Source organism: Pristiophorus japonicus, chromosome 1, assembly GCF_044704955.1.
Source record: "Pristiophorus japonicus isolate sPriJap1 chromosome 1, sPriJap1.hap1, whole genome shotgun sequence".
NCBI lineage: Eukaryota > Metazoa > Chordata > Chondrichthyes > Pristiophoridae > Pristiophorus > Pristiophorus japonicus.
The window spans coordinates 52,091,854-52,379,582 of record NC_091977.1 but is presented as its reverse complement, the minus strand read 5'-3'; the positions used below and the strand labels follow the sequence as shown (position 1 = coordinate 52,379,582).

The following is a 287,729-nucleotide window of genomic DNA, read 5'->3' as shown; positions in this document are numbered from 1 at the left end:
GAGAGAGAGAGTAAAAGGGAGAGAGAGAGAGTAAAGGGAGAGAGAGAGAGTAAAAGGGAGAGAGAGAGAGTAAAAGGGAGAGAGAGAGAGTAAAAGGGAGAGAGAGAGAGTAAAAGGGAGAGAGAGAGAGTAAAAGGGAGAGAGAGAGAGTAAAAGGGAGAGAGAGAGAGTAAAAGGGAGAGAGAGAGAGTAAAAGGGAGAGAGAGAGAGTAAAAGGGAGAGAGAGAGAGTAAAAGGGAGAGAGAGAGAGTAAAAGGGAGAGAGAGAGAGTAAAAGGGAGAGAGAGAGAGTAAAAGGGAGAGAGAGAGAGTAAAAGGAGAGAGAGAGAGTAAAAGGAGAGAGAGAGAGTAAAAGGGAGAGAGAGAGAGTAAAAGGGAGAGAGAGAGAGTAAAAGGGAGAGAGAGAGAGTAAAAGGGAGAGAGAGAGAGTAAAAGGGAGAGAGAGAGAGTAAAAGGGAGAGAGAGAGAGTAAAAGGGAGAGAGAGAGAGTAAAAGGGAGAGAGAGAGAGTAAAAGGGAGAGAGAGAGAGTAAAAGGGAGAGAGAGAGAGTAAAAGGGAGAGAGAGAGAGTAAAAGGGAGAGAGAGAGAGTAAAAGGGAGAGAGAGAGAGTAAAAGGGAGAGAGAGAGAGTAAAAGGGAGAGAGAGAGAGTAAAAGGGAGAGAGAGAGAGTAAAAGGGAGAGAGAGAGAGTAAAAGGGAGAGAGAGAGAGTAAAAGGGAGAGAGAGAGAGTAAAAGGGAGAGAGAGAGAGTAAAAGGGAGAGAGAGAGAGTAAAAGGGAGAGAGAGAGAGTAAAAGGGAGAGAGAGAGAGTAAAAGGGAGAGAGAGAGTAAAAGGGAGAGAGAGAGTAAAAGGGAGAGAGAGAGTAAAAGGGAGAGTAAAAGGGACAAAAGAGAGAGCGAGAGAGCGAGAGCGAGAGCGAGAGCGAGAGCGAGAGAGCGAGAGAAAAAGAGAGCGAGAGAAAAAGAGAGCGAGAGAAAAGAGAGCGAGAGAGAGAGAGAGAGAAAGAAAAAGAGAAAGAGAGAGAGAAAGAGAGAGAGAAAGAAAGAGAGAGAGAAAGAGAGAAAGAGAGAGAGAAAGAGAGAGAAAGGAGAGAGAGAGAAAGAGAGAGAGAGAGAAAAAGAGAGAGAGAAAGAGAGAGAGAAAGAGAGAGAAAGGAGAGAGAGAGAAAGAGAGAGAGAGAAAAAGAGAGAGAGAAAAAGAGAGAGAGAAAAAGAGAGAAAAAGAGACACACTTGGGTTTATATAGCGCCTTTCACAACCACTGTTGCGCACAGCAAGCTCCCACAAACAATGTGATAATGACCAAATAATCTGTTTTTGTTATGTTGATTGAGGGATAAATATTGGCCAGGACACCGGGGATAACTCCCCTCCCTGCTCTTCTTCAAAATAGTGCCATGGGATCTTTTAAGTCCACCCGAGGTTAGGCAGACGGGGCCTCGGTTTAACATCTCATCGAAAATACGGCATCTCCGAGGGAAATGGAGATAATTCACAATCGTTTTACAAAACTAAGAGAAAATTCTGCTCTTGCCATAATTTTGAGTTTGGATCAGCAGTGCTCCCGAGTTCCCAATGGGAGAATGAGACTAGCCTTTTCAGAGCCGGTCTGGAATATCAACCAACCACTCCTCGAAGTATATTTTTCACTGTAAAATGAAAGTTAAAAGCAACTAAAACCATTTGTCTCAATACCCGCTCAAAAATAAGATTACAATCAAATTTTACAATTAGAGGAAGAATTACTCTTGGTAATTACTTATACGTTTAGTGACATGGTAAATTCAGTAAAAAAACAAATTTATAATTTAGCTGCACCCAGTGACCAAAGCAATTCTTCGCCATGTACACTATTATGCATTATTATAAAATACTTAATGACATCATTGTGATTGGAATTCACTCTTAATAATTGTATGTTATTCCTCTGCTTTGGTGTGTTGAAGATTCCCTTTAGGTAAAAGGAAAAAAAAAAACATATTTTGCCCTGAAATTCCGATGTCCCGGGTCCATACGAAGTTTCTACAGACCTGGAAAGGCATCGGAAAAGCCGGGTTTCAGCGCGCAATGTGCATGCGCTGAAAACCAGCTTTTCCGATCTGTCAAGTTTCTGGCTTGACAGATCTCGCGCAAATCGGGAGCAAGGACACTTGCAGGGCAAGATTTCCAATATTTATGAATATTTTGCTCTGCAAATGTCCTTTAAAATCTTGCGCCTGAAAAAGCAGGCGTATAGCCTACTTTTACAAGCACAAGTGTTTAAAAATAAATTAAATAAACACATATGAAAACATACTTTATTGTTAAAAACCCTCCCCATTACGGTAAGTTTATTTTAAGGCATCTTTAAAAAAAGTCTGGAAAATATTATTTTTTTATAAGAACTTTAATTTAAATGATTCTTAAATATGTCGTGTATTTTTCTATTTTTTATTTGTGTGTTTGGGGGGTGGGGGGGTTTCTCGTTCATAATAATGGGAACTCCAACTTTCGGAGTTCCCATTATGATGAGAACATACTGTACCTGGATTGGCTGCCCAGAGCCATGTGACTACAGCTCCAGCCCTGCGCACGTCCAGACGTGCACGTGCTCCGATGCATAGGAGTGAAGGCCTCAGGCTCAGAAGTTCGAGCGGACGCAGCAGCAACAGATAAGTGCGCAGTTTTTTTTACCTTTTTTCCTTAGTTTGCCCACAGGAAGACATCTATCGGAATTTCAGACCCATTAAAACCGTCAATAAAATACAGAGGCCTATAAATAAAAAGGAAAACTATACTCAAACCGAGCACAATATAAATTGGAGAAAGAGTTGTGTGTCTGGTAAACGGCCTTTTAAATGATTCTAAACTAGCACACGGTCATTACGGAGGTTACTGACAATTGGTCTTGCAGTTAAACCCTGCAGCAGGCATCAGCTGTGCATGAATTACCGTCAGCACAAGCTAACCTACAGGCTAAGTGCACTTGTATTTGCAAAATTTGCCTAAGAGAGCTCAGTAGTAATAATCTGCAAAGATTTTAAAATAAAAACAAAAAGTACTGCAAATGCAAGGCCATTCTGTCATTACCAATCCAGCTGCTGTGCATTTCCAGTATTACCGTCTTTATTCAAGAGTTCCAGTATTTACAGCTTCTTCCTTCCAAGCGATTTTGTCTAAATTAAACCTTCCTTTTTTCCACGCCAATCAATCGGAGTAGGGAGTAAAATCATATTTTACTGCTGAGGAAAATATACTGTAAACTTAAACTGATCATTTTATCACAAACAGAACAGTGCCGTAAATTCGGAAGATAGCATCTACAGATGAGAAAAGAATATTGTATATGTGATACAGACACTAAAACCAAATGCTCCCTCAAGCTACAACAAAATATATCCGGATATCACTGAATCACAGGGGACAACATTATTTCAGTTCAAGTCAATGATTTGATCTGTACATCTATATCTGACTGTCATGACAAAGTTAAGATTGTATATATTGGAAAACAGTGGGAGTTCTCAAAACCAGCAACATACTTTGGGAGGAGGACGTTGAGGACGTTAAGGACGTTATCTCAATCCCTTGATGCTTGTGGGTTCAAATCCCGTTCCAGGATTTGAGCACATAATCTAGGCTGACACTTCAGTGCAGTACCGAGGGAGTTGAGCAGAGTTAGCGGTGTCGCACTGGAGATGAGATGTCACAGTGAAGTTCCGTCTGCCTGTTCAGGTGGGCATTAAAGATCCCATTGCACTGTTTAAAGAAGGGCAGGGAATTCTCCCACCCAGTGATCTGGCCAAGATTTTTCTCTGAACCATCAAATAAATCAACTGGTCATTCATCTCACTGCTGTTTATGGGATCTTGCTGTGTAAAATTGGCTGCCATGTCCAGCTACATAACAGCATCCAACCTTCAAAAGTAATTTATTTTCACAAATGCAAGTTTGTTCATTCTTAAAACACTGCTGTCTGTGCATTAGCCTATGAAAAATGATGCCATCATTAATTACTTACGACTTGTATATACACACATATTATCTGTATTACATAGTAGTTGCCCTCTATGAAAACTAGTTTATCAAAAAGACTCATTCACCTATACCGTAATCATTCAAAAGCTTTGGTTGCCACTTTGAAGGCTCTCTTAATTATGGTAAGTTTGGTTCTTAAGTGCTTTAATCTCCAGAAGCTACGACGCAGAGCAGAGATTACGCCTTTCATGACCTCAGAACATTCCAAAAGCGCTTTACAGAGAATGAAGTACTTTTCAAATGTAGTCGTGGGGTAGAAATTAGACTGAGCACATTTATGGGCCTATTTTCAGAGCTAGGTGAGCAGCACGCGTCCAATCTGAGAGGCCCGAGGCTGACCCAAAATTGAGCCTCGGGCCTCATCTAAATATTCTGGGCAAACTGCTGGCACTTGATGTGCCTCCACAGGCAGCTCACCCTTCAGAAAGAATTAATTTTGGGCTACTTGTCTCACCGACTGCAGCCTTAGACAAGTCCTGCAGAGGGGGGAGTGGGGGGGGGGGATCACGGCCGGCAGGAGTACTGTGGGGCAGGGAGGAGCACTCGTGCTCTCACCAAATTAAGAACATTAAAAAAATAATTAAGTACCTTTTTGGTGGCGGTGTCTTGATGGGCTGCATCCATGCCAGCAAAACCTGAGTACAGTAGACCTGGCATCAGCTCTTCTCAGGGCAGCCAAATTTCCCATAGGGGTCCTAAAACAGGTATTAGGCCTTACTCAATGGTTAGTATATGGCCATCGAGCCAAGGCTGACACCTTAAGTGACTGCAATGTCCCAATTTTTTTTAATATAAAGTGTTTAAGCGACATTCTGTCACTATCCTATTGTCCTTAAAGAAAAGACTTGCATTTATATAAAAACAGGCAGGCAGTGTCCGTGGAGAGAGAAACAGAGTTAACGTTTCGATGACCTTTCATCAGAACTGGAGAAAGTTCGAGATGTAACAGGTTTTAAGTACAGAGGCAGGGAAAGAGGGGAGGGGAGGAAAGAACAAAAGGGAAGGTCTGTGATAGGATGGAAGGCAGGAGAGATTAGAGAGACAAAAGGGATGCTGGTACAAGGCAAAAGGAGATGGTAATGGGACGTAAAGAAATAAAAAGGTGGGTCTAGAGGAGGTGTAAAGGGAAATAACAGAATCATTACCAACAGCTGCCGTCTGAAAAATGGGAGCAGTGGTTATGATCTGAAATTGTTGAACTCAATGTTGAGTCCAGAATGCTGTAAAGTGCCTCATCAAAAGAGCTTCATTGGAACAGTGTAGAAAGCTGAGGACAGAGAGGTCAGAATGGGAGCAGGGTGGAGAATTAAAATGACAGGCGACCGGAAAATCAGGGTTACGCTTACGGGATGAACGGAGGTGTTTGCAAAACGATCATCCAATCTGCACTTAGTCTCCCCCAATGTAGAGAGCACTGCATTGTGAGCGGCAAATACAGTATACTAAACTGAAATAAGTTTATAAAAATGAGGGGAACAGTAGCAGTGGTTGTTACTGGACAACTTTTGAGAATATGACGGGCAGGAAAAGACCAGCTGCCCCACACTCACGGCAGCTGGAGCATGATCACTAGATACTTCCTAATACTACCTACCCCCTCCACTGCTCACCCTGCGGCCATGTAACCTCCTGGGGGAGAGAGGGCCAATAAGGGAAAAAAGAACTCCAGACAATTCCTCTTCGGCCCGCTCAGGCAATCGAAACCAATCCGGGAGACCATGCATACATTATCCATTAATCCAACTGTCAGCTGTTGTCTATTTATACAAGGCCCATCAGCGGGTCGGGGCTTTCAAAGGAGCAGTGTGGCGGCATATCACTTCAAGGAGCCGGTTCAGGAGGGTGACGGCTGTGAAGCGGGCGACTGGATTGGATGTCACCAAAGTCCAGGTTGTTGATTGGAGCGTGGGCAGGTACACCAGGAGCGGCGAGGTCGGGGCGAAGGAGCGGCGAGAGATTGTAGAGCAATGTGATCGGGGCTCAAGAGAGGCGTGAGTTACGGGACCCAAGAAAGGCGTGGGCCAGCCCACACTGCAATACGTGTGCACACTAAGTCCGTGCAGCAGAGCTGGTCGTCAGTCGTCTTGGTTAATCCTTGCCACTGGACCAAGACCTAGCTCTGTCAAGCCTTTGTGGTGGCTGGTGTGTAACAGCCACCACACGTTAAAAAAATCCACGCACAGGCATCTTCCAACCTTCAGGGTGTAGTTCAGGACCTGGAATATTAGGTCCTTCATTGAAACACCTGCGAACTGATTCCTTTTTGGCGTGGAAGCAAGTTATCCTCGATACGAGGGACCGCCTATGATGCTGATGAGTAATTCAGAGGCCTGGACTAATGATTGGAGACACGAGTTCAAATCCCACCAGTTTTATTTTAAAAGTCGGTTAACTTTTTAATAAAAATTTGGAACTAAAAAGCTAGCATCAGTAATGGTGACCATTAAAGTACCGGATTGTTGTAAAAACCCATTTGGTTCACTATTGTCCTTTAGGGAAGGAAATCTGTCGTCCTTACCCGGTCTGGCCTATGTGACTTCAGACACTCAGCAATATGATTGACTCTTAACTGCCCTCTGAAATGGCCTAGCCAGTTGTACCAAACCGCTGCGACAAAGTCAGCACTGTGGGAGTACCTTCACCACAAGGACCGCAGCGGTTCAAGGTGGCAGTTCACCACCACCTTCTCAAGGACAATTAGGGATGAGCAATAAATGCCGGCCTTACCAGCAACGCCCATATCCGGTAAACGAATACATTTTTTTTTAAAAAGTGCAGGCAACTCTCGATTATCTGTATACAGATCTAATGGAGAAACCGCTGCAACAGCACTTGTAAAAACTGTGATTCTGTCCCATGTAGAGCAACATTTGAACTTATTCTGTGAACTTCATTGAAATGTTAAATCTCAAGTAAGTACTTAAACATGTGCTTTTACAGCCTGGCATATTCTGATTTTTTTTCCCTTGACCGATATTTTTATATTAATATTTATTGAGCTTGTGCGCTAAGCATGGACTGCCAATCAAACTCGTCAATCAAATTAACTCGGACCTGGACAGTCTGTCCGCTCATACTGCGATCCATCCTCACGCTATCAGATCGAAGGCATTGCTCCCAAACCCGCTCTTTTAGGGCGATCCATCATCACACTGGAAGCAAGCTCAGAGGGGCAAAAGATTTATCCAGCTTTTCCTCCCTTTCCTGCCGTCTTTCCGTTTTCTGACACCTCTGCAACTCTATTCATAGGCAATCAGATCAGAAGACTGTCACTTTATATTTAAATGAATAGGTGGACAATCCCATCCTGGAGTGCACAGAAGCAGAAAAGCATTAAAGTATAAATTTGGGACCCAAACATTCTCGGCAAGTACATGCACTCGCCCTAGCGGCAAAATCGTTTACCCGGAATAGCTGGATCCCCGAGGGCCCTGGATAATCGAGAGTTGCCTGTACTAGTTTTGCCTGGAAGGAGTGTTTGAGGGCCTGGACGGTGGGAAGGGAGGAGTTAAAAGGGCAGGTGTTGCATCTTCTGCACTTGCACGGGAAAGTACATGGGAAGGGGAGTGATTGAAGAATGGGCCAGGTGCTGCGGAGGGAACGGTCCCTTCGGAATGCTGAAAGGGGACGGGAAGACATGTTTGGTGGCGCCATCACATTGGAGGTGCCAGAAATGGCCTAGGATGATCCGTTGAATGTAGAGGCTGGTGGGGTGGAAGGCAAGGACAAACATGTACAGAGCACCTTTCACAGCCTCAGGGCATCCCATAGCACTTTACAGCCAAGGAAGCACTTTTATACTAACCAGATCTTATTCAGCTCAATATACTCTCTATGTTGCTTCATTGTAATACTTCACACCAGTAACATTCGTTTTCCTTCACTTTGTTTTCTACATTTCTCTACCATCAGGACTACTCTACTGGACGATACCAAGATTCAGCTGCCGTGACACTGCTCTGCTAATCTGTCACTTCAAGTTTTAAGGTAACCTGTTCTAGCTTATGGCACACATTCCCTGCCTGCTGCTGTTACCTGCTGAGCTTCAGGACTGTACTACAATACACTGCTGGCATCTCAACTTTACTCTTGTTGCTGTGTAGGACACTGGAGAGAAAATCACTTTCTCCTGGACCAAAATCCATTCCTCCGCTGGTTTCTGAATCTTGGAGTAACCTTCACTGCCGCACTGCTTCCTACAGAGGTGGCATTCTCTGCTGGACTGCCTCTATTCCAGTACTCGGACACCCAGCTCCACCTTTCTCGACCCCTCCACTGCCTCCGTGTTATCAGTCTGCTTCTGCAACATCTAGTCCTGGAAGAGCTGCAATTTCCTCTTAGCATTGCGAAACCGCTGTCTTAAACCCCACCATGAATATTTGTACCACTGCCACCGATTCCATCCCCCTCCCCTGCCACTGTCTCAGGCTGAACCAGATTATTCACAAGCTTGGCAGCCTAGTCAATCCTGAGCTGAGCATCCAGTGCTATATCCGCTCTAGCTCAAAAAACACCTGCTTCCACCTCCAGAAAATTATCCATCTCTGCTCATGCCACCTGTCCATTTGCAGCCATAACCCTCAACCATGCCTTCACCAGCTCCAGACTCAACTATTCCAATACTCTTCTGGCCAGTCTCTCATTCACCACCTTCTGAGAACTTCAACTCATCCAAAACTCTACTGCCTGTGAACCTGTGGAATTCTCTACCACAGAAAGCTGTTGAGGCCAGTTCATTAGATATATTCAAAAGGGAGTTAGATGTGGCCCTTATAGCTAAAAGGGATCAAGGGGTATGGAGAGAAAGCAGGAATGGGGTATTGAAGTTGCATGATCAGCCATGATCATACTGAATGGTGGTGCAGGCTCAAAGGGCCGGATGGCCTACTCCTGCACCTATTTTCTATGTTGACCCTGCACTAAGTCCCAGTCATCCATCATCTGCTAACCTACATTGGCTTCTGATCCCCCAAATGACTCAAATTTAAAATTCTCAATCCAGCGTTAAAATCCCTTTGTGGCCTCGGCCCCTCTCCATAACTCTCTCCAGCAATACCACCCTCCGACAACTCTCAGTGCCTCTAACTCTGGCCTCTTGTGTATTCCCTACAACCTTGCCTTCAGCCATTTAGTCCCCAAGCTCTGGAATTCCCTTCCTAAACCTTTGCGTCTTTAAGACATATGCCCTACACATAGATTTAAAGTAATTGGTAGGAGGTTTAGAGGAGATTTGAGGGCAATCTTTTTCACCCAGAGGGTGGTGGGGGTCTGGAACTCACTGCCTGATAGAGTAGTAGAGACAGAAAGACTTGCCATATTTTAAAAAGTACTTGGATATGCACTTGAAGTGCCGTAACCTACATGGCCACAGACCAAGAGCTGGAAAGTGGGATTAGGCTGGGTAGTTCTTTGTCATCTGGCATGGACATGATCGGCTGAATTGCCTCCTTCCGTGCTATAAATTTCTATTATTCATCACTCTGTTCTTCACCAACCTTCAATTGCTTCTCATCCCTTGTGGCTCAGTGGGTAGCACACTCACCTCTGAGCCAGAAGGTTGTGGGTTCAAATCCCATTCCAGGGACTTGAGCACAAAAATTCTAGGCTGACACTGTCAGAGAGGTGTTGTTTTTCAGATGAGATGTTAAACCAAGGTCACGTCTGCTCTCTCAAGTGGACATAAAAAAAAATCCCATGGCACTATTTTGAAGAGCAGGGGAGTTATCCCCAGTGTCCTGGCCAATATTTATCCCCTGATCAACATCACTAAAAGACAGATAATCTGGTCATTATCACATTGCTGTTTGTGGGTGCTTGCTGTGCACAAATTGGCCGCTGAGTTTCCTATATTACAACAGTGACTACACTCCAAAAGTACTTCATTGACTGTAAAGCACTTTGAGACATGCAGTGGTCATGAAAGGCGCTATATAAATCCAAGACACTCTTTTTTCTAGGATACCTTCATACTCATTTTTAAACCCGTCCATTCTCTTGCACTACATCCCAACTTCACTCTTTCAACTCGGATATACGTTGTAGCTTCCCCTCTCCCAAAATGGGAGCAGAGCCTTCAGTGTAGCACAGCCTTGCAGTCACATTCTCCCCCTGAGCCATTCGCATCTTATCATGTCTCTCCCCACGATCAAAAGTGTTGTCGTAATTTCCTCCATCACATCCCAACCTTCCTCACAAAGCTGCTATCTCTGTCTGTTTTAAAGTGCCAGGTTAAAGACTGGTGCTGTAGCTGACAGTGCTGCCTGCCAGGGACATTGCCCTACCTGGTACCTGCCGCTCATGAGTTGGCTGCGGGACGGCGTGCACAGAGGCTGCACATAGTAATTCTCCAGTCGCACCCCCTCGGCCGACAGCTTGTCCAGGACCGGAGTTCGGATCCGGGAGCCGTGATATCCGATGTCATTCCAGCCGTAATCGTCGGCCAGAACGAAGACAATGTGCGGCCGGGCACCGTCGCAAACAGTAAACAGGAATAAAAAGTAAACCAGACGGAGCGCGGACTCCATCCCCATCCTCCCAGCCCCGAGCCTCAGCCTGCCCTCCCAGCGACAACAAGATACACCCGGAAGCCAGCAGTTTCCAGCTGCTGTCACATGATTGGTCCCGTGTTCATTTCATTTCATTACACTTTGCAGAACTTATGTTGCATTTTTCACACTGCGACCAAAGTCCATATTTGGCCACATCAAAACTATATTTATTTTAAATACCTGTGGATATCATGTAGATACAACACATAATAAATGGCCAGACTGAGTACTGTGTGTAATGAGCAAGTGTGATCTTAGCTCCTTTACTAAGGTTCCAGAGTGCAGGTACCTTGTGGATGACCTGCTTATATACTGTGCTCCCAAGGGATGCTGGGATCCCTTGGGACTCCAACAGGTAGGCCCTCTGGTGGACAGGTATGATGCAGGTTACAAGGGGTTAAATACATAACAATCATCATCATCATAGGCAGTCCCTCGAAGCGAGGATGACTTGCTTCCCCCCCGCAAAAAAGGATGAGTTCGCAGGTATTTCAATGAAGGACCGAATATTCCAGGTCCTGAACTACATCCTGAAGGGTGGAAGATGCCTGTGCGTGGATTTTATAAACGTGGGGTGGCCGTTGCACACCAGCCACCACACGGGCTAGACAGAGGTTAGGTCTTGGTCCAGTGGCAAGGGTTATCCAAGACGGCTGGAGACCTGCTATGCTGCACAGACCTAGTGCGCACACATATCGCAGTGTGGGTTGGCCCATGCTTCCCCTGGGCCCTCGCCTCTTCTGGCCCCGAACTCACACCTCTCCTGGGCCGTGATCTCGCCGCTCCTGCTGTATCTGTCCACGCTCCAATCACCGACCTGGACCTTGAAGAAGTCCCTCTTCACTGCCTTCGCCCTCCTGCACCAGCTCGCGCTGTACCTTGCAGAGGTATGCCGCCACACTGCCCATGGCCGCCGCTCGCTGCTCCTTTTATGGCCCCGACCTGCCGCTGAGGATCAAAGGGACCTTGGAGTGCAAGTCCACAGATCCCTGAAGGTAGCAGGCCAGGTGGATAAGATTGTTAAGAAGGCATATGGAATACTAGCCTTCAACAGTCGAGGCATAGAATACAAGAGCAGGGAGGTTATGCTTGAACTGTATAAAACACTGGTTAGGCCGCAGCTGGAGTACTGTGTGCAGTTTTGGTCACCACATTACAGGAAAGATGTATTGCACTAGAGAGGGTGCAGAGGTTATTCCGCCAGTTGGCCTAGGCTGAGGGAAAACATGGTATTCAGATATTTCACTTGACATTGAGTTCACTGTGTAAAATATCCCATTTCTATAACGCTCATAAGAACATAAGAAATAGGAGCAGGAGTAGACCATTTGGCCCCTTGAGCCTGCTCCGCCATTTAATAAGATCATGGCTGATCTGATCATGGACTTGGCGCCACTTTTCTGCCCACTCCCCATAACCCTTTACACCCTTATCGCTCACAAATCTGTCTATCTCCCCTCATATATCCTCTAAACCTCCCCCCAATTACTTTAAATCTATAACCCCTGGTTGTTGACCCCTCTGTGAAGGAAAACAGGTTCTTCCTATCCACTCTAACCAGGCCTCTCATAATTTTATACACCTCAATGAGGTCTCCCCTCAGCCTCCTCTGTTCCAAAGAAAACAAACCCAGCCTATCCAATCTATCCAAGCTAAAATTTTCCAGTCCAGGCAACATCCTTGTAAGTAATATTAGGTCCTTCATTGAAATACCTGTGAACTCATCCCTTTTTGGCGTTGAAGCAGGCCATCCTCGATACGAGGGACCGCCTATGATGATGATGATATCATGTAGCTCATCCTTGTTTAATGCACCGTAGCCTTTACTGTAATTTGGTCCATGGTGGAACAAAAGGTACCCACACTTATTTTTATAACTGTATCACAATATAAGTTAAAGCATAAACAATTGCGAACTTTGCAAGACAGTGATTAAATCTATTGAAACATTGTTGCCAACCACTTGCAATTTGAATGAAAAAGAAAGACTTGTATTTATATAGCGCCTTTCAGCCAATGAAGTACTTTTCGAGTGTAGTCACTGGTTGAATGTGGAAAACGTGGCAGTCAATTTTTGCACAGCAAGTTCCCACAAACAGCAATGTGATAATGACCAGATCATGTTTTTGTTATTTTTGTGTTCATATCTGCTACCTTGGTGAGGAACAGGTACTTACATCGGAAATCTGTGCATTGCATCTTGTGTTAGCCTTGGCTTTGTGGTAGCATTCTCCCTCTGGATCAGAAGTTCATAGGTTCTTAAGTTCAAGCTCCGCTCCAGCGACTTGGGTGCATAATTGCGGCTGACACTCCAGTGCAGTATTGAGGGAGTGCTGCACAGTTGGAGCTGTCGTCCCAGCTGCCCTTTCAATTTTGAAGAAGAGCAGGGGAGTTTTTCTGGTGTCATAGAAACAGAGAAACATAGGAAATAGGTGCAGGAGTAGGCCATTCAGCCCTTCGGGCCTGCACCATCATTCAATAAGATCATGGCTGATCATTCCCTCAGTACCCCTTTCCTGCTTTCTCTCCATACTCCTTGATCCCTTTAGCCATAAGGGCCATATCTAACTCCCTCTTGAATATATCCAATGAACTGGCATCAACAATTCTCTGCGGCAGGGAATTCCACAGGTTAACAACTCTCTGAGTGAAGAAGTTTCTCCTCATCTCAGTCCTAAATGGCCTACCCCTTATCCTAAGACTGTGGCCCCTGGTTCTGGATTCCCCAACATCGGGAACATTCTTCCCGCATCTAACCTGTCCAGTCCAGTCACAATCTTATATGTTTCTATGAGATCCCCTCTCATCCTTCTAAACTCCAATGTATAAAGGCCCAATTGATCCAGTCTCTCCTCTTATGTCAGTCCTGCCATCCTGCGAATCAGTCTGGTGAACCTTCACTGCACTCCCTCAATAGCAAGAACGTCCTTCCTCAGATTAGGAGACCAAAACTGAACACAATATTCCAGGTGAGGCCTCACCAAGGCCTTGTACAACTGCAGTAAGACCTCCCTGCTCCTATACTCAAATTCCCTAGCTATGAAGGCCAACATACCATTTGCCTTCTTCACTGCCTGCTGTACCTGTATGCCAACTTTCAATGACTGATGAACCATGACACCCAGGTCTCGTTGCACCTCCCCTTTTGGTAATCTGCCGCCATTCAGATAATATTCTGTCTTCGTGTTTTTGCCCCCAAAGTGGATAACCTCATATTTATCCACATTGTACTGCATCTGCCATGCATTTGCCCACTCACCTAACCTGTCCAAGTCACCCTGCAGCCTCCTAGTGTCCCCCTCACAGCTCACACTGCCACCCAGTTTAGTGTCATCTGCAAACTTGGAGATATTACACTCAATTTCTTCATCTAAATCATTAATGTATATTGTAAAGAGCTGGGGTCCCAGCACTGAGCCCTGCAGCACTCCACTCGTCACTGCCTGCCATTTTGAAAAGGACCCGTTTATCCCGACTCTCTGCTTCCTGTCTGCCAACCAGTTCTCTATCCACGTCAGTATGTTACCCCTAATACCATGTGCTTTGATTTTGCACACCAATCTCTGGTGTGGGACCTTGTCAAAAGACTTTTGAAAGTCCAAATACACCACATCCACTGGTTCTCCCTTGTCCACTCTACTAGTTACATCCTCAAAAAATTCCAGGCGATTTGTCAAGCATGATTTCCCCTTCATAAATCCATGCTGACTTGGACCGATCCTGTCACTGCTTTCCAAATGCGCTGCTATTTCATCCTTAATAATTGATTCCAACATTTTCCCCACTACTGATGTCAGGCTAACCGGTCTATAATTACCCGCTTTCTCTCTCCCTCCCTTTGTAAAAAGTGGTGTTACATTAGCTACCCTCCAGTCCATAGGAACTGATCCAGAGTCGATAGACTGTTGGAAAATGATCACCAATGCATCCACTATTTCTAGGACCAATTCCTTAAGTACTCTGGGATGCAGACTATCAGGCCCCGGGGATTTATCAGCCTTCAATCCCATCAACTTCCCTAACACAATTTCCCGCCTAATAAGGATATTCTTCAGTTCCTCCTTCTCACTAGACATTCGGTCCCCTAGTACTTCCAGAAGTTTATTTGTGTCTTCCTTCGTGAAGACAGAACCAAAGTATTTGTTCAATTGGTCTGCCATTTCTTTGTTCCCCATTATTAATTCACCTGAATCTGACTGCAAGGGACCTACGTTCATCTTCTCTAATCTTTTGCTCTTCACATATCTGTCGAAGCTTTTGCAGTCAGTTTTTATGTTCCCGACAAGCTTCTTCTCGTACTCTATTTTCCCCCTCCTAATTAAACCCTTTGTCCTCCTCTGCTGAATTCTAAATTTCTCCCAGTCCTCAGGTTTGTTGCTTTTACTGGCCAATTTATATGCCTCTTCCTTGGATTTAACACTATCCTTAATTTTCCTTGTTAGCCACGGTTGAGCCACCTTCCCCGTTTTATTTTTACTCCAGACAGGGATGTACAATTGCTGAAGTTCATCCGTGTGATCTTTAAATGTTTGCCATTGCCTATCCACCGTCAACCCTTTAAGTATCCTTTGCCAGTCTATTCTAGCCAATTCACGCCTCAAACCATCGAAGTTAGCTTTCCTTAAGTTCAGGACCCTAGTTTCTGAATTAACTGTGTCACTCTCCATCTTAATAAAGAATTCTACCATGTTATAGTCACTCTTCCCCAACAGGCCTCACACAACAAGATTGCTAATTAGTCCTTTCTCATTACACATTACCCAGTCTAGGATGGCCAGCTCCCTAGTTGGTTCCTCGACATATTGGTCTAGAAAACCATCCCTAATATACTCTAGGAAATCCTCCTCCACCGCATTGCTACCAGTTTGGTTAGCCCAATCAATATGCAGATTAAAGTCACCCATGATTACTGCTGTACCTTTAGTGCATGCATCCCTAATTTCTTGTTTGATGCTGTCCCCAACCTTACTACTACTGTTTGGTGGTCTGTACACAACTCCCACTAGCGTTTTCTGCCCCTTGGTATTCTGTAGCTCCACCCTTACCGATTCCACATTATCCAAGCTAATGTCCTTTCTTACTATTGCATTAATTTCCTCTTTAACCAGCAATGCCACCCTTCCTCCTTTTCCTTTCTGTCTATCCTTCCTAAATATTGAATACCCCTGGATGTTGAGTTCCCAGCCTTGGTCACCGTGGAGCCATGTCTCCGTGATGCCAATTATATCATACCCGTTAACTGCTATCTGCGCAGTTAATTCGTCCACCTTATTCCGAATACTCGTCACATTGAGGCACTGAGCCTTCAGGCTTGTCTGTCTAACACACTTTGCCCTTTTAGAATTTTGGTGTAATGTGGCCCTTTTTGCTTTTTGCCTTAGGTTTCTCTGCCCTCCATTTTTACATTTCTTCTTTCTATCTTTTACTTCTGCCCCCATTCTACTTCCCTCTGTCTCCCTGCATAGGTTCCCATCCCTCTGCCATATTAGTTTAACTCCTCCCCATCAGCACTAGCAAACACTCCCCCTAGGACATTGGTTCTGGTCCTGCCCAGATGCAGACCGTCCGGTTTGTACTGGTCCCACCTCCCCCAGAATTGGTTCCAATGTCCCAGGAATTTGAATCCCTCCCTTCTGCACCACTCCTCAAGCCACGTATTCATCTGAGCTATCCTGCGATTCCTATTCTGACTAGCATGTGGCACTGGTAGCAATCCTGAGTTTACTACTTTTGAGGTCCTACTTTTTAATTTAGCTCCTAGCTCCCTAAATTCGTCTTGTAGGACCTCATCCTGTTTTTACCTATGTCGTTGGTACCTATATGCACCACGACAACTGGCTGTTCACCCTCCCTTTTCAGAATGCTCTGCATCCGCTCCGAGACATCCTTGACCCTTGCACCAGGGTGGCAACATACCATCCTGGAGTCTCGGTTCCGGCCGCAGAAACGTCTATCTATTCCCCTTACAATTGAATCCCCTATCACTATAGCTCTCCCACTCTTTTTCCTGCCCTCCTGTGTAGCAGAGCCACCCATGGTGCCATGAACTTGGCTGCTGCTGCCCTCCCCTGATGAGTCATCCCCCTCAACAGTTCCCAAAGTGGTGTATCTGTTTTGCAGGGGGATGACCGCAGGGGACCCCTGCACTACCTTCCTTGCACTGCTCTTCCTGTTGGTCATCCATTCCCTATCTGGCTGTGTACCCTTTACCTGTGGTAAGACCAACTCACTAAACGTGCTATTCACATCATTCTCAGCATCGTGGATGCTCCAGAGTTCATCCACCCTCAGCTCCAGTGCTGCAATGCGGTCTGTCAGGAGCGGCAGGCGGAAGCACTTCCCACACACGTAGTCGTCAGGGACACCGGAAGCGCCCCTGACTTCCCACATAGTATAGGAGGAGCCTAACACGTGCCCGAGCTGTCCTGACATGACTTAACCCTTAGATAAACTTAAATTGGCAACAACAATGCTAAAGGTTACTTACTGATATGCCAACATTTATCCCTCAACCAACATCATTAAAAAAGCTGCCATGTCAACTTCCCCACAGAAGGCCTGGTTAAAACTACACCAGAGTCCTGTTAAAGTAATAAGATCCCAATTTGCATACATTGCACACTGTGTAAAGTTCTGGTCACCACATAAGAACATAAGAACATGAGAAATAGGAGCAGGAGTAGGCCATTCGGCTCCTTGAGCCTGCTCTGCCATTCAATTAGATCATGGATGATCTTCTATCTCAACTCCATTTTCCTGCACTATCCCCATTTCCCTTGATTCACTTAATATCCAAATATTTATCGATCTCTGCCTTGAATATACTCATAGACTGAGCCTCCAAAGCCCTGTGGGATTGAGAATTCCAAAGATTCATCACCCTCTGAGTGAAGAAATCTCTCCTTATCTTAGTCCTAAATGGCCGACCCCTTATTTTGAGACTGTGACCCCGAATTCTAGACTTCACAGCCAGGGGGAACATCCTCCTTGCATCTACCCTGTCAAGCCCTGTAAGAATTTTGTATGTTTCAATGAGATCACTTCTCAGTTTTCTAAATTCTAGACAATATAGGCCTAGTCTACTCAATCGCTTCTCCTAGGACAATCCCCCCATCCCAGGGATCAGTCTGGTGAACCTTTGTTGCACTCCCTCTCAGGCAAGTATATCCTTCCTTAGGTAAGGAGACTAAAACAGTACACAATACTCCAGATGTAGTCTCACCAGGACCCTATATAATTGCAGTAGGCCATCTTTACTCTATACTCAAATTCTCTTGCAATAAAGGCCAACACATCATTTGCTTTCTTAATTGCTTGCTGTACCTGCATGTTAACTGTTATGTCCGGAATAAAGTAATATGATTGAATACTGTAGACGTGAGTAAGTGTGACCTTAGTCTCTTTATTCTCGCTCCAGAGTGGTGGTACAGCATGGGAGGCCTGCTTATATACAGTGCTCCCAAGGGATGCTGGGATCCCTTGGGACTCCAACAGATACGCCCTCAGGTGGCGATAGAATGCTGGTTACATAGGGTTGCATACATAACATCATTCCCTCCCAAAGTCAATAGTACACTTATTTACAGGGTGAGACGATCTGAGGCTTTTCGCTCCCTAGTCGATTGTCTCAGTACAAATGCAGGTGCAGGTGAGGTGGTTGGTTTTTCGCTGGGCTGCTGCGCAGCTGGCCTTGCTGGGCTGCTGGGGATGATGAGTTCAGATTCGTGGTCAACCGTGATGTCAGTTGCCACTTGTGTGTGTGTCAGAGGGTCGAAGTTGGTGGTGTCCTCTTCAGGTTGCTCGTGGCTATCTGTGAACCGCAGTTTGGTTTGATCCAAATGCTTTCTGCAAGTTAGTCCATTTGCGAATTTGACCTGAAACACCCTATTCCCTTCTTTGGCTATGACAGTGCCAGCAAGTCATTTGGGACCATGTCCATAGTTGAGTACAAATACAGGGTCATTGACTTCAATATCGCGTGACAAATTTGCGTGATCATGATACATGCTTTGTTGATGCCGCCTGCCCTCGACGTGATCATGGAGATCAGGGTGGACGAGAGAGAGCCTTGTTTTGAGCATCCTTTTCATGAGCAGCTCGGCTGGGGGAACCCCGGTGAGCGAGTGGGGTCTGGTGCGGTAGCTGAGTAGGATTCGGGACAGTCGGGTCTGCAGAGAGCCTTCCGACACGCGTTTCAAGCTTTGTTCGATGGTTTGGACTGCCCGTTCTGCCTGGCCGTTGGATGCGGGCTTGAACGGGGCAGATGTGATGTGCTTGATCCCATTGCGGGTCATGAATTCCTTGAATTCAGCGCTGGTGAAACACGGCCCAGGACATCAGGCAGTCTGTGCGTGGCAAACATGGCTCGTAGGCTTTCGATGGTGGCGTGGGACATGCTTACAGACATTATTACACACTCAATCCACTTTGAATAAGCATCCACAACAACCAAGAACATTTTGCCTAGAAACGGGCTAGCGAAGTCAACGTGGATCCTAGACCACAGTTTGGAGGGCCATGACCACAAACTTAGCGGTGCCTCCCTGGGTGCATTGCTCAGTTGAGAGCAAGTGTTGCATTGGTGCATGCAAGACTCCAAATCTGAGTCGATGCCGGGCCATCACACATGGGATCTGGCTATAGCTTTCATCATTACTATGCCTGGGTGGATACTGTGTAGGTCACGTATGAATGTTTCCCTGCCTTTCTTGGGCAAAACCACGCGATTGCCCCACAAAAGACAGTCCGCCTGTATGGACATTTCGTCTTTACGCCGCTGGAACGGCTTGATCTCTTCATGCATTTCCGCTGGGATGCTGGACCAGCTCCCATGGAGGACTCAGTTTTTTACAAGGGACAGGAAAGGATCCTGGCTGGTCCAGGTCCTGATCTGCTGGCCGTAACGGGTGACTTCGTTTTCAAATGCATCCATCACCAAGAGCAAGTCTGCAGGCTGTGCCATTTCCACCCCAGTGGTGGGCAATGGTAGCCGACTGAGAGCATCAGAGCAGTTCTCTGTGCCTGGTCTATGGCGAATTACATAGTTATATGCAGACAGCGTGAGCGCCCGTCTTTGGGTGCGAGCAGAGGCATTGGTATTGATACCTTTGCTCTCTGAGAATAGCGATATGAGCGACTTATGGTCAGTTTCTAACTCAAACTTAAGCCCAAACAGATACTGGTGCATTTTTTTTTACCCCGGAAACGTATGCCAGAGCTTCTTTTTCAATCATGCTGTAGGTCCTTTCGGCCTTGGACAAGCTCCTGGATGCATAGGCGTCCGGTTGCAATGTTTCTGATTCGTTTGCTTGTTGTAACACACACCCAACCCCGTACGAAGACGCATCGTAAGCCAGCACTAAATGTTTACAAGGATCATACAGGACAAGCAGTTTGTTGGAATATAACAGATTTCTGTCTTTCTCAAAAGCTGTCTCTTGTGATTTCCCCATACCCAGTTGCGTAGCAACATGTGTAGAGGTTCTAGCAAGGTGCTTAACCCGGGTAGGAAATTACCAAAATAATTGAGGAATCCCAGTAACGATCGCAGCTCCGTCACGTTCTGTGGTCTCGGCGCATTCTTGATGGCCTCCGTCTTGGCGTCGGTGGGTCTGATGAGATCTGCTGCAATTCTTCTCCCTAAGAACTCGACCTCTGGCACCAGGAAAACACACACCTAGCGTTTCAACCTGAGTCCCACATGATCTAGCCGACTTAGAACCTCTTCCAGGTTCTGCAAGTATTCGATGGTGTCCCGATCTGTGATCAATATGTCGTCCTGGAAAACCACGGTGCGCGGAACCGACTTTAGCAGACCCTCCAGGTTCCTTTGAAAAATAGCCCCGGCCGATCGAATCCCAAACGGTCATCTGTTGTTGATGAACAGACCTTTATGCGTGTTGATGCAGATGAGGCCTTTCTAAGATTCTGCCAGTTCCTGCGTCATGTAGGTCGAGGTCAGGTCCAATTGGTGAACGTCTTTCCTCCTGCCAGCGTCGCAAATAGGTCATCTGCTTTGGTCCTGCAGCGAAAAACTGTTAGTCATTACTTTATAGTCCCCGCAAATTCTGACCGTGCCATCACCCTTGAGAACCGGAACAATCGGACTGGACAATCGTTGAACTCCACCGGCGTGGTGATGCCCTCTTGTTGCAGCCTGTCTAGCTCAATCTCCACTTTCTCTTTCATCATATATGGCACCGCCCGTGCCTTGTGGTGGATGGGTCGTGTACCGGGAATCAAGTGGATCTGCACCTTCGCCCCCGAGAAGCTTCCGATGCCTGGCTCAAACAACGATGGAAACTTGCTCAGAACCTGGGCACATGAGGCATCGTCAACAGATCAAAGCGCTTGGATGTCGTCCCAGTTCCAGCGGATCTTTACCAGCCAGCTTCTGCCGAACAGTGTGGGGCCATCTCCTGACACTATCCATAGTGGTAGTTCCTGCACTGCTCCATCATAGGTTACGTTTACTGCTGCGCTGACAATTACAGGGATCAGTTCTTTAATGTAAGTTCTCAGCTTGGTGTGAATGGGGCTCAGCTTGGGCCTGTGTGCCTTGTTGCACCACAGCCTGTCGAAAGCCTTTTTGCTCATGATGGACTGACTCACACCCATGTCCAATTCCATGGATACTGGAATTCCGTTCAATTCAACTTTTAACATGATCGATGGACATTTTGTGGTGAAGGTGTATACCCCGTACACTTCTGCCTCCTCGGTTTGAGTCTCTAGTTCAGTTTGATCCACCATGGATTGGTCTTCCTCTGCAACGTGATGGTTTGCAAGGTTTACAGCTCATCTGCACATTCGCTGCAGGTGTCCCATTGTTCCACAGCCTTTGCACGCATAGTGTTTGAAGCAGCACTGATGGGCTCAATGATCACCTCCGCAGCGCCAACAAGGGGTTAACTGCCTCGCATTAACGCTTGATGACGGACTCTGAGTCAGCTGCAGGCGTGTACGTTCTGCCATATGCATTCCTGCCTGAAAACGATATACTTTGTGGACAGTAGTTGCCGATGCATCTTTATGTTGCAAAATTTGTTTGGTGTTATCGCTGGTTGACATAAATGCCTGGGCTATCGTTAGGTTTTGCTCAGGTTCGGTGTTTCAACAGTCAAAAGTTTAGAAACATAGAAACATAGAAAATAGGTGCAGGAGTAGGCCATTCGGCCCTTCGAGCCTGCACCGCCATTCAATGAGTTCATGGCTGAACATGCAAATTCAGTACCCCATTCCTGCTTTCTCGCCATACTCCTTGATCCCCCTAGTAGTAAGGACTACATCTAACTCCTTTTTGAATATATTTAGTGAATTGGCCTCAACAACTTTCTGTGGTAGAGAATTCCACAGGTTCACCACTCTCTGGGTGAAGAAGTTTCTCCTCATCTCGGTCCTAAATGGCTTACCCCTTATCCTTAGACTGTGACCCCTGGTTCTGGACTTCCCCAACATTGGGAACATTCTTCCTGCATCTAACCTGTCTAAACCCATCAGAATTTTAAACGTTTCTATGAGATCCCCTCTCATTCTTCTGAACTCCAGTGAATACAAGCCCAGTTGATCCAGTCTTTCTTGATAGGTCAGTCCCGCCATCCCGGGAATCAGTCTGGTGAACCTTCGCTGCACTCCCTCAATAGCAAGAATGTCCTTCCTCAAGTTAGGAGACCAAAACTGTACACAATACTCCAGGTGTGGCCTCACCAAGGCCCTGTACAACTGTCGTAACACCTCTCTGCCCCTGCACTCAAATCCCCTTGCTATGAAGGCCAACATGCCATTTGCTTTCTTAACCGCCTGCTGTACCTGCATGCCAACCTTCAATGACTGATGTACCATGACACCCAGGTCTCGTTGCACCTCCCCTTTTCCTAATGTGTCACCATTCAGATAATGGTCTGTCTCTCTGTTTTTACCACCAAAGTGGATAACCTCACATTTATCCACATTATACTTCATCTGCCATGCATTTGCCCACTCACCTAACCTGTCCAAGTCAGCCTGCAGCCTCTTAGCATCCTCCTCGCAGCTCACACTGCCACCCAACTTAGTATCTTCCGCAAATTTGGAGATACTACATTTAATCCCCTCGTCTAAATGATTAATGAACAATGTAAACAGCTGGGGCCCCAGCACAGAACCTTGCGGTACCCCACTAGTCACTGCCTGCCATTCTGAATAGTACCCATTTACTCCTACTCTTTGCTTCCTGTCTGACAACCAGTTCTCAATCCATGTCAGCACACTACCCCCAATCCCATGTGCTTTAACTTTGCACATTAATCTCTTGTGTGGGACCTTGTCGAAAGCCTTCTGAAAGTCCAAATACACCACATCAACTGGTTCTCCCTTGTCCACTCTACTGGAAACATCCTCAAAAAATTCCAGAAGATTTGTCAAGCATGATTTCCCCGTTTACAAATCCATGCTGACTTGATCCTATCATGTCACCTCTTTCCAAATGCGCTGCTATGACATCCTTAATCATTGATTCCATCATTTTAGCCACTACTGATGTCAGGCTGACTGGTCTATAATTCCCTGTTTTCTCTCTCCCTCCTTTTTTAAAAAGTGGGGTTACATTGGTTACCCTCCACTCCATAGGAACTGATCCAGAGTCAATGTAATGTTGGAAAATGACTGTCAATGACTGTCAAGGCCACCTCCTTAAGTACTCTGGGATGCAGTCCATCAGGCCCTGGGGATTTATCGGCCTTCAATCCCATCAATTTCCCCAACACAATTTCCTGACTAATAAGGATTTCCCTCAGTTCCTCCTTCTTACTAGACCCTCTGACCCCTTTTATATCCGGAAGGTTGTTTGTGTCCTCCTTAGTGAACACCGAACCAAAGTACTTGTTCAATTGGTCTGCCATTTCTTTGTTCCCCGTTATGACTTCCCCTGATTCTGACTGCAGGGGACCTATGTTTGTCTTTACTAACCTTTTTCTCTTTACATATCTATAGAAACTTTTGCAGTCCGTCTTAATGTTCCCTGCAAGCTTCCTCTCGTACTCTATTTTCCCTGCCCTAATCAAACCCTTTGTCCTCCTCTGCTGAGTTCTAAATTTCTCCCAGCCCCCGGGTTCACTGATATTTCTGGCCAATTTGTATGCCACTTCCTTGGCTTTAATACTATCCCTGATTTCCCTTGATAGCCACGGTTGAGCCACCTTCCCTTTTTTATTTTTACGCCAGACAGGGATGTACAATTGTTGTAGTTCATCCATGCGGTCTCTAAATGTCTGCCATTGCCCATCCACAGTCAACTCCTTAAGTATCATTCGCCAATCTATCCTAGCCAATTCACGCCTCATACCTTCAAAGTTACCCTTCTTTAAGTTCTGGACCATGGTCTCTGAATTAACTGTTTCATTCTCCATCCTAATGTAGAATTCCACCATATTATGGTCATTCTTCCCCAAGGGGCCTCGCACAACGAGATTGCTAATTAATCCTCTCTCATTACACAACACCCAGTCTAAGATGCCCCCCCCCCCCCTAGTTGGTTCCTCGACATATTGGTCTAGAAAACCATCCCTTATGCACTCCAGGAAATCCTACTCCACCGTATTGCTTCCAGTTTGGTTAGCCCAATCTATATGCATATTAAAGTCACCCGTGATAACTGCTGCACCTTTATTGCATGCACCCCTAATTTCCTGTTTGATGCCCTCCCCAACATCACTACTACTGTTTGGAGGTCTGTACACAACTCCCACTATCGTTTTTTGCCCTTTGGTATTCTGCAGCTCTACCCAGATAGATTCCACATCATCCAAGCTAATGTCCTTCCTAACTATTGCATTAATCTCCTCTTTAACCACCTACTTTTCCTTTTATTCTATCCTTCCTGAATGTTGAATACCCATGGATGTTGAGTTCCCAGCCCTGATCATCCTGGAGCCACGTCTCTGTAATCCCAATCACATCATATCTGTTAACATCTATTTGCACAGTTAATTCATCCACCTTATTACAGATACTCCTTGCATTAAGACACAAAGCCTTCAGGCTTGTTTTTTTTTAACACCTTTTGTCCTTTTAGAATTATGATGTAGTGTAGCTCTTTTTGTTTCTTGCCTTTGTTTACTCAACCTTCCACTATTGCTTTTTACCTTTCTACCATCTGTTTCTGACTCCATATTACTTCGCCCTATCTCGCTGCATAGGTTCCCACACCCCTGCCATATTAGTTTAAACACTCCCGAACTGCATTAGAAAATGTTACCCCCAGGACATCAGTTCCAGTCCTGCCCAAGTGCAGACCGTCCCTTTTGTACAGGTCCCACTTCCCCCAGAACTGGTTCCAATGTCCCAGGAATTTGAATCCCTCCCTCTTGCACCACTGCTCAAGCCACGTATTTATTCTAACTATCCTGCTCCCTCTACTCTGATTAGCACGTGGCACTGGTAGCAATCCAGAGATTACTGGATTCTTTTGAGGTCCTACTTTTTAATTTAACTCCTAGCTCCCTAAATTCAGCTTGTAGGACCTCTTCCCGCTTCTTACCTATATCGTTGGTACCTACATGTACCACGACAACTGGCTGTTCACCCTCCCTCTCCAGAATGCTCTGCAGCCGCTCCAAGACATCCTTGACCCTTGCACCAGGGAGGCAACATACCATCCTGGAGTCTCGGTTGCGGCCGCAGAAACTCCTATCTATTCCCCTTACAATAGAGTCCCTTATCACTATAGCTCTCCCACATTTTTCCCACCCTTCTGTGCAGCAGAGCCACCCACGGTGCCATGAACCTGGCTACTGGTGCCTTCCCCTGTTAAGTCATCTCCCCCAACAGTATCCAAAATGGCATATCTGTTTTGGAGGGAGATGACCGCAAGGGACTCCTGCACTACCTTCCTGCTCTTGCCTTGTTTCTTGGTCACCCATTCACGATCTGTCCTAACCCTTACCTGCGGTGTGACCAACTCACTAAATGTGCTATCCACAACATTCTCAGCATCGCGAAGGATAACCTCATGGCCAATGCCAAGCACAAAAAAGTCTCTTAGCATTTGTGTACAAGGACACCCAGGTCCTTCTGAACACCAACATTTCTCTATTTCTCACCATTTAAAAAATACTCTGCTTTTCTATTTTTCCTACCAAAGTGGATAACCACATTTCTCTACATTATATTCCATTTGCCATGTTCTTTCCCACTCACTAAGCCTGTCTCTTTACCCTTGAAGCCTCTTTGCATCCTCCTCACAACTTATATTCCCAACTAGCTTTGTATCATCAGCAAACTTGGATATATTCAACTCGAGAGCAAGAAAGCAGCTCCATAGAAATCTGAAGGCTGAGGTCCAACATAAAACTCCTGATCTAAAGAACAGGTGGTGGGTGGAAAAAGCACAGGAGATCCAGCAACTAGCTGACAACCACAATATGCATGGATTCTTTAGCGCAGTCAAGACCATCTACGGCCCAAGCACCCAAGGTCCTACCCCACTTAGGGCCAAGAATGGAGAGGTACATTTCAAGGACAGAGCGGCAGTCAGTGCCCGCTAGAAGGAGCACTTCAAAGATCTCCTTAACCGAGACTCTGTCTTCGATGCGAGTATCCTCGACTCCATCCCACAGCATGCTACCCGCCACCACCTCAGCACAACCCCAACCCGGCATGAGGTTGAAAAGGCCATCGACAACTGAAGAACAACAAGGTCTCAGGAGCAGATGGGATCGTCGCCAAAGCACCAAAGCATGGTAGAGAAGCACTATTGGTGCGAATCCATGAACTCATTTCTCTTATTTGGAAGGAGGAGAGCATGCCAGGGGATCTCAGAGATGCTGTAATCGTGACCATCTTCAAGAAAGGTAACAAGTTCGATTGCCGTAATTACAGAGGAGTTTCCCTGCTGTCTGCCACAGGGAAAGTCATCGCAACAATCCTCCTCAATCACCTTCTCCCAGTGGCTGAACAACTCCTCCCAGAGTCGCAATGCAGATTCCACCCACTAAGGGGCACAATGGACATGATCTTCATCACGCGTCAAATTCAAGAAAAATGCAGGGACCAGCACCAGACTCTGTACATGGCCTTCTTTGACCTCACAATGGCCTTCCACCCTGTCACCTGGGAGGGATTATGGAGTGTCCTCCTCAAATTCGGCTTCCCTCAAAAGTTTGTCACGATCCTTCGCCTGCTTCATGGTGAAATGCAAGCCTTGATCCTGACCAATGGATCCACCACAGACCCAATACACGTGCAGACCGGGGTCAAGCAAGGCTGTGTCATTGCACCAACGCTCGTCTCGATCTTCCTTGCTGCAATGCTCTATGTCACCCTCAATAAGCTCCCTGCTGGGGTGGAGCTAATCTACAGAACAAACGGGAAATTGTTGAACGTCTGATGCCTCCAGTACAGATCCAAGGTTGTCCCATCTGCCATTGAATTACAGTATGCAAACGATGCTTGCATTTGCGCACACTTGGAGGTCAAACTCCAAACCATCGTCAACACCTTCACCGAAGCGTATGAGAGTATGAACCTTACACTAAACATCCGTAAGACAAAGGTTCTCTACCAATCTGCACCCGCCACACAGTACTGCCTCCCCCGATTATCAAGATCCATGATGAGGTCTTGGACAACGTGGACCATTTTCCATACCTCGGGAGCCTATTGTCAACAAGGGCAGATGTCAATGACGAAGTCCAACACCGCCTTCAGTGTGCCAGAGCAGCCTTCGGTCACCTGAGGAAGAGGGTGTTTAAAGACCAGGACCTCACACCCGGCACCAAACACATGCTTTACAGAGCAGTAATTACACCTGCCCTCCGATATGCTTCAGGGGCATGGACTATGTACAGTAGGCACCTCAAAGCACTGGAGAAGTACCACCAGCGCTGCCTCCACAAGATCCTGCAAATCCATTGGCAAGGTAGGCGCACCAACGTCAGTGTTCTCGCTCAGGCCAACATCCCCAGCATTGAAGCATTGACCACACTCGATCAGCTCCGATGGACAGGCCACATCATCCGTATGGCCAATACTAGACTCCCAAAAAAAGCACTCTACTCAGAGCTCTGACACAGCAAGCAAGCCCCAGGTGGGCAGAGGAAATGCTTCAAGGATGCCCTCAAAGCCTCCTTGAAAAAAATGCAACATCCCCACCGACACCAGGGAATTGCTAGCCCAAGACCGCTCAACATAGAGGAGAAGTATCCGGGAAGGCACCAAACACTTCGAGTCTCTTCGCAAGAAGCACACGGAAGCCAAGCGCAAACAGCGGAAGGAGTGCATGACAACCCAAGCATCCCACCCACCCATCCCTCCAACCACTGTCTGTCACACCTGTGACAGAAACTGTAGGTCCCGCATTGGACTCATCAGTCACCTGAGAACTTATATTAGTGTGGAAGCAAGTCATCCTCAACTCCGAGGGACTGCCTAAGAAGAGATATATTATATTCGATCCTCTCATCAAAATTATTGATATAGATTGTGAATAGCTGAGGCCCAGGCACCGATCATTGCGGTACCCCACTAGTTACAGTCTGCCAACCCAAAAATTATCTGTTTATTCCTACTCTCTGTTTACTATCCGTTAACCAATCCTCAATCTATGCCCAATCCTATGAGCCTTCACTTTGTCCAATAACCTCTTGTGTGGCACCTTATTGAATGCCTTCTGAAAATCCAAATACACCACATCCCCCTTATCTATTCTGCTAGTTACAACCTCAAAAAACTCTAACAGATTCGTCAAACATGATTTCCCATTCATAAATCCGTGTTGATTCTGCCCAATCCTATTATTATGTTGTAAGTGCCCTGTTACCACGTCCTTCCTTAATAATAGATTCCAGCATTTTCCCCACTACTGATGTCAAGCTAACTGGTCTGTAGTTCTCCCTTTTCCCTCTCCCTCCTTTCTTAAATAAAGCATTTGCTACCTTCCAATCCACGGGAACCATTCTAGAATCTATGGAATTTTGGAAGATGACAACCAATGCATCCATTACCTCTATAGCCACCTTTTTCAAAATCCTAGGATGTAAGCCGTCAGGTCCGGGGGATTTATCGGCTTTCAGTCCCATTAATTTCTCTAGTACTATTTTTTTACTAATACTAATTTCTTTCAGTTCCTCATTCTCTCCAGACCCTTGGTTCTCCATTATTTCTGGGCGGTTTGTGTGCGTCCTCTTATGTGAAGACAGACACAAAATATTTGTTTAATTTCTCTGCCATTTCCTTATTCCCCATTATAATTTCCCCCATCTCAGCCTGTAAAGGACCCACATTTACTTTTGCTAATCTTTTCCTTTTTACTTATCTATAGAAGCTTTTACCATCTGTTTTTATGTCTCTCACTAGTTTACTCTCATATTTTATTTTCCCTTTCTTTATCAATTTCTTGGTCCTCCTTTGCTGAATTCTAAAATCCTCCCAATCCTCAGGCTTACTGCTCTTTTTGGCAACATTATAAGCCTCTTCCTTTGATCTAATACTATCTTTAACTTCTTTTTATAGCCACAGTTGGACACTTTTCCCGTGGGTTTTTTGTGCCTTAAAGGAATGTATATTTGTTGTATATTATGTATTAATTCTTTAAATGCTAGCCATTGCTTATCTACCATCATACATTTTGATATAATTTCCCAATCTACCTTAGCCAACTCGCCCCTCATACCTATGTAGTTTGCTTTGTTTAAATTTAAGACCCTATGTTCAGATTTAACTAAATCACTTTCAAACTTAATATAACATTCTATCATATTATGGTCACTCTTCCCTAAGGCCCCCTTTACTACAAGGTTATTAATTAATTATTTCTCATTGCACAATACTAGATCTAAAATAGCATGTTCCCTAGTTGGCTCCTCAACATACTGATCTGGAAAACTATCTTGTATACATTCCATGAATTCGTCTTCCACCCTATTACTGCAAATTTGGTTTGCCCAGTCTATATGTAGATTAAAGTCCCCCATGTTTATTGTATTACCCTTGTTACATGCGCCTCTAATTTTACTGATTTATTCTCTGCTCTACATTACAACTATTGTTTGGGGGCCTATAAACAACATCCACCAATGTTTTCTGCCCCTTGCTGTTTCTTAGCTCCAAACTGATTCTACATCTCGATTTTCGGAGCTAAGATCCTTTCTCTCAACTGTCTTTATCCCATCCTTTAATATCAGGGCTACCCCTTCTCCTTTTCCATTTTGCCTATCTCTTCTAAAAGTTAAGTATCCTGGAATGTTTTGTTCCCAACCTTGGTCACTTTGCAACCACGTCTCCGTAATGACTATTAGATCAAACCTATTTGCACTATTAATTCATCTATTTTGTTCTGAATGCATCGTGGGTTTGAGACGCCTTGGCGAGTTGCTGCAGTGCATCTTGTCGATGGTACACACTTTAGCCACAGTGCGGCGGTGGTGGAGGGAGTGAATGTTTAAAGTGGTGGATGATGTGCCAATCAACCAGGCTCCTTTGTCCTGGATGGTGTCGAGCTTCTTGTGTGTTGTTGGTGCTGCACTCATCCAGGCAAATGGAGAATGTTCCATCACACTCCTGACTTGTGCCTTGTAGATGGTGGAAAGGCTTTGGGGGAGTTAGGAGATGAGACACTCACTGCAGAATACCCACCCTCTGACCTGCTCTTGTTGCCACAGTATTTATGTGGCTCATCTAGTTAAGTTGCTGGTCAATAGTGATGCCCAGGATGTTAATGGTGGGCGATTCGGCGATGCCAATGCAGTTGAATGTCAAGGGGTGGTGGTTAGACTGTCGATTGCTGGAGATAGTCATTGCCTGGCACTTGTGTGGCACGAATGTTACTTGCCACTTATCAGCCCAAGCCTGAATGTTATCCAGGTCCTGTTGCATGCGGGCATGGATTGCTTCATTATCTGCGGAGTTGCGAATGGCACTGAACACTGTGAAATCATCAGCAAACATCCCCACTTCTGACCTTATGATGGAGGGAAGTTCATTGATGAAGCAGCTGAAGATGTTTGGGCCTAGGACACTGCCCTGAGGAACTCCTGCAGCGATGTCCTGGGACTGTGAAGATTGACCTCCAACCACCATAACCATCTTCCTTTGTGCTAGGTATGACTCCAGCCAGTAGAAAGTTTTCCCCGCTTCCCATTGATTTCAGTTTTACTAGGGCTCTTTGATGTCACACTCGGTCAAATGCTACCTTGATGTCAAGGGCAGTCACTCTCAGCTCACCTCTGGAATTCAGCTCTTTTGTCCATGTTTAGACCAAGGCTGTAATGAGATCTGGAGCTGAATGGTCCTCGCGGAACCCAAACTGGGCATCAGTGAGCAGGTTATTGGTGAGTAAGTGCCACTTGATAGCACTGTCAATGACACCTTCCATCACTTTGCCGATGATTGAGAGTAGACTGATAATTGGTCGGATTGGATTTGTCCTGTTTTTTGTGAACAGGACATACCTGGGCAGTTTTCCGAAGGGGACGATTGGGAGGCCTTCGTGGAGAGACTCGACCAATACTTTGTGGCCAACGAGCTGGAAGGGGACGAGAATGCTGCCAAACGAAGGGCGATCCTCCTAACTGTCTGCTGTCTGTGAGGCAACAACCTATGGCCTCATGAAGATTCTTCTGGCCCTGGCAAAACCAACAGAGAAATCCTACGAGGAACTGTGTACGCTGGTCCGAGAGCACCTAAATCCTAAGGAAAGCGTTTTGATGGCGAGATATCGGTTCTATATGTGTCAACGATTGGAGGGCCAAGAAGTGGCGAGTTACGTTGCCGAACTAAGGCGCCTTGCAGGACATTGTGTGTTTGAGGGATTCCTAGAACAAATGCTCAGAGACTTTTTCGTACTGGGCATCGGACATGAGACAATCCTTCGCAAACTGTTGACTATAGAAACTCCGAATCTGAGTAAAGCCATAACGATAGCCCAGGCATTTATGTCCACCAGCGACAACACCAAGCAGATTTTGCAGCACAAAGAAGTTTTGGCCAGTGCTGTGCATAAAGTAACGTCGGTTTTGAGCAGAAATGTACATGGCAGAACGTACACGCCGGCTGCTGTGGCCCGACCTCAATTGATCCAGAGTCCGCCATCATCTGTTAATGCAAGGCAGTTAACACCCTGTTGGTGCTGCGGAGGTGATCATCGGCCCCAGCAATGCCGCTTTAAGCACTATGTGTGCAATGGCTGCAGAACAATGGGACACCTCCAACGTATGTGCAGGCGAGCTGCAAAACTTGCAAACCACCACGTTGCAGAGGAAGATCGATCCACAGTGGACCAGACGGAATTGGAAACTCGTACTGAGGAGGCAGAGATGTACGGGGTACACACGTTCACGACGAAATGCCCACCAATAATGTTGAAATTTGAACTGACCGGTATTCCAGTATCTATGGAGCTGAACACGGGGGCAAGTCAGTCCATAATGAGTAAACCGGCCTTCGACAGGCTGTGGGGGAAGAAGGCTCACAGGCCTAAGTTCAGTCTCATTCACACCAAACTAAGGAATAACAGCAAGGAACTAATCCCTGTAATTGGCAGTGCTGAAGTCAAAGTCTCCTATGATGGAGCAGTACACGAACTCCTGCTATGGATTGTGCCAGGGGAGGACCCCACGTTGTTTGGCAGAAGCTGGCTGGGGAAAATCCGCTGGAACTGGGATGACATCCAAGCGCTTTCGTCCATCGATGTACCCAGGTTCTAAGCAAGCAAGTTCCCTTCGTTATTCGAGCTAGGCAGTGGAGGTTTTCGGGGGCGGAAGTGCAGATCCATTTGGTTCCCGGTATGCGACCCATCCACCACAAGGCTTGGGCCATACCGTATATGATGCGTGAAAAAGTGGAAATTGAGCTGGACAGACTGCAGCGAGAAGGCATCATCGCACCGGTGGAATTCAATGACTGGGCCAGTCCGATTGTTCCGGTACTTAAGGAGGACAGCATGGTTAGAATTTGCGGGGACTATAAAGTATCGATTAAACGTTTTTCGCTGCAGGACCAGTACCCGCTACCCAAGGCAGACGACTATTCGCGACCCTGGCTGGAGGGAAGACGTTCACCAAGCTGGACCTGACCTCGGCCTGCATGATGCAGGAGCTGGAGGAGTCTTCGAAAGGCCTCAACTGCATCAACGCGCACAAAGGTCTGTTTATCTACAACCGGTGCCCGTTCGGGATTTGTCGGCCGCAGCGATCTTCCAGTGGAACATGCTAAAGTCGGTTCCTTGCACAGTGGGCTTCCAGGACGACATATTGGTTACAAGTCAGGACACCTTGGAGCACTTGAAGAATCTTGAGGAGGTTCTTAATCGGTTGGATCGCGTGGAGCTCAGGTTGAAACACTCGAAGTGTGTTTTCCTGGCACAGGACGTCTTAGGAAGGAGAATTGCAGCAGACGGCATCAGACCCACTGACGCCAAGACGGAGGCCATCAAAAACGCACCACGACCACAGAACGTGATGGAGCTGCGGTCGTTCCTGGGGCTCCTTAACTACTTCGGTAATTTCCTACCTGGGTTAAGCATGCTGCTAGAACCTCTACATGCGCTACTGCGCAAGGGAGACGACTGGGTATGGGGGAATTCACAAGAGGCTGCCTTTAAGAAAGCCAGAAACTTATTGTGTTCTAACAAACTGCTTGTTCTGTATAACCCGTGTAAACGATTGGTGGTAGCTTGCGATGCGTCGTCAAACAAGGTCGGGTGTGTGTTACAACAGGCTAATGAATCGGGGATTTTGCAACCAGTTGAGAATGCATCCAGGAGTTTGTCCAAGGCCGAAAGGGCCTACAGCATGGTTGAAAAAGAGGCTCTGGCGTGCGTATACGGGGTAAAAAAAATGCACCAGTACTTATTTAGCCACAAGTTCGAGCTTGAAACTGACCACAAGCCGCTCATATCGCTATTCTTGGAGAGTAAAGGGATTAATACCAATGCCTCTGCCTGCATCCAAGGATGGGCGCTCACGCTGTCGGCATACAACCATGTAATCCGCCACAGACCAGGCACAGAGAACTGCGCAAATGCTCTCAGTTGGCTACTATTGCCCACCACCGGGGTGGAAATGGCACAGCCAGCGGACTTGCTCATGGTCATAGATGCATTTGAGAACGAGAAATCCCCTGTTACGGCCGCCAGATCAGGACCTGGACCAGCCAGGATCCTTTACTGTCCTTGATAAAAAACTGTGTCCTCTACGGGAGCTGGTCCAGTGTCCCAGTGGAGATGCAGGAAGCGATTAAGCCATTCCACAGACGCAAAGATGAGCTGTCCCTGCAGGCAGACTGTCTTTTGTGGGGCAATCGCGTGGTCTTGCCCAAGAAAGGCAGAGACACATTTATTTGTGAACTGCACAACACCCACCCAGGCATCGTAATGATGAAAGCCATAGTCAGATCCCATGTGTGGTGGCCTGGCATCGACTCAGATTTAGAGTCATGTGTGCGCCAATACAACACTTGCTCTCAATTGAGCAATGCACCCAGAGAGGTACCGCTAAGTATGTGGTCATGGTCCTCCAAACCGTGGTCGAGGATCCATGTAGACTATGCGGGCCCATTCCTAGGCAAAATGTTTTTGGTTGTCATGGACGCTTACTCAAAATGGATTGAATGTGCAATAATGTCTGTAAGTACATCCACGGTCACCATTGAAAGCCTATGAGCCATATTTGCCATGCACGGCTTGCCTGATGTCCTAGTCAGCGACAATGGGCCGGTCTTCACCAGTGCTGAATTCAAGGAATTCATGACCCACAACGGGATCAAACATGTCACATCTGCCTCGTTCAAGCTTGCATCCAACGGCCAGGCAGAACGGGCAGTTCAGACCATCAAGCAAAGCTTGAAATGCGTGTCGGAAGGCTCCCTGCAGACCTGGTTGTGCCGAGTGCTGCTCAGCTACCGCACCAGACCCACTCACTCACCGGGATTCCCCCAGCTGAGCTGCTCATGAAAAGGGCGCTTAAAACAAGGCTCCCTCTTGTCCACTCTGATCTACACAATCACATGGAGGACAAGTGGCATGAACAAAGTGTGTATCATGACCGCGCAAAATTGTCACGTGATATTGAGATCAATGATCCTGTGTTTATGCTCAATTATGGACATGGTCCCAAATGGCTCATTGGCTCGGTCACAGCCAAAGAGGGGAGTAGGATGTTTCAAACTGACCAATGGACAAATGCACAGAAAACACTTGGATCAAATCAAAGTGCGATTCACCAACAGCTACGAACAACCTGAAGAGGACACCACCAACTTTGACCCTCCAACACACAAACACAAGTGGCAACTGACATCACAATTGACCACGAAGCCGAACTCATCATCCCCAGCAGCCCGGCAAGGCCGGCTGCCCAACAGCCCAATGAAGAACTGACCAACCCACCCACACCAGCATTTGTACTGAGACGATCGACAAGGGAGTGCAAACCCCTGATTGTCTCACCGTGTAAATAAGTGTACTGTTGACATCACGGGGGAGTGATGTTATGTATTTAACCCCTTGTAACTTGCATCACACCTGTCCAGAATCCCTTGGGAGCACAGTATATAAGCAGGCCACCCACGAGGTACCTGCACTCTGGACCCTTAATAAAGGAGCTAAGGTCACACTTGCTCAGTCTGACCATTTATTATGAGTGTAACAGGCACCTCATTTTTAGGTACGTCTGGTGCTGCTCCTGGCATCTACACTCCTTATTGAACCAGGGTTGGTCCCCTGGCTTGATGGTAATGGTAGAGTGAGGGGTATGCCGGGCCATGAGGTTACAACGCCTCTTGGATACCCAGTTTTGAGCTGCGAGATTTATGAGGATGTTGCCAGGACTGGAGAATTTTAGCGACGTGCTGACATCATTAGCGCGGTGCTGATGAGTGATCGGGGCCGACGCGCCACTGCAAAGACACTTCCGCCCCTCAGCTGCACCTACATCTGCCCCGAGCCAAAAAAAATGTCCAAGTGCCGAATATCGACGAGAAAATCTACAAAAAAACGGAAGGTGCACCCCGTTTCGGGCCGAGGTAAATTTCTGTCCCAGAGAATTAGTTTGGGGGAGCATGAACCTGAAATAGAGAAAGGTCAGAGAGATCAGATCGAAAACAAATAGCAGTTGGAAAGGAATGATAAGAAATTGGAAAGTGGTTGCAGAGAACATTTGTAATAATGTGGTTAGAAGAACGGTTTGTGTTTTTATTGCACAACAATGCTGTGGTTATGGCTGCCTTTTATAGTAAGGAAGTCCTGGTATTGGGTGAGCCACAAATCTACAAGGTCAGGATGAAAAGGCAGTATATTATCATAACCCATGCAGTAAATTGGGAGTGAGCCTTTGGCTTACTGCTAGTATTCCTGCCTCTAAGTCAGAGGTGAGGGATTCCAGTCCCACTCCAGACAGACCTGGCAAGTGGAGACTAAAATGTGATCTCTAAGTACTGGGTTCACACCCAGCAGGGTACTCTCATCTGGGGTACTGAAGTTGCATGATCAGCCATGAACTCATTGAATGGCGGTGCAGGCTCGAAGGGCCGAATGGTCTACTCCTGCACCTATTTTCTATGTTTCTATGTTTCTATGAATGACAACTGGCTCATTGGTAGTATTTCCACCTCTGAGTCAGAAGGGTTAGATTCAGGCTACTCCAGACAAACCCAGCAAGTGCAGACTGGAGCGCCGGCTCTGAATACTGGATTGACGTCGAGGAGGGCAAGGAGAATAAATGCACCATGGTTTCTGTCACAGAGGATCTCTCATCTGTAACTTTGATTACCGTTGTTTCAGTGCTGTGTAAGAGGCAGAAGCCCGACTGGAGAGATTCAAACATGGAGTTGCGGGAAAGATGAGCACAGATTTGGGAGGCAACATTGCATGCAGTGACTTTGGAGAGGAAAGGGAGGTTGGAGTTGGGACAGAGGGGCCAAGGGTGGATTTTTCAGTAGAGGGGTGACAGCATTTTTGAATGGGAGGGGGCAGTATCTGATGAGAAGCGACCACTTACACCTAGCATGGAGGCGAGGAAAGGATGTTGGGTCCTCAGCATTTTAGTGGGAATGGGGTCAAGGGAACAATACATGTTTTCATGGATGAGCTTGGAGGGGGTATGAGGGAGATAGAAGAGCTGAGAGCTGGCGTGTGTCCTTCTGAGGCCTTTTGAAAGGCCCCAAACCTTACCTAGATCGAGGAATTGATCCTGGATCGGTGATGGTACCTCGAAACATACAAATGACCCCATCCCCGCAAATTGGCACATGGTCAGAGGCCAAGTGTGTAGGCAGGCAGGGGTTCCACTCAACCATTCTTCTGCCAGCGGAGCATCCCCCATGGAATTTACAGCCTTGGATGTTTTAAGTATAAGGACGTGCACTGGCAATCAAAGACTGTATTCAATTTGCTGGTTTCTGTACAGTTGGGACATGAATGTGTCCTCTATGGAATCTAACTGGCCAGTGTGGAATAGTGGGGTGGTAATGTTGGCTTAATATCCTTACAGCTTTTTGTTCAACTACCGAGGCATTGGGGAAAAAAGTTCACTGTGCTTTTATCTTGCGAATTTGAACTGTGGTTGAGCACATGTCTCAGCAGACTGACTATGTTGAATATGTCAGGGGATCCCAATCCCAAGCTCCCAGGGAGGAGCCGAGCTGAGAAGTGAAGGTTGAAGAATCGGGGCTAGTGTCGTAGCCCCATCTCTAATACTTGCTCCCTTTAGAAACACAGAAAATAGGTGCAGGAGTAGGCCATTCGGCCCTTCGAGCCTGCACTACCATTCAATATAATCATGGCTGATCATGCAACTTCAGTACCCCATTCCTGCTTTCTCTCCATACCCCTTGATCCATTTAACTCCCTTTTGAATATGTCATGTATCTCACATGACTGTATATAACTGTATCTTACCATGCTATACATGACTGTAACTAGAGATGATCTGTAACCACAAGCTTACCTTACCACCAGGGGTGCACTTGCAGGAGACACTGGATACCTGTCCCAGACAGGTATATAAGGACAGGTCTCAGGCAAGTGAGGCATTCGAGAGCTGTGTAATAAAGGTGCAGGTCCTGAGTGACCTTGACTTCAGTATGTGCCTCGTGTGAATCTGTACTGCAGGGACAGGACTTTACAGTGGCGACGAGTTACGGGATTACAGAATCCACAGAATGGCGACCGATGGCTCAGATGAAAAATACAATGCTGGAGATAATTGGGAGGACTTTATAGAAAGGCTCCAGTAAAGCTTCGTAACCAAAGACTGGTTAGGCGACGATAAGGCAGACAAGAGAAGAGCCCATCTCTTGACCAGCTGTGGCTCGAAAACATACGCCTTAATGAAGGACCTGCTGGCACCCGAGAAACCAGCAAGCAAGTCGCTTGAAGAGTTGAGCACACTGGTAAGAGACCACCTGAAGCCAGCGAGCAGCTTACACATGGCCAGACACAGGTTCTACAACTACAGACGCTGTGTGGGCCAGAGCATACCCGACTTCATGGTGGAACTTCGGAGGCTGGCTAGTTTATGTGAGTTCTCCGATGAACTAAGGAGAGAAGTACTGAGAGACTTTTTTATTGAAGGAATAGACCACGCAGGCATATTCCGAAAGCTCGTAGAGACGAAGAACTTGACCCTAGAGGCATCAGCACTGGTTGCACAGACATTCTGGGCAGGAGAAGAAGAAACGAGGTTGATCTACACTGCGGGTTCGACAACTAACGAAACATCAGAACCAGGGGTTCACAGCGTGAAACAAACTGCTACCCCCACACACAGACAAAGGCAGGAGAGCAGGCCCTCAACAGCAGGCAGTGGCGCCAGAAGCCATCAAGGGCCACATGAATGGCCGTTCACACCTCATCAACCCACAATGCGAGCAATCAACTACAAACTGAGAGAAGCTCAAGAGAGATCAGCCAGACACAGCTCATTCTTTGGAAACAATGGAAGCGGTCTGTGCTGGAGATGTGGGGGAAGGCACTCATCAAGGGGGTGTCGATTTCAGCATGCCGTTTGCAGAAACTGCGACTATACAGGGCATCTGGCCCGCGTGTGCAGAAAAATGGCAGCTCGGCTGGTATACGAATCGGAAGGGTCGGAAAGTGGACCAGAAGACGGTGGAGACAGTACCCAGGACACCGAGCTACAGCGGGTCAACACGATCAATGGCCACTGCTCTTACAACAAGATGCCTCCAATAATGATGAGGGTCCTACTCAACGGAATACCCGTCAACATGGAGCTGGATACGGGAGCGAGTCAATCTCTCATGAGTGCTCAACAATTTGAACAGCTGTGGCCGCACAAAAGAGATAGACCAAAACTCACAAGGGTGGACACCAAACTAAGGACCTATACCAAAGAAATCGTCCCAGTCCTTGGCAGCGCCATGCTCCCAGTCACACACAAAGGGACAGTGAACCGACTTCCACTGTGTATTGTCCCCGGGGATCTCCCAGCACTGCTGGGGAGAAGCTGGCTGGCAAAACTAAACTGGAAATGGGATGATGTTCACGCCATGTCGTCAGAGGAACGGACCTCCCACTCAAGAGTTCTAAGTCGATTTGAACATCTCTTTCAGCCAGGTGTGGGCACCTTCAAAGGAGCTAAAGTCAAAATCTACATCACGCAGGATGCTAGACCGATCCATCACAAGACTAAAGCTATGCCCTATGAGATGAGGGAAAAGATTGAACATGAACTGCACAGGCTTCTGCAGGAAGGCATTATCTCACCCGTGGAATTTAGCGACTGGGCAAGTCTCATCGTCCCAGTCATGAAGCCTGATGGATCCGTACGAATCTGTGGGGATTACAAATCTACCATAAACAGAGTCTCCCTACAGGACCAATACCCGCTGCCCAGAGTGAAGGACTTATTTGCCACATTGGCTGGAGGAAAACTTTTCTCAAAACTAGATCTCACATCTGCGTATATGACGCAAGAATTGACCGACGAGTCTAAGCTACTCACCACCATCAACACACATCAAGGCCTTTTCATGTACAATTGATGCCCATTCGGCATCAGGTCGGCAGCTGCTATATTCCAGCGCAACATGGAGAGTCTGCTCAAGTCCATCCCGGGGACGGTTGTAATTCAAGACGACATACTTATCACGGGCAGGGACACCGACTCCCATCTCCGCAATTTGGAGGAAGTACTAAAGAGGTTGGATCGGGTAGGCCTAAGAGTTGAGAAATCCAAGTGCCTGTTTCTCGCGCCCGAGGTTGAATTTTTGGGCAGAAGGATTGCCGCTGATGGAATCCGCCCAACAGATTCCAAACCGAAGCAATTCGCCTGGCACCCAGGTCCCGGAATGTCTCAGAACTGCGTGCCTTTCTCGGGCTACTCAATTACTTTGGGAACTTTATGCAGAACATAAGCACGCTGCTGGAGCCTCTCCACGTGCTACTCAGAAAGGGGTGCGATTGGTTTTGGGGGGACGCCCAGGAACGCGCCTTCAATAAGGCATGCAACCTTCCGTGTTCCAACAGTGCTTTGGCTTTCTTTGATCCAGGTAAAAAGCTAGTTCTTACATGTGATGCGTCAGCGTACGGGGTCGGGTGCGTTTTACAACATGTCAATAGTACGGGCAAATTACAACCCATAGCTTATGTCTCCAGGTCACTTTTGCGAGCGGAGCGCGGGTACGGAATGGTGGAGGAGGCGCTCGCGTGCGTGTACGGTGTCAAAAAGATACACCAATACCTTTTCGGGGCCAAGTTCGCGTTAGAAACTGACCACAAGCCCCTCACGTCCCTACTATCCGAGAGCAAGGCAATAAACGCCAACGCCTCGGCGCGTATTCACGGTGGGCACTCATGCTGGCGTCTTACGATTACACCATAAGGCACAGACCAGGCACAGACAACTGTGCCGACGTGCTTAGCAGGCTACCCCTGGCGATCACGGGTCTGAGGAACAGGACTGTGAGATAGTCATGGCAATCAATGCCTTTGAGTCCACAGGTTCGCCCATGACGGCTCGCCAAATCAGACCCTGGATGACCAGCGACCCCACGTTATCCCTAGTAAAAAGATGACTGGGCAGAGGCTCGCGATGCCTGCCCTGAGGAGATCAAACCTTTCCATAGGCGCATGCATGAGCTGTCACTACAAGCAGACTGCCTGATGTGGGGCAGCCAAGTAGTTATGCCTGTGCGAGGCAGAGAGGCATTTGTCCAGGAGCTCCACCGCGAGCACCCGGGGATCGTTCTCATGAAGGCCACAGCAAGATCCCACATCTGGTGGCCTGGCATTGACGTGAGCTTGGAGCTCTGCATCCGACGGTGCACCATTTGTGCCCAACTCAGTAATGCCCCTAGGAAGGCCCACGTGAGCCCCTGGCCCTGGCCCACCAAACCATGGTCGCGGGTGCACGTAGACTATGCGGGCCCATTCATGGGCAAAATGTTCCTCGTAGTTGTAGATGCATTTTCAAAGTGGATCGAATGCACCATTTTAAACTCGGGTACCACCTCGAACCATGTTCGCAACGCACGGCATTCCTGACCTATTGGTCAGTGATAATGGTTCGTGCTTCACCAGCACAGAATTCCAAGATTTTATGAGTGACCACGGCATAAATAACAGTAAGACGGCACCGTTCAAGCCGGCCTCCAACGGCCAGGTGGAGCGAGCAGAGCAGATCATTAAACAAGGCATGCGCAAAATCAAAGGTCCCGTGCTGCAAGGCCGCCTATCGCGACTGCTGCTGGCATACAGATCTCGTCCGCATTCATTGACTGGAGTTCCCCCCGCGCAACTATTGATGAAACGGATCTTAAAGACAAGGCTCTCATTAATCCTCCCAGGCATGCATGAAATCGTTGAGGCAAAGCGCCGTAAGCTGACTGAGTACCATGACCGAAATTCGAGGGGGAGGTGGATTGAGATAGGGGACAAAGTGTTTGTGCTAAACTATGGCAGGGGTCCCAAATGGCTTGCAGGGACAGTAACAGGCAAGGAAGGAAACAGGCTCCTGGTGGTACAAATGGACAATGGCCAAACCTGCCGGAGGCATGTAGACCAAGTCAAAAGTAGATTTACCAACAACACTGCTGAACCAGAGGCAGACTACAATGTGGAACTCACACCACACCTGGTGGACAGACAGAGGGAACAACCTGAAGAAAGGGCAATCCCAATAGACAGCCCAGGCGAGACACCAACAATCATACTGAATGAAACAGACAGCCCAGGTGAGATACCAGCAATCACACCGAAAGAAAAACAGGCACCAAGGCAAAAAACTGAACCACAACTAAGACGCTCCACCCGAGAGCGTAGACCACCTGAGAGACTGAACCTATAAAGACAATAAGACCTTGGGGGAAGGTGATGTCATGTATCTCACACGACTGTATATAACTGTATCTTACCATGCTATACATGACTGTAACTAGATATGACCTGTAACCACAAGCTTACCTTACCACCAGGGGTGCACTTGCAGGAGACACTGGATACCTGTCCCAGACAGGTATATAAGGGCAGGTCTCAGGCAAGTGAGGCATTCGAGAGCTGTGTAATAAAGGTGCAGGTCCTGAGTGACCTTGACTTCAGTATGTGCCTCATGTGAATCTGTACTGCAGGGACAGGACTTTACAGAATATATCTAACGAACTGGCCTCAACAACTTTCTGTGGTAGAGAATTCCACAGGTTCACAATTCTCTGAGTGAAGCAGTTTCTCCTCATCTCGGTCCTAAATGGCTAACCCCTTATCCTTAGACTGTGACCCCTGGTTCTGGACTTCCCCAACATCGGGAACATTCTTCCTGCATCTAACTTGTCTAATCCCGTCAGAATTTTATATGTTTCTATGAGATCCCCTCTCATTCTTTTAAATTCCAGTGAATATAAGCCTAGTCGATCCAGTCTTTGAGTGTGGCTTCCCTGCTGTGAACACAGAATTGCGCTTGTAGTCCCAAGCAAGAGCGAAATAGTGCCTGGTCTCTGGGAGGAACAAGCCTGGTGGGCTGAACGTCCTTTTGTTGCTCCACACTTATTTTATTAACACAGGTTGTATGCAAATAGGGAGATACAACATCCGGTGTTACTCTTCTGTACCTACTCCAGTTATAGGCCAGCCATCTCAGCTGAGGGATGCCAGTGTGAGTGTGAGTCAGAGAGAAAACAACTTACTGACCTGTCAATCAAATCAATCATTCTAGGGAAACTGGGACAAGTTAGATTAGGAGATGCACCAGATCAACTATCCAAGAATAGACGAGGGACGAGGGTTTATTATTCAGCCTATCCAACTACCTCTCCTGTAAATAGTATTCTATTTGTATACTGTACTAGTTCTGGAAATAAAAGACATGATAAATGTCACATTTGGAATCCTATTTATTTAAAAGAAACAGAACATTCCCCAAGGGTTTCCAATAAATCCATTTTATTTGCATAGCATTAATGCAATTGATATTAAAAGTTATTTTATTAAATTGTACACAACACTACAAATTAAGCAGTTAAACTTCAATTTGATACAGTCCACATTGACTCAAAAATAAAAGTTTGTTCTCACCATCATTTCCTGTGTTAATTTCCTTCTAATCGAACAAAACATTCACTGTAGTAAAAGCAGTTTAAAAAAAATTACTATCATGGCCATCACCAATTGTCTAGTGGGTAAAGGCACCACCAGGTGTGGTAGTCAGCCTGACATCGGTATTGGGTAAAATGATGGAATCAATTATTAAGGATGTCATAGCAGTGCATTTGGAAAGAGGTGACACGATAGGTCCAAGTCAGCATGGATTTGTGAAAGGAAAATCATGCTTGACAAATCTTCTGGAATTTTTTGAGGATGTTTCCAGTAGAGTGGACAAGGGAGAACCAGTTGATGTGGTGTATTTGGACTTTCAGAAAGCTTTCGACAAGGTCCCACACAAGTGATTAATGTGCAAAGTTAAAGCACATGGGATTGGGGGTAGTGTGCTGATGTGGATTGAGAACTGGTTGTCAGACAGGAAGCAAAGAGTAGGAGTAAATGGGTACTTTTCAGAAAGACAGGCAGTGACTAGTGGCGTACCACAAGGTTCTGTGCTGGGGCCCCAGCTGTTTACATTGTACATTAATGATTTAGACGAGGGGATTAAATGTAGTATCTCCAAATTTGCGGATGACACTAAGATGGGTGGCAGTGTGAGCTGTGAGGAGGATGCTCTGAGGCTGCAGAGTGACTTGGATAGGTTAGGTGAGTGGGCAAATGCATGGCAGATGAAGTATAATGTGGATAAATGTGAGGTTATCCACTTTGGTGGTAAAAACAGAGAGACAGACTATTATCTGAATGGTGACAGATTAGGAAAAGGGGAGGTGCAACGAGACCTGGGTGTCATGGTACATCAGTCATTGAAGGTTGGTATGCAGGTACAGCAGGCGGTTAGGAAAGCAAATGGCATGTTGGCCTTCATAGCGAGGGGATTTGAGTACAGGGGCAGGAAGGTGTTACTACAGTTGTACAGGGCCTTGGTGAGGCCACACCTGGAGTATTGTGTACAGTTTTGGTTTCCTAACTTGAGGAAGGACATTCTTGCTATTGAGGGAGTGCAGCGAAGGTTCACCAGACTGATTCCCGGGATGGCGGGACTGACATATCAAGAAAGACTGGATCAACTGGGCTTGTATTCACTGGAGTTCAGAAGAACGAGAGGGGATCTCATAGAAACATTTAAAATTCTGACGGGTTTAGATGCAGGAAGAATGTTCCCAATGTTGGGGAAGTCCAGAACCAGGGGTCACAGTCTAAGGATAAGGGGTAAGCCATTTAGGACCGAGATGAGGAGAAACTTCTTCACCCAGAGAGTGGTGAACCTGTGGAATTCTCTACCACAGAAAGTTGTTGAGGCCAATTCACTAAATATATTCAAAAAGAAGTTAGATGTAGTCCTTACTACTAGGGGGATCAAGGGGTATGGCGAGAAAGCAGGAACGGGGTACTGAAGTTGCATGTTCAGCCATGAACTCATTGAATGGCGGTGCAGGCTCGAAGGGCCGAATGGCCTACTCCTGCACCTATTTTCTATGTTTCTATATAGACCGGAATGTCTACAAGTTGTTCTTGCCATTCTTCAAGCACCCTGACCTTCAAGCCTCTGCTGCTGAGAAGGTAAGCAGGTAGGCTACGCTGAGGCCACTCTGCTATTGCGCCCATTTCTAGCCACCAGGAGCTGTGAGGTACCTCCATTCAGTCTCCACTCAGTGACACCCTGCTCCGTGCTAACCAAGTGCCAGCACGTTGCCTAAAGGAGGGTGTCAGGCTATTTGTTTCCATTCAGTTACTCCAGGGATTGTGCCTTCCTGAACTAATATACAAATAGCTATTTTAGGATATTTTGTGCAGTACTTTTGTTTTGGTTCATGGCAGGGTGGATTTAGTGCAACACTTGCAATTATTTCGGCAGAAATTCCTTTCGGTTCAATATTGCCATTCGTGCTGAAACAAAGGAGTGGGTTTGCATCTAGTATAACTATCCTTGGGCACCTCCTATGTCTAATTGGTTCCCGCCCCCACCAATGCCCAATTCCTGCCCTGACTTAAAATTCGGGCTTTAGTTTTGAAAAGCAGCAGCAGCAGACCACCAAGTCCTAGAATATTACACGATGTTCACCGACCATTTCCCTACTTGTTCGGAACAGCTCCTGATCATGTTGGTGCTGTGAATGTTTGACCTTGGAGTTTGAAACAAATGATTTCACTTAGAAAAGTTTTTGCTATTTTATTAAATCATTTCAGCAGCACTTGGAGGGATGTGAACTCATGAAATCTTTTGCTATAGGTGTCTGATCCATGCCCAGAATTGTGATGCATCCCAGCACCAATCAGAATGAGCTCAAGTTCAAGAGCTCATGTCTATTCCTTTCATTGGGCTAATTGTTGCAGCATAATTGTGGTTTTCTTTTTCATCATTCAATTAATGACCTCAGCTTTTTAAATATAAAAATCCCATCCTGCTTTGAATAAAACTTTCTTCCCTGTTGCACTGAAGCTGAAATTGATTCCTAACCATCTAGCATTAGTTGAACAATTCAGTTAAAGAAAGGCAATGGTGCAGGTGGAACAGGTGATAGGTGACTTTATAAAACAACTGAATTTGCATTGTATTAGTCCCACTTGGGTGAAAGATTTTCACATGTCACAGCAAGTGATTCACACATTCAGAATAAAAATGATTCAAAGTACCAGCTAATTAGTTCTAATAAACTCTATGATCTTTAAATCACAGCAAGTTTTTGTAATTAGCCAGATTTTTTTTATTCTTTTCCCATTAGTTACAGTGACTGCAATTCATAATCTACCCCTTCAAGACCAAGATAAGACCAGGGCTGTAGGCAGTTTTGTTAACACTGAGGCAAACTTGCCCGTTCTGCTTAATACGGGAAAGATCGACACTCCCGCTGTGGGACGGTAGTGACTGTGTTTCATGTTTTTTGCTGAGGCCCTTTTGCTGAGGCCAACATCGTCACACATGTGGAATCTTGGGTAATAGGAAGCTTGGTCCCAGCTGAAACATGGCTCAATAGAAATGGCTCCTACCCCAAAGAAACATGACCCAGCACATTTATTGGTCGAAAGCATTTGTCGAACAGATCTTCTTGTTAATCAGGTTCCCACACGTGTGAAGATGGTACTGCAGAAATATCTACAATTGGAATCACTTTTAATCTTGCAGCCCTGTACTTATTTTTTTACATTTAAATGGCATATTTTAATGGTACCTATAGTACTGACATATACTTCTTCGGTTCAGGGTGTAGGGTTGCTTTGTTGGTATCTTTTTAAACAACTGTCTCTCAAACATTTGTGCTCCCACTTTTCCTCTTCATTCGAGCCCTAGTTGGCTCTGTCAGGACGAGTGGTTCTTGGATGATTACTGCATTATATTTTTTATTCAGCAGTTCCACCTCCAGGTGTTGTCCTATTTTGCTGAGTTCCACAGGCACGTATGCGAAGGCCACACTCTGTTGTGTGTTGTAACTGTAGGCTCCAGATGTGGTGTTACCGACAACCTTAACACACAAGAATACTGCTTTATAACAACAACTTGCATTTATATAGCATCTTTAAGACAGTAAAGGGGCTTCACAGATGAGCATTAGCAAACAAAATTTGACACCGAGGCACATAAGGAGATATTAGGGCAGATGACCAGAGGCTTGGTCAAAGAGGTAGGTTTTAAGGAGCATCTTAAAGGAGGAAAGTGAGTAGAGAGGTGGAGAGGTTTAGTGAGGAAATTCAAGAGCATAGGGCCTAGGCAGCTGAAGGCATGGCCGCTAATAGTGGATGGGTCCTGGTACATCTCTAACCATTGTCAGTTCTGACGAAAGGTTAACGACTTGAAATGTTAGTTCTGTTTCTCTCTCCACAGGTGCTGCCTGACCTGCTGAGTATTTCCAGCATTTACTGTTTTTATTTCAGATTTCTAGCATCCGCAGTATTTAACTTATATTTTATTTGTTGCTGTTGCTCTAGACCTTTTTCTAATTGTCTTCCTACAGTGGAGCGCATTACGCACCACCACTAAACCAAGTCTACAATCACTAAACCTTCTCACATCAGGAGCCAGCAGAGTGGGGGTTGCTCTACATACTTAGTAGCAGGAGAATACATCTCATGTACTGTAATTGTTGAGCAAAGGAATCACCCAAGAAAGGTTTAAGACCAGGAGACAATCCTCCACTTACTATGGGCATCATTTGGCCATTATATAGGGCCCTGGTGAGACTGCACCTGGAGTATTGTGTATAGTTTTGGTCTCCTTAACTAAGGAAGGATATACTTGCCATAGAGGGAGTGCAATGAAGGTTCACCAGACTGATACCTGGGATGGGGGGATTGTCCTATGAGGAGAGATTGAGTAGACAGGCCTATATTCTCAAGAGTTTAGAAGAATGGGAGGTGATCTCATTGAAACATAAAAAATTCTTACAGGGCTTGACAGGGTAGATGGTGGGAGGATGTTTCCCCTGGCTGGGGAGTCTAGAATCAGGGGTCATATTCTCAGAATAAGGGGTCAGCCATTTAGGACTGAGATAAGGTGAAACGTCTTCACTCAGATGGTGGTGAATCTTTGGAATTCTCTACCCCAGAGGGCTGTGGAGGCTCAGTCGTTGAGTATATTCAACAGAGAGATCGATACATTTTTGGGTATTAAGGGAATCATAGAAACATAGAAAATAGGTGCAGGAGTAGGCCATTCGGCCCTTCGAGCATGCACCGCCATTCAATGAGTTAATGGCTGAACATGCAACTTCAGTACCCCATTCCTGCTTTCTCGCCATACTCCTTGATCCCCCTAGTAGTAAGGACTACATCTAACTCCTTTTTGAATATATTTAGTGAATTGGCCTCAACAACTTTCTGTGGTAGAGAATTCCACAGGTTCACCACTCTCTGGGTGAAGAAATTCCTCCTCATCTCGGTCCTAAATGGCTTACCCCTTTTCCTTAGACTGTGTCCCCTGGTTCTGGACTTCCCCAACATTGGGAACATTCTTCCTACATCTAACCTGTCTAAACCCGTCAGAATTTTAAACGTTTCTATGAGATCCCCTCTCATTCTTCTGAACTCCAGTGAATACAAGCCCCGTTGATCCAATCTTTCTTGATATGTCAGTCCCGCCATCCCGGGAATCAGTCTGGTGAACCTTCGCTGCACTCCCTCAAAAGCAAGAATGTCCTTCCTCAAGTTAGGAGACCAAAACTGTACACAATACTCCAAGTGTGGCCTCACCAAGGCACCGTACAACTATACTCAAATCCCCTCGCTATGAAGGCCAACATGCCATTTGCTTTCTTAACCGCCTGCTGTACCTGCAAGCCAACCTTCAATGACTGATGTACCATGACACCCAGGTCTCTTTGCACCTCCCCTTTTCCTAATCTGTCACCATTCAGATAATAGTCTGTCTCTCTGTTTTTACCACCAAAGTTGATAACCTCACATTTATCCACATTATACTTCATCTGCCATGCATTTGCCCACTCACCTAACCTATCCAAGTCACTCTGCAGCCTCATAGCATGCTCCTCGCAGCTCACACTGCCACCCATCTTAGTGTCATCTGCAAATTTGGAGATACTACATTTAATCCCCTCGTCTAAATCATTAATGTACAATGTAAACAGCTGGGGCCCCAGCACAGAACCTTGCGGTACCCCACTAGTCACTGCCTGCCATTCTGAAAAGTACCCATTTACTCCTACTCTTTGCTTCCTGTCTGACAACCAGTTCTCAATCCACGTCAGCACACTACCCCCAATCCCATGTGCTTTAACTTTGCACATCAAAAGATATGGGAATATTGCAGGAAAGTGGAGTTGAGCTAGAAGATCAGCCATAATATTGAATGGCGGAGCAGGGTTGAGGGGCCGAATGGCCTACTCCTGTTCCTATTTCTTATGTTCTTATTATACCTCAGTGGTAATTAAAATGACTTCCTGAGCCATTCAGGCAGGGCTTATGGGCACATTTGGCCAGTGGATGCAGTTTGGACACTTCTGATCTCAAGTAAAGAGTTCAAAGCCGTCAATGGTTCTTTGTCAAAGGCACTTAATTCTCTTTGGACTTACCTTGTCTTCGTACCAAATGCTTTCATTTCCTTCAGGATCCACGGTGTCAGTTTGCATGGTGAGGTACACTAGTTTACGTTGAATCCCTTCTTTTTTGATGTTTATCAAAGCCTGTTTTCCTATGAACTCTGTTGGCTGAGTGAAACAACTATATTACACACCTCTGCTATGAATAAGCCATATTGCATGAAATCCTGAAAAGCTTTCCCTTTGTCAAGATATAGCCCACATGTGTAGAGAAAACCATTTCTGTGTTCAGCTGCTACAAGACAAAGCAAACAACTCCCAGCAGGTTTAAAATGTCCTGACTTTCACAGTTCCCTTTATTTTAAAATGTGCAATTCATATTAAACATGACTTTGCACAGAAATGTGCTGTTGTTTTATATTGCAGCAGAAATGTTTATCTGTAAGGGCAAAAGATAAAGCTGAAATGTCGCTGTTGAAATAGGCCTCAGCTGATCAATGGGAGCATTTGGTTCAGATCTTGAAGAGATATGTTCAGCCTTTGACAGATCAAAAACAGCACGGAAATAGACTGGAAACGCGCATAGGAAGTGATTAAATACGAGAGGGTAACTTGGGCGAGATTAAAGAATTACATAGGACTCATTGAAATGGAAGAGTGGTGAGCCAGGGTTGCTTGTTAATGGCACTGCAAAATGACTTGTTTGGAAGGGAGTGAAATAACCTAGTGAATAGAAGGGAGGTGGTATGAGAAAGGGGACTAAGGGAAAATGATTTAAATTAATACATTCACGCAATTGGTGGAAATGTTTGCTATTCACTAATCAACCTCACCTTGCTTAACTTGATGAAGTAATCCAATCCAGCTTCCAAGGCGTTTGTGTCACAGTTCATCTGGAGGACAAAAAAAACGATCCACAAATACTTCTTTATAACAGTGCTGACGGTGAGCCGGGGTTACTAAATGTCTTGTGTTAGAAAATAACTGCTACCCCTGACAGGACCAGCTAACAAAGCTCAGACCAGAGAATCATTTAGCAAATGAAGTCCCTTGAAATATGAGTTGGTGAATGAATCAGGCGGTGTGTTACTGAGCCACGCAGAGTGACAAGGTCACTGGTACAATTCTCAGTATGTGCTCAGGCAGCTGATCTCAGTAGGGGCTAGAGATGGGAGAAAAAATACAGCAGGAGCTCCTGATCATCCTTCAGTGATGCCTGTTGCAAAGTGCATGCATGGGGTCATTGGGTGATAATGGGATCAGGCTTGGCTTTAATGCCCCTCGGATCGAATAGAGTTAGGGTCGAATTCAAAAGGGAGGTAGATGTGACCCTTATGACTAAAGGGATCAAGGGGTATGGGGAAAAAGCAGGAATGGGGTACTGAATTTGCAAGATCAGCCATGATCATATTGAACAGTGGTGCAGGCTCGAAGGGCCGAATGGCCTGCATCTATTTTCTATGTTTCTAGATGGCTGATCCTAAGTTCACACGTGAAGAATGGCTACATAGGCAAAGTACTGGAAGGCTCCCAGTACCCACCTAATCACTCCGCAGCACGAGGCACCTCCTTTGGGCAAGGATGGGAAAAAATGGCCAGAAAAGGAGCATGTAAAGTCTAACTCAACATCTTGATGAATAAAAACAAGTTATGACAATAGGTAGCACACAGAATTTCTGAGTGATCCACGGCATAAATAATAGCTTTAATTGAAATAACTGAGCAAAAGCCACTCAATCCAGAGTGCCACTGAGCGCTTGGGCTTCTTGCTTTACTTGGGTGAGAGTGATGATGTTGTCTCTGCGCCCGCTCCCCCCGCGCCCCTCCCCACTCTTGGTCCCAATATTCCCTGTAATTTTGGGGGGCGCATGGGCCCTTTAACTGGCTGTGCGGCCCATTCAATTTTTTGCGCATGCGCAGTTATTTTCATGGTTCAGCTGGTGAGCGGATTGCGCAGGACCTCCATACTGCTGGCGGGAACGTTACTTGGTCCTCTCCCTAGTTATAGGTGTTGCCTTCGATAGCAGAAAGAGAGAGTGAGAGTGGCTGTGGAGATGTGTAAGACAAGTGTTTAGAGGTGGAGAAGGAATAAGATGGAATATAGATGGGGAGGTGATGAACATAAAGCCAAGTGTATGTAATGTGAAGTGAGGAAGCAGTGGTGGGAGGATTGGTGGCTGTGCAAGTGATAGCATGTGAGAAGACAATGGTCTAAGTGCGTGAAAAGAGGCAAGGAAGAGGTGAGTGTGCCCTGCTGATTGTATGTTGAAGGATGAAGGGACCGAGTGTAACGTAGCCAAGTATGCTGATGATACAAAGATGGGAGGAAAAGCAGTGTGTGAGGAGGACATAAAAAACCTGCAAAAGACATAGACAGGCTAAGTGAGTAGGCAAAAATTTGGGAGATGGAGTATAATGTTGGTAAGTGTGAGGTTATGCACTTTGGCAAAAGAAAATTGAAGAGCAAGTTATTATTTAAATGGAGAAAGATTGCAAAGTGCTGCAGTACAGCGGGACCAAGGGGTCCTGGTGCATGAAACACAAAAGGTTAGTATGCAGGTACAGCAAGTGATCAGGAAGGCCAATGGAATCTTGGTCTTTATTGCAAACGGGAGGGAATTTAAGAGCAGGGAAGGGCTTGCTACAGTTATACAGGGTATTGGTGAGGCCACACCTGGAATAATGTGTACAGTTTTGGTTTCTATATTTAAGAAAGGATATATTTGCTTTGGAAGCAGTTCAGAGAAGGTTCACCAGGTTGATTCCGGAGATGAGGGGGTTGACTTATGAGGAAAGTTTGAGTAGGTTGGGCCTCTACTCAATGGAATTCAGAAGAATGAGAGGTGATCTTATCAAAACGTATAAGATTATGAGGGGGCTTGAAGGTGGATGCAGAGAGGATGTTTCCATTGATGGGGGAGACTAGAACTAAGGGGCATAATCTTAGAAGAAGGGGCTGCCCATTTAAAACTGAGATGAGGAGGAATTTCTTCTTTCGGAGGGTTGTAAATCTGTGGAATTTGCTGCCTCAGAAAGCTGTGGAAGCTGGGTCATTGAATAAATTTAAGACAGAAATAGACAGTTTCTTAACCGATAGGGAATAAGGGGTAACGGGGAGCGGGCGAGGAAGTGGACCTGGGTCCATGATCGGATCAGCCATGATTGTTTAAATTGCGGAGCAGGCTCGAGGGGCCGTATGGCCTACACCTGCTCCTATTTCTTACGTTCTTATGTGATGGAAGGCAGAGAATTGTTGTAAATGGTGGAGAGGGGGTGAAAGCAGTGTTGTCAGGTGCTGTTGAGATAGGTGGAGAGGTGAAGATCTGCTCACCTTTGCTGCTCTAGTGGTGTTCCTGAACCTCTTTCTACATTGAACCGAGATCCTGGGACTGATGCTGGTGGCACCAACTCTGCAGCCACTGCTAGCCAGGCAAGGCAAGCGAACCCTAGATGGGCAGAGGAAACGCTTCAAGGACACCTATTGTGTTTCTAACGCAGATGAGACTGCACACAGGGAGGTTAAAGTAACAGTGACCTCAGTCTTTAATAAGACACTCCAGAGTGAGGAACAGGCCTTAGGGGCCGGCTTATATACAGTGCTCCCAAGGGATGCTGGGATCCCTTGGGACTTCAGGGCATGAGCTTCCTGGTGGCGGAACATGGGAGTGCATGTTTTACAGATACACAACATCACTCCCCCCCCAAAGTCAAAGTGAAAACTATTTACAAGGTGAGGCGGTCGGGAGCCTTTCTTTCCCTGGTGGATCGCCTCGGTACAAATGTCTGTTCTGGTGTGTTGGCTGTGCCCTCGCTGGGCTGGCGTGTTGTTGGCCCTGCAGGGCTGCTGGGTGAGCCTGGCCTTGCTGGTCTGTTGGGCGTGATGGGTTCGATTTCCTGGTCCGGCGTGGTGTCGTTGATCCTTTGGGTGTGTGTTGTGGGCTCAAAAAAGGTGGTATCTGCTGTGGGTTGTTCAGGGCAGTCTGTGAACCGCAGCCTCGTTTGGTCCAGGTGCTTTCTGCAAATTTGTCCATTGTCTAGTTTGACTACAAACACCCTTCTCCCTTCTTTAGCTATCACCGTGCCTGAAATCCACTTGAGACCATGTCCATCGTTTAGCACATACACAGGGTCATTCAGATCAATTTCCCATGAAACAGTGGCGCGACCATCGTTTACATTTTGTTGCTGCCGCCTGCTCTCTACCTGATCATGCAGGTTGGGGTGAACCAGTGAGAGTCTGGTTTTAAGTGTCCTTTTCATGAGTAACTCAGCCGGGGGCACCCCTGTGAGCGAGTGGGGTCTCGTGCGGTAGCTGAGCAGTACTTGGGACAGGCGGATTTGCAGTGAGTGTTCTGTGACTCGTTTAAGGCTCTGTTTGATTGTTTGTACTGCCGCTCTGCCTGCCCATTGGAGGCTGGTTTAAACGGGGTCGAGGTGACATGTTTGATTCCATTGCGGGTCATGAATTCTTTAAATTCGGCACTGGTGAAACATGGCCCGTTGTCACTGACCAGTATGTCAGGTAGGCCATGGGTGGCAGACATGACCCTCAGGCTTTCAATGGTGGCGGTGGCGGTGCTTCCTGACATTATTTCACATTCAATCCATTTTGAAAAAGCATCCACCACCACCAGGAACATTTTATCGAGAAACGGGCCCGCTTAATTGACATGGATCCTCGACCATGGTCTGTAGGGCCAGGACCACAAACTTAGTGGTGCCTCTCTGGGCACGTTGCTCAACTGAGCACACACGCTGCATTGCCATACACAGGACTCGAAGTCAGAGTCAATACTGGGCCACCATACGTGGGATCTGGCTATCGCTTTCATCATTACTATACCCGGGTCTGTGCTGTGGAGATCCGAGATGAACGTCTCCCTGCCCTTTTTGGGTAGCACTACGCAGTTACCCCACAACAGGCAGTCTGTGTGAATGGACAGCTTGTCCTTTCGCCACTGGAACGGCTTCATTAGCTCTTGCATTTCAACGGGGTTGCTGGCCCAGCTCCCATGCAGTACAGTTTTTTACTAGGGACAGCAGAGGATCTTGGCTGGTCCAAGTCCTAATCTGGCGGGCCGTGACAGGTGATTTATCATTTTCGAACACTTCCATGACCATCAACAAGTCCGCGGGCTGCGCCACCATCAACAAGTTTGCAGGCTGCACCATTTCCACCCCCGTGGTGGGCAATGGTAGCCGACTGAGAGCATCTGCACAGTTCTCGGTACCTGGCCTGTGGCGGGTGGTATAGTTATATGCTGATAGCGCGAGTGCCCACCTTTGTATGCGGGCTGAGGCATTAGTATTTATCCCCTTGTTTTCAGCGAACAGGGATATGAGGGGCTTGTGATCAAATTTGAGGCCAAACAGGTACTGATGCATTTTCTTTACCCTGAACACATACACACTAATGCCTCTTTCTCAATGCCCTCTCGGCCTTAGACAAGCTCCTGGAAGCATAGATGACAGGTTGCAACTTCCCCGCAACGTTTGCTTGTTGTAATACACACCCGACTCTGTACGATGACACATCACATGCTAGCACAAGTCTTTTACACGGGTTATACAATACAAGCAGCTTGTTGGAGCATAAAATGTTTCTGGCTTTCTGAAAAGCAATGACTTGGTTTTTTCCCCCATACCCAGTTCTCACCTTTCCACAATAACACATGTAGGGGCTCTAAGAGGGTGCTTAACCCTGGTAGGAAGTTACCAAAATAGTTGAGGAGTGTGGGAAAGGAGGACCTTGAGACAATCACTATCACTAGGGGGGTAGTGCTGGATAGGCTAATGGATCTCAAGGTAGACAAGTCCCCTGGTCCTGATGAAATGCATCCCAGGGTATTAAAAGAGATGGCAGAAGTTATAGCAGATGCATTCGTTATAATCTACCAAAATTCTCTGGACTCTGGGGAGGTACCATCATATTGGAAAGCAGCTAATGGAACGCCTCTGTTTAAAAAAAGGGGACAGACAAAAGGCAGGTAACTATAGGCCGGTTAGTTTAACATCTGCAGTGGGGAAAATGCTTGAAGCTATCATTAAGGAAGAAATAGCGGGACATCTAGATAGGAATAGTGCAATCAAGCAGACGCAACATGGATTCATGAAGGGGAAATCATGTTTAACTAATTTACTGGAATTCTTTGAGGATATAACGAGCATGGTGGATAGAGGTGTACCGATGGATATGGTGTATTTAGATTTCCAAAAGGCATTCAATAAGGTGCCATACAAAAGGTTACTGCAGAAGATAAAGGTACGGGGAGTCAGAGGAAATGTATTAGCATGGATCGAGAATTGGCTGGCTAACAGAAAGCAGAGAGTCGGGATAAATGGGTCCTTTTCGGGTTGGAAATCGGTGGTTAGTGGTGTGCCACGGGGATCGGTGCTGGGACCACAACTGTTTACAATATACATAGATGACCTGGAAGAGGGGACAGAGTGTAGTGTAACAAAATTTGCAGATGACACAAAGATTAGTGGGAAAGCGGGTTGTGTAGAGGACACAGAGAGGCTGCAAAGAGATTTAGGTAGGTTAAGCGAATGGGCTAAGGTTTGGTAGATGGAATACAATGTCGGAAAATGTGAGGTCATCCACCTTGGAAAAAAAAAACAGTAAAAGGGAATATTATTTGAATGGGGAGAAATTACAACATGCTGAGGTGCAGAGGGACCTGGGGGTCCTTGTGCATGAATCCCAAAAAGTTAGTTTGCAGGTGCAGCAGGTAATCAGGAAGGCAAATGGAATGTTGGCCTTCATTGCGAGAGGGATGGAGTACAAAAGCAGGGAGGTCCTGCTGCAACTGTACAGGGTATTGGTGAGGCCGCACCTGAAGTACTGCGTGCAGTTTTGGTCACCTTACTTAAGGAAGGATATACTAGCTTTGGAGGGGGTACAGAGACGATTCACTTGGCTGATTCCGGAGATGAGGGGGTTACCTTATGATGATAAATTGAGTAGACTGGGTCTTTACTCGTTGGAGTTCAGAAGGATGAGGGGTGATCTTATAGAAACATTTAAAATAATGAAAGGGATAGACAAGATAGAGGCAGAGAGGTTATTTCCACTGGTTGGGGAGACTAGAACTAGGGGGCACAGCCTCAAAATACAGGGGAGCCAATTTAAAACCGAGTTGAGAAGGAATTTCTTCTCCCAGAGAGTTGTGAATCTGTGGAATTCTCTGCCCAAGGAAGCAGTTGAGGCTTGTTCATTGAATGTATTCAAATCACAGATAGATAGATTTTTAACCAATAAGGCAATTAAGGATTATGGGGAGCGGGCGGGTAAGTGGAGCTGAGTCCACGGCCAGATCAGCCATGATCTTGTTGAGTGGCGGAGCAGGCTCGAGGGGTTAGATGGCCTACTCCTGTTCCTAATCCTTATGTTCTTATGTCCCAGGAATGACTGCAGCTCCGTGACGTTCTGTGGCCTGGGAGCGTTCCTGATAGCTTCTGTCTTGGCATCTGTGGGCCGAATGCCATCTGCCACGATCCTTCTCCCCAAAAACTCCACTTCTGTTGCCATGAAGACGCATCTCGACCTCTTCAGCCGCAGCCCTACGCGATCCAGTCGCTGGAGGACCTCCTCCAGGTTTTGTAGGTGCTCGACGGTGTCCCGACCCGTGACCAATATGCCGTCCTGAAAAACCACCGTGCGTGGTACCGACTTGAGTAGGCTCTCCATGTTTCTCTGGAAGATCGCTGCAGCCGACCGAATTCCAAATGGGCATCTGTTGCAGATGAACAGTCCCTTGTGCATGTTGATGCAGGTAAGGCCCTTTGAAGAATCCTCCAGCTCCTGCGTCATGTAGGCCGAAGTCAGGTTGAGCTTGGTGAAAGTCTTGCCTCCTGCCAGCGTCGCAAATTGGTCATCTGCCTTAGGTAGCGGGTATTGGTCCTGTAGCGAGAAACGATTAATAGTTACTTTATAATCGCCGCAAATCCTGACCGTGCCATCACTTTTGAGAACTAGAACAATCGAGCTGGCTCACTCGCTGAATTCCACTGGGGAGATGATGCCCTCACGTTGCAGCCTGTCCAGCTCGATTTCCATTCTCTCCCTCATCATGTGAGGTACCGCTCGCGCCTTGTGGTGAATGGGTCGTGCCTCTGGGATCAAGTAGATCCTCACCTTCGCCCCGGAAAAGTTTCCAATGCCTGGCTCAAAAAGGGAAGGAATTTTGTTAAGAACCTGGGTACATGAGGCCTCATCGACACGTGATAGCGCTCAGATGTCATCCCAGTTCCAGCGGATTCTGCCCAGCCAGCTCCTTCCAAGCAGTGTGGGGCCATCGCCCGGGACAATCCAGAGTGGCAGTTCGTGCACTGGGCCCTCGTAGGTGACCTTGACCATGGCGCTGCCCAGGACAGTGATAAGCTCTTTGGTGTACGTTCTCAATTTCGTGTGGATGGGGCTCAGGGCTGGTCTGAATGCCTTGTTGCACCACAGTCTCTCAAACATATTTTTACTCATGATGGATTGGCTAATGCCAGTGTCCAGTTCCATGGTTACGGGTAAGCCATTCAATTTTATGTTTAGCATTATAGCTGGACATTTCATCGAAAATGTGTGCACCCCATGTACTTCAGCATCTGCCTCCTCTCTCTGAGGCTTGAAATTGCTTTGATCCACCATGGACCGATCTTCCTCTGCCACGTGGTGGTTAGCAGGTTTTGCAGAGCTTGCAGCTCGTCTGCAAGCTCATTGGAGGTGCCCCATTGTTCCACAGCTCTTGCAAACATACCCTTTGATGCGGCATGAATAGGCTGAATGGAAGGCTCCACAACGCCAACAAGGTGTGAATTGCCTTGCATTCATCCTTTGTGGCGGACTCGAGTCAATCTGGGTCACCTGAGGCCTGTTGGCAGCTGCAGACTCGTGGTTTCTGTCCTGTACATTTCTGCTCGCAAACACAGTTCCAGTTAATTTATGAACATTGCTTGCACTTGTGTGCTGAGAGATTTGTTTGGTGGGTGTCACTGGTGGATATAAATGCCTGTGGTATCACAATGGCTTTACTGAGGGTTGTTGTCTCTGCAGTCAAAAGTTTTCGTAGGATGGTCTCGTGGCCAGTGCCCAGTACAAAAAAGTCTCAGAGCATTTGCTCCATGTCGCCATCAAATTCACATTGTCCTGCAAGTTGCCTTAGCTCGCCACTTCCTGACCTTCAGATCGCTGGCACGTGTAGAACCGGTACCTTGCCATCAGCACGCTCTCCCTCGGGTTAAGATGCTCCTGAACCAGTGTACACAGCTCCTCATACGACTTATCTGTGGGTTTCAACAGAGCCAGAAGATTCTTCATGAGGCTGTAGGTCGGTGCCCCGCAAACTGTGAGGAGGACCGCTCTCCTTTTTGCAGCGCTTCCTTCTCCGTCCAGCTTGTTGGCTACAAAGTACTGGTCTAGCCGTTCGACATAGGCTTCCCAGTCCTCACCCTCCGAGAACTTCTGCAGGATGCCCACAGTTTGCTGCATCTTTGCGTTGGATTCGTATACTCGTCGCCAGTTATTGTGTTCCTAACACAGATGAGACTGCACACAGGGAGGTTAAAGTAACAGTGACCTCAGTCTTTATTAAGACACACCAAAGTGAGGAACAGGCCTTAGGGGCCGGCTTATATACAGTACTCCCAAGGTACGCTGGGATCCCTTGGGACTTCAGCAGATGAGCTCCCTGGTGGCGGAACATGGGAGTGCATGCTTTACAGATACACAACAACATCCACAAAGCCTCCTTGAAAAAGTGCAACATCTCCACTGACACCTGGGAATCCCTGGCCCAGGACCACTCAAAGTGGAGAAGGAGCATCCAAGAAGGTGCCGAACACCTCGAGTCTCTTCGCCGGGAGCAAGTGGAAGCCAAGTGCAAACAGCGGAAGGAGCGCATGACAACCCAAGCAACCCACCCACCCATCCCTTCAACCACTGTCTGCCCCACTTGTGACAGAAACTGTAGGTCTCGCAATGGTCTCATTAATCACCTGAGAACTCATTTTTAGTGTGCAAGCAAGTCATTCTTGACTCCGGGGGACTGTCTAAGAAGAGGCTTGCTTCATAGTGGCCTTGGGGACCTTCACCTGCTTGGTGGGGAAGAGTACCTCCCTCCTTGCCCTGACTTCCTTCACGAGGACCTTCAGGAACAGGCGGCATCAGAAGTGTAGGAGGGCAAAAAATGTCTTCCACAGTTGGTGAAGGAGAAACAAGCAGGGAACACAACTGTGCTTTGAGAGGTGCATCCTCACTTTAACCAGGCCTCGGGAGTCGGTCGAAAATCGAATGAGTCATGTGGATGGGCTGCCTGTTTTCCCATTCGATCGGAGAGGGGGGATGTTCATCAATCAAAAGGAAATAAGGCTTGGATGTTAAAATTGCCCGGGCCTCAGCCTTACAATGTCATTGGTTTCCTGCCCAGCTTGCCCGCCCATTTCGCACCCAGAGTTGAAATAGGGGCTGGGACCTCGGTTTAACATCTCGGCTGCAAAAAAGGCACGCCTGACAATTCAGAACTCCCTCAGTACTGCACTGAGGTATTAGCCTGGATTATGCGCTCACATCCTGGAGGTGGGCTTGAAACCTACAATCTTCCGATTTGGAGGTGAGAGAGTTACCACTCTGACACCAGTAAACCTCCCAGCAGCCAGTTCCAGTGTGGGCACAGATTGCTTGGCTGCTTACTAACTTGTGGTATGATGTGTAACCTGATGAATCCTGGAGGGGAAAGGAAGAGCTATGTAAAGCCCCAATTTTAACTCTGGGTGGGAATGCAGCTGGCGGGTCCCGAGGCAGGAGAGTCATTGGCGTGAGGCCTGGGGAATTTTACTCCTGAGCCTCATTATCATCCTCCATGATGGGCACCTGCCCAAACCCGCGAGAATGAGGCCGGCAGGAAGCAGGCCACTGAGGGGACCCATGGAAACGGACCTCGGCATTAGGTAAGTAGTAGTCCAGAGATGATCGTGATTGGGTGAGGGAAGGTCAGCCTAAGGCAGGGGGGGCCCAAGGTTTACTTGTGAAGCCAGGAGGAACACGTCTGCAAGGAAACAAAAAAAAATTACGAAATTAAACCTGCCTGGGCCTTTTCTGGCACCGATCCGGTCTCCCGCCACCATTCACTGGCAGGCCCAGTCATCATAGGCAGTCCCTCGGAATCGAGGAAGATTTGCTTCCACTCTTAGCATGAGTTCTTAGCTGTACAGTCCAATACGAGACCCACAGTCTCTGTCACAGGTGGGACAGACAGTGGTTGAAGGGAAAGGTGGGCGGGGAGCCTGGTTTGCCGCACAGTCCTTCCGCTGCCTGCGCTTGATTTCTGCATGCTCTCAGCGATGATACTCGAGGAGTTCAGCGCCCTCTCGGATGCGCTTCCTCCACTTAGGGCGGTCTTTGGCCAGGGACTCCCAGGTGTCAGTGAGGATGTCGCACTCTATCAGGGAGGCTTTGAGGGTGTCCTTGTAAGGTTTCTGCTGCCCACCTTTGGCTCGTTTGCCGTGGACGAGTTCCGAGTAGAGCGCTTGCTTTGGGAGTCTCGTGTCTGGCATGCGAACTATGTGGCCTGCCCAGCGGAGCTGATCAAGTGTTGTCACTGCTTCAATGCTGGGGATGTTGGCCTGGACGAGGACACTAATGTTGGTGTGTCTGTCCTCCCAGGGGATTTGTAGGATCTTGCGGAGACATTGTTGGTGGTATTTCTCCAGTGACTTGAGGTGTCTACTGTACATGGTCCACGTCTCTGAGCCATACAGGAGGGCGGGTATTGCTACGGCCCTGTAGACCATGAGCTTGGTGACAGTTTTGAGGGCCTGGTCTTCAAACACTCTTTTCCTCAGGCGGCCGAAGGCTGCACTGGCGCACTGGAGGCAGTGTTGGATCTCGTCGTCAATGCCTGCTCTTGTTGATAGGAGGCTCCCGAGGTATGGGAAGTGGTCCACGTTGTCCAGGGCTGCGCCGTGAATCTTGATATCTGGGGGGCAGTGCTGTGTGGCGAGGACAGGCTGGTGGAGGACCTTTGTCTTACTGATGTTTAGCGTAAGGCCCATGCTTTTGTACGCCTCAGTAAATACGTCGACTATATCCTGGAGTTCAGCCTCTGTGTGTGCACAGACGCAGGTGTCGTCCGCGTACTGTAGCTTGACAACAGAGGTTGGGGTGGTCTTGGAACTGGCCTGGAGACGGCGAAGGTTGAGCAGCTTCCCACTGGTTCTGTAGCTTAGTTCCACTCCAGCGGGAAGCTTGTCAACTGTGAGGTGGATTGAGAAGCGGGTTGGGGCAATGTCGCAGCCCTGTTTGACCCCAGTCCGGACATGGATTTGGTCTTTGATGGATCCATTGGTAAGGATCACGGCCTGCATGTCGTCGTGGAGCAGGCGGAGGTTGGTGACGTACTTTTGGGGGCATCCGAAATGGAGGAGGACGCTCCATAACCCTCGCGGTTGACTGTGTCAAAGGCCTTGGTAAGGTCGAAGAAGGCCATGTGCTGTTCCCTGCATTTTTCCTGTAGTTGTTACGCTGCAAAAATCATGTCCGTTGTGCCCCGGAGGGGACGAAATCAGCACTGTGACTCCGGGAGGAGCTCCTTGGCCATGGGGAGAAGACGGTTGAGGAGGACTCTAGCGACAACTTTCCCAGTGGCTGATAGCAGGGAGATTCCTCTGTAGTTGCCGCAGTCGGATTAAATGAAACCTACCTGGGCCTTTTCTGGCACCGATCCTGTCTCCCGCCACCATTCACTGGCAGGCCCAGTACCGTGCGCGTGTCACGCCAATCTGAGTAAAAACAGTGTCAGGTCCGAGTGACATCATTGGTCCCTGACATATAAATATTAATGAGGCCTAGGCCTGGCTGTGGTGGATGCCTTTCCTGTGACTAACCATAGCGAGAGCGAAGGTGTCGGGAAAACAATGGGAAGCACTCAACCGTCATTTTAACCATCAGCCTGCCTTGTTCCTGCCTGGCCGGCAGGGTTAAAACCAGGCCTTTAATCATTTTACAAAACAAAAATACTCCCTTTAAAAATATTTCCAGTGATTTTAGCCACATAAATACCAACCAGTGTGCATTACTGAAAATGACCACTGCGGGGCAGAACAGCTTTAAAAGAAAATTTCAGTTAATGCCATTAGAGTCTGTTAAGCACTAAATATATTCTGGTACTCACCTTAAACTGGAAGCAGGTATACAGGGAAATGTCTTCACCACTAATCATTCTATGTAGAATCATAGGATTCTAGAGCACTAGAGGTGGCCATTCGGCCCATCGTGCCTGTTCCTGCTCCCTGTGTATTTCCAGCACTGTCTAATTTAAATCGAGGTATCAGGCATTCAAGGCAGTGATATTAAACTAGCCCACCTAGGGACAATGGGATGGGCACGCAGTTAAAATATCTGGCATAGGCTTACTGCCCCGTCCCTGTTCGATTCCCGCCTGCCGCTATCTTAACTGTGCCTTTTTTTTAGGCAGTCGAGGCGCCCGCCTGACTCAGACGAGAGCCTCATGTTAATCGGGGATCTATGATGTAATTAGGGGCTTGTTTCCTTTAGAAAAGAGAAGACTTAATGGAGACCTGATAGCGGTCTTTAAAATTATGAATGGGTTGGACAGGGTAGATGTGGAGAGAATGTTTTCACTTGTGGGAGAATGCAAAGGGTCATAAATACAAGATAGTTGCTAATAAATCCAATAGGGAAATAGGGAGAAATTTCTTTACTCGGAAAGTGGTTAGAATCTGGAACTCACTACCACAGGAAGTCTTTGAGGCTTTCAAAAGGAAACTAGATGAGTACATGAGAGAAAAGGGAATGGAAAGATATGCTGAAAGGCTGAGATGAGGTAGATGGAATGGGAGGAGACTCATCTGGCTAACACAGACTAGTTTGGCTGAATGGGCTGTTTCTGTGCTCTATGTTCCATGTAATTCTATGTAAAAGACAATTTAATGGCCTATGTCCTGCTCGGTAAAACCTGGCGGGAAAGGGGGGGAGGCCTGCTAAGATAAGTCAACAACTTTCTTCAGTGGAAAGTGTGGATTTCTGCTGCCCCGGGTTAACCTCCTTTCCACTCACGAAATGGCCCTGATCCTCTCCCCCGTAACTTACCAGTTGCAGGCAGGTAGCCTATGGGTCCCGTGATTTTAACCTGCCCAAAGCCAGATCCTGTCAAGTGGGATGTAAATAAGGTCCGGGAGTTAAAAGAGCACGGGCCTCAAACTGATGCCGTCAGGCGGGTTTGACTCTTACCCTGTCGAAACCTGCGGCCAGTTAAAATCCATTCCCCTCAGTTTTTCTTTTTTAACTCAGCACAGATTTGAGGCTGCCCCTGTCGTTACTGCTTGGCAACACACCAGGCAGTGCATTTACCCACTGTGAAAAGGGCACATTTAATACCTCACTGCTACTGACCTCTGCTCCCCAGCCTCTAAATGCTTTCTCAAGCCGCAAAGAGTTCATGGCATATGCTCCAAAGTTGTCGATTCCAAATTCCTGCCCTGCTTCCATGATGGCGTGATAGAGGGCAGCAGTGTCCTGCCGTTTGTGGTACAGCTCCCAGCCGAGCTCACCTAAAGTGAAAACTGAGAAGTCAGTCAGGCCTAAACCACGCCCAAAGAATGAATATTATTTGGGTTTCACACTATAAGGAGTATAAACAAAGGTGTTCCCTTTATTTTTCCACTGGTGTACAAATGGGATGCACAACTGGGGAATATCGGCATTACTAACTGTCCAATACATTGGAATTCTATTAAGTGCAGTAGATTAGGATGTGAATAAAGTTGCTAATAACTACACCACAGCGTATAATGAAATGGCTAACTTTATTTACACTGGTCAGATTTTACCTCACTGGAACTTACAACATTGCCTGCTGTTACATGCCATGGGATTGACACCACTAGTTATTATGGATCTGGTAACAATGTGCAAAGATCAGAATGTTGAAAAGAATTGGCTTTTACATTCCATCTAAATAGTCCTCAGGCAGCAAGGGGCTATCTAGACTTGAGCTGTAGTTGCGGTCCTACATGTGGAGTAAGAGACTTGTTGCAGCTCTGATCTGCACAGAAGGCCACATTTTTAATGCTTCCAGAACTTTTTAGACAAAAGTGGGATATGTGGGCAGCAAATCGTGCTACGCTCAGTAAATATAGATATTTGTGAATTTGTCCCGGGATGTTACACTGTGTCCTACCTTTCAATCTACCCATAAACAATTGCTCAATCTTTGTGCAACAGCTTTCCTGCAGAGCCCCACAGAAATCATCAATCAGGACCATTTTGACAGCAGGCCCACCTCCAAGCCCGCAGTCGCAGGGCTGGGAAGATCCCAGCCAGTGAGTGAGAGAGGCACCGAGAGAGGAGCAGCCAGTAAAGGAGTGAGTGAAACCTGGGGACTTTACTGTGGCTAAACAGTGAAAGAGGGTTTTCACTGATGGGTGAATGGGGAACAAGGGGATGGTGACCGAGGATTCTCACCGTAAGAACCAAGGGGGAAGGGAGAAGTAAGATTTTTGCACTAAGACTCAGGGTGCCAGAGGTGATTCCTCACCACCAGATGTACACAGAGAATTACTCCATTCAGAAAACCTCATTATGGAGTGCGGTCTTTAAGACAGTTTCCTCAGTGTGGAGGTAACAGAAAAAAAAGATATGCTGCCAAGAACCCCCACCCTGAACCCCCCTCCCCCTCACTCATCCAATGTGAATGAAGCTCAAACCATTGTGACCTGAGTGTGCGTCATTGCGCTGAAGAATTGGACTTTGTTTATTGGGCAAGTGGTTGACCAAGCGTTGACCAAGTGGTTAGGCCAAGCATTGATCAAACTGTTGTATCTGATTGGTGGAGTCTGGCTAAATTACAACAGCATTTGCATACAGAAGAAAAGCTGCATTTCTGTGCATAGATTGGTTCCAGTGATATGAAGCACCAAATGGTGTGTGTGTGTGTGTGTGTGTGGACTGGCTGTGGCAGGAATTGTACAGCTTCACAGTTATGACAGTAATGTTCACCGAATGGGTTGGGCTGAAGGGTGCGGTGGAGCATAAAGGTGATGCCTCCGAGCACAACAACAAAATGTTCAGGAGTGAAAGCCGACACGAAATTGAGGTGAATTGCTTTACTGTGCAAAGTATAAAAGTGAAGAGAGACTTATGAAGAGAGGGATGGAAAATGGCTCAGAGAAAAGCTCCCATTCCTACCTGAACACCTCATGCTGATTCTGACACCGAAAGAGAAAAAACAAACGTGTTTTCAATAAAGCCTCGAGACCAGTTGCATTAAGCTGGTATAAATTAGGTTAACAAATTCGTTCCACAGCCCTCCCCAACCACAAGTAAATTACAGGGTTGTTTCTACAGATGCCAGAGAAACATTTATTTATTGTGTGCTGAAATGTTCTCCTTCAAACATGGCATGTTTTATTTCAAACTTACTCACGGTTACAAATGAATACCTCCAAAATGCAAAGTATACCCCCAGCCACTGGCTTGCTGCTGTTTGGAAGGTTTGCAGAACCTGTGCCACAATGTTACGAGACAACTCCTTGTAGTCCCTTTCATTTAAAAAAATAATTGTGCTATTCGTTCAGGAAGGTACGTGGTCTAACTTGAATTAAAACTAATTGGAAACAGAAGAATCTTAAAATAATGACAATAGTTTTCGGTAAGATGAAAGAGGAGTACTGTTTTTAAAGAATAACATGCTTTTGTACCTTTACAGAAACGTTCTGTTCCAAATACATGGAAAAAACCTCAGGCTTTGGAAACCTGTGGTGTCTTCTTAGGGTTACTGTTGAACTATGAATTAGTCTTAGCAGATGCCCAGCCAAATTCCTGATATTTGGTCATGATGTAAAGATGGCCGAACAGTTCTCGTGCATTATTTTATGGGAGTTTGGTTTATGGCAGCAATGCTTATGTGGAATCATTGCTCCTTTGCCACTTGCTAACTTTTGATCATTGAATGATTAAATAAATATTGACGTTAAATAAATAAATAAATAAAACAATTATAAACATAAATTAAGGTGGAACGTGCCCTATCAATAAGAAAAGCAAGTCTAAACAAAGGCAGGCAAGACACCTTGCTCCTCCTCTTATGCAAGGTCTGCTGTCCTGTAAAGACGTTTCTCTGTGCTGTGTAAATAAAAATATTATAGTTTGTAGCCCGACTCCACATTTCTCAAACCTACTCTATGCTTTAATACTATTTTTTTTTAGTGTGAACGGATTACAAGACACTTTTCAGACAGGATTTATTATTTATCAAATTAGCAGCAGAATTGCAAAGTTTGTAGGCTGTACATGATGTGATAATTGGGTTATTACATTTGTTTCCTCTGCTCGTCTGGAGACTGGTAGAATCAGCTGAGTTGCTAGTGCACTGGAGCAAATTTATAATTATCTATTTGGGGAAGTTGAAAGAAAGACCTGCATTTATATAGTGCCTTTCGCGACCACCTGATTTTGCAAAGCGCTTTACAGCCAATGAAGTACTTTTGGAGTGTAGTCACTGTTGTAATGTTGGCAGAAATGCTCTCTCTTACCAACAAGGTTACTAAAGTCTAAACTATGTTGCAGGAATATTTAATTATACATTGAAAACTTATTCTAACTTTTACAGATCCTGGGAGAGGCCACATTTGGAATATTGTGCACAATTTTTGGGACCCTATCTTCATAAGGACATTGATAAGTTGGAGACGAGTCAGAGAAGAGCAACAGGATCATTCTGGGATTTTAAACTTGAGAAATTCACAGAGTGAAACTTATTTTGATTGGAAAATAAAATAATGGTGGTGTGAAGGGGGGAAAGATCATGATCTGGGTCCTAAGAGGAAATGATAACGCAAGTTTAAAGAAGCCATTTAACTTAGACTGTAGAACCAGAAGGCAAAATGTATACAATTAACATTGCTTTAAAAGCTGTCTATGTTAAAAAAAAGTTTCAAAAAATGGCTTTAGTTTTTTTACAAGCACACAATAAAATTACAAAGCACACAGTTGCAGGGCTGTGCATGACATCATAATGACACCGTGCACGACGCTTCTGACTCCACAAACAGATCTTTTTTAAAATCAAACTTTTGCTTCATCAAGACGCTGCCCTATTAATGACTCACTAATGTAACAATACCAGGGCTAATTTTACACATTGGCACTCCTGATGCAGAGTTTCAGCTGCTGGCAGCGCAGATCAGAAGTCTGGGAATGCGTTTCCTATGATTTCCTGCTCATTAACTTTAACAGACAGAAAATCATGGGCAGGGGATGTGTGCCCAAATTCCCAATAAACATTCCTGGTGGGTAAGCTCTGTGCCAGGAGCAAGTTTGTAAAAGTTTTTGCTGCCTTCAAGCTTATTTAATTATATATTTTTAGTGAAAATCTCTAAGGCACTGTTGTGAGCCAAGCCATTGGTTAATAAGTGTCTTACACCAACCTGTGTAGGAGATCCTCATGGCAGTAAGGGGAATGTCAGCCAGAGTGAGAGGTTTACACTGCAGGAATTTAAATGCTGTTCCACTCAGATCTACTGTTGTGAGTTTTTGGAGAACCTTCCGTGCAAATGGACCCGCTACACCCAGCACCCCGATCTCATCGGTAACATTACGGATATCAACATCATAGCCACCATTTGTCGCCTCTTCCTCTATATATCTTGATAATGAAAACGATAAGTCAGGTGAATAGTAGGACTCGGCTTCTCTTCTTTAAAGTAATAATAAACAAGTAAATGTGCAAAGCGCCTGTTTCAGGCGTGAGCATTGCATGTCAATTTTTTGGCCTTTACCTGTAAAGTCCTCTCCCCTCAGTACAGATTCACACGAGGCATGTAGTGAAGTCAAGGTCTCTCTGGACCTGCACCTTTATTTCAAAGCTCTGGAATGCTGCAATTGCCTGAGACCTGTCCTTATATACCTGTCTCTTGCAAGTGCACCCTGGTGGTAAGGTATGCTGGTGGTTACAGGTCATATCTTATTACAGTCATGTATAGCATGTTGGGATACAGTTATATATAATAATGTAAGATACATGACATTACCATTGTGGTGGGCGTCGTGCTTCCAACTTGTAATAAGTGTGCGCTTTCTGCCCGCCATATTGGAAGCTTAGGAGGGTGTTTAAACAGGTGTTGTGTGGCTAAATTTCTAGGCCTATGTGTTCAAGTCCTGAAGTGACACTTCACAGAAACATAGAAACATAGAAAATAGGTGCAGGAGCAGGCCATTCAGCCCTTCTAGCCTGCACCGCCATTCAATGAGTTCATGGCTGAACATGAAACTTCAGTACCCCCTTCCTGCTTTCTCGCCATAACCCTTGATCCCCCGAGTAGTAAGGACTTCATCTAACTCCCTTTTGAATATATTTAGTGAATTGGCCTCAACTACTTTCTGTGGTAGAGAATTCCACAGGTTCACCACTCTCTGGGTGAAGAAGTTTCTCCTCATCTCGGTCCTAAATGGCTTACCCCTTATCCTCAGACTGTGACCCCTGGTTCTGGACTTCGCCAACATTGGGAACATTCTTCCTGCATCTAACCGGTCTAAACCCGTCAGAATTTTAAACGTTTCCATGAGGTCCCCTCTCATTCTTCTGAACTCCAGTGAATACAAGCCCAGTTGATCCAGTCTTTCTTGATAAGTCAGTCCCGCCATCCCGGGAATCAGTCTGGTGAATCTTCGCTGCACTCCCTCAATAGCAAGAATGTCCTTCCTCAAGTTAGGAGACCAAAACTGTACACAATACACCAGGTGTGGCCTCACCAAGGCCCTGTACAACTGTAGCAACACCTCCCTGCCCCTGTATTCAAATCCCCTTGCTATGAAGGCCAACATGCCATTTGCTTTCTTAACCGCCTGTTGTACCTGCATGCTAACCTTCAATGACTGATGTACCATGACACCCAGAACTCGTTGCACCTTCCCTTTTCCTAATCTGTCACCATTCAGATAATAGTCTGTCTCTCTGTTTTTACCACCAAAGTGGATAACCTCACATTTATCCACATTATACTTCATTTGCCATGCATTTGCCCACTCACCTAATCTATCCAAGTCACTCTGCAGCCTAATAGCATCCTCCTCGCAGCTCACACTGCCACCCAACTTCGTGTCATCCGCAAATTTGGAGATACTGCATTTAATCCCCTCGTCTAAATCATTAATGTACAATGTAAACAGCTGGGGCCCCAGCACAGAACCTTGCGGCACCCCACTAGTCACTGCCTGCCATTCTGAAAAGTACCCGTTTACTCCTACTCTTTGCTTCCTGTCTGACAACCAGTTCTCAATCCACGTCAGCACACTACCCCCAATCCCATGTGCTTTAACTTTGCACATTAATCTCTTGTGTGGGACCTTGTTGAAAGCCTTCTGAAAGTCCAAATATACCACTTTACTGGAAACATCCTCAAAAAATTCCAGAAGATTTGTCAAGCATGATTTCCCTTTCACAAATCCATGCTGACTTGGACCTATCATGTCACCATTTTCCAGATGCACTGCTATGACATCCTTAATAATTGATTCCATCATTTTACCCACTACTGAGGTCAGGCTGACCGGTCTATAATTCCCTGTTTTCTCTCTCCCTCCTTTTTTAAAAAGTGGGTTTACATTGGCTACCCTCCACTCCATAGGAACTGATCCAGAGTCAATGGAATGTTGGAAAATGACTGTCAATGCATCCGCTATTTCCAAGGCCACCTCCTTAAGTACTCTGAGATGCAGTCCATCAGGCCCTGGGGATTTATCGGCCTTCAATCCCATCAATTTCCCCAACACAATTTCCCGACTAATAAAGATTTCCCTCAGTTCCCCCTCCTTACTAGACCCTTTGACCCCTTTTATATCCGGAAGGTTGTTTGCATCCTCCTTAGTGAATACCGAACCAAAGCACTTGTTCAATTGATCTGCCATTTCTTTGTTCCCCGTTATGACTTCCCCTGATTCTGACTGCAGGGGACCTACGTTTGTCTTTACTAACCTTTTTCTCTTTACATACCTATCGAAACTTTTGCAATCCGCCTTAATGTTCCCTGCAAGCTTCTTCTCGTACTCCATTTTCCCTGCCCTAATCAAACTTTTTGTCCTCCTCTGCTGAGTTCTAAATTTCTCCCAGTCCCCAGGTTCGCTGCTATTTCTGGCCAATTTGTATGCCACTTCCTTGGCTTTAATACTATCCCTGATTTCCCTAGATAGCCTCGGTTGAGCCACCTTCCCTTTTTAATTTTTACGCCAGACAGGAATGTACAATTGTTGTAATTCATCCATGCGGTCTCTAAATGTCTGCCATTGCCCATCCACAGTCAACCCCCTAAGTATCATTCGCCAATCTATCCTAGCCAATTCATGCCTCATACCTTCAAAGTTACCCTTCTTTAAGTTCTGGACCATGGTCTCTGAATTTACTGTTTCATTCTCCATCCTAATGCAGAATTCCACCATATTATGGTCACTCTTCCCCAAGGGGCCTCGCACAATGAGATTGCTAATTAATCCTCTCTCATTACACAACACCCAGTCTAAGATGGCCTCCCCCCTAGTTGGTTCCTCAACATATTGGTCTAGAAAACCATCCCTTATGCACTCCAGGAAATCCTCCTCCACCGTATTGCTTCCAGTTTGGCTAGCCCAATCTATGTGCATATTAAAGTCACCCATTATAACTGCTACACCTTTATTGCATGCACCCCTAATTTCCTGTTTGATGCCCTCCCCAACATCCCTGTTACTGTTTGGAGGTCTGTACACAACTCCTACTAACGTTTTTTGCCCTTTGGTGTTCTGCAGCTCTACCCCTATAGATTCCACATCATCCAAGCTAATGTCTTTCCTAACTATTGCATTAATCTCCTCTTTAACCAGCAATGCTACCCCACCTCCTTTTCCTTTTATTCTATCCTTCCTGAATGTTGAATACCCCTGAATGTTGAGTTCCCAGCCCTGATCATCCTGGAGCCACGTCTCCGTAATCCCAATCACATCATATTTGTTAACATCTATTTGCACAATTAATTCATCCACCTTATTGCGGATACTCCTTGCATTAAGACACAAAGCCTTCAGGCTTGTTTTTTTAACACCCTTTGTTCTTTTAGAATTTTGCTGTACAGTGGCCCTTTTTGTTCTTTGCCTTGGGTTTCTCTGCCCTCCACTTTTCCTCATCTCCTTTCTGTCTTTTGCTTTTGCCTCCTTTTTGTTTCCCTCTGTCTCCCTGCATTGGTTCCCATCCCCCTGCCATATTAGTTTAAATCCTCCCCAACAGCACTAGCAAACACTCCCCCTAGGACATTGGTTCCGGTCCTGCCCAGGTGCAGACCGTCCGGTTTGTACTGGTCCCACCTCCCCCAGAACCGGTCCCAATGCCCCAGGAATTTGAATCCCTCCCTGCTGCACCACTGCTCAAGCCACGTATTCATCTGCGCTATCCTGCGATTCCTACTCTGACTATCACGTGGCACTGGTAGCAATCCCGAGATTACTACTTTTGAGGTCCTACTTTTTAATTTAGCTCCTAGCTCCTTAAATTCGTTTCGTAGGACCTCATCCCTTTTTTTACCTATGTCGTTGGTACCAATGTGCACCACGACAACTGGCTGTTCTCCCTCCCATTTCAGAATGTCCTGCACCCGCTCCGAGACATCCTTGACCCTTGCACCAGGGAGGCAACATACCATCCTGGAGTCTCGGTCGCGGCCGCAGAAACGCCTATCTATTCCCCTCACCATTGAATCCCCTATCACTATTGCTGTCCCACTCTTTTTCTTGCCCTCCTGTGCAGCAGAGCCAGCCATGGTGCCATGAACTTGGCTGCTGCTGCCCTCCCCTGATGAGTCATTCCCCTCAACAGTACTCAAAACGGTGTATCTGTTTTGCAGGGGGATGACCGCAGGGGACCCCTGCACTACGTTCCTTGCACTACTCTTCCTGCTGGTCTTCCATTCCCTATCTGGCTGTGGACCCTTTCCCTGCGGTAAGACCAACTCACTACACGTGATACTCACGTCATTCTCAGCATCGTGGATGCTCCAGAGTGAATCCACCCTCAGCTCCAATTCCGTAACGCGGACCGTCAGGAGCTTGAGGTGGACACACTTCCCGCACACGTAGTCGTCAGGGACACCGGAAGTGTCCCTGAGTTCCCACATGGTACAGGAGGAGCATAACACCCGACCGAGCTCTCCTGTCATGACTGAACCCTTAGATACACTTAAATTGGCAACAACAATGTTAAAAGTTACTGACTAATATAAGAAAAAGAAAAACTACTCACCAATCACCAGCCAATCACTTACCCCCTAGGCTGTGACGTCACCTTTGTTTCTTTCTTTGCCTTCTCCCTGTAGCTGCACCGGAACGCCTCTCGCCGACCCCGGACTCGCGCTGCTCCGAGCTCCCGCCTCCTTGACTCCCGCTGGCCTTTATAGGCCTCTCGCCGACCCCGGACTCGCGCTGCTCCGAGCTCCCGCCTCCTCGACTGACTCCTCGAACTGCTCGACTCCCGCTGGCCTTTATAGGCCTCTCGCCGACCCCGGACTCGCGCTGCTCCGAGCTCCCGCCTCCTCGACTCCCGCTGGCCTTTATAGGCCTCTCGCCGACCCCGGACTCGCGCTGCTCCGAGCTCCCGCCTCCTCGACTGACTGCTCGAACTGCTCGACTCCCACTGGCCTTTATTGGCCTCTCGCCGACCCCGGACTCGCGCTGCTCCGAGCTCCGAGCTTCAATCTATGACCTTCTGAGTCAGGGACAGGTCCTACTAATACTGAGGTACAATATGTTTGACCAATAATGTACAAATTCCACAATGTCCTTGGGGGTAATTTTGAGTATTAGCGATAGTGAAAAAGACAAAATCGAATCAGATGTCCATTGTACACTTCTCCTGATTTTCATTTCTATTGACATCAATGGATACGAAAATCGGAAGAGATGCACAACGGGTGGCCAATCCGATATCGCCTGTTTTATACTATTGCCAAGTAAGAATTACCCCCCTTTGGGGAAGGAAACCTTCTGTCCTTACCTGGTCTGGCAAATATATGACTTGAGTCCCACACCAATGTGACTGACTCTTAACAGCCCTCTAAAGTGGCCTAGCAAGTCACTCAGTTTGCGCAATGAGGCATTGAAATAAATGACGATCTTGCCAGTGATGCCCACATTCCGAGAATGAATAATAAAAAAAAGAATGGACAAGTGACCTTGTGGTCAAGTGAAAACACAATTGCCTCACCCCAATTAGAAAACATACACATCAACCCAACCTATTCCATGAGCTAGTGGGATCTCCAGTTACACATATCCACTTCCTTTGTTGGAAGTTAATGGAACTGGAGTTGGAGTTGAAGAATGAAAAATAATAAAGATACAAAAGTTTTAAGAGCTTCCTTTTGTTTAAAAAACAATTCATGCACAATCTAATCTTTAAATTTATTAGAAGTCCGTTGCAAAACTGCAAAATGAAGGGAAACGAAGCTTTTTCATGTGTACTATATTAACGCAATCAATAAAAAGAAAGTGAGAAGAATAAATTAATTTCAGAAGTTATCATAATTTTTTTAATCCGTGCTCACCTTAAGTCATGGAGCTCTGACCCTGATCCTGTCACCAGCAGGAACTCCTCTTCTGACAAGTGACTGATTGTCACCTCAGCATACACTCGGCCTTTTGGGGTAATCATATGACTGATATTTATATAGCCCACCTGTGGGAAAGGAGAGTAAATTAAGATGACACTTGCAATAGTCACATATGTCATTTGTCCTTTCTAGAGATGAATCACTCTAACTAATTTGAAAATACCAGTCTGTATTATTTCATATTTTCACCTTGAACCATGAGTTGATGCCGATCAGCAGTTGGACAGCACAGTGATATTTGTGGTAGTAAAGATCGTGCTGGAGACTAAAGCTGGGTATTGTCGGCTTGGCGATGATGGCACAACATACAGATGAGAAACAGAATGGGGGCTCAGCATGGAACTTTGATGCACAGCATGATAACTGTGGGTGCTGGAGGAGACACCATTATAGTAGATAGGCTTGCTGCAGTGGGATAAGCTGGAATGGAACCATATAAAGCAATACCACAGAGATTGTGGAGGAAGATGGTGTGGTTACCTATATCAAAAATGGTGGAGAGGCTGAGGAGGACGAGAAAGAATAACACACCATGGTTGCAGGCACACAGAATGTCAATAGAGCTTTGACCAAAAGTGGTCTCAGAGCTGTGAGATGATGGACATGGATTTGTGCAGCAACGACCAGTTCCAGAATTTTGGAAAGGATGGGAAAATTGAAGATAGGTTGTATTTGGAGAATGCATTGGCGGGGGGGAGGGGGTCAAAGGTTGAAGTTAAGAAGCTGGACATGATTTATCCTTTAATGGAAATCCAATTGTTATTTCAACTAGAACAATTATAGATAATTTGGGATCAAATCAATAGCATAGAAAGCATGATGTGTTATTATGTAAATACCAAGTTTTTCTCTACCATTAGTGTCCGGCGAAAGGGTGGCTTATTGTGATATTACATCAGGACACTTCAACTACATCTTTGACAAGTGGGCATTTGCTGTAAAAATGAACATCTGTAATTGTCCATATTTATATCTGATGCTAACATCTGCTTGCCTTTGGCATAACATTTGCAAACAGGCGGTCCAGTAGTTTTGTGGAGTCCTTTCCTTTCACAGTGAATTTGCCAAAGGGTGTAAGGTCAAACACTCCCACTTTCTCCATGACCTGTTTACATTCTTGGCAGACTGGCTCAAACCAGTTTGTGCGACGAAAACTAGGTCTGCAAAGGATTAAGAAGTTTGTTACATTAATGACTTGTTATTGCAGTGCTGGGAAATCATACTTTGCTTTGAACTATTATGGTATTCTCTTTGCAGTCATCCTGTAGAAGGGTGCTTGGGTGCAATTTGAAACACCGATATTCGTTCAACTTCAATTTAAAAAAAACATAGAAACATAGAAATTAGTTGCAGGAGCAGGCCATTCGGCCCTTCGAGCCTGCACCACCATTCAATAAGATCATGGCTGATCATTCAACCTCAATACCCCTTTCCTGCTTTCTCTCCATACCCCTTGATCGCTTTGGCCGTATGGGCCATATCTAACTCCCTTTTGAAGATATCTAATGAACTGGCCTGTTGGAGCGGATTTTTGGACATATATTTGATTGTATACGGGACCAAACATTTGTTTTATTTTCCCCTTTAAATGAATTTTGTATGGGACAATACTGATGCATTATGCTTTAAACAGTTAGACTTTAAGGCATGCTGGCCTTGAGTTAATGGAGATTGGAAAGTGAGATAATGAACACTGGAGAGTTAAGTGCTAGGTATGTTTGTTTATACCGGTGTCAAAAGCCTGCACTTGTACATACTGCCCTGTCACAATGCAGGATGGGTTATATATCAAAAGCTTAGTCTTCGATAAGTCAAAGCTTTGTAGTGCTAAAGCATGTGTTGTAAAGTGACGTAATTTGTAAGATAAAAGGACTTCACTGCAGATACCAATTTGAGAAGATGGTTCAAAGACAGGGGTCTTTAACACTTCTCCCAAAGCTTTGTCTCCGATTTAATAAACCTCTCTTTATATATATTATACAGTCTCAGAAATATTTTTCCACAACAAAATGGCGTAGTCGACAGGATACTGTCTCATCAGATCTGGTGTTAGAGACTGAAAAGAGAGGTGTACGGGCACGACGGGATAGTGTATAAGATACGAGTAAACAGATAGCGGGAAGAGGCTGACTAACCAGTTTGAGTTGTCCCTTTAGTAAATAAGGTCAGTGCGGAAGGGAACTGATCACTCCAACCTAGAGCCGAAAACTCCGGTGGTAAGGAAACACACTAGCTTTGTTGCGAAGACAAAGGGTCTCCACAGAGTAGTCGTGGCCGTGAGTATTACAGAAACAAAGGGAAACATCCGAGACTGGCGAACATGGAAGGTAAGGAAGGGAATGTAAAACGCGGGCTGCCCGGGTCATTAATTAATTCCTATCATTAATTGTAACTTGCGTAATTACGTAATGCCATAAAAAAGCTGATAGTGACTATCTTAAGTGACATATGGATCCAGACATAAGCTTTGTTGAATGAAGAGAGACTTTTGTGAGTGTCTATTTTGAATGAAGAGAGTACTCGAGTAATTTTGACTGTGGAATGAATGAAAGCCTGTTTTAAGAAGGTGTGGAGTTGCCTGCCTGTTTTAGCTCCACCCACTCTTTCCAAACAGAGTGAAATGTTTTTTTTTAACCCTTCGTAGTGTTGTCCTGTATGTGGGAAGTTTAAGAAACTGTGAACCTTATGGTATTACATTTTAAGTTAGAAACGAAGGTGTGGATATGTTCGGATGATAAGTTACGGAGCTAGGAAATGCACAAAGGATAGGTTTGTTGAGTAAAAGATAAAAATACATGGTCCCGGTAGTAAAAAAAAAAGAATTTGACACGTTCACTTACTTGTTGAAAGAAAACATGCAATTGGGTTGAAAGGCATAAATTTAGTCCAGGAATGAGATAAAGAATGCCTTTTAAAACGCTCCCATTTTCCTTTGTATAAAACCTTGACACGAAATCTTCTAGCTCAGTAAAAAAAAAAGTTTTAAATTTAGAAATACCTTCAGGGATTAGGTCAAACTCCTGGGCGAGTGGTGAGCTGTCTGTGAAGGTGTAAAAGGGACTTTTGAAAAAGGCTAAAACAGTAAGCTTTAGCAGTTTAGAAAAGAAAAAGATAAAGCAGGAAAAGGTCTCTGCCACGGGAACAGGAGGAGGGCAGAAAAGGGGGCCTTGCCACAATACCCTATAAGACCTGAAGCTAGAACAGCGGTTGTAGAAATAGTAAAAGGGCTAGTGGAAAAGGGTATCTTAAAAGAAACAGTTAGCACCACTAACTCCCCAAAAAGGCCCAGTTGGGAAATCCCAGGTCCTGTACCTAGGGTACTGCCTCTCAAGGGGCTGAAAGAAATGCCCTCGGATAGGAAAAAGGCTGTCAAGGACATGCCTAGACCAGTAACGGTAAGGGGGGTGAGGAAGGTACTGGGCCTCTTTAATTACAGCCGGAACTTTATCCCTGATAAAAGGAGACCTATAGCCTATTACTCTACCACCGAAAGCCCGGTGGTGACTGGGTTATCCAGATGTATAGCCGCGCTAGATTGCGCAGCTTGGGCAGTAAAATTAAGCGAGCCTGTGGTGGTGACTGGAAACATCATTCTCCACACTAAACACACATTGGTAGAAATGTTAAACACAGGAAAACTGAGAACCGTATCTAATATGAGACGGGCAAAGTGGGAAGCAGTCCTCTTAACACCCAACAAAGCGGTAACCATAATTAGGGATGTAGGAAACAACCCCGCAGAAGGTATGATGGGTGAAGGGGAACCCCACTTTTGCGAAGAGGTATGTGAGGATATGGAAGAGGATAGAATAAAAGACGCACTCCTTCAAACCGCAGAACAAACCTTGTTTGCAGACGGCTCACGAAAATACGTAGAGGGACTACCTCGTACCGGATGGGCCGTAGTTAACCTGGATCTAGAGACAGTTGAATCAGGGTGAATTAATGGGGGGGGTCGTCAGCTCAAGTGGCAGAACTGGTAGCCCTCACCCGAGCACTGGAATTATCGGAAAATATGATTGTTAATATCTATACGGACAGTAGATATGCATTCGGGATAGTACACGATTATATGACAGCATGGGGGAGAAGGGGTGTTTGCGATTGAAAAAAAAAGAATTTGAAGAGGTAAAAAAAACACTCTCCATTGATAATGATTTTAAATTAGTAAAATTAAGTCAGTGCCGCTGGGGCCCGAGACCAACAGATAAGAATTGAGAAACTACACCAGGACACTTCTGAGGAAGAAATAGGTATGTGGACAAAGCAGGGCGCAACGCAAGGGAAGGATAACGCTTGGAAACGAAACGACAAGGTAATGGCGCCTGAATGCATACAGAATACCTTATTGGAGTTGCATCATGGCCTGTCTCATTCAGGATGAGAGGCCATGACCGGGAGTCTTGGGAGAGATTGGTGGTAGAAAGGGATGGGGAGAGATATTGCCAAATATTGCCATCGATGCGTTACGTGCGTACAATATAATCCAGGCAGGCCCATTAAAATTAAAATGGGACACCAGCCCCGTCCACGGGGGCCATGGGAGCACGTACAAATTTCACAGGTCCTTTGCCCCCATCCCATAGAAAAAGATATTGCCTAGTGATTACCGGACAACCGGATTAACTCCTTATGAACTAATGACAGGAAGGGCGATGCAATTACCAGAGAACATCATAACGGGGGGGGGGGGGCAGATATAGGCCCATTAAAAGACAAAATAAAACGGTATGTTTTGGAACTAAGTACTCAATTAAAAGGGATGCATAAATTAGTTAGGGACAATCAGGAAGAAAGAGACGCGGAAGCAGAGCTTACAAAGCTCCCTGAAGTCCCGTTGGCGGGAAGTCGCGTTATGGTAAGGGTCCTCCCGGGAAAACCGGGGTTTGCCTCAAAAATGGATAGGACCGTATGAGGTTATAATCAGCAGGGATGTTAAGGGAATGGACAATGGAAGCATTGGACCCAGCTTAAGGTTTTTGAACCAGCCGTTTAGCACACGTATTAGTTGTTGTTTGTCTATTTACAGATTGACAGCAAGAGATTCTTCAAGCAAGCCATACGGCCATTTTGCCTTTGACTATTTGTTAATTATAGAGTAATAAGATGAAACTATATATTGCGATCGGTGCGATTATCATAGTTCGTGTTAGGTCCGGCCTGCTAGCTAGACCGAAACGAGAGTTACATGTAAATACCTTTTTGTACATGTCTTATGTTTATGCGCAAAATGAGAACTTTTCCAGTTGCTGGGTATGTTCGCACATCCCCATACAAAGCAAAGGAGGCATCCCCTTGAGGTCAATCTCCCTTAACATTTCGGAAGTAGCGGAGTGGGTAATGCGACAAAACGGTACAGGAGAAGTAAATGATACTTGGAACCAGAGTGGGGATAAAGAAACGTGGAGATCGGGGGTTACCTTTTGGATGCATTGACGGATGGTACCAGCCGGAATACAATAGGTCGGTACGACCCCCGTTCCTGGTTTTGACCAACACCTCAGGAGTTGGAAGGCCCACCGCTGACATTTGTTTCACTAGAAACCTGACCGGTGAGGAAACAGGTTTTGTAGCAGGATACTTTAACCTCGCCAGGTGGAACATAATAGCCAGCGAAACAACAAACCAGGGGTTCTTTGAAATAGAGGGTTTGAAGAATCAGACACGTAGCCAGAACTGGGACCCTAAGATTAGGTGGCGACGGGGGCTGAGAGAGAGAGTGGGATCGAATCTAACAGCATACAATGGCACTTATTTTGTGTGCGGACATAAGGCCTACCCCTGGTTGCCTCAGAACTGGAGGGGGTCCTGTTATTTGGGATATGTGATCCCTTTTGTCAGACGGGTACGTACTTTAGCAGAAGTACAGACACCTGGTCGACTAAGACGAGATCTTATCCCGGTAGAGAGGCTATTTGGGGTCATGATGCTCCCATTCGGGATAGGATGCACCATGGATGAATTACGTAACCTAGAGAGGGTACTGGAACGGGTAGCTAACGACACTGCTGAAGCAATGGAGGGCATAACGGCTGAAATGGTAGCCATACGCACAATGTGCCTTAATTGGAGCTGAATGTTGCACTTACATTCCCGATAATTCAGAAAACATAACCAACCTCGCTGATCACATAAGAAGGGAGGTAAAGAAGTTATCCCCGACAGCAGGAGGATCTGGCTGGTTTGACTGGCTGTTAGGGGGATCCTGGGGCGCTTATGCATGGAGTAATTATTCTGGTTGTAATAATAATTACTTGCTGTCTGATTATCGGGTGTTTTAATATCTGCTGTAAAGTTATGATGGCTCGACTGATGCCAGTAGCCAGTGTAATCGCCGAAGAAGAAGCACACCTGATGGAAATACCTGAAGACACCAAGGATGAAGAAACAGACGACAATGACACCGACCACTATCTTTGAAGGGTAGCCTAGAGCTACAGGCAAGGTGGATAAACGGAACATCAGGGAAGTAACATACCCCAAAGGACGAATATATGCTACTATCATTGTGGTCATCTGGATTTCATAAACATCCTCCAGGACCAAAAGGGGGAATATTGTTGGAGCGGATTTTTGGACATATATTTGATTGTATACGGGACCAAACATTTGTTTTATTTTCCCCTTTAAATGAATTTTGTAAGGGACAATACTGATGCATTATGCTTTAAACAGTTAGACTTTAAGGCATGCTGGCCTTGAGTTAATGGAGATTGGAAAGTGAGATAATGAACACTGGAGAGTTAAGTGCTAGGTATGTTTGTTTATACCGGTTTCAAAAGCCTGCACTTGTATATACTGCCCTGTCACAATGCAGGATGGGTTATATATCAAAAGCTTAGCCTTCGATAAGCCAAAGCTTTGTAGTGCTAAAGCATGTGTTGTAAAGTGACGTAATTTGTAAAATAAAAGGACTTCACTGCAGCTACCAATTTGAGAAGATGGTTCAAAGACAGGGGTCTTTAACACTTCTCCCAAAGCTTTGTCTCCGATTTAATAAACCTCTCTTTATATATATTATACAGTCTCGGAAATATTTTTCCACAACATGGCCTCAACAACTTTCTGCGGCAGAGAATTCCACAGGTTAACCACCCTCTGAGTGACGATGTTTCTCCGCATCTCGGTCCTAAATGGCTTACCCCTTATTCTTAGACTGTGACTCCTGGTTCTGGAACTCCCCAGCAACGGGAACATTCTTCCTGCCTCTAACCTGTCCAATTCCATCAGAATTTTCTATGTTTCTGTGAGATCCCCTCTCATTCTTCTAAACTTCAGTGGATACAAGCCCAGTTGATCCAGTCTCTCCTCATATATCAGTCCTGCCATCCCGGGAATCAGTCTGGTGAACCTTCGCTCTACTCCCTCAATCGCAAGAACGTCCTTCCTCAGATTAGGAGATTAAGTCATTGAAGGTTGGCATGCAGGTGCAGCAGGCGGTTAAGAAAGCAAATGGCATGTTGGCCTTCATAGCAAGGGGATTTGAGTACAGGGGCAGGGAGGTGTTGCTACAGTTGTACAGGGCATTGGTGAGGCCACACCTGGAGTATTGTGTACAGTTTTGGTCTCCTAACCTGAGGAAGGACATTCTTGCTATTGAGGGAGTGCAGCGAAGGTTCACCAGACTGATTCCCGGGATGGCGGGACTGACCTATCAAGAAAGACTGGATCAACTGGGCTTGTATTCACTGGAGTTCAGAAGAATGAGAGGGGACCTCATAGAAACATATAAAATTCTGACGGGGTTAGACAGGTTAGATGCAGGAAGAACGTTCCCAATGTTGGGGAAGTCCAGAACCAGGGGTCACAGTCTGAGGATAAGGGGTAAGCCATTTAGGACCGAGATGCGGAGGAACTTCTTCACCCAGAGAGTGGTGAACCTGTGGAATTCTCTACCACAGAAAGTTGTTGAGGCCAATTCACTAAATATATTCAAAAAGGAGTTAGATGAGGTCCTTACTGCTAGGGGGATCAAGGGGTATGGCGAGAAAGCAGGAATGGGGTACTGAAGTTGAATGTTCAGCCATGAACTCATTGAATGGCGGTGCAGGCTAGAAGGGCCGAATGGCCTACTCCTGCACCTATTTTCTATGTTTCTATGTAAACGGAACACAATATTCTAGGTATGGCCTCACCAAGGCTCTGTACAACTGCAGTGAGACTTCCCTGCTCCTATACTCAAATCCTCTAGCTATGAAGGCCAACATGCCATTTGAGAACATAAGAACATAAGAATTAGGAACAGGAGTAGGCCATCTAGCCCCTCGAGCCTGCTCCGCCATTCAACAAGATCATGGCTGATCTGGCCGTGGACTCAGCTCCACTTACCCGCCCGCTCCCCGTAACCCTTAATTCCCTTATTGGTTAAAAATCTATCTATCTGTGACTTGAATACATTCAATGAGCTAGCCTCAACTGCTTCCTTGGGCAGAGAATTCCACAAATTCACAACTCTCTGGGAGAAGAAATTCCTTCTCAACTCGGTTTTAAATTGGCTCCCCCGTATTTTGAGGCTGTGCCCCCTAGTTCTAGTCTCCTCGACCTGTGGGAACAACCTCTCTGCTTCTATCTTGTCTATCCCTTTCATGATTTTAAATGTTTCTATAAGATCACCTCTCATCCTTCTGAACTCCAACGAGTAAAGACCCAGTCTACTCAATCTATCATCATAAGGTAACCCCCTCATCTCCGGAATCAGCCTAGTGAATCGTCTCTGTACCCCTTCCAAAGCTAGTATATTCTTCCTTAAGTAAGGTGATCAAAACTGCATGCAGTACTCCAGGTGCGGCCTCACCAATACTCTGTATAGTTGCAGCAGGACCTCCCTGCATTTGTACTCCATCCCTCTCGCAATGAAGGCCAACATTCCATTTGCCTTCCTGATTACCTGCTGCACCTGCAAACTAACCTTTTGGGATTCATGCACAAGGACCCCCAGGTCCCTCTGCACCACAGCATGTTGTAATTTCTCCCCATTCAAATAATATTCCCTTTTACTGTTTTTTTTTCCAAGGTGGATGACCTCACATTTTCCGACATTGTATTCCACCTGCCAAACCTTAGCCCATTCGCTTAACCTATCTAAATCTCTTTGCAGCCTCTCTGTGTCCTCCACACAACCCGCTTTCCCACTAATCTTTGTGTCATCTGCAAATTTTGTTACACTACACTCTGTCCAGTTCATCTATGTATATTGTAAACAGTTGTAGTCCCAGCACCGATCCCTGTGACACACCACTAACCACCGATTTCCAACCCGAAAAGGACCCATTTATCCCGACTCTCTGCTTTCTGTTAGCCAGCCAATTCTCTATCCATGCTAATACATTTCCTCTGACTCCGCGTACCTTTATCTTCTGCAGTGACCTTTTGTGTGGCACCTTATTGAATGCCTTTTGGAAATCTAAATGCACCACATCCATCGGTACACCTCTATCCACCATGCTCATAATATCCTCAAAGTATTCCAGTAAATTAGTTAAACATGATTTCCCCTTCATGAATCCATGTTGCGTCTGCTTGATTGCACTATTCCTATCTAGATGTCCCGCTATTTCTTCCTTAATGATAGCTTCAAGCATTTTTCCCAACTACAGATGTTAAACTAACTGGCCTATAGTTACATTGAAGGTGTACCAGAAGGGAGTTAAAAAGAATTGTTTTTACGCAGGGAGTTATTATGATCTGGAATGCACTGCGTTAAAGTGTGGTGGAAGCAGATTCAATAGTAATTTTGAAAAGGAAATTGAATATATACTTGAAATGTAAAAGTTTGCAGGGCAATGGGGAAAGAGCAAAGGAGTGGGACTAATTGGATTGGTCTTACAAAGAGCCGGCATAGGCATGATGGGCCGGATGGCCTCCACGATGCTGTATGATTTTATACATAGGTTTGATTTTGGAAAATAAGACCACAGATTTTCCACTGATATAATACAATTATTAATGTGGGCTCATTCTCCTTGTTCTTTGCTACATTGTAGTTTCTCTGATGGGGAGGGTGGATGTGCTGGTAAGGGACTGAACACAGCCTCTATCACGAAGTATCAAAGCCTAACAGCACTCTGCAACAGGCCCAATCACAGCTAAATCAAAATTAAACACCTATCTTGACAACACCAGCCATTTCCTCAAGAGTGATGGTGCATAAACGATAGCTGAGGAATCAGTAGCACCAGGCGGTCCAGCAGCTTGGTGGAGTTTCTATTTGGTTTCTACAGGGGCAATTTGTCTCTCAACTGCACCCAGAACCATTGGAGAAAATCGGGCTGTAAAGCCCTCTGACATTAATTGGCATGTAATTTACATTGCTGTGTCCTCTTCAGGTAGTCAGGCACAGACATCAGAAAGTTTGGGTGAAGTGCTATTCAGGAGCAAATTTTGCATTGTACCAATTTCTCAACCGTGATTAGGGAGCAGGGCTGAGGCAATCAGCCCGAATTTCTTACTTTGAAAAATAGCTTTCCGAACTAAAGGACTTTCTTTAGGTGAGGGGAAGGGCTCAGGCCGCTGAAGCAACCTCTGGACCAGGTTCACCCTGACATCTCAACCACTAAGGAGCCACGGGTTCAGGAGATTCCTTCCCTTGGCCCCACCTCTCCTACATCAGGGGCCATGTTTGAGGTAGATTGAAATTCCACTCAGCACAAATTGGGAAGCAGCAGTGGAGACACAGTGGGTCGATATTAATAGGTGGGGGGCTGGTGGGATACAAATTTAAAATCGCAAAATGCAACATCCACCCGCACACGCCTGCTGCCATTCTTACGGCGGTGGGTTGCCTGACGTGTCTGTGTCCCACCTTGGGAGACTCAGGGCACTTCATTATAACATTTAAATTAGGCTCCCACAGTATAGCTGGGAGCTTGATTTAAATTTAACCCAGGGCTCGGAAACCTGGCAACAAAATGGAGACGGGAGCCACCGGATCAAGCAGGTAAGTGATTTTGTATAGAACTGCTAGTGAGCCAGGAGGAGCTGGCGTGCTCTCCCCCGACCCCTCAAACATATCTTCTGGTGATCGTGGCCTCTCCCTCGCTGCCTCAATCGGCCGACACCCCCCACCCCCGATCTTTGCCGCCCTCCCTCGCGATTGCCGTGCTCCGACACCCTTCCCACCATGCCCCAATCTTTGCGGGGGACGGTTGATGTTGCCTTGTGCCGCTGGCTTTTCCGCCCAGCAGCCAGCTAGCCTGTCAAATTCGGCAGGACCTCTGCATTCCCAGGATTATCGGGCTTCCCCCTGCCAAAACATTTTTTTAAAGTCCAAAAGTTGAAATCCAAAGTTACCTGAAAGATATGTGTGTCCCTTTAAGCAGTACTGACAACATCTCTGCAGTGCGCTACAGGCACAATCTCCGTGCGTGGTTTGGAGAGAGCGCAATGCCCTCTGGCGGTGTGGAGAATATTAGTTGTGCGTCAAATCAGGTGTCGCACATTTGAATTTGAAAAGCCGTCGCTAGCAACGGCACGCTATGGACCTCACCAAAATGGCAGCTGCCGTGTCCCGTGCCGGAAGCGGGCAGAAGCGAGGTGGCCATCATTTTTTGCAGAAATATGCGGTCGATGGTAAGGTAGGCAATTTCTAGGCCAAGGTTCCTGGTCATGATTGCTATACAGCAATTCCAGGTGGAGGTGTACCTGCTTGAACAACTGGTGAGGACAGGGCTGAGATGTATTGCAATGTCGGAAGCCAATTCTCACTCACTAAAAGTTAATACATAAATAATGGCCACTCGAGCAAAGTAGATGACTGCCACCCTGGAACTGCACCTTAGGAAGGGAGTCGATGCCTTCAGAAGGAGAGGAGGAAATTGCAAAGGAAAAAAAACCCTTTGTTGATGCAGCAACTTTAAAGGACAATGGGCTAGAACCTCCACTTTTTTTGCCTGCTTAACGCCCACTTAACCGCTGAAATGACGTTTAATGCCCAGATAGCGCCCATTTTGGCACAAAATGGAAACTGACGGGCTTTTTTAGGAGACTTATCGCCGAGCATTATTTTCCCAATGGGCTTAACTCCGGAAAAAATATTCCCGCCCGCCCACTTTATTTGGGCGGAATCAGCAGAATGGGCGATTTCAATGCCCATAATATCGCCCAGCGTTACTTTCCTCACGGACTTAATGCCGAGATTCAATAATAACGCCCAGCGACTGTTTTTTGTCGAAAAGAGCATATTTATCCAAACTAGCGGCCATGGAGATCACCCACCGTCAATTTCACCTCCCACACATATCGCCCAGAATATCGCCCGCTCAAAAAACCACCCATAAAAAGTGGAACTAACCAAGACGAACGGCAGCGGGTGTGGCTGGCATTTGTTAAATCCCACTCTTACGTGAGGAGCTGATATTGGAAAGATTTGCCTGAAAGAGCGCTGATGTGAGTGACAACGCTGACACACTGCTGTGTGCGTGCAGCTCAGACATCAATGGTGCCCATCATCTTGGTGCCAGTTAAAGTTTACGTTGAGTTTACGTTAAGTTGTATTTAACCCTTTCACGGTAAGGAATCACCAGTGTGTAACGGTCCAGCTATCTGAGACAATGCGCAACAAGGTTATGTTCAATAACAAAAGTTTAATACCAACATTGGTCTGAAATCATAAGTAACACACCCAATAACACCCAACCCCCGCCCACATCCCACTTTTCAACATTGACAAAAATCACATGTTCAACATGTCCAGCAACACAGAATACGAAGGTAAAGCAGGAGCGTGATCCCCAGCTCCCATAAATTGCAACAAATTGCATGCACCCAGATGGTGATATAATACAGCCATCACCTGTGCACATGCACCTCACTTTCCTTCCCCCCTCTCTTTCTTCTCCCCACCACTATCCCTTCCCCTCCTCGTTCCATGGCGCCTGACCGAGGAGCTCCTCAGGTGGTGCCTCGTTGGGGGAGATGAAGGCAGAGGCAGTAGTTGGACAGGTATGGGAGCGGTTGGTGCCAAGGGGGCAACATTCTCTGATGCAGAAGCAGGATCTTGGCCCTTGCTCTCATCGCAGTGGTGGTGCGGAACCTAGGGATGGAGTGCTGCGCTCAGGGACCACTGGGAGGACTGTGGCAGCAATGTTCCTGGCCATCACATCCAGGGACTCCGCCATGCGCAGAATGTACTCGGACATGGTGGCCAGGTGTCGGGATATGCCCCCCAAAGCTTCGATGAGCTGGTCACCAATGTCTACAGTCCTCCTGGACAACTGTACCATCTCTCCACTGTCATGTCGCGCTCGTGGAACAGACCTGCCACGTCCATGAGGCCTCCGTGGGGTCGGTGCTGTCCTGGGGACAAATGGGGTGCCCTGTGGAGAGGTGCTTGAGGCCGGCATTCCAGAGTGGAGGCGGGAATGACCGGAGGACCAATAGATGGCCTTGGAGTGGAATGGGTTTTGGAACATGGCGATGCAGGAGCTTCGAAGTCCGCGCTCTCATCCATCAAGAACAGACCCAGCGGATTGACGGGTGAGAATCGGAGCTCCTCAGCACCAGATGTAGGATCGTCCGCCGACTCCTGCCCCGCGCCCCCACCTTCTGGTCTCTGTGGTCTTGCCTGGGGCCGCGCTGCTGGCTGAGCTGCAAGACACAAATGAGTTTGTTAGAGGAGAGGGGGGTGCCAGAGTGACAAGGTGAGACCAGCGCTACACACAGCATATGCACGACAAAAGCACCACTGTTCTCAAAATCATCGCAGACATCGCATTTCATGACCATCAACACATTCTGCATTGCAGTGATTTTCATGAGGCCAGCATTATTTCTATGACACTTTTAGAAATCATCTATCATATATGATTGGTCGGATATGAGTTGGTGTGGCATCTATTGATTTTACTTCACGCAATGGTGTAAGCTTTACTCACATGGCATCACTTCAGGTGCATCCGTGGCTGTCCGAGGGTGCTTCGCCACGAGTGCAAGCACTCGCTTTTCCATCTCAGTGATGTCGCTGGGGACTGATGGCCCCCTACCCGTTCGCCTCTGCATGGACCTCATCGTCGATAGCTTCTTCTGTAAAAGGTGACAGGACGACATGGCATGAGATCATTGCGTGATATCATTGCTAGGTACTGTCACAGACACTGATACAACATATAACCGACAGATATAATCATGATTATTATCATTCTTTACCTAAAGAAGTACACCGTGACTACAGGCTTTGAGTGAAACATTCCCGGTCAAAGTGCAAGACCTCACATCTGCTGTTACTCACTCATGACTGTTACAAATCAAATTATATAAATACATAAGTATATGTAAATCAATGTAATACTTACTCTTGCGGATTCCATAAGGTCGTTCCATCGTTTGTGGCATTGGTTGCCCTCACGTACCTCGTTGGTCGCCGACGAGACCACCTCTGCTATCTCGGTCCATATCCTCTGGTAGGCCTTTGGGATGGGCTTCCCATGCCCTCCCAGTGTCAAATCACCCCAGCGTGACTCGACCTCCTGCAGGAGGGAGGCATTTGTCTTGTCAGAGAACCTCCTGGCTCTTTTGCGACCTCCAATGTGCTCCTCTCCCACCTCACTGCTCTCTCCAGCTTCAGTCTCCACAGCGTGCTGTGATGCCTTCTCCTCTTCCTCCATTATTCGGTCAAATATGTGGCTGGTTAACAGCTACTTTTTGTTTGCCTACTTGCTGTGAAGCTCTAAAATCTCCCTCCTTCCTCCCAAGGCAGCCACACCACACCCAGCCACGCCTTCAGTCCCTCTGAGCTCCCTCTCTCTCTGTCTCCTCTTCTGCGCATGTCATGGTGACCCTTGACCTCCTGAATTGCAGGAATCAAGCATTGCCATGCCGTTGCTAAGGACGGCCACACTTTACGGCAGAAGGCCAAAAAAATGTAACACTACCGCCCATTTGATATCGCTCACGGTAATGCACATTTTCAAAAATGTAAACTCGGTGTTTTGAAAATGGGTGAGAAGCTGGCGATCTGAAAACCTTTTTTTACTGCCCACGCCGGAAATAACGCCCATTTTTGGGCGATAAGCTCAAAAGTGAAGGTTCTAGCCCATTATACCCACACATGCATGAATCTTAAAAGGACAATTTCAAAGCCAACTTGACGTTCACCAATTAATCATTAAGCAGATAGCAAGGCTCAGCAAATCCATCAACTCTATGGTTTCAAGCTTCCCATGCTGGCTTTGTTTCCTGATTTAACAGAAATTTGTAACCGCTAATGTATTACAATCCCAACTGTTGACAAAAAACTGTCATAAAAATCAAAGCAGATTAATGTATTCATTTTATTTTTCTTAAACAAAATGTTTTTTCTCCAGAATTGCCCCTGATGTCGATCTGGAAATGGCAGAGTAATAGCTTCTAATCCTGACTGTTGCCTCACTACAATTCTTCCTTAAGCAAATAATTCCAAAAAAACAGAACAAGTCAATGATGAAGGTCAAAAAGAGTATGTGGAGGTATTAACTCATAGTGGACTGAAAATCATGGGCAGCATACCTGCGATTTCCTGATGTTCACTGCAGGGGAGTGAACTGCCCACCTCCCCAACAAATTACAGTGCTTTAAGCCTCATCCTTCAGGACCACACTAAATATGGTAACACTACTGTATATTTACAACTGCTAGTAAATAGTGTATTTTTGTAAAAAAAAAATTGAACTGACCAGGAAAATCTCAGGTTCGATTCATGGTCCGTGCTGTACTAACTGATCGCAGTAACAGGATTAAAATTGGGCTCAGCAAACCTGGGTTAGGGAGGGGAAATCCTGCCACAGGTCCCACTCCCGATCATGGATATCGAGTGAGGCCAGCATCACCAGCTTGACTGTAAAGCCCTCTCCATAACTGAAAAGACAGCCAAAACTCACTCACAGTAAAAGCTCAGATATGAATATGGGCCACTTGGGAGAGGTAAAAGTAGGCACTATGGGCCCAAGTTTCGGGCCGCGCCTAGAACGTTTATCGCGCCAAAAAGTGCGCCTAAAAAATTTTTACAGATTCTCCAGCTCCCTGCAGGTCCTCTGGAGCTGGGCGCAGCGCAGCAGGAGCTGTAGGGGGCGGAGCCAGGTCCCTGCGCTGAAAACAGTGCCGGGACCTCTGCACATGCGCGCTACAGTGGGCGCGCATGTGCAGTAACTCCAAGCGCCCAAAAGTGTGTGGGAGGGGCCCGAAGCACGCAGCCCCTAGCCCTGGCCGAATGGCCTCACTGGGGCTGCGTGCATAAGGCTGCCTCCCACGCCCAGCTCCTGCTTCCTCCCGACCCGACTCGACTCCCGCTTCCCGCCCTCCGCCTCCGGACCGGACCAGACCCGACCCGCACTGCCCCCCCCCGCCCTCCCTCTCCCTCCCTCCCCGACCCGAACCGACCTCCCTCCCATCACCCCCCCCCGACCCAACCTGCGCTCCCGACCGCCCCCACCCCCCCTCGGACCGGACCCGACCCAACCTGACCCGACCTTCCTCCCCCCGCCCCCGACATGAACCGACCCGACCTCCCTCTGCCGCCTCCCCCCTCCCCCCCCGACCCGAACCGACCTGACCCGCGCTCCCTCCTTCCCTCCCCGAACCAACCCGACCTCCCTCCTCCCCTTCCCCTTCTCCTCCCTCCTCCCCTTCCCCTTCTCCTCCTCCCCCCTTCCCCTTCTCCTCCCCCCCTTCCCCTTCTCCTCCCCCCTTCCCTCCCTCCCTCCCCCTCTGCCTCCCTCCCTCCCCTCCCCCTGCCCCCCCCTCCTCCCCCTCCCCCTCCCCTCGCTGTCAGAAACACAGACACTAACAGACAGAGAGTGAGAGACACACACAGACAGACAGAGAGATAGAGACACTGACAGAAACACACTGGGGGGGGGGGGGGGAGGGGGATCCCAGCACGCTGTTGGAGGACTCCCGGTGCTGCAGTCGGTAAGTAGAAAATGTTTTATTTATTGATTTTTCAAAAAAAAATGATTTCTTATAAATTTTTTTTGATTGATTTATTGGTTGATTTATTGATGTTTTTATCATTTATTATTGATGATGGCTCTTTATTTGTAAAACTGAAGTGTTTAATGTTTGTAAATTTCCCTTTAAACCCCCCCCCCCCCCCATTCCCTACGCCTGATTTGTAACCTATGCCTGATTTTCTAAAGTGTAGACAAGGTTTTTTCGAGCGTACAAAAATCTTTACTTACTCCATTCTAAGTTAGTTTGGAGTAAGTTTTCACTGCCGAAACTTTGAAAACTTTGAAACAATTGGCCGGACACGCCCACTTTTGAAAAAAATTTTTTGTTCCAAAGTGAAACTGTTCTAACTGACTAGAACTGGAACAAACTAAATGCCGAGAATTTGAATTTCTAAGATACTCCGTTCTACACCAGTTGCTCCAAAAAATCAGGAGCAACTGAGGCCGAAACTTGGGTCCAATGTAACCAAATCGTAGTGATGAGTTAATGACTTCAGGAGAGATGGGGAGAAGGGAGAAATTTGATGAGGAACAAAAAAAGAAAAATTCTCATTTACATTTATATTATACCCTCCTCTTCTAAAGGCATTATCTAGTTGCACTGGATAGGGAACAAGAGCAGAAATCTTGCTCTATCTAGGGGTACTGCAGTATCCCTGCTACTGTCTCAGCTGAGGTCAGCTAAATCATGACAAGCCAGTGATCAACTTGGAATATTCTTGGTCTGTACGGCTGAAATCCACAACTCAGATATCTGCTTTTTAAGAATCTGTCTCACAGGATAAAAGATTACGACATGTCACTGAACATTCAAGAAACTGAAAGCACAAAAGATAAATGGGAGAACATTGTGCCTGTGCAGTACATGTAATATTTTGTTGATATTATATACACTGGATCTAGTCCAACCATTGTGTTCTGCACTCGATCAGGTCTGAACTCAAGTCTCACACGTGAGATTACTAGAGAAGGGTAGTTGAGGTTGCTTCCCATTGCCTTTCTTGCGGTTTTTATATTTGAATTACCTTCTCCTAGATGGGCTGCAACCAAGGCTAAAGAGCCCACCCTCCCTTTATGATGCAGGGGAGGGGCCACCCGCCCCCATTGGATGGACATAATCTCTACTCCAGACAGCCTCAGTATTCAGAGATGGCGCTCTGGTCTCGGCTCACCGGGGTTGTCTGGAGTGGGATCCAAACTCAACCCTTCTGACTAAGAGTCAGGAATGCCACCACTAAGGCAAAGGCTCACTGTGGATCTGGTAAGCCAGAGGAAATGCTGTTTAAGAATCATTTACCCTTCAGCAATTATACCTTCCACTTCCTGCTCAGTAAGGTCTCTCTAATCCCCCCGTCCGCAACAGGGCCTTTATCCATCACCCTATAAAACTGTCTCCACCCTCAACAGGATCTGTTCCAGCAACCAAACAGGGAATTGATAACATAAGAAATAGGAGCAGGAGTAGGCCATACTGCCCCTCGAGCCTGTTCCGCCATTCATTAAGATCATAGCTGATCTACTTCAACTCCACTTTCCTCTGGGAAATTCAGAGGGAATTCCAGAGATTCACCACCCTCTGAGTGATGACATTTATCCTCAACTCAGTCCTAAATGATCGACCCCCTTATCCTGAGATTGTGACCCATAGTTCTAGACTCCCTAGCCAAGGGAAACAATCTCACAGCATTTAACCTGTCAAGCCCTCTAAGAATTTTATACGTTTCAATGAGATCGCCTCTCATTCCTCGGAACTCCAGAGAATATAGGCCCATTCTTCTCATTCTCCCCTCACAGGGCAGCCCTATCATCCCAGGAATCAATCTAGTGAACCTTCGTTGCACTCCATCCAGGGCAAGTATATCTTTCCTTAGGTAAGGAGACTAAAACTGTACGTAGTACTCCAGGCATGGTCGTACCAAATCCATATATAATTGCAGCAAGACATCCTTACTCTTATATGCTGACCTCCTAACATACCATTTGCCTTCCTAATTGCATGCTGTGCTTGCATTGTTAACTTTTGTAGGTCCCTTGCAGTCAGATTCAGGTGAATTTATAATGGGGAACAAAAAAATGGCAGACCAGTTGAACAAATACTTTGGTTCTGTCTTCACGAAAGAAGACACAAATAACCTTCCTGAAGTACTAGGGGACCGAGGGTCTAGGGAGAAGGAGGAAGTGAAGGATATCCTTATTAGGCGGGAAATTGTGTTAGGGAAATTGATGGGATTGAAGGCCGATAAATCCCTGGGGCATGATAATCTGCATCCCAGAGTACTTAAGGAAATGGCCCTAGAAATAGTGGATGCATTTCCAACAGTCTATCGACTCTGTATCAGTTCCTATGGACTGGAGGGTAGCTAATGTAACACCACTTTTTAAAAAAGGAGGGAGAGAGAAAACAGGTAATTATAGACTGGTGAGCCTGACATCAGTATTGGGGAAAATGTTGGAATCAATTATTAAAGATGAAATAACAGCACATTTGGAAAGCAGTGACAGGATCGGTCCAAGTCAACATGGATTTATGAAAGGGAAATCATGCTTGACAAATCTTCTGGAATTTTTTGAGGCTGTAACTGGTAGAGTGGACAAGGGAGAACCAGTGGATGTGGTGTATTTGGACTTTCAAAAGGCTTTTGACAAGGTCCCACACAAGAGATTGGTGTGCAAAATTAAAGCACATGGTATTGGGGGTAATGCACTGACCTGGATAGAGAACTGGTTGGCAGACAGGAAGCAGAGAGTTGGGATAAACGGGTCCTTTTCAGAATGGCAGGCAATGGTTAGTGAGGTGCCGCAGGGCTCAGTGCTGGGACCCCAGCTATTTACAATATACATTAATGATTTAGATGAAGGAATTGAGTGTAATATCTCCAAGTTTGCAGATGACACTAAACTGGGTGGTGGTGTGAGCTGTGAGGAGGACGCTAAGAGGTTGCAGGGTGACTTGGACAGGTTAGGTGAATGGGCAAATGCATGGCAGATGCAGTATAATGTGGATAAATATGAAGTTATCCCCTTTGGGGGCAAAAACGCGAAGGCAGAATATTACCTGAATGGCGGCAGATTAGGAAAAGGGGAGGTGCAACGAGACCTTGGTGTCATGGTACATCAGTCATTGAAAGTTGGCATGCAGGTACAGCAGGCGGTGAAGAAGGCAAATGGTATGTTGGCTTTCATAGCTAAGGGTTTTGATTATAGGAGCAGGGAGGTCTTACTGCAGTTGTACAGGGCCTTGGTGAGGCCTCACCTGGAATATTGTGTTCAGTTTTGGTCTCCTAATCTGAGGAAGGACATTCTTGCTATTGAGGGAGTGCAGCGAAGGTTCACCAGACTGATTCCCGGGATGGCTGGACTGACATATGAGGAGAGACTGGATCAACTGGAGTTTAGAAGGATGAGAGGAGATCTTATGGAAACATATAAAATTCTGACAGGACTGGACAGGTTAGATACGGGAAGAATATTCCTGATGTTGGGGAAGTCCAGAACCATGGGACACAGTCTAAGGATAAGGGGTAAGCCATTTAGGACTGAGATGAGGAGAAACTTCTTCACTCAGAGAGTTGTTAACCTGTGGAATTCCCTACCGCAGAGAGTTGTTGATGCCAGTTCATTGGATATATTCAAGAGAGAGTTAGATGTGGCCCTTACGGCTAAAGGGATCAAGGGGTATGGAGAGAAAGCAGGAAAGGGGTACTGAGGTGAATGATCAACCATGATCTTATTGAATGTGGTGCAGGCTTAAAGGGTTGAATGGTCTACTCCTGCACATATGTTCTATGTTTCTGTGATTCATGTACAAGAGCACCCAAATCCCTCTGCATACCAACAGTTATTAGTCTCTCACCTTTTAAAAAATATTCAGATTTCTATTCTTCCTACCAAAATGGATAATTTCACATTTCCCCACATTATATTCCATCTACCACCTTCTTGCCCACTCACCTAACCTGTCTATATCCTTTTGCAGCCTCTTTGTGTCCTTCTTACAGCTTACTTTCCAATCTAGTTTTGTATCATCAGCAAACTTGGATACATTACACTCGATCGCTTCATTGAAGTCATTGACATAGATTGTGAATAGCAGAGGCCCACGCACTGAGCCTTGTGGTACCCCATAAGTGATAGCCTGCCAACCTGAAAATGACCTGTTTATTCCTACTCTGTTTTCTGTCCGTTAACCAATCCTCAATCCAAACTAATATATTACCCCCAATCCGATGAGTCCTAATTTTGTGTAACAACCTCTTGTGTGGCACCATATTGAATGCCTTCTGAAAATCCAAATATACTACACCCACCGGTTCCTCCTTATCTACCCTGCTAGTTACACCATCAAAAACCAGATTTGTCATTAATGATTACCCTTTCATAAAACCATGTTGACTCTGCCTAATCATATTATGATTTTCTAAGTACCCTGTTATCACATCCCTAATATTAGATGCTAGCACTTCCCTATGACTGATGTCAGGCTAACTGGTCCTGTTTTCTCTTCCCCTCCTTTATTGAAAAGCGGGGTTACATTTGCTACCTTCCAATCCATGGGAACCGTTCTAGAATTAGGGGAATTCTGGAAGATGAAAACCAATGCATTCACTATCTCTGTAGAGACCTTTTTTAAAAGCTTAGGATGTAGGCCATCAGATCCAGGGAATTTATCCCCTGTTCTTGTCCCCTGTTCAACAGGATTTCTCTCACTATCTCTCTTCCCTCTTTCCCAACTACAGTATCCTTCATTCTGTCACTGCTACACAACATGGTGGAGTGAAATTCAACTTCGGTGGGAGGGAAAAACCAGCCAGCAGATCAGCGGGTGTGAAGTCAATGGAAAGGAAAATCGAACAAGGTGTGTAACAGGTAAACGTTCCGCTAGTGCCCGTTTTGTGTCCCCACCAAAGTTGAATTTCACCCCTCGTACCTCTTTCTTCCCCCTCTCGAGAACATGTCCCACCCTTTCCCTCCCCTCCCCTCAGTTTGGCTGAAATAAAGTTGGGAGATCTTTGAGAGACAGACTTTTCCACATCCATATATTGTTTGTCATATCAGTGGAATATTTCAGGCCAGATTCCTGCATTTTAAGTGTTATTGGACTGAGCCCCACCATAGTCTCTCACCCCTCCCCCCCCTCCTCCCTCTAACTATGAAAACTGGTACTGGTAAGTCTGCAAAAAATCAGGTCTCTCTCTCTCTTCTCCTTTACTTCTGTTTCTTTCTCTTTCCTCCACTTCTGTTTTTCTCTCTCTGTCCGCCTCAGAAACCACAGTGCGTGCATCCCTGTCTTGGGATATAGCTAACTCATCTGTAAACATACAAATATAGAAATAATGAATTTATAACCTGAAAGATCAGTGTAAAAAATTCTGTTGAAACTTTGTTAAAAATTCATATTCAAAAACTATAGATACAAAAACAATGAACAAATAAGCCTGTAAAAATTCCACCTGAAATGATATTGCTTTTCATGTTATCTGAACCTAAGTTACGTGTAGGGAGAAAGGTTTCAATTTTTTACTTTCCCATTTCTCTTAAAGGTGTTGACTGCTTGATGGGAAACAGTTCCACAAGCACCAGGTTCCTTATGCAAGTGGACATTGTCATGTATACAAACTCTTTGTATTCACTATGTAACTATGTACAATGGACCACCTGAGGGCGCTGCTTTTGGAGGCCCAGGGGTTTCCAGCCCTGGTGGCAGGAGCATATAAAAGGCAGCCATGCCATGCTGCCTCTCAATTTGTAGTCATATTAAATGGACTGAAGTCACACAGCTCTTACTCACAGTACAAGGCCTCGTGGAGTTATTCGAGGATAATTGCAGACATAATAACTGGTGACGAGAATATGGACTTTCACCCGATTATGGCTATCTTTGAACATAATAAGAACATAAGAATTAGGAACAGGAATGGGCCATCTAGCCCCTCGAGCCTGCTCCGCCATTCAACAAGATCATGGCTGATCTGGCCTTGGACTCAGCTCCACTTTCCCGCCCTCTCCCCGTAACCCTTAATTTTATCTATCTATCTGTGACTTGAATACATTCAATGAGCTAGCCTCAACTGCTTCCTTGGGCAGAGAATTCCACAGATTCACAATCCTCTGGGAGAAGAAATTCCTTCTTAACTCGGTTTTAAATTGGCTCCCCCGTATTTTGAGGCTGTGCCCCCTAGTTCTAGTCTCCCCTACCAGTGGAAACAACCTCTCTGCCTCTATCTTGTCTATCCCTTTCATGATTTTAAATGTTTCTATAAGATCACCCCTCATCCTTCTGAACTCCAACGAGTAAAGACCCAGTCTACTCAATCTATCATCATAAGGTAACCCCCTCAGCTCTGGAATCAGCCTAGTGAATCGTCTCTGTACCCCCTCCAAAGCCAGTATATCCTTCCTTAAGTAAGGTGACCAAAACTGCATGCAGTACTCCAGGTGCGGCCTCACCAATACCCTGTACAGTTGCAGCAGGACCTCCCTGCTTTTGTACTCCATCCCTCTCGCAATGAAGGCCAACATTCCATTCACCTTCCTGATTACCTGCTGCACCTGCAAACTAACTTTTTGGGATTCATGCACAAGGACCCCCAGGTCCCTCTGCATCTCAGCATGTTGTAATTTCTCCCCATTCAAATAATATTCCCTTTTACTGTTTTTTTCCCCAAGGTGGATGACCTCACACTTTCCGACATTGTATTGCATCTGCCAAACCTTCGCCCATTCGCTTAACCTATCCAAATCTCTTTGCAGCCTCTCTGTGTCCTCTACACAACCCGCTTTCCCACTAATCTTAGTGTCATCTGCAAATTTTGTTACACTACACTCTGTCCCCTCTTCCAGGTCATCTATGTATATTGTAAACAGTTGTGGTCCCAGCACTGATCCTTGTGGCACACCACTAACCACCGATTTCCAACCCGAAAAGGACCCATTTATCCCGACTCTCTGCTTTCTGTTCGCCAGCCAATTCTCTATCCATGCTAATGCATTTCCTCTGACTCCGCGTACCTCTATCTTCTGCAGTAACCTTTTGTGTGGCACCTTATCGAATGCCTTTTGGAAATCTAAATACACCACATCCATCGGTACACCTCTATCCACCATGCTCGTTATATCCTCAAAGAATTCCAGTAAGTTAGTTAAACATGATTTCCCCTTCATGAATCCATGCTGCATCTGCTTGATTGCACTATTCCTATCTGGATGTCCCGCTATTTCTTCCTTAATGATAGTTTCAAGCATTTGGCACACTAAAAGACTTCGCAGAGGGTGTTGATTGGGATGCCTTCACAGAAAGGCTCGAGCAATATTTCTTGGCAAACGACCTGGCAGGGGAGATGGACACATTGGCGGAGAAGCGCAAGGCTATACTGCTGACCAGTTGCGGGCCAGAGGTCTACTGCCTCATCAGGGACTTTCTGGCACCCACGAAGGCCAAGGATAAGATATACGCTGAACTAATTCGTGATACCATAGATGACTTCCTACCAGAATCGGAGCTCACTGCCAAGTACTGTACCTAAAATAAAGCTGATTGCAGGCAGAACTGTTGAACTAATAAGAACTGTACAGAGCAGAGCCTACATGCCTGCTGCTACTAGGCCGACAAGGGGTATAAATGTGAAATCATTAACAATACTGGCGTTGCGGGGGTAGTCATGGGGCCCATCAATGTCGATTTAAAGACTATGCGTGCAAAAGCTACAGAACAAGGGGCCACCTCCAGTGAATGTGCAAACGTACTGCGGCTCACACGTGCCAGAGGAGTCGGCAGAAGAGTCCCGATCCAGTGTGGATCACAAAGGACAAGTTAGAGAGGCAACTCAGCCCGAGGGAGCAGTGTGCGGGGTGCACACCTTCGCCACAAAAAGTCCTCCCATGATGATAAAAGTCAAATTAAATGGCGTTCCTGTATCCATGGAGTGGACATGGGGGCATGTCAGTCAATTATGAGCCAGAAGGCATTTGAGAGGCTGTGGGGCAATAACAAAGCACAAAGACCCAAGCTGAGCCCGATTCAGAGAAAGCTGCGCACTTACACCAAGGAACTCTTACCAGTTATTGGCAGTGTGAACGTAAAAGTATCCTATGATGGAGAGGCACACGAGCTGTCACTGTGGGTTGTACCAGGTGATGGGCCAACACTGCTTGGCAGAAGCTGGATGGGGAAGATTTGGTGGAACTGGGAAGACATCAAAGTATTATCGTCAGTGGACCATGCTTCCTGTGCTCAAGTGCTGAGCAAGTTCCTATCTTTATTTGAACCAGGCATTGGCAACTTCACAGGCGTCAAAGTACAGATCCACTTGGTCCCCAAGGTACGACCCATTCATCACAAGGCTCGAACGGTCCCCTACATGATGAGGGAGAAAGTGGAGATCGAACTGGACAGACTTAAACGCGAGGGAATCATATTGCCAGTCGAGTTCAACGAGTGGGCCAGCCCGATTGTTCCGGTACTAAAGAGCGATGGCACGGTCAGAATCTGCGGCGACTACAAGGTAACGATCAAACCGAGTCTCGTTACAGGACCAGTACCCACTACCCAAAGCTGATGCCCCATTGCCAACCACACATGAGAGCCAGCAGCAACATCTTGCTTATGGCTTATGGCTTGGAGCACGCTCCCACCTCGGGACCGTTCGCTCCCGTATCTGTCCAAGCAGTGCTTCGGCCGTCACCACACCCACCCCAATGAAGCATCGCCTGAGGACCTCCTCGGCCAGGTGGCTTGGAGTCAGGAGGGGAAGGGGAAGGGATAGATTGGGGAGGAGAAGCAGGGTGGGGGGGAGGGGGGAAGGGTTGGTTTGTACAGAAATACTGATGATTTCAGACTAATGTTCGGTTTAAATGTTTTTATTTAACAAAACCTTGCAGCACATTGGCTCAGATAGCTGTACCATTACACGCTGGTGATTCCTTAACATCAAAGGGTATAATCACACTTAACTTCAATCAACGTAAACTTTTACTGTCACCAAGGTGATGCCCACCATTGATGTATGACCTGCACACCCAACAGTGTGTCAGCCTTGTAAATAACAGGCAAACCGATCATTGATGAGCTCCTGACGTAAGGCTCTTGCAGCTATCATGCCACCATGGACCCTTTCATGTGGTCTACAGGAGGGCAGGGGCATGGCTTCAGCATCAGCCTGATTGTCTGGGCCGATGTCAGCGTCTGCCTCCTCGTCCTCCTTTTCCTCTCTCTGGTGAGGTGGACCGTCAGACTCACCAGGCAATTCTTGTCTCCTCCAGATAGCCAAGTTGTGTAGCATGGAGCAGACCACCACAAATTGAGCTACATGCTCAGGGTGGTATTGGAGCTCGCCTCCTGAGTGGTCTAGGCAGCTAAAGCGCTGCTTCAGCACGCCAATGGTTTTCTCCATGATACTGCGAGTTGCTTTGTGGCTCTCGTTGTATCGCTTCTTGGCCTCGGTGTGGGTGTCACGCAGGGGGGTCATCAGCAGGGGGCGAGGCCATATCCTTTGTCACCAAGCATCCAACATTGACCTTGTGGCTCATTGTTAAACAAGTCAGATACAGTGCTCTCACATAGGATGTGCACATCATGGATGCTGCCCGGAAATTGAGCATTCACTGCCAGTATAATTTGTTGGTGGTCGACAACCAGTTGGACATTCAGGAAATGGAATCCCTTGCAGTTCCTGAAAACCTCAGCATCCTTAAAACCTCAGCATCCTTGGGGAAGTTTGCAATTCTGGAGAAACCTAGAGCCCTCTCACTCTATGCCTCCTGCGGGCGTACAGGGCTTCAGTGACCGGTCTAATGCAGCAATGTGTGGCATGCTGAGACAGTCCGCAAATGTCGCCAGCTGTGGCCTGAAAAGAACCCGAGGCATCAAACGACAGTGCCGCGGTGACTGTGACCTCGACGGACAATGCAGTACTGATGGTGCTGATAGGCTGCAGGTCTGTCCTTATCAGCATACCTCAGTGATAACCTCTTTGTGGAAGCGCAGTCTCCGAAGGCAGGTGGTGCCGGGCAAGTCAAGGTAAGAATGCTTCTACTTGCACTTGCGGGGTTGTAACGTCTGGTCCTCCTCATCTGTCACTTCGTACACTGGGCACATAATGCAGTGCAGAGTTCCTTCGGCGATGTCGAATCTGCTGCATGTATTTGGTCACCAAGAGAGGGTTAGAAAGGACAGGCCCCATTGCAGTAGCTCTCTGTTTTCCACCGACTGCACACAAACAAGGAATGTCCCGATGAGCACACCTCTTCAATTCCAATCGGTCAAAATGTTTTTAGAGATGTTCACATCAATTCCAATGACTTGCAGAGTACACCCGAACTCCCCCGAGGTTGAAGCGCAGCAGCCTTTTAAAAAATGCGACATGTGATCTACAACATGGCGTCCATAACGCTGTGATTCGTTCCATTTTTTGTGGGCGGTTTTTTGAGCGAGCGATATTGTGGGCGAAATGTGTGCGAGGTGGTGAAATTGACGATGGGCGATCTCCATGGCTGCTAGTTTGGGTAAATATGCTCTTTACGCCAAAAAACAGTCGCCGGGTGTTGATATTGAATCTCGGCGTTAATTCCTAGCGGAAAGTAACCCTAGGCGATATTATGGGCGTTGAATGGAGGGAGAGCGAGGCCCATAAAAGGGCGGCAGTTGGGAGAGCAGCTCAACAGAGGGAGAGCGAAGTCCATAAAAGGGCGGCAGTCGGGAGAGCAGGTTCAGGTTCAAAAGGCAAAAAAGTAGAAAGAAATCGAGTGTGACGTCACAGCCAAGAGGGTAAATGATTGGCTGGTTGATTGGTGAGTAGTTTTTCTTTTTTCTTTATCTTTTTCTTTTTTTATCAGTAAGAAATCCTTGGTGTTGTGACCAATTAGGTTAATTTAAGTGTTAAGTCATGGCAGGAGAGCCCAGACCCATGTCATGCTCCTCCTGTGGGAAATCAAGGATACTTCCAGTGTCCCTGACAACTACAGGTGCAGGAAAAATGTATCCAGCTGCAGCTCCTGACAGACTGCATTGCGGCACTGGAGCTGCGGATGGATTCACTCTGGAGCATCCGCGATGGTGAGGATGTCGTGAATAGCATGTTTAGTGAGTTGGTCACACCGCAGGTAAAGGTTACACAGCCAGATAGGGAATGGATGACCATCAGGAAGAGCAAGGGAAGGCAGGTAGTGCAGGGGTCCCCAGCGGTCACCTCCCTCCAAAATAGATACACCACTTTGGATACTGTTGGGGGAGATGACTCATCAGGGGAAGGCAGCAGCAGCCAATTCCATGGCACCAGGGGTGGCTCTGCTGCACAGGAGGGAAGGAAAAAGAGTGGGAGAGCTATAGTGATAGGAGATTCCATTGTAAGGGGAATAGACAGGCGTTTCGGCGGCCCCAAATGAGATTCCAGGATGGTATGTTGCCTCCCTGGTGCAAGGGTCAAGGATGTCTCAGAGCAGCTGCAGCGCAATCTGGAGGGGGAGGGTGAACAGCCAGCTGTCGTGGTATACATAGGTACCAACAATAAATAGGTAAAAAATGGGATGAGGTCCTACAAGCTGAATTTAGGGAGCTAGGAGTTAAATTAAAAAGTAGGACCTCAAAGGTAGTAATCTCAGGATTACTACCAGTGCCACTTGCTAGTCAGAGTAGGAATGGCTGGATAGCTAAGATGAATACGTGGCTTGAGGAGTGGTGCAAGGGGGAGGGATTCAAATTCCTGGGACATTGGAACCGGTTCTGGGGGAGGTGGAACCAGTACAAACCGGACGGTCTGCACCTGGGCAGGACCAGAACCGATGTCCTAGGGGGAGTGTTTTCTAGTGCTGTTGGGGAGGGTTTAAACTAATATGGCAGGGGGCTAGGGATCTGCAGGAAGGCAGAGGGAAGTAAAAAGGGGGCAGAAGCAAAAGGTAGCAAGGAGAAAAGCAAGAGTAGAGGGCAGAGAAATCAAGGGCAAAAATCAAAAAGGGCCACATTATAATATAATTCTAAAAGGACAAAGAATGTAAAAAAAACAAGCCTGAAGGCTCTGAGTCTCAATGCGAGGAGCATTCGTAATAAGGTGGATGAATTGACTGCGCAGATAGCTGTTAACGGATATGATGTAATTGGGATTACGGAGATATGGCTCCAGGGTAACCAAGGCTGGGAACACAACATCCAGGGGTGTTCAATATTCAGGAAGGACAGACAGGAAGGAAAAGGAGGTGGGGTAGCATTACTAGTTAAAGAACATAAGAATTAGGAACAGGAGTAGGCCATCTAGACCCGCGAGCCTGATTCGCCACTCAAAAAGATCACGGCTGATCTGGCCTTGGGCTCAGCTCCACTTACCCGCCCGCTCCCCATAACCCTTAATTCCCTTATTGGTTAAAAATCTATCTATCTGTGATTTGAATACATTCAATGAGCTATCCTCAACTGCTTCCCAGGGCAGAGAATTCCACAGATTCACAACCCTCTGGGAGAAGAAATTCCTTCTCAACTCGGTTTTAAATTGGCTCCCCCGTATTTTGAGGCTGTGCCCCCTAGTTCTAGTCTCCCTGACCACAACCTCTCTGTCTCTATCTTGTCTATCTTGTCTATCCCTTTCATGATTTTAAATGTTTCTATAAGATCACCCTTCATCCTTCTGAACTCCAACGAGTAAAGACCCAGTCTACTCAATCTATCATCATAAGGTAACCCCCTCCAAAGCTAGTATATCCTTCCTTAAGTAAGGTGACCAAAACTGCACGCAGTACTCCAGGTGCGGTCTCACCAATAGCCTGTACAGTTGCAGCAGGACCTCCCTGCTTTTGTACTCCATCCCTCCCGCAATGGAGGCCAACATTTCATTCGCCTTCCTGATTACCTGCTGCACCTGCAAACTAACTTCTTGGGATTCATGCACAAGGACCCAGCTCGCGACTTTCCGTCTTCAGACCCTGCAGAGATACCTTTACGTCGAGCCCCCTCCTAGGTGGTGTGCTCTGGCGAGGTATTTCTTCCGCCAGCAGCGCGACCTCAATTATGACACGCAGCTCCTGTTTGTGAACTTGGGGGGTGCCAGGACCGCCCTCCGGGAGCTGCCTGTCTTTTACAGGGAACTCATCAGGGTCTGGAACAAAGTCTCCACCAAGCGCAGCTCTCTGCCGGCTGGAGTGGCGGCCGTCCTGCAGGAACTGCTGCTCGGGAATCCGTACCTCCACGGCCGAGGTTTTATGTGGCGGTCGGAAGAGAGGGCTGTGGCTGGTGAGGTGACCAGGGTCAGGGACCTGCTCGATGGCGGAGGAGCGGGCTGGATGGTGCCAGACACGCTGGCGCGGCGCCTAAATTCTGCCAACGTCCGCCACGCGGCCGATGCCATCGAGTCGCTAAAAACAGCTCTGGGCCCTGACTCCGTTAGGTGCATCGAGGAGGCTCAAGCACGTGGGGAGATCCCGTCCGAACTGACCCCCGTCCGGACGGAATTCCTCATCGGCGCCAAACCCCGGAACCTCCCTCGGGGGCCGGCGCCTCACAACTTGAGCTGCCTCGGGGAAATCCCCTCCGTGCCTTTCAGTTCCGCGTGGAGGAGTTTCCTGTACGGGCTGCTCCTGCACACCCTCAACTTTGCCATCCTCGCCGGCCGTCCGGACACGCCATGGCGTACCATCTTGCCGTCCGGAGGAGGCGGGGGTCCCCGATGGAGGACACTCTACGCAGGGGTCCTCCCACTATTCATCGGGGACTTGGCCTGGAGGGTGGTGCACGGAGCAGTGCCGTGCAACAAATTTTTAAGCCGGTTCACGGACTCCCAGGCCGCCTGCAATTTCTGCGGTCTGGAAGAGTCCGTGTTCCATGTTTTTATGGAATGCACAAGGTTGCAGCCCCTGTTTTATTATTTGAAGGGGCTGCTCCTGAAATTCTGGCTGCACTTCAGTCCCACTCTCCTGATCTTTGGGCACCCTGTGCGGAGGGGAGCGGGTAGGTCCGAAGGCCTCCTCGTAGGACTGCTCCTGGGCACGGCCAAGGGTGCCATCAGCCGGTCCAGGCAGCGGGCGGTCGAGGGGGTCGTTCAACCTGACTGACTGCCTCTCTTCCGCTCTTACATCCGGTCCAGGGTGTCCTTGGAGATGGAGCACGCGGTGTCCACCGGTATGCTCGCGGCCTTCCGCGAGAGGTGGGCACCGGAGGGACTGGAGTGCATCATCACGCCCGGCAACCAAATTTTAATTTGATTTTACGTTTTAAAGTTTAATTTGTTTTAATTGCCGGTGCTTTTAGTGTCCCCCTCCCCTTTTATAGGGGGCACTGGAAAAAATTTGATTTTAGCGCCCCAAAAAAAAAAGGAAAAAAAAAAGGGGCCTTGAAAATGTCTGCTGTGTCACCCAGGCGGGTGGCACGGTTTAATGTTTATGTTTATTTTCAGGTAAACTCAAAAGAGTTTCATGCACAAGGACCCCCAGGTCCCTCTGCACCGCAGCATGTTGTAATTTCTCCCCATTCAAATAATATTCCCTTTTACTGTTTTTTTTCCAAGGTGGATGACCTTGCATTTTCCTACATTGTATTCCATCTGCCAAACCTTAGCCCATTCGCTTAACCTATCTAAATCTCTTTGCAGCCTCTCTGTGTCCTCTACACAACCCGCTTTCCCACTAATCTTTGTGTCATCTGCAAATTTTGTTACACTACACTCTGTCCCCTCTTCCAGGTCATCTATGTATATTGTAAACAGTTGTGGTCCCAGCACCGATCCCTGTGGCACACCACTAACTATCGATTTCCAACCCGAAAAGGACCCATTTATCCCGACTCTCTGCTTTCTGTTAGCCAGCCAATTCTCTATCCATGCTAATACATTTCCTCTGACTCTGCGTATCTTTATCTTCTGCAGTAACCTTTTGTGTGGCACCCTATCGAATGCCTTTTGGAAATCTAAATACGCCACATCCATCGGTACACCTCTATCCACCATGCTCGTTATATCCTCAAAGAATTCCAGTAAATTAGTTAAACATGATTTCCCCTTCATGAATCCATGTTGCGTCTGCTTGATTGCACTATTCCTATCTAGATGTCCCGCTATTTCTTCTTAATGATAGCTTCAAGCATTTATCCCCACTACAGATGTTAAACTAACCAGCCTATAGTCTGCCCCCTTTTTTAAACAGAGGCATTACATTAGCTGCTTTCCAATAGGATGGTACCTCCTCAGAGTCCAGAGAATTTTGGTAGATTATAACGAATGCAACTGCTATAACTTCCGCCATCTCTTTTAATACCCTGGGATGCATTTCATCAGGGCCAGGGGACTTGTCTACCTTGAGATCCATTAGCCTGTCCAGCACTACCCCCCTAGTGATAGTGATTGTCTCAAGGTCCTCCCTTCCCACATTCCCGTGACCAGCAATTTTTGGCATGGTTTTTGTGTCTTCCACTGTGAAGACCGAAGCAAAATAATTGTTTAAGGTCTCAGCCGTTTTCACATTTCCCATTATTAAATCCCCCTTCTCATCTTCTAAGGGACCAACATTTACTTTAGTCACTCTTTTCCGTTTTATATATCGGTAAAAGCTTTTACTATCTGTTTTTATGTTTTGCGCAAGTTTACTTTCGTAATCTATCTTTCCTTTCTTTATTGCTTTCTTAGTCATTCTTTGATGTCGTTTAAAATTTTCCCAATCTTCTAGTTTCCCACTAAGCTTGGCCACCTTATACGCATTGGTTTTTAATTTGATACTCTCCTTTATTTCCTTGGTTATCCACGGCTGATTATCCCTTCTCTTACCGCCCTTCTTTTTCACTGGAATATATTTTTGTTGAGCACTATGAAAGAGCTCCTTAAAAGTCCTCCACCGTTCCTCAATTGTGCCACCGTTTAGTCTGTGTTCCCAGTCTACTTTAGCCAACTCTGCCCTAATCCCACTGTAGTCCCCTTTGTTTAAGCATAGTACGCTCGTTTGAGACACTAATTCCTCACCCTCAATCTGTATTACAAATTCAACCATACTGTGATCACTCATTTCAAGAGGATCGTTTACTAGGAGATCGTTTATTATTCCTGTCTCATTACACAGGACCAGATCTAAGATAGCTTGCTCCCTTGTAGATTCTGTAACATACTGTTCTAAGAAACAATCCCGTATGCATTCTATGAATTCCTCCTCAAGGCAAAGAGGAGATTAACGCAATAGTAAGGAAGGACATTAGCGTGGATGATGTGGAATCTATATGGGTAGAGCTGCGAAATACCAAAGGACAGAAAAAGTTAGTGGGAGTTGTGTACAGACCACCAGTAGGGAGGTTGGGGATGTCATCAAACAGGAAATTAGGGATGCGCGCAATAAAGGTACAGCAGTTATCATGGGTGACTTTAATCTACATATTGATTAGGCTAACCAAACTGGTAGCAATACGGTGGACGAGGATTTCCTAGAGTGTGTAAGGGATGGTTTTCTAGACCAATATGTCGAGGAACCAACTAGAGAGCAGGCCATCCTAGACTGGGTCTTGTGTAACGAGAGAAAATTAATTAGCAATCTGGTCGTGCGGGGCCCTTTGGGGAAGAGTGACCATAATGTGGTAGAATTCTTCATTAAGATGGAGAATGACACAGTTAATTCAGAGACTAGGGTCCTGAACTTAAAGAAACTTCGATGGTATGAGACGTGAATTGGCTAGGATAGACTGGTGAATGATACTTACAGGGTTTACGGTGGATAGGCAAAGGCAGACATTTACAGATCTCATGGATGAACTACAACAATTGTACATTCCTGTGTGACGTAAGAATAAAAAAGGGAAGGTGGCTCAACCGTGGCTAAGAAAGGAAATTAGGGAAAGTGTTAAATCCAAGGAAGGGGCATATAAATTGACCAAAAAAAGCAGCAAACCTGAGGACTGGGAGAAATTTAGAATTCAGCAGAGGAGTACTATGGGTTTAATTAGGAGGGGGAAAATAGAGTATGAGAGGAAACTTGCAGGGAACATAAAAACTGACTGCAAAAGCTTCTATAGATATGTGAAGAGAATAAGATTAGTGAAGACTAATGTAGATCCCTTGCAGTCAGAATCAGGTGAATTCATAATGGGGAACAAGGAAATGGCAGACCAATTGAACAAATACTTTGGTTCTGTCTTCACTAAGGAAGATACGAATAACCTCCCGAAAATACTAGGGGACCGAGGGTCCAGCGAGAAGGGGGAACTGAGGGAAATCCTTATTAGTCAGGAAATGGTGTTAGGAAAATTGAAGGGACTGAAGGCTGATAAATCCCCAGGGCCTGATAGTCTGCATCCCAAAGTACTTAAGGAAGTGGCCCTAGAAATAGTAGATGCATTGGTGATCATTTTCCAACATTCCATGGACTCTGGTTCAGTTCCTATGGATTGGAGGGTAGCTAATGTAACCCCACTTTTTAACAAAGGAGGGAGAGAGAAAACAGGCAATTATAGACGGTTATCCTGACATCGGTGGTGGGGAAAATGCTGGAATCACTTATTAAAGATGTAAGAGCAGCGCATTTGGAAGGCAGTGATAGGATCGGTCCAAGTCAGCATGGATTTATGAAAGGGAAATCATGCGGATGTAGCTAGTCGAGTGGACAAGGGAGAACCAGTGGATGTGGTGTATTTGGACTTTCAAAAGGCTTTTGACAAGGTCCCACACAAAAGATTAGTGTGCAAAATTAAGGCACATTGTATTGGGGGTAATGTATTGACGTGGATAGAGAACTGGTTGGCAGACAGGAAGCAAAGAATGGGAATAAACGGGTCCTTTTCAGAATGGCAGGCAGTGACTAGTGGGGTGCTGCAGGGTTCAGTGCTGGGACCCCAGCTATTTACAATATATATTAATGATTTAGACGAAGGAATTGAATGTAATATCTCCAAGTTTGCAGATCACACTAAGCTGGGTGGCAGTGCGAGCTGCGAGGAGGACGCTAAGAGGCTGCGGCGCGACTTGGACAGGTTAGGTGAGTGGGAAAATACATGGCAGATGCAGCATAATGTGGATAAATGTGAGGTTATCCACTTTGCTGGCAAAAACAGGAAGGCAGAATATTATCTGAATGGTGACAGATTAGGAAAAGGGGAGGTGCAACGAGACCTGGGTGTCATGGTACAACAGTCATTGAAGGTAGGCATGCAGGTACAGTAAAGAAAGCAAATGGCAGGCTGGCCTTCATAGCGAGAGATTTGAGAATAGGAGCAGGGAGGTCTTAGTGCAGCTGTACAGGGCCTTGGTGAGACCACACCTTGAATATTGCATGCAGTTTTGGTCTCCTAATCTGAGGAAGGACATGCTTGTTATTGAGGGAGTGCAGCGAAGGTTCACCAGACTGACTCCCGGGATGGCAGGACTGACATATGAGGAAAGACTGGATCGGCTAGGTTTATATTCACTGGAATTTAGAAGAATGAGAGGAGATCTCATAGAAACTTATAAAATTCTGACGGGACTGGACAGGTTAGATGCAGGAAGAATGTTCCCGATGTTGGGAAGTCCAGAACCAGGGGCCATCGTCTAAAGATAAGGGGTAAGCCATGTAGGACCGAGATGAGGAGAAACTTTTTCACTCAGAGAATTGTGAACCTGTGGAATTCTCTGCCACAGAAAGTTGTTGAGTGCAGTTCGTTGGATATATTCAAAAGGGAGTTAGATGTGGCCCTTACGGCTAAAGGGATCAGGGGGTATGGGGAGAAGGCAGGGATAGGGTACTGAGATTGCATGATCAGCCATGATCATATTGAATAGCGGTGCAGGCTCGAGGGGCCAAATGGCCTGCTCCTGCACTTATTTTCTATGTTTCTATGAATTCGCCCATCCTACTGATTCCGCCCCAAAAAGTAATATTTTTTCTTGGCGTTAAGCACATGGGGAAAGTAACGCTCGGCGGTAAGTTTGTGAAAAATGTCCGCCAGTTTCCATTTTGTGCCAAAATGTGTGATATATGGGCCTTATATGTCATTTCAGCGGTTAAATGGGTGTTCAGTGGCCGTTAAGCAGGCAAAAAAAGTGGAGATTCTAGCCCCTAAGTCATCAATGTATATCAAGAAGAGCAGTGGTCTTAGAACCGACTCCTGCGGAGCACCACAGTGTACCTTCCTCCAGTCCGAAAAACAACCGTTTCCTGTCACTTAGCTAATTTCATATCCATGCTGTCACTGTTCCTTTTACACAAGAACGCAAGAAACAGGAGCAGGGCAGGCCATTTGACCCCTCGAGCCTGCTCCGCCATTCAATAAGATCATGGCTGATCTGATCATGGATTCAGTTCCATTTCCCTGCCCGCTCCTCATAATCCTTTATTCCCTTATCACTCAAAAATCTGTCTATCTCCGCCTTAAATATATTCAAAGATCCAGCTTCCACAGCTCTCTGGGGCAGAGAATTCCACAGACTTTAACTCTTAGATAATAATTACTCTGATTGAGTTTTAAATGGGTGGTCCCTTATTCTGAGACTATGCCCCCTAGTCTTAGTTTCCCCTATGAGTGGAAATATATTCTCTGCATCCAACTTACCCCCTCATCTCTGGAATCAACCTAATGAAGTTTCTCTGAACAGCCTCCAATGCAAGTACATCCTTCCTTAAATATGGAGACCAAAACTGCATGCAGTATGCCAGGTGTGGCCTCAACAATACCCTGTACAGTTGTAGCAGGACTTCTCTGCTTTTATACTCCATCCCCCTTGCAATAAAGGCCAACGTTTCATTTGCCTTCCTGATTATTGCTGTACCTGCAAATTAACTTTTTGTGTTTCATGCACAAGGACCCTCAGGTCCCTCTTGCACTATGTAATTTTTCTCCATTTAAATTAAAATTTGCTTTTCTATTTTTTCTGCCAAAGTGGATAACCTAACGTTTTCCTACATTATACGCCATCTGCCAAATGTTTGCCCACTCACTTAACCTGTCTATATCTCTTTGCAGATTTTTTGTGTCCTCCTCACAATTTGCTTTCCCACCCATCATCAGCAAACTTGGCTACATTACACTCGGTCCCTTCATCCAAGTCATTAATATAGACTGTAAATAGTTGAGGACCCAGCACCGATCCTTGTGGTACCCCATTTGTTAACGTTTGCCAATCGGAAAATGACCCGTTTATCCTGATGCTCTGTTTTCTGTTAGTTAGCCAATCCTCAATCCATGCTAATATATTATCCCCAACCCCGTGAACTTTTATCTTGTGCAATAACTTTTTATGTGGCATCTTATCGAATGTCTTCTGGAAATCCAAATACACCACATCCACTGGTTCCCCCTTATCCACCCTCGTTACATCCTCCAAGAACTCCAGCAAATTTGTCAAACATAATTTCCCTTTTATAAAGCCATGCTGACTCTGCTTGATTGAATTATGCTTTTCCAAATGTTCTACTACTGCTTCCTTAATAATGGGATGTTACATTTGTGGTTTGCCAATCCACTGTATTATGTGGCACTTTATCAAATGCCTTTTGGAAATCATGTACACTGCATCATCTGCATTACCCTCATCAACCCACTGTTACCTCATCACAAAACTCGATCAAGTTAGTTAAACATGATTTGCCGTGAATAACTCCGTGCTGGATTTCCTTAATTAAGCCACACTTGTCCAAGTGACTGTTAGTTTAGTCCCTGATTATCATTTATAAAAGCTTCCCCACTACTGAGGTTAAACTGACTGGCCTGTAGTTGCTGCATTTATCCTTACACCCTTTTCTGAACAAGGGTGTAACATTTGTAATCCTCTAGTCATAGAATCATGGGGCTAGAACCTCCAATTTTTGTGCTTATCGCCCAAAAATGGGCGTTATTTCCGGCGTGGGCGGTAAAAAAGGGTTTGCAGATCGCCGGCTTCTCGCCCATTCTCAAAACACCTAGTTTATATTTTTGAAAATGGGCATTACCACGAGCGATATCACATGAGCGATAGCGTTACATTTTTTTGACCTTCTGCCATCCTTAGCAACGGCATGGCAACACTCGATTCCCGCGATTCTGGAGGTCGAGGGTCACCATGACATGCGCAGAAGAGGAGACAGAGCGAGAGGGAACACAGAGGGACTGAAGATGTGGCTGGGTGTGGTGTGGCTGCTTTGGGAGGAAGGAGGGTGACTTTCGAGCTTCACAGCATGTAGGCAAACAAAAATGAGCTGTTACCAGCCACATTTGCCCTATAATGGAGAGAGAGGAGGAGGCATCTCAGCACGCTGTGGAGACTGACGCTGGAGAGGACAGTGAGGTGGGAGAGGAACACATTGGAGACGGCAAAAGAGCCAGAAGGTTCTCGGACGAGGCAAATGCCTCCCTCCTGCAGGAGGTCGAGTTCCGTTGGGGTGATTTGACACAGGGAGGGCGTGGGAAGCCCACCTCAAAGGCCTACCAGAGGATATGGACCGAGATAGCAGAGGTGGTCTCGTCGGCGACCAACGAGGTGCGTGAGGGCAACCAATGCCGCAAACGATGGAACGACCTTGTGGGATCCGCAAGAGTAAGTATTACATTTATTTACATATACTTATGTATTTATATAATTTGATTTGTAACAGTCATGAGTGACTATCAGCAGATGTGAGGTCTTGCACTTTTACCGGGAATGTTTTACTCAAAACCTGCGATCACAGTGTACGTCTTTAGGTAAAGAATGATAATGATCATGATTACATCTGTCGGTTATGTGTTGTATCAGTCTCTGTGACAGTATCTAGCAATGATATCACGCAATGATCTCATGCCATGACGTCCTGTCACCTTTTACAGAAGAAGCTATCGACGATGAGGTCCGTGCAGAGACGAACAGGTGGGGGGCCGCCAGTCCCCAGCGGCATCACAGAGATGAAGGAGCGAGTGCTTGCACTCATGGGGAAGCACCCCTGGACAGCCACGGATGCATCTGCAAACCCTGAAGTGATGCCACGTGAGTAAACCTTACACCATTGCATGATGTAAATCAATAGATGTCATACCAACTCATATCCGACCAATCATATATGATAGATGATTTCTAAATGTGTCATAGTAATAATGTTGGCCTGTTGAAAATCATTGCAATGCACAATGTGTTGATGGTCATGAAATGTGATGTCTGCGATGATTTTGAGAGCGGTGGTGCTTTTGTCGTGCATATGCTGTGTGTAGTGCTGGACTCACCTTGTCACCCTAGCACCCCCTTCTCCTCTAATAACCTAATTTGTGTCTTGCAGCTCAGCCAGCAGTGCGGCCCCAGGCAAGGCCATAGAGGCCAGAAGGTGGGGGCGTGGGGCAGGAGTCGGCGGACGATCCTACTACATCTGGTGCTGAGGAGCTCCGATCGTCGCCCGTCAATCCGCTGGGTCTGTTCTCGACGGATGAGAGCGCAGACTTCGAAGAACCTGCATCGCCACGTTCCAGAAGCCATTCCACCCCAAGGTCATCTAGTGGTCCTCCAGTCATTCCCACCTCCACTCTGGAGGTACCGGCCCCAAGCACCCCTCCACAGGGCACCCAATTTGTCCCCAGGATGGCGCCAACCCCGCGGAGGCCTCATGGATGTGGCAGGTCTGTTCCACGACAGCGGAGAGGTGGTTCAGTTGTTCAGGAGGACTGTAGACATTGGTGACCAGCTCATCGAAGCATTGGGGGGCATATCCCGACAGGTGGCCTCCATGACCGAGTACATTTCGCACATGGCGGAGGCCCTGGATGCGATAGCCAGGAACACTGCCGCCACAGGCCTCCCAGTGGTCCCCGAGCGCGGCACTCCACCCCTAGGTTCCGCACCACCACTGCGAACAATAGATGAGAGCAAGGACCAAGAGCCTGCTTCTGCATCAGAGAATGTTGCCCCCTCTGCACCCCCCCGCTCCCGTACCCATGCAACCACCGCATCTGCCTTCATCCCCCCCCCCCACAATGAGGCACTGCCTGAGAAGCTCCTCGGCCAGGTGCCATGGAGCGAGGAGGTGAAGGGGTAGAGGTGGGGAGAAAATGGAGAGGGGAAAGGAAAGTGAGGTGCACGTGCGCAGGTGATGGCTGTGTTATATCTCCATCTGGGTGTATGCAATTTGTTCAATGTATGGGGGCTGGGGACCATGTTCCTGCTTTGCCTTTGTATTCTGTGTTGGTGGACATGTTGAACACGTGATTTATGTCAATGGTGGAAAAAGTGGGGTGTGGGCGGGTGTTATTGGCTGTGATACTTATGATTTCAGACCAATGTTGGTATTAAACTTTTGTTGTTGAACATAACCTTGTTGGCGTTTTGTCTCAGATAGCTGGTGATTCCTTACCATGAAAGGGTTAAATACAACTTAACATCAATCAAAATAAACTTTAACTGGCACCAAGGTGATGACCATTGATGTCTGAGCTGCACACACACAGCAGTGTGTCAGCACTCTTTCAGGCAAATCTTTCCGATATCAGCTCCTCACGTAAGAGTGGAATTTAACAAATGCCAGCCACATCGCTGACGTTCGTTCCAGTTAGTTCTACCTTTTGTGGCCGTTTTTTTGAGTGAGCGATATCGTGGGCGATATGTGTGCGAGGTGGTGAAATTGACAATGGCCGATCATCCATGGCCGCTAGTTTGGGTAAATATGCTGTTTATGACAAAAAACAGTGGGCGGGTGTTCATATTGAATCTCAGTGTTAATTCCGTGTGGAAAGTAACGCTGGGCGATATTATGGGCGTTGATTTCGCCCATTCTGCTGATTCCGCCCCAAAAAAGTGGGCCGGCGGTAATATTTTTTTCCCTGCGTTAAGCACATTGGGAAAATAACGCTCAGCGATAAGTCTCCTAAAAAAGCCCGTCAGTTTCCATTTTGTGCCAAAATGAGCGATATATGGGTGTTATACATCATTTCAGTGGTCAAATGGGCATTAAGTGGGCGTTAAGCATGCAAAAAAAGTGGAGATTCTAGCCCATAGAATCATAGATATTTACCGCACGGAAGGAGGCCATTTCAGCCCATCGTGTCCGTGCCGGCCGACCAAGAGCTATCCAGCCTAATCCCACTTTCCAGCTCTTGGTTCGTAGCCCTGTAGTTTACGGCACCTCAAGTGCACATCCAAGTATTTTTTAAATGTGGTGAGGGTTTCTGCCTCTCCCACCTTTTCAGGCAGTGAGTTCCAGACCCCCACCACCCTCTGGGTGAAGAACTTTTCCCTCATATCTCCTCTAAACCTCCCTCCATTTACTTTAAATTTATGTTGGAAACAGATCCTTCCTATCCATTCTATCCAGGCCCCTCATAATTTTATACACCTCCATCAGGTCTCCCCCTCAGCCTCCTCTGTTCCAAAGAAAACAGACCCAGCATCTCCAAACTTTCCTCGTAGCCAAAATTCTCCAGTCCAGGCAACATTCTTGTAAATCTCCTCTGTACCCTTTCCGGTGTAATCACATCTTTCCTGTAAGTGGTGACCAGAACTGCACACAGTATTCCAGCTGCGGCCTAACCAGTGTTTTATACAGTTCAAGCATAATCTCCTTGCTCTTGTATTCCATGCCTCAACTAATAAAGGCAAGTATTCGCTTCTTAACCACCTTATCTATCTGGCCTGCTACTTTCAGGGATCTGTGGACCTTCACTCCAAGGTTTCTTTGTTCATCTACACTTTTCAGTGTCGTACCATTTAATGTGTTGCCTTGTTAGACCTCCTCAAATGTATTTCCTCACACTTATCTGGATTGAATTCCATTTACCACTGTCCTACCCACCTGACCAGTACATTGATATCTTCCTGCAGTCCGCAGCTTTCTTCTTCATCGTCAACCACACGGCCTATTTTCGTGTCATCTGCAGCCTTCTTAATCATTCCCCCACATTCAAGTTCAAGTCATTGATATATACCACAAAAAGCAAGGGACCCAGCACTGAACCCTGCGGAACCCCACTGGATACAACCTTCCAGTTACAAAAACACCCATCAATCATTACCCTTTGCTTCCTGCCTCTGAGCCAATTTTGGATTCAACTTGCCACTTTGCCCGAGATTCCACGGCCTTTTACTTTTGTGAGCAGTCTGCCATGTGGGACCTTACACACTGCCCTCATCGACCCTCCAGTCCTCTGGCACCAGCCCCGTATCCAACAGGGATTGGAAGATTATGGCCAGTATTTCCGCAATTTCCACCTTTACTTCCCTCGGCATCCTCCGATGCATCCCAACCGCTTCTGGTGACTTTGTTACTTTAAGTACAGCCAGCCTGTCTAGTACCCCCTCCCTATCAATTTGTATCCCATCCAGTATCTCAACTACCTCCTCTTTCACTATGACTTTGGCAGCATCTTCTTCCTTGGTTAAAGACAGATGCAAAGTACTCATTTAGTACCTCAGCCATGCCCTTTGCCTCCATGCGTTGGTCTCCGTAAACACATTGAATAAACTGGTTGAGCGAATGGAGAGCCTATTGGTTGGTGTTTAATTACATATAATAGATTAAAGTGTAGGACGGTTGATAAACAGTGGTGTACTTTTAAGGAGATATTTTACAACTCTCAAGAAAAATGTATTCCAGTGAGGAGGAAAGGGTGTAAGAGAAAAGATAGCCATCCGTGGCTAACTGAAGAAATAAAAGACAGTATCCCATTAAAAACAGGGGCATACAAAGTGGCCAAAACTAGTGGGAGGACAGAAGATTGGGAAGCTTTTCAAAGCCAGCAAAGAACGACTAAAAAAAGATTAAGAAAGGGAAGATAGACTATGAAAGTAAACTAGCACAAAATATAAAAACAGATAGCAAGAGTTTCTATAAGTATTTAAAAAGAAAAAGGGTGGCTAAAGTAAATGCTGGTCCCTTAGAGGACGAGACCGGGGAATTAGTAATGGGGAACATGGAGATAGCAGAAACTCTGAACGAATATTTTGTATCAGTCTTTACGGTAGAGGACATTAACGATATTCCAACAGTGGATAGTCAAGGGGCTATAGGGGGGGGGAAACTTAACACAATCACAATCACTAAGGAGGTGGTACTCTGTGAGATAATGGGACTAAAGACAGATAAATCCCCTGGACCTGATGACTTGCATCCTAGGGTCTTAAGAGAAGTAGTGGTAGGGATTGTGGATGCATTGGTTGTAATTTACCAAAATTCCCTGAATTCTGGGGAGGTCCCAGCAGATTGGAAAACTGCAAATGTAACGCCACTATTTAAAAAAGGAGGCAGACAAAAAGCAGGAAACTATAGACTAGTTAGCCTAACATCTGTGGTTGGGAAAATATTGGAGTCCATTATTAAAGAAGCAGTAGCAGGAAATTTGGAAAAGCAAAATTCAGCCAGGCAGAGTCAGCATGGATTTATGAAAGAGAAGTCATGTTTGACAAATTTGCTGCAATTCTTTGAGGATGAAACAAACAGGGTGGATAAAGGGGAACCAGTGGATGTGGTGTATTTGGACTTCCAGAAGGCATTTGACAAGGTGCCACATAAAAGGTTACTGCACAAGATAAAAGTTCACGGGGTTGGGGGTAATACATTAGCATGGATAGAGGATTGGCTAACTAACAGAAAACAGAGAGTCGGGATAAATGGTTCATTCTCTGGTTGGCAATCAGTAACTAGTGGGGTACCGCAGGGATCAGTGCTGGGACCCCAACTATTTACAATCTACATTAACAACTTGGAAGAAGGGACTGGCGGGAACATTACTTGGTCCTCTCCCTAGTTATAGGTGTTGCCTTGGACAGCAGAAAGAGAGACTGAGAGTTTGTGAGTGGCTATGGAGATGTGTAAGACAAGTGTTTAGAGGTGGAGAAGGAATAAGATGGAATGTAGATGGGGAGGTGATGAACGTAAAGCCAAATGTATGTAATGTGAAGTGAGGAAGCAGTGGTGGGAGGATTGGTGGCTGTGCAAGTGGTAGCATGTGAGAAGACAATGGTCTAAGTGCGTGAAAAGAGGCAAGGAAAAGGTGAGTGTGCCCTGCTGATTGTATGTTGAAGGATGAAGGGACCGAGTGTAACATAGCCAAGTTTGCTGACAATACAAAGATGGGAGGAAAAGCAGTGTGTGAGAGGACACAAATAATCTGCAAAAGGACATAGACAGGCTAAGTGAGTGGGCAAAAATTTGGCAGATGGGAGTATAATGTTGGAAAGTGTGAGGTCATGCACTTTGGCAGAAAAAAATCAAAGAGCAAGTTATTATTTAAATGGAGAAAGATTGCAAAGTGCTGCAGTACAGCGGGACCTGGGGGTACTTGTGCATGAAACACAAAAGGATAGTATGCAGGTACAGCCAGTGATCAGGAAGGCCAATGGAATCTTGGCCTTTATTGCAAAGGGGATGGAGTATAAAAGCAGGGATGTCTTGCTACAGCTATACAGGGTACTGGTGAGGCCACACCTGGAATACTGCGTGCAGTTTTGGTTTCCATATTTACGAAAGGATATACTTGCTTTGGAGGCAGTTCAGGGAAGATTCACTAGGTTGATTCCAGGGATGAGGGGATTGAATTATGAGGAAAGGTTGAGTAGGTTGGGCCTCTACTCATTGAAATTCAGAAGAATGAGAGGTAATCTTATCAAAACGTATAAGGTTATGAGGGGGCTTGACAAGGTGGATGCAGAGAGGATGTTTCCATTGATAGGGGAGACTAGAATTAGAGAGCATGATCTTAGAATAAGGGGCTGCCCATTTAAAACTGAGATGAGGGGAAATTTCTTCTCTCAGAGGGTTGTAAATCTGTGGAATTCGCTGCTTCAGAGAGCTGTGGAAGCTGGGACATTGAATAAAAGACAAAAATAGACAGTTTCTTAAACGATAAGGGGATAAGGGGTTATGGGGAGCGGGCAGGGAAGTGGAGCTGAGTCCATAATCGGATCAGCCATGATCTTATTGAATGGTGGAGCAGGCTCGAGTGGCCGTATGGCCTACTCCTGTTCTTATTTCTTATGTCCTTATGTTATATTTTGAAGAAACTTACTAGAATTGGAGGAGTCGGTTGATTGGGTTATCACCTCCCTAATAATGAAGAACTGATTGTGTTTTGCGATAACCAAAGCTCCAGCTGATGCTCTAGCTACCCTCTTGTGGGCCTTAAGCTTTTGAACACACTTCCGTTTCCATGACTCAGGTCTCAGTGTAACCCTCTGAGGACCGAATGCTATTTGCAAGTTTCATATGCACTCTTTTGGTCACATTGTGGGCAGGATTATTCTCTGCACTTAAACCGTTTTACTGCTGGTACTGGGGCAGGTAAGTGATTCATTATCCCAGAACCCTGCCCATTCATATGGATATAGTTTCTGCCAGAAATGATGAAGGACAGGAGAAGCACCAACTCAAATGCGAGCAGGTGCATTCAAAGGATGTGATAATGATGGAGTGACATCATAAGTAGCGTTTACGATCATTAGTGTCCTAGCAACACTGCAGCAGCAGCATCTCCGACCTTCCACCCAGTGACGAGCTCCCAGGCACACTTCCAGGATCCCCCTTAAATAAGTTAAATAAAGCTTAGCTGACCCCGTCACATTCAGCAGGGTCAGTGCTAGGTCACTCAAGTGGATGGCAGTCATGCCCTATCATACTTTCAGCAGCATTGCTGTCAGATAGGAATATCCCACCCAATTGCTCCGGAAATTACTGTACATTTTTCTCCCTATGTAGATAATAGAATTCCAGAAATGAATAGCGCCTTTCAGCTCACTGTAGTCTCAAAAATAAATGAATACATGTTTATATTTTAAGTTCATTTATTGCTGAAATTCTCCTTCAGTTTCCGGAGTATGCGTTTGCTTTTAGGACCATAGTAATGTTTCTGCTCCACATCTAAAAATGAATGCTCTAAGCAGAATTGTGCACATGGCCTATAAACACAGTTATTATTATATTCCAATTGTTGGGAGTATGATTTTGAAAACCTTCATATCTCAACAGTAATATACGGTATTGAGATGTTCCAACTGGGCTGAGCACTTGTCAGTTTATATCAGGTTCGTCGAGCACATTTCTCCCCCGTGTGAATAGTACACATGAAAAAAAAACAGATCCCGAAATATACGATTGTTTCTCCATCCACATGTATGGTTTATACTTTTGTTGATACTCAGTCATGATGTTCCCTCTTACCTATATCCAATGTCGTCTCCAGATTTGTAGAACCAATGTGGCTGCTCCCAGCCGGCATGGAATCCCATAGATGCCTTGGTTTTCAACGATTCATAAATTCCACTTACTCGTTCTGTTGGCCTTCCTCCAAACCTCTCTTCTTTTGGATATCCAACTAAGCGAGGAAAAAATAATGTGAGATAATTTGCAAATGCAATTACCGTTAATCCCTTTAATTACAATCACCGCTTCCCTTTTAAGTTCTGACAGAAGGCCAAATGTTAACGCCACAATCCAGTCTCCACAGATTCTGCCTGTTGTGCTGAGTGTTTCCAGCTTTTTCTGGTTTTAGTTCAGATTTTGCTTTTTTTTCTCCCTTTTACATTGCCTTGCCTGTTTTGTTTGCCTCGTTATGCAACTCTCTTGCCTCAATCTGTTGTTGGGTATCTCTTCACATATTTTCGCTCCTTGATCTCTACTCTTCAATGTTTTACAATTTCACGCCAACTTTTTATTTCAGTAGCTATTCCAATAGACCAGATTGTGTGTTACGTCACTCAAGCAGCAATTACTGAATTATGCAGACCGTCAAAAATTTCATTAAAATACCATTTATTTTCGAAATCCAGTTGAAGACAAACAAGTGAGAAAGTAGGCAAAAAAAAACAATGATCTAGTACCCCCCCCCCCCATCCCACTGTGTACACTATGTACATCTGTAATAATCCTAATAATTGGTGGTTTCTAAACAGCTCTGGTTGTTAATGTGTCAAAAAGAAAGGGTTGCATTCATATAATGTTTTATCACATCTCTCAAAATATGTCACATATAATGAATTACGTTGCAGGGCAGTGACTATTATTATGTAAGCAAACACGGCAGTCATTTTGCACACTGCAAGATCCCACAATTAGCAATGTTATTAATGACCAGTTAATCTATTTATGTTGGTGTTGGTTGAGGAAGAAACTTTTACTAGGAGACCAGGATAATTCCACGGACTCTAAATAATGCCATGGAATTTTTAACAACTTCTCGTATATCTAAAAGGTGGCACTTCTGAAAATGCAGTAGTTGAGTATCAGTCGAGTTCTTATGTTGACATCCTGGAGTGGGATTTAAACCTAAAACCTTCTGACTCAGAGAAACACGAATGCTACTTAACTGAGCCAAACTAAAATGTCAATTACTAGTCAAAATATGGACAAAGGCAGATATTAGATGTAGTTTTACCTGATCGTTTACTACACTTGAAAAACTTCCAAACACACAATTTTTAATAGAGAATTTTGATAATAAGGTACAAACTGTTACCAGTGAACTTGAGAAAAGTAGCAACTAAGATGGAGAGCAGGAGCTTTTTTTTTTTGAGAAACTACGGTCAAAGGCATTAGTGCAAGACAGCATTTTTGGACAGACTTGTGCTTCATAGAAAGTTAAGGATTGTTGAGGGGGAAAGTATGGAATAAAACCGGAAACTAAGCTTAATGAGACAGTTTAACAATGGAAGAGATGTGGCATTCTAGTTGAGGTCACAGAAGATAGAAAGGCCAAGGCTGCCAATAGATGATTAAAGATAATGGGCTGGATTTTCAGTTTGTCGCCGCCTCTGTTTTCGCACCGGAGGGGCGGTAATGGCGGCGGAAAGCATTTCCAAGCGGGAGGCCAGCTTCAAGCGCCCCGCTGGGTCATTCGGTGCCAGGTTTGCGGGGATACCACCATCTCGATATGTGTTTCGCGCCCGAGCCAGATAGTCTGTGAAAGCTGGCGGTCCGAGCTGTACAGGCCGCAGTGAGGGAAGGAATGTCTACCTGAGGTAATTGTGATTTTTTTATTTTTGCGATTTATGTTGATGTGGCATCAGTAATGTATTGGGAATGTTTTTGGTGCGTTTTTTTTCAGTGGAAGTCTCTCTTAGGCCAGCTGTTTAGCTCGGGATATTCAGTTGCTCAGCCGGCCTAGCGCCTTAAAAGAAATATGGAATGCCTCCCTTAGTGCCCCGCTCCACACTCAGGGCCCAGCTGATGAATTTTGCGGCTGGAGACGCAAACCATTTCCCGGTGCAAAATTTAATGATCCGCCTGGATTAACGCTGCAACAGAGGCGTGACCGAAATTCCGACCCTAAATGTGGAACAATCAACGGTGGTGGTTATTGGTTAGACACGAAGAAATGGAGGCCTAGAAACTCTGCATTGCCCCGTTTGGGGGGTGGTAACATTTGGGAAGCGCAAAACTTTGTACCAGGCGTGGAAATCCCACCTCACTCGATAAATTTGGCTGACCGCCCCGGAGCACTAAGCGCTCCACTTCCTTCCTGGGGCGGACTCTGCAGCAGCACTGGGCTCTTTCCTCAATTAAAGGGAAGGGCCCAAGCTGCATACTCTGCCAAAGAAAAAGGCACCTACCTAGACCAATGTGGAGCAGGGGTGCCACGTGATCAGCCCGGCACTTAAACAGAGTGCTGGGCTGAGCGATTGCGGTGCCGATCCCGCCAAGAAACCGCATCCGGAGTGGCAATGAAAAGGTGAGGTTTTTTTGCAGCAGTCGGCTACCTCCCCTTTAATTTTTGCCCCGATTGCGGCCGCCCGCCCGGTACGCATCCCCTGAAGCTGTCGCAGTCAGCGCCCGGCGCAGCTGCAGGGGCGAAACCCAATTTAAGGGCTGGGCACTAATGGGGTGATGACGTCACGATCTCTGGGTGCAGGAGATCGGGGTGCAACACTGTAGCGCTGCCGCTAAACTCCCACTCAATATAGCGGGAATCATTAACAGTGCCGCGCCCAGTCGCCCCGGGGGTGCTAACGTGAGGTGCAAAGTAACTCATTTTCTCCCCCGGAGTCTTTAAAGAATTGGAAAAATCAAAGTTTTCATTCCCTTTTCAAAGTATACAGAGGGAACTGTGAAAACTGTAACAGCATAGCAATAAGCCTGTCAATAAAATTGAACAATTCAAGCCTAATTAGTTTGCCACGGTAACAGCTCTTCAGAAATGCTACTGATTTCAGGAGCATACATACAGACAGCTCCTAATCAGTTTTAAATTATGTTGCAGATCACTGAAGAACTTTTTCTGTTAAAATCCTTAGGATTACGCTCTCCCTTTGCCAACCCCCCCCCACCACACCACACCACAGAGTAAACCCCTTTCTATTCAATTCAGTTATAGAGGGTGGAAATCAGAGCTAATAATGGTTATCCTTGTGTTCAAAAGTTTTGAATCCATCACCTATTCTAAAACCATGGTTTATCCTTGAGGCTTATTTTGAGATAAAAATATAAAAACGTATAATAAAATAATTTCTATTTTGTAAGAGGTAATGTTACTCTTAGATATGGCCCCTACGGCTAAAGGGATCAAGGGGTATGGAGAGAAAGCAGGAAGGGGGTACTGAGGGAATGATCAGCCATGATCTTATTCAATGGTGGTGTAGGCTCGAAGGGCCGAATGGCCTACTCCTGCACCTATTTTCTATGTTTCTGTGTTATGTGGAATTGTACTTGGTGAAATACAGTTCCACAGTGCCATTGACATTCAGGTTCTTATTCAAGTGGCCATCCTTCATACATGAGCCGAGATAGTCAGGGGCCGGAATTCAGCACCGCTGGAAACCTAGCGCTCCTCCTGACTTTTTGGGGCCATTACGCCAAAAAACTTTCGGCGGTGGCCCGATCCATATTCAGCTCCGAAAGTGAAAAAATGGGTTCCAGCGCGAAGGTACCCTTCTAAAGTCCATTTTTCAGCGGTGTGGCTATCCTAATTGGAACTGAATTACCACGGAGAAATTCAGCATCCAGGTAAGTGTTTCTAATGAGCCAGCTGCTCCCTGGCCTTTTTAAAGACCAGGGTTTGCAGCTAGACCCTGAGGGTGGAGGGAGTTGGATTGAAGGATGGCTGGCGTGAGAGCAGGAAGGAGGGTGAATAGATTCACCGATCTGGAGGGTAGATGGCCAGTGATGTTTCTAGACTTGGGGAGACCAAGCAGACAGGTCATAAATAATTGCTGGAATGAGATAGCACAGGAGGCGTCAGGCACCTCCATATATCAGAGGATGCTAGTGCAGTGCAGGAAGAGATTCCACGACATCAGCCGGCTTATGAAAGTGAGTACCTCTTCCACCAACTGCTGACCTTGCATCTGCAACACTCTTCTTCAACATGCTCATATCTCCCATACTGTTAAGTCACTCAAGCAGCATTTCATTGTTCACGCCTCTACACCTATATGTGTGTGTTCTGGCAATGGAGGTTCCCTTTCGTCTCTCACTTTCAGCTGCATGTCACGGACAAACACTTGTGCATTCATTTCTGATGCATCATCACAGTTGTACTCGCCAACCATGCTTTCTTTTGCAGGTTAAACTGGCTCACAATAGATGCAAGCAAAGGATGACCTGGGGTGGCGACGTAGACAAGCAGGTGCTCACACCGCTGGAGGAGAGGGCTCAGGCGTTGGTTAGTGGCCATGCTGTATTCCCTGTGGTTGACGGTCGTGCTGATGCCGATGTGGGTAAGTGAAGGCCCTCCTTCAATGCTCTCTCCTTCAATGTGCCACACCTATTGTTCCTTTCCTTAATGGACGTTTGCTATTTGCATCCTCCATGCCTTCATTCCCCACCTCCCCCTCACGGCAGCCCTTCTCCCATTTATGCTTGCAGATGACACACTCCGCCCCCCCCCTCCCTCTCCCGTGGGCTGCGGAACTGTCGACGACGATGTGGGCAGCATTGGTAAGTGAGGCCATCATTAAATGTGCTCGCTACTTGAATGCGCAGCGCCTACTGTGCTTTTCTGTGCAAAAATGTGCTAGTTGCAGGCTCCATGTGCCAATCCCCCACCTCCCCCTCACAGCAGCCCTTCTCCCATTTATACTTGCAGATGAAACACCGAGTGACAGCACATCATAAAGGGGCATACCACCTGTGAGACCACCTGTAGGCCTGAAGCACAGACATGTGGACAGAAGGCCTCCAATATCGGCAAGCACGGATGATGACATTGAGGCCTCAAACTATCAAGACACCATTGACAGCACTCCCTGGCCCATCCAGACAACTGATGAGGAAGAGGAGGAGGAGGAGGACACAGATGGCACAAGCGCATCACGGCTTCCACCCACACGCGTCAGCTCAGATACTGGGAGTGCGCGGTCTGATATAGATGAGGTAGTACAGGGGTCTGCACTGGGTGTTGCACCGGCAACTAGCAGGCTGCAGCATTGTGATGGGGCTAGGCAACCTCATGTGCCATCTCTCCGGGGGGGGGGGGGTGATGCCATCGACGTAGCGGCTTACGAGAGAAGGGTGGAGGCCATTCATTCCCAGGTGTTGGAGGCACTGACATGGGTGCCAGAGAGGCTTTTGGATGTGTTCAGGATTGTGGAAGAGTCTACTTCCCGCATAGTCGACATAGTTTAATTAAAAAATTAAAAATGAGGACCTCAAAAGTAGTAATCTCGGGATTGCTACCAGTGCCATGTGCTAGTCAGAGTAGGAATCGCAGGATAGCGCAGATGAATACGTGGCTTAAGCAGTGGTGCAGCAGGGAGGGATTCAAATTCCTGGGGCATTGGAACAGATTCTGGGGGAGGTGGGACCAGTACAAACCGGACGGTCTGCACCTGGGCAGGACCAGAACCAATGTCCGAGGGGGAGTGTTTGCTAGTGCTGTTGGGGAGGAGTTAAACTAATATGGCAGGGGGATGGGAACCAATGCAGGGAGAAGAGGGAAACAAAAAGGAGACAAAAGCAAAAGACAGAAAGGAGATGAGTAAAAGTGGAGGGCAGAGAAACCCAAGGCAAAAAACAAAAAGGGCCACTGAGTGTAAAGGGGCTGCAGGAGGGATCAAAACTAAAAATCATGGTTTAAAAACTAGTATTAAAACACTCGACCTAAACGCACGCAGCATTCGAAATAAAGTAAATGAGTTGACGGCACAAATCATTACAAATGGGTATGATTTGGTGGCCATTACAGAAACATGGTTGCAAGGTGGCCAAGACTGGGAATTAAACATACAGGGGTATCTGACGATTTGGAAAGATAGACAAGAAGGGAAAGGAAGTGGGGTAGCTCTGTTAATAAAGGATGATATCAGGGCAGTTGTGAGAGACGATATTGGCTCTAATGAACAAAATGTTGAATCATTGTGGGTGGAGATTAGAGATAGTAAGGGGGAAAAGTCACTGGTGGGCGTAGTTTACAGGTCCCCAAATAATAACTTCACGGTGGGGCGGGCAATAATCAAGGGAATAATGGAGGCATGTGAAAAAGGAACGGCAGAAGTCATGGGGGGTTTTAACTTACATATCGATTGGTCAACTCAAATCGCACGGGGTAGCCTGGAGGAGGAATTCATAGAATGCATACGGGATTGTTTCTTAGAACAATATGTAACAGAACCTACAAGGGAGCAAGCTATCTTAGATCTGGTCATGCGTAATGAGACAGGAAAAATAAACGATCTCCTAGTAAAAGATCCTCTTGGAATGAGTGATCACAGTATGGTTGAATTTGTAATACAGATTGAGGGTGAGGAAGTTGTGTCAGAAACGAGCGTACTATGCTTAAACAAAGGGGACTACAGTGGGATGAGGGCAGAGTTGGCTAAAGTAGACTGGGAACACAGACTAAACACTGGCACAATTGAGGAACAGTGGAGGACTTTTAAGGAGCTCTTTCATAGTGCGCAACAAAAATATATTCCAGTGAAAAAGAAGGGCGGTAAGAGTAGGGATAACCAGCCGTGGATAACCAAGGAAATAAAGGAGAGTATCAAATTAAAAACCAATGCGTATAAGGTGGCCAAGGTTAGTGGGAAACTAGAAGATTGGGAAAATTTTAAACATCAGCAAAGAATGACTAAAAAAGCAATAAAGAAAGGAAAGATAGATTGCGACGGTAAACTTGCGCAAAACATAAAAACAGATAGTAAAAGCTTTTACAGATATATAAAACGGAAAAGAGTGACTAAAGTAAATGTTGGTCCCTTAGAAGATGAGAAGGGGGATTTAATAATGGGAAATGTGGAAATGGCTGAGACCTTAAACAATTATTTTGCTTCGGTCTTCACAGTGGAAGACACAAAAACCATGCCATAAATTGGTGGTCACAGGAATGTGGGAAGGGAGGACCTTGAGACAACCACTATCACTAGGGGGGTAGTGCTGGACAGGCTAATGGGACTCAAGGTAGACAAGTCCCCTGGTCCTGATGAAATGCATCCCAGGGTATTAAAAGAGTTGGCAGAAGTTATAGCAGATGCATTCGTTATAATCTACCAAAATTCTCTGGACTCTGGGGAGGTACCAGCGGATTGGAAAGCAGCTAATGTAACGCCTCTGTTTAAGAAAGGGGGCAGACAAAAGGCAGGTAACTATAGGCCGGTTAGTTTAACATCTGTAGTGGGGAAAATGCTTGAAACTATCATTAAGGAAGAAATAGCGGGACATCTAGATAGGAATAGTGCAATCAAGCAGACGCAGCATGGATTCATGAAGGGGAAATCATGTTTAACTAATTTACTGGAATTCTTTGAGGATATAACTAGCATGGTGGATAGAGGTGTACCGATGGATGTGGTGTATTTAGATTTCCAAAAGGCATTCGATAAGGTGCCACACAAAAGGTTACTGCAGAAGATAAAGGTAAACGGAGTCAGAGGAAATGTATTCGCATGGATAGAGAATTGGCTGGCGAACAGAATGCAGAGAGTCGGGATAAATGGGTCCTTTTCGGGTTGGAAATCGGTGGTTAGTGGTGTGCCACCGTGTGCCACAGGGATCGGTGCTGGGACCACAACTGTTTACAATATAAATAGATGACCTGGAAGAGGGGACAGAGTGTAGTGTAACAAAATTTGCAGATGACACAAAGATTAGTGGGTTGTGTAGAGGACACAGAGAGGCTGCAAAGAGATTTAGATAGGTTAAGCGAATGGGCTAAGGTTTGGCAGATGGAATACAATGTCGGAAAGTGTGAGGTCATCCACCTTGGGAAAAAAAACGGTAAAAGGGAATATTATTTGAATGGGGAGAAATTACAACATGCTGCGGTGCAGAGAGACCTGGGGGTCCTTGTGCATGAATCCCAAAAAGTTAGTGTGCAGGTGCAGCAGGGAATCAGGAAGGCGAATGGAATGTTGGCCTTCATTGCGAGAGGGATGGAGTAGAAAAGCAGGGAGGTCCTGCTGCAACTGTATAGGGTATTGGTAAGGCCGCACCTGGAGTACTGCGTGCAGTTTTGGTCACCTTACTTAAGGAAGGATATACTGGCTTTGGAGGGGGTACAGAGACGATTCACTCGGCTGATTCCGGAGATGAGGGGGTTACCTTATGATGATAGATTGAGTAGACTGGGTCTTTACTCGTTGGAGTTCAGAAGGATGAGGGGTGATCTTATAGAAACATTTAAAATAATGAAAGGGATAGACAAGATAGAGGCAGAGAGGTTGTTTCCACTGGTCGGGGAGACTAGAACAAGGGGGCACATCCTCAAAATACGGGGGAGCCAATTTAAAACCGAATTGAGAAGGAAGTTCTTCTCCCAGAGGGTTGTAAATCTGTGGAATTCTCTGCCCAAGGAAGCAGTTGAGGCTAGCTCATTGAATGTATTCAAGTCACAGATAGATAGATTTTTAACCGATAAGGGAATTAAGGGTTATGGGGAGCGGGCGGGTAAGTGGAGCTGAGTCCACGGCCAGATCAGCCATGATCTTATTGAATGGCGGAGCAGGCTTGAGGTATAGATGGCCTACTCCTGTTCCTAATTCTTATGTTCTTATATGTAAGCTCTGCGCACTCCATGGAGCCCATCATTGCCAGTGCACAAGCAATGGTGGACTCCCAGAGTGTCCGTGCGGATCCACCTGTGCTGCCGCAACCTGCAGGTGATGTGGCAGCTGCCATTTCAGCACAGGCGCGAGCGAACGATCGCATCGGTGGTGGATTGGAGAGGATGGCCGCGGCCCTGGAAGCTCAGAATGCTCTCTGGGCAACAGGCCACGGAGCGTCTTAGTGCTGCCATGGAGCATCAAACTGCTGACATCTCTGGTGGATTTGGGACTCTGGCTGCTCTCATGCAGTCTCAGCTCGATGCCACCAGACACCTCAGTGTTGCCTTCGCGGCTGGGTCCAATACGGGCCGCGGGGGACCTTCCGATGTCACGCCACCACACCGACCCGACCTCCCTCAGCTTGGTGGCAGTGTTAAGATGCTGCCCCTTGGACCAGGATCCTGATGATGTCTCTCAGGAGCACAGCATTCGTAGCCCCAGACCTCCCACTCCGCCAGTGCCTCCACGCATGGTTCCACCCGAGCCAAGCCAGACTGCACCCTCCCAGGAGGGTGCTGGCCAGTCTGCACCTGACCCTTCCAGGCCTAAAGGTGTTCGAGGACGTCCTTGAAGGACAGCTATAGCTCCCAGACAACACCCACAGCAGCCTTCCCACACCCATAGGGGAGACACTTAGGTGTAATATCAGGGTAGACATGCATAAGAGGTGTTATAAGGACATGCACAGGGGTAAGACACGGTTATTGGTGTCAGTTGATGGGAGTCTTTTTGTTTATGTTGTGTTTTTGCACTGAATGGAATATTTTGATAAATCTTTATTTTTGGCACTTATATCTGGCCAGTTGTTTCATTCGGGAGTGAGCAATTGTGAATGAAGGCACTCGTTGCAATGGCCATTGAAAGTGGGAGCTGAAGGGTCATGTGTGGATGGGATTATCTGAAGCGATCAGCTATGACACGTTGCTGCACCTCCCTTGCAGGATTGCGCTGGGGACGACACCTCCTGGCTGGGTGGCAACGGGGATCATCGTCCGCCTCCTGCGCCTCCTCCTCCTCCAGCAGCTGTTTCCACATGATGGCCAGGTTGTGCAGCATGCAGCAGGCCACGACGAATATGGAGACCCATTGAGGAGAGTACTGTAAGGTGCCACCAGACTGGTCCAGGCAACGGAACCGCTGATCAAGGATGCCTATGCACTGCTCGATGATGCACCTGGTGCCACAATGAGCGTCATTGTATGCATGCTCTGGCGCTGTCCTGGGGTTCCGTAGTGGAGTGAGCAGCCAAGTGGAGAGGGGATTATCCCTTGTCGCCAAGCAGCCAACCACAATCCTGATTTGGGCCTGTGAAGAGGGCGGGCACACTGGCCTGGCGCAGAATGAAGGAATCATGGCTGCTTCCTGGATATCTTGTGTCAATAGCCATGATCCGACGCTGGTGGTTACAGACAAGCTTCACATTCAGCGTTTGGAAGCCCTTGAGGTTCACAAAGATCTTGGGGTGATGATGTGGTGCCCTCAGCCCAGTGCAGTTTATGGCACCCTGCAATTCAGGCAAATCCGGCCTGCCGCTCCAGTTGTTTGACACAGGAAGGAGATGTACTGCACCCTTCTCCTGTAGAGTGTATCGGTGACCTGCCAGATGCACTGATGTGCGGAAATTGGTTTTGACATGCGATGCATCATCCTATGGGGTTGGGTGCGTGTTGCAGCAGAGTAATGATGAGGCCCAACTCCAACCTGTGGCTTATGCCTCCAGGTCACTCTCCCAAGCAGAAAGGGAATGTGGGATGGTTGAAAAGGAAGCACTCGCATGTGTCTACGGGGTGAAAAAGATGCACCAGTATCTTTTTGGCAGAAGGTTCGAGTTAGAAACGGACCACAAGCCGTTAACATCCCTGCTGTCCGACAGCAAAGCTGTCCATGCCAATGTGTCAGCTCGCATACAGCGATGGGCTCTCACGCTGGCTGCGTATGACTACACCATACGGCACCGGCCAGGCACCGAAAATTGCGCTGACGCGCGCAGCAGGCTTCCACTGGCCACCACTGAGGGGGCAGCGGAGCAAAGCGCTGAGATGGTCATGGTTGTCGATGCTTTCGACAGCGCAGGCTCCCCCATCACAGCCCACCAGATCAAAACCTGGACAAACAGAGATCCCCTCCTATCCTTGATTAAGAAATGTGTCCTGACTGAGGATTGGGTGCCCGCACACGGAGCATGCCCCGAGGAGGTCAGACCGTTTCACAGACGGATGGATGAGCTCTACATCCAAGCCAACTGCCTACTATAGGGAAGCCGGGTAGTCATGCCCCAGAAGGAAAGGGAAGCATTCATCAGGGAACTCCACAGCGAGCACTCAGACATTGTGCTAATGAAGGCCATTGCCCAGTCACATGTATGGTGGCCGGGAATTGATGCAGACCTGGAACACTGTGTTCGCAGATGCACGACGTGTGCCCAGCTGGGAAATGCCCCCACGAAGGCCCTACTCAGTCCGTGGCCCTGGCCCACCAAGCCATAGTCACGTATTCACGTAGACTACGCGGGCCTGTTCATGGGGAAAATGTTCCTCATTGTTGTTGATGCGTACTCGAAATGAATCGAGTGCATCATATTGAATTCGTGCACGACATCCACCACAGTGGAGAGTCTGCGTACGGTCTTTGCGACCCACGGCTAGCCGGACGTCCTGGTTAGCGACAACGGCCCATGCTTCACTGGCTATGAATTCTGGGAGTTCATGTCAGGTAATGGCATCAAACATGTCAGGACAGCACCGTTCAAGCCGGCTTCCAATGGCTAGGCGGAACGTGCGGTCCAAATCATAAAACAAGGCATGCTCTGGATTCAAGGACCCTCCCTTCAATGCCGCCTATCGCGCCTCCTGCTGGCCTACAGGTCCCGACCGCATTCGCTCACGGGAGTCCCGCCAGCTGAACTACTCATGAAATGCACATTTAAAACTTGGCTGTCCCTCATTCACCCAGTCCTGTCAGACATTGTTGAGGGCAAGCGCCAGTCCCAAAATGAGTGCCATGACCGTAACTCAAAGGGGAGATGTGTAGAAATCGATGACCCTGTATTTGTCCTTAATCACGCTTTGGGGCCCAAGTGGCTTGAGGTTCCTGTAATTGGTAAAGAGGGGAATAGGGTCATAGTGGTCAGACTTAACAATGGACAGATATGCCGCAAGCATCTGGACCAAGTAAAAAAAAGGTTCAGCATGGACACTGAGGAACCTGAGGAAAATCACGAGATGCTGCCCACACAACCGCCAGTGAACGAGCAACAAGAACATTCAGCAGCATGCACAGTCCCTGCAGCCAGCCCGGGCGAGCCGGAATTACCACAGGTGACAGAGACACATGCCAAGGCTCAACAACCAGAGCCCCAACTGCGGCGCTCCACGAGAGAGCATCGACCGCCTGAAAGACTCAATCTTTGACCCAAAGACGTTGGGGGGGAGGTGATGTCATGTATGTACCCTTCATGTAACTGTAACCTTCATGTAACAACACTGTACACTGTATACACCTAAGAAATGCACACCTTGACCACAGTGGGTGAACATGTGGGAGACACTCCTCACCTGGCCATCCAGGTATATAAAGGGAGGTCCCACGCAGGGTCATCACTTCTTGGTCCTGTGAATAAAGGTACAGGTCACAGAGTGACCTTGTCTCCAGTATGTGCCTCGTGTTGATTTACAGTAGAGTGTAAGGACACAACACTTTCCATAATTCTTACCAGCATTATTGAACGCATATGACTCTCTTGCTTTATCTATTGTGAATTTGGTTGTTGTCCATTTCCCATAGCGATTGGGATCGAGTTCAATTAGGTCAAAATCGGGTTCCCCATCCATGATCCAGTCACTAAGGTACTTTCCAATCCCACCAGCATGAATGATTCCATACCTGAAAAAACAGATATTTTTCTTTAAGATGAAAACACTTATAAATTACGCTCAATTGTTTAACGGGAACTTTTTAATAAAAGCTCCAGCTGTTTTAAAACTTTTTCCATTGTGGAGTCCTCCTGTGCATGTACTATTCCGTTGAGATTTGCTTTGAACATTTCACCAAGGCTACCCTGCAATCAGCCACTATTACTTATGCAAGAGTATCTTCGGGTGACCGTCCTCCAATTGCTTCTCCCTGTGGGGAAGGGCCTGGCTTTCAATTGGTGCCTTCTCATGTGCGGAATCATGGATGGAAATCCATGTGGTACAGCCAGGTGGACATTTATACAAATGCACGGAGTATAAGGAACTGCAGGCGCGAATTCAAGTTGGAGGATATAACATGGTAGCCATTACTGAGACATGTCTGAAAGATAGTCAGGACTGGGAACTAAATATACCAGGTTATAAGGTCCACAGGAAAGATAGGGAAAATGGCAGAGAGAGAAGAGTAGTCTTGGTGACTAAGGATGAAATCACTTCAATGATAAGAGAGGATATAACGAAAGGTAAGCAGGCAGTGGAGACTTTATTGGTAGAACTAAGAAATAGGAAAAGATGTAAGACTGTAATGGGAATTGTGTATAGTCTCCCTGGTAGCAGCTGTGACGTGCTATATTGTACAAATGCAGAGATTAAACAAGCATGTAGAAAAGGCAGAGTGGTTTTAATGGGGGTTTATAAGTTTCATATAGATTGGGATAAGCAGACTAACACCTGTCAGAAAGGTAGGGAATTTCTTGAGTGTGACCGGGATAGTTTTCTGCAACAATGCATCCTAGAAGCAACAAGGGGGCATGCCATATTAGTTTTAGTAATCAGCCAAAGTTATTAATATCCTATAAATTGTGTGAACATTTATCCAATAGCGATCATAACATGATCGAGTTCAATGTAGTGTTTGAAAGGGAGAAACACGAAACAGCTACTAATCTTATAGATTTGGGTAAGGCCGACTTCAACAGGATGAGGCAGACACAGTCCACAGTAAACTGGGCAAATCTGTTAATCGGTAAAATGACAGAAGATCAGAGGGAGAAGTTCAAAAAAGAATTTAGGGTGAAACAGAACCAGTTTATATCTCTAAGGGACAAGAGCTCTACTTGTCAAAAAAAAACCTTGGATGACTAAAGAGGTAAGGGACAGCATAAAACTGGCTCCACTTAAACCAGCCTGACACCAGTGTCCTGGCGAATCAAATAACTAGGGCAGTAGACAGGGCTTTAAAGTAATGAAAGTGGGGTGGGAGGATTCAGGAAAGAGTCAATTTAAAAGCAACAAGAGAAATGTCAAAGCTCTAGAGCAGAGCAGAGTTTGGGGTAAAAATAAGCAGAGTGGGTCAGGAAGGGACAGAGAGAGTTACAAAGGTAATAGGGAATCAGTGACTAAGGTGACTTCAGGGAAAAATAAAAAAAAGTAAAAGCTAAAGGTATGATATCTGAATGTGCAAAGCATTCACAGCAAAATAGATAAATTAACAGTGCAGATAGAAATGAATAGGTTTGATCTAATAACAATTACGGAGGCGTGGTTGCAAAGTTACCAAGGTTGGGAACTAAATATTCCAGGATACTTAACTTTTAGAAGAGATCGGCAAAATGGAAAAGAAGGAGGGGTAGCCCTGATAACAAAGGATGGGATAAAGACAGTAGCGAGAAAGGATCTTAGCTCCGAATATGTTCTATGTTCTTATGTTTGCGTAGAGCTAAGAAACAGCAAGAGGCAGAAAATATTGGTGGGAGTTGTTTATAGGCCCCCAAACAGTAGTTGTAATGTAGGGCAGAGTATAAATCAGGAAATTAGAGGCGCATGTAACAAGGATAATAATCATGGGGGACTTTAATCTATAGATATATTGGGCAAACCAAATTTGCAGTAATAGATCGGAGGACAAATTCATGGAATGTATAAAAGATAATTTTCTAGATATGTTGAGGAACCAAATAGGGAACAGGCTATTTTAGATCTAGTATTGTGCAATGAGAAAGACTTAATTCATAACCTTGTAGTAAAGGGGCCCTTAGGGAAGAGTGATCATTATATGATAGAATTTTATATCAAGTTTAAAAGTGATTTAGTTAAATCCGAAACCAGGGTCTTAAATCTAAACAAAGCAAACTACGCAGGTATGAGTGTCGAGTTGGCTAAGGAAGAACATAAGAACATAAGAAATAGGAGCAGTAGGCCATAAGGCCCCTCGAGCCTGCTCCGCCATTCAATAAGATCATGGCTGATCTGATCATGGACGCAGCTCCACTTCCCTGCCCGGTCCCCATAACCCCTTATCCCCTTATCGTTCAAGAAACTGTCTATTTCTGTCTTAAATTTATTTAGTGTCCCAGCTTCCACAGCTCTCTGAGGCAGCAGTTTCCACAGATTCACAATCCTCTGAAAGAAGAAATTTCTCCTCATCTCAGTTCAAAATGGACGGCCCCTTATTCTAAGATCATGCCCTCTAGTTATAGTCTCCCCCACCAGTGGAAACATCCTCTCTGCATCCACCTTGTCAAGCCCCCTCATAATCTTATACGTTTCAGTAAGATCACCTCTCATTCTTCTGAATTCCAATGAGTAGAGGCCCAACCTACTCAACCTTTCCTCAAAAGTCAACCCCCTCATCCCCGCGATCAACCCACTGAACCTTCTCTGAACTGCCTCCATAGCAAGTATATCCTTTCGTAAATATGAAAACCAAAACTGCACACAGTATTCCAGGTGTGGCCTCACCAATACCCTTTACAGCTGTAACAAGACTTCCCTTTGCAATAAAGGCCAAGATTCCATTGGCCTTTCTGATCACATGGTGTACCTGTGTACTATCCTTTTGTGTTTCATGCACAAGTACCTCCAGGTCCCGCTGTACTGCAGCACTTTGCAAAAGATGGAGAAACTACATTAAAGGGTATGATGGCAGACAAGCAATGGCTAGCATTTAAAGAATGAATACATAATTTACAACAAATATACCTTCATTTATGGCACATAAACTCCACAGGAAAAGTGATTCATCCAAGGCTAACAAGAGAAGTTAAAGATAGTATTAGATCAAAGGAAGAGGCTTATAATGTTGCCAAAAAGAGCAGTAAGCCTGAGGATTGGATGGATTTTAGAATTCAGCAAAGGAGGACCAAGAAATTGATAAAGAAAGGGAAAATAGAATATGAGAGTAAACTAGTGAGAGACATAAAACAGACTGTAAAAGCTTTTATAGGTTTGTAAAAAGGAAAAGATTAGCGAAAGTAAATGTGGGACCCTTACAGGCTGAGACAGGAGAAATTATAATGCGGAATAAGGAAATGGCAGAGAAATTAATCAAATACGTTGTGCCTGTCTTCAGGGAAGAAGATGCAAAAAACCTCCCGGAAATAGAGGAGAACCAAGGTTCTAGCGAGAATGTGGAACAAAGGTAGCAAAAGTAACCCCACTATTTAAGAAAGGAGGGAGAGAAAAAACAGGGAACTACAGACCAGTTAGCCTGACATCAGTATTAGAGAAAATGCTAGAACCTATTATTAAGGATGTGGTAACAGCGCACTGAGAAAATAATAATAGGATTGGGCAGAGTCAACAGTGATTTATGAAAGGCAAATGATGTTTGCTGAATCTGTTTGAGGAGTTTTTTGAGGTTGTAACTAGCAGAATAGATAATGGGTAACCAGTGGATATCATGTCTTTAGATTTTCAGAAGGCATTCAATAGGGTGCCGCACAGGAGGTTATTCAACAAAATTAGTCTTCATGGGATTGGGGGTAATATACTCACATGGAGTGAGGATTAGTTAACGGGCAGAAGAAAGAGTAGGAATAAACACATCATTTTCGGGTTGGCAGACTGTAACCAGTGGGGTACCACAAGAATCAGTGCATGGGCCACAGCTATTCACAATCGATATCAATGATTTGGATGAGGGGGACCAAATATAATATATCCAATTTTGCTGATGGTACAAAGCCAGGTGGGAATGTAAGGAGGATGCAAAGAGACTTCAAGGGGATATAGATAGGTTAAGTGAGTGGGCAAGAACATGGCAAATGGAATATAATGTAGAGAAATGTGACGTTAGCCACTTTGGTAGGAAAAATAGAAAAGCAGAGTAATTTTTAAATGGTGAGAGTTTGGGAAATATTGGTGTTCATAGGGTCCTGGGTGTCCTTGTACAATAATCACTGAAAGTTAACATGCAGGTACAGCAAGCAATTAAGAAAGCAGCTGGTATTTTGGCCTTGATTACAGTAGGATTTGAGTACAAGAGTAAAAATGTCTTACGACAATTATGTAGAATCCTGGTGAAACCACACCTGGGGTATTATGTATAGTTTTGGTCTCCTTACATAAGGAAGGATATACTTGCCATAGAGGGAGTGTAATGAAAGTTCACCAGACTGATTCCTGGGATGGGGGGATTATCAGCATGGATTTATGAAAGGGAAATCTGGAATTCTTTGAGGATGTAACTAGCAGAGTAGACAAGGGAGAACCAGTGGATGTGGTGTATATGGACTTTCAAAAGGCTTTTGACAAGGTCCCACACAAGAGATTGGTGTGAAAAATCAAAGAGCATGGTATTGGGAGTAATGTACTAACGTGGATAGAGAACTGGTTGGCAGACAGGAAGCAGAGAGTCGGGATAAACGGGTCCTTTTCAGAATGGCAGGCAGTGACTAGTGGAGTGCCGCAGGACTCAGTGCTGGAACCCCAGCTCTTTACAATACACATTAATGATTTAGATGAAGGAATTGAGTGTAATATCTCCAAGTTTGCAGATGACACTAAACTGGGTGGCGGTGTGAGCTGTGAGGAGGATGCTAAGAGGTTGCAGGGTGACTTGGACAGGTTAGGTGAGTGGGCAAATGCATGGCAGATGCAGTATAATGTGGATAAATGTGAGGTTATCCATTTTGGGGGCAAAAACACGAAGACAGAATATTATCTGAATGGCGGCAGATTAGGAAAAGGGGAGGTACAACGAGACCTGGGTGTCATGGTTCATCAGTCATTGAAAGTTGGCATGCAGGTACAGCAGGCGGTGAAGAAGGCAAATGGTATGTTGGCCTTCATAGCTAGGGGATTTGAGTATAGGAGCAGGGAGGTCTTACTGCAGTTGTACAGGGCCTTAGTGAGGCCTCACCTGGAATATTGTGTTCAGTTTTGGTCTCCTAATCTGAGGAAGGACATTCTTGCTATTGAGGGAGTGCAGCGAAGGTTCACCAGACTGATTCCAGGGATGGCTGGACGTCATATGAGGAGAGACTGGATCAACTGGGCTTGTATTCACTGGAGTTTAGAAGGATGAGAGGGGATCTCATAGAAACGTATAAGATTCTGACGGGACTGGACAGGTTAGATGCGGGAAGAATGTTCCCGATGTTGGGGAAGTCCAGAACCAGGGGACATAGTCTTAGGATAAGAGGTAGGCCATTTAGGACTGAGATGAGGGGAAACTTATTCACTCAGAGTGTTGTTAACTTGTGGAATTCCCTGCAGCAGAGAGTTGTTGATGCCAGTTCATTGGATATATTCAAGAGAGAGTTAGATATGGCCTTTACAGCTAAGGGGATCAAGGGGTATGGAGAGAAAGCAGGAAAAGGGTAATGAGGGAATGATCAGCCATGATCTTATTGAATGGCGGTGCAGGCTCGAAGAGCCGAATGGCCTACTCCTGCACCTATTTTCTATGTTTCTATGTCCTATGAGGAAAGATTGAGTAGACTAGGCCTATATTATGTATAGTTTAGAAGAATGAGAGGTGATCTCATTGTAACATACAAAATTTTTACAGGGCTTGACAGGGTAGATTCAGGGAGGATGTTTCACCTGGCTGGGGAGTCTGGAACCAGGGGTCACAGTCTCAGAATAAGGGGTCAGCCATTTAGGACTGAGATGAGGAGAAATTTCTTCACTCAAAGGGCGGTGAATCTTTGGAATTCTCTATCCCAGAGGGCAGTAGAGGCTCAGTCGTTGAGTATATTCAAGACAGAGATCAATAGATGTTTGGCTATTAAGGGAATCAAGGGATATGGGAATAGTGCAGGAAAGTGGAGTTGAGGTAGAAGATCAGCCATGATCTTATTGAGTGGCAGAGCAGGCTCGAGGGGCCGAATTACCTACTCCTGCTCCCATTTCTCATGTTCTTAAATGATTCCCTAAGGGACTTTGCTTATCCAGCCCTACATTTTGGCAAGCCTATCTCAGAATAGGACTCTTTTTGTGTTGGTTGACTAATTTGGTTATTTTAGTTAAAAATCAGTTGATATGAGACAACTGAATTCCGAAGAATAATTTAGTGGTGTCATCTCTTCAAGGGGAGGCACTTAAGTTCTCCTGACTTGATGAGTGTTTCCAGTAGTTTCCGTTTTTGCTTAAGTTTGTGTACTTGGCCGGGATTTTGGCAACAGAGGCGAGTTCGATGCAGGCGACATTGGTGCAGCGTGGGAAACCCGCTGTGAAGTGCAGGCCGCCGACTCCCTTCAATCTTCGTGGCTGGGGCTTGTTAAGCCCGCCCTACGGGTTTCCCGGCCAATTAACTGGAAGTGGGTCTGATGACAGCATCTGATGACAGTTTCCTTAAAGGGACCATTCCCATTTTTTTTGACAGTTCTTCTGTCAGTGTCCTCCAGCATTGAGGTGCTGCAAACACTGACAAGCACTGCACAAAGGTCTATGGCTGCACCCAGGGTCTCCCATGACTCCCTCCATATGCTTATGGAGCGAGTCGCAGCACGCAGTGAGGTTCTCCTCCATTCCAATGGATGAAAAAACCTCTCCAGGAGACCAATGCAGTCTGGTTCACATTGTACCGGAGGGCACAAGCAGGGATGTTGTCTGGAGGACCAGGCTGCAGTGGCGCAAACCTTTCAATGATCTCAGTAGATCACAAAACCTTACTGCAAAGCCACACTCAACCTCATCCTGCTGTGCCACTCACCACATCCCCATCACTATGTCTTTCCTACTCTACCCCTGCATATCCTTAATCACACCAACTTACCTTGCACCTCTACCCATCCCTCCCTCTCTCTCTTTATCTACATTAACAGTTCATTAGCCACCCCTCACACTCACCTCATCCTTGTCCAATCATGCCAGCTAACAGCACACAAGGGTCCTTCAGCCATTGTTCATGTATAGTTAATGTTGATGTGTTGTCAAACATTGACATTTTTATTTTCAGCACTTTGCGTTCTTGGACAACTTTGTGGGCACCTTTGGAAGTGACAGTGCGTTGTAATGGATGGAGAGACATAAGGGTACCCCCCACAATGGTGATGAATGTGAAAGGAATGGGTTGGACATTGCAGGTATGCTTTATGGAGCTGGTGTGGGGTGGTGCTAACCTGGCACATCATGTGGCAGTCAGGGTGTACAGTGTGAAGTGAAGTAAATGTGGCCATGGTGAGGCCATCACTGGCCTCCCGGGCAGCAATGTGGTCGGGTGCTGATGCCCTGTGTACTGTGCAGCATCAGGTGATTGTGGAGAAGGTTGGTGTTGCTGCTGGTGTGTTTAGTGATGATGGTATTGGGGATAATCGTGGTGGGATTCTAAGGACCAAGATTTTTTCAAGAGCATCGATGCTGCTGGAATAGATGGCAGGTGAGATTGAGATGATAGAAGTGTCCTGTCAATGGTGAGAGAGGTTGCTCCAAGGAGGTGACAGTGATTAGAGCGTTCACTGCAAACACTTCCAAAGTGCATGCATCTCAAAACATCTCTTCCAAAACGTGAAGGGGCCGAAATTCAGGGTCCGGATAAGGCCCGTTACCGCTGTTTTGCGGCGGCCATGCGGCGCAATCGAGTGGCTGCCGCGTTGCAGTCCATTGGCCGCCAGGACACAAATTCAGCCCGGGGATTTTTCGGCCTGTCCCCACTTCCTCCCTGTGCTGCCGATCGCCGCAAGTGCGTCATCAAACCGTGCACCGCCGATCTCCTATACCTCCAGCACACTCCGCCCCAAATTTATCTGAAAAAATCTTTGTTCCGCAGTGCGGTATCCCTGACAGCCTTTTCTGTCGGTGCATCTGGTTTCTTGTCTGTGAGCCACGGCCGCGGGGCGGTCCTTCACGGGGAGGGCGCACTGCCGCGGCCGCCATGTTTTTATTTTTGCTGGCCAACTTCACGATTGGCCGGCCAATTATTGCCCCGGGTTCAACCGGGCTGCCAATAGGCAGCCTGGCACCCCCCTCTTGGGTGCCAGGCTCCTGGCCTGGCCAAAACCCTTCCTGGTGGCCCAGTGGCCGAACCTACAAAATCGGCGATTCTCTCCCCTTTAAATGAGGGGAGAGACATGGCGACGCACACGCGCAGTGACATGACAGCAGCAGAGACTCGGTCCCGCCTCAACTTCCGTCCCTCACCAGGACTTACCGCCGCACTTCCGCCCCCATTATGATCGACTTCCAGTCCGACGCACAAAAAAGTTACAAGTGGAGAAAATCGATCAGAAGGCCGCCTCATCGCAGCTGGCGGTAAAAACAAGTACAAAAATCGTAGGTGTGCCAGCTTTCTGGCATGCCTGAATTTCGGCCCCGAAGGCTTTAGCTTCTGAAAATGGAAAGTGAACAGCTGCGAAATAGTAGCTTTTATACCACTTCTGCGTTGTCAACTAGCCAAAGCAATAGCGAGGCACTGAGAACCTGTCTCCACTTACCTGCCATGTTCTGCAAGACACGGCAAACCCATCAATGGGTTGGTAAAATTGTAAGTGCCTGCTTTTAAGCCTCATAACTAGCATATAAGTACATTTTAATGATGTTAATTACCTCTCCCACCGCTTGTTCTCGGGTCTGCTATCCGAATGCAGATCTGACAGGTCAGAAACTCACATGGAGGCGGGTTCAGAGCGGGATCCCGACCTACTGTCAATCAGGGCCATTTTGACAGTGGGCCCACCTCCAAACCCACACTCGCAGGGCTGGGAAGATTCCGGTCCTTGTGTGGCTAGGCTTGACTGGCCCTTCATTCAGATTGACCTAGCTGCAAAAATGTTCATGCTCAGTTTAGCTGGGCACGCTTTCTTGAATTTTAACACAGATTGCTCCTTTAAGGGAAATCACTTGACGGAGCTCCATGCATTTGGGCTTAGCCTAATGCCACAAATCAGACTGGTCCATCTTCAGATGAGATCCTTTTGTGTTATCAATTTGGGTGGGTCATCCCTGACCTGAATTTTTAATGGTGTATCCCATGTAAGGGGAGGCACCCCATGATGTATCCCAAAGGAATGGGCTTCACTTGGGGTGGAGGTTATTACCCAGTGCAGCAACTTAAAACAGACTGCTGAGATGTTTCGCAGATTCCTTCCCTGATAGATCGTTTTGGGCAACACACCCTTACGTGCGGCGCCACAGATTGTATCCTTTCGTCCATTACTTGAGGATGTTCCTTTTAAATTTTGATGAGATATTTTGCTAACTCTCTGATACATCTGCGCTGGATCTGGCTAAGCACAGGTCCAGGATGCAAACGATTGCCAGGCAGGCTTCCTCTGAAAGCTTGCCCAGATTGAACTAAAGATCATGCAATGGTGACTCTCGAGTATCAACATTCAGGGACCAATAATCCGACAATGGGCAACCAATGTGCTAACGTGCTCTGGACCCCTTCTCTCTACCATCGCCGCTCCGGCTCCCTATATTATTGGCCGTGGAGATCCAAAGCCTGCAATGTGCCTGAGCCTCCTAGCAAGCCCCCATGTGGGCGACCAGCACAATGGGTGCTGGGAGGTCTACATACAAGGTTCATTAGGCCGTCGAAGAATATTAAAGTTGGGAGTCCACCCCATAATGTGACTGAAATGTCTGAATGGCACTCCCGCTGCACAATGTCCAATGGAATGATGCTGAAAAGGAATACCCAATGAAAAAAAACTTTAATCCCCCTGCTTCATTTCACCCTGCCTCCCTTTCCCCACACCTTGACCTCATGCCTCTGGTCTCTACCAAGGGAAACAGGTCCTTCCTATCCACTCTATCCAGGCCCCTCATAATTTTATACATCTCAATCAGGTCTCCCCTTAGCCTCGAGCATCTCCAATCTTGCCTCATAGCCAAAATTCTCCAGTCCAGGCAACATTCTTGTAAATCTCCTCTGCACCCTTTCCAGTGCAATCATATCTTTCCTGTAATGTGGTGACCAGAACTACACACATTACTCCAGCTGCGGCCTAACCAGTGTTTTATACAGTTCAAGCATAACCTCCTTGCTCTTGTATTCCATGCCTTGACTTATAAAGGCAAGTATTCCATATGCCTTCGTAACGACCTTATCTACCTGGCCTGCTAACTTCAGGCATCTGTGGACCTGCACTCCAAGGTCCCTTTATTCTACTACACTTTTCAGTGTTGTACTATTTAATGTGTATTCCCTTGCCTTGTTAGACCTCCCCAAATGCATTACCTCACACTTATCTGGACTGAATTCCATTTGCCATTGTTCTGCTCACCTGACCAGTACAATATCTTCCTGCAGTCCGCAGCTTTCTTCTTCATTATCAAGCACACAGCCTATTTTAGTGTCATCTGAAACTTCTTAATCATATCCCCAACATTCCAGTCCAGGTCATTGATATATACCACAAAAAGCAAGGAACCCAGCACTGTGCCCTGCGGAACCCCACTGGGTACATCCTTCCCGTCACAAAAACACCTATCAACCATTACCCTTTACTTCATGCCTCCAAGCCAATTTTGGATTCAACTTGCCACTTTGCCCTGGATCCCATGGACTATTACTTTTGTGACCAGTCTGCCATGTGGGACCTTATCAAAAGCTTTGCTAAAATCCATTTACATTATATCATATGTACTACCCTCATTGACCCTCCTGGTTACCTCCTCGAAAAATGCAATCAAGTTAGTCAGACACAATCTTCCCTTAATAAATCCATGCTGACTGTCCTTGATTAATCCATGTCTTTCCAAATGAAGATTTATCCTGTAATTTTCCCACCACTGAGGTTAGGCTGACTGGCCTGTAATTACTCGGTCTATCCCTTTCTCCCTTTTTAAACAAAGGTACAACATTAGCAGTCCTCCAGTCCGCTGGCACCACACCTGTAGCCAGACAGGATTGGAAAATGATGGTCAGAGCCTCTGCTGTTTCCTCTTTTGCTTCTCTTAACAGCCTGGGATACATTTCATCCGGGCCTGGAGATTTATCCACTTTCAAAGCTGCTAAGCCCCTTAATGCTTCCTCTCTCACTATGTTTATCTTGTCTAATATTTCACACTCCTCCCTCATTGCAAAGTCTGCATTGCCTCTCTCTTTTGTGAAAACAGATGCAAAGTTTTCATTAAGAATCATACCTATGTCTTCTGCCTCCACACACACATCTCCTTTATGGTCTCTAATAGGCCCCACTCTTTCTCTAATTATCCTCTTGCTTTTAATGTATTTATAAAACATCGTTGGGTTTTTCCTGATTTTACTTGCCAACATTCGTTCATGCTCTCTCTTTGCTTTCCTGATACCTTTTTTAATTGCACCCCTGCACTTTTTATACACCTCTAGAGTTTCTGCAGTATTGAGTTCTCGGTATCTGTCATAAGCTTCCTTTTTTTTTTCTTACCCTGTATGTCTCTTGACATCCAGGAGGCTCTAGATTTGTTAGCCCCACCCTTTTTTTTAAGGGTCTCCATAAGGACTGTGCGGTGGTCACTGCTAACAACACTGTCATGAACAAATGCATCTGTGACAGGTAATTTGGTGAGGACGAAGTCAAGTCGATTTTTCCCTCGTGTTGATTCTCTACTAACCTGCCGCAGGCCCAGTCTGGCAGCTATGTCCTTCAGGACTTGGCCAGCTCAGTCAGTAGTGGTGATATCGAGCCATTCTTGGTGATGGACATTGAAGTCCCCCACCCAGAGTACATTTTCTGCCCTTGCTTCTTCCAAGTAGTGTTCAATATGGAGGAGTACTGTTTCATCAGCTGAGGGAAGGGGTTAGATGGTAATCACCAGGAGGTTTCCTTGCCATGCCTGACCTGATGCCATGAGACTGCATGGAGAACAGTGTTAGTGAAAATCGAATCATTTTCAACTTTGCAAACGTCATCAATCAAAAGGATGATCAGTCATTGGATATTGACAGAACTAGCAGTTCAAATACATAAGTGCTGACTTTAACTGCTCCTCCCCTGCAACCAGCAGGAACTGGTAGAATTCCTGCTCTTCTGATATGCGACAATTTCCATGCCGGAAAATCCATGCCATTGTGTCTGCTGTCATGGAAGAATTCATGAAACAATTAATTATGCTGGTTGAAAAGGAACAGAAAACTGTACCTACCCAAAGCCAATAGCCACCCAGTAGTTCCGAACACCTTGGTGTGGTCCAGCCATAGGAAGAATGTCTGGTGTGTATGTGATAGGACCTGATATTATGTTGATTATGTCTGCTTTTTTCAAAACTGGGACCATGTCCATAGCACTTTCAATATTTTCCATGATTCTATCCAGATCCGATTCAAAAAGTTCCTTTCCAAATCCTGAAACAGATCATAATACAAAAATTCCTGATTACATACACAGTGTCTGGATTATGATATACCTGATATGTGATTAGTACCAGAGAGAAGACTGAATGTTGCTGACAGCCCTCATGCTCATGGAAAAACAAAATGTTTTCATGCAGATTATACACTCTCATATTAATGGGTCCAAGCAGTAATCAAAACTCCAAATTGGTTACCAGTACAGAGTTAAATCAGGATGCCAGCGAGAACAGGTTTGGGTTAGGGCTGACAGTGGAACTCAGTTGGTTCGAGTTAAGGCTGCAAGGAAGATCAGCTCAATGTTAGAGTGACAGTGGGAATAGGGTTGGATGGGACTGCTAGTGCGATTCAGGTCAATAAAGGAAATATGGCTGCTTCCTTCACCTCTAGCCTAAATCCTCCACCGATTATTTTTAAACAATAAGTACTAGCTGTGCTGAGATTGACCTTCCTTCATACAAGTAACCACTGTTTTGAAGACACAATTATAATTTCTATTTCCTCATGCAAAACTGTACAATGTGATATTGCTGGCCTTGAATAAATCCTTCACAGTCCATAGCAAGGCCTTATTAAACACATACAGGCTGAATTTATTGGGCATCCCTTGTCTGGGTGCTGGATAAGTGGAGCATAGAGCATTTCTGAGCCTCAATCAACAACCCAACTCAGGAGCTGCAAAACAACGTTACAGACGGCTCAAGGCTGAGGTCCAACAAAAAACCCGGGACCTAAAGAACAGGTGGTGGACGGAGAAAGCACAGGAGATACAACAACTGGCCGACAGCCACGATATGCAAGGATTCTTCATTGCAGTCAAGGCCACCTACGGTCCAAACTCCCAAGGTCCCACCCCACCCCACTCCTGGCCAAGAACGGGGAAACACACATCAAGGACACCGAGGCTGACAGGGCCCACTGGAAAGAGCACTTTGAAGATTTCCTCAATCGAGACTCTGCCTTTGACTCGAGTGTTCTCAACTCCATCCCGCAGAATGCGACCCGCCACCACCTCAGTGAAACCCCAACGTTGCACGAGGTAGGCAAAGCCATAAAACAGCTGAAGATCAACAAGGCTACGGGTGCGGATGGAATTCCGCTGAGGCGCTAAAGTATGGCGGAGAGGCGCTGTTGGCGCGGATACATTAACCTCATCTCTCTCATTTGGAGGGAGGAGAGCATGCCGGGAGATCTCAGAGATGCAGTGATCATGACCATCTTTAAAAAAGGGGACAAGTCCGACTGCGGCAACTACAGGGGAATCCCCCTGCTATCAGCCACTGGGAAGATTGTCGCTAGAGTTCTCCTCAACCGGCTTCTCCCTGTGGCCGAGGAGCTCCTCCCGGAATCACAGTGCGGATTTCGTCCCCTACAGAGCACAACGGACATGATCTTTGCAGCGCGACAGCTACAAGGAAAGTGCGGGGAGCAACGCCAGCCCTTACACATGGCCTTTTTCGATCTTACAAGGGCCTTTGACACTGTCAACCGTGAGGGCTTATGGAGCGTCCTCCTCCGTTTTGGATGCCCCCAAAAGTTTGTCAACATCTTTCGCCTGCTCCACGACGACATGCAGGCCGTGATCCTTACCAGCGGTTCCATTACAGACCCAATCTACGTCTGGACCGGGGTCAAATAGGGCTGTGTCATCGCTCCAACTCTCTTCTCAATCTTCCTTGCTGCCATGTTCCACTTCACAGTCAACAAGCTCCCTGATGGAGTGGAACTGAACTACAGAACTAGTGGGAAGCTGTTTAACCTACGCCGCCTCCAGGACAGGTCCAAGATCACCCCAACCTCTGTCGTTGAGCTGCAGTATGCGGACGACGCCTGCGTCTGTGCACATTCTGAGGCTGAACTCCAGGATATAGTCGATATACTTACCGAGGCATATGAAAGCATTAACATCCGTAAGACAAAGGTCCTCCACCAGCTTGTCCTCGCCGCACAGCTTGTCCTCCCCCGTAGGCATCAAGATCCATGGTGCGGCCCTCAACAACGTGGACCACTTCCCATATCTCGGGAGCCTCTTATCAACAAAGGCAGACATTGATGTGGAGATTCAACATTGCCTCCAGTGCGCCAGTGCAGCCTTTGGCCGCCTGAGGAAAAGAGTGTTCGAAGACCAAGCCCTCAAATCTACCACCAAGCTCATGATCTACAGGGCTGTGGCAATACCCGCCCTCCTGTATGGATCAGAGGCATGGACGAAGTACAGAAGACACATCAAGTCGCTGGAGATATATCACCAAGGATGTCTCCGCAAGATCCTGCAAATCCCCTGGGAGGACAGGCGCACCAACATTAGTGTCCTCGTCCAGGCTAACATCCCCAGCATTGAAGCATTGACCACACTCGATCAACTTCGCTGGGCAGGCTACATAGTTCGCATGCCAGACATGAGACTCCCTAAGCAATTGCTCTATGCGGAGCTCCTCCATGACAAACGAGCCAAAGGTGGGCAGCGGAAACATTACAAAGACACCCTCAAAGCCTCCCTGGTAAAGTGCGACATCACCACTGACCACCTGGGAGTCCCTGGCCGAAGATCGCCCTAGGTGGAGAAAGTGCATCTGGGAGGGCGTTGAGCTCTTCGAGTCTCAATGCCATGAGCGTGAAGGGGTCAGGCGAAGGCAGCGGAAGGAGCGTGCGACAAAGCAGTCCCACCCCCCGCCTTCCTCCGACAAATGTCTGTCCCACCTGTGACAGAGTCTGTGGCTCTCGTATTGGACTGTTCAGCCATCAAAGAACTCATTTTAGGAGTGGAAGCAAGTCTTCCTCGATTCCGAGGGACTGCCTATGATGATGATGATGGCTGGATAAGTGGAGCGTACGTGAAGTATGGTCCGTTCATCTAGGTCTAGGAATGACCCTATTGGTGGGCCATGCCCTGGCCGCACACTTGGCGCAGGCCCGTGCCTCTGGCAAGACCTTACTTCGAGAAGTGGGGGCGGAAACAAAATTGGAACCACAAACTTGTGAGTCCTGTAACTGTGGGATTGGCAGTCGACCTCAGGGCCTTCTGGCCACTGTTCTCCAATGGCAGCCAGAAAGCCTCCTGGCCTGAAAACCTTTTGGTGGCTGCATGAGAAAAAGCGCACTTACCTTCATGGTTTTCCTTACATTCCTGCTTGTCCTACGCTGCTACCTCTGGAATCCAACAATAATCTTTCCTTGGTTCCGTCCTAGTTTTCATCCACATTCTGTCCCATGGCTACATTGTCCGAAGACATCATGTCAGGTTGCACTGCCCCGAACTTGGTGGAAGCTAAGTTCTGCCCAAGTGCCGCACAAAGGACCGCTGAGATACCTGACGGTACTTTGGGAAGGAATCTCGTGGAAAAGTCCTGGAAAGACCGCCTGGCGGCAAAAAAACAACTCATGCCGTGAATCTGGGTGGCAGCGGGCGGGAGATTCCAATCTCGGCGCCAAATGCAATCCTCGGCAAAGTACTGCCGAGGATTAAGTCGGGCTCAGGGAGGGGATAAAGTTTAAAATTTCCGCAAAAAAAACCCCACTGGAAACCCTATAGGGGACCCCATCCACCTGAATCGCTGGAAAAAAAAATAAATAAAAGTTTACCAACCTTTATTTGCAAGTCTTCATACTTACCATTGAGGTTAGACCTGCCTCCACGCGGTGGTCCTTCCCCCTGCTGCAGCAGACTCCCACCCAGACCAAACTGGCAGCTCGGTGGGCGGGAGGGCACTTAGGTGAGTTGCGTGCCAGCGGGCAGTTCCCAGCAGTCTTCCCTCCCCGCCGGCAGGAGGCCTCCACCAAACTCGCTCGAAGGGGAGACCGCCCAGAAAAGTCGGCAGCAGCGGGCGCAAGCAGGCGGTGAGTCCACCAAGTTCGGCCCCTATGTGTACAATGATGGCACCCAGCTCTACCTCACCATCACATTTCTCAACTCCCTCTGTTTTGTCTAACATCCAGTCCTGGATAAGCCACAATTCGCTTCAATTAAACACTTTGAATAGTGAAGCCATTATCTTTGGTGCCCGTCACAAACTCTGTTCCCTTGCCAGTGATTCCATCCCCCTCCCTGACCTCTCAAGCTTACACAGGCTGCATGCAACCTTGGCCTCCTAACTGACTCTGAGCTGAGCTTCCGACCCCATATCCTCTCCATCACAAAGGCCCCCCACTTTCACCTCTGTAAAACACCACTGCTTCAACCCATCTGCTGCTGAAACCCTCATCCATGCTTTTGTTATCTCCAGACTCAATTATTCCAAGCTTCTCCTGGCTCGTGTCTCATTTTCCACACTCCCTCAACTGGATCTCATCCAAAACTCTGCTGCCCATAAACTAACATACTCAAAGCTCCACTCACCCATTACCCTTGGCATCCGGTCTACCAATGCCTTGAATTTAAAATTCTCAGCCTCGTGTTCAAATCTCTACATAAACTCACCCCTCCCTATCTGTACTCTCCTTGAGCCCTGCAATGCTCTGAAAACTCTGCGTTCCCCAAATTCTGGCCTCTTATGCATCCCCCATTCCCTTGGTGGCCGTGTCTTCATCACACGAGGCCCTAAGCTTTGGAATTCCCTCCTTAAACCACACCGCCTCTCCACCTTTCTGTCTTTCTTTAACAATCTCATGAAAACGACCTCTTTGATCAGGCTTTTAGGAACCCATCCTATTATCTCCTTATTTGGCTCGATGTCAAATTATGAAGACGCTCCTGTGAAGCGACTTGGGACATTTTCTTACGTTAAAGGTGCTATATAAATGAATTTAGTTGCTGTCGTGTGGATGTCTTCAAAGGGACAGCATGCAGATGAGGAAGTGAAGGGTGCAAATGATAGCTCCTGGGGGGAATCCAAAGGCAATAGTGTAGGGGCAGGAAGAGAAGCCAATGCAAGAGGTGCTCTGGCACGATTGGATAGGTAAGTGTGGAATCAAGTGAGGGATGTCCTATTGAGCTGGACAACGTAGGAGAGGTGTTGGAGGAGGATTGTGTGGCTACATAGAAGCTGAGAAGGATGAGGAGGGATACTCCACCATGGAGCTCATTATCAGGGTTAGAGCATAGGCTTGACAGCAGGGGTATGAATGGAGGTGGATAATTTTGCAGAGGTGAAAGAAAGTGATCCTGGTAACAAAGCGGATGTGAAGATGATGCTAATTTTGGGGTCGAGCAGTATGCCGAGGTTCCATACTTCTTGATTCACCTGAAGTGGCAGCCAGGCTGATGGAATCAAGGCCAGAGGAATGTAGGCATTGGCAAGAACCAAAAAGAATTGCTTTGTTTTTGCCAACATTAAGTTGCAGGAAGTTTGGGCACAAGCCAGTTTTAATGTTGATGGGCAGCTTAAGAGCAGAGCCTTTGGATTGATAGAGGAGGCATAAAAACAGAGCTTGGTGTCATCAGCATGTATGTCAAAGTTGACTCCATGGCCTCCATTTTAACACTCCCCCCACCCCCACCCCACGGGCAGGAGAGGGCTGGGGGGTGGGGGGTGGAGGCTGCCGATCGGGGCTGCAAGAGGATGAAGGCTTTCTTTAAGGGCTGAGGGAAGGAATCCTGCTCCTCTCAGCCCATAAGGAGGACTTGCGTTATGGAGCTGGCAGCTCCCGCCTCCCTCTCATTACCGAGTTTCCTTACCCCGCCTCTGCACGCGAATGCCCCAATACCTGTCACCACAAAAAAGGCGGCAGGCGCATGCGATGTGAGTTGGGGTTGTGTTCCCCGAATTTTACTCTTTAACCCTACCCCGACCCTCTCCCGACCGTCGTGGGGGGTTTAATATCAAGCCCAGAGAGGTGAGTAGGTAGATTTCCTTTGTAGGTTAACTGTAGCAAAATTGTAAATAGTTCTTTATAAACAGGTTTACATTTCACTACAGCTAGCGTAGAGAAAATAGTCCCCTATAATTACCCTCTCCTTTATTTATACTTCAGCATTTGTATGTAATGCAATATATAACTGATACTTTTAAATCAAATTACGATATCCTCTTTGTACCTGGTGGGACTCCATCTGTTAACCAAGAGTCTTGCACCTTCATCTTCTCCTGATCTTCATAGGGACCAAATAGTAGACCATCACGCTCTTGGCGCAGGTAGTATGACCCCTCTAAGTCACGGAGAACAGGTAGCTCTTGTTTCAGTGACTTCACCTCTGGGATAGTTCCTGTAATGACATACTGATGGTGGACAGGGACAAGGGGGTGCTCCAAACCAATCATCTTTCCAACTTCGCGAGCCCAGAATCCTGCAGCAAACACAGAAGAAAATATGAGCTTTATCTTTACATTCATCAGAACCAATTTGACAAAGGGGCTGAGCTACCAAATCATACAAACATATGAACAATGATGGACAGGTGAAGACCCTCTGGGTTCGTCAAGCCTGTCCCATTTTTACAATATATACATTCCAGCCCACCCAAATCATGTGATATCCTGGGAGAGGCAAAAAAACAGATAAAAACCACAGGCCAATTTGGGGAAAAAGATCTGGGAAATTCCTTTTCGATCCATCCAAGTGATCGAAACTATTCCGGGAGATTACTCTGGCCCTGAACTCCCTGCAGTACCTGGTGATTTCCAGGCCAGCCAGAAACAGGTCCAGCTCTTGCTTGAGGGAATTCAGCGAATCAGCATCCACTACACGTGATGACAGCCTGTTCCAGAGGTCCACTATTCTCTGGGAAAAAGAACCATCTCCTGACATCTAACCTATATCCGGCTTTATACAACCTAAATTTGTGACGCCTGGTCCTCCTTAACTGATTTAATTGAAACAAACTGTCAACTATTCCCTTCAGTATCTTAATCCTCCAAGTCTACACCTCTAAAGTGTAGAGTCCCAACTCTTTTAACCCTTTTAATAACTAGGATGCTTTAAACTAGGAATTAGTCTTGTGGCCCTCCTCTGCATCCTTTCCAAAGCCTCAATATCACCCTCCATGTGAGGAGACCAAAACTGGGCACAGTATTCCAAGTGCGGCCTGACTAACGTTTTGTACAAGCCTACATTAAGATCAGCTTAGGATGATTAGGGTTTTTTTTAAATGAAAAACAAACTTCAAAACCATTATTATGAAAAAATATAAAAAATACAAGTATGTAATTTTGAATTACACGTACAGGTTCAGTGCCTAAAATCCGGAACCCTCGGGACCGAGGCCGTTCCGGATTCCGGGCTTTTCCGACTTTCGATTTGCTTTCTGACGTCACGAATCCAGAAACACCCAAGCCCAGGTTCGGTATTTGCAGATTTCGGAACGTCAGAAGGGGGGACAGGGATTCCCACCAAGGAGCCGTTCGGACCGTCTGGCCCCCCCAAGGAGGTTGTTGGGTGAGCCGGCCTTGCCGAAGTCATTGTCGGCCGGCCCCGCCAAAGAGGTCGTCATTGGGCAGGGCCCCGCTGAGGATGTTGTTGAGCGGGCGGGTCCCGCCAAAGAGGTGTTCAGGTGGACCCCGCCAAGGAGGTGTTCCGGCGGGACCCGCCAAGGAGGTGTTCCGGCGGGACCCGCCAAGGAGGTCGTCGGGCAGACCCTGCCAAGGAGGTGTTCGGACGGGCCCTGCCAAGGAGGTGTTCGGACGGGCCCTGCCAAGGAGGTGTTTGGGTGGGGCCTTGCTGAGGAGGTGTTCGGGCAGGCCCCACCAAGGAGGTTGTCGCATGGGCTGGCGAGGAGGCCCCGAGGTCGGGCAGCAGCGGGGCCCCGAGGTCGGCAGGGTTGTCGGGTCCGGATTCTTGAATATTTTATGAATTCCGGACGACCCTGCCACTGATCACCCCAGAGTCCGGAATATTCCGGGAGTCCGGAATATTCCGGAACTCCGGATTCTCGACGTTGCACCTGTACAACGTCTCAAATCCGGCTCTCCGAAAACCGGAATTGTCCGAAAACCGGACATTTTTGAGAAAATCGCATTTGAGATTCAGTAATCCGGAATCCAGAATCATTGTCCAAAAACCAGACATTTTTGAGAAAATCGCATTTGAAATTCAGTAGTCCAGAATTATTGTCCAAAATTGAACATTTTTGAGAAAATCGCATTTGAGATTCAGTAGTCGGGAGTGCGATCAGTCTGAGCCTTGCCGAATGATCCTCAACCCAGCCCGACCCGACCTGGCTTGACTCACGTGCTCCCTTCAACCCAACCCGACCTGATCCACGCGCTCTGGTATTTATCGCGATTTATTGTGAATTTGTGTTGTTTGCCGTTGCAACCATGTCAAAAAGCCCAACAGATGCCAAAATGGGTAATAGTGCAAAGAGGAAACATAATTCATTGTCAATTGCCAAGAAAGTGGAGTTACTGCAGAAATTAGATAGAGGTGCTTCAGCGCGAAGACTGAGTGAGGAGCATGGTGTCAGAACTTTCACCATTTATGATATAAAAAAACAGAAAGAACAGATCATGAAGTTTTATGCAGAAAGTGACGTTAAGAAAGAAATGAATAAGAGAAAAACTATGCATAAACCTAAAAGTGATGAGTTGGATCGAGTAATGATGGAGTGGTGGCGAGAGGAGAAGTGAAAAGGTTCCTTTTGTCTGGCCCAATGGTGATGCAACAAGCCAAGATATTCCACGCAGAACTGGAGATTGAAACTCCATGTGACTGCTCTTCAGGTTAGCTAACCAAATTTAAAAGGCATCACAGCACCAGGCAATTGAAAGTTTGTTGTGACAAAGCCTCAGCAAATCATGAGGCAGCTGAAAGTTATATGGACGACTTTGGTAAACTAATTGCTAATGAAAACCTTTCAGTTGAGCAAATCTATAATGCCGATGAGACATCACTGTTTTGGCACTATATACCAAGAAAGACATTAGCAACGACAGAAGAATCGCAACCAACAGGTGTAAAAGACGCCAAAGATAGATTGACTGTGCTTGGTTGTGCAAATGCTTGCGGCTGGGACACATAAGTGTAAGCTTATGGTCATCAGGAATAGCCAGCGTGCAAGATGTTTCAAGGATGCGAGAATATTCTCAGTGCATTATTATGCTTAGAGAGCATGGGTAACCAGGGTAATTGTTTTGAACTGATTTGAAAAGCATTTTGTTCCCAAGGCTCGTGCTCATTGTAGGGCAGCTGGCCTTACAATGAGCACATGACTCGGGAACAAAATCTTCCTCGATTTCGAGGGACTGCCTATGATGATGAGGGCAGCTGGCCTTGATGAAAAGTGCAAAATATTCTTGCTGTTCTGACAATTGCTCAGCACATCTAATGCTGAACTTCTACAAAAGGATAATGTCTATTTGCCTCCCAATGTAACATCAATGGTACAGCCAATGAACCAAGGAATTTTGAGATCAATGAAGTGTCTCTATAAAGACAAATTCATGAGGCATTTGCTTCGTGTTGTGAACAGAGACATGAGTATAACAGCGTTCTGAAAAGGACGCCATATGGGCAGCTGCGGATGCGTGGGATGAGGTAACTAAAAACACCTTGACTAATGCTTGGCCAGCAACCATGTTTAATGAAGATGATGATGATGCTGATGATGACTTTGGTTTTCATCTGTCCAAAGGGAAGAAAATGATTTCTGACCTTTTAGAATATGCAAAAGGAATGACTTATGAAGCTGCACTAACAGTGAATGAAGACGATGTCACAGAAGTTATGGACACAAGACAATGATGCTCCAGTTGTGCATACAGTAACAGATGATGAAATTGTGGACATGGTTTTGCGTCCAGAGAAAAAGGATGAAAACAGTGAAGATGACGATGCTGATATTGGTAATCAAATGGAAAAAGTGTCCACTGACAAAGCTATCAATATTTGTCATGAATTAATTAACGCCCTAGAGCAACGAAACTTCATAAGTGAAGAGGAAATAATGCAGGTGTATAAAATTCGGGAAAAATTAATCAAAGAAAAGCCAAAATTACTGAAACAATTAAAATTAGCCGCTATGTTTAAGAGTATCGCAGCAGAGTGCCCTAGATCTACAGCCTGCAACTACACACTCGAAAATACTAATGCTGGCCCATCTTCAACTCCAGATATTAGAGATGAGCCCTCTACCCCAAGCTCTCCCTCAAGCACAACCACCAGCTACATGTGACCTGTGCCCATTTCTGTGCAGCCTATGTAGGAAGTAGATCAGAGGAAGAATATTATTCTTTATACATTATTCTGTTTCATACCTGTCCACTTGGTAGAAAGATTGAGAGGAAATATAAACTAAAGGGTACAATAAACTAAAGGGCAAAAATAAAAAAGGACCACATTACAGCAAAATTCTAAAGGGACAAAGTGTGTTAAAAAGACAAGCCTGAAGGCTCTGTGCTTCAATGCGAGGAGTATTCATAATAAGGCGGATGAATTAACTGCGCAGGCAGCAATTAATGAATATGATATAATTGACATCACGGAGACATGGCTCCAGGGTGACCATCCAGGGGTATTCAACATTTAGGAAGGATAGGCAGAAACATAGAAACATAGAAAATAAGTGCACGAGTAGGCCATTCGGCACTTCAATAAGATCATGGCTGATCATTCCCTCAGTACCACTTCCCTGCTTTCTCTCCATACCCTTGATCCCTTTAGCCGTAAGGGCCATATCTAACTCCCTCTTGAATATATCCAATGAACTGGCATCAACAACTCTCTGCGGTAGGGAATTCCACAGGTTAACAACTCTCTGAGTAAAGACGTTTCTCTTCATCTCAGTCCTAAATGGCCTACCCCTTATCCTAAGACTGTGACCCCTGGTTCTGCACTTCCCCATCATCGGGAACATTCTTCCCGCATCTAACATGTCCTGTCCCGTGAGAATCTTGTAAGTTTCTATGAGATCCCCTCTCATCCTTCTAAACTCCAGTGTATAAAGGCCCAGTTGATCCAGTCTCTCCTCATATGACAGTCCAGCCATCCCGGGAATCAGATTGGTGAACCTTCGCTGTACTCCCTTAATAGCAAGAACGTCCTTCCTCAGATTAGGAGACCAAAACTGAAAATATTCCAGGTGAGGCCTCACCAAGGCTCTGTACTGCAGTAAGACCTCCCTGTTCCTATACTCAAATCCTCTAGCTATGAAGGCCAACATACCATTTGCCTTCTTCACCGCCTGCTGTACCTGCATGCCAACTTTCAATGACTGATGAACCAGTCACCCAGGTCACGTTGCCCCTCCCCTTTTCCTAATTTGTCATCATTCAGATAATATTCTGCCTTCCTGTTTTTGCCCAAAAGTGGATAACCTCACATTTATCCACATTATACTGCATCTGCCATGCATTTGCCCACTCACCTAACCTGTCCAAGTCACCCTGCAGCCTTTTAGCGTCCTCCTCACAGCTCACACCGCCACCCAGTTTAGTGTCATCTGCAAACTTGGAGGTATTACACTCAATTCCTTCATATAAATTATTAATGTATATTGTAAAGAGCTGGGGTCCCAGCACTGAGCCCTGCGGCACTCCATTAGTCACTGCCTGCCATTCTGAAAAGGACCCGTTTATCCCGACTCTCTGCTTCCTGTCTGCCAACCAGTTCTCTATCCACGTTAGTATATTACCCCCAATACCATGCGCTTTAATTTTGCACACCAATCTCTTGTGTGGGACCTTGTCAACAGCCTTTTGAAAGTCCAAATACACCACATCCACTGGTTCTCCCTTGTCCACTCTACTAGTTACATCCTCAAAAAATTCCAGAAGATTTGTCAAGCATGATTTCCCCTTCATAAATCCATAAATCCATCCTGTCACTGCTTTCCAAATGTGCTGCTATTTCATCCTTAATAATTGATTCCAACATTTTCCCCACTACTGATGTCAGGCTAACCGGTCTATAATTACCCGTTTTCTCTCTCTCCCTCCTTTGTTAAAAAGTGGTGTTACATTAGCTACCCTCCAGTCTATAGGAACTGATCCAGAGTCGATGGACTGTTGGAAAATGATCACCAATGCATCCACTATTTCTATGGCTACTTCCTTAAGTACTCTGGGATGCAGACTATCAGGCCCCGGGGATTTATCGGCCTTCAATCCCATCAATTTCCCTAACACAATTTCCCACCTAATAAGGATATCCTTCAGTTCCTCCTTCTCACTAGACCCTCGGTCCCTTAGTACTTCCGGAAGGTTATTTGTGTCTTCCTTCGTGAAGACAGAACTAAAGTATTTGTTCAACTGGTCTGCCATTTCTTTGTTTCCCATTATAAATTCACCTGAATCCGACTGCAAGGGACCTACGTTTGTCTTCACTAATCTTTTCCTCTTCACATATGTATAAATGCTTTTGCAGTCAGTTTTTATGTTCCCGTTTTTTTGAAGCAACTAGTTTAGAATGGAGTATCTTAGTAATTGCAATTCTCGGCATTTAGTTTGCTCCAGTTCTAGTGAGTTAGAATAGTTTCATTTTAGAACAGATTTTTTTTTCAAAAGGGGATGTGTCCCGCCACTTACGCCTGTTTTGCAAGTTTAGGCAGCGAAAACTTACTCTAAACTAACTTAGAATGGAGTAAGTGTAGATTTTTGTACGCTCAGAAAAACCTTGCCTACACTTAGAAAATCAGGCGTAGGGAACGAGAGATAGCGGGGGGGGGTGGGGGGGGGGGGGGGAGGGGAGTGGTGGGAAGGGAAGTTTACAAACATGAAACACTTCACTTTTATGAATAAAGAGCCATCATCAATAATAAATGATAAATAAATCAATAAATCAACCAATAAATCAATCAAAAAAAATGTTTTTTAAGTAAAAAAATCAATAAATAAAAAATTAAGTTTCTACTCACCGACTGCATAAGAACAAAAGAACATAAGAATTAGGAACAGGAGTAGGCCATCTAGCCCCTCGAGCTTGCTCCGCCATTCAAAAAGATCATGGTTGATCTGGCCGTGGACTCAGCTCCACTTACCCGTCCGCTCCCCATAACTCTTAATTCCCTTATTGGTTAAAAGAAGACTGCAGCACTGGGAGCCCTCCAACAGCGTGCTGCGACGGGGCCCCCCCAGTGTCTCTCTCTCTGTCTCTGTCAGTGTCTCCCTCTCTGTCAGTGTCTCTCTGTGTTCCTGACAGCGAGGGGTGGGGGTAGGAAGGGTTGGGGGGGAAGGGAGGAGGGGAGGAGGAATGGGATAGGAGAGGAGGGAGGAGACGGGGGAGGAGAGGGAGGGAGGAGACGGAGGGAGGGGGAGAGGAGAGGGAGGGGGGAGAGGAGAGGAGGGAGGGAGGGGAGGGAAGGTGTGAGAGGAGAGGGAGGGAGGGGGTGAGAGAGAGGGAGGGGGTGAGAGGAGAGGGAAGGAGAGGGGAGAGGAGACGGAGGGAAGGGGGAGAGGAGAGGAAGGGAGGGGGGAGAGGAGAGGGAGGGAGGAGAGGACGGGGGGGGGGGAGGCTGAACGGGCCCGGCCGACGAGAGGAAGCCGGGCCAATGACGTCGGGCGGGGCCCGCCCCCAGCAAGATGCCGGGCGGGCGGGCCCCGCTGAGGACGTGGAGGGAGGGGTAACGGCTGAACGGGAGGTGTGGGGAGCAGACCGGACCGGACCTGAAGGTGGGGGGGGGGGGGCGGAGAGCCGGAGCGGAGCAAGAGCTTAACGGGATGGGGGGGGGGGGGGGGAGGCGGGAGAGAGCCAGAGCTGAACGGGGGGAGAGCGGGGGGGGAGAGGAGCTGCAGTCATCGGACCTGAACAGAGGCAGGGAGCCGGAGCGGGAGCTGAAGCTCAAGAGGAGGGAGGCCTGAATCCTATCTTCACCGCCCCAGTGAGCCCATTCGGCCAGGGCTACGGGCGGTGTGCTTCGGGCCCCTCCCACACAGCCTCGGGGGCCTGGAACTACTGTACATGCGCGCACACTCTAGCGCGCATGTGCAGAGGTCCCGGCACTGTTTTCAGCCTTGCTCCGCCCCCCCCCCCCCCCCACAGCTTGTGCTGTGCTGCGCCAAGTGCCTGGAACGTTCCAGCAGCGGGGAGAATACCGAGGTAAGTTTTAGGTGCGGTTTTGAGCGCGGAAATCAGGCGTGGCTCATGGGGCTACGCCGTTCTCGGCGCAGCCCGAAACTTGACCCCATTAGTTGGGCTTGCCCTGATTGGCATTCCAGAAGACACTGCCCAGAAGAATGGAGTGTATCATGTTTGGCAGAAGGCAACAGCCAAATTGAACGCTACCTGGAAACTGATGCAGGAGAACATGGCACATTTAAGGGAGCTGGCATGGTAAGACTAAGACTAAGACTAACCAACAGTCCACACCAATTATAGCGGGCACATCTGTGCAAACGCGGTTTGTCCAGGGAAAGGAGGTGGGGTAGCTCTGTTAATAAAAGAAGATATCAGGGCAGTTGTGAGAGACGATATTGGCTCTAATAAACAAAATGTTGAATCATTGTGGGTGGAGATTAGAGATAGTAAGGGGAAAAAGTCACTGGTGGACGTAGTTTATAGGTCCCCAAATAATAACTTCACGGTGGGGCGGACGATAATCAAGGGAATAATGGAGGCATGTGAAAAAGGAACGGCAGTAATCATGGGGGATTTTAACCTACATATCGATTGGTCAAATCAAATCGCACGGGGTAGCATTGAGGAGGAATTCATAGAATGCATACGGGATTGTTTCTTAGAACAGTATGTAACAGAACCTACAAGGGAGCAAGCGATCTTAGATCTGGTTCTGTGTAATGAGACAGGAATAATAAACGATCTCCTAGTAAAAGATCCTCTCGGAATGAGTGATCACAGTATGGTTGAATTTGTAATACAGATTGAGGGTGAGGAAGTAGTGTCTCAAACGAGCATACTATGCTTAAACAAAGGGGACTACAGTGGGATGAGGGCAGAGTTGGCTAAAGTAGACTGGAAACACAGACTAAACGGTGGCACAATTGAGGAACAGTGGAGGACTTTTAAGGAGCTCTTTCATAGTGCTCAACAAAAATATATTCCAGTGAAAAAGAAGGGCGGTAAGAGAAGGGATAACCAGCTGTGGATAACCAACGAAATAAAGGAGAGTATCAAATTAAAAACGAATGCGTATAAGGTGGCCAAGGTTTGGGGGAAACTGGAAGATTGGAAAAATTTTAAATAATAGCAAAGAATGACTAAGAAAGCTATAAAGAAAGGAAAGATAGATTACGAAAGTAAACTTGCACAAAACATAAAAACAGAAAGTAAAAGCTTTTACCGATATATAAAACGGAAAAGAGTGACTAGAGTAAATGTTGGTCCCTTAGAAGATGAGAAGGGGGATTTAATAATAGGAAATGTGGAAATGGCTGAGACTTTAAACAATTATTTTGCTTCGGTCTTCACAGTGGAAGACAAAAAACCATGCCACAAATTGGTGGTCACGGGAATGTGGGAAGGGAGGACCTTGAAATAATCACTATCACTAGGGAGGTAGTGCTGGATAGGCTAATGGGACTCAAGGTAGAGAAGTCCCCTGGTCCTGATGAAATGCATCCCAGGGTATTAAAAGAGATGGCGGAAGTTATAGCAGATGCATTCGTTATAATCTATCAAAATTCGATGGACTCTGGGGAGGTACCAGCGGATTAGAAAGCAGCTAATGTATCGCATCTGTTTAAAAAAGGGGGCAGACAAAAGGCAGGTAACTATAGGCCGGTTAGTTTAACATCTGTAGTTGGGAAAATGCTTGAAGCTATCACTAAGGAAGAAATAGCGGGACATCTAGATAGGAATAGTGCAATCAAGCAGACGCAACATGGATTCATGAAGGGGAAATCATGTTTAACTAATTTACTGGAATTCTTTGGGGATATAACGAGCATGGTGGATAGAGGTGTACCGATGGATGTGGTGTATTTAGATTTCCAAAAGGCATTTGATAAGGTGCCACACAAAAGGTTACTGCAGAAGATAAAGGTACGCGGAGTCAGAGGAAATGTATTAGCATGGATCGAGAATTGGCTGGCTAACAGAAAGCAGAGAGTCGGGATAAATGGGTCCTTTTCGGGTTGGAAATTGGTGGTTGGTGGTGTGCCACAGGGATCGGTGCTGGGACCACAACTGTTTACAATATACATAGATGACCTGGAAGAGGGGACAGAGTGTAGTGTAACAAAATTTGCAGATGACACAAAGATTAGTGGGAAAGCGGGTTGTGTAGAGGACACAGAGAGGCTGCAAAGAGATTTATAGATAGGTTAAGCGAATGGGCTAAGGTTTGGCAGAATGACTACAATGTCGGAAAGTGTGAGGTCATCCACCTTGGAAAAAAACCCAGTAAAAGGGAATATTATTTGAATGGGGAGAAATTACAACATGCTGCGGTGCAGAGGGACCTGGGGGTCCTTGTGCATGAAACTCTTTTTGGATCCTTGTGCATGAATCCCAAAAGGTTTGTTTGCAGGTGCAGCAAGTAATCAGGAAGGCGAATGGAATGTTGGCCTTCATTGCGAGAGAGATGGAGTACAAAAGCAGGGAAGTCCTGCTGCATCTGTATAGGGTATTGGTGAGGCTGCACCTGGAGTACTGCGTGCAGTTTTGGGCACCTTACTTAAGGAAGGATATACTAGCTTTGGAGGGGGTACAGAGACGATTCACTCGGCTGATTCCGGAGATGAGGGGGTTACCTTATGATGATAGATTGAGTAGACTGGGTCTTTACTCATTGGAGTTCAGAAGGATGAGGGGTGATCTTATAGAAACATTTAAAATAATGAAAGGGATAGACAAGATAGAGGCAGAGAGGTTGTTTCCACTGGTCAGGGAGACTAGAACTAGGGGGCACAGCCTCAAAATACGGGGGAGCCAATTTAAAACCGAGTTGAGAAGGAATTTCTTCTCCCAGAGGGTTGTGAATCTGTGGAATTCTCTGCCCAAGGAAGCAGTTGAGGCTAGCTCATTGAATGTATTCAAATCACAGATAGATAGATTTTTAACCAATAAGGGAATTAAGGGTTATGGGGAGCGGGCGGGTAAGTGGAGCTGAGTCCACGGCTAGATCAGCCTTGATCTTATTGAATGGCGGAGCAGGCTCGAGGGGCTAGATGGCTTACTCCTGTTCCTAATTCTTATGTTCTTATGTTCTTATGTCCACCGTACGTGCTGGCTGGTATAATGTTAATGAAAGTAAAAATCATTTGTTAGTCGCCCTTGAGTTCTGCTGTTGCTGCTGAACAGAAATTGTATCTAAACACTAATTTTATGACGAAGAGAAAATATCTTCAGGGAAAAAACAGTGATTATCAGGCAGTTTTACGGCTGCAATTATCAGTGTGTGGAGTGCAATATGTATTTAGCAGACCGTCCTTGCACACATGCACAGAACTCTACTCGCTAGACAATATTATTTTTATGTTTAGTATGCAGTCTGCTTTATCACAGTATTAAACAAATTACAAACAAAGCTTTATAAGCTTCTAGACAATGTATTTGGTCTTAAGATGCAGCTTTGGGCTACAGTTTTATTGCACCAAATAGACACCAGAGTCTCCTGTTTTTAATGTGCTAGGGAACCAGACTTGGATTAGTTTCTCAAGTTACTATAGACTTTTATGTAATTATACAAACTAGTGAATAAACACAGCTGTTCCTACCCAAAATAAATGGAGCACTTAAAACGCTATAACCGGTAACTTTGAAATTACATTAATGCAAATGGATAATGGTTATGGCTTTGTGGCCGATACAAGCAACTTCCCTGTTTTAAATGTGCACGTGGGAGCAGGAGCAAAGCTCGGTCAATTTTAACGGCCAGGATTCATTGTCATATGTTTTCCGTGCTGACCAGGCTACCGCACAATTTGAGGCGGGACTCCCGAGGCAAGAGATTTAAAAAGTGGTGGGAAGATGTCCAGCAATCTCACTAAGAAAGCCTGCAGAGAGATGGCAGATTGGACAAGTTCTACTAGCATCACCCAAGGACTTGCTTGGATTCAGTGCAGGAAGCGATTCAATGAGGGCGATTTTAACAGACAATGGGATCGGTGAGTGGGGGTTACCGAGGCGGGCAGTGCACCCAAACAATGCTATCAGAGCGAGTTCCAGCTGATTTTAACTTACGGGCCTCATTAGAGTATGATTTACGGGCTGGCCGGACGATTGACACCCTTCCATCTTTGTCGCGCAATTTCCACTTAATCTCAATTCTGAAACTTTCAATTTTCACTTATTTGCTCCAAATTGCATTTGATACACATATTATTTGCTCAAATCCTCTGTAAATACTGTGGCTTGACGAATGCAAATATTTGGAGGTTATAAACCTCAAGGTGGGTGCTTTTGAAATTTGTCAAGGTGAATGGAAAATTGCCAGAATGGCAGAATCTACGATAGGACACTTCAACAGACACCATCACTGTGTCATCACAACATCAGCTTTGATCAAAATACTGCATATATTAAACTTATAGGGGCAGAAATTCCGGCCTCCAGGGTCCGTATGGAGTGTGACCCGGGAAGGCATTGCAAAAGCCGGTTTTCAGTGCACAATGCGCATGCACTGAAAACTGTTTTTTCCGATCTGTCAAGCTGGAGCTTGACAGATCTTCCATATCTCGGCAGCCAGGACATTTGGATGGGCAAGATTGCGGGATTTACCCATATCTTGCCCAGCAAATGTCCTGAAAACTCTTGCGCCTGATCAAAGCAGGCGCATAGCCTACTTTCACAGACGTAAGAGTTTTAAAATACACAAAAACATTTTAAAATAAAACTATAAAACATATTTTATTGTATAAAAACCCTCCCCACTACGGTAAGTTTATTTTAAACCATAATTTAAAAAACTTTTTTTTTTTAAATCAGAAAAATATATTTTTTATAATACATAAATAAATTTAATTTAAATTAATAAAAATATGTGGTGTATTTTTTCTATTTTTTAATTAAGTGTTTTGTGTGTTTGGGAGGAAGGTTTCTCATTCATAGCTGGTGCTCTCCACTCTCTCTCCTGTGACAGTTGGAGCTGGTGCTCTCCACTTTCCCGTCCTGTGACAGTTGGAACTGGTGTTCTCCACTCTCTCTCCTGCGACAGTTGGAACTGGTGCTCTCCACTCTCCCATTGGTATAGGAGGGAGGGCTTTAGTTTCCTGATCAATTGGGACCGTTTCTGGGGAAGGTGGGACCTGTACAAGTCGGACAGGTTACACCTTAACAGAGACGGGACCAATGTTCTCGCGGGTGGTTTTGATAGTATGGTTGGGAGGGCTTTAAACTAGCTTGGCAAGGGGATGGGAACCCAGGAGAGGGCTCTGAGCTAGTTAGAGTGGGTGAGAGCTCAGATGAACAGAACCCCAAGAAAGAATGCAAAAGGCAGGAGGCAACAGGGTAGAGTAGCACTCGGGTAAGTGTAAACCACAAGGTGATAAGAAGGGACAATATGTATGAATATAAAGGTGCTGCAGGAGGGGTCAAAACTAAAAATCATGGTTTAAAAACTAGTATTAAAACACTCTACCTAAACGCATGCAGCATTTGAAACAAAGTAAATGAGTTGACGGCACAAATCATTACAAATGGGTATGATTTAGTAGCCATTACAGAAACGTGGTTGCAGAGTGGCCAAGACTGGGAATTAAACATACAGGGGTATCTGACAATTTGGAAAGATAGACAAGAAGGGAAAGGAGGTGGGGTAGCTCTGTTAATAAAGGATGATATCAGGCCAGTTGTGAGAGACGATATTGGCTCTAATGAACAAAATATTGAATCATTGTGGGTGGAGATTAGAGATAGTAAGGGGAAAAAGTCACTGGTGGGCGTAGTTTATAGGCCCCCAAATAATAACTTCATGGTGGGGCGGACAATAATCAAGGGAATAATGGAGGCATGTAAAAAGGAACTGCAGTAATCATGGGGGATTTTAACCTACATATCGATTGGTCAAATCAAATCGCATGGGGTAGCCTTGAGGAGGAATTCATAGAATGCATACGGGATTGTTTCTTAGAACAATATGTTAGAGAACCTACAACCTATCTTAGATCTGGTCCTGTGTAATGACACAGGAAAAATAAACGATCTCCTAGTAAAAGATCCTCTCGGAATGAGTGATCACAGTATGGTTGAATTTGTAATACAGATTGAGGGTGAGGAAGTAGTGTCTCAAACGAGCGTACTATGCTTAAAAAAAAGGGGACTACAGTGGGATGAGGGCAGAGTTGGCTAAAGTAGACTGGGAACACAGACTAAACACTGGCACAATTGAGGAATAGTGGAGGACTTTTAAGGAGCTCTTTCATAGTGCTCAACAAAAATATATTCCAGTGAAAAAGGGCGGTAAGAGAAGGAATAACCAGCCGTGGATAACCAAGGAAATAAAGGAAAGTATCAAATTAAAAACCAATGCGTATAAGGTGGCCAAGGTTAGTGGGAAACTAGAAGATTGGGAAAATTTTAAACGACAGCAAAGAATGACTAAGAAAGTAATAAAGAAGGGGAAGATAGATTACGAATGTAAACTTGCGCAAAACATAAAAACAGATAGTAAAAGCTTTTACCGAGATATAAAATGGAAGAGTGACTAAAGTAAATGTTGGTCCCTTAGAAGATGAGAAAGGGGATTTAATAATGGGAAATGTGGAAATGGCTCAGACCTTAAACAATTATTTTGCTTCGGTCTTCACAGTGGAAGACACAAAAACCATGCCAAAAATTGCTGGTCACGGGAATGAGGGAAGGGAGGACCTTGAGACAATCATTATCACTAGGGGGGTTGTGCTGGACAGGCTAATGAGACTCAAGGTCGACAAGTCCCCTGGTCCTGATGAAATGCATCTCAGGGTATTAAAAGTGTTGGCGGAAGTTATAGCAGATGCATTCGTTATAATCTACCAAAATTCTCTGGACTCTGGGGAGGTGCCATCGGATTGGAAAGCAGCTAATGTAACGCCTCTGTTTAAAAAAGGGGACAGACAAAAGGCAGGTAACTATAGGCCGGTTAGTTTAACATCTGTAGTGGGGAAATGCTTGAAGCGATCATTAAGGAAGAAATAGCGGGACATCTAGATAGGAATAGTGCAATCAAGCAGATGCAACATGGATTCATGAAGGGGAAATCATGTGTAACTAATTTACTGGAATTCTTTGAGGATATAACGAGCATGGTGGATAGAGGTGTACCGATGGATGTGGTGTATTTAGATTTCCAAAAGGCATTCGATAAGGTGCCACACAAAAGGTTACTGCAGAAGATAAAGGTACGCGGAGTCAGAGGAAATGTATTTGCATGGATAGAGAATTGGCTGGCTAACAGAAAGCAGAGAATCGGGATAAATGGGTCCTTTTTGGGTTGGAAATCGGTGATTAGTGGTATGCCACAGGGATCGGTGCTGGGACCACAACTGTTTACAATATAAATAGATGACCTGGAAGAGGGGACAGAGTGTAGTGTAACAAAATTTACAATTGGCACAAAGATTAGTGGGAAAGCAGGTTGTGTAGAGGACACAGAGAGGCTGCAAAGAGATTTAGATAGGTTAAGCGAATGGGCTAAGGTTTGGCAGATGGAATACAATGTCGGAAAATGTGAGGTCATCCACCTTGAGGAAAAAAACAGTAAAAGGGAATATTATTTGAATAGGGAGAAATTACAACATGCTGCAGTGCAGAGGGACCTGGGGTCCTTGTGCATGAATCCCAAATAGTTAGTTTTCAGGTGCAGCAGGTAATCAGGAAGGTGAATGGAATGTTGGCCTTCATTGCAAGAGGGATGGAGTACAAAAGCAGGGAGGTCCTGCTGCAACTGTACAGGGTATTGGTAAGGCCGCACCTGGAGTACTGCGTGCAGTTTTGATCACCTTACTTAAGAAAGGATATACTAGCTTTGGAAGGGGTACAGAGACGATTCACTAGGCTGATTCCGGAGATGAGGGGGCTACCTTATGATGATAGATTGAGTAGGCTGTGTCTTTACTCGTTGGAATTCAGAAGGATAAGGGGTGATCTTATAGAAACATTTAAAATAATGAAGGGGATAGACAGGATAGAGGCAGAGAGGTTGTTTCCACTGGTTGGGAGACTAGAACTAGGGGGCACAGCCTCAAAATACGGGGGAGCCAATTTAAAACCGAGTTGAGAAGGAATTTCTTCTCCCAGAGGGTTGTGAATCTGTGGAATTCTCTGCCCAAGGAAGCAGTTGAGGCTAGCTCATTGAATGTATTCAAGTCACAGATAAATGGATTTTTAACCAATAAGGGAATTAAGGGTTATGGGGAGCGGGCGGGTAAGTGGAGCTGAGTCCACGGCCAGATCAGCCGTGATCTTGTTGGGTGGCGGAGCAGGCACGAGGGGCTAGATGGCCTACTCCTGTTCCTAATTCTTATGTTCTTATGTTCTTATTAATGTTGGGGAAGTCCAGAACCAGGGGTCACAGCCTAAGGATAAGGGGTAAGCCATTTAGGACCGAGATGAGGAGAAACTTCTTCACCCAGAGAGTGGTGAACCTGTGGAATTCTCTACCACAGAAAATTGTTGAGGCCAATTCACTAAATATATTCAAAAAGGAGTTAGATGTAGTCCTTACTACTAGGGGGATCAAGGGGTATGGCAAGAAAGCAGGAATGGGGTACTGAAGTTGCCATGAACTCACTGAATGGCGGTGCAGGCTCGAAGGGTTGAATGGCCTACTCCTGCACCTATTTTCTATGTTTCTATGTTTCTATAATAATGGGAACTCCAACTTACAGAGCTCCCATTATTAGGAATGAGAACATACTTTACCTTGATTAGCTGCCCAGAGCCATGTGACTGCAGCTCCAGCCTTGCGCACGTCCTGATGTGCACACGCTCCGGCGCGCAGTCAGTTGAGGCCTCAGGACCGGGAACTCACGTGAGCGCAACAGCTTCAGGTAAGTGCACATCTTTTTAAAGTTTTTTACCCAATCGCCTGCGGGAAGCAGCCGACCGGGATTTCTGGGCCATAAAGTATGTCAAAGTATTAGCAGATTATCCTTGTCACCTCAGGATTTAAAAAAATTAATCAATTACCCAATGAACAAAATTTGAGGAGACTGTGATGTACTTGTTGCCAGTAGATACCACTATGTCTGGAAGTGTAACCCAAAGAAGCCGTACTGGACTTTGATCAGTCTGTCACTAAATGGATTATCTTTGTTTGAACAAACTGGGTCTCTCTTTTAAGGCAAATATGTTAATTGGAAAGTGACCAGCTAGTAGGGATACAAGTACTTGACCCAGGTAGGAATCTTGCTCAGGTCAAGTTTTTTAACCAACTTCAATGTAGTTGAGTGATTGATATTTCAGTATATTTAGTATTTTTTTTAAGCTTTCTTAACTTGGAAAGCTATTTCTCTCCCCGCCTAAAAGAACCTGTAAAAGTAAATTGTTTAAAGCTCTGAAAATGTGACGCAAGTGGTTTGTTCCATTAGATAATGTGCTTGTTACTCTTATTCCACCAAATGCCATCTGATTAAAACTCCAAAAGCAGTTACAGCTGTTGGCTCACTTTCTATTTACAGCTGAAGACTCTGCTGCAGTCCAGGAAACCACCCTCATCAACAATCTACCCTTTCATTCACACTATTGACCTTATGTATAATGAGTTCTGAAGCTATCCTTTCCCTCACATTTCATGCTAACTGGACAGCATGTTCCAGACAACCTGTTCTTGCTTACTTCTGCATATAGTTGCTAAATACTGAGAAGCGCTTGTTGAAGTTATGCCTCACAGCTATTGGCACTGCCTCCTTGCTATAATAACATAAGTAATATTCTTGTCTTCCGTGTTGCACACAAGGATGGGAAAGGAGCCAAACCACACATATTCCCATAGAGACGACTTAATCCAGATCACATAAATGCAGAGGAATGTTCTAATGGGGGCCACGAAGGCTCAGTTTTAGCTTTCACCAACTATTATCCCCACAATGCTTCGGTTCTAAATCAGAAATCATGATTTCTGCAAGTTAGCAACAAAAGCTGAGCAAGCCTCAAGGAGCAGCCATCACACTGCAGTTTCCAAGAGCAACATAGTTTGCGGTTCTAAGGATAGCTTCAGAACTCATTATACATAAGGTCAATAGTTCAACTCCTGTCAATTGTTCCAGTGGCCCAAAAGAGTAACAGGGAAAGCAACAACAAAACAATGGGTGAGTAATTGCTGCTTATGATAAAACCTCACCCCAGTCCGCCTCTCTCCACACCCCCTCACTCCGGATCCCTGGCTGTTTCTCCACCAATTCCTGAAGTCAGCCCTACCCGCTCATTAACTCCTCCCAATATTCTTCAAGCAGAGTGAACACTAGGCAGGCTCGCGCGGGGATGTGGGGGTGGGGGTTGGGGGTGGTGACAGCCATTAACCGGGAAGTGTCAGGTGGTGATGTCATTAAGCCTCTCCGTGGCAGCCAAGGGGGAACCGAAAGGTATTAATCCATTTCAATCCAAACTGGTTAATACCTATGCTAAAATGGAAGACAGAAGAATGTAATATGAGCGTGCTAAGCATTCATTTGGGGAGAATAAAGACTGAACAGCGACTGGGGGGCGGGGGTGAGGATTGGGGACTCGGGGCAAGGGAGAGAGTGGCAGGGTCTGGCCTAGAACGATTGTTTCTGGTGACATCAGCAACATCAGTCAGTTTACTATGCACACAGTATTCCGGCAGGTCACTGACTCAGTGGTTAGGAGGCAGCATCAGTTCATTAGCTTCCCCATGGAGGTTGACAAGCAGACAGAAAGAGTACAGAAGCAAAATACATAAGAACATAAGAACATAAGAATTAGGAACAGGAGTAGGCCATCTAGCCCCTCGAGCCTGCTCCGCCATTCAATAAGATCATGGCTGATCTGGCTGTGGACTCAGCTCCACTTACCCGCCTGCTCCCCATAACCCTTAATTCCCTTATTGGTTAAAAATCTATCTGTGACTTGAATCCATTCAATGAGCTAGCCTCAATTGCTTCCTTGGGCAGAGAATTCCACAGATTCACAACCCTCTGGGAGAAGAAATTCCTTCTCAACTCGGTTTTAAATTGGCTCCCCTGTATTTTGAGGCTGTGCCCCCTAGTTCTAGTCTCCCCGACCAGTGGAAACAACCTCTCTGCCTCTATCTTGTCTATCCCTTTCATTATTTTAAATGTTTCTGCGGATGCTGGAATCTGAAATAAAAACAGAAAATGCTGGAAATCTCGGTGGATAGGGAAACAGTTAACATTTCAGGTTAAGACCCTTCGTCAGAACTGGCAAAAGTTCGAAATGTAACTGATTCTTAAGGAAGTGCTGGGGCCCTGAAAGGGGGAGGGGAGGAAAGAACAAAAGGGAAGGTATGTGACAGGGTGGGAGGCAGGAGAGATTTGAGAGACAAAGGGGATGATGGGCCGAATTGAGACGGTAATAGCACAAGTTAGGAAACAAAAGGTGACTCTAGATGGTGTGTGAATGGCAGAATGATTACCAGCTGCCACGGAAAACAGAGAGAAACAAACTAAAAATAAAGAGGGGGGCGTAGGGGAGTTTTTGTCAAAAAAGAAAGCGAGGAAAGGGAACAAACTGTGGGCAGAGATTATGGTTTGAATTTGTTGAACTTGATGTTGAGTCTGGAAGGCTGTAAAGTTCCTCGAGTTTGTGTTGAGGCCGAAGACAGAGAGGTCGGAGTGGGAGTGGAGCAGAGAATTAAAAGTGACAGGCGAGCGGAAGCTCGGGGTCACCCTTGTGGACTAAACGGAGATGTTCTGCAAAGCGGTCATCCAATCTGCGTTTGGTCTCCCTAATGTAAAGGAGACCACATCGTGAGCAGCGAATACAGTATACTAAATTGAAAGTACAAATAAATTGCTGTTTCACCTGGAAGGATTGTTTGGAGCCCTGGACAGTGAGAAGAGAGGTGGTAAAACAGCAGGTGTTGCATCTCCTGCGCTTGCACAGGAAAGTGCCGTGGGAAGGTGAGTGGGTGCTGGGGGAGACTGTGGAATGGACCAGGGTGTCACGGAAGGAGCGGTCCCTTCGGAATGCTGAAAGGGGAGGGGAGGGGAAGATGTGATTAATGGTGGAATCACGCTGGAGGTGGCGGAAATGGCGGAGGATGATCCATTGAACGTGGAGGCTGGTGGGATGAAAAGTGAGGACAAGGGAAACCCTGTCGTGGTTCTGAGAGGGAGGGGAAGGGGTGAGAGCAGAGGTGCGGGGAATAGAACGGACACAGTCGAGGGCCATGTCAACCACGGCGGAGGGGAATCCTCGGTTAAGGAAAAAGGAAGACATGTCAGAGGCACTAGTGTGGAAGGTGGCATTGTCAAAGCAGATGCGACGGAGACAGAGAAACTGAGAGAATGGAATGGAGTCCTTACAGGAAGCGGGGTGGGAGGAAGTATAGTCCAGGTAGCTGTGGGAGTCCGTGGGTTTAGAGTGAATGTTTGTCAATAGTCTTTCCCCAGAAATGGAGACAGCGAAGTCGAGGAAGGGAGGGGAAGAGTCAGAGATGGACCATGTGAAGGTGAGGGAAGGGTGGAAATTGGATGCAAAGTGAATTAAATTTTCTAGTTCAGAGCAAGAGCAGGAAATGGCACCGATACAGTCATCAATGTACCAGAAAAAGAGGTGAGGGAGGGGACCTGAGTAGGACTGGAAAAAAGAATGTTCCAGTGTATTTGGAAAGCAATGTCAAGATCAGTCCAAGTCAGCATGGATTTATGAAAGGGAAATCATGCTTGACAAATCTTACTAGAATTTTTTGAGAATGTAACTAATAGAGTGGATAAGGGAGAACCAGTGGACTTTCAAAAGGCTTTTGACAAGGTCCCACACAAGAGATTAGTGTGCAATATTAAGGCACATGGTATCGGGGATAATGTAGTTACGTGGATAGAGAACTGGTTGGCAGAGAGGAAGCTAAGAGTGGGAATAAACAGGGGTCCTTTTCAGAATGGCAGGCAGTGACTAGTGGGGTACCGCAAGGTTCAGTGCTGGGACCCCAGTTATTTACAGGATATATTAATAATTTAGACAAAGGAATTGAACGTAACATCTCCAAGTTTGCAGATGACACTAAGCTGGGTGGCAGTGTGAGCTGTGAGGAGGATGCTAAGAGGCTGCAGGGTGACTTGGACAGGTTAGGTGAGTGGGCAAATGCATGGTAGATGCAGTATAATGTGGATAAATGTGAGGTTATCCACTTTGGGGGCAAAAACGCAAAGGCAGAATATTATCTGAAAGGCGGCAGATTAGGAAAAGGGGAGGTGCAACAAGACCTGGGTGTCATGGTACATCAGTCATTGAAAGTAGACATGCAGGTACAGCAGGCAGTAAAGAAAGCAAATGGCATGTTGGCCTTCATAGCTAGAGGATTTGAGTATAGGAGAAGGGAGGTCTTACTGCAGTTGCACGCAGCATTTGAAATAAAGTAAATAAGTTGACGGCACAAATCATTACAAATGGGTCTGATTTGGTGGCCATTACAGAAACATGGTTGCAGGGTGGCCAAGACTGGGAATTAAACATACAGGGGTATCTGACGATTCGGAAAGATAGACAAGAAGGGAAAGGAGGTGGGGTAGCTCTGTTAATAAAGGATGATATCAGGGCAGTTGTGAGAGACGATATTGGCTCTAATGAACAAAATGTTGAATCATTGTGGGTGGAGATTAGAGATAGTAAGGGGAAAAAAGTCACTGGTGGGCGTAGTTTATAGGCCCCCAAATAATAACTTCACGGTGGGCGGGCAATAATCAATGGAATAATGGAGGCATGTGAAAAAGGAACGGCAGTAATCATGGGGGATTTTAACCTACATATCGATTGGTCAAATCAAATCGCATGCGGTAGCCTGGAGGAGGAATTCATAGAATGCATACGGGATTGTTTCTTAGAACAGTATGTTACAGAACCTACAAGGGAGCAAGCTATCTTAGATCTGGTCCTGTGTAATGAGACAGGAAAAATAAACGATCTCCTAGTAAAAGATCCTCTCAGAATGAGTGATCACGGTATGGTTGAATTTGTAATACAGATTGAGGGTGAGGAAGTAGTGTCTCAAATGAGCGTACCATGCTTAAACAAAGGGGACTACAGTGGGATGAGGGCAGAGTTGGCTAAAGTAGACTGGAAACACAGACGAAACGGTGGCACAATTGAGGAACAGTGGAGGACTTTTAAGGAGCTCTTTCATACTGCTCAACAAAAATATATTCCAGTGAAAAAGAAGGGTGGTAAGAGAAGGGATAACCAGCCGTGGATAACCAAGGAAATAAAGGAGAGTATCAAATTAAAGACCAATGCGTATAAGGTGGCCAAGGTTAGTGGGAAACTAGAAGATTGGGAAAATTTTAAACGACAGCAAAGAATGACTAAGAAAGCAATAAAGAAAGGAAAGATAGATTACGAAGGTAAACTTGCGCAAAACATAAAAAGATAGTAAAAGTTTTACAGATATATAAAACGGAAAAGAGTGACTAAAGTAAATGTTGGTCCCTTAGAAGATGAGAAGGGGGATTTAATAATAGGAAATGTGGAAATGGCTGAGACCTGAAACAATTATTTTGCTTCGGTCTTCACAGTGGAAGACACAAAAACCATGCCAAAAATTGCTGGTCACGGGAATGTGGGAAGGGAGGACCTTGAGACAATCACTATCACTAGGGGGGTAGTGCTGGACAGGCTAATGGGACTCAAGGTAGACAAGTCCCCTGGTCCTGATGAAATGCATCCCAGGGTATTAAAAGTGTTGGCGGAAGTTATAGCAGATGCATTCGTTATAATCTACCAAAATTCTCTGGACTCTGGGGAGGTGCCATCGGATTGGAAAGCAGCTAATGTAACGCCTCTGTTTAAAAAAGGGGACAGACAAAAGGCAGGTAACTTTAGGCCGGTTAGTTTAACCTCTGTAGTGGGGAAATGCTTGAAGCGATCATTAAGGAAGAAATAGCGGGACATCTAGATAGGAATAGTGCAATCAAGCAGATGTAACATGGATTCATGAAGGGGAAATCATGTTTAACTAATTTACTGGAATTCTTTGAGGATATAACGAGCATGGTGGATAGAGGTGTACCGATGGATGTGGTGTATTTAGATTTCCAAAAGGCATTCGATAAGGTGCCACACAAAAGGTTACTGCAGATGATAAAGGTACGCGGAGTCAGAGGAAATGTATTAGCATGGATCGAGAATTGGCTGGCTAACAGAAAGCAGAGAATCGGGATAAATGGGTCCTTTTTGGGTTGGAAATCGGTGGTTAGTGGTATGCCACAGGGATCGGTGCTGGGACCACAACTGTTTACAATATACATAGATGACCTGGAAGAGGGGACAGAGTGTAGTGTAACAAAATTTACAGTTGGCACAAAGATTAGTGGGAAAGCAGGTTGTGTAGAGGACACAGAGAGGCTGCAAAGAGATTTAGATAGGTTAAGCGAATGGGCTAAGGTTTGGCAGATGGAATACAATGTCGGAAAATGTGAGGTCATCCACCTTGGGGAAAAAAACAGTAAAAGGGATTACTATTTGAATGGGGAGAAATTACAACATGCTGCCGTGCAGAGGGACCTGGGGGTCCTTGTGCATGAATCCCAAAAAGTTAGTTTGCAGGTGCAGCAGGTAATCAGGAAGGTGAATGGAATGTTGGCCTTCATTGCGAGAGGGATGGAGTACAAAAGCAGGGAGGTCCTGCTGCAACTGTATAGGGTATTGGTAAGGCCGCACCTGGAGTACTGCGTGCAGTTTTGGTCACCTTACTTAAGGAAGGATATACTAGCTTTGGAAGGGGTACAGAGACGATTCACTTGGCTGATTCCGGAGATGAGGGGGTTACCTTATGATGATAGATTGAGTAGACTGGGTCTTTACTCATTCGAGTTCAGAAGGATGAGGGGTGATCTTATAGAAACATTTAAAATAATGAAAGGAATAGACAAGATAGAGGCAGAGAGGTTGTTTCCACTGGTCGGGGAGACTAGAACTAGGGGGCACAGCCTCAAAATATGGGGGAGCCAATTTAAAACCGAGTTGAGAAGGAATTTCTTCTCCCAGAGGGTTGTGAATTTGTGGAATTCTCTGTCCAAGGAAGCAGTTGAGGATAGCTCATTGAATGTATTCAAGCCACAGATAGATAGATTTTTAACCAATAAGGGAATTAAGGGTTACGGGGAGCGGGCGGGTAAGTGGAGCTGAGTTCATGGCCAGATCAGCCATGATCTTGTTGAATGGCGGAGCAGGCTTGAGGGGCTAGATGGCCTACTCCTGTTCCTAATTCTTATGTTCTTATGTTCTTATGAGTGGGAGGAATGAAGAAGAGAGAACATGGTGCTGGAAGAAGGCAGGTTGAGAAAGTGAGTACAGCTGAATAAGAAACAGAGACGGAGAGAGCAAAGCAGGGCCCAGAATCCTCTTCGACGGCACTTCCCAAACCTGTGACATCCACCACCTAGAAGGACCAGGGCAGCAGGTGCATTGGAACACCACCCCCTCCACGTTCCCCTACAAGCTCCACCATCTCAACTTGGACATAATATCGCTGTTCCTTCATCAACGCTGGGTCAAAATTCTGGAACTTCCCCGCCTAACAGCCTTGTGGGAGTAACTTCACCACAGGGACTGCAGTGGTTCAAGCAGAAGGCCCACCATCACCTTCTCAAGAGCAACTAGGAATGGACAAGACATCGCCCATATCCCATGAATGAATTTTAAAAATGGACAAAAGAAAAATGCGAGGCATGCGGCAGAGGTCCAGAGTGGGAGCCCAAACGAGCAAGCAAATGGACACACAGACAAGCCTTAAATTACATGGAACTCAAATTCTACTCTTTGACCAGGTTTTTGAAAAATTCAAAACAACAGTGAAAGAGCAGAGGATAGAATTTTGCATTACGGCAAAATTGAAAGCAAGCAAAGTTGCGCCAGACAAGTTAACCTTTCAGGTGTAACTCTTCACAGATCATTCTACTTCCTCTCTTTTGTGTTTTTCACTCTCTCTTCCTTTGTTCTGCTCCTTATTAAATGCTGTTCATTTGTTATTCTTTTGCCAGCTATGAGGAAGGGTTATTCCTGAGGAGGCAGGAATCCCAAGGATTGCTGCTTGGAGTCAAGCCAACAATATTCAATTAAGGAGGAGGAGCAAACGATTGCAGAGGGTAGGATGTGAAGGGTGCGGTAGCAGGCAGGAGAATTTTTGTGAGGCCAGGAGGAGCACTCATTCATACACTGGCTAATTCTCATTCTTTTGAGTCTTACGTGACACAGAAAGCACTGCCACTGCCACTGTTTTTTCTTAAGTGGTATGAATACATACAGTGGCAAGTAGCATTGGAGCATCAACATGTGAATGAAAGCCCACACCACTGCGTATCTAATCTCAGCTTTGTTACTATAATGACAGGCAGCTCCCTACAAAAGGAAGGGAAATTAGGATGTCCCTCTGGAACTTGAGTCAGTCCTGGTCAATATTTATCCCCAACATCTAAAACAGATTATCTGGTCATTTATCACAGAGCTTTTTGTGGGACTTTTCTGTGTGTAAATTGGCTGCCTCATCTCCTACATAACAACAGAGAATACACTTCAAAAATCCTTAATTGGCTGGAAAGTGCTTTGGGGTTTCCTGAGGTCATGAAAGGCGCTGTATAAATAAAGTCTTTCTTCTTTCTTTCTTTCTGAGCTTCACCTGCCCTCTTGACTACAGTCAGTAATGGGCACAGGGGGACCAAGTTAAAAACCATAATGAAAAATAGAGAATGTTTGCAATTGAAGTATGAATTATTTTATACAATGCTCTAACATATTCTACTGTTGATTGTGGCAAGGGCTGCCATGGAAATTGTGGTAAGTGCATCAACTTTAAAACTAAATTGTTATGTTGGTCAATCATAATAACACAATTGGCCACCCTAACCAGCCTGTTCTCCCCTACCCCTCCTCCGCTGCCTCCTGCAGGTATCTGCTCTTTCACTCTGGTTTTCCTGCATCCAGCATCTTACTTTTGGCTTTCCTTCACCTTCAGCTGTACAGTACACATGTGCGCTAATTCCAATGTTCAGTCTGTAAAACGATTGCTTATGTTGTTTTTCCAGCTGATACCAGAAATCTTCAACCAAATGTTCCACTCCCTCTTCATGGCACGTCACAAGTGGAATATAGAATCATAGAATTTTACAACTCAGATGGAGGCTATTTGGCTCATCACATCGCTGCCAGCTCTTCGAAAGAGCTATTCACATCGTCCAACTCCCCTGAACTTTCCCCATAGACTTTTAAATTTTCCTTTTTCAAATATTTATTCACTTCCCTTTTAAAAGTTATTATGGATTCTGCTTCCATCAACCGTTGAGTATATTCAGGCACTTACTCACCAATAACCCGCTCATTGATGCTCAGTTTGGGTTCTCATAGGAACACTCGGTTCCAGACCTCATTACAGCCTTGGTCCAAATGTGGACAAAAGAGCTGAATTCCAGAAATGAGGTGAGTGTGACTGCCCTTGACATCAAGGCAGCATTTGACCAAATGTGGCATCAAGGGTCCCTAGTAAAATTGAAGTTAATGGGAATCAGGAGAAAACTCTCCACTGGCTAGAGTCATACCTAGCACAAAGGAAGATGGCTGTGGTTGTTGGAGGTCAATCATCTCAGCCCCATGAGTTCCTCAGGGCAGTGTCCTCGGCCCAACCATCTTCAGCTGCTTTATCAGTGACCGTCCCTCCATCGCTGATGATTGCAAAGTGTTCAGTTTCATTTTCAACTCCTCAGATAATGAGGCAGTCCATGCCTGCTTACAGCAAGACCTGGACAACACTCAAGTTTGGGCAGATATATGGAAAGTAACATTCGTGCCACACAAGTGCCAGGCAATGACTATCAGAGTCTGACCACCACCTCTTGTCATTGAATGGCTTTACCACTGACGAATCCCCCACCATCAACATCCAGTGGTTCACCACTGATCAGAAACTTAACTGGACCAGCCACATAAATAATGTGGCCACAAGAGCAGGTTAGAGGCTGGGTATTCTGCAGCGAGTGTCTCACCTCATGACTCCCCAAAGCCTTTCCACCATCTACAAGGCACAAGTCAGGAGTGTGATGGAATACTCTCCACTTGCTTGAATGAGTGCAGCTCCAACAACATTCAAGAAGCTCGACACGATCCAGGACAAAGCAGCCCACTTGATTGCCACCCCATCCACTACCTTAAACATTCACTCCCTCCACCACTGGCGCACTGTGGCCGCAGCGTGTACCATCTACAAGATGCAGTGCAGCAATTTACCACGGCTTCTTTGACAGCACCTCCCAAACCCATGACAGCTATCACCTAGAAGGACAAAGGGAGCAGGTACATGGGAACACCATCACCTGCAAGTTCTCCTCCAAGTTACACACCATCTTGACTTGGAAGTATATCACCATTCCTTCATCGTCGCTGGGTCAAAATTCTGGAACTCCCTCCCTAACAGCACTATGGGAGTACCTTCACCACACGGACTGCAGCGATTCAAGAAGACGGCTCACCACCATCTTCTCAAGAGCAATTAAGGATGGACAATAAATGCTGACCTTGCCAGCGATGCCCACATCCCAGAAACAAATTTTTTTCAAATTGCAATGTTTGAGCATTGTTAGCCTCACAATATCAGTTTACCTCATTAGCTTTAAACTAGACAGTATTTTCTTAATATGAAATCTTTTTCCGGGGAAATTAGGAAGGAGTGTAAGGAGTATCAGGGACTATTAGAGCATGGATTTGTTTATGGCAAATCGTGTTTAACTAACTTGATTGATCTTTTTGATGAGGTGACAGAGAGGGTTGATGAGGGAAATGCAGTTGATGTGGTGTACACGGACTTCCAAAAGGCATTTGATTAAATGTTCCATATAGTAGGCTTGTCAGCAAAGTTGAAGCCCATGGAATAAAAGTGACAGTGGCACCATGGAGACGAAATTTGCTAAGTGAAAGGGAACAGAGTAGTGATGAACGGTTGTTTTTTGGACTGGAGCAAGGTACACAGTGATGCTCCCCAGGGATCGGTACGAGGACCACTGCTTTTCTTGATATATATGAATGACTTGGACTTGGATGTGTGGGGCACAATTTCAAAACTTGGAAGCATAGTGAACAGTGAGGAGGATAGTGATAGACTTCAAGAAGACATAGACAGGCTGGTGAAATGGACAGACATGTGGCAGGTGAAATTTAACACAGAAAGTGCGAAGTAATATATTTTGGTAGGAAGGAGAGGCAATATAAACTAAATTCTAAAGTGGGTGCATAAACAGAGACCTGGGGATATAAGTGCACAAATCGTTGAAAGTGGCAGGGCAGGCTGAGAAAGCGGTTAAAAAAGCATATGGGATTCGGGGCTTCATAATTAAAGGTATAGCGTACCAAAGCAAGGAAGTTATGATGAACCTATATAAAACACTGGTCCGACCTCAACTGGAGTATTGTGTCCAATTCTGGGCATCACACTTTAGGAAGGATGTGAAGGCCTTAGAGAGGGTGCAGAAAAGATTTGCAAGAATGGATGAGGGACATCAGTTATGTGGATAGACTGGAGAAGTTGGGGTTGTTCTCCTTAGAGCAGAAAAGATTGAGAGGAGATTTGATAGAGGTGTTCAAAATCATGAGGGGTCTAAACAGAGTAGCTAGAGAGAAACTGTTCTCATTCCCAAATGTCTCAGCTGTGGCTCAGTGGGTAGCACACTTGTCTCTGAGTCAGAAGGTTATGGGTTCAAGTCCCACTCCAGGGACTTGAGCACATAAATCTAGGTTGACACTCAAGTGCAGTGCTGAAGGAGTGCTGCACTGTCGGAGGTAGATGTAAAAGATCCCATGGCACTATTTCGAAGAAGAGCAGGGGAGTTATCTTTGGTGTCATGGACAATATTTATCCCTCAATCAACATACAAAAACAGATTATCTAGTCATTATCACATTGCTGTTTGTGGGAGCATGCTGTGTTGTAAATTAGCTGCCATGTTTCCCACATTACAACAGTGACTACACTCCAAAAATACTTCACTGCCTGCAAAGCGCTTGGAGACATCCGGTGGTGGTGAAAGGTGCTATATAAAGGCAAGTCATTTTTTCTTTTCTTTTATTGGAGGGAGGGTCGAGAACCAGAAGATACAGATTGTCAGAAGAACCAAAGGCCACTTGAGGAAAAGCTTTTTTACGCAGTGAGTGGTTAGGATCTGGAATGCACTGCCTGAAAGGGTGCTGGAGGCAGATTCAATCATGGCTTTCAAAAGGGAATTGATAGGGAACTGAAGGAAAAGAATTTGCAGGGCTACGGAGAAAGGCAGGCGAGTGGGGCTACCTAAAGTGCTCTTGCAGAGAGCCAGCACGGGCTCGATGGGCCAAATGGCCTCCTTCTGTGCTGTAACCATTCTATGATTCTTTGTAAGGCTGCTTGTTGTTCGAGGGTTTGTCGTGTTTGTGTGTGTTCAGCTGTTAAGAGTAACAGTTGTCTGGGAAATGTAATGCTGGCAGAGCAGTTATGTCAGAAATGTGGAAATATAAAAATGATTTTGTATTTATCACAACATTATAAATTGGCCTGAACAGTCAGCAGCAAGTGTTTCTTTTTCCACGTAAACATTGATCCTGATCACTAGTAGTTATGTGTCCTCAGTCAATGTATTTCTATGGAGCAAACAAGATCTCCTGATAACAAGTATTAAAAACTTGACATGTGAACAAAAGTGCAATAAATAACTGCTAAACCATCTCTCTGACATCCTGTTGGGATAATGTTCTTGCTGAATCAGGAAGACCCATGTCATCCAACACCAATGACAACAAGTTCAGTAAGTTTTGCTGAAAAAATAGTGGTGGAGTGCAGGGGAGGGGGCCTGTACGAGAACTTCCATTTGATTCTAATCGAGTATATCATTAATAGGTCATTAAGAATATCATTCTAAAATGCTCCTCTTAAGCAAACCTTGAGTGAAATCTCAAGATGTCACTGAATACCAGGGGAAATACAAAATCCTGCTAAACTTCAACGTTTTGCTGTTTGTTACTATTAGTCACAAAAGCAGCAAACCGTTTTCCACAGCTCTGTTGTAAATTATTATCTGCTTTGGTAATTTTCATTCCATCTGCGACACAGATCAGCTCATACTGTATATTATGTAATGGACACCTTAAGTGAATGCGAGGCAGTAATGTGATCAAGGGGCCATGTATACCCAAAGTCTTTCTGTGCTTTTAGCAATCACCAAGGTCAGCTCCCTGAGATCCACTTTGTTGCAGTTGTAACTGGCTTCAACCTGCTCTAATGCCACCACACACAAAATAACACTTGCAAGAGCAGTTCTCGTCAACCCCGAGTTGAAGTTACAGCCTTGACATTATTGTATCTCTTGTTTATTATACTATGGACTGTGAACTCTGTGTGTAGTTTTATTCAGTTGTGGACATGTTTTTGGCTGCCAGTGGTCAATGTGCTCCATGCCATTGATGCATGATAACATCCAGACTGAAGGATCAATGACTGTAACTTAAACACTGCACGGTTATATGGAAATAATTTATAGCTCATTTATTCTTGGCAAACGTTTGCCCAGTATATGAAACAATTTCTAATCATGTAATTTTCATAGAATTGTTCAACAGTAAAACTTCTGAATTTTAAATGGTACAATTTGGAAAGTTGTCTTTTCTCTGCAATCCAAAGCTTTTTTGTTAAAGTTTAGTCTCTCTGACTATTTCTGGTTTGAACAACAAGGAGGTAGCTAATGTGGAGAAAGTAGGGTGGAAATGAGAGCTTAATGTTGGCTGATATTGATACTCTAAGTGGCCAAAGTAATGTCTTTCAAGATTTCTGGCCAAGAATCAATGGGCACAGTGATGCTGACATTTAAAAGGGCATTGGCATAATAGAACAGTGTTTGGGAAATCTGTTTTCTCCTCCACTTTTTTGCCAATACACTACAGAGATGCAAGCTGCGTGGAACAAATATGCGCTGAAAAATATCGGCAGTAATAAAATTGCTCAGAGACATTGGTTTTCAGCGACAGAAGAAGTCAAATTCCATTTCTGTTACGTAGAGCTTCAATGTTTTTTTGGAGAGTTCTGGAAATCGCATTCTGGGCATTTAGAAATAGGGCCACTAATTTACATTCTATAATTCCATCAATTTTCCTCAAAATAGAGAACCAATAGTCTTCAGAATGACACATGCATCTCCTGGGTCTTCTCACGCCCCATAACAATGAAGGTCCCCCTTCAGGCAATATCAACGTTTAATCCAGGCACACACAGAATTAAGTACTATATGCAATTCACTGGGTTCAAATGTTCCTCTTCTGTTAACATTTCAGGAGCTTTACTTGCCTTAGGCAGGGAACTATTTTTTCAAAGTTTTTCTTTTTATAGATTTAAATCCACTGTAAATATATGAAGAATGGAATGGATTTTTTAAATAAGTAGTCTGAATTAAGAATAGGTTTTGCCAGGGTAATGCAGCAACACTGTACATTGGATTACCACTGTGCTGTGCTACGTTGTAGTAAGATGTGGTTTTGTGCTTGTAATCACCACATTATGGGGCCGAAATTCAAGGTCCATATAAGGCCTGTTTCCGCCGTTTTGGGGCGGCCAAATGAAGTGACCGCCGCGTTGCAGTCCAATGGCCGCCCCGACCCAAATTTAGGTCGGGGATTTTTCGCCCTGTCCCAACTTCCGTCCTGCTGCTGCTGACCACCGCAAGCACGTCAACAAAGCACATACCCGCCGCTCTCCTGCACCTCCAGAATACTCCGACCAAACTTTAGTTAAAAAAATCGTTGCCCCGCCGCACGGTGCCCGCGACAGCTTTCTCTGTCAGTGCAGCTTCTCCTGCCTGTGCGTGGCCCGGCCACACGGCGGCCCTTCAAGGGGTGGGCCCACTGCCACAGCAGCCATGCTTTTATTTTTGCTGGCCGACTTCCCGGTCGGCTGGCAAAATATTACCCACGGGTCTCAGCCGGGCCGCCAACAGGCAACCTGGCATCCCCTCTTGGGTGCCAGGTCGCTGGCCCGGCCAAAACCCTCCCTCGTGGCCCAGTGGCCGAAGCTAAAAAATCCCCGATTCTCTCTCCTTTAACGGAGGGGAGCGTGCGTGGTGACACACACAAGACTTGATCCCATCCCACCTTCTGCCCCTCAGCAGGACTTACCACAGCACTTCCGCCCCCACTATGACCGACTTCCAGCCCGACAGCAAAAAAAGTACAAAGTCCTGAAAATCGATGCAAAGGCGCCGCAATGCTCCCGGCGGAAAAACCCGGTAGGAAATCGGTGCGCCAGCTTTCTGGCATGCCTGAATTTCGGCCCCGATGAATTTTTGATTCACAGCCGTACCCTCAGGGGCCCATGCTAAGTGGAAATCAGGGACATTTCCAAAGGAATGGCCGAAGAATCAAAGAGAAAGATTACGAGATAAATACAGATATGGGAGGCCATTCAGCCCATTTCAATTCAGCAATCCAGGAAATAAAATACTGTTCTCCCCATCAAGTTAATTAACTGTACCTTGTAGGAACATAAAGTTGTGGCTTCCACTATAGAAACTGACAGACCATTGTAAAAGTTGCTCAGTCATAGGATAATGAACTTCTTCCTGAAATCTTTCCTACATATTACTTACTTTGGCCTACCTTAAAGTAGTGTTCATATTTGCTTTATCTACACCATTTAAGAGACCTGTCAATCACTTCCTTTCAAAGATAACTGCCTTGATTTTAACCCTGCCCACATGGTGACAATAATGCATGCGGGTGTTATAATTGCATTTGGGTACTCACCGCACAGTAACCAAACGGTTTACATCGGTTTTTCCCATTTGGAAAAAAAAATGGCTGCCCTCGAAGAAGTCACGCTCCAATGACATCATCCAGGCCTGCACATAATTTTAACCTAAATTCGACTATACAAAGCCCTGGTTAGACCACATCTGGAGTACTGCGTACAGTTCTGGATATATTGGCCTTGGAAGCAGTCCAGCACAGATTCACCAGAATGTTACGAGGACTCCAAGGGTTAAATAATGAGGCGAGGATACATAAAATAGGCTTACATTCCCTGGAATATAGAAGGTTAAGGGGTGATGTGATTGAGGTTTTTAGGATTTTGAAAGGAATTAATAGGGTAGAGAGAAACATTTTCCATTGGTAAGGGAATGTAGGACAAGGGAACAAAGGACCCCAAATTGGTGAAAGCTAAGTTCCGCCCAAGTACCGTCTAAAGGACCACGGAGATCCTGACGGTACTTTGGGCAGAGGTTTCATGGAAAAATCCGGGGAAAACCGCCCAGCGGCAAAAACGGGACTTACGCATCGATTCTGGGCGGCAGCGGGCGGTAGCTCCCATTCTCGGCGACAAATGCAATCCTCGGCAAAGTACCGCCGAAGATTGAGTCGGGCCCAGGGTGGGGGGAAAACTGATAAAATAAAACATTTCCAAAACATAAAAAAAAAACGCTAAAAATCCTTTAGGGCACCCCATCCACCTGAATCCCTGCAAAAAAAATAAAGAAAAGTGGACTCAGCTTTTTTTGCAGGTCTTCATACTTACAGTTGAGGGAAGACCTGCCTCCACGCGGCAGGTCTTTTCCCCTGCTGCAGCGGAGGACTGCCCGGACCAAACTCGCAGCTCAGCAAGCGGGAGGACTCTGCTGAGCGGTGCATGCCGGTACACGCCAGCGGACGGTACCCAACGGTCTTCTCTCCCCACCGATGGGAGGCCTCCACCAAACTCGCTCGGAGGGGAGACTGCCCAGAAACCAGGGAGACCGTCGAGCAGCGGACGGCAAGTCCATCAATTTCGGGCCCAGAACCTTAAAATCAGAGCTAGTCTATTCAGGAGGGATATTATATAAAGGGTGGGAGAAGTGGGGAATTATCTCCCACAAAAAGCAGTCGATAGAAACAATGGGCCCAAGTTTCGAGCCGCGCCTAGAACGGCGCAGTCCCGACCTGAACGCCCGTTTTTCGTGCCACAAAGTGCGCCTAAAAAAACCCTCCGTATTCTCCACCTCCCTGCAGGTCCTCTGGCCCTCGGCGCAGCGCAGCAGGAGCTGTAGGGGGGCGGAGCCAGGTCCCTGTGCTGAAAACAGTGCCGGGACCTCTGCACATGCGCGCTACAGTGGGCGCGCAAGTGCAGTAGCTCCAGGTGCCCGAAACTGTGTGGGAGGGGCCCGAAGCACGCAGCCCCTAGCCCTGGCCCAATGGCCTCACTGGGGCTGCGTGAATAAGGCTCCTCCCACGGCCAGCTCCTGCTTCCTCCCGACCCGACTCGACTCCCGCTTCCCGCACCCCCGCCCCCGCTCCCGGACCGGACCCGACACCCGCTTTCCCCCCCTTACCCCCGCCTCCGGACTGGATCCAACCTGACCTCCCTCCCCCCGACCTGACCTCCCTCTCCCTCCCTCCCTCCCTCCCCCCGACCCGAACCGATCCGACCTCCTTCCCACCACCCCCCCGACCCGACCCAACGCCACCTATCTGTAAATCTGGTGCTGGGGACGGGCCCTGCCCGAAGTCTCGGGCCCAGCCCGTTCAGCCTCCCTCCCCCTTCTCCTCCCCCCCACCAATCTCCTTCCCCCCCCCTTCTTCCCCCCCTTCTCCCCCCCCAATCTCCTTCTCCCCCCCGCAATCTCCTTCTCCCCCCCAATCTCCTTCTCACCCCCCAATCTCCTTCCCCCCCATCTCCTTTCTCCCCCTTCTCCCCCCTCCCCCCTTCTCCCCATCCCTCCCCCTTCTCCCCCATCCCTCCCCTTCTCTCCCCCTCCCCCTTCTCTCCCTTCCCACCCCCTTCCCTCCCCCTCTCTCCCTCTACCCCCCTCCTCCTCCTCCCCTCGCTGTCAGAAACACAGACACTGACAGACAGAGAATGAGACAGACACAGACAGACAGAGAGATAGAGACACTGACAGAGACACACTGAGGGGGGCATCCCAGCACGCTATTGGAGGGCTCCCGGTGCTGCAGTCGGTAAGTAGAAAATGTTTTATTTATTGATTTTTAAAATGTTTTTATTTCTTATTAATTTTTTTTGATTGATTTATTGGTTGATTTATTGATGTATTTATCATTTATTATTGATGATGGCTCTTTATTTGTAAAACTGAAGTATTTAATGTTTGTAAACTTCCCTTTAAACGCCCCCCCCCCCACCATTCCCTACGCCCAATTTGTAACCTACGCCTGATTTTCTAAAGTGTAGACAAGGTTTTTTCGAGCATACAAAAATCTTCACTTACTCCATTCTAAGTTAGTTTGGAGTAATTTTTCACTCACGAAACTTTGAAATCAGGCGTAAGTGGCCGAACACGCCCCCTTTTGAAAAAAACATTCTGTTCCAAAGCGAAACTGTTCTACCTGACTAGAACTGGAGCAAACTAAATGTGGAGAATTCCGATTTCTAAGATACTCTGTTCTACACCAGTTGCTCCTAAAAATCAGGAGCAAATCATGTGGAAACTTGGGGCCATAGAAACTTACAGCGCAGAAAGATGCCATTTCAGTCCATCTTGTCCATGCCAGCCGTCAAAGAGCCGCACGGCCCTTGGTCAGCAGCCCTGAGGATTGCATATAAACCTATGAACAATGACGGAAAGGCAAAGAGCACCCAGCCCAACAAGTCCGCCTCACACAACTGCGACACCCCTTATACTGAAACATTCTACACTCCACCCTAACCGGAGCCATGTGATCTCCTGGGAGAGGCAAAAACAGATATAAACCCAGGCCAATTTAGGGAGAAAAAAATCTGGGAAAATTCCTCTCCGACTCATCCAGGTGATCAAAACTAGTTCAGGAGATCACCCTAGCCGTACTCAATTCCCTGCAGTACTTACCATTAAATCTGCGCCGTCCAACAAAAGGTCATCCAGTCTAATCCCAATTACCAGCTCTAGGTCCGTAACCCTGCAGGTTATGGCACTGTAAGTGCCCATCCAACCATCTCTTAAAAGTGGTGAGGGTTTCTGCATCCACCACTCTTCCAGGCAGCGAGTTCCAATTCCCACAACCCTCTGCGTAAAGAAGCCCCCCCTCAAAGCCCCTCTACCTCAATTAATAATTTTATATCTGAGAGCGATAAGATTCTTGCAACCCAAGGGTATTAAGGGATGTGGAGCCAAGTCGGGTGCACGGAGTTTGGATATAGCTCAGCCATGATCTCACTGAATGGCGGAAAAGGCTTGAGGGGATGAATGGCCTACTCCTGTTCCTATATTCCTGTTACCCTCAGTAAGCTTTAGCTACTTATTATTGCTTTTCTATTCTTTATGGAGGAGCATGGAGCAGGAGCAGTAACTGCAACCACCACCAGCAGCTGAGCGTTTCAAAAGACACCAGTTGAAAGGGTTGCTCGTAATAGGCTATACCAAACACACGGGTGTACAGCCCAAGAGTAACCTTCTTTTTTATTTGTTCCTGGGATGTGGCCATTGCTGGCACGGACAGCATTTATTGCCCATCCCTAATTGCCCGTGAGAAGGTGGTGGTGAGTCGCCTTCTTGAACCGCTGCAGTCTGTGTGGTGAAGGTACTCCCACAGTGCTGTTAAGGACGGTGTTCCAGGATTTTAACCCAGCGTTGTTGAAGGAACCCAGCGATATATTTCCAAGTCAGGATGGTGTGTAACTTGGAGGGCAACTTGCAGATGATGGTGTTCCCATGTGCCTGCTGCTTTTCTCCTTCTAAGTGGTAGAGGTCGCGGGTTTGGGAGGTGCTGTGGAAGAAGCTTGGCAAATTGCTGCACGGCATCTTATAGATGGTACACACTGCAGCCACGATGCACCGGTGATGGAGGGAGGGAATGTTTAAGTTGGTGGATAGGGTGCCAATAAAGCAGCTGCTTTGTCCTGAATGGCGTTGAGCTTCTTGAGTGTTATTAGAGCTGCACTCATTCAGGCAAGTGGAGAGTATTCCATCACGCTCCTGACTGGTGTCTTGTAGAAGGCTTTGAGGAGTCAGGAGGTGAGATACTCATCGCACAATACCCAGCCACTGACCTGCTCTTGTAGCCACAGTAGTTATGTGGCTTGTCCAGTTAAATTTCTGGTCAATGGTGACCCCCCCCCAGGATGTTAATGGTGGGGGATTCGGTGATGGTAATGCTATTGAATGTCATGGGGCAGTGGTTAGACTCCTTTGTTGGAGATAGTCATTGCCTGGCACCTGTTTGGCACAAATGTTACTTGCCATTTATCAGTCCAACCTTGAAGGTCGTCCAGGTCTTGCTGCATACTGGCATGGATTGCTTCATTATCTGAGGAGTTGCAAATGGAACTGGACACTGCAATCATCAGCGAACATCCCCACGTCTGACCTTATGATGGAGGGACAGTCAATGATGAAGCAACTGAAGATGGTTGGCCCTAGGATACTGCCCTGAGGACCTCCTGCAGTGATGTCCTGGGTCTGAGAAGATTGTCCTCCAAAAAACACAAACATCTTCCTTTGTGCTAGGTATGACTCCAGAATTGGCGAGTTTTCCACCTGATTCCAATTAACTTCAATTTTACCAGGGCTCCTTGATGCCACACTCGGTCAAATGCTGACTTGATGTCAAGTCACTCTCGCCTCACCTTTGGAATTCACCTCTTTAGTCCATGTTTGGACCAAGGCTGTAATGAGGTAGGGAGCCAGGTGGTCCTGGCAGAACTCAAACTGGGCATCGGTGAGCAGGTTATTGGTGAGTAAGTGCTGCTTGGTAGCACTGTCAACGATGATTGAGTGTAGACTGATGGAATGGCAATTGGCCGTATTGGATTTGTCTTGCTTTTATCTGAGCTATCTTTATCCTCCTATTTGAGGAGCAGTGCAGGAGGTTGCATTTCTCTAGGCAAGCTGTCGCAGAGCTCTGCAGCCTCCTGCAACAGGACCTGCTGCCTGCTAGACCAGGGGAATATGCTTTACCAGTGACACTCAAAGGTACCACAGCCCTGAATTTTTCACCAGTTGATCGTTTGAGGCTGCAGTAGGGGACATCAGCCATATATCACAGTCTGCAGTACACAGTTGTATTAAGCAGGTCACCAATGTCTTGTTTGTCAGGGTAGAGCAATACATCTCCTCGGATACATCTGTCGAATGGTCCTAAAACGCAACTGGTTCATTAATGTCCTGTAGGGTAGGAAATCTACCTTACCTGTCCATACCTGATCTGGCCTATATGTGATTCAAGTCAAACACCAAAGTCGTTGACTTTTAACTGCCCCCTAAAGTGACCTAGCAAACCACTCAGTTGTATCAAAGCGCTGCAAAATGCTCCTCTCCATGGTATTATACGCGGTCTAGTCCTACTTAGTTAGATTTCTCTGCATGTTATTGCTTCAGATGGCACCTTCCCCAGGAAACTATAGGGGAGGTATGTCAGCTGCTGGCTGAAGACCTAAAGCCCACTTCCATCAGGAGAATAAGTCAAAGACACCACTGCCGTAAATTTCTTTGCCACTGGCTCTCTCCCATCAGCAATTGTGACCTTTGCAACAACGGTCAGGGAGATGCTCACCATTGTATCATGAAAGTCACTTTTCAGGTAGATCAGAGAGTTCATTTATTTCTCAATGGAAGTACACAAATAAAGAAAAAGTTATCCAATTTACAGACAAGTAGGTTTCCCAGAGGTGCAAAGAGCAATTGATAGAAGGCACTCAAAGCACCACATGGCAATCTTCTCAATTTCATAAACAGGAAAGATTTTAATGCACAAATGTGCAGCTAGCATGAGATTCCCATTAAAGACGGATGCAGGTGAGATGTTAAATAACAATAAGGAAATTGCAGCCTTTGTACTTTGAATACTTTGTATCCAATTTCACCATTGAGGAAAAGGACAAAATACCGCTGGTAGAAAGGAATTTAAAAATAAGTAAAAGAGAATAATGCAGTGAATTTAATATAAGTTTTTTAAAATGATAATGGAGAAAATAATGGCATTTAATATAGATAAATCTCCAGACCTGATGGTTTCCACCCCAGGGTATTAAAGTAATAGGTAAGGAAACTGGAGATGCGTTGATCATAATTTTCCAAAGCTCTCTCGATTGGGGAATTGGCCTTTGGATTGGAAAATTGCAAATGTCACTTCATTGTTTAACAGGGAGGGAGGAAGAAACAGGTAACTACAGACCTGTCATTTTAACATCAGTTGTGGGGAAGTTACTGGAATTTATCATCAGGGACAGAGTGACTGAGCACTTGAGCTGATCAGTCAACATGGATTTGAGAAAGATGGGCCATGTCTGAGTAATCTAGTTGAATTTTTTGAGGAGGTCACTATCATGGTGGATAGGGGAATGCCTATGGATGTTGTCTATATGGACTTCAAGAAGGTATTTAATGAAGTTTCCCAAAAGAGATTAATAGCAAAAAATGACAGCACACAGAATTGGAAGTAACATTATGACGTGGGTCAATAATTATTTAGAAAATAGCATAGTAAGGATAAAGGGTTTGTTCTCTGATTGGCAGGATGGTGTGGTGTTCCCTGTGGATCTGTAGTGGGACCTCAGCTTTTGATCAAATATATCAATGACTTGGATGAAAGAATAGAGAGTTGTCTATCCAAGCTTGCAGATAACACGAAGTTAGGAGGCACAGTAAGTTGTGTAAATGGGAGCTGGTAGTTACAAAGGGACATAGATAGACTAAGGGAGTGGTCAAAGCTGTGGCAGATAACAACAACTTAGATTTATATAGCACCTTTAACGTAGTAAAACGTCCCAAGGCGCGTCACGGGACCTGTCCATTAAAGAAAATTTTGACAAAAGCCACATAAGGAGATATTAGGGCAGATGGAGGTAGCTTTGATGGAGCGTCTTAAAGGAGAAGAAAGAGGTAGAGAGGAGGAGAAGTTTAGGGAGGGAATTCCAGAGCTTAGGGCGGAGGCAGCTGAAAGCATGGCCGCTAATGGTGGAGCGATTAAAGTCGGGGATGCACAAGAGGCCAGAAATGGAGGAGCACAAAGATCTTGGGCTGGAGGAGGTTACAGAGATAGGGAGGGGTGTAGGGGCTGGAGGAGGTTACAGAGATAGGGAGGGCTGTAGGGTTGGATTAGGTTACAGAGGTAGGGAGGGGTGTAGGGGCTGGAGGAGGTTACAGAGATAGGGAGGGGTGTAGGGGCTGGAGGAGGTTACAGAGATAGGGAGGGGTGTAGCGGCTGGAGGAGGTTACAGAGATAGGGAGGGGTGTAAGGGCTGGAGGAGGTTACAGAAATAGGGAGGAGTGTAGGGGCTGGAGGATGCTACAGAGATAGGGAGGGGTGTAGGGGCTGGAGGAAGTTACAGAGATAGGGAGGGCTGTAGGGGCTGGAGGAGGTTACAGAGATAGGGAGGGCTGGAGGGGCTGGAGGAGGTTACAGAGATAGGGAGGGCTGTAGGGGCTGGAGGAGGTTACAGAGATAGGGAGGAATGTAGGGGCTGGAGGAGGTTACAGAGATAGGGAGGAGTGTAGGGTTGGGGATTAGCTTTCAGAGATAGGGAGGAGTGTAGGGGCTGGAGGAGGTTACAGAGATAGGGAGGGGTGTGGGGGCTGGAGGAAATTACAGAGATAGGGAGGGGTGTGGGGGCTGGAGGAGGTTACAGAGATAGGGAGGGGTGTAGGAGCTGGAGGAGGTTACAGAGATAGAGAGGGGTGTAAGGGCTGGAGAAGGTTACAGAGATAGGGAGGAGTGTAGGGGCTGGAGGAGGTTACAGAGATAGGGAGGGCTGTAGGAGGTTACAGAGATAGGGAGGGCTGTAGGGTTGGATTAGGTTACAGAGATAGGGAGGGGTGTACGGTTGGATTAGGTTATAGAGATAGGAGGGGTGTAGGGGCTGGAGGAGGTTACAGAGATAGGGAGGGCTGTAGGGTTGGATTAGGTTACAGAGATAGGATGGGGACGAGGCCATGGAAGGATTTGAAAACAAAGATGAGAATTTTAAAATCGAGGCATTGCCGGACTGGGAGCCAATGCAGGTCAGCGAGCACAGGGGTGATGGGTGAACAGGACTTGGTACGAGTTAGGATATGGGCAGCAGAGTTTTGGATGAACTCAAGTTAATGGAGGGCGGAAGATAGGTGGCCAGCCAGGAGAGCATTGGAATAGTCAAGTCTAGAGGTAACAAAGACATGGATGAGGGTTTCAACAGCAGATGAGCTGAGACAGGGCAGAGACGGGTGATGTTCCGGAGGTGGAAGTAGGCAGTCTTGGTGATGGAGCAGATATGTGGTCATCTCAGGATGCTCATCTCAGGGTCAAATACGACACCAAGGTTGCAAATGGTCTGGTTCAAAATCAGGCAGGTACCAGGGAGAGGGATGGAGTCGGTGACTAGCGAACGGGGTTTATGGCGGTGTCCAAAGACAACGGCTTTGATCTTCCTAATATTTAGTTGAAGGAAATTTCTACTCGTCCAGTACTGAATATTGGACAAGCAGTGTGACAAATCAGAGACAGTAGAAGGGTTGAGGTGTTTAGGTAGAGTCGGTGTCGTCAACATACAGGTGTAACCTAACATTGTGGCTGCGATTTTACGAATCACAGTGGGTCCGTGGCGGGCGATGTCGGTGGAGGCTCCCGACCCCGTTGCTGTCTCCATCCTGGCATCTGAAATTAATTTCCTCTGATTGGGCTTGTTAAGCCCGCTCAGCATGTTTGCCGGCCAATTAGAGGAAGCGGGTCTGGTGACGTCGTTTGATGACGTGTCATCAGCCGGTTTCCTTAAAGGGACCATGGCCAAATTAATTTTGACATTTGTATATTGAGGTGCTACACTGACAAGCACTGCAAAGAGGTGCAATTCTGCACCCAGGCTCTCCCATGACTCCCTCCAGATGTTTGTGGAGGGAGTCACAGCATACAGGGAGGTCCTCTTGCCTTCCCATGGGCAAAAGAGACCTCCCAAGGGATCATCACAGCCTGGTTGCACATTGCACAGGAGGGCACAAGCAGGAATGTCGTCAGTAGGACCTGTGTGCAGTGTTGCAAACACTTCAATGATCTCAGCATGTCACGAAATGTTAGTACAAAGAACACTCAACCTCATCCTGCTGTGTCACTCATCACATACCCATCACTCTGCCTTTCCTACCCTACTCCCGCACATCCTTACTCACATCAAACTTACCTTGCACCTCCACCCATCCCGCTTTCTATCTAGATTAACACATCCCCATCTCACTAGCCACCTCTCACACTCACCCTCATCCTAGTGCAATCATATCAATCAACAACACACAAGGTTAGGCACTTGGGTGATTTATGCAATGTTCATGTAAAGTTTCTGTTCATGTGGCGTCAAACATTAAAACCTTTATTTTCAATGCATTCTTAGACAGATTTGTGTGCATCTTTGGAAGTTCTTTAGTGAGTTACGGTGAATGGTGAGACATAACGGTTACCCCCTCCCCCCAGCAATGGTGATGAGTGTGAAAGGAATGGCTTGGGCATTGTAGGGATGCTTTATGATGCAGGGTGATGCCAATCTGGCACATCATGCGTCAGCCAGGGTGTACAGTGTCAAGTGAAGTAGATCTGGCCATGATGAGGCCATCCCTGGCCTCCCGGGCAGCAATGTGGTCAGGTGCTGATGCCCTGTGTCCTGTGCAGCATCAGGTGATTGAGGAGAAGATTGGTAGTGTTGTTTTTGGTGCTGCTGGTATGCCTGGTGATGCTGGTGTTGGTGCTGACTGTGGTGGAATTCTGAGGACCAAGGTAGGAGAGTTTCAAGGGCACCCATGCTGATGGAATAGATGGCAGGTGAAGTAGAGACGACAGAAACGATCTGTCAATGGTGTAAGAGGTAATGAGGTCAGACTGGATGGAGACTTGTGTAAAGACTTGCAGCATGGTGAATCTGTAGTGGAAATGCAGTTTAGAGAAGCTCGTGGTTAAGGGAAGGTATCTGAATCAGCTGGGAGCATTGACTTGACATTTGAAGCTGTCAACTCCTGAGCTGATTCAATGGCCATTGCCTTAGCTTCACAGACGAGATCTAGGCACGGCGGTAAACTGGTAGGCAACCTGTCAAATCCAAAAAGCTGGGGAAAAAATATAGCTAAGTGGTTGTAAAGAAGCCATTAATGATTTTAATTGCCTCCCTCGCACTGATAGACCTGGCATTTGTTAAAGGCACATAGCGACGGGTTCACAGCGGCATTCCGACCCGCTAGGGGAAAAAAGACTTTCCCACCTGACCCGCCACCGTTCGCGCCCGCTGACCCTGCCTAAAATCCAGCCCTGAGTCTTCAACGGAGTTCAATGTGGGAAGTCAGAGGTTATCCACTTTGGACTTGTGAAATACAAATCAGAATATTTTCTTAATGGTGAGAGACTAAGAAATGTGCAGGAGCAAAGGTGTCCATGTACAAAAATCACTAAAAGATTGTTCATAGGTACAAAAAGTTATCAAAAAGGCTAATGGAATATTGGTCTTTATCTCAAGTCTCGGTAAAATACAAAAGCGAGGAAGTGATCCTTCAGCTGCATAGCGTCTTGAACAGACCCCAGCTGGATTACTATGTTCAGTTTTGTTCACCCCACCGTAAAAACGATAAATTGGCCTCAGAGAGAGTATAGCGCAGATTTACCAGAATGATACTGAGGCTCAAAATTTTAAATTATGAAGACAAGTTGCATAAACGTAAGCCTAGAAATTCGGGAGGGCTGGAAACCTGCCGGTGGGACAGCAGGCCACAATTAATGGACGTGAAATGTGGCAGCACCGGTATATTGGTGCGGCTTGGTAAGTTACATTAGCACACGCTAAACTCACTGTGCAAGGTCGGTTCTCCTGGTGATAGTCTCAGCTGGAAGCCCAATGTAAGGTGGCCATGGAGTCGTTGCTTAAAGCAAGGCACTCATTTTTGAAAGCAGTTTGGTCCCTCAAAGGGCAACTGCCTTCTAAAATGAAAAAAATAAATCAAGCGATATGGAAAAAAGGTGGGTAAATGAAGTTGCGGTACAGATCAAACATGATCTAATAGAATGGCGGAGCAGGCTCCTATTCCTACAATAACTCTTGAGATTCTTGCTGGGCTATTTGACAGGGTTCCTATGTGTATGTTATCCAGCATGATAATGCCAGATACTCAAGAAACTGTTATGATGCTTTCATCACATCCCATTCCATTCCATCATACCAGCCCTAAAACAGGATTTCTTGACCTCATTGTCCCATAGTCTTTCCCTCCTAGCCCTTACTTTATCAAGTAAAACATGCGCAAATATATCTGAGAAATCTGAGATCCCTTCTTGATGCTGACACCTCTACGATCAAGGCTGCTTCTCTCTTAAGACATTATGGTCGAGAAATTCACATACTTGCCATCACTTGTTAGCGGCAACAATTCTCAAAAAAAAAATTCACGGGCCTCTTTGTAAAATAAGTGGCGACGTGGTGATGTCAGTCAGCATGCAACGCTGACTTAACATCACCTACACGAACTTCGAACTCAGCACTCAATTCAGCACTGGGTCCTAAGCATGCCAGGTTAACCTGCCGTGCAAACAGGCTGATAGACGCTGACAGGGGCTACATCTGCAGCTGTTAAAGGGACACACACATCAATCAGGTAGGTTTGAATGGAAGGGTTTGGCCTTAGTTTTGGGGATTTTATTGAAGTGGTGGCTTACTGCAATATATGTGAAAAGTTTTTTTAAGTGATTTGGGAGTGCTACTGGATGCTTCCAAGGGCTTCGATGGTAAGTGAACGCCTTTGAGAAGACAGAAGATGCTGTGAATACTCAGCAGGTCACTCTGCATCCGTGGAGTTCACGTCTCAGGTTGACATGCAGCCTGACCAACTGAGTATTTGTAGCATCTTATGCTGTCATTTCAGATTTACAGCATCTGCTTGCAGAGGGAAGAGGAAGACACAGAAGAGGAGGAATCATCACAAAAGAACATAAAAAGAAATAGAAGCAAGAGTAAGCTATTTGGCCCCTCGAGCCTGCTCCGCCATTTAATAAGATCATGGCTGATCTGATCATGGACTCAGCTCCACTTCCCTGCCCACTCCCCATTACCCTTTACTCCCTTATCACTCAAAAATCTGTCTATCTCCGCCTTAAATATATTCAATGACCCAGCCTCCACAGCTCTATGGGGCAGAGAATTCCATGGATTTACAACCCTCAGAGAAGAAATTTCTCCTCATCTCAGTTTTAAATGGGCAGCCCCTTATTCTAAGACTATGTCCCCTAGTTCTAGTTTCCCCTATGAGTGGAAATATACTCTCTGCATCCACCTTGTTGAGCCCCCTCTTTATCTTAGTTTCAATAAGATCTCCTCTCATTCTTCTGAACTCCAATGTGTATAGGCCCAACCTACTCAACCTATCCTCATAAGTCGACCCCCTCATCTCCGGAATCAGCCTCGTGAACCTTCTCTGAACAGCCTCCAATGCAAGTATATCTTTCCTTAAATACGGAGACCAAGTCTGTATGCAGTACTCCAGGTGTGGCCTCACCAATACCCTGTACAATTGTAGCAAGATTTCTCTGCTTTTATACTCTATTCCCCTTGCAATAAAGGCCAACATTCCATTTGCCTTCCTGATTACTTGCTACATCTGTATACTAACTTTTTGTGTTTCATGCACATGGACCCCCAGGTCTCTCTGTACTGCAACACTTTGTATCATCACATTAACTCCGATGGAAGGATGCATCCCAGATAGACCCTGTTGTGTATCTAGACATATTACTGCCTATACTATTACATATGATGTGCCACCAAAGGGCACTACAATGGGAAACTTGTACACCAGCTGTATGGTCACTGAGGTGTACCACCAGAGGGCACTGCAGTGGGAGACTTGTAGATTACCTGTACAGGTGGGCCAGGCCTAGTATAGAAGGCAGGCCACAATGTGTGATCCTCACTCTGGAGTTACATTAAATGGACTAAGGTCACTACAGTTCAAGTACAATACATTGCCTCGTGGTGTCATTATCAGAACATCTGATGACATAGCAGACCCTTTGTGGCTGGGATATCTAAGATGGAATTCTCTGCCTGTGGTCCCACTGGCTGGGAAGGCTACCTCTTCTGTTGACCCACTGGCTGGGCAGGCTGCATTTCTTGGGTGTATGAAATGTGGAATACATAAGGGTGGAGTTGTGCTGAATGGAGGGCGGAAGACCTAGAGGTGCATGCCAAATGGGGCATAATGTACGAGGATACCCGCATCATGTAGCCTTTCAGCTCCGCCGCTGGCCAAGGGCTCAGCCATGCCAAAATGGCCTGCACCGTCTCCTCCAAGGAGGTGAGGTGAGGCGAGGAATGGTAGATGTGTCTTGTCATTGGTGCAGATTGTTGATAGGTGAGTGATTGGGGGTTGTGCATTGAGCAGTGTGTGAGGCCAGTGGTGCAGTTGGTAGGTGACGGGTTTTGAAGATGCATTCACTGACCTTGACCAGTGTGAAACTTCTATGGGCACTGGAGCCAGGTGGTTGGCGCGACCTTGGTAACAACCTTGGTAACATACTCCCACATTTCTGGAGGGCCTCCTGGCCCTTGTGGGTAGAGAGCCAGTCTTGCAGTGTTGATCCCCTGCACAAAGCTGGAGTGCTGCATGCGAGACCCTGGGTGCCCCTTCCGTGGCATGCTGAGCTATTTGTGTTAGTGCTGAGGCAGTTTTCCCATTTGTTCAGTTTAGGAAGGTAATTCAGCTTTAAGAGCTGAATAATCACATTTGGAACTTCTTTTAAATACTGAATATTTGTAAGAAGACAGAAAGGGCTGAAAATGTATTGAATCAGTACATTTTATTTTGCCTTGCTTCAATGTGCATGGCTCCTTTAAATTTCAGTGCTCCTCACTGCCCACAATGCATTGTGAGCTTCACAACCTCGCACACAGATGCTCGGGGAAGCAGCACCACCGCGCCAGGACTATCAATTGGTCCCGGATCCCTCGTGCAATTCCACCAGGACGGCGCTGCGCCACCTACCTCCATGTCCCCACAGCAATTTAGGTCGGTTAGCGCTGGGGCCATTTCGGGCGGCCATTAACAGAAGTTTTAACATTGACTGCTTTGTTGCTGATCACCAATTTTTCCCCCTGTGGCTCCTGCTCACCAAAAATACAGCCCCCTCCTTTAATTAACTGCAATGTTTTGAATGCTGTAGCACCACTCTGTTTTGCTCCCTCCCACCAACAGTAACCCAATGAGGAACGGTATAGGCAGCAGCCATGAGGAGAATTGGATGTCCCACTCTCCCCTGCCACTAATACAAATTACAGCCTGTAGAAGTACTAAAACCCTTGTGGTGTTGGCAACAGTGGGATGCTGTCAGATATACTAGGTTACAGTTGATACTACTGTCTTCTCCCTCAGAGGATTAATAAAATTTCACACAATTTCACAACATAGCAATGTGTCCTAGAGCTAAGGCAAGGCAAATACAAGAAATTATACGTCGTTTCAGGTCTGGCAGAGCCTGAGGCTACTGAGGAGAACTGAAGAATGTTTGAGTTCAGGCATGTTCAATGTGTGTTTTGAGCACAGTGGAATCAGAGCTGGGAGATTTGCAAACTGAGTGAGTCGCGAGCAGAGTGAGGAATTTTGTGAGCGCAGGAATTCGGTGGAGAGGAGGAAGGCGGTGGATACGTCTGACTAAAAAGGAGGAGTGGAGCCACAGAACCCAAGGAGGAAGATTTTCGGGTCCTTTGCGCTCTGTTTTTCGGCCGTGGAGCGGCGGCAATGGAGGCGGTGAGGTCTTCTGGGCTGGCGGTCAGCCTCCAGCTCCCCGCAGGGGTTTCTGGGTCTGGTTTTGCGGCGGTGCATAGCAGCACCGCCTGGAAGAGCTGCGCCGGTGTGCAACGCCCCTGGTTGCGACACCGGCATGAGTTTTAACTCCTGCCCGACACTTACGCCCCGCAGCGCGCCCCGCAGTGAGCGCATGGGAAATCGGGTGGTCCAACTATACTGACTGCAGAGTGGTAAGTAATGCTGTCCTCAGGTAAGTGTGATTGTTTTTTCTTTTAATTTTTTTTGCAATTTATATTGTGGTGACACGGGCAATATTTTGGGAATGTTTTTGTGGTTTTTAAAAAATCCCCAGGCGTCTCTCGGAGCGCTCCTGGCCCGGCTCTTTAACTTGGGATTTTCCCATGCTAGCGCTCAAGAGAGGTGTACAACACTTCCCTTAGCGCTGTGCCCCAGACTCAGGGCCCAGCTGCCCAATTTTGATGATTGAGGCGCAAACTGTTCCCGGGTGCAAGCTTTACTGCCCCGCCGCCCTTACCGCCCCAAAATCATCAAAGTCAAAAATCCAGCCCCGGGTCTCTAACTTAATAGACACAAGAGCAAACGTGCGGGACAGCGATAGGAGCGGCCGCAGATAAAAGTAGGCCCAACAGCCCGGAGAGAGCACGAGTGTCAGGGAGCGAGGTAAGTGATGTCAGCACAAGGGAAGGAGCTGATTGGTGAATAGTTGGCAATTGTTTTTTTTGAAGTCTTAAGTTTATTTCTATTAAGTTACTTAAAAAAAGTTAGTTGATAGTCGAATAAATAAAGGCATGGCAGGGCAGCTCGGTCCAGCGGAGTGCCATGTAGGAACTCCAGGACGCTTCCCATGTCCTGGACAACCACGTGTGCAGGAGATGTCGTCAGCTGGAGGAGCTCGAGCTCCGTAGCTTGAGCAGCAGCTGGCATCACTGCAGTACATCCACGAGGCTGAGAGCTACGTGGATAGCATGTTTCAGGAGGTGGTCACCCTGCAGCCACGGACTGTGCAGGCAGAAAGGGAATGGGTGACTGCCAGATGGAAGAGGAAGACCAGGCATGTAGTGCAGGAGCTGAGTGCATTTCGCTCACCAACCAGTATTCTGTTCTGAATACTGGTGAGGGCGATGGTTCCTCTAGGGAGTACAACCAGAGCCAAGGCCATGGCACCATGGGGTGTCTCAGCTGTACAGGGGCGAGGAGGATGACAGGGAAAGCAATAGTGGTAAGGGATTCGATAGTTAGGGGTGCGGACCGGCGTTTCTGCAGCCGCAGGCGTGACTCCAGGATGGTGTGTTGCCTCCCTTGTGCCCGGGTCAAGGATATCACTGAGCTGCTGCAGAACATTCTGAGGGGGAGGGTGAACAGCCAGAGATCGTGGTCCATATTGGTACCAACGACATGAGTAGAAAGATGGATGGGGTCCTGAAGGCAGATTTTAGGGAGCTAGGAAAGAGATTAAAAAGCAGGACCTCAAAAGGTAGTAATATCTGGATTACTCCCGGTGCCACGTACGAGTAAGTATAGAAATAGGAGGATAGAGCCGATGAATGTTTGGCTGGAGGGATGGTGCAGGAAGGAGGGCTTCAGATTCATGGGGCATTGGGGCTGGTTCTGGAGGAGGTGGGACCTGTACAGGTCAGATGGGTTGCACCTCAACAGAGCCGGTATCAATATCCTCACGGGGAGGTTTGCCAGTGCTGTTGGGGAGGGTTTAAACTAATTTGGCAGGGGGATGGGCACCAGGATGTAGCATTATAAAGGAGAAACAAAGAGCACAAAGGATTGGGAGAGCCGGCTAGCACTAAAGCAAGAACTTGTAAGATATTAGGAGGGGTCAGACTAAGACAGAACACAGGGTGGTCTAAGATAGGTTTACAGTGTATGTATGTGTACGCACAAAGCATAGTGAACAAGGTTGGTGAGCTGCAGGTGCAAATTACCACATGGAAATATGATGTCATGGCAATGACTGAGACCTGGCTCAAAAAAGGGCAGGATAGAGTATTAAATATTCCTGGATATAGGATATTCAAGAAAGATAGGGAAGGAAAGATAGGAGGTGGTGTGGCAGTATTGGTTAAGGAGAACGTTACAGTGCTGGAGAGAGAGGATGTCCTGGAGGGGTCAAGGACAGAATCTATTTGGTTCAAGTTAAGAAATAATAGAGGTACTATGACACTACTGGGTGTATTCTATGGGCCTCCAACTAGTGGGAAGGATATAGAGGAGCAAATTTGCAGAGAAATTACAGAGAGGTGCAACAATTATAGAGTAGTGATGATGGGCGACTTCAACTATCCAAATACAGACTGGGATAGTAAGATCTATACGATCATCTATTTGCTTACATTACAACAATGAGTACACTTCAAAAGTGCTTTAGTGACTATGAAGTATCATATGATGTCCTAAAAAGATGAAAGGCATTGTATAAATACAAGATTTTCCTTTAGTGGTATTATTCTTTTTCTGGAGCATTGAAAGCACCTTTGTAGGTTTAAAAGAGAAAATGGAAATGATTCACAGACTAAGTCTGCAATGAAGTAAGGCCACGCTGTGTGTTGGAAAATATACAAAAGGCATTATTACACAATGATAATGTTAATCATAGAATAATACAGCACAGGAGGAGGCCATTCGGCCCATCATGCCATTACAGATCATTATTTTCTACATGTTCACTATTAGTAACATGAACAATTTTTTTTTCCTTTTTTACATGTTCATGCTAGTTTTGTTGAAAATTCTCTGCCTTCCCCAGTCAAAGAAGTAAATTTTTAATCATAGGCAGATATGTGACTCTGTTGTGCCTATCATTTATCGTTGTGTGCATGAATGGGAGAATTAGATGCAGGCTGTTTCATCAATCAACAACAACTTGTATTTATATAGCGCCTTTAACATAGTGAAACATCCCAAGGTGCTTCACAGGAGTATTATGAGATAAAAAATTGATACCGCGCTGCATAAGTAGAAATTAGCGCAGGTGACCAAAATCCAATTATGCCATCCTCTTGTAACATATTTTTGGGAAGGTGGGAGAGATCAAGAAAAATTAAATGACTGTCTCTGGAATCCTGTTTTCCTGGGGACAGGAGAGCTCTGAGTAAGCATTTTTGCTTTGTGAGGCGAGAAGACTGGCTTTTTACAGGTCTCTGCAGAGATTATGTGAATTAGTGGGAGGAATTTTTTTATATTGCCCATGACACAAATGTAATAAAAAATACTTTTCACTTAGCATCATTGGGAAGAGTACAAGAGTCTGAGGCCATCATGTTGAAACCATCCAGGTCACACAATTCTGATCAGCAAAGCACAAGAGTAACAACCAAGCTTGAGAGGTGATGCTGAAAGGGCCACAAGGCTGATTCTAGTATCTGAAGATTGATTTAGGAGGAAAGATTAGAAAAACTTGTACACTTTAATCTGAAATAGGATGAACGGGAAGGCACCTTACAGAAATGTGTAAAATACTAAGTGGAATAGAAAAAAAATAAGCCTGTAGCGCTATTTGAAGTTAAACTGCAATCACAACGGAAACATTGATATAAACTGGTAAAAGGCAAGTTCAAGAATGATATCATCAGGCATTTCTTCACACAGAGAATGATTAATATCCGAATGGTCCTTAGTTAAAATAGTGGAGGAAATAATTCAAGAAACAGAGATAAATGCAGGTGGCAATGTAGAGCTAACTGTGTTGAACGGTGGAACAGGCTCGAGGGTCTGACTGGCCTACTCCGGTTCCTATGTTCCTTTGAATGGCCACCCTCATCTGTACTTATCTCTGTGTTAATATTTTTAGGAATAGGAAATGGCAACTAAGCCCAAACTAGTCTGTCCTTTTCTGATAGAACAACCCACATCATAGTCTGCAATCCTTGCTCTTTTCAGAAACACATATAATTGTCTCTTGATCCCATTTATTCCAACTATTTCAATGATCTTCCCATATAACTTTTTCAACAATCTTTGGGTTAAAAAGTTTTGCTTGATTTCAAGGCTCCTCATTTTTACCATATTCTCTAGTATTTGAAAATAATATTTTGGGATACAGTATATGAGTAATTTGAGACATGACAAGTAGCATCTCGAGAGGAAAAGATAAATTTGGACCTATGCTTTCCACTGCTGGGGGTTTTCCTCATCTCATGTCTGGGTCTGTTGTAGAATAATTGAATGGGCTAGAAATTGGTCTTTTGGTGATAGCATTTTTTCCCCCAGCATTTTTCGCCAAAAATACCGTTAAAAATACTGCGATTTGTTAAAGGGGTAAAATTGGCAACAAAATGCGCCAGACGGTAAAAATAGGCATTGCACGAGGATTCACGGTGGAAACCGCAGTCCTCGCCAACTTTAGCCTGAGGCCTATTACCACCAAAAAGACAGGCCCTGGGAGGGGAGTAAACACAAAAAAAAATTGCAAAAAAAATTTAAAAATCAGAAAACATTCACTATACACTTAACTAAAGAATCGCTGAAAAAGAATTAAAAAATAAAAACTTTAACTTACCTTTTTTGTAGGTCTTCATACCTACTGCTGTTTCTGGGGCTGCAACGCAGGCTTTTCTCGGGCTTTTTTTTCACCCTGAGTATGGGTGCGCCGAATGGCCAATTTTAAGCGTTCGCATTTTTTTTGGTGTATTTTTTTCAGCGGTATTTCAAAACCGCCGGTGCACAACTTTGGCCAATTTACTTGAGTACCTTTTACCGGCAAAAAAGCCGAAATATTGCCGAAAAAACGGGCGCAAGGTTGGTCAATTTCTAGCCCATAGAGTTTGATTGCCATGATTAGTCAATTGCACACAGTATCCAAGCATGGTCTGCCCAAGGTTCTATAACAATTTAACATTACCTCCCTGCTTTTGTATTCTATTCCTCTAGAAAGTAACCCTAGTTCTTTGTTTGCACTCTGAAAGCCGTTATCAACTTGTGTTGCCACATTTAGCCAACAAACACCAAATCTGGTTGGACCCCATCAAGCGTTATCGGGTCTCACTCTCCTCTGCCAGCACTGCCTACTGCTCCAGGATAATTCTGGAGTGCAAAGAAAACACATATGGCAACTTTTTAAATATATATTCATTCTCGGGATCTATAAAATTGGCCCGTGAATGAGTTTCTGCTCGTGACTGACCTTCTGCCAAAAATTGAGTACTTCCCCACCAAGAAAGACATCTGTCTGGCGTTATGTTGCCATTAATATCACCACAAGATGAGCTTTCTATCTCTAGTTCTGTGTAATGGCCAATTTAATTCTGAACACAAAGATTTCTTCTTTTGGCACTGGAGATAATACTATTTACATCAATGAAAACTGCATTTGTGTCATTGTGCTGAAATGAAAATTAAAGGCCAGGGTGTAAGATATGAAAGGTTGTATTCTAATTGTTACAGAATAATTCATTTATATAGGAATACTAACATCCCATTAACAAGGACACATTAACTCATGCTCCACTGCAAATTGATATCACTAAGCCATTAACGATGACTCACTATATCAATCTGCTAGTGAATCAATGAACAGCCATTGTTCACAACTCACTGTAAAGTCAAAATCTAAAAATGTTCTTTCATCCACCTTTCACATTTCAGGTCACAATTAATGAAAGGGCTTCCTTAGATGTATCAACAGAGAACATTTGATTGAAAATTGTCTTCCAAAATATCTAATTTCAAGACATGAGGGTTGAAAAACCTTGGCTCTTCCAACATATCCTTGCCATTACCTCCAGTGGTAGTGCCATAAATTAGCCCAGGACAGGATCCCAGCATTCCCACAGAGTTTCCTATGACTTTTGTTTGGAGTGGAATCTCCACCCAGCTCAAACGAGAGCACAGACACAAAGTGAACAGGGCTCGGGACTCCATATTTTGGGAGATCCCGTTTCTCTGGCCTAGAAGCAGGTTAGGTCAGAATTGGTGGCCCCCAATATCCATTGAGAAAAGGCATACCGGACAGCCGAACGGCAACTGTGAGACTCATCTTGGAGGTCCAGACAACACTGAACCCCCAAAGACAGAGATAAGCATTTTTTCATATTGCCTCCCTTACAAAAGGGGCTGAGAGAGCACCTTCATCCTTTTTCCGAAGAATCAGCGCCACACAGTGCAATTTGTGGCCTCCAGAGGAAGGCAGATGCCCAAGATGCACCCTTAGTGCAGGTGCCTGCCAGGAACATACGCCAGTGGAATCAGAGATGGTGGTCACTGGTGGGTGCCATCCAAGCATGAGTATCAAGATCACTGGCCTACAGGTTTTCAGGGCCATGATAACTTGGTTTACTGCCAGATCAGCACACAAACACAAATATGTGCCAAAATAATGTGAAGCACTGCAGTTTGTATGAATACATTCTAGGTTATACTTATTCTTTAATATGGAAACAGTACCATACCTGCACAGTTCACAATTCGGTTAGCACGAATAGCCCCATTTAGTGTTTCCACATCCCATGTCCCATCAGATCTCGGTGAAAGACCTGTTACTGCGGCAGGGTAATACAACTCAGCTCCGTAGCGCCTTGCTCCAGCTGCCAAAGCCATGGTGAGAGAATAAGGATCAATGTGGCCATCTCCTGGGTTATATAATCCAGCCAGGACCTAGTGAAAAACATGTCACATATTCACATCAATCTAAAATATGTTACCGATAAACATCACTTTACAATTAGGATTTAAAAAAATTTTTAATTCACTTGGGCAATGCAAACATTGTTTTTATTTTCAGATCTTAATAGACACAGTGCTTGGAATTGCTGGGTTCCCACTCTGCTGGCAGAAGTGCATTGGGATGGGACTGACATTCGCCGCTTGGAAAAGCCGTTGACCCTATCCCAAATCCTGGCTATAGGGTCATTTTAGAATTCGAGACGAGTACCTGTGCCTGTAAAGGCATAACAGAGGTGCCGGGCCCAAGTTCCTGTCAGAAAATTGGAACAGCACTGTACAGTTCCAATGCAAAAAGTTAGAAGCCCCTATCAGGCCCTAGGTTGAAAGACAATTTTTTTCCCGAGCGGGCTACTCAGGGCCTCCACTGAAAAGGCGATCTGTACAAAAAAAAAACGTTCTTTTGAGTTCATATTTTTAAGTTCTTTGCAGTTGTAAAGTGATAATTGCCACATTAAACTAATCGGGCATGTGATTTATTGTTGATTTACCTGTACTCCTCATCTTCTTTGGGGCCTTTGAGGAGCCAGACCTGATGAAATGCTGATCAGCATTTCAGGAGCAGCCTGAGAACGCCTCCCAGACATGGCCCCCAAGGTCTCTCCAGAATGTAAGGGGTACAGGTTTAAGAAGCATATGCTGCCCTCTCACTCCAGATTGGGATTTGTTATGTATGTAACTATGCAATACTTGCCACCAGAGGGCACGACTGTTGGAGTCCTAATGGTCAACTGCACACACGTGCAGGGCCAGTATAAAAGGTTGGCTGCCATGTTGTTTAGGCACTCTGGAGTTGTAATAAAGAAGACTAAGGTCACACTAAGTTTAGCTCACAGTACTCAGCCTCGTGGAGTTCTTTTATACACAACAATTGGTGACGAGTAACAGAATACAAACCTTCATGCAGCCATGGCTGCCATTGCAAGATTAGAGAGATTCGTAGAGGGCGATGATTGGGAAGCCTTCGTCGAGCGTCTCAACCAGTACTTCGTGGCCAACGAGCTGGAAGGAGACACTAACGCAGCCAAGCACAGGTCGGTTCTCCTCACCGTCTGTGGGCCTAAAATATACAGCCTCATCAAGAATCTGCTCGCACCAACAAAACTAATGGAGAAGGAATATACAGAATTGTGCACGCTGGTTCGGGACCACCTCAAGCCGAAGGAGAGTATCCTCATGGCCAGATATCATTTTTACACACACCATCGCTCCGGGGGCCAGGACGTGGTGGATTATGTCGCCGACCTGAGACGCCTCGCGGGGCCTTGCGATTTTGGAGCTGCATTGGGGCAAATGCTGCGGAACTTTTTCGTGCTGGGCATCAGCCTTGAGGTCATTCTTTGAAAGCTGCTGGCTGCCGAAACACTAGACCTGAGCAGGGCCATCGCGATCGCCCAGGCATGCATGGCCACGGACGATAACACCAAACAGATATCTTCTCAACATCGAAGCTCACCGGCAAGTACTGTGCATAAAATAACGTCGCTAGCAGGCCGAACTCCATATGGCAGGGCCTATATGTCTGCGACTGCAAGACTTGTGATGACTCAGAGTCCGCCATCGGGGGTGAATGTGAATCTATTAGCACCGTGTTGGCGCTGCGGGGGTAACCATCGGGCCCATCAATGTCGCTTCAAGCACTATGTGTGCAAAGGCTGCGCAAAGATGGGGCACTTCCAGCGAATGTGCAAACGTGCTGCGACATACCACGTGGCAGAGGATGATCAATCCGGCGCGGATCACGCAGCACAGGCAACTCAACCCGAGGAAGCAGTGTATGGGGTACATACCTTCACCACCAAAAGCCCTCCTAAATGCTGAAAGTCAAATTAAATGGAGTTCCATTATCCATGGAGTTGGACACAGGTGCAAGTCAGTCAATAATGAGCCAGAAGGCTTTCGAGAAACTGTGGGGCAATAAAGCACAAAGGCCCAAACTGAGCCCGATTAATGCAAAGCTGCGTACCTACACCAAATAGCTCATACCAGTCACTGGAAGTGCGGCAGTGAAGGTATCGTATGATCTAGCTGTGTATGACCTATCATTGTGGATTGTTCCAGGCAATGGCCCAACGCTGTTCGGCAGAAGCTGGCCAGAAAAGATTAGATGGAATTGGAATGGCATCAAAGCACCATCTTCAGTGGATGACGCCTCGCGTGTTTAAGTGCTGAGCAAGTTTCCCTCGCTATTCGAACCAGGCATCGGCAACTTCACAGGCACCAAGGTACAAATCCATCTAGGCCCCGATGCATGGCCCGCCAATCACAAGGCTCGGGCGATTCCGTACATGATGAGAGAGAAAGTCGAGATCGAACTGGACAGACTCCAACGCGAGGAATCATATCGCCAGTCGAGTTCAAAGAGTGGGCCAGTCCAATTGTTCCGGTGTTGAAAAGCGATGGCACGGTCAGAATCTGCAGAGACCAGAAGGTAACGATTAACCGAGTCTCACTACAGGACCAGTACCTGCTGCCCAGGGCAGATGACCTGTTCGCAACGTTAGCGGGGGGAGGCCTAACCTCGGCCTACACGACACAGGAGCTGGCTGAATCTTCAAAAAGACTGACATGCGTCAACACACACAAAGGGCTGTTTATATACCACAGGTGCCCTTTCGGGATTCGCTCGGCTGCAGCCATTTTCCAGAGAAACATGGAGAGTTTGCTGAAATCTGTTCCACGCAGCGTTGTGTTTCAAGACAACATCCTGATCACTGGTTGTGACACCATCGAACACCGACACAACCTGGAAGAGGTTCTAAGTCGCCTAGACAGAGTGGGACTCAGGCTGAAATGCTGCAAGCTTCTTTTCCTGGTGCCAGAAGTCGAATTATTGGGGAGAAAGATTGCAGCAGACAGCATCAGGACCACGGACTCAAAGACAGAGGCCATCAAGGATGCACCCAGACCACAGAATGTGACGGAGCTGCGATCATTCCTGGGACTCCTCAACTATTTTGGTAACTTTCTACCAGGGTTGAGCACGTTGTTAGAGCCTTTGCACATGTTGCTACGTAAGGGTGACGACTGGGTTTGGGGCAAATCTCAAGATACAGCCTTTGAGAAGGCCAGGAACCTGCTATGTTCAAATAAGTTACTTGTACACTATGACCCATGTAAACATTTAGTGCTAGCTTGTGACACCTCATTGTACGGGGTCGGCTGTGTGCTACAGCAAGCCAATGTATCGGGCAACCTCCAACCGGTTGCACATGTGTCTAGAAGTCTGTCTAAGGCTGAGAGAGTCTATAGTATGGTCGAGAAAGAGGCGTTAGCATGTGTATATGGGGTTAAGAAAATGCATCAATACCTATTTGGACTTCGGTTTGAGCTTGAAACTGACCACAAGCCGCTCATTTCGCAGTTTTCAGAGAGCAAAGGTATAAACACCAATGCTTCGTTCCGCATCCAAAGATGGGCACTAACATTATCAGCTTATGACTATGTTATCCGCCACAGACCAGGCACTGAAAACTATGCCGATGCTCTCAGCCGGCTACCATTACCCACCACTGAGGTTGAAATGGCGCAGCCTGCAGACTTGCTAGTGGTCATGGATGCTGTTGAGAGCGAGGGGGTCATCCATCACAGCTCGCCAGATCAGGACCTGGACCAGCCAGGATCCTGTGCTATCATTAGTAAAGAGTTGCGTCCTAAATGGGAAGAGGTTGGCCGTTCCCGGGGAAATGCAAGATGAAATTAAGCCGTTTTACCGACGCAAAGATGAAATATCCATCTAGTCGGATTGTCTCTTATGGGGTAATCGCGTGGTTTTGCCAAAAAAAGTCAGGGAAATGTTTATACACGACCTACACAGTACTCACCCAGGCATAGTCATGATGAAGGCAATTGCCAGGTCGCATGTTTGGTGGCCCGGCATTGACTCAGACTTGGAGTCATGCGTGCATCAGTGCAACACTTGCTTGCAACTGGGCAATGCACCAGGGGAGGCTCCACTGAGTCTGTGGTCAAGGCCCTCCAAACCATGGTCCAGGATCCACATAGATTTTGCCAGCCTCTTTCTAGGAAAGAGGTTTTTAGTAGTTGTGGACGCTTACTCCAAATGGATTAAATGCGTAATCATGTCGTCCAGCACATCCACAGCCACCATTAAAAGCCTCCGGGCCATGATCACCACCCATGGTTTGCCCGACGTCCTTGTCAGCGACAATGGACTGTGTTTCACCAGCTCGGAATTCAATGAGTTTATGATCCACAATGGCATCAAGCATGTCAGGTCTGCTCCGTTTAAGCGCACGTCTAATGGAATGGGCTGTCCAAACAATCAAGCAGAGCATAAAACGCTTGATGGACGGCTCCCTGCAGACCCGCTTGTCTTGCATTCTGCTCAGTTACCGGACGTAACCCCTCTCGCTCACTGGGGTTTCCCCCAGCAGAATTGTTAATGAATAGAGCCCTCAAAACCAGGCTCTCCCTAGTCCACCCGGATCTTAATGATCACGTGGAAACCTGGCGACACCGGCAGAACATGTACCACGATCGCGTGGCTGTTTCACGTGACACTGATGTTCACGACCCTGTGTTTGTCCTGAATTACAGTCATGGTCCCAAGTGGGTTGCTGGCACTGTTAAATGGCCAAACGTGCAGAAAGCATTCCGATCAGACCAAATTGCGATTTACTGACAACTTGAAGAGGACATCACCATCGACGATCCACCAACATTCACCCAACCAGCAATCGACCTCGCTGTCAATCACGAGGATGAACCCACCGTTCCTGACAGTCCGGTCAGACTAGCCGTGGTGCAGTGCAGCAATGGTCCGACCAACTCACACACTCCAGGGTTTGAACTTAGATGATCAACCAGGGAGCAAAGGGCTCCGGATCGCCTCAACTTGTAAATAACTTGTACCGAAGACTTTGGGGGGGGAGTGATGTTATGAATGTAACTATGCAATACTTGCCACCAGAGGACGCGACTGTTGGAGTCCTAATGGTCACCTGCACACACATGCAGGGCCAGTATAAAAGGTTGGCTGCTATGTTGTTTAGGCACTCTGGAGTTGTAATAAAGAAGACTAAGGTCACACTAAGTTTAGCTCACAGTAATCAGCCACATGGAGTTCTTCTATACACAACAGTGTAAATAGAGCAGATCTGGGTTCTGCCCTAAAATCTGGCCCTCCACAGACAAAACTCACAATTTTGGTCCCTCTTAAAATTCATTCAAATTAAGTTAAACATTATAGAAATAAATATACAAAAAAACATTTCGAATGCAGTGCAAAGGGCAATAATTTATTAAACACATTAGCAACTGTGAAGAAATATTTAAGAAAGTCTTGGACAGTTGAATGAAAATAAGCTGGCAAAATTCCCTTTGAAAAAAGATTGGTACACAAGATTGGCTTTCCAAAATCTGGATGTGCTGTACATGGCTTATGAGCAAAATAAAACTGATCATACAAGAGAATTCTGCCTAATTGGAAGATACTCATTACTTATCATTCAGCCAACATCTGTATTAAATATTAACATATCGTAACTTTAAAAAAATGTAATTGACGCAAAAGATGACAACTGAAAGGGTTGATGAAAGACGTTCTAGAAAATAGGGCATTGATAGTTCTAAGTAAAGCTTTTCTACATATTGGCAATAATCTCCAAACTGGTTACATAACTTAAATAGTTCAAGGTAAAAGGGTAACAGAAAATAAATGCTACGTCAGCAAAATGGTAGACTAATATGAAGTGAACCAAGTATCGTTTACCTTGTCAATATTTATCAGGGGGAAGAGTTCCTGCACCTCCTCTGGACCAATCACAAACTGCTTTGTCACATTCCAATGTGTCCGGGTCATCTGGTAATGAAATTCATCCACTCGGGTAGGGATGGTAGCAATTCGAATACTACCAGGTTGATGAAAACCAACTGCCTGTGGAAATGTTACCAAAGCAATAACTAAGAATGGCTCAGTGGTTAATTCTGCTACGTCGCAAATGTTTTGAGGAGACTATTAACAAAACTTTTCTAACAAACAAAAGTCCCCACAAAACTAGATGGGAATTTACATGCTTCAAATGTAACAAATGCTTTCTTCAGCAGTTCTATTATTATTAGTTTACACTGTCAGAGGCAACCATTCTGATATTCCATGTGCAAAACAAGCTCAAAGAATCCTGCATCTCCAAAGTCACAACAGAATGATTTCCAGGATTGGTTTTATGTTTCACGGTAATTCAAGTGGTCAGTAAAACTCAGTACGTGGATAGCGAGTCTGAAGGAAGTCGAGCTTAAGCCAACTCAGAAGTTCAAAATCCTAAAGACACACATGATCCCACGTATATATTATCACCTTAGTCTAACCGAGGTCTCCTATTTCCACCTCCGTAACATCACCCGTCTCTGCCCTTGTCTCAGCTCATTCATCCATGCCTTTATTACATCTAGACCTGACTATTCCAATGCACTCCTGGCTGGCTTCCCACATTCTACCCTACGTAAACTAGAGGTGATCCATGTCCTAACTCGCACCAAGTCCCGCTCACCCATCTTCTCTTCTTAAGCAGTCCCCCAGAGTCGAGAATGACTTGCTTCCATACTAAAATGAGTTCTAAGGTGGCTGATGAGACCAATGCGGGATCTACAGTTTCTGTCACAGGTGGGGCAGATGGTGGTTGGAAGTACGGGTGGTTGGGGTGCTTGATTTGTTGTACGCTCCTTCCGTACCCATCACCCCTGTGCTTGCTGACCTGCATTGGCTTCCAGTTAAGCAACGCCTCGATTTCAAAATTCTCATCCTTATTTTCAAATCCTTCCATGACCTCGCCCCTCCCTATCTCTGTAATCTCATCCAGCCCCACAACCCCCGAGATGTCTGCGCTCCTCTAATTCTGCCCTCTTGAGCACCCTGATTATAATCGCGCAACCATTGGTGGCCGTGCTTTCTGTTGTCTAGGCCCCTAGCTCTGGAACTCCCGGCCTAAACCTCTCCGCCTCGCTACCTCGCTTTCCTCTTTCACGACACTCCTTAAAGCATACCTCTTTGACCAACTTTTTGGTCACCTGCGCTAATTTCTACCTATGCGACTTGGTGCCAAATTTTTTAATCTCATAATACTCCTGTGAAGAGCCTTGGGACGTTTCACTATGTTAAAGGCGCTATATAAATACAAGTTGCTGTTGTTGTTGTAATACCAATTTGGGAATGGTAGACTGTAAAGGCACGTTGATACTTTGTGAAACTCTTCCACTGCTTCTGCAGCATGTGAGGGCTGGTCTGAATCTGCCTGGCTTATGATGAATTCAGAGAACTGGCAGCAACACTGAAGCAAATGCTCATGTATAAGATCACACAAATAGAGATGCTTGAAGGCTAGAAATTCCATGGATCCTTTTGAGAGGCAGAAGTGTGACGGGGTGGGACCTCCACTCACCACTTTGTCCTGTCGCTGACCCCGTCCCAAATCCAGGGGATTGCGCTAACTCCAGTGAAGAGGTACAACCTCAATCGAGCCCAAGTAAAATGACCACCAATTGTTTTACATTCCTCTCAGGGAAGAAAGGGCAGGCTTTGAGGGATAAATTCAGCTAAGGAACTCTAAACCCCCGCCCCCTTACCACGTCATATCTACCGTTTCTTCAGTCCCCGCTGATGACCTCCTGTCACCCGACATGCTGCTCCCACCCCAGCTGCTGCTTCCCACCTGTTTCAAGTGTGCAATTAACCAGGGGCATGCAAATGATGCCCAGGAGTAAAAATCACCTGGCCGCACACTGCCGAGGCCAGGACGGTTTGCCACTCGTCTCAGCCTCCGCCCTCCGCGCACCCACCCCCCCCCCCCCCCCCGCGCTTAATTCCCATTGAGTTAAAATTGACACTGAAGTATTTAAAAGTTTTTCTGACAAATTTGACTCATGTTCCTAAGCCTGATTCCCGGGATGGCAGGACTGACATATGAGGAGAGACTGGATCGATTGGGCCTGTATTCACTAGAATTTAGAAGGATGAGAGGGGATCTCATCGAAACATATACAATTCCGACGGGACTGGACAGGTTAGATGCAGGAAGAATGTTCCTGATGTTGGGGAAGTCCAGAACCAGGGGACACAGTCTAAGGATAAGGGGTAAGCCATTTAGGACCGAGATGAGGAGAAACTTCTTCACTCAGAGAACTGTTAACCTGTGGAATTCCTTAACGCATGAGTGTTGTTGATGCCAGTTCATTGGATATATTCAAGAGGGAGTTAGATATGGCTCTAACTGCTAAAGGGATCAAGGGGTATAGACAGAAAGCAGGAAAGGGGTACTGAGGTGAATGATCAGCCATGATCTTATTGAATGGTGGTGCAGGCTCAAAGGGCCGAATGACCTACTCCTGCACCTATTTTCTTGTTTCTATGTTTCTAGAATGGTGTCTCATACATTTTTATAAACAATAACCTACCATTAGCATATACAGATTTAGATTATCGTACAAATTATAGTCTGTTTTGGGGCGCTGAACTCAATAAAATGGCAGTGGTGCTCACCACCTCAGCACTGCATATAAAAGGTGGCCAATGCTCTCTCAGGCAAGCTATACAGGAGAACTGGGAGTGGTGTATAACGTGCAGCCAATCCGATTTTTTCTGTTTTATGCCATCGACCAAAGTTATAATTCTGCCCTGTGAGTGGCATAGACAATGGGTTTCCCCTTTATGAGTGCATAATAACAAGAACTGCATTATCTCTTTAAATGAACTGTCCTTCAGGGCTAGTAGAATCCCGTGTGGCAGTCTATATGATGTCAGCTTGGTTGTGAGTTCACAAGATACGAAGGAGGATATGGCCTCCTGCGCAGTGTCCTTCTCCTCTTCTCTCTTATGGCAGCTGCTCCTGCGCTTTGCTGTCTTCCTTGCTGCTCCCTCTCCTCCTCCAGCCCTGGAGGCAGCCCAGAGACGGCCCGTGACTACAGTCAAACTATTTATAAGGCAGCCAGCAATAGTAAAACACCAGCAAAATCCTCTTCTCATCAGACAAACTGAACTTTTCAGAATCCTAAAACACACCAAAAATCACCCAGAAGTTAACTTGCAGCCTGAAATGACAAACCAGCAATGAACCTGTAAATACTCCATAATTGCTCTAGGTAGCGCTGGTGAAGGATCCTTCCTGCCTGTTAACCCCACAAGTTGCAGACGAGTTTAGCACGTGGCAAGTCAAGCATTGGGGCATAACAGAATCAAAAAAGGGTCCTCCAAGATGCGCAGGACCCTAATTTGAATAACTTATTCTTTTTTTCCATAGTTCTGGCATGGACTCTGGATGCCTATGGAGAACCCTGATCCAATATGGCGGGTGCCACATTTCCAGCTTGAAATGAGCATGCACTTCCTGCCCGCCATATTGAAGGCTTACCCATAACTGATGGAAGGCTTCAAGGCCTCTGATTTCCTTAATCATACCTATGCTCTTTTCTAAATATTGGTGTTATTTTAACGATTTTCCAATTTGTGAGCACTACTGTTTCTAATGTTGGTGGCAAGAATGTGATTGATCTTGCTGGTGACTTCTTTAATTATTCTTGTATGATGTCCATCCGCACCTGGTGCCTTTACCTTCCTCAATCAGTGATCGCCTTATTTTTCTATTTCCTTTACTACTTCCTCCACACCTGTTACTTGCTTGCTGCAAATGTACTTTATTTGCCTGACATTTCTTCTAATTTTTACTGATTCTAACCTCATTTTCTATTTTAGCTCTTGAGTTTAAAAAAGCACATAACTCTACCAGACTTTCTCCCTCCTAAAAAAAAGTTAAAACACATCACTTCACAAAGACTACCCATTTCAGTGCTTCTGATGCAACTAAAATTGCTGTAACATCACAGTTTCCCTATAACCATGTCATTCCACTGTGATTAAAGTTGACAAATTATAACCATCAAGATTTTCAGTTTTTTTCTGGAGTGAAGCCGTCTAAGATTTACAGCATTTTCTGTTTTTATTTTAAGATTTACAGGTTGATCTTTCGATGAGTCCCAGATTGTTATGAGTGCTCAACAATATAGTATGGATATAACACCAAATTGGCAATGGATGGTGAAGTAAAGTTACAGGTTAGTGGAGCCACTTACCTGGCCAGTCTCTTCCTCCAAGCTTTCATACAGTTTGATGCTGTAGTGATGAATTTTCTTCAAATTGATCCCAGGGTGAAAATATGTTGTTAAACCAGCCTGAAGGAAGATAAAATATTTGGATTTAAGACCCAAATAAGCATAAGTAGACATGAACAAAAAGTGACTGAAAATATTTATCTAAGTGGACATGACAAGCATCTAATTCAAAGGGAGTGAACTATTGAATATTAATATTAAAAGGAACTTTGCAACTATTCCAACTTCTCTGTATTTTAGAACACAGAAAATGTATAGCAGAGGCCACAATGTATTACTTTAATCAAGGGATTCATTTTGTTTTGCATCAATTTTTATTGACAATGGTTTTCTCTAAGGGTGACTGTCCTCATCCTTGATGCATGATAATACCCACATCAGAGAATTAATTATTGTGATGTAGTTACTGCATTTTAAAATTAGCTAAAGCTGAATATTGAGAAATTCTGTACCAAAAATATTGTTGGACTATCCTGAAAGTGTAGCAACAGTGTTGTGAAATCCTTATTGAGAACTGTATCATGATTATTTCTATCCCTTTAAATAATGTATAATTTTGACTTGCCAACTACTGGCAAAGTTGCTAGTCTCAAAATCAAATGTTTATTGTATTAGCTTGGCCCAGTGGTAGCACAATCACCTCGAAGTCCAACAGTTGTAGCCTCAAAACCCACTCCAGGACTTCAACACGGTCTAGGTTGATACTTCAGAGCAGTACTAAGTATTGTTGGAGGTACCATCTTTTAGATATGTTAAACTGAGGCCCCATAAGCCTGTTCACATGGATGTAAAATAGCATGTGATACTATTTGAAGTGAAGTTCTGCTGGTGTTCATCCCTCAATCAATACTCACAAAAACAGATTATTTGGTTGTTTATCTCACTTGTATTTGTGGGACCTTGCTGTGTGGAAATTGGCTGCTGCATTGGTCGACAAAACAGTTATTACACTTCAAAAGCAATTTATTGGCTTTAAAGCACTTTGGGACATTCTGTGGATATGAAAGGCACTATATAAATGCAAGTTCTTTCTTACTTTTAACTTGTGAGCAAAACAGAAACTGTGATATATCAGAATCAGCAGATCACACTGATCCTGCAGTTCCAACCTCCTTACACTGAAAACTTTAAAACAGATGAGATTCATCAACATAAACCTGCTCAAAACTATTATTCGCGTTTAAAACTAATGTAAACTCATCCTTGATTTGAGTTCAGTACAACAGATTTAGGCAACCTAAGTAATTCAAACAAGGTTCCAATTATTGTTCGATCTAGCCATGCAACCAAGTGTCCAATGGACAGTTAAAACACATCATAGAATCAAAGGACGTAATTTTTAAAAAGGGGAAAGTTCCTGATGCATTGATGATTTGTCAGTGCATACACTTATATAGAATGTACAGCAAACAAACCATTCGGCCCAACTGGTCCATGCCAGTGTTTATATTCCACATAATCCTCCTCCCACCTCTCTTCATCTAACCCTATCAGCATAATCTATTCCTTTCTCCCTCATAGAATCATAGAATGGTTACAGCACAGAAGGAAGCCATTCAGCCTGTGCAGCTCTCTGCAAGAGCACTTCAGCTAGTAGCATTACCACATCCTTTCCCCCATAGCCCTACAATTTTTTTCCTTCGGGTACACCACATCAACCGCTTTGCCCTCATTAACTCCTCTCTATTACCTCATCAAAAAACTCAATCAAGTTAGTTAAACACGATTTGCCTTTAACAAATCCGCGCTGGCTTCCCTTAATTAATCCACATTTGTCCAAGTGGCTGTTAATTTTGCCCCGGATTATCGTTTCTAAAAACTTCTCCACTACCAAGGTTACACTGACTAGTTGCTGGGTTTAACCTTACACCCTTTATTGAACAAGGGTGTAACATTTGCAATTCTCCAGTCCTTTGACACCACCCCCGTATCTAAGGAGGATTGAACAATTATGTCCAGTACCTACGCAATTTCCACCTTTACTTCCCTTAGCATCCTAGGATGCATCCCATCCAGTACCGGTGACTTATCTACTTTAAGTACAGCCAGTCTTTCCAGTACTTGGTCGTTATCAATTTTTAATCCCATCCAGTATCTCAATTACCTCCTCTTTCACTATGATTTTTGGCAGCATCTTATTCCTTGGTAAAGACAGATGAAAAATACTCATTTAATACTTCAGCCATGCCTTCTGCCTCCATGCGTAGGTCTCCTTTTTGATCCCCAATCAGCCCCACCTCTCCTCTTACTACCCGTTTACTATTTATATGCCTATAGAAGACTTTTGGATTCCCTTTTATGTTAGCTGCCAATCTATTGTCATACTCTCTTTGCCTCTCTGATTTAATTTTGCACTTCCCTTCTGAACTTTCTATATTCAGCCTGGTTCTCACTTGTATTCTCAACTTAACACATGTCATACACCCCCCATTTCTGCTTCATTTTACTTTCTATATCTTTCATCATCCAGGGACCTCTGACTTTGGTTGCCCTACACTTCCCCTGCATGGGAGTGTACGTCGACTATAGCCTAACCATCTCCTCTTTAAAGCCAGCCCATTGTTCGATTATAGTTTTGCCTGATCCATTCTCAACCCACTGAAATTGGCCTTCCTCCAATTAAATATTTTTACTCTAGATTGCTCCCTGTTCTTTTTCATAGCTAATCTTATGATACTATGATCACTGTTCCCTAAATGTTCCCCTACTGACACTTGCGCCACTTGACCCACCTCATTCCCCAGAACCAGATCCAGCAATGCCTCCTTCCTTGTTGGGCCGGAAATGTATTGATCAAGAAAGTTCTCCTGACACACTCTTCCCCCTCTCTGCCCTTTACACTATTACTATCCCAGTCTATATTAGGATGGTTGAAGTACCCCATTGTTACTACTCTATAGTTCTTGCACCTTTCTGTAATTTCTCTGCAAATTTCCTCCTCTATATCCTTCCCACTAGTTGGTAGCCTACAGAGTACACTTAGTAGTGTAATGGCACCCCTATTGTTTCTTAACTCTAACTAAATAGATTCTGTCCTTGACCCCCTCCAGGACATCCTCTCTCTCCATCACTGTAATATTCTCCTTAATCTATACTGCCACCCCAACTCCTTTCTTTCCTTCCCTATCTTTTCTGAACACCTTATATCCAGGAATATTAGTACCTAATCCTGCCCTTTTTTGAGCCAGGTCTCCGTTATCACCACAACATCATAATCCCATGTGGCTATTTGCATCTGTAGCTAACCAAAAACCACATGGCTATTTGCACCGGTAGCTCACCAATCTATTTATCTAGCTTTCCCTAAATGCATCATCTAATCTTTGTGGTAGCGAGTTCCACATTCCATCCTCTCTCTGGGTAAAGACATTTCTTGTGAATTCCCTATTGGATTTATTAATGACTACTTATATTGATGGCCTCTAGTTCTAGTCTTCCCCACAAGTGGAAACGTCTTCTCTGCGTTTAACCTATCAAACACCTTCATAATCTTAATAACCTCTATCAGGTCACCACCGCCACCCGCCCCCCCCCCCCGCGTCTTAGAAACAAAGAAAATAGGTGCAGGAGTAGGCCATTCGGCCCTTCAAGCCTGCACCACCATTCAATAAGATCATGGCTGATCATCCACCTCAGTAGCCTTTTCCTGCTTTCTCTCTATACCCCTTGATTCCTTTAGCCGTAAGGGCCATATCTAACTCTCTCTTGAATATATCCAATGATCTGGCATCAACAACTCTCTGCGGTAGGGAATTCCACAGGTTAACAACTCTCTGAGTGAAGAAGTTTTTCCTCATCTCAGTCCTAAAGGCTTACCCCTTATCCTTAGACTATGTCCCCTGGTTCTGGACTTCCCAAACATCGGGAACATTCTTCCTCCATCTAACCTGTCCAGTCCCGTCAGAATTTTATATGTTTCTATGAGATCCCCTCTCATCCTTCTAAACTCCAGTGAATACAGGCCCAGTCGATCCAGTCTCTCCTCATATGTCAGTCCTGCCATATGAATCAGTCCCGGGAATCAGTCTGGTGAACCTTCGCTGCACTCCCTCAATAGCAAGAACGCCCTTCCTCAGATTAGGAGACCAAAACTGAACACAATATTCCAGGTGTTGTCTCACCAAGGCCCTGTACAACTGCAGTAAGACCTCCCTGCTCCTATACTCAAAACCCTTAGCTATGAAGGCCAACATACCATTTGCCTTCTTCTTCGCCTGCTGTACCTGCATGCCAACTTTCAATGACTGATGTACCATGACACCCAGGTCTTGTTGCACCTCCCCTTTTCCTAATCTGCCGCCATTCAGATAATATTCTGCCTTCGTGTTTTTGCCACCAAAGTGGATAACCTCACATTTATCCACATTATACTGCATCTGCCACGCGTTTGCCCACTCAATTAACCTGTCCAAGTCACCTTGCAGCCATTTAGCATCCTCCACACAGCTCACACCGCCACCCAGTTTAATGTCATCTGCAAACCTGCCGATATTACACTCAATTCCTTCATCCAAATCATGAATGTATATTATAAATAGCTGGGGTCCCAGCACTGAGCCCTGCGGCACTCCACTAGTCATTGCCTGCCATTCTGAAAAGGACCCGTTTATCCCGACTCTCTGCTTCCTGTCTGGCAACCAGTTCGCTATCCACGTCAATACATTACCCCCAATACCATGTTCTTTACTTTTGCACACCAATCTCTTGTGTGGGACCTTGTCAAAAGTCTTTTGAAAGTCCAAATACACCACATCCACTGGTTCTCTCTTGTCCACTCTACCAGTTACATCCTCAAAAAATTCTAGAAGATTTGTCAAGTAGGATTTCCCTTTCATAAATCCATGCTAACTTGGACCGATCCTGTCACTGCTTTCCAAATGTGCTACTATTTCATCCTTAATAACTGATTCCAACATTTTCCCCACTACTGATGTCAGGCTAACCGGTCTATAATTACCCGTTTTCTCTCTCCCTCCTTTGTTAAAAAGTGGTGTTACATTAGCTACCCTCCAGTCTATAGGAACTGATCCAGAGTCGATGGACTGTTGGAAAATGATCACCAATGCATCCACTATTTCTAGGGCTACTTCCTTAAGTACTCTGGGATGCAGACTATCAGGCCCCGGGGATTTATCAGCCTTCAATCCCATCAATTTCCCTAACACAATTTCCCGCCTAATAAGGATTTCCTTCAATTCCTCCTTCTCACTAGATCCTCGGTCCCCTAGTATTTCCGGAAGGTTATTTGTGTCTTCCTTCGTGAAGACAGAACCAAATTATTTCTTTAACTGGTCCGCCATTTCTTTGTTCCCCATTATAAATTCACCTGAATTTGACTGCAAGGGACCTACATTTGTTTTCACTAATCTTTTTCTCTTCACATATCTATAGAAGCTTTTGCAGTCAGTTTTTATGTTGCCAGCAAGCTTCCTCTCCTACTCTATTTTCCCCCTCCTAATTAAACCCTTTGCCCTCCTCCGCTGTATTACAAAATTCTCCCAGTCCTCAGGTTTGCTGCTTTTTCTGGCCAATTTATACGCCTCTTCCTTGGATTTAACAGTATCCTTAATTTCCCTTGTTACCCACGGTTGAGCCACCTTTCCCGTTTTATTTTTACTCCAGACAGCGATGTACAATTGTTGAAGTTCATCCATGTGATCTTTAAATGTTTGCCATTGCCTATCCGCCGTCAACCCTTTAAGTATCACTCGGCAGTCTATTCTAGCCAATTCACGGCTCATACCATCGAAGTTACCTTTCCTTAAGTTCAGGACCCTAGTCTCTGAATTAACTATGTCACTCTCCACCTTAATAAAGAATTCTACCATATTATGGTCACTCTTCCCCATGGGGCCTCGCACAACAAGATTGCTAATTAGTCCTTTCTCATTACACATCACCCAGTCTAGGATGACCAGCCCTCTAGTTGGTTCCTCGACATATTGGTCTTGGAAACCATCCTTAATACACTCCAGGAAATCCTCCTCCACCGCATTGCTACCAGTTTGGTTAGCCCAATCAATATGTAGATTAAAGTCGCCCATGATAACTCTTTTCTAGAGAAAAGAGCCCCAGCCTGTTCAGCTGTTTCTGATAGGTATAACCTCCCAGTTCTGGTATCATCCTTGTAAACTGTTTTTGCACATTCTCCAGTGCCTCTGTATCCTTCTTATAATAGAGACCATAACTGTGCACAGGACTCAAAGTGTGGTCTAACCAAGGTTCTATACAAGTTTAACATAACGTCTCTGCTTTTCAATTCTGTTTGCTTTTTAAAAATGGCCTTATTAACCTGCTTCACTACTGTTAGATGTCACTCAAAGTCATTAGCACAATTAGTAAACATTATTTCATCACATTTACAAGTATGCTAAAGATACTTAAACAATATTAATGCACCAACTTTTCAAAAATATCTTGAATCCAATATTGGATTCCTGAAAATTGGGCATGGTTGGAATCCAGCTTTAGAATCTGAGTCTAATAATGACCTAGACCTAATATTCAATATTACTACAGAATGATTAGTTCTTGCCACTTTCAAGTATTTTTGTTAATTTTCTCTCATTCCTTTCCATTATGTGGTTACCAAAGAGACATCTTGGTGACCTGCTCTTTTACCTCTTCCAATTCCATATTATCGATGGTGATATGGAGTGATTCTAGCACTTTTGGCAGTCTAATTTTCCCTCTCTCCTTGAAAAGAAGCATGAGCCACAGTCATTTGTATACCTGAGTTGTCTTTCACTGTTAGCACTGGTGTAAAAACAGTTAGGACTGCCTGGAGTTATATTTATTGGGGAAGATTTTTTCTGTTTACAATTTTGCTACAAAGAGCAACCACAACTACAAATGCACTCTTTATGATTTTGTTACAAATAACAAAACAAAAAATTCTTCACCCTATGTTGAAACCTAGTTTAAACTCTCTATACTGATCTGTATTTGTAGTTTTAAGAAAGTACATTTTGGTAAACATTCTGGGCCGGAATTTACAGAAGGTAATAACAGCGAACTAACTGACGGCAACTTCAGGATGTAGCACATAAGCACCTAATCGCGAAAATCCTGAAGTTGCAGTCAGTCAGTCATTGCTTCAAAACTGGCTGCATTGTGCTTTCTTCCCCATAGCCGGCAATCAGTGTAATCAGGGGAATCAGTGAAAGTGATGCTTTTCTGCAGTTAAATACTCCATTAAAGGTTAGGCCTTGTTGGATTAAGTGTAACTGGAGTTTTAACAGCATATTGACTGCTAAACAAATGTTATTGCCCTGATAACTAAGTTTAATTTTGTGGAGTGTCAAATTTCTCCATTATGATGAAAATTACAATTTTTAAGAAACCTTTAAAAAAAAATTTTTTTTAAGTTCGTTCATATTTCAGGTTTCACCTTATCCCCATGTGAGAGCACCAATCTTTGTTTTGTGCTCTGTATCATTTTTAAAATGTCAGGATTATAGCAGGTTCTCAATTTCTACTTCCCTGTCTGTGAGAATTCTGCAATGTGATTGGCTGCTTAGACAGCTTGTTGACGTTACAGCAGTTCGTGCTATGGAATCCCCACTATATTGTACTGAAATCACTTACGCTTCAAAAAAGTCAAACTTCTCGACAGAGATCGTGAGATCTTTATGGGCAGCTTTCTTCGGGGTCAGCAGCGAACGCTTTTGCTTCGTCATTGACCACAAATTCTGGGCCTCTGGATTGTAGAACTCTCAATTTTCCAAGAAATAACCAAACATTTTTTTCACTACTTGCAGCAGCCTTTATTTACATTTATTTATTTAATTGGCCATCATATTGATGGCAAAGGAATTTTAGAATACAACTGAATATAGATTCAATTGTGTAGAGAATGGGAAAGAATCAAATACTCGGTAAGATTTCAGCACAAATATAGATATATATATATATATATATATATTACACTAAGAATGCTTTTCCAGAAGTAGTATAACTTATTTTAACTTACTTTAAATATAACATATGCTGCAGTAGAAAAATTACATTATTTTAAAATATTTACAATAATATAAGTTAATTGACACATTTTAATTGAGTACTGAATGGATTAGTAATTGGAATGGAGAAATGGAGCAGTTAACATGTCATAGAACCATGCAGTGTGTACATACTGCAAAACTACAAAGAAATAAAAATGTCACTTTACATTGTGCATTTGACATCAAAATGAATCTTAAGAAACTGTACATTTGCAATAAGTTTACATTAAATGCAGTACACTCTATTAACAAAATGCATTAAATACAAGAGAATATATATATTCTCATATATAATATAGTGGAATATCACAGTTTTTATACATATCAGTCAGTAAAATATCCAGATATCATTGCTTGTCAAATCGCATATTATTAATGATCGTCAAATCGTGTGATTCCATCGGGGGAGCTTGTTGTCTACCGTTGCCCCATGACACCCCCTCCAAAAAAAATGGAGAACAGTTAACAGAAAACAATAAGAAATCACTGTCTCCATATGTTATATAGAATACCACTCTCCAGAGTGTGCTTCAAAGCATATCTGAGGAATGAGATGGCATTAAAACACAATTCAAGCTTTTCTATTGGGTTTATAACGTGATTTCAACTTTTTGATATATCCCTGTAGCACTCTACAAAATTTTCCCTCGTGTTTCTGGTCCTTTCCTCCTAAGATGACTCTGATATCGGGGATATATGTAAGAATATAAGAAATAGGAACAGGCCCCTCGAGCCTGCTCTGCCATTCAACAAGATCATGGCCGATCTGATCATGGACTCAGCTCCATTTCCCCGCCCGCTCCCCATAACACCTCATCCCCTTTGCTTTGTCATATTATCCCCACCACCTGTTAAAAATACTTTTTGCCCAAGTACAAAGCTCTGTGCCAGAACCAGAAGATAGGAATTTAGTTGTTAACAGTAGCACGGATGGAAGATATGAACTGGTGAACCACTCAACATCTGCCCTCATGGTTTGTTGTATTATCTAAACCAATTAAATTTTTAACACATTCCCAAACATTATGCAGGATTCAAGCTTTCCAGAATCCCTTCTCATCTGAAGAGGGCACACTGCATAATGAACTGATTACAGGGCAATATATTCTGGATGTTAAACTGCCGCTCTGTCAGGTGGCATAAAAGATTTCATGGCACTTGTTCAACGAAAAACAAGGAGATCCCCGGATGTACTGGCTAAAATGAATATGTCAGTTATCATGAAAAAAAGTCAATCAATCATTTAGGACTTGGTTGTAAAAAGATGGCAGCTCATTTGCCAGCACAACAAAAAAGTCACTTTTCACAGCAAATTAATAAATAATTTCCTTACTGCATGCCATGTAGAGCCAGCTGTTAGCTCCGACTTTTCCAGCAAAATCACATCTTTCATCCCAGCTTTGGCGAGATGATAAGCCAGGCTAACTCCAACACAGCCACCTCCAATAATCACTGTTTCAGCATGATCTTTCCATTGTTTCGCAGAGGATAGTGGATGTTCCTTTTCTTTGCTAATGTACAAAAGAAGACAAAGAGTTCATTTATTTATTTCAACGTTTGCTACTGGCTGTACAAATTGTATCACATGAAAACATTTAAAATATTTAGGAAAGGACATATATGCATACATATAGAATATATTATATATGCCTTGCGTATAGCTCAGTGTAACACCTGCTTTCTTTAATATGCTCCCAATCAAAACCTGCTGGTATCTTTACTGCGAAAATGTAAGCAAGTCCAAGGAATGCCTAAAGATGATATCGAATTAGCTCAGAATCAACAGTAAGAGTGTTGAATTTTCTCCCTCTCCTGTGAAGAAGGACCTTGTTTACACTCAGTACTTCCCTACAGGGGGCTTCCAATATCTTACACCCCCATTTTCTGAACGCATTCTAATTTTAGAAAGCTAAATCGGAGGAAGGGCAGGGGAGGAGGAGGCAATGATATATATATATATCTTATTCAGTCTTCAAACGATTAAACGTGCACGAGTAGAAATGTTCACCATTTCAACAAATGCACACAAGTTGATTACATCCACAAAAAAACGGGCAAATGCCTTCAGCGCGACCAGAATGTTGTGTGGCACTGATTAAATAGGCAGGGCTTTTTTTTTTAAAAAATTGTACTGAATGAAGTACGATCATGCCTGCAATTTTCAGACGTGTAAAGACAAGCCTGGGTTCAGGAACGCACTCACCCCTCTTTGGACGCTTTGGTGGGTGGCGCGCTGCCGAGAGGACGAATAGGAATCCAACGGGAGCGCGTTGCTAACACAGACAGGAATGGCAAATCTCGACGAAGAATACGAGACTGCAAAAGCTTTAGCAGCCGCGACATGACCAGATCCTAAAATACTGTTAATTTTTTTTTGGTATATATAAAATAAATAAATGTGGTTGTCTCTCTCTCTCTCTGTCTTTGCAGCCTCAGCCCCCTCATCCAAACTCACAGACTCTCCCACAAACTTTGCAACTTTGCCCACTCGATCTCCAGCCCGGGGAGTGCGAGCCGGCCGAGGCCAATGAGAGAGCAGGAGGCGGATACCTGGGCTCCGCCACCGCCTTCGCGCTCGCTATAAAAAGGTGTGACATCAATCTTGCGAAGGTGTTCGGTGACAGCGGCGGAATCGAGTGCAAATAAACAAAACAAGCTGCTAACCCACCGCGGAAGAAAAGTGCGGGAACCGTCGTCGAAATGCAACCAGGAAAGAACGCCGCAAAAAAAGTAACATGTTCCCTTTCATTTCGAACAGTTTTAAAAGAATTATAATTTTTTTTGTTTGCAAATGATGATGGGCGTGTTGCATTATTTTTATTTGCAGATGCAAGTGCCGCTGACTTAACGCGGGGCTGTCGGTCGATGAGCGCCAGGCATCTTTAGATTTCCCGCCCGCCCCGCCGGCACTCTGCCCTGGCCGCGACGTCGTGCTTTGTGCAGGGGGTTCATTGCTGGCTCCAGGGTGTCCACCGCCTGTGCTGCTGCTACTACTGCACCCTCCCCTCCCCTGGACGTCAATGCCCAGCCATCGGAGGAATGAATGCAGCTGATTCAGATCATAAGAAATAGGAGCAGAAGTAGACCATTTGGCCCCTCGAGCCTGCTCTGCCATTCAATAAGATCATGGCTGATCTTATCCTGGACCCTGCCCACTCCCCATAACCCTTTACTTCCTTATCGCTCAAAAATCTGTCTATCTTGGCCTTAAATATATTCAACCATTTGGCCCTTCGAGCCTGCTCTGCCGTTCAATGAGATTATGGACCCTGCCCACTCCCCATAACCTTTCATTCCCTTATCGCTCAAAAATCTGTTTATCTATGCCTTAAATGTATTCAATGTCCCAGCCCCCACAGCTCTCTGGGGCCGAGAATTCCATAGATTTATAACCCTCAAATTTCTCCTCATCTCAGTTTTAAATGGGTGGCCCCTTATTCTGAGACTATGTCCCCTAGTTTTAGTTTCCCCTATGAGTGAAAATATCCCCTGTGCATCCATCTTGTCGAGCTCCCTCATTATATGTGTTTCAATAAGATCACCTCATTCTTCTGAACTCCATGGCTGCGAGCCAACTGTGGGGGCAACGGGGGCTGCATACTGTCTGTAAGCAGGCACTCTACAAAAAAGACAAAAATCTTCCTCCTGCACTTTACTTTAAAAAAAAAAGTAATTTTTGAACGATGTTTGGGGCGATAACTTGCGGGAGTGCAATTCCAGCAGACAAACTTCTGGTTTAGTGCTTCAGGAAGGAAGTGGAGCATTAAATCAAGCACAACCACTTCCCTTGGAGCACTAAACCAGGCAAGAGGGGCGGCAGCGGCAGAGCGCTGCCCAATGTCCAGTGAAGTACTGCTGGGATCACAGGCTCCTTCCATCGCTTAAAGGGAAGGGCCATTGCTGAGGGCTCTGCAAGAAAACGGATCCATTGCTCGGCGACGACACCTGTGATCTGTGACGATCAGCCCCAAGCACTCTAACAGAGTGCAGGGCTGATCAATCGCTGCAGAACAAATTTTTTTAAAGTGCACGGAAGGTTTAAGAAAACATTTTTATCTACCTCACCGGCAATCCCTTTAACTACTGCTCCCTAAGCGGCCGGCTGACCTCACAACGCTTAGTGCAGCTGCCGGTGCTGATGCCTGGCGATGCTGCAGGGGGTGGAAGCCAAGTTGGCATCCGGGGTGCAGGAGATAGTGGCGTTAAGAGTTCGCGCCACCACTAACCTGCAAGGGTAGTTTGCGGTGTCGGTACACTCCGCGTCCACTTGGAAACCTGTTATCGGTCCAGGAGGCGCAAAGAATGCTAATTACTCCCCCGCCTTATTTACCTGGGTCTAAACTTACTTGCTCCATGGTGTGATGCTGGTTAGAACCATTTAGCATCTTGAATCTTTGTGCTTAAGATGTGAAATTTTATTGCAGGGACTTCTGGAGCGTTTGGCTTCTGGGGACGTCATTATCGGAGATGGAGGATTTGTCTTTGCTCTTGAGAAGAGAGGATATGTCAAAGCTGGTCCCTGGACTCCAGAAGCATCAGTCGAGCATCCAGAGGCTGGTAAGGCCATCACACAATCCGAAACGTAGTCTTATTGCCAACAAGCACTCTGCGCTTGCATAAAATCTTTCTGACATAGCATGGTCCCCTACTGTCACATGGCAACTCTAATAAGACTGAAATCTAATAAATTCCGACTAAGTCAGTGCACTAGGCATAAAATATTATCGTTCTCTATTTAAAATATTATTAACTTTTTTTTTATACAAAGTCACTGATTTAAAAAGGGACATCAGGGAAATTACAGAGAGGTGCAAGAATTATAGAGTAGTGATAATGGGGGACTTAAATTATCCTAATGTAGACTGAGATAAAGGCAACTCTCAATTATCCGAGGCCCTCAGGGATTGGGTAAATGATTTTGCTGCTAGGGCGAGTGCACGTACTTGCTGAGAAAGTTTGGGTCCCAAATTTATAGAGTACTTTTCTGCTTCTGTGCATTCCAGGATTGGATTGTCTACCTATTCATTTTAAAAGAAGTGAAGAGACCCATCTTCTACTGTGTCTACTTTTTCTTAAAATGTCCAGTCTAAAGGCTTCAACCGTGGAGGTCGAATGAGACTCGGCTTTACTTGCCACTGAGGCGGCACCCTCAGTGATACTCCAGACTGCACAAGAGCACATTCACCAGGATCAGAAAACGGAAAGATGGCAGGGAAGGGAGGGAGAGTTGGATAAATCTTTTGCCCCTCTGAACTTGCTTCCAGTATGATGATCTGGACAGTGCCCTAAAAGAGCGGGGTCGGGAGCAATGCCTTCGATCTGATAACGTGAGGATGGGTTGCAGTGTGAGCAGCCAGACTGTCCAGGTCCGAGTTAATTTCATTGCTCTACATTGCTCTCGAGACAGCATTAAACTTTATTATAAAATAAAGCCCATCCTCTGTGTGTAGTGATAATGCTGTGTGTCAGCGCAGGACTGTGTGTGGGGTGGGTTTAATGGTCGTGTGCAGCTGTACACGGGACAGAATCACAGTTTTTAAAAGTGCCGTTGCAGCGGGTTCTCCGTTAGATTCGTGTACGGATAACCGAGAGTTGCCTGTAGTAATAATGTAAAAAGCAGAGAGGAGAGAAATTTCTGAGGTTTAGGGAAACTTTCTTGAACAGTACATTTCTGGCCCAATGAGGAAGGAGGCCTTGCTGGATCTGATTGTGGGAAATTGGGTGGATCAACTGTCAGGGGAATATTTAGGGAATAATGATCATAGTACCATAAGGCTTAGATTAGCTATGGATAAGCTCAAGGAGCAATCTAGAGTTAAAATACTTAATTGGTGGGGGCCAATATCAGTGGGTTGAGAACAGACCTGGCCCGGGTAAATTGGAATCAAAGATTGGCAGGCAAAACTATAATTGAACAATGGGCTGCCTTTTAAGAGGAGATGGTTCAGGTATAATGGAGGTACATTTCCACGAGGGGGGAAAGGTAGGGCAACTAAAGCCAGAGCTCGTGGATGACAAAAGATATGGAGAGTAAGATGAAGCTGAAAAAAGTGGCATATGACACATGTCAGGTTGCGAATACAAGTGAGAACCAGGCTCAATATAGAATGTTCAGAGGGGAAGTGAAATAGGAAATAAAAGGAGCAAAGAGAGTATGAGAATAGACTGGCAGCTAACATAAAAGGAAAAGTATTTTATAGGCATATAAATAGTAAGAGGAGGGACCAAAAAGGAGACCTCGCATGGAGGCATGTCTTTACTAAGGAAGATGATGCTGCCAAAGTCATAGTGATAGAGGAGGTAGTTGCAATACTGGATGGACTAAAAATTGATAGAGGAAGTACTAGAAAGGCTGGCTGTAATTGAAGTAGATAAATCACCAGGGATAGGATGCATACTAGGATGCTGAGGAAAGTAAAGGTGGAAATTTGCAGAGGTACTGGCCATAATCTTCCAATCCTCCTTTGATACTGGGTGGTGCCAGAGGACTGGAGAATTGCAAATGTTACACCCTTATTCAGAAAATGGTGTAAGGATAAACCCAGCAACTACAGGCCAGTCAGTGTAACCTCGGTTGTGGGGACGCTTTTAGAAATGATAATATGGGCTCAAAATTAACAGTCACATGGACAAGTGTGGATTAATTAAGGAAAGCCAGCATGGATTTGTTAAAGGCAAATTGTGTTTGACTAACTTGATCGAATTTTTGATGAGGTAAGAGAGAGGGTTGATGAGGGTGATGTGGTCTACATGGACTTCCAAAAGGAATTTGTTAAAGTGCCACATAATAGGCTTGCCAGCAAAGTTGAAGTCCATGGAATAAAAGGGGCAGTGGCAGCATGGATACAAAATTGGCTAAGTGACGGGAAACAGTGTAGTGGTGACCGGTTGTTTTTTTGACTGGAGGAAGGTATACAGTGGCTTTCCCCAGAGGTTGTTACTAGGACCACTGCTTGATATATATTAATGACTTGGACTTCGGTACACAGGGCACAATTTCAAAATCTGTAGATGAGACAAAGCTAGGAAATATAGTGAACAATGAGGAGGATAGTGATAGACCTCAAGATGACATAGACAGGCTTCTGGAATTGGCGGACATATGGCAGATGAAATTTAATGTAGAAAAATACAAAGAATTTTGGTGGGAAGCACGAGGAGGTGCATTTAAACTAAAGGGTACAATTCTAAAGGGGGTGCATGAACAGAGAGACCTGGGGGTATATGTGCACAATTCGTTGAAGGTGACAGGGCAGGGTGAGAAAGCGGTTAAAAAAGCTTACAGGATCCTGGGCTCCATAAATGGAGGCATAGAGTATAAAAGCAAGGAAGTTATGATGAACATTTATAAAACACTGGTTCGGCCTCAACTAGAGTAATGTGTCCAATTCTGGTCACTGCACTTTAGGAAGGATGTGAAGGCCTTGGAGAGGGTACAGAAACGATTTACAAGAATGGTTCCAAGGATGAGGGGCTTCAGTTACGTGGCTAGACTGGAGAAGGTGGGATTGTTCTCTTTAGAGCAGGGAAATTTGATAGGTGCTCACAATCATGAGGAGTCTAGACAGATTAGATACGGAGAAACTGTTCCCATTGGCGGAAGGGTCAAGAACCAGAGGAAACAGATTTAAGTTGATTGGCAGAAGAACCAAAGGCAAAATGAGGAAAAACTTTATTACGCAGCATGTGATTAGGATCTGGAATGCACTGCGTGAGTGGGTGGTGGAGACTGATTCAATCATGGCTTTCAAAAGGGAATTGGATAAGTACCTGAAGGAAAAAAATATACTGGGCTACGAGGAAAGGGTGGGGGAGTGGCACTAGCTGAAGTGATCTTGCAGAGAGCTGGCACAGGCTCGACGGGCCGAATGGCCACCTACTGGGCTGTAACTATTCTATAATTGGAGAGCTACAGAATATTGGCTGCATTTATTAATGGTGCCTTGGGCAATTTCAGAAAGCTAGCCACCTGCATCTTAAAAGTAAATGACTTTATCCAGTTAGATAACATTTAAGTTGGTCCTTGTTTAAAAAAAATAGCTTTTTATTTATTGTGCTACTGAAAAGGTGTTAGCCTTGACTCTGCAGCTCATGGAGGTGGTCTCGTATCTATTGTGTAAAAGCATTGTATGTTCCACCTGTATTACGTTGAGAGTTTACATCATTGCAAAGCTAAAGCACTCCAAACTGTAGTGTTACTAGTTTATTAAATGGTATGTATGATCAGACTCACACACACATGATTGAAATTAATTGCTAATTCTAAAATTAATAGCCTAGAACTCTGATAATAAGCACAGTTGCTTGAAGCAAAGAATGTTAACAGGGCCAGAATAACCAGTAACATGTTTAAGCTTTTAATCAAAGCTCCTTCAAACTCTAGACTGGAATTTGTAATTCCATTAAACATATTTCAGAAGATACATTTTGAAGCATACACCTAACACAGCACAAAATAAGATTCTAGTGGGGTCTGCTAGTCTACTACCGACTAAATCATTAATGCTGGTAAGGAGTATTTCGTACCTGTCATAACTAGATTAGCATGGAATGAATTACACTGCCAAGGTGCTGGTTCTTTATAATATGCAGATGTGAGCAGTTTGGAGGGTATGTTTGAAGGGTACCTAAATACTAGGTACCAGAATGGCATTTGTGCTGTTCAAACACTAAACTCCTATGCAACATCCAGCCAGTTGACAGGTGTCCTCCATATGGTATAAGATTTGGGGCTAGAAATTGAATTGATTAACGCCGCCCAAGCGCAGCTTATTTTAGCGCCGGCTGCAAACTTCATGGTTTTAGCGCCAGCGCTGTAAGGGGGTTGTCCCGGAGGTTCACCACTGACCTACTTGAGCGGTTCGAATCGCTCCCACTCCCTTGGGTTCTAGATTCTGGGTTTATTTGGGGGGGGGGGGGGGTGATAAAGTGCAAAGGACAATGGGATTGATGCAAAAGGACTTTGTATTTTCTTGTCTGTAATAAAGTCAATGTCAAACTTATAATCACTCTAATAAAGAACAATACATTACACATTCAAAGGGGGTTATGGTAAAAAAATTCCTCCACCACCTCCCAGTACTTAATCCTAGCTAGGTTAGATTCCAGGGCAAGCAGGGACTATGCTTACCAATCCTTTCTGGTCAGTTAGCGGTAGTTCGCGATTTCGGGGTTCGTTGAATTCTGTAGGATCTGCTTGCTGTACCCCGAACGTTGGAGAAGACTTCTTACTGCGCAATCTTCAGTTGGGTTGAGTCTGCTGATGCGGTAAGGCGCGCTTTGGATCTATGGGGTAAGTACCCGGTTTCCTTCATTAGAAATAGGTTCAAAGTCTCTTTAGGTAACGTTTTCACCTGTTGGTAGTCAGGACTTAGATTGTAGAGTGGAAACTTTCGATTCCTCGGTTTCTTCCTTGTGGAGTTTCGTTTCGAAATTGGTCAATCGCTGTGAACTTTCGGTGGTACCACGTTGGCTCTGGTCCGGTGCTGCCGCGATGATGTTCTTCCTTCCTTCAGGAGTTCGAGGCTGGAGAAGTTGGTTTACAACTGTCACGTTGGTTTCTCTCCCTCCTTGATGACATAAGCGTAGTATGGTACTAGGCTTAGTATGGCATACCCTCTGTTAAAACAGGGGGCCAGTTATACGGTTTGAGTTGTCCTAATCTTCGCGCCAAATCAGTCCAGAATTCTTTGTTTAAATTTGGCGGGCTTGAGATTTCTTTGTAATATTTTGGCGGGCTCGTTAAAAGTTAATATGTCTTGGGTGGTTTGCTCTTCTCAATCTGTTTCCTGATTGCAATTACCAAGCTAATATTTCCATGTCCTTTTGTGCTTGGTGTTTGCATACAGGCTGTAGTGGGCCCTTTGTTCTTATCCATGTTGAAGATGGCATTTCTCGATTCAGTTCGATGGCAGGCCATCTCTGAGTTACTGTTGTAATGTTAATGTCTGTTGTGGAGAAGGATTTTCGAGTATCCATTCCTCCAGACAATTTACCTTAGTCCCAACACCCAGACAGTTCCAATAATCAAGTTGACTTCTTTAGTTCCCTAGGCCCGCCCACAGACTTGAATTTGTCTTGTAAAAGTCCGAAATTCGATTAAAGTTCGTAGTTTCTTCCATAAGCACTTTAGGATTTCAAACTTTCCGGTAGATAATCCCAAATTAAATTTCCTTTCCAATGAGCCCAAACACTGGGGGGGAGGGGGGGTTCCCGGGAATGTTGACCTTTTAGTCCTCCCTGTGACACTCTACACTCTTGAGTGTCAAGCAAGGTAAGCAAAATTCCTGATCCCGAGAGTCAACCTTCCCCACATTTATACTAGCTAAACATTAACGTGCATCCCCTTTTAAAAAGCAATACAATTCACAGGCGAATACAATCACTACAATTCGGTTACAGCATGGAGGAGATACGATGCCCCTCCTTTACTTTGTTTTCACAGTAAAATAACAGTATACAGTCAAACACAACTTTAAGTTCAGTAAAAATAAAGGTACATAGTCAAACACATTTTAAGTAACACTCTTACAACACTCGATATTTTGCGGTTTACAGCAGGTAAAATCAAACATAAATTAAACATGGTAGTCTGGTGTCACCCCTCCCTGAGCCATTCCCAAGTTCGGCCAAGGAGCGTATAGCACCCTTTGGTGCCTGACCTGATGGCCTCTGCGTTTCACTCTGCAAATGAGACACCATAAGTAAAGTATAATCGCGAGTTGACAGACAACTAAAGTGTGGGAAGCAATTCGGATCCAAACTGCGACTTCTATATTTCTGAAAAGGTCCCACCAAGGTAGAATTCAAGATCTTTTTCCCTATCTCAATTGTTTTCTGTTCTAGAATATAGAAGTGTTTTTGTGAGATAATTACAGCTTTTAGCAGAGCGGCAAGATGTTCGGGTAGAGGGGGAATTGCATAGCCAAAATGTACAACATAATCCTGCAGGTTTGTAATGTTTTCCCTCACAGTGAGGTGGACAGTGGAGGGTTCAGGAATGGGGACAATCTGTTCCTGGGCCACTTGAACTGATGCCTCAGGTTTGAAGCAAAAACTGCTGTCACTCACCGGACACCAGAAGTGTCCATGTTGGTAGAGGGGCGCACTGGTGGTGACACAATATGTCCCACCCCCTATGTATGCTACCTGTGGAGGGACATGGTCTTGTGTCATTACCTCCATGGTACAGTTAATAGGCTGTGGGCCAGCAGCTTTAAACCCACACTGTGACTTTCAATGGGCACTCAAGTTCTGGGGACACAATATTACGTGTGCACCCCGGCTGCGGCACCCAGAGAGGTCAGTACCAGTTACAGTGCGCTGTCACTTTATGATATAGAGTGGGACCGCTGCAAAACAAATGTGTGCACCTCCCTGAATAACTCCAATGTTCTCCACCCGGTATACCGGTGTGGGTCGGGCTGTCCCACCCATGACCGGCATCCTTAATACTATCCCCATAATGGTGTGGTTAGATTTCCCACAGTCTACTGGGACAGAGTAGGCTTCAGAGGCTAGGCGGAGCTGGCACGGGCTTAGTGAATTACTGTACAGGTGGAGGGCTGCGAGGTGCTTGTTCCTGATCCAGGAGGGGACTAAACCTTGTTTTAAATCCTCCAGGTTGTTGCGGCCCTCGTCCAACAACCATGCCCCATACAGTACGCACACCTCGTTCTGTGCAGCCTGGTCCGAAGCGTTTCAATCCTCCCATTTGAGTGCATTCACTGTCTGTGCATGTTTTTCCAGCTCAGCCACAATTTCTTTTAAATGGAAGAGATGTAAGCGGTTTTGATCCTAGCCCAATTGCTAGACGGACGGTTCGAATCGCCCCTGCCTTACGAAAGTTCTAGACACGGGAATTATTATTATTCAAGAGTGTAAATGAAATGAGTCACGGACAGGAATGCTTCGGTGAAAAATTATACTGATATTTATTTGGTCTAATATACACTGGCTAAAACATGCACTATTAAACAAAATCACTGTCTCTGTGGAGAATAAAATCCAGGTTACAAACAACATACATACAGTACAGAAATTAGACCTAGTTACATGCAGTAATTCCCTGGTGGATTCTAACCCTACCCTGACCAACGAATTACCCTTCCCAGAATAGCCCTGAAAAGCTTCACTTCTGAGAAAACCCTGAGCCCTTACCCAGCTTGCCTGGGATATCTGGTTACTGGCTTGGGACACTCGCGACCATGCTCACCACCACACGCAGCCGGTTTCCTTTCTCAGCTCAGCTGTGGGAAGTTACTGCCTGGTCTTTAGACTCGGTGGCTTCTTCTGCCGTACTGCGGCATCTTCCTCTGGTCCATCGATCTTGGTGGAGCAAGAGGGAGAGGGCTCTCTCTAGATACAAGCTGCAGGCTACAAGCTCCAAGCTTCAAGCTAAAAAAAAAGTGGAAAGACCCTGTCTTTATGGGAGTCTTGCTACCCCATCTTTCCCACCAATCTTTAAAATCCCTTTGTTTCTAAGCACGGGTACTTAGTCAGTGATGGGCCATCCAACTCATGGGTATTGGTCTGATGACCCTTAATCTGGGCATCTCTCTCAGTCTTTGTGTTGGGAAAGACCCGGCTCCCCTTTGGCTGGCCAGGCTAGTGGGTTCATTGTTCTGCTTTTCCTTCTGAGATAGAGGTGAGAAGTGCTTTTGCATATTAGAATGGCTTTGTCAGTGCCCCCCCCCTTCCTGGCCGACAGCTCTTTTGTCAATGGATGACTGACCGTTCTTTTGTCACAGCTAACTGCATGCGGTCTCTGGAGTTTTAACAAAAACCAGCCTTTTCACATATCTGCACAAGGTGACCCCATAAAATCCATGAAATATTCTCGACTGAGTCCATTCTTTAAACAGAAACTTTGCGATCTCTTCAGCGTGAACACTTGGCGCCACTGAAACGGTGACGTCAATGAGTGTGCAACACCCCACTAGTGCCCCGGAAGCAAAATTCTGCTACTTGGCCGCACTTGCCTCTTGCCGCTAATCACGCCACAGAAAGCTGACATTCTGACCTCCTGAAGCCGCTCCCGAGACGCTATTGCATGCCATCTACATTATTTCTATGGATTTGTAAACCTTCACCCAAACTTGGCTAGCGCTCTGAAGCTAGCACCCCGATATCACCCTAAGAGAAGTGTGCACCGCTGCTTTTAGCACTCCACTCCCCTCTTGGGCCGCTAAAAATGCATACCACGATCGCCGGTGCAAGATATTGCACGGCGCTAAACTTGCCACCCAGTCGATGTTCGCACTTCAAAATGAACTATAATCAATTTTTCCCCCCTAAGTATTTTAAAGTTACATTTTTGTTGCTTTCTTTCAGTGAAACAACTGCACCGTGAGTTCCTCAGAGCAGGCTCTACAGTCATGCAGACGTTCACTTTTTATGCAAGTGATGACAAGTTGACGAACAGGGGAAATTACGTGGAGCAAAAAATTTCGGTAAGTTTTTACTAAAATTCCATATTTTAGTTGCAAGTTTCTGTCCATTTCCACAGACATGTAGAGAGCTAAATAAATAGGTTAATTGCAAATAGTTTAGGACATTCCCAGTAAAACAACTTTCTACAACAGCAACTCTCATTTATATGCCGCCTCTAACATAGAAAAATGTTTTGGTGCTTTGGAGGCGTAATCAATAAAGGAGTAGCCGAGTCAAAGAAAGATATTGGGAGGGGTGAACAAAATCTGAAAAAGAGATGGGGTTTAAGGAGGGCCAATGGAGAGAGCGATGAGGAGAGGCTTGGGGAATTCCAGAGCATAGGGGCTAGGTGGCTGAAGGCACAGCCACACAGGATGCAATGAGGGAGGAGGTGTTATGTATGATTAAAGAGTCTGACTGGATACTATGAGCTCAAAGTAACGTGTGACCTTAGTCTTTTATTGCAGGTCTCCAGACTGCCTCTCTAGCCTGGGACTCCAGGGGATGAGCCCTCTGGTGTCTGTAGAAGTTATATACAGGTTTACATATATAACAACACAACCCCCGCCCCCCCAAAGTTAACAATGTAACTATTTACAAGGTGAGTCGATCTGGGGCCTTTCTTTCCCTGGTTGATCGTCTCGGTGCAAATGCTGGTTTTCGTGAATCGTTTGTTGGGCCCTCGCTGGGCTGCTGGGCTGCCTGGTGTGATGAGTCCTGCTGCGGGTGATGGGTTCTGCTTCGTGGCCAACTGCGGTGTCGGTGGCCACCGTGTTTATGTTGGAGGGCCAAAGAAGGTAGGGTCCAAAGTGGGTTGCTTAGGATAGTCCGTGAATCTGAGTTTTTCCGGTGAATGAGTCCATTTGAAAGTTTGACCCGAAATACCCTGCTCCCCTCTTTGGCCACGATAGTGCCGGGAAGCCACTTGGGACCTTGTCCATAATTCAACACAAATACAGGATCATTGATTTCAATTTCGCGTGACACATTTGCGCTATCATGATATGTACTTTGTTGAAGCCGCCTGCTCTCTACCTGTTCATGTAGATCAGAGTGAACGAACGAGAGCCTTGTCTTAAGTGCCCTTTTCATGAGCAGTGCAGCAGGTGGAATCCCAGTGAGCGAGTGGGGTCTCGTGTGGTAGCTAAGCAGGACTCTGGATAGGCGATCTGCAGTGAGCCTTCAGTTACCCTCTTCAAGCCCTGCTTGATGGTTTGCACTGCTCTCTCTGCCTGACCATTGGATGCTGGTTTGAACGGGGCAGATGTAACATGTTTGATCCCATTACGGATCATGAACTCTTTGAACTCGGCACTGGTGAAACATGGCCCATTGTCGCTCACAAGGACATCAGGCAGTCCGTGCATGGCAAACATGGCCCGTAGGCTTTCAGTAGTGGCAGGGACGTGCTTGCCGACATTATCTCTCATTCAATCCATTTAGAGTACGCATCGACAACCACAAGGAACATTTTTCCCCAAAACGGGCCTGCATAGTTGACATGGGCCCTAGACCACGGTTTGGAGGGCTGAGACCATAAACTTAGTGGCGTCTCCCTGAGTGCATTGCTCAACTGTGAACATGTGTTACATTTGTGCACGCAGGACTCTTAAGTCCTCATCGATACCAGGCCACCACACGTGGGATCTGGCTATCGCTTTCATCATTACGATGCCTGGGTGAGTACTGTGGAGGTCACTGATGAAAGTGTCCCTGCCCTTCTTGGGGACCACGACCCGATCACCCCACAGAAGGCAGTCTGCCTGAATAGACATTCCATCTTTGCGCCGCTGGTACGGCTTTATCTCTTCCTGCATTTCCACTGGGACACTGGACCAGCTCCTGTGAAGCGCACAATTTTTTACTAGGGATAGTAAGGGGTCCTGGCTCGTCCAGGTTCTAATCTGTCGGGCTGTGACAGGTGATTGCTCACTCTCGAATGCTTCCATAACCATGACTAAATCTTCGGGCTGTGCCATTTCCACCCCCGTGGTGGGCAATGGCAGCTTACTGAGAGCATCGGCACAGTTTTCTGTGCCTGGCCTGTGGCGGATGGCGTAGTTGTATGCAGACAACGTGACGCCCATCTCTGGATGTGGGCCGATTCATTCGTATTTATCCCCTTACTTTCGGAAAACGGGGATATTAGTGGCTTATGATCAGTTTCCAATTCAACTTTGAGCCCAAACAGATTTTCTTTTTCACATAAACACATGCTAATGCTTCTTTTTCAATCATGCTGTAGGCTCTCTCAGCCTTAGACAGACTTCTGGATGCATAAGCAACCAGTTGCAATTTCCCAGATTCATTAGCTTGTTGCAATACACACCCGACCCCGTACGACGACGTATCACATGCTAGTACCAAACGCTTACATGGATCATACAACACAAGCAATTTGTTTGAGCATAACAATTTTCTAGCTTTTACAAAGGTATTTTCTTGGCTTTTGCCCCATACCCATTCATCTCCTTTACGCAGTAAGACATGCAGTGGTTCCAGCAGTGTGCTGAGACCCGGTAAGAAGTTACCAAAGTAGTTCAGGAGTCCTAGAAACGACTGCAGCTCCGTCACGTTCTGCGGCCTTGGTGCGTTCTCGATTGCCTCCGTCTTCGAATCGGTGGGCCTGATGCTTTCCGCCGCGATTCTTCTCCCCAGGAACTCCACTTCAGGTGCCAGGAAAATGCACTTCAAGCATTTTAACCTGAGCCCCACGCGGTTGAGTCGACTTAAGAATCTCCTCCAGGTTCTGCAGATGCTCGACTGTATCCCGACCTGTAACCAAGATGTCATCCTGGAAGACCACCGTGCGCGGGACCGACTTCTGTAAGCTTTCCATGTTTCTCTGGAAAATTGCCGCGGCTGATCAAATTCCAATCGGACATCTGTTATAAATGAAGAGACCTTTGTGCGTGTTGATGCAGGTGAGGCCCTTCGATGATTCCTCCAGCTCCTGCGTCATGTAGGCCGAGGTCGTCCAGCTTCCTGAACGTCTTTCTTCCCGCCAGCATCGCAAAAAAGATCGTCTGGGACTGGGACAATAGGACTGACCCACTCGCTGAACTCGATCGGTGAAATGATGCCCTCTCTTTGCAGCCGGTCTAACTCAATCTCTACCTTTTCTCTTACCATGTACGGTACTGCTCTTGCCTTGTGGTGGATGGGTCGCGCCCCTGGACTTGGGTGGATCTGCACTTTTGTTCCATGGAACTTCCCGATGCCTGGTTCAAACAGCGAAAGGAATTTGTTTAAGACCTGGGCACACCGTGTCGTCAGCGGACGAGAGTGCTCGGACATCATCCCAGTTCCAGCGTATCTTTCGCAGCCAGCTCCTGCCGAGCAGCATGGGACCATCGCCCGATACCACCCAGAATGGCAGCTTGTGCACCGCTCCATCGTATGAGACCTTTACAGTAGCACTGCCGATTACGGGAATCCGTTCCTTTTGTGTAAGTTCTCAGTTTCATGTGAATGGGAGTCGAGACTGGCCTTGAGGCCTTGCTGCACCACAATTTATCAGAAGTCTTTTTGCTCATAATGGACTGGCTCACGCCCTTGTCCGGTTCCATTGACACCGGGAGTCCATTTAATTCAACCTTCAGCATTATAGGGAGACATTTTGTGATAAATGTGTGCACCTCATATACCTCTGCCTCCTCTGTCTGAGGCTCTGGTTCGTCGTGAACCGCCATGGATCTATCCTCCTCTGCAACATGGTGGTTTGCAGGATTAACGGGGTTTGCAGCTCGCCTGCACATACTTTGGAGTGTCCCATTGTTCCATAGCCCTTGCAAACGTACCCTTTGAAGCGGCATGAATGGAAACGATGATCACCCCCGCAGCACCAACAAGGTGTTAATGGCTTTGCATTCATCACCCTTGAAGGTGGACATCTGTGACATCTGAGACATCTCCGGACGTGCAGCTGCAGGCATGTGGGGCCTGCCCTGTACGTTGCGATTTGAAAACAACATCACTTTGTTCACAGAACTTGTAGCAGCACTTGTGTACTGAGATTTGCTTAGTATTGTCACTGGTGGCAATGAACGCCTGGGCTATCGCTATGGCCTTACTCAAGGTTGGGGTCTTTACGGTCAAAAGTTTGCGAATTATGGTTTCGTGGCCAATGCCAAGTACGAAAAAGTCTCTGAGCATGTGCTCCAAATGTCCTTCAAATTCGCAATGTCCTGCAAGGCGTCTTAGCTCAGCGACCTAACTCACCACTTCCTGGCCTTCAAACCTTTTTGTAGGTGTAGAACCGGTACCTCGCCATCAGAATGCTTTTCTTCGGGTTCAGATGCTCCCAGACAAGTGTGCACAAATCACCATACGATTTCTCTCTGGGTTTTGCTGGAGCAAGCAGATTTTTCATGAGGCCATACGTTGGTGCCCCGCAGACGGTGAAGAGAATCTCCCTTCGTTTGGCAGCATTCGCTTCTCCTTCCAGCTCGTTGGCCACGAAGTATTGGTCGAGTCGCTCTATGAAGGTTTCCCAATCATCTCCCTCCGAGAATTTCTCGAGGATGCCCATTGTTCTCTGCGTCGTTGGTTTCGACATCTGTATCTCGTCGGCAGTTGTTATGTATGAATAAAGAGTCTGACTGGATACTGTGAGCTCAAAGTAAAGTGTGACCATAGTCTTTTATTGCAGGTCTCCAGAGTGCCTCTCCAGCCTGTGAGGCCTCCTTAAGTACCTGTGCTCCCAAGGGATTGTGGGATCTTTTGGGACTCCAGGGGATGAGCCCTCTGGTGGTTACACAACTTTACATATGTAACAGTGTGGGTGACCTCCAATGTCATGAGAGTGACCACCAAAGTTGTAGAAATCACCTGCAAACCCATGAAAGCAAACTCTCAGAACAAGTGGTGTGAGCAAAAGCCTTTCCCTTAGGCAAGGAAGCAGGTGTGAGGTCTGAATATTCATGGGATTTTTTAAAATGTCATTTACCACTGTGCTATCACCTTACTTTCACTGGCGAGGTTCAGCAAGCTTGTAGACACCCTGCAATAGCTCAAACCACAGGTAAAAGAGGCTGTTAATAGCCTCTTAACTAGTTCTTAATTGGTTTAAATAGGTAACCCGCCTCCCGAGGTGGTCACTCGCTCGCAGCTTGATGCACTCGGGTTAAATGCGGAAGCTGGCGGGTTGAAGCAGATTTCCCGATGCGCTGTCAATTTCAGTGCTTTTAACTACCCACCCGCTCCAAAGCCCACTCACTCTAATGTTAAAATTCAGCCCATTAAACAGCCCCATAATCCATATTGTTCTAATGATAAAAGACCTAATTCTTCAAGGATTTTTTTGTTTTTGTATTTCCTCATACCAGGCAGCATCCTAGTGAATCTGCCTTGTACATTCTCTAAAATCTCAATATCCTTCCTTTTGTGCTTAAGATCTAGCTCCGCTCTCCCCGTCCCACTTGGGGCCCACCCAGCGTACTCCAGTTCTGAGCCATTGGCTCCCTCATACCTAGGGCCACCTGATTACTCCAACTGCGCTCCGTCATTTCTTCGCATTAACTTCATTAGGCCCAGGTGAATCATTCTCCTTAACTTCATGCCCCACTCTGAGCCTTTCCCTCACACTTCCACTTACCCTAGTGCTAGCACCCAGTTTCTATCCCTCAGCAGCACATCGACAGCAATCTTCTCCCAGCCTTGATCCCCAGTCTCTCCTACCCCAGTCCCAGTACTCATCTCCAGCATATTAGATGCCGGTTTGGTGGATGCCCTAAACTTCCATAAAAGATAGAAACTTCCCTCTGGTAGTTACACAAAATATTTACAGGTTTACATATATAACAGGAGGGATGTACAAAAAGTCAGAGGAATGGAAAGTGGGGGGATTGTAGGGCTTGTTAAGTGATGAGGAGGGGCAAAGGTCTTTAAAGACAAAGTAGAGAATTTTATATTTGGATGTTCGGGCACTGGGAGCCAATGTAAGTCAGCAAGGATATGGTTATGGGTAAGCAGGACTTCATGCAGGATAGGATACAGACAACAGAATTTTGAATTGCCTGACATTTACAGAAGTAGCTTGGTCAGAAATCTACTTCTAGGCCATGATAAAAGATTAGTGGGTAGAAGGAAGTTGACCACTATAAACTTTAACTAGTTCAAGGACGGTAACAAGCAAACAAAAGCAATGTTGATGTGACAATAGGTATTTGAAATGTGTACTGAGACAAATGTACCTAGCACAGCATGGTTATTTAGTTTGACTGAACCAAAGTCTCGATGGTCTTAAACCATGTTCCAGTCAGAAAATTTGCATATTGAATGGCAATATGGTGTCGAGTAGTTTTTATGAACTCGCAGTCTTGGCATGGAGCTGAATTTTGTTGCCATATTATTGCCATTTCTCTGGCAGAACTGCGCAAACAGGCTAGGTCCTGGATATGCTGGTTTTACCCCCAATATCGGCCAGGCAGTCTGCATGGGTCTGGCAGGTGCCTGGAGCTGCTCTATGCAAATTATTTTGTCTCCCATTGACCCTGCATATTCTGGTAAGCTTGAGGGTAGAGGTCACCAGCAGGTGTGATACCAGCATTACCGTTGGAATCATGGCCTGCAGATTTTCAGGTTTCATATTTTCTATCCGTCAATTTTAATGAAGAGGAAAATCCTGCAGGATCTACTGACCTCTGTACCTAAATTCCCAATATGCATTCAGTTTGTGAAACTTCATGTGGGGATGTTGGTATATAAACATATGAAATGAGTTGGCCATTAAAATGATTTTTCAGTTCAGTAGTTGCAGCATTTGTTGTTTTATTGTACCTGACCTGCAAAATAGCATAACTGTTTTTTTTCCCTTTCAGGGCCAAAAAGTGAATGAAGCTGCTTGTGATATTGCTCGGGAGGTGGCTAATGAAGGAAATGCCCTAGTTGCTGGAGGAGTCTGCCAAACCCCTTCCTACCTCAGCTGCAAAAGTGAGACTGACGTGAAGGCAATCTTCAAGAAACAACTGGATGTCTTTATCAAAAAGGGTGTAGATTTCATGATTGCTGAGGTATATGTGGTCTTTGCACTTAACTGTATTCCTAAATGTTTATTGGCATTGTATTTTTTTTTTTAAACGATATGCCTGTTTAGTTTGTCTACATTTCTAAAACCTGGATTGCTACAAGACAAGAGGACAGTAAGACTATGCAGGATATATTGGATGACTTGCTTTTGACACGTTCAGTAGTCTTTACAGTATTTGCTTTGCAGGAAGTTGCCTCAGAAAACATTAAGATTAGTTTACTAGTTCGTGTGCTATTCTGCTTTTTGCTTTCGTTTTCCTCTATGCTTTTACGTTTCCTAAGCAAGTACATTTCAATAATATCAAATGATCTTCCCTTTTCTGGTAAGTGTGCATCAGTTTCTTTAGTTATTCGTGGCGCCAACCAAGTTCCAGAATTTTTTAGTTACTCCTCATTGGGTTTTAATAACCCAATGGCTAATGTTTCCCTCTTTTTTTTAATTGAAAATTTGAAGTGCCCAAACCTGATGTTTATTTGTTTGGAAGTGTGATTCATGAATGCAGTTTCATTCAATAATTTAATATTTTTTAAATAACAGCCAATCACCATACGCCTTAACACTTCTTAAACAAACAGTTAACAAGCTACTTAACCAGTATATAAATATTAAAGTTTCAGCTGTGAAGTGCACAATATTTGTGTAAAATCACTTAACAAAGATTGAGAAAAGCACAATTTAGTGTCCAAGCCCTGCAGGTACTGGTAACCTCTGGAATGAAGCATACCAATCAGATTTTTGGTGGGGAACGATGATCCCAAAAGTACTAGGGAGTAAACATGTGTGGCAATTTCCCACTGAAGGAGAGCTCCATATCAACTGCTCAAGGGCCCAGGAAGAGGTCCAGAAGAATTTGAGCAAAACAGAAGAGTACAAAGGTAAGGTGCAAATAATGCTGTAAAGTAGTACAGCCAAGGCCGTTGATGGACATGCAGGAAAGTAGTTGTTAAAAGATATTCTCCAAAATTGCTGCACTGATGCAACAAGTGGAGCCAGCAGCTTTTTGCAGAACTGTGGTAGGATGACAGAGAATATTACCATCTCCTGCTCTCCTTTAAAGGCAACCCCCTACATTATAGCATGGACCAATATGATCAGAAACCACTCTCCATTCTAAAAAGGGAGGGAGAACAGCCAGTTGTCGTGGTGCACGTTGGTACCAACGACATAGGTTAAAAAAAGGGATGAGGTCCTACGAAATGAATTTAAGGAGCTAGGAGCTAAATTTAAAAAGTAGGACCTCAAAAGTAATAATCTCGGAATTGCTACCAGTGCCACGTGCTAGTCAGAGTAGGAATCGCAAGATAGCTCAGATGAATACGTGGCTTGAGCAGTGGTGCAGCAGGGAGGGATTCAAATTCCTGGGGCATTGGAACCGGTTCTGGGGGAGGTGGGACCAGTACAATCCGGACGGTCTGCACCTGGGCAGAATCGGAATCAATGTCCTCGGGGGAGTGTTTGCTAGTGCTGTTGGGGAGGAGTTAAACTAATATGGCAGCGGGATGGGAACCAATGCAGGGAGATAGAGGGAAACAAAAAGGAGGCAAAAGCAAAAGACAGAAAGGAGATGAGGAAAAGTGGAGGGCAGAGAAACCCAAGGCAAAGAACAAAAAGGGCCATTGTACAGCAAAATTCTAAAAGGACAGAGGGTGTTAAAAAAAAAACAAGCCTAAAGGCTTTGTGTCTTAATGCAAGGAGTATCCGCAATAAGGTGGATGAATTAACTGTGCAAATAGATGTTAACAAATATGATGTGATTGGGATTACGGAGACGTGGCTCCAGGATGATCAGGGCTGGGAACTCAACATCCAGGGGTATTCAACATTCAGGAAGGATAGAATAAAAGGAAAAGGAGGTGGGGTAGCATTGCTGGTTAAGGAGGAGATTAAGGCAATAGTTAGGAAGGACATTAGCTTGGATGATGTGGAATCTATATGGGTAGAGCTGCAGAACACCAAAGGGCAAAAAACATTAGTGGGAGTTGTGTACAGACCTCCAAACAGTAGTAGTGATGTTCGGGAGGGCATCAAACAGGAAATTAGGGGTGCATGCAATAAAGGTGCAGCAGTTATAATGGGTGACTTTAATATGCACATAGATTGGGCTAACCAAACTGGAAGCAATACGGTGGAGGAGGATTTCCTGGAGTGCATAAGGGATGGTTTTTTAGACCAATATGTCGAGGAACCAACTGGGGGGGAGACCATCTTAGACTGGGTGTTGTGTAATGAGAGAGGATTAATTAGCAATCTCGTTGTGAGAGGCCCCTTGGGGAAGAGTGACCATAATATGGTGGAATTCTGCATTAGGATGGAGAATGAAACAGTTAATTCAGAGACCATGGTCCAGAACTTAAAGAAGGCTAACTTTGAAGATATGAGGCGTGAATTGGCTGGGATGGATTGGCGAATGATACTTAAGGGGTTGACTGTGGATGGGCAATGGCAGACATTTAGAGACCGCATGGATGAACTACAACAATTGTACATTCCTGTCTGGCATAAAAATAAAAAAGGGAAGGTGGCTCAACCGTGGCTATCAAGGGAAATCAGGGATAGTATTAAAGCCAAGGAAGTGGCATACAAATTGGCCAGAAATAGCAGCGAACCTGGGGACTGGGAGAAATTTAGAACTCAGCAGAGGAGGACAAAGGGTTTGATTAGGGCAGGGAAAATGGAGTATGAGAAGAAGCTTGCAGGGAACATTAAGACGGATTGCAAAACTTTCTATAGATATGTAAAGAGAAAAAGATTAGTAAAAACAAACGTAGGTCCCCTGCAGTCAGAATCAGGGGAAGTCATAACTGGGAACAAAGAAATGGCGGACCAATTGAACAAGTACTTTGGTTCGGTATTCACGAAGGAGGACACAAACAACCTTCCGGTTATAAAAGGGGTCGGGGGGTCTAGTAAGGAGGAGGAACTGAGGAAAATCCTTATTAGCCGGGAAATCGTGTTGGGGAAATTGATGGGATTGAAGGCCGATAAATCCCCAGGGCCTGATGGACTGCATCCCAGAGTACTTAAGGAGGTGGCCTTGGAAATAGTGGATGCATTGACAGTCATTTTCCAACATTCCATTGACTCTGGATCAGTTCCTATAGAGTGGAGGGTAGCCAATGTAACCCCACTTTTTAAAAAAAGGAGGGAGAGAGAAAACAGGGAATTATAGACCGGTCAGCCTGACATCGGTAGTGGGTAAAATGATGGAATCAATTATTAAGGATGTCATAGCAGTGCATTTGGAAAGAGGTGACATGATAGGTCCAAGTCAGCATGGATTTGTGAAAGGGAAATCATGCTTGACAAATCTTCTGGAATTTTTTGAGGATGTTTCCAGTAGAGTGGACAAGGGAGAACCAATTGATGTGGTATATTTGGACTTTCAGAAGGCGTTCGACAAGGTCCCACACAAGAGATTGATGTGCAAAGTTAGAGCACATGGGATTGGGGGTAGTGTGCTGACATGGATTGAGAACTGGTTGTCAGACAGGAAGCAAAGAGTAGGAGTAAATGGGTACTTTTCAGAATGGCAGGCAGTGACTAGTGGGGTACCGCAAGGTTCTGTGCTGGGGCCCCAGCTGTTTACACTGTACATTAATGATTTAGATGAGGGGATTAAATGTAGTATCTCCAAATTTGCGGATGACACTAAGTTGGGTGGCAGTGTGAGCTGCGAGGAGGATGCTGTGAGGCTGCAGAGCGACTTGGATAGGTTAGGTGAGTGGGCAAATGCATGGCAGATGAAGTATAATGTGGATAAATGTGAGGTTATCCACTTTGGTGATAAAAACAGAGAGACAGACTATTATCTGAATGGTGACAGATTAGGAATAGGGGAGGTGCAAAGAGACCTGGGTGTCATGGTACATCAGTCATTGAAGGTTGGCATGCAGGTGCAGTAGGCGGTTAAGAAAGCAAATGGCATGTTGGCCTTCATAGCAAGGGGATTTGAGTACAGGGGCAGGGAGGTGTTGCTACAGTTGTACAAGGCATTGGTGAGGCCACACCTGAAGTATTGTGTACAGTTTTGGTCTCCTAACCTGAGGAAGGACATTCTTGCTATTGAGGGAGTGCAGCGAAGATTCACCAGACTGATTCCCGGGATGGCGGGACTGACCTATCAAGAAAGACTGGATCAACTGGGCTTGTATTCACTGGAGTTCAGAAGAATGAGGGGACCTCATAGAAACATTTAAAATTCTGACGGGGTTAGACAGGTTAGATGCAGGAAGAATGTTCCCAATGTTGGGGAAGTCCAGAACCAGAGGTCACAGTCTAAGCCATTTAGGACCGAGATGCGGAGGAACTTTTTCACCCAGAGAGTGGTGAACCTGTGGAATTCTCTACCACAGAAAGTTGTTGAGGCCAATTCACTAAATATATTCAAAAAGGAGTTAGATGAGGTCCTTACTACTAGGGGGATCAAGGGGTATGGCGAGAAAGCAGGAATGGGGTACTGAAGTTGAATGTTCAGCCATGAACTCATTGAATGGCGGTGCAGGCTAGAAGGGCCGAATGGCCTACTCCTGCACCTATTTTCTATGTTTACACACAAGCAAGGTAATAGCTGAACTATTCGGGAAGGTGAGTCTGGAGAGCTTTGCAGATTGGAGGTGTATGTACTAAATTCATATGCTCATGATTGACATTGTTATGTATGCAGACCTTACCCAAATTTAAGACTTGCCACTAGGGGGCACACCTGTGGGAGACCCAAGGTTCACCTATGCACCCTGGGGCAAGCAGGTATAAAAGATGACTCACCATGCTGCTTCCCCACTCTGGAGTCTGAATAAAGAGACCAAGGTCACAACAGTTTGAGCTTGCGATATAGTCCTGTGAATTTATTCTGAACATAACACACATGATGCTGCATCCACAGCTCTAGACATGGGGCTGACCATGCACTTTCTGCTTGGCCTTCGCAGGATAAATCCTGTAATAGGGGTTATCTGCAGCAATGAATATTTGGTGCTACCAATTTGTCATGTATTACACTATGTAAATGAGTAGATTTAATTACGGAGGATATTGTCCCATTTGGGTGCAGGCATGACCAGCACTGTTGGAGCAATCAGGATTGCCCCAATCGTGCATGACTATGTAGTGGTCCATGTAATGACAACACCATACCCAAATGGGCAGTTGTGCTTATGCACTGAATGTCCCATCTTTTGTCTTCAGTGCAAGGAGAGAACCCACTGGTTCAATAGGCAGAATTGAAGAGCATTACTTTACCTGAGTGCCATTTCAATTAGTACACGGTGGGAGAAATGGTGTTGAAGTGCAGGGGGAGATATTTAGCAGTGGTGTCAGTTAACATGCCAGCTGATACAAAAAGGAGATTCGGCGTGCTGAGTGTTATGGGCATCTTTAAACAAGGTGCTGCACAGTCGCTTGCCTCTATACACCACACTAGAAGATGGTATGATGAGGTTGAACCAGTATTTATCTGCAGCACCATTTCACATTGTGTATCTGACAATAGTGTTTGAAGTGGAAGCCTCAATTGTGCAAGCAATAGGCATAGTCGGAGCATCTCTTGAATGGTCTTTTACTATTATGGAAGATTTGGGGTTCAAACTCTTAAAATGTTGTCATGGCTGGCTTACTTGGAGAACTATTGCAGCAGCCATGAAGAGTGATTCAGAGAACCTGGAATACCAATCCCGCTCAAAGCACAATGCAGGCAGGATTCTCCACCCCCACAGGGGAGACTGAGGCAGAACCTGCTCTTCTTTGTGTACTCTGCAGAGAAATTCCTGTGGGTGAAGGGTGAATCCCCACCTCCATGTCTGGGAAGGTTCTTGGGCTATCCCAGGAATTCTGTCCATTAATCATCATAGACAGTCCCTCGAAATCAAGGAAGACTTGCTTCCACTCTAAAAGTGAATTCTCAAGTGACTGTACAGTCTAATACGGGAATTACAGTCTCTATCTGGGACAGATAGTCGTTGAAGGAAAGGGTGGGTGTGGAGTCTGGTTTGCCACATGCTCCTTCCGCTGTCTGCGTTTGGTTTCTGCATGCTCTTGCCGACAAGACTCTCGGTGCTCGGTGCCCTCCAGGATTCTTTTCCTCCACTTAGGGTAATCTTGGGCCAGGGATTCCCAGGTGCTGGTGGGGATATTGCACTTTATCAAGGAGGTTTTGAGGGTGTCCTTGAAATTCCAAGGTATCCAGGAATTCTGTCCATTACACCCTCACTATGCCTCAATGGAACTTTAGGCAGCTGAGTCCCGTCAAGGCCCCAAAAGAATTGAAGGCAAAGATAATTGATCCTGGAAGAGATTCTTTATTTTTCATTTAATACCTTATATCTCCCTTGGGACCTTTTTTTTTAATAACCTTTTGCTAACCTTTTTCTCTTGGGTTGAGGGAGGGCAGAAGTCTCCCCGACTGAGCAACCAGTTACACCATAGGATCAAAGCGAAGAGGTCCAGGTCAATGATTGGAGCGTGGGCAGATGCAGCAGAAGCGGCGAGACTGTGGAGGGATGTGATCGGAGCCCAGGGGAGGCGTGAGTTCGGGGCCAGGGACCCAGGAGCAGCACGGCCCAGCCCACACTGTGACATGTGTGCGCACTAGGTCCGTGCAGCAGATCAGGTCTCCAGTTGTCTTTGGTAATCCTTGCCCCTGGACCAAGACCAAGCTCTGTCAAGCTCTGTGCTGGCTGGTGTGCAATGGCCACCACACGTTAAAAAAAACCACGCACAGGCATCTTCCACCCTTGAGGATGTAGTTCGGGTTCTTCTTTCGAAACACCTGTGAACATCCTTTTCTTTGGCGTGGAAGCAAGTCATCCTCGTTTCGAGGATGATGATGATGAGGATCAAGGCAGCTCTTGCTCGTCCCTCACAGATATGGGTTGTCCACCCTGACCATGCAAATGGCTCTGTCCCTGCAAGTTAGGATACGGTCTTAGTCTCCAACATTAGTGGGCTTCAGGCCAACTCTGCCACATTTCTGATAATGGAGTGGCCCAATTGGAAATTCTGGCTCGGATGTTGTTTGCTAACAATGGATCAGTTGGTATCATGAAGAGATGCCCACCTGGAATGGAAATTCATGGAGTAGCATAGGAGCAACCAGTTGGCACAGAATTAACACCAATGTTTGTCATCGTAGGTGCTACCTCCATAATGAACTATCAGTAATTATTTAACCAAGGAGCTCCTTGGTGCTGATATAGACAGTGATCCCTCTATATTCACTGCAACTCAGTGGTTGGCAATGCATCGATCCACTGGTAGTAAGTACTGCCGCACTTGGTGGGTACGTTCACAAAGGACAAACATGTAATGTGTGTAAAACCCCTGCATCTCTAGCACTGCACAATTTAATAAAAAATAATTCACTTTTACTACCTTAATCTGCAGTGTTTTCATTGGGCAGGAAAAAGAAATGTCCGATCGCCATGTCAAAAAAGTGACTGACCCCTGTAGGTGATAAGAGGGTCCATGCGGCATGTGTTATTTATGGCCTTCATTGCCTCAATTGGTGGTTGATTGACTGTCCCTGCATATCTTTGACACACCGCTCACTGCTTCCCCAGTCAGTTTGGTCCTCTTGTATCATGCCCAAAAGGCACTATTGCAGTTGAGCTGCTGCATAATGTAGGACCTCTCATTCCATCAGCCCCATAGCTACCTTCTCACCTTCCTCCTTCTGCAGTTGCACTACATTTACCAAAGCAGTAACTCCCATTTTGTTGACATACAATTGCTCTATTGGGCACCACTTTTATTGCTGCAATGATGCTTTAAAATCTCCCCTTTGTTAAACTCCCTAATTGCTCATTCTGAAGTCAATCAGTTACGACCCAATTTGACTGCATATCCATGGAATGCTGAACTTTATTACAATTTGAACTCACTGCTTTTGTTTGTTCCGAATGCAAAAAATTCCAAGTAAGTTCACAGGCACTCTATGCTTCCAGCGAACCAAAACTTGTCCTTATGCACTAAAATGATCTGGGAGAGCAGGCTGCAGGAAAAATTATGATCTCTTGCCATTTAAGGTAGGTACTGGAAATTGGCTTGCAGTACCACATCTGCTTTCAGTCTCTCTGACTGATGCACACATAATATTGACTGTTTCTCAGGCTGTAAATACAAATCCAGCTTATTAAATTAATTAAATTAAATGGAAGCATTGCAATCACAGATTGCACCAGATTCTCCGAAGTAATAGTTTTCATTTGGATCAGGTTTTATGTGGGACTGGATACTCACTTGATTTGTTAATCATCTAACAAAGTAATAATGCACTCAGTCTTTTCTTTCCCTGTATAAACTGAAGATTAAAAGTATATCTAAAGTAGGTTTCAAACATGAGGATTATTTAATCCATTTCCTGACTTGTTTTGTAATACAGGTGCAGCGTTGAAAGTCTGGAATGTTCCAGACGATCGGTGGCAGTGTCGTCCGGAAAATGTTCTGGAATCCGGACTCGCCGACCTCTGGCCTCGCCCCGCTGCCACCGCCCTTATTTCGGGGCCTAATCGCTGGCCCGCCCGAACACTTCCTCGGCGGGGCCCTGCCCGAACACTTCCTCGGCGGGGCCCTGCCCGAACACCTGCTCGGCGGGGCCCTGCCCGAACACCTGCTCGGCAGGACCCCACCCGCCCGAACACTTCTTCGGCGGGGCCCTGCCCGAACATCTCCTCGGCAGGACCCCACCTGCCGACTTCTTCGGCAGGGCCAGCTGGCCCGAACATCTCCTCGGCGGAACCCCACCTGCCCGAACATCATCTCGGTGGGGCCAGCTGGCCCGAACACCTCGGCGGGGCCCTCTTCGCCCCCACCCCCCGAACAACACCTCAGCGGGGCCCTGCTCCCACCTCTTTTTGCCGTTCCAAAATCCGGAAATACCTGAACCTGGGCTAGGGTGTTTCCGGATTCGTAAAGTCAGAAAGACGATTGAAAGTCCGGAAAAATACAGAACGGCCTCAGTTCCGAGGGTTCCGGATTCTCGACCCTGTACCTTTTTTATAAGGTATACTTCTTAATTAAAATTTTCTGTTAATTCAACTTGAAATAATTACAAAACATCCTCTATGTTATCTTAGTAACATTGATTAATTTCTGAATTATTTTTCAAAGCAAAACTTATCAAATTAACTGGAGTAAACTTAAGTGATGCCATTGGTGCACTACCAAATACAGATAATGGATGTTGTCTGCAATACTTGTGAGTGAACATAAACAGAGTTTATACAAGTCCCTGTTAGAACATAATAGGAGTAGGCCATTTGGCCCCTCAAGTCTGCTCCGTCATTCAATAAGATCATGGCTGATCTGTTAAGTGGCCTTTACATACCAAGTTACAGAGGTAATAGCTTATCCTAAGGAAATTCTGGGAATCCGTTTTATTAAAGCGATCCTAATTTGGACTAGATAAAAATTAATTCAAAATTATAAAATGGAGATTCTTCAGATTCTCTGATTTGTCACGAAGAGCTTGACGAGCAAAAATCAGCTTTTTGATCCAACATTTTTGTCAACCAAGCTTTTGGTCACTTCTCCCAAACCAATCTCTGTGTTTTCTGCTCTCTGAAGCACCTTGAGTCATTCTTCTGCTTGAAAAGCTATGCATAAATAGTCGGGGGGGGGTTTTCTCCCACATAATTTGCACTACATTTTAGTATTTGAAGGGGTAGAAATCTTTAAAGCAGTATTAAGCACGGATGAATAATCTAATGCTTTCCATTGACCTTACACACTTTCTGCTTGCACCTAATTTTTATCTAAAGTTAGCAAAGAGGAAAATATGGGCTCTTGGTTTTTGTTGGAAACTTTGTGGAAAATTATTCGGCTGCCATTTTATTTTGCAGGAAGTTTGTACAAGACGAGCTGACTCCTGATATTAGTCTTTGTATTTAAATACTGCATTTTCTTGCAGTACTTTGAACACGTGGAGGAAGCCGAATGGGCAGTTCAGGTTTTGAAGAAATCTGGCAAACCAGTTTGTGCCACCATGTGCATTGGTCCAGAGGGTGATCTGACTGGAGTATCGGCAGGGGACTGTGCAGTCAGACTCGTAAAGGCTGGTACGTCAATTTTTACAACTTTTTTTAGGATGTCAAAAGCATTCCATTGTTGCTGCCAATAGGAATATTTTCCTTGCCTTGTATTTTTTTTGGGTCTGGGCAAGAGAATTAAATTATGTATTGAAGATGAGGAGCTTCACTGCTGTTTATCCTTTCTAGTTTGGAGGGCCATGGTATTCCATATAGATGGCATGGAGGATATTTGGTTTAGAATACAGTTTGTGCTATAACAACCAAAAGTGGGTAGTTAAATGTCATGTTTAGTTTGTCATGCTCCCCCATGTAAATCTAAAGCCTATTCTACTTACTGAAGTACTTGGGTAGAAACTGATTTCTTCTAATGAACCAATTGTTCCTCCTGACCGAAATCACAGTTGACTGTTCTGCTTAAGCACTTCCTTTCTCCAGCTCACTTGCTATTTCAATTAACTGTAAGATTCAGCTGTTTGCTTGCTGGTGAAAGAGGTGCACAGCTCACTGAAATGCTGAAAGACTGGAGCGATTGCTCAGTTGGAGAACCATGTCGTCGGCCAGGAGCTTCAGTTCTGTTTCACAGTTGATTAATTGCATACACCTCCATCTCATCAGATTTCACTATCGTTTGTTAAGACTTAACAGCGGTTATCCATCCCACTGAAGCAATGTGGAGGGGGGGGGGGGGCAGGAATTCTGCCAACTTGCAAGTCGGTCTAAAGGAGTGTTCAGTCCAAATAGATTATCCTTAGAGTGGAAAATCTACTTCTGGCTTTAATGGTTTCTGTTGTACGCTACGCGGTGCAGCACATTGGGCAAAGCAGTTGGAATTATCTTGAATGTCAGAATAAGGAACTACAATTTTTTTTTTTCAGCCCAATTCCTGTACTGTATGCAAACAAAAAAAAACACAATTAAGAGATCTAGTAGATGTTGCAACCTGCAAGCTCCCCCATCTTTTCCCCCACTAAATGATGTTTCAATTATTGTTTTATAGGTGCTGACCTTGTTGGCGTGAACTGCCACTTTGACCCAACCACTTGCCTCAAAACTATGAAGCTTATGAAGGAAGGTTTAGAAGCTGCAAAGCTAAAAGTACACTTGATGGTGCAGCCTCTTGCTTATCACACACCTGATTGCAACAAGCAGGGATTCATTGATCTACCAGAATTTCCATTTGGTAAAAGTTTACATTTCTCGCTTTAATGCCTTCTGATAAAACTCAACAGGCTTTCGGCTGAGTTTTTTTTGTTGATATATTGGAATTTTAGAATCTGTTTTTTCTATTTGTATGTAGTTGCTGGTGGGCCTTGAGTCAAAACTAGGCCCTTCCTGCTTGTTACTCTGCACCTCTGACTTCAATTGCACATGTACAGTTAAGATGGGACAGAAAGCTGGAGAAAAATGAAGCAGGAAAAGTTAAAAAGATCTGTGCTAGCAAATGTAGAAATTCTCTGCTCTTGTCAATTGGAAAACATCAACAAAATCATATTCTCACCCTGCTGCTGACAACTTCCTTGGCCTTAATCATCTCTTATAAGGTGATCTTCAGTAAATATCAGTAACTTTTTTGAGTGCATGAACTTTGGTCACATTAATTTTGGTTCAATTTCAGCAACCTTGCTTTTTTACAGTACTGCAATCTGCAATCCAATAAGTAATGCAGTAAGGATTTACAATTTAAACCAAAAGTGGTCATTCTTGGATTTGGTTGCTAGCTGGCATCCTCCAAATAGTAGCTCCTATCTAAGCAGATTTGTTCTTTGTGGCTTCTCTGAATCTGCAATTGATCTTCTAGCTCTAATCTTGGTGGCACAAGAGCTGTCCAAGGGGAAAGTCTCCTTAGATGCTGCCCTAGGGTTCGCTGCTGGTTTGTGAGGTCAGAGCTAAGTCCAAACATAGGCAGTGCCTGTTTAAGCTGGAGCCCATTATGAAAACTATTCATTGGCCACCTCTAATGATTCGGTAGGCAGCACTGGATTACAGAAAGCATCAGATTAGTGCAACAGATGGGAACTGCAATTCTAATTTGTGATTTTTGGAGAGATTGGACCTAGAAGTGCTCCTAAATAGGGGTGGCGGAGTGAATGAGGGCCTGGGTAGTGGATACATATATCCATCTTGGCCCTTTTTCATGAACATAAATTATTAAAGTTGGCTAAAGTATTGGGGTTGTGGGGAGAGGAAATTGATTAGAGGCCTTTGAAAATTTTGCGGCACAACCTGTAACTAAACAGTGTAGAAACAGAGCTCCTGAAATTCTCGAATATTATCAGGTATTTAAGCTCGGACTGTACCCTGAGGTGCTGACCCACTGGAGTTTGCAGGATCTATGGAAGAACACTAAATTTGCATGGAGCAGGTGGGTGCAAACACCACTGTGGATTCATCTCTGGTACACGCGTCCCATGTAGGGGGTGGAGAGCTATCCTGGCCTGGATCCCACCAGTGGGGTACACTTTCATCCATCTATAGGACAATACACCTAAACTTGGTGTGCTGGCCTCCAGAAATACACCAGAGTAAGGAGCTCCTGCCTTTCAAATGATGAGTGGAGGTTACATCCCTTAAGGCAAGTCAGAAACTGCAGAGACCTGGCAGAACCAGTTGTGGTGGGAGATTGGTGGAACAACCCCCTCTTCTCTCCTTCCCTCCCACCCTGCCCCAGCCCATGGAATTTCAGTACCTTTGGAAATGGTAGAGTGCAGAATGGTGCAACATTAAGCTGGGATTGTCAATCTAAGGCATGTTTACGTGGCTTTTAAATTCAGGGCTGAAGCAGCCACAGGTTTACATTTTTTTATTTTGAAAGCAACATAAAATGTTTTTTTTTCATAAAATGTGATTTACTCTATTCTGTTCTCTTAAAAAGCTCTGGAGCCACGAATTCTCACCAGATGGGACATGCATAAATATGCAAGGGATGCATATAACCTGGGAATCCGATACATTGGTGGCTGCTGTGGATTTGAGCCCTATCACATTAGGGCTATAACCGAGGAGCTAGCAGCTGAGAGGGGCTTTCTTCCAGCAGCTTCAGAAAAACATGATGTCTGGGGAGGTGGTCTTGCCATGCACACAAAGCCTTGGGTGCGAGCAAGGTATGATTGGTAGAACTTTCCTCTGTACTTATCAAATATCTAACAATCTATTGGGGGCAAGTTTGACTTTGGGCAATGGTGTAAAATAGATATCAGCCACCTGTTAAACATCTTTCCCAATTTTTTTTTCATTTAAAAAAAAAGTTAATTTCATTCCGCTTTACACTTCTTTTCAAACAAATGTTAATACACTTTTATAGTAAAACATGGCAAATGTCTTCGCTATCCTTGCCTCTAAACTGAGCTACCTAAGCATGGATTTTAAAACCCAGAATGCCATTAGCCCAATTACCACTGTCCAGTACTATCCCTTCAGCTGACTTTGCATAAGAATAGGGAGCAGAAGTAGGCCATACTGCCCCTTGAGCCTGCTCCGCCATTCAATAAAATCATAGCTGATCATGTTACCCAGGCAGTCAGTTACCTACTCTAATCTCATTTCTTTGTATCATTCTATATTCCTCATTTAAAAGCTTACCTAATTGCCTTTAAATTATATTAGTCCCAAGGTCCTGAAATTCCTTGGATAGCACCTACTGGGTTTGCATCATGGGGCTGGACCAGATGGGCACTAGCGCCACTCATGCACATCTCTGCTGCCCACCTATCGTAACTCCAACACACACCCATATGGCTGTGTTAGGGGGGGTGGGTAAGGGGGGTCAGCGGTGCTGCCCAGACTCTTCTGGCCAGATCTCACTGGCTGCCTGGGGCCTACTGATGGGGCCTTCATATGCCCTTCTAGACGCCATTACAGCTGCTTAGCATACCAGCTGCCACTGCAGTGCCAGGTCGCAACTAAAAATCAGGAGTTGGGAAGCCCCCATCTTGGAATGCCTGTCACTTACCTCACAAGCGATGGACGTGGGTTCCACCCCCTGAAATGCAGTGAGGAAACTCCTGGAAACAATAGATCTGCCATTTTCCTGTGGGATCTGTCAGTCTCTCTCTCTCCAGAGTTCCCGTGCAGGCCAGTGAAACCCAGGCAGAATTTAAGTGCCTCTGTCTCCATAGCAACTTCTGAAAGTGTTCCTATCAACCCTCTAAGGAGGGGGTGAAAAACAAAATCCCCATTGTTCTTTTAATGATCCGAAGTCAAAACCCCTTGCTAACAATTCATCAACCAGTAGAAATAATTGTCAAGAACAACTTTCACAGAAATCTTGCCCAGTAGCTCACAAAAGCCTTTTAAGAACATGAGAAATAGGAACGGGAGTAGGCCATATGGCCCCTTGAGCCTGCTCCCGCCATTCAATAAGATCATGGCTGATCTGATCATGGACTCCTGTTTTCCAGAGCTCAGCGGGAGTATTGGGAGAAACTGGTCCCTGCAACTGGCCGACCCTATTCAGCCTCCCTCGCAAAACCAGACAACTGGGGTGTGACCAAAGGAGACAAAGACCTAATGCAACAAAAAGAAGCGACATCTGACCAACAATTGAAAGAGATGTTTGAGAAGCAGAAGAACATTGCTGGAATGTAGCATAATGTACCACGCAAAAATTATCAAATTGAATGAATAAAGCTGAGTCCAGTGAGCAAAATGGTCTTATGTTTATATTTAAAGAGCTTGTAAAAATTGTTGAAAATGTGAGAGTAAATTTCATTGTGGCTTCTCCCACTCCACCATCGGAAGTTCAGCGGAAACCTTGCTTCCGCATGTAAACGAGAATTTCTGCCGAAGTTATTGTGGGAATCCATCCCCAATCTAGTCTTGGATAAACACAGAATAAATAACCGCCTAAAATTTAATGGGGATTTTCCTTGCCCCAGAGGTGTGCTCACGCCATCAAAAAGAGGTAGGGACACAGATTCCTAGGACTACACTACTTTAACATAGCCCTGGGTTTTGCCGAGCTTTCCTAAGGAGGCACAGCTTGGCCTGCACTTGCAGCAACAACACCAACAGACCCAACAACACTATTTACTGGTTTGCAACCATCATCAGCCAGAAGTGCTGAGTGGATGATCCATATCGGCCTCTCTGAGGTCCTGACTATCACAGAAGCCAGTCTTTAGCCAATTCGGTTCACTCCACGTGATATCAAAAAGCAGCTAAATGCACTGGATGCAGCAAAGGCCATGGGCCCTGACAACATCCCAGCTGCAGTGCTGAAGACTTGTGCTCCAGAACTAGCCAAGTATCTAGCCAAGCTGTTCCAGTACAGCTACAATACTGGCATCTACCCGACAATGTGGAAAACTTCACAGGAATGGCCTGCCCACGAAAAGCAGGACAAATTACCAATAACCTGCTCACCAATGCTCAGTTTGGGTTCCGCCAGGGTAACTTGGCTCAAGAACTCATTTCAGCCTTGGTCCAAACACGGACAAAAGAGCTGAAATGGTGAGGTGAGAGTGACTGCCCTTGACATCAAGATAGCATTTGGCCGAGTGTGGCATCAAGGAGCCCTAGTAAAATTGAAGTCAATGGGAATCAGGGATAAATCTCCACTGGCTGGAGTCATACCTAACATAAAGGAAGATGGTTGTTGGGGGCCAATCATAACAGTCCCCGAGCATTGCTGCAGGAGTTCCTCAGGGCAGTGTACTAGGCCCAACCATCTTCAGCTGCTTAATCAGTGACTCCTTACATTATAAGATCAGAACTGAGGGTGTTCACTGATGATTGCACAGTTTTCAGTTCCATTCACAACTCCTCAGATAATGAATCAGTCTGTGCCTGGATGACTTTCAGACTTGGGCTACTAAATGGCAAGTAACATTTGAGCCATACCAGTGCCAAGCAATGAGTAGCTCCAACAAGCAAAAGTTTAACCACCGTTCCTTGGCATTCAACAGCATTACCATCGCTGAATCCTCCACCATCAACACTGGGGTCACCATTGACCAGAAACTTAACTGGATCAGCCAGATTAATACTGTGGCTACAAGAGCAGGTCAGAGGCTGGGTATCCTGTGGCGAGTGTCTCACCACCTACTTCCCCAAAGCCTTTCCACCATTTACAAGGCACAAGCCCGGAGTGTGATGGAACACTATCCACTTGCCTGGATGAGTACAGCTCCAACAACACTCAAGAAGCTTCACACCATCGAGGCAAAGCAGCCTGCTTGATTGGCACCCCATCTAACATCTTAAACATTCTCTCCACCACCAGCGCACTGGCTGCAGTGTACCATTTATCAGATGCACTGCAGGAACTGGCCAATGCTTCTTTGGCAGCATCTCTCAAAACCACAACCTTTACCACCTAGAAGGACAAGGATAGAAGGCACATGGGAACATCATCACCTGCAAGTTCCCCCTTCCAGTTACACACCAACCTGACTTGGAAATATATCGTCATTCCTTCATCGTCGCTGGGTCAAAATCCTTGAATTCCCTAACAGCACTGTGGGAGTACCTTCACCACACAGACTGCAGCAGTTCAAGAAGGCAGATCACTACCACCTTCTCAAGGACAATAATGCTGGCCTTGTCAGCGACGGACACATTCCAGGAATGAATAAAAAAATATCAACTCCAATGGATCTGGATGCTCTGTAGTTAACCCCAGATTGTAAATAGTTAACTGATTCATAAATGCTATTAATGCATGACCAGCCAACTAACTTTGAGGGCTTTGCACAAAATGGAAGAGAAAAACAACCATTATCACTTCGGGTGACCTTAATAGGGAAGTCAGAACTTGGGGAGAAATATCACTACAACATGATAGGACTTGGATGTAAACTGGTTTTACCCAATTTGATCCAGCCTGAACAAGTTGGGTTTCCGAAATGAAGTTTCAGTTCAGAGATTCAGCATTGGCTCTATATTTAGTTTTTACTTTGAAGGAGCAAGTGTTTATATCTCCCTTGGTGGTAGCAAGGCCTTTGGCAAAATTAGATTAAATGAATTCTGAGAAGGTTGAGTACATCAGCTCAATTATAGTGCTTGCAATTACATCAGCCCAATTATAGTGCTTCCCCACAACTGCTGTCAAGTCATCAGCATCTCCAACAGAAAATATCAAGTTGAAAATACACTTCCATAATTTGACACAAAGGTTTGTCTGGGCTGTAGCTAGGACTCAGCATTTGTTATCACTGGGCACGTGGAAAGCTTGAGGCATGTACCTGATTGACCCTTATGAAACTGCTGCTCCCTCTCGATTTTCCAATAAGATTCGGCAAATATTGCTGGGAGATAAGGTTATCTCATGTTCGCAAAATGATCTATCACTAAAGCCCCAGCTTTGCATTTCCTGGATCAATTGCTGTAAATGAATGCAAAGTACAAGGTTGAAATGGTTCGGGGATTGGGAGAAAAAGAACATGCACCATTTTCCCAATGAGCTATATTGACGAGTTCATTCACTGCAACTTGCCACCCTGCTACACGGTACATTTGTAACATTGGTTCATTCCTACCTTATGAAATGCTGCGCTTTTAAGCAAAACTTTTAGTCTCCCTCAGAAATATTCTAATCGCTGTATTAACTTTTAAGACTATTTTTAATCAGCTGAGGACATACAATATATTGATTTTTTAAAACTTATTTTCCATTACATTGAGCTTTTCACAATTTTGAATTCATATATGGACAATTCGAATATTATATGAATTGAAAATGGCCAATTAATGGTGATTCATTATCGAAGCTTAAAACATAATTCTTCAGTGCACCTTCAAAAGGCTTATCTTCAAATGCAGGAAAAGTTTGGCTATTACACAAAAACTAAGATGACCTAAATTAAAATTGTACCTGGATGGAGAAGTGAACTTTTAAAATGTACTCTGCTATAGGCTGCTGCCAAGCTATTTGTGAAACCACCAAAATAAGTCCATCACATACTTGTAGAAATTTCATAACCTGACAAGATTATTAATAGCTGTCAAATGCCTAAGCAATCATGATTAAGAACTTTAGCCTTTGCTGTGGAACTGTACACAGCATTTTATATTTAGAGCCATGTGGCATGTAGGATAATGTACCTCACTAATAGAAGTTGCAAGGTGAGGCTGCAGACCAGTATTTATCTCTAATCTGCTCATACTAATCCACACTGTTCCTTTTGTATACATATTTGCAAATAAATAAGTTCCTAGTTATGAAGTAATTCACTGTCACGCTATTCTTAAACTACTCTTCAAAGATCAACATATTATTCCGATAACTTTGAATTCCTAGATAATATCTAAGGGTTTCATTTGCCCTGAGTGTCAGAGCTAACACATTTACTAAGCACACTGAATTGTTGTCATTTTGTCAGTGTTAATTCAATAGCTACTAACTTTTGCCCACACTCCTAAAATTGCTCCTAGGGATAGAAACATAGAAAATAAGTGCAAGCCATTCGGCTCTTCGAGCCTGCACCACCATTCAATATGATCATGGCTGATCATGCAACTTCAGTACCCCACTCCTGCCTTCTCTCCATACCCCCTGATCCCTTTAGCCGTAAGGGCCACAGCTAACTCCCTTTTGAATATATCCAACAAATTGGACTTAACAACTTTCTGTGGTAGAGAATTCCATAGGTTCTCTGGTGAGGTGTAATACACATTCACCCAGTTAAAGCTTTATTTTGCTTTTTAAATGTTAATGAAGCAATGGTTTTTTGATTCCCTCATCATCTTCATTTTGCAAAAATTGAAGCTGCCTTAAATGGTAGAGTTCAAGAGATGAATAAACTGGGAGATAGTGTATGGAAATAGCCAAAGCTGAGTCTTTTGGCGAACAGCATGGGCATAGCATTAAGTGTCTCTTTGCCAGACACTTTGGAAGAAGAGGAACAGAAGGTGACCATCACTTGAAAGATTTGAGAGCCTGGTAGGCAGACATTCAAATATGGAATGAGTATTATAGACTTACTACTTGGACCTCACTGAGAAACATGTGTAAGGAAGTAGCACCCTGATCTGTGTTAGTTCTTGGAACCAACAACATTTGGTTCCCTTCAATACTCGGGAGCAGCCTAGCCCTATACGCACAGCACTTTTATGTTAGCAACTGCCTGAGCACCCAAACAGCAACTTGTGTTCTTATGAGAGGTCTTCTCACATTAGCTTGTATGGTGTTCTTTCCCCTTTTGCATGTGGCCTATGTGCATGGTATTATTATTCCCCACTGCAAATGTGCTATGCAGCTTCCATTGAAAAGGGGTGTTGGAAATAGAGATCTATGTTATTTCCATGTATTGTAGCTCATCTCCCCAGGTGTGCAACAGATGAATATTTAAATATATATAAGAATAAAACCGGACAGACCACCCGGCATCGACCTCGGCACATGGCTTAGGTAAAGACCCCGCCTAGTCGACTCTGCAAGGTTCTCTTCACTAACATCTGGGAACTTGTGCCAAAATTGGAAGAGCTGTCCCAGAGACCAGTTAAGCAACAGCCTGACATAGTCACACTCACAGAATTGTACCTTTCAGCCAATGTCCCAGATTCCTCCATCACCATCCCTGTGTATGTCCTGTCCCACTGGCAGAACATACCCACCAGTGGTGGCGGCACATTGGTATACAGTCGTGAGGGTGTGGCCCTGAGAGTACTCAACATCGACTCCAGACCCCATGACTCCAGTCGCATGGCATCAGTTGAAACATGGGCAAGGAAACCTGCTGCTGATGACTACCTACAGCCCTCCCTCAGTTGATGAATCAGTACTCCTCCATGTTGAACACTAGTGATTGGGGATTCAATGGTGAGGGGAATAGATAGGCGTTTCTGCGGCCGCAACCGAGACTCCAGGATGGTATGTTGCCTCCCTGGTGCAAGGGTCAAGGATGTCTCGGAGCGGGTGCAGGACATTCTAAAAAGGGAGGGAGAACAGCCAGTTGTCGTGGTGCACATTGGTACCAACGACATAGGTAAAAAAAGGGATGAGGTCCTACGAAACGAATTTAAGGAGCTAGGAGCTAAATTAAAAAGTAGGACCTCAAAAGTAGTAATCTCGGGATTGCTACCAGTGCCACGTGATAGTAGGAATCGCAGGATAGCGCAGATGAATACGTGGCTTGAGCAGTGGTGCAACAGGGAGGGATTCAAATTCCTGGGGCATTGGAACCGGTTCTGGGGGAGGTGGGACCAGTGCAAACCGGACGGTCTGCACCTGGGCAGGACCGGAACCAATGTCCTAGGGGGAGTGTTTGCTAGTGCTGTTGGGGAGGATTTAAACTGATATGGCAGGGGGATGGGAACTAATGCAGGGAGACAGAGGGAAACAAAAAGGAGGCAAAAGCAAAAGACAGAAAGGAGATGAGGAAAAGTGGAGGGCAGAGAAACCCAAGGCAAAGAACAAAAAGGGCCACTGTACAGCAAAATTCTAAAAGGACAAAGGGTGTTAAAAGAACAAGCCTGAAGGCTTTGTGTCTTAATGCAAGGAGTATCCGCAATAAAGTGGATGAATTAACTGCAAATAGATGTTAACAAATATGATGTGATTGGGATTACGGAGACGTGGCTCCAGGATGATCAGGGCTGGGAACTCAACATCCAGGGGTATTCAACATTCAGGAAAGATAGAATAAAAGGAAAAGGAGGTGGGGTAGCATTGCTGGTTAAGGAGCAAATTAAGGCAATAGTTCGGAAGGACATTAGCTTGGATGATGTGGAATCTATATGGGTAGAGCTGCAGAATACCAAAGGACAAAAAACGTTAGTGGGAGTTGTGTACAGACCTCCAAACAGTAGTAGTGATGTTGGGGAGGGCATCAAACATGAAATTAGGGGTGCGTGCAATAAAGGTGCAGCAGTTATAATGGGTGACTTTAATATGCACATAGATTGGGTTAACCAAACTGGAAGCAATACGGTAGAGGAGGATTTCCTGGAGTGCATAAGGGATGGTTTTTTAGACCAATATGTCGAGGAACCAACTAGGGGGGAGGCCATCTTAGACTGGGTGTTGTGTAATGAGAGAGGATTAATTAGCAATCTCGTTGTGCGAGGCCCCTTGGGGAAGAGTGACCATAATATGGTGGAATTCTGCATTAGGATGGAGAATGAAATAGTTAATTCAGAGACCATGGTCCAGAACTTAAAGAAGGGTAACTTTGAAGGTATGAGGTGTGAATTGGCTAGGATAGATTGGCGAATGATACTGAAGGGGTTGACTGTGGATGGGCAATGGCAGACATTTAGAGACCGCATGGATGAACTACAACAATTGTACATTCCTGTCTGTCGTAAAAATAAAAAAGGGAAGGTGGCTCAACCGTGGCTATCAAGGGAAATCAGGGATAGCATTAAAGCCAAGGAAGTGGCATACAAATTGGCCAGAAATAGCAGCGAACCCGGGGACTGGGAGAAATTTAGAACTCAGCAGAGGAGGACAAAGGCTTTGATTAGGGCAGGGAAAATGGAGTACGAGAAGAAACTTGCAGGGAACATTAAGACGGATTGCAAAAGTTTCTATAGATATGTAAAGAGAAAAAGGTTAATAAAGACAAACGTAGGTCCCCTGCAGTCAGAATCAGGGGAAGTCATAACGGGGAACAAAGAAATGGCGGACCAATTGAACAAGTACTTTGGTTCGGTATTCACTGAGGAGGACACAAACAACCTTCCGGATATAAAAGGGGTCGGAGGGTCTAGTAAGGAGGAGGAACTGAGGGAAATCCTTATTAGTCGGGAAATTGTGTTGGGGAAATTGATGGGATTGAAGGCCGATAAATCCCCAGGGCCTGATGGACTGCATCCCAGAGTACTTAAGGAGGTGGCCTTGGAAATAGTGGATGCATTGACAGTCATTTTCCAACATTCCATTGACTCTGGATCAGTTCCTATGGAATGCAGGGTAGCCAATGTAACCTCACTTTTTTAAAAAGGAGGGAGAGAGCAAACAGGGAATTACAGACCGGTCAGCCTGACATCGGTAGTGGGTAAAATGATGGAATCAATTATTAAGGATGTCATAGCAGTGCATTTGGAAAGAGGTAATATGATAGGTCCAAGTCAGCATGGATTTGTGAAAGGGAAATCATGCTTGACAAATCTTCTGGAATTTTTTGAGGATGTTTCCAGTAGAGTGGACAAGGGAGAACCAGTTGATGTGGTATATTTGGACTTTCAGAAGGCTTTCGACAAGGTCCCACACAAGAGATTAATGTGCAAAGTTAAAGCACATGGGATTGGGGGTAGTGTGCTGACATGGATTGAGAACTGGTTGTCAGACAGGAAGCAAAGAGTAGGAGTAAATGGGGACTTTTCAGAATGGCAGGCAGTGACTAGTGGGGTACCGCAAGGTTCTGTGCTGGGGCCCCAGCTGTTTACACTGTACATTAATGATTTAGACGAGGGGATTAAATGTAGTATCTCCAAATTTGCGGATGACACTAAGTTGGGTGGCAGTGTGAGCTGCAAGGAGGATTCTATGAGGCTGCAGAGCGACTTGGATAGGTTAGGTGAGTGGGCAAATGCATGGCAGATGAAGTATAATGTGGATAAATGTGAGGTTATCCACTTTGGTGGTAAAAACAGAGAGACAGACTATTATCTGAATGGTGACAGATTAGGAAAAGGGGAGGTGCAAAGAGACCTGGGTGTCATGGTACATCAGTCATTGAAGGTTGGCATGCAGGTACAGCAGGCGGTTAAGAAAGCAAATGGCATGTTGGCCTTCATAGCGAGGGGATTTGAGTACAAGGGCAGGGAGGTGTTGCTACAATTGTACAGGGCCTTGGTGAGGCCACACCTGGAGTATTGTGTACAGTTTTGGTCTCCTAACCTGAGGAAGGACATTCTTGCTATAGAGGGAGTGCAGCGAAGGTTCACCAGACTGATTCCCGGGATGGCGGGACTGACCTATCAAGAAAGACTGGATCAACTGGGCTTGTATTCACTGGAGTTCAGAAGAATGAGAGGGGACCTCATAGAAACGTTTAAAATTCTGACGGGGTTAGACAGGTTAGATGCAGGAAGAATGTTCCCAATGTTGGGGAAGTCCAGAACCAGGGGACACAGTCTAAGGATAAGGGGGAAGCCATTTAGGACCGAGATGAGGAGGAATTTCTTCACCCAGAGAGTGGTGAACCTGTGGAATTCTCTACCACAGAAAGTTGTTGAGGCCAATTCACTAAATATATTCAAAAAGGAGTTAGATGAAGTCCTTACTACTAGGGGAATCAAGGGGTATGGTGAGAAAGCAGGAATGGGGTACTGAAGTTGCATGTTCAGCCATGAACTCATTGAATGGCGGTGCAGGCTAGAAGGGCCGAATGGCCTACTCCTGCACCTATTTTCTATGTTTCTATGTTTCTATGAAGAAGCACTGAGGGTAGCAAGGGCACAGAATGTACTTTGTGGGGGGGACCTCAATGTCCATCACCACGAGTGGCTCGGTAGCACCACTACTGACCGAGCTGGCTGAGTCCTGAAGTATGCAGCTGCCAGACTGGGCTTGCAACAGGTGGTGAGAGAACCAACACAAGGCAAAAACCTACTTGGCCTCGTCCTCACCAATCTACCTGCTGCAGATGCATCTGTCCATAACATTATTAGTGGCAGTGACCATCGCACAGTACTTGTGATGTCCCGTCTTCACACTGAGGACACCCTCCATCATGTGTGGCACTACCGCCACGCTAAATGGGATAAATTCAGAACAGATGTAGTAGCACAAAACTGGTATCTATGAAGCTCAGTGGGCCATCAGCAGCAACAGAATTGTATTCCACCACAATCTGTAACCTCATGGCACAGATTGTGCCTCACTGTACCATTACCATCAAGCCAGGGGACCAACCCTGGTCCAATGAGGAGTGTAGAAGGGCATGCAAAGAGCAGTACCAGCCATAACCTAAAAATGACGTGCCAACCTGGGGAAGCTGCAACACAGGACTACATGCATGCTAAACAACGGAAGCAGCATGATATAGACAGAGCTAAACGATTCCACAACCAATGGATCAGATCAAAGCTCTGCAGTCCTGCCACATCCAGTCGTGAATGATGGGGGACTATTAAATAACTGACGGCAGGGGGAAGCTCCATGAACATCCCCATCCTCAATGATGCTGGAGCCCAGCACGCAAGTGCAACAGACAAGGCTGACATCTGCAGCCAGAAGTGCCGAGTGGATGATCCTTAGCGGCCTCCTCCTGAGATCCCCACCATGACAGAAGTCAGTTTTCAGCCAGTTCAATTCACTCCATGTGATATCAAGAAACAGCTGAGCTCTCTGGATACAGCAAACTATGAGCCCCGACAATATCCCGGCTATTGTGATCAAGACTTGTGCTCCAAAACTAGTTGCGTCTCTAGCCAAGCTGTTCCAGCACTGGCAGCTACCCGTCAATGTGGAAAACTGCTCAAGTATGTCCTAGAAACATAGAAGCATACAAATCTACAGCGCAGAAGGAGGCCATTTTGGACCATTGTGTCCGCGCCGGCCGCCAAAGAGCCACACGACCCTCGGTCAACAGCCCTGAAGGTTACATATAAACCTATGAACAATGAACAATGGCGGAAAGGTAAAGAGCATCCGGCCCAACCAGTCCACCCCACACAACTGCGGTACCCCATGCATCGCAACATTTTACACTCCACCCCAACCGGAGCTGTGCGATCTTCTGGGAGAAGCAAAAAACAAATAAAAACCCACACCAATTGAGGAAAAGAAAAATCAGGGAAAATTCCTCTCCAACCCATTCAGGTGATCGAAACTAGTCCAGGAGATCATCAAACCGTATTCAATTCCCTGAAGTACTTAGCATCGTATCTGCGCCAGCCAACAAAAGGTTATCCACTTACCAGCTCTAGGTCCATAACCCTGCAGGTTACGGCACTTCAAGTGCCCATCCAAGCACCTTTTAAATGTGGTGAGGGTTTCTGCCTCCACCACCCTTCCAGGCAGTGAGTTCCAGGTCCCCACAACCCTCTGGATGAAGAATGTTCTCCTCAAATCACCACTAAACCTTCCATCAACCATTTTAAAACTATGCCCCCTCGTAATTGACCCCTCCACCAAGGGAAATAGGCCCTTGCTATCCACTATATCCAAGCCCGTCAACATTTTATACATCTCAATGAGGTCTCCTCTCACCCTCCTCTGTTCCAAGGAGAAAAAAACCAACCTATCCAATCTGTCCTCACAGCTAAGATTCTCCATTCCAGGCAGCATGCATGTAAAGCAGCATCCTCATAAATTTCCTCTGCACCCTCTCTAGCACAATCACATCCTTCCTATAATACGGCGACCAGAACTGCACGCAGTATTCCAGCTGTGGCCTAACCAGAATATTATACAATTTAAGCATAACCTCCCTGCTCTTATATTCTATGCCTCGGCCAATAAAGGCAAGCATTCCGTATGCCTTCTTAACCACCTTATCCACCTGGCCTGCTACTTTCAGTGATCTGTGGACAAGCACTCCAAGGTCCCTTTGTTCATCTACACTTTTAAGTGGCCTACCATTTCCTTATTAGCCCTCCCCAAGTGCATTACCTCACACTTCTCCGAATTAAATTCCATTTGCCACTGTTCTGCCCATCTGACTAATAGATTGATATTCTCCTGCAGTCCATGACTTTCCTCTTCATTATCAACTACACAGCCAATTTTAGTGTCATCTGCAAACTTCTTAATCGTGCCCCCTATATTCAAATCTAGATCATTGATATATATCACAAAAAGCAAAGGACCCAGTACTGAGCCCTGCGGAACCCCAATGGAAACATCCTTCCAGTCACAAAACCATTACCCTTTGCTTCCTACCTCTAAGCCAATTTTGGATCCAATTTGCCACTTTGCCCTGGATCCCATGGGCGTTAACCTTTGTGACCAGTCTACCATGTGGAATCTTATCAAAAGCTTTGCTAAAGTCCATATACACTATATCATACGCACTACCCTCATCGACCCTCCTGGTTACATCCTCGAAAAATTCAATCAGGTTAGTCAAACACAATCTTCCCTTAACAATTCCGTGCTGATTGTCCCTGATTAATCCTTGCCTTTCCAAATGTAGATTTGTCCTGTCCTTCAGGATTTTTTCCAATAATTTTCCCACCACTGAGGTTAGGCTGATAGGCCTGTAATTACTCGGCCTATCCCTTTCTCCCTTCTTAAACAAGGGTACCACATTAGCAGAACTCCAGTCCTCCAGCACCATGCCTAAATCCAAAGAGGACTGGAAAATGATGGTCAAGGCCTCTGCTATTTCCTCTTTTGCATCGCTCAACAGCCTGGGATGCATATCGTCCAGGCCTGGGGACTTAACCACTTTCAAAGCTGCTAAACCCCTTAATACCTCCTTTCGCACTATTTTTTTTTCATCCAGAATTTCACACTCGATAGCAGTATCTGCATTGCCCCTTTCCTTTGTGATAACAGATGCAAAGTATTCATTAAAAACCATACCTCATCTTCCACCTCCACATAGAGATTACCCTCATGGTCTCTAATAGACCCTAGCCTTTCTTTAGTAATCCTCTTGCTCTTAATATATTTATAGAACATCTTTGGGTTTTCCTTCATTTTACTTGCCAATCATTTTTCATGCTCTCTGAGCATTCCTAATATCCTTTTTAATTTTACCTTTGAACTTTCTATAATCCTCCAGAGATTCTGCAATATTTAGCCATCAGTATATGACATACGCTTCTCATTTTTTCTTTAGCCTCCCCTGTAAGTCCCTAGAAATCCAGGGGGCTCTCGAATTGTTATTCCCACCCTTTTTCTTTAAGTGCACATGTTTGGCCTGAGCCCTCCGGATCTCCTCCTTGAATGCCTCCCACTGTTCCGACACTGATTTACCTACAAGTAGCTGTTTCCAGTCCACTGTGGCCAAATCACTTCTCAACTTAGCAAAATTAGCTTTTCCCCAATTTGGGACTTTTATTCCTGGTCTATCCTTGTCCTTATCCATAACTACCTTGAATCTGACTGAATTATAGTCACTGGCATCCAAGTGCTCTCCCACTGATACCCTTCCACCTGCCCAGCTTCATTCCCAAAACTGGGCTTGTTACATACTGACTTGAAAGCATTTTAAGAATTCTGCACCCTCTATACCCTTCATACTATATTTGGCCCAATCAATATTAGGATATTTGAAATCTGCTACTATTACTGCCATATGGTTTTTAGACTTCACATAAATTTGCCTACATATTTGCTCTTCTATCGCCCTCCCACTGTTTGGGGATCTATAATACACGCCCAGCAGTGTGATCGACCCTTTCTAATTTTTCAATTCGACCCATATAGCCTCATTTGATGATCCCTCTAATATATCATCCCTCCTCACAGCTGTAATAGTTTCTTTAATCAATACCGCAACCCCCCCACCCACTCCCTTTTTACGCCCCTCTCTGTCTTGTCTAAAAATCCTGTAACCAGGAATATTGATTTGCCAATCCTGCCCCTCTTTCAGCCATGTCTCTGTAATGGCTATAATGCCATACTTCCAAGTGTCTACCTGTGCTCTCAATTCACCCACCTTATTCATTATACGCCTTGCATTCAAGTATATACCATTTAGCATAGGAAGATCTACTTGATTACTACTTACCAACACTTGTTTCCTCTGTCTTACAAATTAACTATCTACATTCTTACTTTCCAATTTCAGCTTTACTTCCTTCCCTATTGAATTTGTCTCAGGTTCCCACCCCCCCCTGCCAAGCTAGTTTAAACTCTCCCCAACTGCTCTCGAAAATCTCCCCGCGAGGATATTGGTCCCGGCGCTGTTGAGGTGCAACCCGTCTGGTTTGTACAGGTCCCATCTCCCCCAGAAGCAGTCCCAATGCCTCAGGAATTTAAAGCCCTCCCTCCTACACCAACTCTCCAGCCACGCATTCATCCTCTCTATCTTTCTATTCTTGTACTCATTAGCATGTGGCTGGTGGTGCTGGACAGGCTAATGGGACTCAAGGTAGACAAGTCCCCTGGTCCTGATGAAATGCATCCCAGGGTATTAAAAGAGTTGGCGGAAGTTATAGCAGATGCATTCGTTATAATCTACCAAAGTTCTCTGGACTCTGGGGAGGTACCATCGGATTGGAAAGCAGCTAATGTAACGCCTCTGTTTAAAAAAGGGGGCAGACAAAAGGCAGGTAACTATAGGCCGGTTAGTTTAACATCTGTAGTGAGGAAAATGCTTGAAGCTATCATTAAGGAAGAAATAGCGGGACATCTAGATAGGAATAGTGCAATCAAGCAAACGCAACATGGATTCATGAAGGGGAAATTTACTGGAATTCTTTGAGGATATAACGAGCATGGTGGATAGAGGTGTACCGATGGATGTGGTGTATTTAGATTTCCAAAAGGCATTCGATAAGGTGCCACACAAAAGGTTACTGCAGAAGATAAAGGTACGCGGAGTCGGAGGAAATGTATTAGCATGGATCGAGAATTGGCTGGCTAACAGAAAGAACATAAGAATTAGGAACAGGAGTAGGCCATCTAGCCCCTCGAGCCTGTTCCGCCATTTAACAAGATCATGGCTGATCTGGCCGTGGACTCAGCTCCATTTACCCGCCCGCTCCCCATAACCCTTAATTCCCTTATTGGTTAAAAATCTATCCATCTGTGACTTGAATACATTCAATGAGCTAGCCTCAACTGCTTCCTTGGGCAGAGAATTCCACAGATTCACAACCCTCTGGGAGAAGAAATTCCTTCTCAACTCGGTTTTAAATTGGCTCCCCCGTATTTTGAGGCTGATCCCCCTAGTTCTAGTCTCCCCGACCAGTGGAAACAACCTCTCTGCCTCTATCTTGTCTATCCCTTTCATTATTTTAAATGTTTCTATAAAACAGGAAGGGAAAATATATACACCGCCACCCGTCCCCGGGTGGCCAGGCTACATCCTGTCACTGTACAGGCGTCGTCGACCACTCGGCTGACCGTACCCTGGGGACCAGGATGCCCTCCGCTGAGGGGCTCGTATAGTCCCCCTTAATGAGTCTTGTGCTGCCCTCCAAGGCCGTCCCGAGCCCCGGATAATCGGTGGGAGAACCTTGCTAGCACAACAGAGCACCCTCTCTGTTGTCTTTCGCCTTCTCGGTCTGGGGCAGGAAGCTAAGTAAACAGGGGACCACGGCGCCCTGGTCTGTGGCACTCTGTTACTCCTCCTTATAGTCGATGCAGAGTCCCACGTTATGGGCTGCAATGCTATCTCCTCAACCTCTTGGGCTAGCCCCAGCTGATCCACTATGGGAGGTTCAGCTTCCCCTTGGACCTTGCTAATGGTAGAGCCTTTCTCCCTACTTCTGTTAGTGGGCTGGGAACCTCTACCTAGTGGTGGGATAGCCTTACAGGAGCAGTGAACCAGCCCTGGCTGTAGAGCTTCGGGGCCCGCTGCCTCCTCCGGAGCCTCCAAATCCACCGGGGCCTGTTCTTCCCCCAGTGCCTGATTCCCTTCCCTTGCTCATCCCCTCTGTTTTTTACCTCTTTTGGGGTCAAACAATTTACACTGATTAATGTGATACCACTTCACCCGGCGAGGCAATTGAACCACATAGACCATAGGGCTAGCCTTGTCGACTATGCTGTGTGGTCCCATATACAATGGTTCAAATACCCTGACCCGGGCGAAGCTTCTCACCATCACCTGGTCGCCCACCTCCCAATCATGGTGACTGCGGGGTCCCAGCAGCAGCCGATTGGCATGGTGCTGTTTACCCATGTTGTTGGCCGCCTGCCAGTGAATCTGTTGAAGCTGTTCAAACAGATTCCTGACGAAGCGGTCCCGGTTCACCTCTCAAAGCTGCCCTTCGGTGAGAACCGGCGCCAACACATGCACTGGGGTTTTCATGATCCGGCCAGTCATCAGCTCATGGGGTGAGTACCCTGTGCTCTTTGACTGACTGGCCCGGATTCCCATGAGGACCAACGGTAAGACCTCCACCCACTTGTTCGGTGAGTCTCCCGTCTCCTTGCGCAGCCTTTCCTTTAGGGTCCGGTTCAGGCGTTCTACGGGGCCTGAGGACTGAGGGTTGTAGGCGACATGCCATTTGGCTCTTATCCCCAGCACCTTTAGGGTGGCCTGCATCACCTGGCCGGTGAAGTGGCTTCCCCGGTCGGATTCCACGATTTAAGGTAGACCCCACCGAGAGAACATCTCCCTCACCAGGATTTTTGCAGTCCCCACCGCGGTAGCTGTTCGGCAAGGGAAGGCTTCCACCCACTTGGAAAACACATCCACCAGGACGAGGCAGTATTTATAACCTCCCTGGGCGGCCGGTAGGGGTCCGATGTAGTCGATCTGGATCGACTGCCATGGTCCCTCTACCCGCCTGACATGTCCCATAGACACCTTCCTTTTCTGAGGGTCTGGGTTGTTTGCAGCGCAAACCAGACAGCCTGCACAGAAGTCGCGGACGTCTTCCCGGAGGTCTGGCCACCACCCTGCCTTTTCTACCCGTTGCCAGGTAGATTCCGGCCCAGGGTGTCCCGCACCTGGACCCTCATGGGCCAGTTGAAGGAATTCCCTCCGGTGTTGTGGTGGCACTACCCACTTGTCCCCTTTAAACAACATGCCTTCCCGCACAGCAATATCTGCGGCACTGTATGGGCCCTCCGCCTTTTCCCCCTTTTTGATCGCAGCCAAGGCAGCCTTCAGGATCGGATCCTGCATCTGGACTACTTGAAGGTCCGGAGCCGCAGCCGCCCTACGCTCCCTTGTGTCCCTGGCTTGCTTCTTGCTGCTGCTATCCTGCCTGCCTCGTATGGGTCCCATGGGCGACCTGTACGAGCACCTTCCCTTGCCAGCAGGTCTGCCTGCTGGTTACCTTCCCCCCGTGGCTCAGTTTTGGAGTGGGCCTTTACCTTATGGATATATACATCCCCGGTTTCTCCCACTGCAGCCACGATCTTTTCTAGCAGGGGTTTGGTCACAAGGGGCTTCCCATCCGCAGAGGTGTACTCCCGGCGTGACCAAATCGCCAGATACTCTGTACACGAATTGCAAGTGAACATGCTGTCCGAGCAAATCGTGTATGGGGTAGGGAATTCCTCGGGGTGTGTGACCACATCCATCACCGCCGAGAGTTCCGCCTGCTGGGCGCTCCCTGCCTTGGGATCCCAAACTCCGCAGCCCGTGAGTCTTGTACCCGCGGACATTGAACTGGAGCCATCAACATAGATATCCCTGCCCGAAATCCAAAGTTGATGTCCCATACCCATAGGGTCCAGCGAGTGATTCTAGCACTGCTCACTGTCCCGTCCTTAATCCTCCCGTTCAACAGCATCTGCGTCAGGGTATGATGGGTGAGGAGTGTAATGGGGGATATTCCGGTAAAGATCTGAGCTCTCTTTACTGCCCAGTGGGTGGCAAGCAAGTGCCTCTCACAATTGGAGTATCCCTTTTCTACCTCCGTGAGGACCCTGGAGGAGTACACCACTAGTCTCAGCTGACCGTTTCGCCCCTGGAGCAACACTGCACTTAAGCTGTCACCACTGGCTGCCACCTCCAGGAAGAATTCCTCCCCCCCATCAATTGCCCCTAGGGCTGGTGCTACCTGCAGGTCTCTCTTAAGACAGACAAATGCTGCCTCACAGCCCTCGTCCCATTCCCACTCGACCCCCTTATGGAGGAGTCTGAGCAGAGGGGCGGCAGTGGCTGCATAGTCCTCGATGAAGTCCCGACAGTAGCCAGTGATTCCCAGGAAAGACCTTACCCCCGACACATCCCTAGGGACAGGGAGTTCCTGCACTGCCTTTCTTCTAGCCTCATCAATGGCCCTTTCTCCTGCCCTTATCGTCAGGCCCAGGAATTTTACCTCTCCTAGACCTATCTGGGCTTTCTTGGAGTTAACTTTAAAACCCCCTTCCTTCAGTAAGACCAGCAGTTCGGCCAGCAGTGGACCGTGTTCCTCACTGCTGTCTGTGAACAACAACAGGTCGTCCACATACTGGACCAGCTGGTGTGGTTGGCTGAAGCCTTTTAAGCAGCTCGCCATGCATTGGTGAAAGATGCTGGGACTATTATGAAAGCCCTGTGGGAGGCAGCTCCATGTATACTGCTGTTCCCGGAAGGGGCAGGCAAACTTGTACTGGTCTTCCCTCCGTACAGGGATAGACCAGAACCCGTTGGATATGTCCAACACTGTGAACGTGGTTGCGGATGCAGGGATTTCCCCTATCAGATCCGCAACCGCCGCTACTGTGGGAGCACAAGCTGGGATGTTTTTATTGAGCACCCTATAATCCACCGTAGCCCTCCAAGAATTATCCGGTTTCCTAACCGGCCAAAGCCGGGAGTTGACATGGGTGGCTATGGGTCTCAAAACACCCTGCTCGACAAGCGAGCTTAAAGCTGTCTCCAAGTCTGCTTCTACCTCTCGGGGAAAGCCATACTGCTTTTGCGGGCGGGACATGAGATCCCCATCTATTCTAACCTCCACTCCTGTGACTCTCCCACAATCGTGTTTATGGGTGGCAAATGCTGCAAGATTTGCTTGCACATAGGCCCGGTACTCGGCCGGGGTGTTACCGACCAGAACCTCCAGGTCGTAACCCCCTTTTGGCTTCATTGTACACAGAGTCCCTTTTCCCTGTTTCTTATCAATAACCATGACTTCTCCCTCTGCTCCCGTGCCCACTGTGCCCCATAGACAGTGATTCCTCAAGTCTACTAGGATCTGGCGAGCGATGATGAAATCAGCCCCCAAGATCCCTTTTCCCACCTGCTCCCAGTTCTTCAGGACGCACTTCCATTGTGTTTGGAGTGCTCCTAAACGAACTGCGAGCGGGACTGAGAAAAACCCAGCCTTCTCATTTCCTGTGAACCCAACTAGTTGATACGGCACCCCGTTTGATAAAGGTGAGGTTGCGGGGTCCTCCGAATGGACTATCGTGCTGGAAGCACCAGTGTCTAAAAGGTAGGTACCCAATACACCCTCAACCTCCATCTTGACCCAGGGTCGTCCCCAGGGGTCGTATTCTAGTGGACACAGGTATGCAGGCTGGGTCTGGGCTAGTCACGGCCTCTGTACTGGCAGGGTTGCTGGTGTTTCCCTGCCTGTTGCCGTGGCTACCTTCCCAGTCCCCTCCAGCGCTGTCCTCACTGCAGCTACTATCTCATCAAGGGATGGTGAGGAGCTCCCTCCACTCCCCTCACTCTAGGCGGCTCCTAAAGAACTTCTCTCCCCATATCTCTTTACTGGGCTCCTGCAATCCCTTTTAAAATGCCCAGCTTTCCCGCACCCGTAGCACACTCCCTCCTTATCAGATGAGCGGCCACCCTCCTGGTGCCATTCCCTTTTGGGAATCGAGTTGGGTTTTACTTCATTTACCCGACCTTTGGAGGTTTTCTCCTCCTCCCCTCCTCCATTCCGTTGGACCAGTGCCAGTTGCCTGACCACTGCTTCCTCGGTGAGGTTGGGGTCCCGGGAATCAAACCACAGTTCTGCCCTGGCCTTGAGCCAGGGCAAGCAGTTTGCCACCAGCATCCTCAGCCAGCGGCCGGTCTGCACCGCGGAAAGATTCGCCCGGTCGAGGAACTCCCCACAGGCTGCGTGGTATACCACCCACAGCCTGTCCGCAAACGCCTGCGGGGTTTCCCCTGCGAGCTGCCTAGTCCTTTTGACCCTTTCGAAAGGACTGCCGTCATCGAAGCCCATAGCCTCAAGGACGGCCCTCTGGACCTCAGTAAATGTGCGCTGCCCCCTCCGGCATTCTGCCGGTAGGGCCTGGTACAATTTGGTGTCCAGAGAGAAGAGCAGCAGCTTGGCTGTCTCTTCCTCATCGCACCCATTAATTTCCCCTGCCTGCATCACCTCCATGAAGTGGATAGATGGGTCCCCAGTGCGAGTGAGTTTGGCCAAATGGGCCACCATGGCCCTGAGTGATTGAACTCCATGGGGAATAATAAAGTCGCTCTCCAGCGCTCCCCGACCTTGGCCACCTGCCTGTGGAGGACCGCACTTGCGCTGCCTGACCCTTGTTCAGGATCTTTCTGCGCTGGTCCCTCTACCTCCGGCTGTCCCACCATACCCGGTGCAGCAGACAGTGCCTGGTCGCCTGATCCAGCCTTTAACTGACCCTCGGCTGGAGCCTCACATCCCTGCTGCCGAGCGGGACACATTGGTCCTGCCCCCAGCCCTGGGAATGCTACTACCTGCGTGCCCCGTTCCTCCTGGTACCCCACCAGACAAACCACCGGTGCCTCAGGAGGTGGTTGGGCGTCTCTTGCCTTTGGATTCTTCTCTACCCCCCAATACTCTCCTTTGTCCCCTGTGGACCCTCCGGGTCCTATCAGGGCAACCATCCCCTTTGCCTGGGATAGAGCGTGGGTGAGAGTTTTAATCCTCTCCTGGCAGGGACCGTGATCTGCAAACTCACTGCTACTGGCCACTTTATAGGCTGCCTGTACATCTTTTAATTTATTCTCTAGTTCCCAAATTTTCTGGGTGTACCGAGAGTTCTGTTCCCGGAGGGACCCCTCACTACCCTTGGCCTCAGTGACCTGACCCTGAAGATAGTCACGGCTATTTCGGAAGGTCTCCTCCAACTGCCTCTTCCCTTGCTGCTCCTCAGCTAATTCGGCCAGCAGGTTGTCCCCAACCACAGCCCGGATAGCAGAGAGCTCCTCTGATTTCTGAAGACTCTGTTCCAAGTCCTTCACCCGCTGGTCGAGCTTTCGGACTTGGCGGGTGAGGCAGATAAGCCAGATGGCCTTTTCCACCCTGTGGTTGTGGTCCTTCCCTGCTGTCCACTGAGCAGCAGCATCCACTGGGCGCTCTGCCCGAGTGAGGGCTTGCACCCAAGGTTTGGTGAGGTTCACCTTGCAAAAAATGTATGAGGAAATTCTCTCCTCCATTTTAGTTTCCTCTCTTATCACCTCATCTGTTATATTAACATCTCCTGTTTGCTTATGTCCTGCCACGGTCACCATGTTCTGTAAGGGGTTTTCTCAGGGAGTGTTGTTGTGCCTTGGGTGTCTCTCTCTGGGCTTCTGCCCTCACAGCTTATACCTGGCCTGTGAGGTACCCTGAGTGCTGCAAGAGCACCCCTGAAGAGACTGTGTCCACAGCTTATGAAGGGGGTTTTGAGACTCGTGCTTATGCCTAGCCTGTGAGGCACCTGTGAGTGTCAAACACTCCTAACCCCTTCTTCCCTAGCCTGTGACACACAGTTGAGCGTTTTCGAGGCGCTCCTAGCTTCCCTTAAACTGTTCTGACATAAGACTCACGATCAGGAGATGTAATACAATAGAACTGAGACAAGGTGATTCCAAGAGGAACTTTAGGCTTCCAATTTATTTGACAAGGTGTATCTCAACAAACAGCAATACACCAACAAAACAATCCCCCTAAATCCCACTAAACGGACACAACGAAAATCTTTACACAAGTTTAGCAGTACAATGCCCAACCTCCTACCTTTCCTTGCCTAACTGAGTTGGGAGTTCTGGGGACCAGAGGTTATACTCACTACTGTGCCTTCTGCAATCTAGTGGTTTGTTTCTTCTATCTTCGGTGTCTTCGGACACTGGTTTTCCTTCAGTGTCGAGAGTCTTGCTGGTTGTGGTTGTTGGATGACGAGGGCAGGGAACCACCCACACTACGTCAGAAACCCCTTTTTTATAGCCAGATTATCCAGTCCGCCTCTCCTGCTGAAATCGATTCTTCCCATTGGTGGGCTTTGTGATTTTGAAAAATGCAGCAGTTTTAGATTATTGCGGGGTTTTTTTCCACTAATGTTAACCTACTCAAGATTTGAATGGGTGTTGATTGCGTTGGCCTCCTGTAGCCATTGTGTAGGCTCTTGGGTTGTTTTGGGTTCCCTGGTTTCTGAAGGTCTGCATAAATTTCCTCCAATTCAGTTTTTTTAACCTACTCAAGGTTTGAGTAGGTGTTAATTGGGTTGGCCTCCTGTAGCCATTGTGTAGGTCCTTGGTTTGTTTTGGGTTCCCTAGTTTTCTGAAGATCTGCATAATTTCCTTCCCTAATGTAAACATGGGGAAGACAATAGTCCGATAATGGCTGTGAGTCAATCCCACAGTTTTCGAGCAAGTGCTCTCCCATTGGCTTGAAAACCCCATGCTTCGGGCTGACTCTGTCTCACCATTGGCCCTCCAGTGTCCTCCCCCGTCCAATCACTGCTCTGCCAAGGTCAAATTGTTATCGGTTTCAATTCACAGCACAGACTGATCCCACAGCCCTTTTCCTTCTGGGTAAAATGAGGGGGTTTTTGTCCTCCCCTACAACTACAACAAGTCATCAAGACTTCTTTGGCAGCACCTCCCAACCCCTTGAATTCTACCACCTAGAAAGACCAAGGGCAGCAGGCGCATAGGAACACCACCTCCAAGTTCCCCTCCAAGTCAGAGACTACCCTGACTTGGAATTATATAGCTGTTCCTTCATCAGCACTGGGTCGAAATCCTGGATCTCCCCCGCTAACAGCACTACAACAACAACAACTTGTATTTATATAGCACCTGTAATGTAGTAAAACGTCCCAAGGCGCTTCACATGAATATTATAAGACAAAAAATTGACATCGAGCCACATGAGAAGAAATTAGGGCAGATGACCAAAAGCTTGATCAAAGAGGTAAGTTTTAAGAAGCGTTTTAAAGGAGGAAAGAAAGCTAGAGGCGAAGGGGTTTAGGGAGGGAATTCCAGAGCTTAGGGGCTACGCAGCTGAAGGCGCGTCCACTGATGGTTGAGCAATTATAATCAGGGATGCTCAAGAGGGCAGAATTAGAGGTGTGCAGATATCTCAGGGGATTGTGGGGCTGAAGAAGATTACAGAGAAAGGGAGGGGCAAAGCCATAGAGCGATTTGAAAACAAGGATGCGGATTTTGAAATTGAGGCATTGCTTAACCATTATTCAATGGAGGTCAGCGAGCACAAGGATGATGAGTGAACAGGACTTGGTGCGAGTTAGGACACGGCAGCCAAGTTTTAGATGACCCCAGCCAAGTATAGAGGTAATAAAGGCATGGTTGAGGGTTTCACCAGCAGATCAGGTGAGGCAGGGTCGGAGACGGGCAATGTTACGGAGGTGGAAATAGGTGGTCTTAGTTACGTCGGGTATATGTAATCGGAAGCTCATTTCAGGGTCAAATATGGCACCAAGGTTGCAAACAGTCTGGTTCAGCCTCAGACAGATGCTATGCAAAGGAATGGAGTCAGTGGTTAGGGAATTGAGTTTGTGGCGGGGACTGAAGACAATGGCTTCGGTCTTCACAATATTTAATTGGAGAAAATTTCTGCTCATCTCGTACTGCATGTCAGACAAGCAGTCTGACAATTTAAAGACCGTGGAGGGGTCGAGAGAAGTGGTGGTGAGGTAGAGCTGGGTGTTGTCAACATACATGTGGAAACTGATGCCATGTTTTCAGATGATGTCGGCAAGGGGCAACATGTAGATGAGAAATAGGAGAGACCCAAGGACAGATCCTTGGGGGACCCCAGAGGTAACGATGCAGGAGCAGGAAGAAAAGCCTGTACAATGGTGGAGAGGTGTTGGAGGAGGATAGAGTGCTCAACTGTGTCAAAGGCAGACAGGTCGAGAAGGACGAGGAGTGATAGTTTATCTTTAGTCACAGCCACAAATGATCTAATTTGTGACTTTGATGAGAGCTGTTTCGGTACTGTGGCAGGCACGGAAACTGGATTGGAGGGATTAAAACATGGAGTTCCGGGAAAGATGGGCACAGATTTGGGAGGCGGCAACACATTCAAGTACTTTGGAGAGGAAAGGAAGGTTGGAGATGGGACGGTAGTTTGCAAGGAAAGAGGGGTCAAGGGTTTTTTTTTGAGGAGGAAGTGATGACGGCATATTTGAAGGAGAAGAGATCAGTACCTGAAGAGAGTGAACAGTAAACAATATCAGCTAACAGAGGAGCCAGAAAAGGAAGTTTGGTGGCCAGCTGTTTAGTGGGAATAGGGTCGAGAAAGCAGGAAGTGGCTGCATGGACAAGATGAGCATGGAGAGGTCAAGAGGAATCGCAGAGACAAAGAAGTCCATTGTTATGTATGCAACACCTTGTAACCAGCATTCTACTGCCACCAGAGGGCGCATCTGTTGGCGTCCCAAGGAATCCCAGCATCCCTTGGGAGCACTGCATATAAGCAGGCTTCCCATGCTGTGCCAGCACTCTGGAGTCAGAATAAAGAGACTAAGGTCACACTTACTCAAGTCTACAGTACACAGTCATGTTGCTTTATTTGAGACAGAACAACTGGCGATGAGTAATAGATAACAAACCAAAACACAAAAATGCAGAGAACTGGAGAAATTCTCAGACGGTGACGATTGGGAAGCCTTCATGGAGCGATTCAACCAATACTTCGTGGCCAACGAGCTGGAAGGGAATGAGAACGCTGCCAAACGAAGGGCGATCCTCCTCACCGTCTGCGGGGCAACAACCTATGGCCTCATGTTCTTGGTCCAGTGAAACCAACAACCAAATCGAATGAAGAACTGTGTACGCTGGTCCGGGAGCACCTAAATCCGAAGGAGAGCGTTCTAATGGCAAGGTATCGATTTTATACATGTCAATGGTCTGAAGACCAGGAAGTGGCGAGCTACGTCGCCGAACTAAGGCGCCTTGCAGGACATTGTGAATTTGGTGGATTCCTGGAGCAAATGCTAAGAGACATTTTTGTGCTTGGCATTGGCCATGAGGTTATCCGTCGCAAACTATTGACTGTTGAAACACCGAACCTGAGCAAAGCCATAACTATAGCCTAGGCATTTATGTCCACCAGCGATAACACCAAACAAATTTCACAGCATAAAGATGCATCAGCAAGTACTGAACATAAAGTAACGTCGTTTTCAGGAATGCATATGGCAGAACGTACACGCCTGCAGCTGCATGTCCTCAGATGACCCAGAGTCCGCCATCAAGTGTGAATGTGAGGCAATTAACACGTTGTTGGCGCTGCGGAGGTGATCATCGAGCCCATCAATGCCACTTCAAACACTATGAGGGCAAAGGCTGTGGAACAGTGGGACACCTTCAGCGAATGTGCAGATGAGCTGCAAACCCTGCAAACCACCACATTGCAGAGGAAGACCGACCATGGCAGATCAAACTGAACTAGAGACTCGAACCGAGGAGGCAGAAGTGTACGGGGTACATACTTTCACCACAAAATGTCCACCGATCATGTTAAAAGTTGAACTGAACGGATATTCCAGTATCCATGGAATTGGACACGGGTGCGAGTCAGTCCACCATGAGCAAAAAGGCCTTCGAGAGGTTGTGGTACAACATGGCACAAAGGCCCAAGCTGAGTCCTATTCATACCAAGCTGAGAACTTACATTAAAGAGCTGATCCCTGTAACTGGCAGTGCAGCAGTAAAAGTCTCCTATGATGGAGCGGTGCACGAACTACCGCTATGGATTGTACCAGGAGATGGCCCCACACTTTTCAGCAGAAGCTGGCTGGGAAAAATCTGCTGGAACTGGGACGACATCCAAGTGCTTTTGTCCGTCGACGATGCCTCATGTGCCCAGGTTTTTGAGCAAGTTCCCGTCGTTGTTTAAGCCAGGCATTGGAAATTTCTCTGGGGCGAAGGTGCAAATCCACTTGGTTCCCGGTACACGACCCATCCACAAGGCACGTGCAGTGCCATACATGATGCGAGAGAAAGTGGAGATCGAGCTGGACAGGCTCAACGAGAGGGCATCATCGCACCGGTTGAGTTCAACGAGTGGGCCAGTCCGATTGTTCCCGTTCTCAAGGGCGATGGCACGGTCAGAATTTGTGGGGACTATAAAGTAACGATTAACCATTTTTCGCTGCAGGACCAGTACCCGCTTCCCAACGAAGACGACCTATTTGCGACGCTGGCAGGAGGGAAGACGTTCACCAAGTTGGACCTGAGCTCGGCCTACATGACACAGGAGCTGGCAGAATCTTCGAAAGAGCTCACCTGCATCAACACGCACAAAAGTTTATTCATCTACAATAAATGCCCGTTTGGGATTCGATCGGCCGCGGCCAATTTTCAAAGGAATATGGAAAGTCTGCTAAAGTCGGTTCCGCACACTGGTTTTCCAGGACGACAAATTGATCACAGGTCAGGACAAAATCGAACACTTGCAGAACTTGGAAGAGGTTCTAAGTCGGCTAGATCATGTGGAACTCAGGTTGAAACGCTCAAAGTGTGTTTTCCTGGCACCAGAGGTCGAGTTCTTAGGGAGAAGAATCGCGGCAGACGGCATCAGACCCACCGACGCCAAGACGGAGGTCATCAAGAACGCGCCGAAACCACAGAACGTGATGGAGCTGCGGTCGTTCCTAGGACTCCTCAATTATTTTGGTAATTTCCTACCCGGGTTAAGCACCTTGCTAGAACCCCTACACATGTTGCTACGCAAGGGAGATGACTGGGTATGGGAGAAATCACAAGAGACTGCTTTTGAGAAAGCCAGAAATCTGTTATGTTCCAACAAACTGCTTGTTCTGTATGACCCATGTAAACGTTTAGTGCTAGCTTGCGATGCGTCTTCGTACAGGGTCGGGTGTGTGTTACAACAAGCAAACGAATTGCAAATGGTCGCTTATGTGTCCAGGAGTTTGTCCAAGGCCGAAAGGGCCTACAGCATGATTGAAAAAGAAGCTCTGGCATGCGTTTACGGGGTAAAAAAAATGCACCATAAGCCGCTCATATCGCTATTCTCAGAGAGCAAAGGTATTAATACCAATGCCTCTGCTAGCATCCAAAGATGGGCGCTCAAGCTTTCTGCATATAACTATGTAATTCGCCACAGGCCAGGCACAGAGAACTGCGCTGATGCTCTCAGTCAGCTGCCATTGCCCACCACCGGGGTGGAAATGGCACAGTCTGCAGACTTGCTCGTGGTGATGGATGCATTTGAAAACGAAAAGTCACCCGTTACGGCCCGCCAGATCAGGACCTGGACCGGCCAGGATCCTTTACTGTCCCTTGTAAAAAACGGTGTCCTCCATGGGAGCTGGTGCAGCGTCCCAGCGGAGATGCATGAAGAGATTAAGCCGTTCCAGCGGCGCAAAGACGAAATGTCCATAAAGGCGGACTGTCTTTTGTGGGGTAATCGCATGGTTTTGCCTAAGAAAGGCAGGGAAACGTTCATACGCAACCTACACAGTATACACCCAGGCATAGTAATGATGAAAGCTATAGCCAGATCCTATGTGTGGTGACCTGGCATCGACTCAGATTTAGAGTCTTGCATGCACCAATGCAGCACTTGCTCTCAACTGAGCAATGCACCCAGGAAGGCACCGCTAAGTTTGTGGTCATGGCCCTCCAAACTGTGGTAAAGGATCCACGTTGACTTCGCTAGCCCGTTTCTAGGCAAAATTATCATGTATTCAACTGTCATTGTAACCCATGTATAAACTGACCTAAGTTATACACCGTGAGAACATTGACCACTAGGTGGTGAACTTGTGGGAGACACTCCTAACCTGGACTTTCAGGTATAAAAGGGGAAGCTCCACCCACCTTCATGACTTCAGTGCTGGCTAATAAAGGTTACTGGTCACAGAGTGACCTTCTCTCAAGTATATGCCTCGTGTACATTTATACTGTACAGTAAGGACACATTATTGGTGACGAGAAACTGGGATTTAAACCACGCGAGCATGGCCACTAGCAGCACAGACGAGAGGTACTGTGTTGGTGATGATTGGGACGATTTTATTGAGAGACTACAGCAAAGTTTCATCACCAAGGAATGGTTGGGACAGGATTCGGCTGACAAACGCAGGGCTTATCTCCTGACGGTTTGTGGATCCAGGATGTATTCCCTGATGAAGGACCTTCTAGCGCCAGTGAAGCCGGCAGACAAGACTTTTGAAGAGCTCAGTAAGTTGATCGGAGAACACTTTAAACCGGCGAGCAGCATGCACATGGCGAGACACCTGTTTTACACGCTCTGGCGGCGAGAAGGGAAAAGCGTTCCAGACTTCGTGGCAGACCTCCGGCGACTGGCGTGCCTATGTAAGTTCCCAGATGCATGCAGAGCGGAGATGCTGCAAGACTTTTTTATTGAGGGCATCGGGCACGCTGGGGTTTTCAGGAAACTGATTGAGACCAAAGACTTGACCCTGGAAATGGCGGCTTTGATGGCCCAGACTTTTATCTCAGGGGAGGAAGAGACCAGAATGATGTTTGACAAAAATCTTGGCTTAAGTGCAGCAAATGGACAGGGAGTCAACATTGTTACCGTGGGACACAGTTCTCCAGGCAGGGAGGGGCAATTGGACATGCCCAAGCATGTAGTCGAACCCAAAGGAGGAATCCAACAGAGACAATGGCTAGCTGAACGGCGATTCATGCCATCGCAAGGGACAATGCGGCCAATAATGGGGCCATCAACACCTGTCAATGGTGCACTTAAGGACAGTTACAGAGACAGTCAGAGACGATCGACTGGTAATGGCCCTTTTGTTTCCAACAATGGCTGATGTTGGAGGTGTGGAGGCAAACACCCAGCCAGAGTTTGCAGGTATCAGCAATATACCTGCAGAAACTGCAATGTCAGCGGTCACTTGGCACGTATGTGCAGGAAGCCTGCAGCCAGGTTGATGTACGAGGAGGACGGGCCCGATGTAAGCCCTACGAAGCCAAATGAACACTGGGGGAAATCGCTGGAAGCTGAAGTTCAGCGATTTCATGTGGAGCACATATACAGTTCATAGAAACATAGAAACATAGAAACATAGAAAATAGGTGCAGGAGCAGGCCATTCAGCCCTTCTAGCCTGCACCGCCATTCAATGAGTTCATGGCTGAACATGAAACTTCAGTACCCCCTTCCTGCTTTCTCGCCATAACCCTTGATCCCCCGAGTAGTAAGGACTTCATCTAACTCCCTTTTGAATATATTTAGTGAATTGGCCTCAACTACTTTCTGTGGTAGAGAATTCCACAGGTTCACCACTCTCTGGGTGAAGAAGTTTCTCCTCATCTCGGTCCTAAATGGCTTACCCCTTATCCTCAGACTGTGACCCCTGGTTCTGGACTTCCCCAACATTGGGAACATTCTTTCTGCATCTAACCTGTCTAAACCCGTCAGAATTTTAAACGTTTCTATGAGGTCCCCTCTCATTCTTCTGAACTCCAGTGAATACAATCCCAATTGATCCAATCTTTCTTGATAGGTCAGTCCCGCCATCCCGGGAATCAGTCTGGTGAACCTTCGCTGCACTCCCTCAATAGCAAGAATGTCCTTCCTCAAGTTAGGAGACCAAAACTGTACACAATACTCCAGGTGTGGCCTCACCAAGGCCCTGTACAACTGTAGCAACACCTCCCTGCCCCTGTATTCAAATCCCCTCGCTATGAAGGCCAACATGCCATTTGCTTTCTTAACCGCCTGCTGTACCTGCATGCCAACCTTCAATGACTGATGTACCATGACACCCAGGTCTCGTTGCACCTTCCCTTTTCCTAATCTGTCACCATTCAGATAATAGTCTGTCTCTCTGTTTTTACCACCAAAGTGGATAACCTCACATTTATCCACATTATACTTCATCTGCCATGCATTTGCCCAGGACGCCACCGATAATGATGAAAGTGCTCCTCTTTGGCATTCCAGTATCAATGGAGCTAGACACAGGGGCCAGCCAGTCCCTGATGAGTATCAAACAGTTCAACAAGTTGTGAGTGTCCAAGGCCAGGGGGCCAAAATTATTCCGATTGACGCACAGCTACGGACATATACAAAGGAGATCATTCCGGTGCTAGGCAGCGCCACGGTAGTCGTGACCCACAAAGATTCGGAGAACAGATTGCCACTCTGGATTGTCCCGGGAGATGGTCCCGCACTACTGGGGAGGAGTTGGCTTGCTGTCATGAACTGGAAATGGGGCGATGTCAATGCAATTTCTTCTGTGGAGCGAGTATCATGCTCATAGATCCTGGACAAATTTGACTCATTATTTCAACCCAGCATTGGCACTTTCATGGGGACCAAGGTAACGATTCACATAAATGCGGACACCAGGCCAGTACACCACAAGGCCAGAGTGGTGCCGTACGTGATGCGGGAAAAGATAGAAGGCGAATTGGACCGCCTG

The 287,729-nt window shown here is 46.0% G+C and overlaps 3 protein-coding genes across 5 annotated transcripts in view; 1 reads left to right on the top strand and 2 right to left on the bottom strand.

Annotated features, from left to right (window-relative positions):
• arsb (arylsulfatase B) overlaps positions 1-10,555 on the bottom strand; it is a 109,563-nt gene extending 99,008 nt beyond the window's left edge. For both annotated transcript variants that reach the window (XM_070879753.1, XM_070879754.1), the window contains exon 1: positions 10,297-10,555. In XM_070879753.1, coding sequence (XP_070735854.1) covers positions 10,297-10,545 — 249 coding nt within the window. In that variant the 5' untranslated portion in view covers positions 10,546-10,555. The remainder of the gene's footprint in view (positions 1-10,296) is intronic.
• A 33,835-nt stretch (positions 10,556-44,390) lies between these two features.
• Positions 44,391-225,666, bottom strand: dmgdh (dimethylglycine dehydrogenase). 2 transcript variants are annotated; one of them, XM_070879751.1, is made up of 16 exons: positions 225,409-225,666; positions 224,539-224,716; positions 215,164-215,262; positions 210,815-210,979; positions 204,810-205,014; positions 150,840-151,088; positions 144,661-144,859; positions 132,165-132,334; positions 119,640-119,793; positions 74,708-74,873; positions 73,648-73,778; positions 67,513-67,730; positions 63,479-63,636; positions 49,911-49,970; positions 49,111-49,245; positions 44,391-46,548 (listed from the first exon to the last, which is right to left on the bottom strand). In XM_070879751.1, exons 1-16 carry the CDS (start codon positions 225,546-225,548, stop codon positions 46,333-46,335), a joined length of 2,643 nt encoding a protein of 880 aa, XP_070735852.1. In that variant the 5' UTR covers positions 225,549-225,666; the 3' UTR covers positions 44,391-46,332. The 2 variants fall into 2 exon arrangements, with proteins under 2 accessions (XP_070735852.1, XP_070735853.1); XM_070879752.1 differs by lacking the exon at positions 49,111-49,245.
• On the top strand, positions 215,067-258,333 carry bhmt (betaine-homocysteine methyltransferase). Its single transcript, XM_070879760.1, has 9 exons — positions 215,067-215,145; positions 225,636-225,935; positions 227,630-227,762; positions 236,538-236,656; positions 243,458-243,649; positions 253,568-253,715; positions 254,686-254,868; positions 256,561-256,789; positions 258,086-258,333. The coding sequence occupies exons 2-9, from the start codon at positions 225,906-225,908 to the stop codon at positions 258,270-258,272; spliced, it is 1,221 nt and encodes a 406-aa protein (XP_070735861.1). The 5' UTR covers positions 215,067-215,145; positions 225,636-225,905; the 3' UTR covers positions 258,273-258,333.
• The last annotated feature ends 29,396 nt before the right edge of the window (positions 258,334-287,729 follow it).

Excerpts from the sequence above, each read along its gene's own strand:
- dmgdh (XM_070879751.1), bottom strand. The coding sequence starts at position 225,548 with ATGTCGCGGCTGCTAAAGCTTTTGCAGTCTCGTATTCTTCGTCGAGAT. Across the intron at positions 224,717-225,408 it reads ACCAAAGCGTCCAAAGAGGG|CAAAGAAAAGGAACATCCAC; the intron begins GTGAGTGCGTTC and ends TTTGTACATTAG. Across the intron at positions 63,637-67,512 it reads CATGAGGATCTCCTACACAG|GTGAGCTCGGCTGGGAGCTG; the intron begins GTTGGTGTAAGA and ends TTTTCACTTTAG.
- bhmt (XM_070879760.1), top strand. The coding sequence starts at position 225,906 with ATGCAACCAGGAAAGAACGCCGCAAAAAAA. Across the intron at positions 225,936-227,629 it reads GAAAGAACGCCGCAAAAAAA|GGACTTCTGGAGCGTTTGGC; the intron begins GTAACATGTTCC and ends ATTTTATTGCAG. Across the intron at positions 227,763-236,537 it reads AGTCGAGCATCCAGAGGCTG|TGAAACAACTGCACCGTGAG; the intron begins GTAAGGCCATCA and ends GCTTTCTTTCAG.